The sequence below is a fragment of the Balaenoptera physalus genome (assembly GCF_965194825.1).
Source record: "Balaenoptera physalus genome assembly, chromosome: 2".
NCBI classification, from domain to species: domain Eukaryota; kingdom Metazoa; phylum Chordata; class Mammalia; order Artiodactyla; family Balaenopteridae; genus Balaenoptera; species Balaenoptera physalus.
Genome location: NC_138883.1, coordinates 154,491,767 through 154,780,124, shown reverse-complemented (window position 1 = coordinate 154,780,124; position 288,358 = coordinate 154,491,767). Strand labels below are relative to the sequence as shown.

Genomic DNA, 288,358 nt, shown 5'->3' with positions numbered 1-288,358 from the left:
TTACTATAGTCAAAACGTCTGTGGCATTTACCCCATAAAATTGTGGAAACTGAGTTGCAGCCTTTAAAGACTCCACCTGTTGCAAGGACACACAGTCCTCACCTACATGAGAATGTGCGGAATTTTGCTCTCATCCAGAATATCCTACTTTCCACCCATCTGCCTGCCTCTAGCAATAAGTACCTCCCATGTTTCTCCTTTACTGACTTCTCAAAGAACCTTATTGATCTGACCTGACTACCCCTCTTCACACCTCTGCCTTTCCTGCAGTTTCCGGAATGCACTAAGGTGCCTCACCTCTGGTATCTTTACATTTATTTCCTTCCTCTGCAGGAAACATTTCCCTCATCTTGCACATCTAACAAAACACCCCCAAGACTCAGTTTCAAGCCTCACTCCTTTTTGGAAGGCTTTCCAGACCCCACTCCGGTCAATCGGATCAACCCAGGCGTGGCTTTTTATGCTGTTTCCCCGGAAACTAAACTCACAGAGCGTGGGGACAGAATCTTATGAATCTTGCATCCGCTGTTACTAACACATGGTCTGGGCGAAAAGAGATGCTCAAAAAAAAAAAAAAAAAAATGCTGGGTGATTGGACATCGAAGCTAAAATACCGCTTTAAAAGGACAAGAACCGAGATAGTGCCAGAGTCACGTCTTCCTCCACCCTTCCAGGTAAACCCCCGTCCCTGACAGAAGTCCACACCTGATTCCCCGTTCTGCAGCCTAAGAAAGAAAAGATTCCTTCCTTTGCACCCCCAGCCACAGGTGACCCAGGCATGCCTACGGGGTCCAGAGGCCCAGCAACTTTTCCCAAAACACTACCGACGGTGGGGAGGAAAAGCCGCCCTCGGGTCCAGAAGAGATGTGGACAAACGGGAAAGAAGAATGGAAGACTAGGAATGCGAAGGCCCGGCGACCCGAGGCAAATAAAGGAGCGGCGAGGCGCGAAGGGAGACACGGAGGGTCGGCCGGGGCCGGGCCGCCTGATGCGAAGGCACCGGCGGCTCGGGGACGGGCCGGGACACCAGCCCCTGGCGGCGCGGCCTAAAGCCGCGGCGTCGCGTCCAGCGCCGCCCGGGGAGGCGCACCCGCCCCGGTCCCCGCCCGCCCACCCACCCTTCCGGCCCGCCCAGGGCGCCTCTTACCCGGCCCGCCCGGCCGACGCTCCCGGGCCGCGGCGGCGCACAGGCTCCCAGGCGCCGCGGACTCGGCGGGCTGGGCGCTCGGCTTCAGCCCCCGACGGCCGGACCTCTCCGGCGCCAACCCCTACGCAGAGCCCGCGGGGCGCGCGGCGGCGCGGAATCACGGCGCGTGCGGCCGGGAGAGAGGCGCGTTGCTCCTGCGCCGAGGACGCCCCGCTGTTGCGCGCCCCCTGCCGGCCGGAGGACCGCGCCCGCACCAACCCCTGCGCCCGCGTCCTTCTCTCCCGCCAACAGGTGTCGCGGTGGCGCAAGGTTGCGACATTTCAGACTCGGGGAAGCCTAGCAGTGACCGCAGATGGGGAGGAGGAGGACTGGTGCAGGGCTGCAAAGGTCCAGTTCAGAACCATTCATCAGTGTGCACAAAGCTGAAGATAAATCACAGTAGGAGAGATGAATGGGGAAACGGCTGCAGAAGAAACGGCCAGGAGCGCTGAATTAAGTGTAGGACTAAGGAAACCATGGATATGAAGTTAGGGTTACAGGAAAGACGTACATGATATAAAGCCTCACAATTCAAGAATGATATGAGAAAAGTTGGGAGGAAGGAGAAAATGGGATTCCGTGTCAATATGATTTTCACATCTATATTTGAAACCATATACGACCCCTGTGTCCCTGTCCTTTGAAGTAAAAGGCTTTTGCTTTAGTCTCCCAGGCTCCCCTGAGTCTCAGAAGGCTGGCTCAAGAGATAATGATTAGGAATGTGAAGATGTAGAAATAAAGAATAGCTATTGGGTCAGAAAACAGGTAACAATTTAGACTATAAATCCGCCACAGAGCAGAATCACCAACTCCCAGTTCCCTGAAAGAAAAAGATCTGACACACATTCCTAAGTTGTTTTTACAGGAAGCAGACCTCCACCAGATGAAAACTGCTGACTGCAAGCACTTAGACCTTGCAACCGGAAGGTTGATAATACTGGAAACTTCCCCTTGATTCCAACCAATCCGAGAATTGTGCACAAGTTGATCAGGTACCCTGCAGCCCCCTCCCTCACACTATCTTTAAAACCCCTTCCCTGAAAGCCATCAGAGAATTCGGGTCTTTTGAGCATGAGCTGCTAGTTCTCCTTGCTTGGTGCCCTGCAGTAAATGCTGTACTTTCCTTCACCACAACCTGGTACAGTAGATTGGCTTTACTGCATGTGGGCAAGTGGACCCAAGTTTGGTTTGGTAAAATATCTGAGGGTAAAAACATTTCAAGCTAATAAATCAAATAGTCAACATTCAAATGTACATCTTAGTACAAAGGAACAGATGAAGAAAGAATATAAGTAATTAAAATCTGCTGATAAAGAAAAGGGAGGAAAAGGGACAAAAGAGAGCAATATCATAGGGAGTCAGTAGACAATCTAAAGAAATAGATGGTTAAGGACATCATGTAACATTCTAATTATCATTAACCCAGAACTAAAATATAAACCTTTCAAATTTTCAAAACACAGGCACACAACTACAGCAAATCAAACAAAATCACTCAGTGAAATATTTGAAAAAGTTGCAAAACAGAAACCATCACAAAACGACATGACAGAACTAAGACCACACATCTTATGGGAATAAACATAAATGCGTCAAACTTACCTACTTAAAAAAATGCAACTTCAGACTGGAGCACAAACCATAACACAACTCTATGCTGTATACAAGAAAATGCATAAAACAGAGTGATTCTGACAGTTTGAAAATACAAGAATGGAAAAGCTATACCAGGAATATGCAAACATGAAGAAATCAGGGATCACAAACTTATTATTACTCAGGGTTGATTTCAGGGCAAAAAGCATTAAATGAGGTTAAGAAGGGCATTTTACAACCATAATTTACAGTGAAGAAAAAATAGGAATATCTATGGAGAGAGACCGACTAGGTAAATCCCTGGCTGCCTCTTCACCCAATCTGTGGCAGGAGGTGAGTAGACCAGATCACAGGAGATGGCACTCATCCCTGGGGGCCGGAGACTGGTGAACAGATGAAATAGATGTGAACAAATGTGTTTGTCCAGGCACTGGGTGAATTTTGGGAGAAGAACCCAAACTGGGCCCATGATGGTCTGCACACCTATCCATGCAGCCCATCAGCCGGCCAGCTGTTCTCACAGTGCTTCTTTTCTTCTTGTTTTTTATTTTCCAATCTGTTATTTATTTGAATGCAGCTGCAGGACCATGCAGGAGGCAGCTGGATAAGCAAGCACTGCCTGATGTTTTAGTCTGTCCTCTTATGTCAAAAGGGGTGAGGGAGCTCTCTGGGGTCTCTTTTATAAGGGCACTAATCCCATTTATTAGGGCTTCACCCTCATGACCTCATCACCTCCCAAAAGCCCCACCTCCTAACACCATCACACTGGGAATTAGGATTCAACATATGCATTTTGGGAAGGACAAAGACATTCAGTCTCTAGCGCCTGGTATTTTGCAGAGTATGTGAGAAGGAGCAAATCCTGTAGAAATCATTTGATAAAGACCTAGTGCTCAAAGGGAAACAGAGAATGGGAGTGATCTGCTGCTCAGGGCCTGGACATAAGGAAGTGAATCTTTCCACTCCACATCCTACAAGACTGGCACCAAGCAAGGATCCACCTCACCCAAGAGAGGCAGATTTCTGCTGGGAAACAGAGTATTCTCTTAGCCACTCTGGTTAGGCAATACTACCAATCTTTTGATGAGCACTAAACGGGTGATTCAGAACCCCGGTCATGTAGGTTCTGAACCTTACAATTTGCTTATATTACTGGCATTTGACTTACATTACCTCACCTTAATCCTCATGTAATACGGTGGAGACCTACATTCATCAGAAATTCCCCGTAGAAATTGTTTGAGAAAAAAGCAGTGAGACTGTCTTAGTCAGCCCAGGCTGCTATAACAAAATATCACAGACTGTGAGGCTTAAACAACGCACACTGATGTTCTCCGGGTTCTTGAGGCTGGAAGTCTAAGAGCGAAGTGCCGGTGGATTTGGTTCTTGGTGAGGGCGGCTTCCTGGCCTGTAGGCGGCCACCATATCGTTGTGCACTCACACGGTGGAGAGAGACAGCTCTGGTCTCTGTCTTCGTATAAGGACACTAACCCCATCTTGGGGACCCCATCCTCACAACCTCATCTAAACCTAACCACCTCCCAAAGACACCACCTTCCAATGCCATCACATTGGGGGTGACGGCTCCAACAGGTGAGCTCTCGGGGGACACAAACATGTACCCCATGAGAGAGAGAAAAGAGCCACACTTCTCAGGGGCTCTGGATGCTTCTGGATGCTTCCTTTTGAGGGGACTGAGCGGGGAGGAGGAAGCATGGGATGCCTGGGCCCTTCTCTCTGTCTGAAGTCAGGTGGGGCCAGGATGTGGGCTCTGGGAGGCTTCCGGAAAGGGGACAGGGCCCAGAGCAGCACGGCAGTGACAGAAGAAAAGATTTTAGCCTTTTCGCTTTCTGGAAACACTGAGGGCGGGGAGAGACGTCCATACTGGAGCCTGAGGAAACTTAACACGTGAAAGAGTGTAAAATGCTGCACTGTGTCCTTAAAAGGAAGGTATGCTAATGACCTACTTTTTCTTTTTTTGGTCAGAGTTTCCAGAGTAGGGTCCTTTGGCCCTGTTACCTCACACAGAGACCGGGCAGGGGAGGAGGAGCCTTTATTTGGGTCACATTGAACAATTCTGCATGGTTGCAGTATTATCCCCATTTTACAGAAGATGCCTCGTGAGGTGAAATGACTCTCACGGGCGCAGCCAGAAGGTGAACACACACCTGAGCGCAGGGAGTACTCTGTCTCAGCTGAGGCCAGACAGGAAGGCGGCTCAGACTGAGCGTTCAGGCTGACTTAGGGGAAAAGGAGCGGGGAAGTCATTCTTGCAATAGAATGTGTCCCTCGAACATTTAAGAGATGAAATGGGGCTTCCCTGGTGGCACAGTGGTTGAGAATCTGCCTGCCAATGCAGGGGACAGGGGTTCGAGCCCTGGTCTGGGAAGATCCCACATGCCACGGAGCAACTGGGCCCGTGAGCCACAATTACTGAGTCTGCGCGTCTGGAGCCTGTGCTCCGCAGCAAGAGAGGTCGCGATAGTGAGAGGCCCGCGCACAGCGATGAAGAGTGGCCCCCGCTTGCCACAGCTAGAGAAAGCCCTCGCACAGAAACGAAGACCCAACACAGCCATAAATAAAATAAATAGATAAATTAAAAAAAAAAAGAGATGAAATGAATTTGCTGAGTGCCTCCTCTCCACCAAGCTCTGCAGGAGAAAGGGCCCGGAGAGAGGACAGAAGGTGTCCAGCCTGGGTGCCCCCACCCCGTGATGGAGGCACAGGGGGTGTGCAAAGTCCCCACTTCTGAGGCCCAGAGCCTGTGGGGGGACTCTCCAGGTGGAATCAATCGTCCCCTGGGGCCTCCCTCATCGGCTGGACATCTCCAATTTGAAAGCTGTTTACTACTCTCTCCACCTCCCTTTCCAGTTGGAGTTTTGTGCATTTCCAAATCATTGTCACACATTTTTTTAAATAAATTTATTTATTTTATTTATTTATTATTGGCTGTGTTGGGTCTTCGTTGCTGCACGCAGGCTTTCTCTAGTTGTGGCGAGCGGGGGCTACTCTTCGTTGTGGTGCGCGGGCTTCTCGCTGCGGTGGCTTCTCTTGTTGCGGAGTGCGCGTGGGCTCTAGGTGCGCAGGCTTCAGTAGTTGTGGCACGTAGGCTCAGAAGTTGTGGCTCGCAGGATCTAGAGCGCAGGCTCCGTAGTTGTGGCGCACGGGCTTAGTTGCTCCACGGCATGTGGGATCTTCCCGGACCAGGGCTCGAACCCGTGTGCCCTGCATTGGCAGGCAGATTCTTAACCACTGCGCCACCAAGGAAGTCCAAGTCACACATTTATAGACAGCTTTTTGGTTTACAGACTGTAGATGCAGTCACCTCTGTTGGGAATTTTCTAGCTTAATCCTCAGGAGGAAATCTTTTTTTCTCCTCATCTCTGAGTTTATTAGAAACATCATTCTTGAATCTATTTCCTGTCAGTTGTAACCAGTATTCCATTTATTTTACAAACTGAAAATTTGGGGCTTAATGAGATGGAGGTATATAACCCAGGCTTTGCAATTAGCAGGCAGGATAAGCCAGTTGTGGAGATTGGGGCCAGACAAGAGGCATGAGGGGGTGGGGGCCGGGGGTGAGGGAGGGCCGGTCCAGCAAGGGGAGAAAACTTACCTAGTGACACCTAGCGAAACAAGTTGTAGGATTTTTCTCCAGCAGTGCTCAGCAGCACGGAGGGAGGAGGGCAGAAATTAGATGGCAGAATTAATAAAGAAAACTAGAAATTAGCAGGGCAGATGTTCTAGAAAGAGAGGAGGCTCGGGAGGTAGCATCTGGGACGACAGAGCCTGGAGGGGGCCTGGAGGAGAGAAATAAAGGGACGGATGCACGGAGAGGAAACGTTAGTTAAGGTGATAGTTGGACCAAAATTATAATTTGATCAAAAATTAATTCCCAGGGACCCCGTGTGTCGTGATACTTTTGATATTCCATGGAGGATGATTTTTGTTTAATGTATCTCTAAGCAGTTTTGTCTGTTTTTCAGAAAAATTGTTTTGGCTTTTTTCCCTTCAGGTTTTTCCTTTCTAAGTCATTCTCTACAGTTATCCCTGCTCTGTAATGTTGATAATAGAAAACATTTAGAAACAAACTAACTAGTCCAATAATAAAGACTTAGGGAAATTCAGTTATGTGGGGTGGCAATTTATATGGAAGGATCCCAGTTTTGTCTTAAAAATACAGAAATATATATGGAGATGGTATTTAATGGATATTTACCAATATGGTTTTCTCCAGATAAGTGGGATTATAGCCGCTCTTTATTTATTTATTTTGTTTGTATTTTTTCCCAGTTAAAAAAAATTTTTTTAAGTGTGTAGAATTTTCTGAATTTTTTTAAAAGTTTTAATTCATCTTCTACCAATCGATGTCTGTTCTGCTTGTTTGACAAGGTTTTCCATAACTTTTAAATTGCTTTGATTGGTTGAAAACTAATCCTTCCAATAAGAAATTTACCTTTTTTTAAATATTATTTTTCAAATATATATATATATTTTTTAAATTTTATTTATTTATTTTTGGCTGTGCTGGGTCTTCGTTTCTGTGCGAGGGCTTTCTCTAGTTGCGGCAAGCGGGGGCCACTCTTCATCGTTGTGCGCGGGCCTCTCACTATCGCAGCCTCTCTTGTTGCAGAGCACAGGCTCCAGACATGCAGGCTCAGTAGTTGTGGCACATGGGCTTAGTTGCTCCGCGGTATGTGGGATCTTCCCAGACCAGGGCTCGAACCCGTGTCCCCTGCACTGGCAGGCAGATTCTCAACCACTGTGCCACCAGGGAAGCCCAGAAATTTACCTTTTTAAAACCATGATTTTTGTGCATGTTTTATGATTTTAATGTGGATATTTTTTAGAAGTTGAGTTTACACATGCACACACCTAAATCGGCCAATGAGTTATAAAATGTCTTTATCACTTTCCAGCAGTGAGGTTCCCACTCTTTGAGCAGTGAGACCAAGAGCTTGAGCTGTGAGCCATGACTCGTGGGGGTCTTATCTTTTCCATCGTGTCGTTGCTGGGTGCCATCCCCAGAGTGCGTGGGCAGAAGCAAGCCTTGCTCCAGAACTTTGATCTTGAGTACAGCTTTGAGTGGCAACCTTCATGTGGTCCTCACTGTGTGATCGGGTCATCAAAGCCAGATCGGTGGCTTACCTGGCAGGATCGGGAAATGAGTTTATCTGTGATCAGAGGGTTTCGAGGGATTAGTAACCCTTTCAAGTTATACTCTCTGCCTCTGTGGAGCAAAAGCATTGCAGAGAGTAGCGATGACAATTTAGTACAAAGGTTAAAACATTCATAGAAGAGTAGAGGAGAACTAGTGCTGACCGTGTACTGGGCACTTTAACGTAAATCATCTCATTTATCCCTAAAAACCCAGTGAGACAGGTGTTATTATGAACAGGAACTGAGGCTCAGAGAGACCGAGTAATTTGCTGAAGTTACACAGTTAGTAAGTGGCTGAACCACGATAAGAACCCAGATCTGTTTGACTCTGTCTGAGGTTAGTGTGCTACTATAACAAAACACCAGAGACTGGGAGGGTCATAAACAACAGAAACTACTTCTCACAGTTCTGGAGGCTGGTAAGTCCAAGATCAAGCTGGCGGCTAATTCAGTGGCGGGCGAGGACCCTCCTCCTGGTTCGTGGACAGCCGTCTTCTCGCTGTGTCCTCACGTGGTGGAAGGGGCAAGTTTGCTCTCCGGGGTCTCTTATAAGGGGACAAATCCCATCAAGGGAGCTCCACTCTCATGACCTCATATCCTCCCAAACGCTCCACCTCCTGACACCATGATTTTGGGGGTTAGGATTCTAACATACGAATGGGGGAGCACAAACATAGCAGATACACTGTAGCAGATGGCTATCACTAGGTTCCATGTTCTGATGCCTTACAAAAAGGAAATGAAAAGCTGTGGGTGTTTAGCAAGCAACTGAAAGCCAAGTTTGAAAGCCAGAGGAATTCCCTAGATGCTTATAAAGGGCCTCTCATATCCTGAGTAAGCGGGAGGGCGGAGCACACTGAAAACCATGCCCAGCCAGCATCCCTCTTGTTTTAAGAAAATGCAAAGACCTCTTTTCCACAAGACAGAACCATCTCCCTACTTCCTCCTAGGCCACTAGACTCGAGCTAGCGTTGAGAACCAGCATAACCCGGCCAGGGTTTTTGCCCCGAGGAATGCATATTCCCACATGCGTCTCCATCACTCTGCAGGTCAGGCCTGCCTAGCTGCCGCTCCAACAACCCTGCTGTTCATTGTGGTCTTTGCGCCCCCTTCATTCCACTCCCTACCCTGTCTTCTGGTGATTAAGAGCTGGCACCTGGCCGCTATTATAGGGGTATCACCTCCATTCTTATCAGTGAGCCTAGCTGGGAAGCGAACCCGGGTACTACTCAGTTGGTACCCTCAGAAATGAAGGATGGTTGACCAGGAGGCTGAGAGAAGTCATCCCAATGTAAGGTCATGATCTCTTGCCCAATTTCCTGATCTGAGCCAGTTATCAGACCCAGAATCCATTGACCAAAGAGGAGGCTGGTTCTTCCTGCAACACCGCTGCAAGTATACGTACTAATAATTCCCCCAGGCCTTCCACCAGGGGACCTGAGGTCTTTTACTAGGGCGACCGTACTGGGGAGAGAGAAATAACAAAAGATTTTGAGGATTACTGTTGACACTGATACCTGGAGACCTGATGGGCAATCATGGCCCCCTTGTCCAAGCTGGGGTACAAGAGGACAGATAATAAATCGAGTCCTGGCCGAAGTCCACCTTACATGCACCTACCCAGTGGTGCATTTTCCCAGTTTCTGAATGTGTAATTGAGATGGACATACTTGGTTCCTTGGCCTATGGGTGAGGGCTGTTATAGTGGAAAAGGCCAAGGGGACATTTCTGAAGCTCCCTCCTCCTGAGTCAAGATAGAAAATCAAAAACAATACCATGCCCCAATGAATGGGAAGAATGGCAGAGATTAGTGCCACCCTGAAGTAACTAAAGCAAGAGTTGGCAAATCTTTTAGGCTTTGCAGGCCGTGGTCTCAAGTACAGCCATTTAGTTTTGCTATAGTCGCACAAAAGCAGCTATCAACAATATGTAAATGAAGTAACATTGCTGAGTTTGAATAAAACATATGGATACTGAAATTTGAGTTTCACATAATTTCCATATATCACAAAATATTATTCTTTTGATTTTTCCCAACTGCTAGCTCACAGCTTGTACAAAAATAGGCAGTGGGTTGGATTTGGCCCATGGGCCATAGTTTGTGGACCCCTGAGAGATCTAAATGATGTAGGGTGATAGTCCCCATCACACTTCCATTAAATGCACCAGTCTGACCTTGGAAAACATCAGACGGATCCTGAAAAATAACAGTAGACTACCATAAGTCAACCAAGTAGAAGCCTCAATTGCAGCTCCCATAGCAAATATGGGGGTTTGGCCAGAGCAGATGAATGCACCCTCAGGCACAGAACATGTGGAATTATAGTTTGGCAATGAGTTCCCTTTTATTTCAGTCATAACTAGTTGCAGGAGACAACAATCTACATTTACAGTTTTGCCCCAGGGCCATGTTGACTCTCCTACCCTGTCATACACTTGAAGAGATCTGGAGGGTCCAGACATCCCACAGAGCAGCACATTGATACTTTGCAATCAGGCCGCTTGAGCAAGAAATGGCTGGCCTGCTGGAAGCCTTCGTAAGACATATGAGCCACAGAGAGTGGGAGATAAACCCTAAAAATATCCTGGAGCGTTCTGTGGGTTTGGACAAATGTGTAATGACATGTATCCATCACCATAGTTCCATACAGAGTAGTTTCACTGCCCTAAAAATTCTCTGTGCTCCACCTATTCATCCCCCACCCCTGCCAACCACTGGTCTTTTTATTGTCTTCATAGTTTTGCCTTTTCCAGAATGTCATATAGCTGGAATCATAGAATCAAGATTGATTCCAGATCTTTCTTCTTTTCTAATATATTCATGCAATGCTATAAACTTCCCTCCAAGCACTGCTTTTCCTACATACCACAAATTTTCATCCCACCAATTGTGTTTTCATTTTCATTTAGCTCAAAATATTTAAAAAATTCTCTTGAGATTTTTTTGACCGGGTGCTATTTAAAAGTCTGTTGTTTAATCTCCACATATTTGGGGCATTTCTAATTATATTTTTGTTATTGATTTCTAGTTTAATTCCATTGCAGTCTGAGAGCAGACATTGTATGATTTCTATTCCTTTTAAATTTGTTAAGCTGTGTTTTATGGCCCAGAATGTAGTCTACATTGGTGAATGTTTCATGTGAGTTTAATGTGTATTGTGCTGTTGTTGGATGAAGTGGTCTATGAATGTATTATATCCAGTTGATTGAAGGTGTTGTTAAGCTCAGCGATGTCCTTACTGGTTTTCTGTCTGCTGAATCTGTCCATTTCCAAGAGAGGGGTGTTAGGTCTCCAACTACAATAGTGGATTCATCTATTTTTCCTTGCAGTTCTATCAGTTTTTGCCTCACGTGGTTTGATACTGTCGTTAGGTACATACATGTTATATTTTCTTGAAGAATTGACCCCCTTTATCATTATGTAATGCCTTTCTGTATCCCTGGTAACTTTCCTTGCTTTGAAGTCTGCTCTGTCTGAAATTAATACAGCTACTTCTGCTTTCTTTTGATTAGTGTTAGTATGGTGTGTTTTTCTTCATCCATTTACTTTTTTTTCTTTTTAATTAATTAATTTATTTATTTATGGCTGTGTTGGGTCTTCGTTTCTGTGCGAGGGCTTTCTCTAGCTGTGGCAAGCGGGGGCCACTCTTCATCGCTGTGCGCGGGCCTCTCACTATCGCGGCCTCCCTTGTTGCGGAGCACAGGCTCCAGACGCGCAGGCTCAGTAATTGTGGCTCACGGGCCCAGTTGCTCCGCGGCATGTGGGATCTTCCCAGACCAGGGCTCGAACCCGTGTCCCCTGCACTGGCAGGCAGACTCCCAACCACTGCACCACCAGGGAAGCCCCATCCATTTACTTTTAACCTATATGTATCTTTATATTTAAAGTGGGTTTCTTATAGGCAACATAGAGTTGGAAGACTTGATTTAATTTTAAAAACTTGAAAGGTTGAGGTGTTGGAAATATTTAGGAACAAGTAGAAGAGAGCTGAGGACCCTCACCTTTGCGCTCTCCTGGTGGGCAGGTGGTGGTTCTTTAAATTGCTCCTGGGGCTATTAAAATGGTCTATACTGCTACAGCCATTTTATGACACGTGTGTGCATATTCCAACTTTCCAGGGTTTCATCATCATCAGTAGTAACTTATTTGCACTGTGCACATGACTCAGTTCTGGGCTCAGTACAGAGAAGGAATTACAAAGGGCTTTGGGGCGCACAAAGGGGCCTGTGGGGTGGAGGAGCCCCAAGCGCATCATTTGGGTCACTGAAATGGATATGTCACGACACACATGTAATACACCAAAATATACCCAGACACATTTTCAGGAATGGGTACCAGTTGCCATTTCACTCACTTTCTCTCAAGAGACTAGCCATACACAGGTCAGTCAGAAGGAAGCTCTAAGGATATCTGTAGGCTAATTTAGGAACCTGGTGAAGGCTGGGATTTTGTAACTAAGTACTGATACTTGTCACATTCCTCGCCACAGGTAAAGACCCACCAGTGTGTCAGGATACCACTATTTCAAATCATCGACTAGATGACCTTAAGACCTCTTCTACTTCTGAGGCTCTACATCTAATGTCCTTTTAAGGGACAGGAAATGAGAGGAGGGTCTAGAACAGAGACATTTGAAACCTAGGAGGATAAGGTAAGGCCAGTCATTGGCCAAGTTATCGCAAGCTGACTCCTACAATATCACCTGTGTCCACCCTCATCCACAAAGGAAGCGTGTACATTGCACGGATGGAGCGCTCCCCTCTTGGACAACAAAGTCTTGCTCTTTGGGCTCTTTTCAGAAACACTCTTTAAACAACCTTCCTCCTGTTAGCACATGCTTTCAACAGGCAACTAAAAATTTATCAGATTTAAGTTTTTAAAAATTACATTCATATCAAGGTATCACCTCACACCGGTCAGAATGGCCATCATCAAAAAGTCTACAAGGCTTCCCTGGTTGCGCAGTGGTTAAGAACCCGCCTGCCAATGCAGGGGACATGGGTTTGATCCCTGGTCCAGGAAGATCCCACAGGCCATGGAGCAACTAAGCCCATGCACCACAACTACTGAGCCTGCGCTCTAGAGCCCGAGAGCCACAACTACTGAGCCTGCATGCCACAACTACTGAAGCCCGTGCGCCCAGAGCCCGTGCTCCGCAACAAGAGAAGCCACCGCAACGAGAAGCCCGTGCACCGCAACGAAGAGTAGCCCCCGCTCACCACAACTAGAGAAAGCCGGTGTGCAGCAATGAAGACCCAACACAGCCAATAAATAAATAAATAAAATTGCCATCTCTCAAATCGCTAAAAAAAAAGAGTCTACTAATAATAAATGAGGGAGAGTGTGGAGAGAAAAGGGAACCCTCCTACACTGTTGGTGGGAATGTAAATTAATGCAGCCACTATGGAGAACAGTATGGAGGTTCCTTAAAGCATAGAACTACCACATTATCCTGCAATCCCACTCCTGGGCATACACCCAGACAAAACTCTGATTTGAAAAGATACATGCACCACAATGTTCACTGCAGCACTATTTACAATAGCCAGGACATGGAAACAACCTAAATGTCCATCGACAGATGAATAGATAAAGAAGATGTGGTACATATATAGAATGGAATATTACTCAACCATAAAAAAGAATGAAATAATGCCATTTGCAGCAACATGGATGGACCTAGAGATTATCGTACTTAGTGAACTAAGTCAGAGAAAGACAAACATATGATATCGCTTATACATGGAATCTAAAAAAAAAAAATTGATACAAATGGACTGATTTCAGAACAGAAATAGAACTCACAGACATAGAAAACAAACTTATGGTTACCAAAGGAGAGGGAGGGAGGGATAAATTAGAGGTCTGGGATTAAAATATATACACTGCTATATACAACATAGATAATCAACAAGGACCTACTGCATAGCACAGGGTACTATACTCAATATCTTGTAATAACCTATAATGGAAGAGAATATAAAAAAGAATATATATATTTATGTATATGTATAACTGAATCACTTTACTGTATACCTGAAACTAACACAACATTGTAAATCAACTATATTTCAATAAAAATTAAATGAAAATAAAAATTACATTCCTATTCCAGCTCTGCCCACTTCTTACACACATTATCTTCAATGGACATGTGTTCCCAGATTTTCCCAGACATTCATGGCAATAATTTCTGATTTTACTTCATGGGGGCTTACACTCCCTTGCTAACTTTTATTTCAGAAGGGAATTTATTTCCAAGCTCTAGGCTTTTGTGTACTGACCACATGCATACTATTTAGTATCTCATATAAGAATGTCCTCTGTAATAAAAATTTTAAGAAAATATCTCTTACCATTTCTTTTTTTTTTTTTAACATCTTTACTGGAGTATAACTGCTTTACAATGGTGTGTTAGTTTCTGCTTTATAACAAAGTGAATCAGCTATACATATACATATATCCTCATATCTCCTCCCTCTTGCATCTCCCTCCCACCTTCCCTATCCCACACCTCTAGGCGGACACAAAGCACCGAGCTAATCTCCCTGTGCCATGCGGCTACTTCCCACTAGCTATCTGTTTTACATTTGGTAGTGTATATATGTCCATGCCACTCTCTCACTTCATCCCAGCTTACCCTTCCCCCTCCCTGTGTCCTCAAGTCCATTCTCTACATTCTGCGTCTTTATTCCTGTCCTGCCCCTAGGTTCTTCAGAACCTTTTTTTTTTTTTTAGATTCCATATATATGTGTTAGCATACGGTATTTGTTTTTCTCTTTCTGACTTATTTCACTCTGCATGACAGACTCTAGATCCATCCATCTCACTACAAATAACTCAATTTCATTTCTTTTTATGGCTGAGTAATATGCCATTGTATATATGTGCCACATCTTCTTTATCCATTCATCTGTTGATGGACACTTAGGTTGCTTCCATGTCCTGGCTATTGTAAATAGTGCTGCAATGAACATTGTGGTACATGACTCTTTTTGAATTATGGTTTTCTCAGGGTATATGCCTAGTAGTAGGATTGCTGGGTTGTACAGTAGTTCTATTTTTAGTTGTTTAATGAACCTCCATACTGTTCTCCATAGTGGCTGTATCAATTTACATTCCCACCAACAGTGCAAGAGGGTTCCCTTTTCTCCACACCCTCTCCAGCATTTATTGTTTGTAGATTTTTTGATGATGGCCATTCTGACTGGTTTGAGGTGATATCTCATTGTAGTTTTGACTTGCATTTCTCTAATGATTAGTGATATTGAGCATCCTTTCATGTGTTTGCTGGCAATCTGTATATCTTCCTTGGAGAAATGTCTGTTTAGGTCTTCTGCCCATTTTTGAATTGGGTTGTTTGTTTTTTGATATTGAGCTGCATGAGCTGCTTGTAAAATTTGGAGATTAATCCTTTGTCAGTTGCTTCATTTGCAAATATTTTCTCCCATTCTGAGGGTTGTCTTTTTGTCTTGTTTATGGTTTCCTTTGCTGTGCAAAAGCTTTTAAGTTTCATTAGGTCCCATTTGTTTATTTTTCTTTTTATTTCCATTTCTCTAGGATGTGGGTTAAAAAGGATCTTGCTGTGGTTTATGTCATAGAGTGTTCTGCCTATGTTTTCTTCTAAGAGTTTTATAGTGTCTGGCCTTACATTTAGGTCTTTAATCCATTTTGAGTTTATTTTTGTGTATGGTGTTAGGGAGTGTTCTAATTTCATTCTTTTACATGTAGCTGTCCAGTTTTTCCAGCACCACTTATTGAAGAGGCTGTCTTTTCTCCATTGTATATTCTTGCCTCCTTTATCAAAAATAAGGTGACCATAGGTGCGTGGGTTTACCTCTGGTCATTCTATCCTGTTCCATTGATCTATATTTCTGTTTTAGTGCCAGTACCATACTGTCTTGATTACTGTACCTTTGTAGTACAGTCTGAAGTCTGGGAGCCTGATTCCTCCAGCTCCATTTTTCTTTCTCAAGATTGCTGTGGCTATTCGGGGTCCTTTGTGTTTCCATACAAATTGTGCAATTTTTTGTTCTAGTTCTGTGAAAAATGCCAATGGTAGTTTGATAGGGATTGCACTGAATCTGTAGATTGCTTTGGGTAGTATAGTCATTTTCACAATGTTGATTCTTCCAATCCAAGAACATGGGATATCTCTCCATCTGTTGGTATCATCTTTAATTTCTTTCATCAGTGTCTTATAGTTTTCTGCATACAGGTCTTTTGTCTCCTTAGGTAGGTTTATTCCTAGGTATTTTATTCTTTTTGTTGCAATGGTAAATGGGAGTGTTTTCTTAATTTCTCTTTCAGATTTTTCATCATTAGTGTATAGGAATGCAAGAGATTTCTGTGCTTTAATTTTGTATCCTACTACTTTACCAGATTCATTGGTTAGCTCTAGTAGTTTTCTGGTAGCATCTTTAGGATTCTGTATGTATAGCATCATGTCATCTGCAAACGATGACAGCTTTACTTCTTTTCTGATTTGGATTCCTTTTATTTCTTTTCCTTGTCTGATTGCTGTGACTAAAACTTCCAAAACTATGTTGAATAATAGTGGTGAGTGGACATCCTTGTCTTGTTCCTGATCTTAGAGGAAATGGTTTCAGTTTTTCACCATTGAGAATGATGTTGGCTGTGGATTTGTCATATATGGCCTTTATTATGTTGAGGTAAGTTCCCTCTATGCCTACTTTCTGGAGGGTTTTTATCATAAATGGGTGTTGAATCTTGTTGAAAGCTTTTTCTGCATCTATTGAGATGATCATATGGGTTTTATTCTTCAATTTGTTAATATGGTTTATCACATTGATTGATTTGCATATATTGAAGAATCCTTGCATTCCTGGGATAAACTCCACTTGATCATGGTGTATGATCCTTTTAATGTGCTTTGGATTCTGTTTGCAAGTATTTTGTTGAGGATTTTTGCATCTATGTTCATCAGTGATATTGTCCTCTAGTTTTCTTTCTTTGTGACAGCTTTGTCTGGTTTTGGTATCAGAGTGATGGTGGCCTCATAGAATGAGTTTGGGAGTGTTCCTTCCTCTGCAATCTTTTGGAAGAGTTTGAGAAGTATGGGTGTTAGCTCTTCTCTAAATGTTTGATAGAATTCACCTGTGAACCCATCTGGTCCTGGGCTTTTGTTTGTTGGAAGTTTTTTAATCACAGTCTCAATTTCAGTGCTTGTGATTGGTCTGTTTATATTTTCTCTTTCTTCCTGATTCAGTCTCAGAAGGTTGTACTTTTCTAAGAACTTGTCCATTTCTTCCAGGTTGTCCATTTTATTGGCATATAGTTGCTTGTAGTAATCTCTCATGATCCTTTGTATTTCTGCAGTGTCAGTTGTTACTTCTCCTTTTTCATTTCTAATTCTGTTGATTTGAGTCTTCTCCCTTTTTTTCCTGATGAGTCTGGCTAATGGTTTATCAATTTTGTTTATCTTCTCAAAGAACCAGCTTTAGTTTTATTGATCTTTGCTATTGTTTCCTTCATTTCTTTTTCATTTATTTCTGATCTGATCTTTATGATTCTTTCCTTCTCACTTTGGGGGTTTTTTGTTCTTCTTTCTCTAATTGCTTTAGGTGTAAGGTTAGGTTGTTTATTTGAGAGGTTTCTTGTTTCTTGATGTAGGATTGTATTGCTATAATATTCCCTCTTACAACTGCTTTTGCTGCATCCCATAGGTTTTGGGTCATCGTGTTTACATTGTCATTTGTTTCTAGGTATTTTTTGACTTCTTCAGTGATCTCTTGATTATTAAGTAGTGTATTGTTTAGCCTCCATGCGTTTGTATTTTTTACAGTTTTTTTCCTGTAGCTGATATCTAGTCTCACAGTGTCGTGGTCAGAAAAGATACTTGATACGATTTCAATTTTCTTAAATTTACCAAGGCTTGATTTGTGACCCAAGATGTGATCTATCCTGGAGAATGTTCCATGAGCACTTGAGAAGAAAGTGTATTCTGTTGTTCTTGGATGGAATGTCCTATAAGTATCAATTAACTCCATCTTGTTTAGTGTATCATTTAAAGCTTGTGTTTCCTTATTTATTTTCATTTTGGATGATCTGTCCATTGGTGAATGTGGGGTGTTAAAGTCCCCTACTATGATTGTGTTACTGTCGATTTCCCCTTTTATAGCTGTTAACATTTGCCTTATGTATTGAGGTGCTCCTATTTTAGGTGCATAAATATTTACAATTGCTATATCTTCTTCTTGGATTGATCCCTTGATCATTATGTAGTGTCCTTCCTTGTCTCTTGTAAGTCTTTATTTTAACGCCTATTTTGTCTGATATGAGAATTGCTACTCCAGCTTTCTTTTGATTTCCATTTGCATGGAATATCTTTTTCCATCCCCTCACTTTCAGTCTGTATGTGTCCCTAGGTCTGAAGTGGGTCTCTTGTAGACAGCATATATATGGGTCTTGTTTTTGTATCCATTCAGCCAGTCTATGTCTTTTGGTTGGAGCATTTAATCCATTTACATTTAAGGCAGTTATTGATATGTATGTTCCTATTACCATTTTCTTAATTGTTTTGGGTTTGTTATTGTAGGTGTTTTGCTTCTCTTGTGTTTCCTGCCTAGAGAAGTTCGTTTAGCATTTGTTGTAAAGCTGGTTTGGTGGTGCTGAATTCTCTTAGCTTTTGCTTGTCTGTAAAGGTTTTAATTTCTCGGTCAAATCTGAATGAGATTCTTGCTGGGTAGAGTAATCTTGGTTATAGGTTCTTCCCTTTCATCACTTTAAATATGTTCTGCCACTCCCTTCTGGCTTGCAGAGTTTCTGCTGAAAGATCAGCTGTTAACCTGATGGGGATTCCCTTGTATATTATTTGTTGTTTTTCCCTTGCTGCTTTAAAATTTTTTTCTTTGTATTTAATTTTTGATAGTTTGATTACTATGTGTCTTGGTGTGTTTCTCCTTGGAATTATCCTGTATGGGACTCTCTGTGCTTCCTGGACTTGATTGACTATTTCCTATTTCCTTACCCATATTAGGGAAGTTTTCAACTATAATCTCTTCAAATATTTTCTCAGTCCCTTTCTTTTTCTCTTCTTCTTCTGGGACCCCTATAATTCGAATGTTGGTGAGTTTAATATTGTCTCAGAGGTCTCTGAGACTGTCCTCAATTCTTTTCATTCTTTTTTCTTTATTCTGCTCTGCAGTAGTTATTTCCACTATTTTATCTTCCAGGTCACTTATCCGTTCTTCTGCCTCAGTTATTCTGCTATTGATTGCTTCTAGGGAATATTTAATTTCATTTATTGGGTTGTTCATCGTTTGTTTGCTCTTTAGTTATTCTACGTCCTTGTTAAACGTTTCTTGTATTTTCTCTATTCTATTTCCAAGATTTTGGATCATCTTTACTATCATTACTCTGAATTCTTTTTCAGGTAGACTGCCTATTTCCTCTTTATTTCTTTGGTCTGGTGGGTTTTTACTTTGCTCCTTCATCTGCTGTGTGTTTCCTCTGTCTTCTCATTTTGCTTAACTTACTGTGTTTGGGGTCTACTTTTCGCAGGCTGCAGATTCATAGTTCCTGTTGTTTTTGGTGTCTGCCCTCAGTGGCTAAGGTTGTTTCAGTGGCTTGTGTAGGTTTCCTGGTGGATGGGACTGGTGCCTGTGTTCTGGTTGACGAGGCTGGATCTTGTCTTTCTGGTGGGCAGGACTGCGTCTGGTGGTGTGTTTTGGGATGTCTGTGACCTTATTATGATTTTAGGCAGCCTCTCTGCTAATGGGTGTGGCTTTGTTCCTGTCCTGCTAGTTGTTTGGCATAGGGTGTCCAACACTGTAGCTTGCTGGTCGTTGAGTGGAGCTGGGTCTTAGCATTGAGATGGAGATCTCTGGGAGAGCTTTTGCCGTTTGATATTACGTGGAGCCAGGAGGTCTCTGGTGGACCAGTGTCCTGAACTTGGCTCTCCCACTTCAGTGGCTCAGGCCTGACACCTGGCAGGAGCACCAAGACCCTGTCAGCCACACAGCTTGGAATGACTCTTCACACCAGCCAGTAAGAATCTGTTTATGTGAAGATCTCGTTCCTTTTTTTCTCCGTTGTTCTTCATCTGGTTTTACTGGCTCACAGGCTGCTGTGTGTGCAGGGGCCTCGCCCCCGGCCCTTCAGACCAGAGTTCCTGGTACAAAATGGCTGCGCCTGCACCTCAGCTGGGGGGCCGTGTCTCTTACCATTTCTTGATTTAATTACAACTCAATGATGGATTGTTGATTTATTCAATGGTTTATTTATGACGCTACTTGAATGCAGGATGCATTTCAAATTCTTTTTCTAGTTTTATAATTCCAAATAATGATTCCCACACACTCTCATATTCCACAACACACATTTTTAAACCAGAGGATTGTTTCCTAACAGGGAGCATGGGAATCAAAATGAAAAGTGTGGAGTACACGTATATGATTAGAAAATGATAAAATGACTTTGGAGAAAATGAAAAAAACTTTTCCTCTGTTTTCCCCACCTCATCTCTTCTACCATATTTCAAGGTAAGGTGGCAGCTCTGTGACTAAACAGTACCAACTGTATCTCCCCCATCAAGTGAAAAGCCCACAAGCATTAAAGAGGATGTCTTTATCAAAATACCTGTAATTGTGACCTTCAAAGAAGCAGAACAAGAAGTGCTAGTGAATTGTTTTTTCACAAGTATCCTTCCTTCATTTCCTTTAAAGCTAAGACCTCTTCCTTAAGCAAAAACATAGTTTCTCTCTATTACAAAAAAGTTGAAAAACATAATTTGTTTCCATCCATTTGTTTTCCTCTTCTATGATAGTTGGTTTTCACTGCTCTAAGAAGAGACATTTTGATGTTTGTCTGAACATCATCCCAGAAGAGAAAGCAAATCTGAAACACCTTCTTGAAATCTGATTTGGGTCATCCTCTTGTCAAAGGCCATAAAGGGACTCGCCTGCATGCCTCTATGCTTTGAGTGAGAGAAGGGGATGGAATTGAACAATCATTATAGGATCATATAATCTTAGGGTTGAAAGGGACTATAGGCCCCATCACCTTATTCAATGCGTAAATCTTTTCTATTGATAGTATACCCACAATGTTGGGATTTCAGGGTGCTAATTAATTTCACCTCTCTCCACTCTGAGTTCTGACTTCTTGAGGCCTGGTTGTTCAGCTTTCCTTGGATTCTGTGATATACCCCATATCTTTCCATAATTCTCTCTCTTCCTGTTCACTCTCCTCTTTCTGTTTACGTTGAGTGGATTTCTGTTAACTGCAATTAAATGTTCCTTAAGACACTCTGTCTTTGAGAAGGTTTATTTATTAGCCCCAACTGTTACTCTGAAAAAAATCAAACCATATGCCTCCCCTACTCCCAAACTCTTAATCTCACATCTTAGTAACCATTTAAGCCATGCTTCTCAACCTAAGCCTACAACAGAAAATTACCAGAAAGTTTTCTCAAAACTGCCAAGGCCCCAGCCGCATCCCACACTGATTGAGTCAAACTCCAGGTGCAGAGACTTAACATCAAAATGATTTAAAGTCTCTCCAGATAATTCTAAGAATCAGCCAAGGCTGCAAACCATTGGAATGTGGCAAAAACCACACATTCTGCCAGCGTATCTAGCCTGTGGTGCAGTTCACATTCACCATAAGCTTTGTCTAACGATGATTTCTACTTTAAGAAAATCAGACATAGGAACATCCATTTTCTTTCAAAACAGAAAAATTAACAAGTAATTCTTCCTCTTTAAAAGGAAATCTTTTCTTGCCTTCCAAAATGATTTTTTTAACTTTTCTTAAATAAACATTCCCTGTTGATTAAAAAATATGCTTTGATTGATTCAGCAGCCATTAAGAAAGTGAAAAGTCAAGCTACAGACTAGGAAAAATATTTGTGTTACCTATAGCAGACAAGGGATTCATTAATATAAAGGACTCAGAATATACAAAGAATTCCTAATAATCAATTTATTAAAGAAGACAAACGCAATTTTTCAAAAATGGGTAAAAGACTTAAAGAGGCACCTGACAAAAGAAGATATCCAAATAGCCAATAAATATATGAAAATGTCCTCAACTTTATTATTTCATTAGGAAAATGCAAATTAAAGCTACAGTGAGATACCACTACACATCCAACAGAATATCTAAAATTAAAAAGATGGACAATACCAGGTGTGGTGAAAATGTAAAGCAACTACAATTAGAATCTATACCTCGTTGCTCGTAGGAGTATAAAATAGTAAAACCACTTTGGAAAACTCTTTGGCAGTTTCTCATAAGGGCAACATACACCTACTCAATGACCCACTTTTCCCACTTGCATGTATATGCCCAAGAGAATTGACTGTCTGTATCCACAAAGATGCTCTCAGGAGCTTTATTCGTTGGCAGTATTCAACTGGTTGGCAGTTTTATAGTCAACACACCATATGACTCAGGAATTCCACTCCTACATATACCCAATAGACTTTAGAATGTATGTCTACAAAAAAGTTGTACAAGAATGTTCACAGGGGAACACGCCTACACTGTTGGTGGGAATGTCAGTGGGTGCAGCCACTATGGAAAACAGTGTGGATGTTCCTCAAAAAACTGAAAATAGAACTACCATATGATCCAGGGATCCCACTCCTGGACATATACCCAGACAAACTATAATTCAAAAAGATATGTGTACCCCTATGTTCATAGCAGCAATATTCACAAGAGCCAAAACACGGAAACAACATAAATGTCCCTCGACAGATGAACGGATAAAGAAGATGTGGTACATATATACAATGGAATATTACTCAGCCATAGAAAAGAATGAAATAATGCCATTTGAAGCAACATGGATGCAAGTAGAGATTATCATACTAAGTGAAGTAAGTCAGAAAGAGAAAGACAAATATCATATGATATCACTTATATGTGGAATCTAAAATACGGCACAAATGAACCTACCTATGAAACAGACTCACAGACATAGAGAACAAACTTGTGGTTGCCAAGGGGAGGGGGATTGGGGGAGGGAAGGACAGCGAGTTTGGGATTAGCAGATGTAAACTATTATATACAGGATGGATAAAAAACAAGGTCCTACCATATAGCACAGGGAACTATATTCAATATCCTGTGATAAATCATAATGGGAAAGAATATAAAACAAGAATGTCTATATGTGTGTAACTGAGTCACTTTGCTGTACAGCAGAGATTGGCACCACATTGTAAACTAACTATATGTCAATTAAAAAAATAAAATAAAGAATCTTCACAGGAGACATTCATAATAGTCAAAAACTGCAAATGTCCATCAATAGAAAAATGGATGAACAATTTTGGTATATTTATATGGTGGAATACTATACAGTAATAGAAAAAAGAGAATAGCTTACTGATATATGGAATGACATGAATAAATCTCAAAAGCATTATGCTGAGTAAAAGAAACAAACCCCCTGAAAAAAAAATACACACAGTATGGATTCCCGTTATATGAAGCAAAAGAACATGCAAAACTAGTCTATAGCAATAGAAATTAGAAAAGTGGTTATCTCTAGCAGGAAGGGGATATTGATTGGGGACACTTCCTAGGGGGTGGAAATGTTCTGTAATTTGGTTGGGATCGTGGTTACAAGGGTGCATATGTGAGTTAAAATTCATCAGCCTGTACATTTAAGATTTGTGCATGTTAGTGTCACAGATGCTAAAATTATACTTCAGTAAAAATGTATTTAATAAATATTTACAGAGTCACTGTTATGTGCCATGACCTGTGCCAGGCACTTTGGATTCAAAGATGAATAAGATCTCAAGGAAATTTCCATCTAGAAGGGAGCTGTTGAAGCTTTAGACAATGCATAAATAATAGATAATACCTTCTCTTTCCCTCCTTGGCTTACAATGAAAACTAATAATTTTTTTAAAAAGCAAAGGGACTTTCAGGTATCAGAATATCAGCATTATTACTGAGTAAGGATTGGAGAACATGGCTTTAGATTTATCACCCAAATCTAGGCGTGATTTGGCAGACCTTGGGCTCTCAAGAGTCCATCCAAGGAGGCTGGGTCTGCAGACAAGACCTACTTTCCAAGACTGCTAGCTTCTCATCCTGACATTTGTGACAACAATGGGTGGACCTTGAGGGCATTATGCTAAGTGAAATAAGTCAGACAGAGAAAGACAAATACAATGTGATCTCACTTACACGTGGCCTCTAAAAATACTGAACTCATAGAAACAGAGCAAAGTGGTGGTTACCAGGGGCTGGGGGTTGGTGAGGAAAATGGGAAGATGTTGGTAAAAGGGTACAAACTTCCAGTCATAAGCTGAATAAGTTCTGGGGATCCAGTGAATAGCGTGGTGATTACAGTTAATAGTACTGCATCATACACTTGAAAGTTGCTGAGTAAATCTTTAACATTCTTCCCGCAAAAAAAGAAACGGTAACTATGTGACCATTTCGAAAAAAGAATGGTAACTATGTGTGATTGAGGGTGTTAGCTAATGCTAAGGTGGTGACTATTTTGCAATATATTAGTGTATCAAATCAACACATTGTATACCTTAAACTTACACAATGTATATACAAGTTATATTTTAATAAAGCTGGGGGGAAAGGATTTCTGGCTTAAGATTGACGCAGAGTAGACCCACTTCTGAAGATTGCTGGCTCAGGGAATGGTAATAGAAGAAAACAAAAGTGAATCTTTAGTGGTCTTGAATTTCCAGTAGATTCGCTCCACCCAACTGAGGAGCAGAGGTCAAGTCGATGTCACCCATCCATCAAGTGGGTCAGTTCTCCATGGAGAGGAGGAAGTTGGGGGTGGGACGAGAGCCGGCTGCTTGCTCCAGCAGGAGACCCTCCCATGCAAACATGAGGCCAGGGGCTTCCCTGGTGGCACAGTGGTTAAGAATCCGCCTGCCAGTGCAGGGAACACGGGTTCGAGCCCTGGTCTGGGAAGATCACACATGCCGTGGAGCAACTAAGCCCGTGAGCCACAACTGCTGAGCCTGCGCTCTAGAGCCCGCAAGCCACAACTACTAAGCCTGTGAGCCACAACTACTGAAGCCCACGTGCCTAGAGCCCGTGCTCTGCAACAAGAGAAGCCACCGTAATGAGAAGCCCGCGCACCACAACGAAGACCCAATGCAGCCAAAAATAAAATAAATAAAATAAATTAATTTCAGACAAACAAACAAACATGAGGCCAAGGGAAGGGCTGGACTACCCACCTCCCAAAACAGGGAGACAGACAAACAAACAAGTGCAAAATGTTTTGTCAGTGATCACAGCACATTTACAACAGGTACAGAAGAGAATGGTCTACTCTACTTGTGGGTGAAGGCCATAAAAATTCAGAAAAGGAGAAAGATGGGCTGACTTTGACAGATGAGGGGTGGAGGGACTTTCCAGGCAGAAGAAGCTTGAGAAAAGCCAAGGAGGTATGAAGTGTGGCCTGACACACTTAGAGAACTTTGGGGAGTAGTAGTTGGCATAGTTAGTTGCTCAGAGGAAAGAAAAGAGACTAGATTACAAATGCCCTGTAGGCCCTGATAAGGATTTTGGAATTTACTTCCACGTAACATAGATCGTGATATAATCTGATTCCTATTTTAGGTGGAGGTGCAGACGATGGAGGAGCTCGGGTCAAGGGGAAGGATGCTGAGGACCTGAAATAAATCCACTGAGTGGGGAAAAGAGGTGAGGAATGTAGAAGAGTTAAAATCCAAAGGACTTTGACCATCAACGGAATGCGGAGGAAGTAGAAGAGGAAACGGATGAGTACTAGAGTCCCAGTTGCTAGGCCGGACGACCTTTGAAGGTGACAAAGGTCATGGAGTCCGGGAGAAAGACTTGGGGGAAAAGATAATAAGTTCAGTTTGGGAAATGTTGAGTTTGAGAGATGATGGGCACCTGGGTAAATCTCTCAGAGGCAGCCTGATGTATTGAGCCGTAGCTGAGAGGGAAAATCTGGGCTGAATGTATAGATTTACAAGTGATCAAAATAATTAAAGCTGTGGCTAGACAGAGTGAGAATAGAAAAGTACTCCCCTTCTCGTTGGAGGATTCTGTGTCCCTGCCTGCTCTCTTTCTTGCGAGTTGCAATGCCTCTTGCCGAAGGAATTTAGCTCCCCATCCACTGGTGTCATGCTGGGGCCACGCAACTTGCTTTGGCCAGGGGTATGTGATGTACACTGCACCCAAAAAGCCCTAAGAGCTATAGCGTGTTCCTGCAAGCTCTCTTGTGTCACAAGGCTGGCACGTGCCAAACAGGGGTTGATTTTCTAGCTGAGATCTGAGCATGAAAAAATGAGGACAGAGCACAGTGTTAGTCTAACCTCATCCTGGAGGAGAGCCACAGCCCATGGCAGGGCTGTAGATGACCCTCAGTTGACATGCAGCAAGAATGAGAAACTTTTGTTGTTAGCCATTGAAACATTGGGGTCATTCATTACCATAGCAAAACTAATACCCACTCCTACCTCTCACTCCTTCTCAAATCTACTAGAATGTCAATTCCATGAAAAGCAGGGGCATGATTTTGTTCATGGCTATTTCCCTGGGTCCAAAAATGATGACTGGTCCATAATAGTTGCTCAATAAAACTTGTTAAATGAGATGTCTTCTCTAATACCTCTGTCCTCCCCTCTCTCTTAGGTAAGGACCTTGCTTCTCATTTCACTGAGAACATAAAGCAACAGAAGAGATTCATCTCACCTCCCACCACCACATTTACCAGCAGACCTACCTCTGACCCATGATTCACTCTCTTCCCCCTGTTACAGTGGAAGGACTGTCTGTGCTGCTATCTCAGGCTGGTCCCTTCATCTCTGCACCAGATCCTCTGACTGTTCTCTTACTCAAACTTTGTGCCTGCAATCTTCTCTTTCTCTCTCTCTCTCTTCCCCTCCCTTCAGCATTTTAATCAGCATACCACTATACTGTAATAACTCCTTCTTAGAAAACAAAATAATCTTTTGAAAAACCTCGCTAATTGCTGGGGTTAGTGGGGGAGGGATGAACAGATGGAGCACAGAGGACTTTTATGGCAGTGAAACTACTCTGTGTGATACTATCATGGTGGATACACGTCATTATACATTTATCCAAACCCATAGGATGTACAACCCCAAGAGTGAATCCTGATGTCAACTGTGGACTCTGGGTGATGATGACGTGTCCATTCAGCGTCATCAGTTGTAATAAAAGTCCCACTTTGGTGGCGTGTTGCTAGTGCATGTGTGAGGGCAGGGGGTCAATGGGAAATCTCTGTACCTACCACTCAAGTTTTCTGTGAACCTAAAACTGCTCTAACAACGTCTTTTCTCCCCCCAAAAGCCCCTCCTCAACAGCCCCACAACTCCCTCCAGCTACTGCCTTATATCCTCTGCTCCCCTTTAGGACACAGCCTCTCAAATGAGTTGTTCACGAACCAACTACACCACATCTCCCCCTGGATGCCAAATAGCATGGCCAAAACAGAACTCTTGATTCCAGTTCTCCCTCAGAACCCTAAACCAACTCCTACTCATCTTCCCAATCTCAGTCAATGGCGACCTCTTTCACAAGTACTCAAGCCAAAGGTCTGAGTCATTCTTGATTCTTCTATTTTCCTGACGTCTTCATCCAATCAATCAAGCAAGTCCTATGGGCTCTACTTTTTTTTTTTTTTTTTTTTTGCCAAAATGATAGAAATTTATTTCTGTCTCAAACAATCAAGAGCCTAGAGGCTGGAAGAGAGGTTTCTCAAAGTCAGCATCAATCATTCTTTCTTGCTGCTCAGCCGTCTTCTTCCAATGACTTCTGCTTCATGGCCCAAGATGGCTGCTTGGTTCCAGCCCCCAGGAGGAGAAAGGGACAAAGAAGTGCATGTCCTCCCTTTACAGACACTCTCCAGAACTGCACACCATACTTGTGTTTACAGTGTTAGGGTCAGAATTTAGTCATCAGATAGGCAAGATGGCGGCAAGGGAGGTTGAGAACTGAGTCTTGATTCCAGGAAGCCATGGGCCCAGCTAAAGATCAGAGGGAGGGGACAATGGATATTGGAGGATAACTAGCAGTCTATAGCTCAGACTCCTTAAATGTGTTCATGATTTCACTAACTACCCTGGGAGAGAGAACTTGTATCTCCCATTTTACAGATGAGGAAGTTGAGGCAGAGAGAGACTGAAAGATTTGCCCAGCATGCTTTCTGTCCTCTTTCTCTCCTTCCTTTGCTAACTTCCTTGTTCCTGCCCTGGACCCGGAACATAACTCTCAGTTCCCCTTGATTATTTTCAAGGAGCAGGGTCTTTTCTGACTGATCATGGGTTTCGTCACTAGCAATCTGGGCCACCTGTGGATCTGTGGTACCTGTTCCCTATGGGCTCTACTTTTTAAATGTATCCCCAAAGTGGGCACTTCTCACCGCCTCCAGACCAAGCCACCATCATCTCGCTTGGACAATGGTGATAACCTGGTCACTTTACTCCTCTGCTTTCAACTTTCCCGTGGCTTCCCATCGACTCAGAATAAAACCCCAAACTCCTGACCTGGTCTACAGACCCTGAAACAAGCCACCCCTCTTGACATTTCCAAATGCATCTTACCTCTGTCCTCCAGCTCATCCACTCACACCATCCTGCTTTCTGTTCCTAGATGTTGAGCTCATTCCTGATTTCCCCCCAAATAGTTACATCCTTTGTTCCCTCACTTCACCCAAGTCTCTGGCCAAGTGTCAGCTCCTTCAAGGGGCTTTAAAAAAAAATTTTTTTTTTAATTTTTTGGCTGTGCCACACAGCATGCAGGATCTTAGTTCCCCTACCAGAGACGGAACCCGCGCCCCCTGCAGTGGAAGCACAGAGTCTTAACCACTGGACCGCCGGAGAAGTCCTTGAAGGGCATTTCTTGACCTCTTCACCTAAAGAAGCATCCTCTCCATCCCCATCCCCGGCCTGCTTTACCTACCTGTATTGTTTTTCTTTGTAACGCTTATCACCATGGAACACTACACTGTAGGTTCATGTGTTTATTTGTTTATTGTCTGCCTCACCAGAACTTAAGCACCATAATAATGGCAAGGATTTTTGTCTGTTTTATTCTCACTATAATGCCAGTGCAATGTGCCTGGCAAACAGTAGGTATCAATAAATAGCAGTGGTAACAGCAAATGAGCTCAAAAATGGGTTCAGCAGAAAATGAAGAATTCCCTTCTTTGTATAAAACAGCCAAGTCGCCAAGGTAGGAAATACAGGTAACAATAGGCAAGATAGGGATTTTTCAGAAAAAGACAGATGAGTAAACTAGAAATTAGTCCTGTCTCCAGCCAGGATGAAATTAACCTAGTCTCAACAGCTCTCAATCTTGTCATTTTGCAAACAAGAAACAGAATATGTCACAGTAGTTTGGGGAGGAAAAATATGAGGTTACTCAAAAAGTTTTGAACTTCTCAGAAAGAAATAATTTCATCAATTCGAGGTATTGTTAATACCCCATCTAGCGATGACTGATGAGACAGATATTTGGATTCCAGGAATTTAACCACTTGCTAATGTCACTTCTAGATTCTTCAAATGAGCTCCTTTGTTTTGTATTCGTCCTCCAGGTGTCATAAAAAAAATTTGTCCATTATGAAATAATCTTCTGGCTTCATTACCCCCAAAAGTCCCTGCTTTGTTTTTATTTTTGTTTTGTTTCATTTTTGTTTTCTCAAGCTCTGAAACTAGAAGTTGGCAGAAAGAATTGTGGAAAAACTGCAAGTTTTTAAACAGAGGATCAAAGTTGCTCAGAACCTAAAGAAGCAAAATGTTATATACTTCTCCCTCCAGGCCCCTCCCCCTGCTTGGCCTGCCCAGCTGAGTTCCTGGAGGCCCATCTGCTCTTAAGAAGAGGTGAGTCCAGAGCTTAAGAGAACACACTCAGCTCCTTACATCAGCTGGTTGATTGCATCCAATTCTCTGGATTCTTGGTTGAAAATACTGACCATCCTGCCTCCTAAAACTGAAGGTGTGAGTATAAACCAAACTCTTGGTGTAAGTGTGGACTCAGATATGCCACAATCAAATGATTTCTCCCGAAACCCAATTTCATAAAGTAAAAGCCTGATGAAAACCAGTGAAGACTGATACCATATTACTCTTGTCTCTCAAAAGCAGAGCTCTGAATGGGTTCCCCACGCAACCTTCATTCAACAGATTCTTAGTGAGTTTCTGTTCTGTGCCAGGTACTGCTCTGGGAATGAAAGGGTACGTGGAGGCATTTCCAGCCTCTAAGACACGTAGAGTCGAGTAGGAATGATCAGACGTGTCTCCAGAGACCCTGGACACAGCTGTAAATTGGGAAGTGCCCTGAGAGTGATGGGATGTGGCGGGAGACCTGGGGACCCAGACATGACACCACTCCCAGCTAATTGTAAGTGTGGGCATTTCACAACCACAAGGAGAGTCTGTCTTCATTTGTAAAATGGAAATCCTGATAGTACAGGGACCTCATCCAATTTCTGTGAGAAGTAGGTGAGACAATACATGTGAAAAGCTTAGCACAGTGCCTGCCCTGTAGCATGCACTTCATCAACGTCAGTGATTATTATTGGTATTACTGAGACACGGGGAAGAGAGGGCACGTCCAGACAGAGGGATTAGGTGAGATTCCCTTTAGGACAGATGTAGTGTTTGAGCTGGATCTTAAAGAGTGAGTTAGATTTGGACTTAAGGATTTGGCAGACAGAACCAAGAACAGAGGGGGCCATGCTAGGGGATTAGTGAGCAGTTGATGATTTTCATTTTGTTTGTTTTTTCTGTAGCAGAGACAGCATGAAGGAGAATGGGGTGGGGGTAGAATTCATGTTGGAGAGATAGGCTAGGGCAGATGATGAAGGATCTTGAATGCCAGGCTAAGGAATCTGGGCTTAATTTCAAGGACATTAAGGACATTTCTAAGATTCTAAGTTTTGGATAAAAGAAGGGGGAAAATTACCATGCTCTTCAGAAAGATTAAGCTGAACATAATGGGTAAGAATTATGGAGGAGTAAGAGGTATTAATACATTTGAGCCAGGGAGGCCACTTGGGAACCTAGGTAGAGGTCTAGACAAAAAATGATACAGGTATTCTTACATACCCCCTCCAAATACCCACAGCCACTGAGCTCAGATGGAGCCCAGAATCTGCTCCAGGCAACTATTGGTAATTGATCACCACTGGCTTGAGAGATAAAATGCATTACTACCCATCCCTGAACTAGAGCCACAATGGAAGAGGTGAGGGGGTTTTGCTGATTTCCATCTAGCAAACATATCCTGCTCTCAAACAGAAAGGGAGAAAAGGAACCTCACTTTTTGACAACCTCTGTGGCATCCAATAGGAATAGTCTTCATAAGCTACAAAATGATAGCAAAGTCAATTTTTAACCATTAGAGACGGAGGACTTGGTTTTTGATTCATACAAACCAACTGTTCGCTCCCAGGATTTTATGGGCAGGGCAATTCACAGCAGTCAAACAGTTCCTTAGAAACTAGACGTGTGAGTAGGGGAAGAGGTGTTTGATTCAAAGTGGATTTTGATTTTCCACGGCACCCTTCTACTAGTAAGATCTGGTGGAAATTACAAATTGTAGAAATTCAACTCAGCGTCTCAATAACAGGATGTACCTGTAGATTTCGTAGAATTTGCAGCAGCATTCTCTTGACACCAGTTTGAGAGAAATAAGACTGTTTTCACAGAACCAACTGGGGCCAAATCTGAAGCAGTATTACATCAATACTGCTCATCCTCTCAATGATGGCAGGCATCAATCACAGTAGATACGGTCCACCATCTAACAAACACGGACTGAAGACCTCTGCGCTCAGGCCTCTCTTGCATGGATTGATTCTCTACTTGAGGGATTATCAATCTGACAGATATGTTTGCAGTTAGCTGGGAGCTTTTCTGATTCCCAACCCCCAAAATTAGATGGTGGGCTCTTTGCGAGCAGGAACACTTTTAAATTCCTTTGTGCATCTCCCAGTACTCACTGAACTGAATTATACTAAAGAATGCTCCCCCAGAGTGCAGGAACTATGGAATAAAGTAAATTGCGGGACCGCCAGTGGAGATTTCAGGTCCACAGCTAAGAGATAAGGGGCAGAAAGGCCTGGGGCACCACAGGCCTGAGAAAACCACCTCTTATGGAACCACATAAGGCATACCCACTATGTAAACAACAGGCTCCCTGCACCACTTGTGGTCATCACACTGCCACTATCCAAGAAAGCAAAGGTTCTCTTCTCTTGGATTCTGACTCTGAGACCACAGCTCAGCACATCGCTCTGCTAGACAAAGCAGGGTGTGAGATGAGAGAGCAAGGCTGCTTTCATGTGGTGCAGCTGGGTGAGGCAGGGCAGGCCTGGGCGGCTAAGCATCCCTGCAAACCCATCAGTCATTTCCCTTGTCAAGGGCCCACCTCTCTTCCTCTTTGAGTAGATCGTGAGCACCCTCTGAGCGGGGATGTGCCCTAATTTCTTGGATTCCCCAGGTCCTATCACAGCACTTGTTTAACTACAGGTGCTCAGTCAACATCTGTAGATGGATGACTTGACAGAAGTGAATCCTTTTATCCAAGTCTCACCTTCTCTCTTTCTTGGACTTCCCTTGAAGATGTTAGAAAAAATGAAATGGTAAAAAGGGCAGAAGCAGGAAAGAAAGGAGAGAAATCATGTGATTCTGAGCTGAATAGGCTTCCCTCTTTCCCAGTCTCACAGAGAAAGCTGTGCTCAGCATTTGAACACATCCTCAAAGCGAATGCAACTCCAAAAGGCACGAACAAGAAATGGGCATTTGACTCAAGATTTTTGTGGAATGTTGGAGTAAATGGTGAACATTGCAAAGCAAATCGCAAAGTGTTATCCTCCAGTGATTTTTTAAATGTCTTCTGAGCTCTCTATTATCCCCCCAAAGTTTCCCTTAATTTTTCACTCTATCCTAATCCCCTCTCTGCCACTTTCTCTCAACCCTCCTTCCCCCTCATTCATCCACCATTTCTTTTTTCTGTGGAGCAATTTTTCTCGCCCTTGGCTTCTCTGATGTGCATACTCATACCCATCCTTGCAAGGATGCCTTGGAGAACTAGTGTTTTAATACCCGAAAACAGTAATACGTGGATTCAGTAGAGAGCTCACCCTAGCAAACTTTAGTCTCCAGGATGACCCCCTCCCACGATGATCAGGGGCTAGCATCACCAGGTGGGACTCACCATCGCTCACTGTGGTCACTTATCTCTTTCTTCCTTACCCCAGCCTTCTCTTATTTCATCCTTTTTAATTTCTGCATTCATTCTTTCACAACCCACTTTTTAAATCTTTCTTTCATAGGAGAATCTGTGCCACTTGGGACTAGGGGCATTGTTGAGATGACCATTGACAAGCCATAATGGTAAGTGAAGGAAAAGTGAAAGAAGGTGATTGATTTCTCACCACCTCTTCCTCTTTCACCTGCTACTCCTTTACCCCCTCCTCCCCAATCTAGATTCTGATAAATAGAAACAGTTTGTTATAAGCTCTTCATTAGTGGGATGGAGGGAGAGATTGGAGAGCCAAGGCTTAGGATGCTCTGGGTGATAAACAACAAAGACAAAGTTCCTGTCTTCAAAGACCAAACAAGAGAGTGGGAATGAGAGAACAACCAAGAGTGAACAACTAACGTCTATCCATTAATCCAGCTTTTTGCCACTCACCTAACCTCAGCCTCACACACATGGATTGAATCATCTGCCATCTTCTTCCACCTCCCCCCCACCCCATGCCCCACGCCCCAACCCGCTGCCCTCTTTATTTCACATTTACTAGCAACTCTGCCTGGGAGTGTTCAAGGGAAGGAAAAGACGAAACTCAAATCAATGAATTTCACTTCTGCCGAAGGTCACAACTTCCATCCTCTACCTCTTGTTTCCAAATACCAGGTATTAAAAATTGCATTTTTCCTTTGCAAGATATTCTGACATCAATCCTTCTGCCATTCCAATTTGCATCATCACCTCATTCAGGTCCTCATTATTTCATGCCCGAAGAGCATCTCAGCATCTCTGTCCCTCTAATCTCCCCTGCAACTTAAATCTCTCCTGCACCAGCTCAGGCTAATTATGTCACTTGAATTATGTCCCACCCCTCTTTAGATATTATCAGTGGCTGAAGTCCAAACATCTCATTCTGTCCTTTGAGGTCCACCTCAGTCTAAATCCAACTGACATTTCTACCCTTGGCTCCCACCACCTGTCTACTATCTCTGTTTCTATTTGGCCATAGACCACGCCTTCCCACCTCAGTACCATGCCTTCCCACCTCAGTATCCACCTACCAAGGTGACAGCTATGTTTCAAGGACAATTCTTAGCAGGTCCCGATCATATCAACCCAGTAGTTTTCCCTTCTTGAATTACTATTGCTCTTAACATGATCGTTACTGTTTGTCACCTTTTACTGCTACAAAATTGTCACAAACCTCAGATAAGGCAGTGTGGGTCAGAAATGTGTTGTCTGATGCAATGAACAGTGTCTTCTGGGAAGTACCAAGTGTTTCTGATAATAGAATTGAGCAATTTCCTGAAAAATTGAGATTCAACTTGCACAGTTAACCATCTCTCCTGGGAGGAACTTAGTTACCTTTCACCAAATGTTCCTTTCTTGAACATAATCAATGTTAGCTAGCCACCTTTTCTTCCATAAAGAATCTCTCCCAGGAAAGAAAACTTCGACCTGGATTGATTGGAAATTACCTCCTTGCAGTAGGCTTGAAACAAACCTTCGACACATGCTCACAAAGAATTTGTCTGAAATTGCTTGAATAGATGCCAGGTATATTTTCGTGGGTATGTATCTTAAAAAATAGCAGTTGGATACCCATGTGTGTTACACAGTGTGTTGGGTCATATGAGTTCAGCTTCCTAGAGGCCCATAACTTGGCATGAAGATCTTTAATCTGAGGTCCTCAAAGTGACCGAGAGTCTCCTGAAACGGCCTGCCAAATTCCTGGGGATTTGCTGATGTACATTTTTTCCAAGGGAAGAAATCAGAGATTCCATCAGATTCTCAAAAGCCTAACGTCCCTCCCCCCACCAAAGATTAACCACCAGACTAGAGGAAAAAAATGCGTATGAATAGTGGATGATAGAGTCAGTCTGTTATGGAACCAGGTTCATCTTACCCAACACAGCAAGACAAAAACGCTGGGACGCTGAGGTTTGAAGCAGAGAGGGATTATTCACAAGGCAGCCAGGCGAGGAGACGGAAAAACAAGTCTCAAATCCAGCTTCCCTAAGGAAAGGGGCCGGGGCATTTATGGGATGAAGACTAAAGAAGCAGGGTGGTCTGAGGCGTAGGGAGCGTGGGGAAAGCTGATTGGGAAAAGGTGTGATGATGGTCGTTCTGCGCAGGCGTAACTAAGCTACAGGCCTCTGCACGTTCAAAAGGTCACCACGTGGACACGTGCACCTGCCCAGTTGAAGGGTCAGTGATCCTGTCTAGTCATAACCAGCTCAGCTTGAAATAGACACAGCCGACTCCAAACTCCTAAAAGACAATTTGGGCAAATATCTTATTGTTTAGGCTACATGCCACTTCAAGGACGTGCAAGTCTTAAAATGACCTTGATGAGTGAAGACGGGTGAAATGGATTTAACCCAGGGTTTCGAGGCTAAAGGATTAGAAAGTGACAGTCAAGTGTCTTTCCTTCTTAATCGTAAATCCACTGAGGGCAGCAGCTTTGCTCCATGGAGCCTCAGTACGAGATTCTACACAATTCACGACAAAACGGATCTGCTTTCTCCTGCTCTCCTCCCATCTCTGCCTCGACACTGTGCTGTCAAGGTCAGGAGACAAGACTGGATTTGAGTCCTTACTAAGCAAGCCTGCTGCCCCAAGGAAATCACCGATACAGGAGCACGTGATGTTTGATCGGTCTGTTGGGACCAATGATATTAGTCAGGGTAAGCTAAGCTGCTGTAACAAAAGACCCAACAAGAATGTGACTTGATGTACAAAAAAATCTACCACTTTCCTATATAGCAATTTGAGGTACATGTTCCGGGTCATAGGTAGCTGTGCTCCAGGCATTCAGCAACCCAGGTGGAGCACCCAACTTCCACGATTACTCTGGTCACAGCATTCCAGCCAGCTGGAAAGAAGGGAAGCCAGGCAGAGGTGCTAAACATCACTTCTGCTAATGTCTCCTGGCAAGAACATCACCACAGAACCACACTTAGCTCCAGGAGGCCAGGGAATGTGTTCTAATCATTCGCCCAAGAAGAAGGGAAGGATGATTTGGGGGACCTGCTGGCCGTCTCCATCCCACCAACTGTCATGGTGTGGTTGTCAATTTATTGGTCTCTAGTCTCTGTTCTGTAACTGGGGTTTTAATTTCATCATGTGTTTATGATATTATTCAGTTTAACGAATCCCCACATTTATATCATGTTGACTTGGCTCTGTGACTAAAAGAGTTTTAACATGGTTCTCCTAACGGGACTGACTTAAACAACACATCCTAACATTTCAAAGTGAAAATGAAAAATTCCAACCTGAAATTTCTTAAAAATGGAGAAGTGAGCTTCCCAAGATAAAACAACTGATCATTTTTTTGAGCAGTGTGCTATTTCTACATTCCTCCTTTTTCCTCAGCATTCCAGTGCAGGATGTCAAATGCAAGCCTCTGATACGAGGCTTTAATTCAGCAACACCACTCATAAAAATTATAGTTATTTGACTAAAAAGACCTCCCAGACAACTATAGGAAGAAAACCTCCAGTTGAACTAATATGAAATCCATCTGCTAATTGGCGGTGAGGGGTGGGAATAAAGCTTCTAAATTATAAAAAAGACCCCCCAAATCACTATTTTTGTTTTCATAGTTTGTATATTATTTTTAATAATAAAAATGTAAAATAAAAGATGTTTAATCTATTTTGCTATTATTTTGTTACTAATAAAATAAAATGGATTTAACTCTTCTAATTATTGTAAGGAGGGGTTGAGGGAGGTTCTGCTGTAAAGCAAAAAAAATTACAATTCAAGTTTTGATTATTTTACATAGCAGTGAATTCATCTGTGAGATTAATGTTTGCTACTTACTTCAGTCCAAATGTACCTTATAAGTCCTCGTTAATATTTCTTTGATCCTCAAAAATTTGTAAATATATATCGTTAAATTTAATTTTACTTTAACTTCATAGAAGAAAAAGAAACTGATATAAAACTGAAGGTTTTGAGGATTTCCCTGGTGGCACAGTGGTTAAGAATCCACCTGCCAATGCAGGGGACACGGGTTTGAGCCCTGGTCCAGGAAGATCCCACATGTTGCGGAGCAACTAAGCCCGTGCACCACAACTACCGAGCCTGCACTCTAGAGCCCGTGAGCCACAACTACTGAAGCCCACGCACCACAACTACTGAAGCCTGCGCGCCTAGAGCCCGTGCTCCGCAACAAGAAAAGCCACCGCAATGAGAAGCCCGCGCACCGCAACAAAGAGTAGCCCCTGCTCACCACAACTAGAGAAAGCCGGCAGGCAGCAATAAAGACCCAACACAGCCAAAAATAGATAAATTTAAAAAAATATAAAAAAATAAAAATAAAACTGAAGGTTTTAGTAAACTTTAGGTGACTGTTACTTTCCAAGAAGAAATATTAATTCCTAAGACTCCCTAGAGTTTAAAAACATATGAATTGGGCTTCCCTGGTGGCGCAGTGGTTGAGAATCTGCCTGCTAATGCGGGGGACACGGGTTCGAGCCCTGGTCTGGGAGGATCCCACATGCCGCGGAGCAACTGGGCCCGTGAGCCACAACTACTGAGCCTGCGCGTCTGGAGCCTGTGCTCCACAACAAGAGAGGCCGCGACAGTGAGAGGCCCGCGCACCGCGATGAAGAGTGGCCCCCGCTCGCCGCAACTGGAGAAAGCCCTCGCACAGAAACGAAGACCATACGCAGCCATAAATAAATAAATAAATAAAATAAAATAAAACATATGAACCACCTTAAAAGCTTGCAGGTCATTATGGTTGGTTTGCTTCTTCATTGCGTGTGTGCTCATTCTCTGAGCTTGGCTGGATTGCACATTTGGCCTCCTTTTCCTTTTACTGCTTTACTCTTGAAGGGTGGGCACTAACCGTCCTCTTCTCCTTCCCTTTCTGAATAATTTAGCTAAAGCTTTCTGGTGGAGCAAAGGAGGGGAGACAACTGTGTGTCAGGTAGGAGGTGACAGAGTAGCCCAGAGTTGGGGGGCAGTCACAGCCCAAAGGGGGTGAGGAGGGTGTCTTTATGGGGAGACCATCCAAGATGAGGAGTCAGGGTCCAAGCAGAGTGGAGCAGCGGTCCCCACAGGGAGCAGCCCAGAGGGGGGAGTCAGAACCTGATCAGGGTGAGGGGGGTTCACAAAGACAGGCAGATACACTAGTGTTATCGGAGCCCCCCACGTGGGGGGAGGGGGCTGACACCTAGTGCTGGTGGCAAGGGTGTCAGACCTCACACAAGGGGAGGAAGTCATCCCCAAGGGGAATGACTTGGGATGGGGGTGCAGCACCCAAGCAGGGTCAGAAGGACATCCATGGGGGCAGGGGGGGTGACCTGGTAAGAGCCGTCAGAGCCTGATCAGGGCGAGGGGGCCATTTCCTCAGAGTCTGGGGGTGGGCTCAGAACAGGGATTCAGAGCCTGTGTAGGGAGAATAGGGTACCTGTGTGGGGAAGGGGATGGCGGCAGAGATGAGAGACTGGTAACATACAGGGGGACTGATCAAATGTAAACAGACAAGGGCGAATGAAGCCGATTTCCCACCATCAGGGAAGAGAGTTACCAACACATACAGAAAAGGAAAAAAACTAGAATTCAATCCTTTGGTGCTCAGTTGGAATTGGGATGTTGGGATGTATCAGTGTGAACTCATGGTTTCCAATATGTGTAGATGGATACAGAAATAAATATAGATGTAAAGGGCGTGTGTGTGTGTGTGTGTGTGTGTGTGTGTGTGTGTGTGTGTGTGTACATGCATGTATTCCTTAGCTCTGTCCCTAGCTCTGTTCATTGGGAGAGCCTAGGAGTAGTGCCACCCCAATAGCAATGAGCATATCTTGGCATCAAAACACTATTTCCCTCTGAAGGAACCCGGACTCTTTGGATTAACGGCTGATTCCAGGGCTGGGACAGAGAAAGTACAAGATGAGCCTGGAAAAATCTCCTTATGCTCCCAAAGCAAAGAAGTACAGAAAGAATGATGGAGATGTGTCAAAAGGACACAGAAGCCACCTTGAATGGACTCGCAGTGGACAAACAGGAGACAGTTTGAGCACTGAAATAAATGACAGCGATAGATTATAACCCAGTGAATAAAATAGAAAATCCTGAGCCTGTACACGTAAATAAATGAATAAATTGAAAGTTTGATGTGTAACACGATATTTACATCTTATCACCAAGTCCTTATTTATCACAAAGAGGGTTAGGGTCAGGGTTATAGTGACTGTAAAGTGGGGGCCCCTGGGAGACACTGCTTGCATCAAGGGATCAAAGTGAACATCGTCAATTCTGTATTTGGAACATCACAATGGCAGCTACTCTTCCATGGTTTTGGGGGGGTAGTTATTTATATTATACTTCCAATTTTTCTGTAAGTTTATTTCAAAACTATATGATGATAACCGTAGCCAGGCAAAATCTCCAGCTTAATAACAGGGACAGCCCGGCAGGTAACAGGAACTGCTGCACTCATCCACACGGTTGAAATGTTGCCAGCAATGAGGGTAAGCCTGCTCTGGAATCGTAGAAGATGATCCTGTCACATTTCGATAAAGTATTTCACTCCCGGAAAGAGATCAGTTCATGCTTTTCTCTGCAAACTCTGGCACTTACCCTGGAAACCACTCTTAGTTCATGTGCAGCCTTTCAAGGCCCTTTTCAGAGATCGTAATTGCCTTTCTTAGAGAATATCAGAATGTTCTTAGAGAATTATCAACAACACATATTGGAACCATGAACTGCTTTGGCTTGCCTGGATGGTTCTTCCTTTTGTCAATATTTTCACTTGCTTTCTAATATTTTTTAAATTGTATTTTACTATAACTACGTGATTACATGAATTTCCACTTAGCAAAACACAGTCAACCATTTCGTGAAAATCAGAAGATAGCTCTGATCTCTAACAGGGAAGGGATTTCCCTGGCGGTCCAGTGGCTAAGACTCTGTGCTCCCAATGCAGGGGGCCCAGGTTCGATCCCTGGTTGGGGAACTACATCCCACATGCCGCAACTAAGAGTTTGAATGCTACAACTAAAGATCCCACACACGGCAGCAAAAATCCTGAGTATCCCAACATCGAAAACCAAAGTCCACATTTTAGTAATAATCCTTGTTTTTTGGGGTTTTTTTACAAATTTATTTATTTATTTTTGGCTGCATTGGGTCTTCATTGCTGCGTGCAGGCTTTCTCTAGTTGTGGCGAGCAGGGGCTACTCTTCATTGTGGTGCGCGGGCTTCTCACTGTGGTGGCTTCTCTTGCTGCGGAGCACGGACTCTAGGCACACGGGCTTCAGTAGTTGTGGTGCACGGGCTTAGTTGCTCTGTGGCATGTGGGATCTTCCCGGACCAGGGCTCGAACCCGTGTCCCCTGCATTGGCAGGCGGATTCTTAACCACTGCACCACCAGGGAAGTCCCCAGTAATGATCTTTTAAGAGAAAGACACATCTGGTGGCAAAACATCTTATAAAATGACAACTCACATGCAGGAACCCAGAGCATCGTGGTGAAATAATTATGGCTAGTACTGATTATAAATCTTGGGAGAGTATTCCTGAGTTCTGAGTATGGAGACCCCACCTGGATGCCCACTAGACTTTTTAAAGGGATCCGTGGTCAGACAGCTTTAGGAAACTCCCGTCCAGGACCAAGACTGCTCTCCCACACTCCTGGCATGACCTTGACCCCCATCTTGTGTGGCACCTGCCCACTCCTCGGGGAGCTGCAAGTCTGGGGAAGGACCTCAGTTTCACAGTGACATCAGTTTATGAAACTCTAGCTGAGACCACTGCCAAGAAGTGCTTGCTCACCCTCCATCAACGGCAGGGGGAATCTCCCTCTCCTTTTCACGGGGAAGCTGAAGAAAGGATTCATACACGAACCCCAATCCTTCTCACCAACCCCGGCCCACACCTCCCAGCAACTGAACTTGAAAAAAAAAAGCTGGTTAAAACCACTTCCTATATTTGAGACTAGAGAAGAGAGTGGTAGGCACGATTTCCTGACTGAACAAACCAGGCTAATACTTATATAGAGCAAGTGCTGACTGTCCTAGAGACGGATGGACCAGCGAGGATGACAACCTGGGCGGACTGATCCTTCCCCAGCCTCCCAGCGCGATGCCAGCAAGAGGCTGAAAGGAAACCCAGCATTCTGTAGAGAAGTACCTTTTCTTCCTGGCCCCCACATCGGCAGCTGATCCCAGGGACCCGGAGGATGGAGCCAGGCTTGCTGATGTGGGGATTCTTCGTATTCATCGTTGTACCCGGCTGCGTGACAGGTAAGGGGTCACTGGTGCCCTCGGAGTCCTGGGAAGGCTAAGGATGTCGACTCTCCCCAGCCACAGAATCCGAGAGGCACCTAAGTAGAAAGTACGGGGAAGGGGGTTGAATCCTGGGTTCTACCCCTATGTTCACGGCCCACTGGGGGCCCTTTTTATGCCTCAATTATCGCCGACCTATAAAGAGAACTTGGAACGGTGGGCTCTTCTGTCGCTCAAAGTCTTTGACGGCTGATTCTGGGAAGAAGAGGGTGATGTGATATTTGAATGTTAGCAGATACTAATGAGCACAGTCCTCAAGAAACTGGATTTTCCACTGAATTCCGTTTTCCACTGCACCCACCAAGTTGTAAGACAATACTAAAAATCTACTAGGAGTCTCTCTAAGACCAGGTGAATGTGCGGCAGATATCACTAACTCATATATGAAACATTGGGATCATTTAAGAGCTCAGAAAAGTTAAGCCTCAAGGATGTATACTTTGTTTTTTACTGCCTCAGGAAATAATACCTAGGAAGTTTCTTATATGTGTAACTTTATAGAAGTTTAAAAAAAATAAGCATATGACTTTCAGAACATCAATTCTTCCTATGTTCTTATGTGTATATATGCATGTATGTATGTACGTGGGTATATATATATATATATATATATATATATGAAAGTTTTGAATTCCTTTCATCCTTTCAAAAGGGTTTGTCAGGTTTTTTTTTTAAGCAATAAGAAACCACCAACTTCTACCTCAAACCTCCTTCCTAATTGAGTGTGAACTTTCTAATAATGTCTTCCCTTGCTTATGCAGGAAAACAGGTAAGATATCAGAGTCTATGATTTTATATCCTTCGTTTCTAGATATATAATGACGCTAAGTGGCCACAGAAAGATATGTTAAGAAGTGAAACAGGATGATGCATAAGGAGTCTTTTTTGCTTGCTTAGGGGAAATGACCAAGTCACTGGGCTGTGAACTGACCCAGGTGTAGGATCTTCTTTACTTTGAAGTGAAAAGTGGGCGTGATTTTAGGAAGGCTTATAATGAGATTTCTACCTCCACAGGGTCTTTGCAAAGTGGGAGGTCAAGCCAAGCCAGAACAGAAAAGTCTTTACAGTTAATCATGCCCCATCTCTGGGAAACACATTTCAAGTAAACGCGTGTTATTGCCGGCCGATGATGACTTATCTGAAGATGTGAATGGTCTTGTAGCAGTGAGGACTGCTTCATACATTCACATCTTCAAAAATCGATCTAATACGTCTTGTTCCCCTTTTCAACACTGTAGGAAATACTAAAATGAACAAGACATAGCCTCACTCCTTAAGAGAGATATAACCTAGTAAGGGGAAGAAAGGCATAGATATAATAACAGCAGTATGGGTGGAATGGGATAAGATCTAGGGGAGCGGGGGTGTATCAGGGAAAGCTTCGTGAAAGCAGCAGCAAAAAGTGCCCTGAGGGGGCAGTGAATTTCCCTGAGTGGAGATTACAGATAGAGAGGCCCACAGGAGCAAAGACACAGCAGAGCATCAGGGAACAGCCCCCAGCCTTGGACGGGGATGTGGGGTTGCTGGGGATTAAGACTGAAAAGGTAGGATGGCATCAAATGAATGACCCAAGGCCTTCGTAGCAAGTTTAAAAATTTAAACTTCATTTGGGAGTCAATAAAAGACTACTAGAAAGTAAAAATGACCATTTATAGAGTACCTTCTATGTGCCAGACGTATAAGTCTTCTTTTACTCTTCATAGCCCCTTTGCAAGGTGGACGTCACCAACCCATGAGATGAAGAAGACCTCAAAACTCAGAGGTCACACAGGCAGTGACAGAGCCAGGACTCAAACCCAGTTTTCTCAGCCATGTGCTCCTTCTGTTCCCTGCAGACAGGGTCCGAGCTCTACAGAGATGATTCCGTAGAGAGAGTAGGTGCACAGACAGGGCGTGAAATTGTCCCATCCAGAGGCAAGTGAGGACTTGGTAGCTAAAGAGAATGACACGGGCTGAGTTTCTGGGATCCACATATGGCTTAGGAACCACTCCAGGGTAAGAAATAATCTCATCTCAGACTTTTTCCTCCCAGGGGAACCCAGTCTTCAAATAAACAAATCTTTTTATTCCTCAGAAGGGAGAGGTTGCTAACGAAATCAATCAGACTGTCAACAGATGCAATTTCTAGCTGATTCATAAGGCAGATTTTCAGTCTGAAAATTTCCAAAGCCACCATTTAAAATTGTGATGGGTGACAGGGGATGTATTAGTCAACGTGAGTGTTTTGAGTCTCTGTATTACTGGGTCCTGGGATGTGGTTGAAAAGAGAATTCTCCTGATGTTGCCAACAGGCACGTTATTGAAGGTGCCTTTCTCAGCATTGTGGAAATTCTGAGAGTTTATCTATGCCTTGATCATCTTTCTTTCATTCTAGGAATTCTGTGATCAAATCTTCATGCCCTAGACTCAAAAAAAAAAAAAACAACACAATGCGGAAACCCATTAAGATGATATTTTTGTCTAATTATCCCTTCTTGTAAAGATGACTGCCCACACTGGAATTTCCATCTTCACAGTTGTCATTCAAACACAAAATGTTTAACTCTTCATATTTAATCATTCAATTTCTCTAGATCCCAAGGTGTTATTACCACTGTTTCCTTGCTCACCTTTAAGATGTACTTTGGAGAAGATGTATATATATATGGGGCTTTGGTAAACTTAGGAAGTACCTCATGAAACAGTTGCTACTTTCTTTAAAAACAGCATGTCTTAAATAGGCAGTGCTGTTTATCACCCGTACATCTGCTCCTTTTGAGATCTGAGAGAATTAAGGCACCAAAAAGAGTTGACTTCACTGATGGACAGTCAGCTAGAGATGCTATAGAGGACGGCTGATGAGCTCTACAGCTCCTGCACTCAACTCCACTCATCCGAAGAGAAACTTCTTGGCTTCTTTGGCTAAAGCCCTGAGTAGTCTGGAGGCTTCTGTGTTGTTTCTTGTTGAAGTCATTCCTATCATAGTGACAGTCACCCTTAAGTCAGGCTAGCCCTCAACATGGTCATTCAAGTTCATTTCCCGCTCCCTTCATTTCCAATGATCAGTAGAAACCATAAAAATAAACAGAGTTCCTTTGGGAAGGGGGGCCATGTCACCTGAGGTCAGTGGAGAGAAGAGTCAGGGATACTGAACTTTGCAGGGAACAGAAAGTGGTCCAAGGCACCTCCGAACGACCATCGTCAGAGGAGGTGAAGGGCATGATTTTTGGCAAATTGCTATACCTCCCTGGGCCTCAGTTTCTCTGCAAAATGAAAAGGTTGATGGAGCTGACCCTAAGACTGACTTCTAGCTCTATCGCTCTATGTCAAGAATTCTGAACAGGAAATAAAATAAGCTCTGTCGAAAGGCCTTTTCAAGCCGGCGTACTTTTGGATGAAAAAGTTTCCAAACCGAAGACATACACAGCAGGGTCTGGGTTAAGAGACCTTTGCGGGCCCAAGTGCCGAGGCTGATGTATCATTGTAGGTTATTTCCAACTCCTGGAAGGTACCGCGCAGCACTCAGGCGAGGTTGTAAACGTCAAGGCAAAAACACTTCTCACTGCTGGGTGAGGCTTCTGCTATTTGCTTTTTGGGCATTTTTGCCCTCAAATGATTTCCTTGCTTCTCCCAGGGGAGGTCTTACATGAGTGGGAACCTCCTTCTCTTCTCTTTATCTGAGGCCATTCCCTATGAGAAAAGAAAAGAGGACCTTAATTCAATCAATTGTTTCAAAAAGCTATAAGCCCTGCATCCCTGAAAGTGGTCAAGGCTTTCCAGCCACGTCGGGGGAGCCACAGAGGGGCGCGTATGCTGGCTGGGAAGATGGACGGGGCGGAATTCCAGTTCTTCTCTGCTGCCCTCCAATCTCTATGTTTTAACTTCCCCTCCTAGAAAGTGAAATTAGGGATATGTGCCTTTCATACTTTTCAAATGTAAGAGCACCCAGATGGCAAACCAGTAGATTCTTGGCTTTAGGAGAGGATCTTGGCTTTTGTTCATCATCTGCTCCCCTGCCCCAGAATTTAGGCGGCAGTGAGAATCAGAAAAGGAAGGAGACTTGGGTGGAAAGGTGACAGAGGCTGGGTGGGGGATGCCGCTGAAAAGGTAAAACTTTGGGAACTTCCCTGGAGGTCCAGTGGTTAAGACTCTGCACTTCCAATGCAGGGGTCGCAGGTTCGATCCCTAGTCAGGGAACTAAGATCCCACATGCTGTGTGGCAAAGCCAAAAAAATGGTAGAACTTTGAACTGTGGGTTTATTCGTGTCTGGTGAGCATCCAACAGCCAAACAGCGTAAAGAGTTCCTCTATCCTTTTCCTCTCCATTAACTCCTGGGCTCCCTTTCTCTGCAAGTGTTTAAGCAGAGCCTAAATGAAAATTTGTCAAAAGTGGTGTAGAGATTTCCCAAGCCAGGCGGGAGGCTGAAGGAATGGCCTCTGATCCTTTTGGACTTAGAACCTAGGATTCCTTCTCTCCAGGCTAACAATGTGTGTCACCTTGGTACCAGTCATAGCCCACCCAGGGGCCCTCTGAAGCCACTGGGGGTCTCTAAACTTCCAGACACCCTCCTCTCTTGTTCTTCATCCAGGCAGGTATCAGGGGAAGAGAGATTGGAGACCCTTAATGAGCTCCCTCATTCCCTCTTTGGCCACCCTTTCTAGTAATTTCTTCAGGAAGTTCTGCTTAGGTGGAGTCAGCCGCTGCCCCAAGTATTATCAAGGGGGCAAAAAAATGGTCCATAGACCCTCACCGTATAAAGACAGACCTCATTTATCACTCCTACACATACATCCTGAATCTCCCAACAGGAAGAACAAAGTGATAGCAAGACTCCATCTGACTTAATCTTTCTTGAGTGGTGAGTCCTTGAGCAAATTTGACGAGTGCTGTTAACTGTCTCCTTAGAAAACTGTACATATGCACAAAATTTTGTGGATAATATTTGGGGTTGTAGCCTCCCTATCAACCAGGGTCTCCAGGAAGGACCTCCAATGAGGTTCTTTAGTATCTGAACAGCTATAGTTGTGAGCACAGAGGATGAGACACAGGAAGATATGCTCCCTGGTAAGGGAGCTATAGTTGGCTTGGCAAAAGCAACCTAAAAGGCCTGAGTGCCTAGACAAGATAGTAAGAAAAAGGTACCAAGGACACCAGGCAAGCAAGAAAAGTGGAGAGCCAGGACTAGAATCCAGGCTTCCCAAATTCCAGTCCAATATTCCCCTTAGGTCTTCACGTCGACTCTCAGTGACATCCATCCATCCATCTTTCCATCCATTGATCCATCCATCTTTCCATCCATCCATCCATCCATCCATCCATCCATCCATCCATGCGTTAGGATTACCAAGATGGAAAAGGTCTTTGCTCTCAAACTGCTTCTGGCCTAAGACTGGAGATAAAACATCTGCTGAGCAACTCCCACCTTGAAGACTTGCCAAGGGAGGCAGCAGTGTTTGCCAATGAGTCAACAGCCATCACTGAATCCCTCCCCCTCTCAGGCTTTCAAATAAGTCACCCATTTAGGGGAAAACAATAATAGAATCATCTCTAGGTATTTTAGGTATTTTCCACTCTAAGATTACTCAGGAAGTTTTTGGCTGTTTGACTTGTTTGGAGGTTACTCTGGGATTCGCCTCCATCAGGGAGAAAACACAAGTCCAACTGGGAAATGTATTTAGAGCAGTGGTTTCTAGCACGAACTGCACATTAAGTGTGCGTCTGGGAAACTTTAACAAATGATGCCCGAGCCTCACCCAAGACCAATTAAGACCAATTAGGTCAGACTCTCTGGGGATGAGAATTGGACATAAGGATAACATTATTTTTAAGCTCCTCAAATGATTCAAGATGCGGTTAGGATTGAAATCCACAGAATAATGACTCCATGGTTGGTCCAATTCCATTGTTTTATTTCTATTCACTAGGAATAGGTGCCCTAACACAGTATTTCCCAAAGTTTAATCTATTACAGGTCACCTAGGGACTTGTTGTGAGGCAGATTCTGACTCAGGATGTCAGGGATGGGGGCTGAGATTCTGGTTCAGGCTCCCTGTGAGGCCCATGTTGTTAATGCCCAAAACCCATTTTGAGTAGCAATGCTGTCACAGGAGAGAAGAAATATGTGGTGTGTCCACCCCACACAGAACTTGCAAGTAAAATGGGAAAACCAGTCTGGGAAAGACACAAGATCAAATATTACAAAGCGGTATGTAGCAAAGTTGATGCACGCCACAGCGACCAAAGCGGGGTAAGGTGCTTCGCGAAGCGTTCAGAAAGGCTTCTTGGAGAAGGTGGCTCTAAGCTTGTGCTTCTGAATCTCAGAAGACGGCTGGAGGGTGGCGTTTCCTAATGATGTTGCTACAGTTGTATACGTGGGTCATGCTCCTTGAGTAACAACTGAAAATTGAGGTGTTAATGAGAGCAACGAAACAAATGAGCCATATTTCAAATATTGGGTTGACCAAAAAGTTTGTTTTTGGGGTTTTCCGTAAGACAGTACGGAAAAACCCGAACGAACTTTTTCATATTTTGTGTTGGCTGCGTGCTGAGCAAGATGAGGCTCAAATGGCTAGCAATGATCTGATAAAAACTAGCACTTCTGCTCCGACAAGAAGCACCTGTGTTCGCCTCCTCTCATTTTGATCCTCTAGTGTCTACACACCTCGTTGGGGTCAGGTAGACTTCATTCCCACAATGGGTCACTGAATCAGCATCACCAGGGCCACATGACACCTCTGGGTAACAGTCAAGAAGTCCAGGGTCTTATTTCCCTACATCCAAATTATGTCCCGACCTAGCCCTGGCCAACGGCACACCACAAGGCCAGAGCTCTGGGACCTCCATCCTGACCACCCACGTGACACTTTGCCCCCACCCACCCTGGCCACATGGCTTTCCATCAGCCACGGTGCCTGCACTCTGAACCCAGGGTCAGGTACCCAGGAGGATTTCAGGCAGCAGAAACACTAAGGCACCAAAGTGTGGATCAGACTGGGTCAGGCTAGTGAGACCTGCTTCCTGGGCTGCTTTCCCCCCTTTTCCAATCATTCTGGATGCAGTGAAAGGGCAGGCTGGCATCAGGAGACTAGGAACAGTTAAATACTTTTTTCCCAAGAGAAGAAGAAAGAGAAGCAGGTTTCTAAAGAATATAAAGTAAGTGCTAAGGAGGTGATTGGTTCCTTTAAAAGAAAGAGCGTGGAAAGCCCGCTGGTCTTCAGGAGGCCCTCTTGAGAGAGAAAGCTGAGTGGTGGACGAAGCTGTGAACTGGAGAACAGACGGCTGGCTGGGGCAGCCCTGGCACAAACCCTGATCCCAGTACCCACTTTTTCCTTTGAGGCTTATTTGCCTTCAGCCTTGTTGCAGGAAACTTTTTTTTTTGGCTACGCCACGTGGCTTGTGGAATCTTCGTTCCCTGACCAAGGACTGAACCCAGGGCCACGGCAGTGAAAGCACCAAGTCCTAACCACTGGACCACCAGGGAACTCCCCAAGAAACATTTTAAACATGAATGATAATAACAAGAGCTAATATTCACAGCCTACATGCTCTCTTACAGGCATTATGTGAAAACGTAGTATTCCTTCGGATAATCCTCAAAATCAGGTCGGCCTTGTTCTCACCCCCATTTTGCACCTGGTAAACTGAGGCTCACAGAAGTGAGTAAGTGAGCCCATGGAACACAACCGGGGTGGGGAGCGAGGATGCGAACCAGGCTGTAGTGATGCAGAGCCCGCGTTCTTGACGATTCTCCTGAACCATGTTAGTAAACAAGTTTATTTTCACTTTTTTAAAAGTGGAAGAGAGTCTGCTCTGAGGAGGTCCCGCTGCTGCTGTGGTTGTGCGTAAATGAACGAGCCTGTTCCTACAGACTCCGACCCCAGATGCCCAGCAGTGATCCCTCCATCTCCTCTAGGAGCTGACCTCTTCAGGCGCACAGAGCCCCCGCAGACTTAAATTCTCTGAATCCCGCTCTCCCCGTCCTTCTACGCCCCAAACAGCAGCTCGGGGTGTCTTTCCTGCATTTGACTGTGCTTGAAAGAAAGCACTCAAGTCGAGCCACGTCTGCCCCAGACGCCCACGAAACAGAGGAAATTCTGAGCACCTCCGGGCATGAGTCAACCCCACCACGTTCAGGAATCTCTGCCCACAGAATCACCCACTCTTTTCTGTTTGGGCCCAAAATAGATACCTCCTTCAGAAGTCTTGCTGCTTTTTGTATCCTCAGCAATAAGAAAACAAAGGCGAGGATAGGTGTGTCTCTGAGGCATGGTGGTGGGAGTCTTCTCTGCTGTGAAGTTTTTCAGAGTGAAAACACTGCTGCCAAGGTAGACAGACAGGATGGGTGTGACAGGTGGAGGAGGGACGCAGGAGGGTGGATGGGGACAGTCTTGCCTGTGGCATCACCTTCAGGCACTGCTTCATTCCTTTGTTGATTCATTCATTCGGCAAATATTTATTGAGCAACTAATATGTGTCAGATACAGGGTTAGGAGATGAATGTAACCCAGTCCTTGGCCTCCAGGAACACACCATCCAGCAGGAGAGAAATATATCACACAGATAATGCCAACACAAGCTGAGATCTAAAATGCAAATACAAAGAAAGAATGGATGGAACACACAGACAAATGTTTGTTCTTATACGAGTCCCCGTACCTCTAGAATCAAGAACTGCCTCACATTTACACTAACATTTGGGACAGAAAGGAGGGCTGAGAGCATTACTTGGTCATTATCAACTACTGAAGTTATTAAAATCAAATACCGCAGATTTTGAATTTATAACAACATAGTCAGAGGATGTGCAGAAGCTTTCTTTTGCTCGAGAAAGTCCCTGACAGAGAAAGTGGGAACCTTTCAGGTGGGAGTAGTTACATTCCTTGAAGAAGAAACTGATGGCTCCCACAGGCCCCAGGTATTGCAGAAGTACCATTTATACACAGTGCTGACCGATGGCACATCCTCAGTGGAGTGTGAACCACTCCCCCATTCTAAACGCCCAGGAAGGACCTTCCTCTCCAAGGAAGGGATGAAGGGAACCTAGTCAGTCCGGTTACCTTATATACTTAAAAGCAAAGCAACAGTGTTTCTTTAAAACATATATATATATATATATATATAGAGAGAGAGAGAGAGAGAGAGTATGTGTTTATATGTATACATGTTTGTGTATGTATACACAAACATACATATATGCTAGGTATATATACATATATGTGTATATATGTACATATATGTGTGTTTATATATATACACACGTGTATGTAATATATGTGTGTGTGTATATATATATATGTGTGTGTGTGCATGTGTGTATAACTACATATACATAGTTTCATGAAATGAGGTCCTTGGAGCAAATTGGCCCATCTCCTCAGAGAAAGATCATGATACCAAATAAAGGGCAGACGAATCATTTCTAAGAGTTTTGCTTGAAATCCCCGAAGGCTAAGTTGACGTCAGCTTCTTCCTGCCTCGGGGCTCTGTGAGTTTCCCGGGAGTTTCGGGGGAGGCTGCGCATCTGGCATCTTTCCTGGTTGCGGCCGGGGCTGTCACGGCGTCCCCGGCTGATGAAACCCGCCAGAGCCTGCACACCCAGCTGAGTGTGGTATCCGTTTCCGGTCCCTGTGGTAGTGACACCTCTGTTCAGAGCCTGATTTAGAATAAAAGGATCTTTGTGAAGAGAAAACTCCTTATTTTAAGTGGAAAGCAAAACAAACAACTACAAAAAAAATTACAAACCCCAAAACCTTTTAAAAATAAAAGGGCAGTTTCCGCTGACATCCTGCTGACACCCAGGAGAGCACGGCATTTCGGCTCTGATGTGCAAACGGGTCGTTGTTTATCTCACTTTTGGCTTTCAACGCCTTTCACTGGCCAGGCCATCAAGTTTCACTTTCCCTCTTCCCAGGGCTTCGTTAATCTCACTCCCCTAGCCTGAGTTTGCAGTGGGCTTGTGCAGAGGGTCTGTGAGCAGAGCTGTCAGGACACCTCAGCCTCCCGCCCTCCTCCTCCTCCTCCTGGGAGGGTAACTGTGTGCGCTGCACCTGTTACCTCACAGAAGCCTCACAACGACCCTGTGAGTCAGGTACCACCATGATCATTCCCATTTTACAGATGAGGAAACTGAAGTCGTGAAGCAGTCATTCCCGCGCCCAAGAAAGTGATGGAGGCGGGCTACCGGCTCCATCCCTGTACAAAGGAAGCACACAGTCCACAGGTCTCATTAACTCCCCTGGGCTTCTTAGGTAAGCCTTCCAGGTCTCATTTTAAGTCACTCTTTGATCCATCCCCAAATTAATTCTCCTGAAAACAACTTTCGTGATGCCTTTCCCCTGATCAAAGAGCTCAAATCCTTCCCCGCTGCCTGTGGGGCACACTTCCTCTGCCTGGCATCCCATATTCTTTCTGACCTGGACCATCTGCATGTCTTCTGCACATCAGGCCCCCCAGCCCGCAGGTCTCCTATTCTGCAAACGTAGCTTCCTCACCTATGATTTCAAAGCCTAGGGGCATCCTCCCCTCTTATAATCTTCTGCATCTCATCAGCCTATTTGGGATTCTTCCCAACTGGAAAGCATCTTGGGAGAGCAGAAAGAGCTCATGAACTTGGGATTCTGCAGGCTTGGATTCAGATCCTGGTTTGAACTTGTGTGACTCTACTTTCCTTTAAAACAATCGCTGGGTACCATTCTCTGCAGGCTCCAGCAGGGTGGGGGCATCTGAGGGACACAGTGTGGCAAGCACTGTGTAAAGAAATGGCGGGTGGTTCGGGAGTGCAGCGGAATGCCCGAAACCAAAGAGACGGGTCCAGGAGGCTTCCCAGAGAAAAGTGACAACGAGGGAGGCCTGCAGGACAAGCAGAAGTCGAGAAGGTGGAAGCTAAGTCGTGAGCAAGGTTAACGACAAAAGACAGGGCATGGTCCACCAGGCCGGAGAGCTCAGGCGGGGGACAGAGGTGGAGGTTGTTGAGGCTGGGCTGTGAGCTATGTCATGGAGCCTTGCCAAGTACAGGGGCTTCGACTGTATCCTGGGAGGAATGGGTACCACAGAGCGGCGTGGGCAAGGGAAGGATGCGGCCTGGGCTTTAGAGTGTTGGCTCTGGCGTCCGTGCGTATGATGGCAGGTGGGACAGGGGGAGGGGGTGCAGCCCCGGAGGGCGCTGAGTGACCTAGAGGGGAGCTGGTGGCGGGCAGGTTCTTCTAACCTCCATGGGTTTCAGTTTCTGTGGGTATAAAGTGGGACGTGGCGGCCTGCCTACAGTAACCAGGATATAGTAGGTGCTCAGTAAACATGGCTTGCTGGGCTTCCAATCTGCACAGCCAAGGCCCAGAGCACCTCTCCACAGGGCTGTCTCACAGACTTCTCAAACTCAGTACAGCCAGAGCTGTGGCCCCAGGTCTACTCTTCCTCCTCTATTTCCCATTTTAGTGAAAGACACTACTATCCACCCAGTTGCCCAGGAACCCTGGGCAAAATCCTTGTTCCTTTCCCTTGGCTGGCCCCGCACTCCCTACGAATCCCCAGTCCCTGCAGAGTCCAGCCTGAATGATCTCTGTACGTTAGCACCCAGCATCTGCTCTCCAAGCTCCAGCACCCACCCCACCCAAAGATGCCCGCAATGGCCTTCCCACCATGTGGGACACATGTGGGACGGGGTGGGCAGTCAGAGGCTACAGTGGCCACACGAACAGGATGCAGCCGAGACACAGGGAGGAAACTGTGGGTGAACGGGGTCACGAGCACCTCCACCTGTGAGGCTGCGGGTCCAAACGCTGGCCTCACACCGACTGGCTGTGCGACTCCGCAAAGGTCACTGACCCTGTCGGGGCCTCACCGCCATCGTGTATGACACAGAGCCAGTAAGAACGACTATCTAATAATCAATCATATTTAAATGTTTCTTATTTATAACTATACTAATCATACTGTAGTACTTTGTATATCTTAATTTATTATACATTTAATATTTTAATTATAATAATGTACTATATAATAATCATTGTATTAATTGTCATGAATATTCCTAACAGCCTACTTCATAGGGGGCTGTGAGGACCAGAGAGGTCCATATATGTGCCCCGATCAGTGCCCGGTGTGCAGTGTCTCACACACCTTGGACAGAGTGGGCACTGTCTAAGCATGCAAGGAGATGGATAGAGAGGGTCTCTAAGCCCCTTTCGGTCCCGACATTGTATGGCTTAATAAACACCCTATAGCGGAGTGAAAAGTCATCCCTTCAGCCCTGTGCTGACCGAGCCATTCAGCCCCCCAGCGGCCGGCAAGCTCCCCTACCTGCATCTGGTCCGTTTGTAAGCAGGACTGAAGGTATCAGTTCACACTACGGAAGGAAGTCTATCTGGTTCACGCTACAATTACCACATCCTTGGCGAGCCCCATCTGTCCTTTTCAGCGCAAAGCAATTCCCAGTGAATCATGGTAACAGGTCTTAAGTTCCCATGTCCTTGGAAAGTGCTGCCACCTTGGGTTTAAATTCTATAAGAAGCCCGACACAAACGCCCCTTGCAGGACCATCACCTGTGGTCGTAAAACCTGAGGTGTCTGTTGAAAGGGACAGCACCCACCTACGGCACTGAGCAAAGGGCAGGACTTCGGTGCTACCTAAGAATTTAGGGAAGACAGGAATGGTGTAGAGCTGGCACTTTAAAGGGCGCTCTGGGGAACACGGAGCCTGTTTCCTTCAGTGCTGGCTGAGGGAGGACAGCCCAGGCTGAGTCCACAGACTGAATTCATCAAAAGCCTTTCAGCTGAGGCTGCTTTTCTGAGGCCAGTCCCTGGAGTACCATGGAGGGCTTTGGGTCTCATTTAATAGACGATCTTAACATAACCTCCTCCCGACCCTGTGTCACCCACCCCATCATCCACCCACTCTGACACATCCTCATCCTTCTTCTATTTATGGGGCAGCGCCTGCCGACATGCAGATTTGGGAAATACGTTCAGGCTGCTGTTTGTCTACACTGAACCCAACTTAAGCGAGTCACAGTGGACAAGCAGATCAGGGCTGTCCCCAAAGCACCAAGAACCCCAGAACCTAAATCAGCACCTTCCCCTCCGGGCAGTCTGTGGCCTCCATTTCCATGTCTGGATTGACATTCTCCATGCAAGGGTCTCATCCCCATCCAAAACGCTCGGTGATGTCTTAGTCCGTGCAGGCTGCTCTAACAGAATACCAAAGCCTGGGGGGCTCAGAACAACAGAACTTCATTCCTCACTTTATTCCTGGAGGCTGGGATCTGAGATCAGGGGGGCGGCGTGGTGGGGTTTGGGGGAGGGCCGTTGTGTCCCCACATGGCTGGGAGCAGAGAGGATGCTGGCTCTCTTGTGACCCCTACAGGGGCACAAACTCACCCCTGAGGCTCCACCCTCATGGCCTCATCTCACCCCAAGGCCCCACCTCCTAACACCATCACGTTGGGCAGTAAGGATTCGGCATACGAATTTGGGGAGCGGGGCCTCAAACATTGAATCCAAACAGCACACACGTGTGTCTTGTTTAAAACTGAGTGTGATTCTTGAGAGCTGGTGCGAAGAAGAGTGTCCCAGAGTTAGGGGGATGGCGGGCATCCCCGGGAGGTGGAGTGGGGCGGCAGGTGCGGGTTCCTGCTGGCAACACCTGACCCGGGTCCTCCCAGGCTCTGTACACGTGGATTTGGGATGCCTGCCATTCTTAGGGTCCGTGTCAGCGTGGCCAGCTGCTGTTTGACACCCGAATGGGGCAACGGGTCTGACGAGTAACTGTCTGGACGGCTCCATCATGTCATGTGACCTTTTCCTTTTTCCTTCTTTCCCATGTTTCCCTTCGGGTCTTGAGTTTCTACCCGGCATCACACTTACCCATCTGGCATTCTTTAGAATTCCAGTGGAAATTCCATGGTTATCCAGTTGAAAAATCTCCTCGACTCCATGGTCTAATTTCTCAGAAGACTCCCCTTGGGGAAGACAGTGGGTGGGATTCACCAATGTAGCACATTTCTACTAAAAACATTATTTCGTCCCAAGAAATGGGTTTCAAAGATTTGAAGGAAAACTGCTTTTCGATTTCAGAGAAAAAACACGGGTCTATGTCTATCCCCCTTGTTTTTCTTATCTGACAACCCTTTAATTTTCATCAGGTTGACGTTCTGCGGTAAACTTGTGGTTAACCCTTTCACGTACAGAAGTTTGTTATCAGCTAAGACTCCCAGGGGCAAAACACAACCACCCCAAACGTTTCATTCACAGAAGCATTTGAGACCCTGAAACATGAGAGCTTTGATTCAGGGACAGCTTCTGGGAGGAATATTGTTGGTTCTCAGTCTCCTTTTTTTCCCTTCCAAGGGAAGGAGAAAATAACTGGATTCCCACCCATCTCCCCCACCTTCTTTTTTCTTGGTAATAAGTGTTGATTAAGGAAGAAGATGTTCTCCAGAAGGATCTTACCCTGTGAGTCACTCATTCTTGGGTCGTGGAAATTCTGACTCTTTGGCCTGGGAGGCCCAGCTGGGTCTCAGAAACTGTGGGTCAGACACACGCAGAACTCACAGATGCAGGATGCTAATTAGTGCAGAATGAGCCCAGTTGCACTGAGATCTTCCCCTTCAGAGTACACAGCCCCCCCTCTTATTCCCACCCGGGGAATCAGGCACCTTTTCTTTGATGCCATTAAGTTGCCTTAACCCGTCCCCCCAGCCCTGAGCACAAACAAACTTGGCTCTGCCACGTTCCCCTCAGCCTTTATGCTGAACGAAGATGGATATGTGTCTGAATTAATTGATTAATAGACCATAATATCGACGCAATTGCCAATACACTCAAGCATTCATTCAGTGCCTACGGCTGCCCACGTTGAAGAAACAGTTTAAATAAATAGTAGGTGACATGCACAGCCAACAACAACCAGAAATGACCAGAAGTTTTCAAACTAAACCATGGTGAGCTAGTCGGCAGTGATCAGGAAGTTGACCATGTTTTATTAGATGTGAAGGCCATTGTGAACATAGGTGAGAGGAAGGAAACGAATGCAGAATTCTCATGAATAGTCCTTAGAAGATGAAGTCAAAAGAAACTCCATTTCCTTGCTCTGACACAATCAAGCTTTAAGTAATTAACATTTTAGATAATTTTTTTCCAGCTCACAAAGGAACCTTACATATTTTATCATTTGGTCCTAAAAACAACACTGCTCGAGAGATAATAATAGCAACAATCAAGACTTGTGGGACATTTTACAGATATCAAGGTCCTTTCACTTACATTATTTCCCAGATACATTTCTGTCATTCACACCCTTGCCATTCACACTCCAGCAAACATTCCATTTATAGTCCCCTGAAGCCGGCATTCCCCCTGCCAGGGTGACCTATTCTGCTGAACCTGCCAGGTGAACCCCGTTCACCCTTCAAACGAGGTACAGTCAGGAGCAGCCTTCCTCCTTACCTGGCTCACAGGCCAGGAAGGATTCCACCCCCCATCAGGGGCACCACACCAGGAGGCCCAGAAAACCAATCAGCATGGCAAAGGCAGTGACCTGGAGTATCTAAGAAGCTCCTGTGGTCACAAGCTCCTTAATGGCTCTGAGGAATCTGCCATCTGCTATTTGATTGGCAGACTCAGTCCCCAAAGCAAAGCAAAGAAATGCTGTCAATCCCTCCCGACAGGAGGGAGTCCAGTGTTTGACAAACCCACTTCCCAGGTTAAAGGAAAAAGAGGGAGGGGCGGTTGTGGTACCCCGAGGTGAATCACGGAGGCAGAGAACACCTCACCTGCAGGCATTTACTGTGGCACTAGCGCATCAGCTCTGTGCTCTGGGACCCTAGGATGCTTGGCTAGACGATATTTTTAAAGACATATTGGAGGCTGGGAGACACGGGAGGTGCGGGGAAATGATAAGACGCTACTGCTCTGGCAGGTCTGCAGTTGGGAGGGCTGCAGGAGAGTGGTGAACGTTACAGAAGAGAGGGGGCGTGCGTGAGGCTCCCGCAGAGGTCCAAGCAAGGACTTTTGAGAAGGGTTTGGACCTGACGGCAAAGGAAAGTGAAATTTAAGGGAGATGCTGAAGTGTCACATCACAGGAATGCCAGGGTCACCAAGAGAAACAAGGACAAGAAGAGGAACAGAGGATTGTTTGTGTGTGTGCTTGTTTTTAACTTTTTTTATGTATAAAGTTTTTATTTTGTGATTTTCTCAGGATACATTTCCAGATATAGGATGCATGGGTAAAAAAAAGATTATGAAGATTTTGATAACTATGTATTGAAGCTCTGTATTGTAATGGTTAAGATGTTGGGCTTTGGAGTTTAGAATGAGCTGGGTTCAAATTCTAGTTCTGCTTGATCTTGGACCAGCTACTGTAAATCTATGTTTTTAACATTTTATTTTGAGATGATTATAGATTCACATGCAGTTGTAAATAATAATATCGAGAGATCCAATATAGCCTTCATTCAATTTCCCCCCAAATTATAGCATGATATCACAACCAGAAAATTGACCTTGCTACAATCCATCAGTCTTACTCAGATCTCACCAATTTTATATGCTGTCATCCGTGCATGTGTCTTTGGTTCTACACAACTGTCCCACATGTGAAGATTCATGTGACCATCACCAGAGCCAAGATACACAGCAGTTCTCATCACAAGGATCCCTCCCGCTGCCCTAACCTGGCCACAGCCACAGGCCTCCTTCTTCTCTAATCCCTGGCAGACACTAAGCTGCTCTCCATCTCTATAATTTTGTCATTTTTAAGACTGCAAAGTAAATGGAATCACACAATATGTAACCTTTGAAACTGGCCTTTTTCACTCAACCTATTTCCCTTTCTGCACACAATTCTCTTATGATCCATCTTTCTGCACATAATTCCCTTGTGATCCACCTTTCTGCACACAATTCCCTTGTGATCCATCTTTCTGCATTCCTTAGCTGGCATTATCCTGTAAAAAAAGTGTTTCTTCCCTACCTACCCCATGCCACACTTCTTTAGTATCACTCTTGATTGCTATCTTTTAAAATTATTTCATTATTTTATTACTTCCACCATTGATTCTCTTGGGTTTACTAGACACACTACCGTATAATCTGCAAGCAGAGATAGCTTTATTTCTTTTCTTTCCAGTTTTTATGCCCCTACATTCTTTCATCTGATTGAATTGACTAAAACCCCAATGGCAATGTTAAGTAGAAGAAGAAATAGTATCTTTACCTAGAAGTTTTGAACAGAGTTGAAGTACCAGAGGATGGCCAGATGGAAAGGCGGAAGGCATTGCGTCTAGACTAGAGCTCAGGGCTAGAGGTAGGAATTTAGAAGAGGCAGCACAGCATCCTGTCAAGACCACGGCTCGAAAGCCTAGATGAGCCTCCAGCTCCATCACTGTGGGTCCTCTAGCTGGGTGACCTCGCTGGGGGACCTCAGGCAATTCTTCAAATCTCGTTGTGCCTTGATGTCTCATTTGTAAAATGGCAGTAATCATGATAATGTCTACTTCATAGTACAGTTGTCAGGATCAGATTAGTTCATATGTGTGAGGGCTTGTTATTGTTACTTAAAAATGAATTAATAAACATGTACTCAAACTTTCTCAGTTTTAATTGCTAATATGGCAAAAACAACGATGGATATAACCCACAGAAACAAATGCTTTGGCGGGGGTGATGCTCCTCAGTAATTTTTGAGAGTGTGAAGGGGTCCTGATACCAAAAGGTTTGAGAATCACTGCCTTCGTCATACTGGTTGTTAAAAATTGAAATACTTCCAAGCTTGTTGGTAAACATCTGCCGCTTTGAACCTGTCAAATGACCCTCCCTACTCATTCCCCTGGCTCCTCCCACATATCAGCACCGAAGGGTTACTGTGTGGCAGACGGGGCTCCAGGACCCTCGGCTTCATCCTCATTGGCATCCTTGGTTCCTGACCCTGCTACCCTGCTTGTTCAACATTCTGAATCTCACTCCTACAGAGAAACCAACTGCATCGCCCTCTGAGCTTTTATGGTGACCTGAGGTCCATGCAAACCTTTTCTCCACACTCTGTCCTCTTCTTCCTTGCTTCTTCCTGAGACATTTATGTTCGCTATTTGAAAGAATTTCCTGAAAGCAAAAGTGAGATTTTTTTTAAAAGGTAGACATGAGGGCAGCAATAGTGGGCTTTCTTGTGATTCTGATCCCATCACCTTGAGCTGTGTGACTTGGGCGATTGACTGAATCTCTCTGAACTTCAATCTCCTGCTGTACAAAGTGGGGTGACAATATATGTCCCTCCAAGGGTTGTAGTGAGCATGGAAGGTGATCTCTACAAGTAAGCAGCACACAGGCAGGGCTCAGATGTCAGTTACTATTCTATAAATAGCCCCAAATGGAGGACCTGAGCTCCCTGACTTCAAAGATAATGATCTGAATTAAACCACAACATCTCACAAACACTTCCCAGTAACCCAGATACTTTAGACATAGCTCTAACTCCTAGCTAGAGAGAACCTTCCATAGCAGGGTGAGAAGCACACTCATTCCTGAAGATAATGATGGGAAAGCACTGAACTGGGAGTCAGGGCTCCGTTCTACTCCCAGGTTTGCCACAATTGGAGGAATGGCACCCAGCCTCAGTTTCCTTATCAACAAAAGGGGAGATTAATCTAAATCATCTTTGGGGTTTCTCCCAGCTCTCAGATCCTGGGATCCTATTGAGAGGAATAGTCAACATGTCTTATAATATTTTATTTTGAATCCAAAACACCTGCTTTCTATAAGGCTCAGGCTGCTGGGTGGATTTCCCAAGGAATTTGGAGACTGTCTTTGACATTAGGTATATCTTGGGGTTCTTCTCAGATCTGACACAGAAGATGAATGTCTTTAGGTCAAGAACTACACAATTTCTTTATCCAATGCCCCAAACTCTTGATGGACACCTATGTCCCTTGCATAAAGCTTAGTAAATCATCATCTAGAAGTTTCTGTGCTTAGTGAGTTATTCTAATGTTCATCCCCGATCCCCATTGTATAGACGGCCAAGCAGAAGGACACAAAGATGAAGCCATGCACTCAGTGCTGGCTGGGCTGTACGGGTAAACATAACTTGATCTTGATTCATCCACAGAGCAAAGAATCTTATCTCAGACCCTGTCCACATCCTTTTGAAGCCCCTTCCTTTTCCTTATCTTTCACGTTACACAGGCCACAAGGGCCAGATGAGTGCTCTCTCATTTTGAACAAAAACAGAAAAGAACTTTTTTAAAAAAATCACCTTGCCCACAGCCATTTTCACCCACCCACCTTTCCTCCAGCCAGGGGAGTTCTCTCTCACTGCACCCTCTTAGATGCTTTGCCTGGGAACGAGGTGTCCTGTAAGCAGATTCAGCCCCGCCTGAGGGCGCCGCTCTCGGTCCCCTGGGGGAGGCGGGCCCTCCGGAGGGGGTAGAAGAGGGGGGAAGATGGGGCAGCCACTGCTGGGTGCGGCTACAGCCCCGGCAGCATCGGGGCGCTCGAGAGAAATAGTGTCAGCCTCCACACTCACCCCACTGTGCCTAAATATGCATTTAACAAGCCCCCCAAGCCACGTGTACACACATTAAAGTTTGAGAAGCTCTGCTGTGAACAAGTGAAGCAGAGTCCTACCAGCTGTAGGAAACCGACTTCCCGGCTCAAAGGACCAACTGCCTTCCAGGTGTTGCTATTTCTGGTTAACTCGAGGAACACAAAAATATTTCAGCACAAAATTTACCTTAGTTCTATTCCCTTCTAAAAACAAAACAGCAAGACACCAAGGGGTAGCTTTATTTAGGGGAGTGGAGTTGAGGTCATATGCTAAATGAGAGAAAGGGTGTCAGGATTCCAGATCCAATCAGGAAGCCCTGGTCTGCATCTCTTGTCTCTCTTAGTGAGTGACAGGCCACTCAGAGGAAGAGAAGGGAGTGCCTCGATTCACCAAGTTTCTCATCTTTTATTGGAAACCCAAGCAGTAGAAGCTGCACGACTGTCCTTCTGGGAACAGTGGCGGAAAGGAGAGAGCAGACGCCTGGGAGACAGAAAAGCTGGTCTGAATCCCTAAATCTGTTGCTGTGTAACCTACAAATGCCTAATCTTTCCCTCCCTAGCATGGGCATGGTGAGACGGAGGAGATGAGCCTCCAGCAATCCAGTGGAGGGAAAACAAAAGGCAAAACAACACAGAAAAAAAAGCGAAGCGTGTCCCAGGGTCCCTCACCCTCAGCCACCTTCCTCCCAGACCTGTGCGGTGACACAGCCCAGAGCAACGTGGCTCTCAATTACTGTCGCTAATGTCAGCTGAAGAAGCCAAAAGCAGCCATGAATTCCTGCATTTCAGTTGAGCAGGGAATTCCTGGAGGCAACAAGCCTACAAATATCCCAAGTGAAGATGCACCTGGGACAGTGTTTCAGGGACAGGGATGGAGGCTGGGTGGGGACAGGGGGTGGGACATAGGGGGTCCTGCCTGTGTCTTTCCAGTTACCAGTCTTAGCAAAAATTTGAAATAAGACGTGAAACACCTTCAACATTGGAAGAGCTCAGTTTAACTCTCAATGCAAGTCCCTTGGGAAAATTCCTTGGGATTTTTCAGGATGAATAATAATTACTGGCTCTCTTTCCCCTCTGCCTACACAAAAGGTAGGAGGCAAGACCACATCAATGTTCCTCCGAGCCCATGGTAGGACCCCTCCAGGGGCCCCAGTGTCCCAGCTCTGAGCATTCGCCCCAAGTCCCAACACGAGGTTAGCAGTCTAAACTTTTTCCTCCAATCTGCAGGCAGCACACACTTTCAAAACTCTCAGAAGAGAAAATGACATCCAATCCAGAAATGCACCAATATTTAAAAATGACAGAGAGAAAAACATTTCCCTTCCCACCTTCCAAAAAAAATTCTGCATTTGCCTCCTGAGCTGGGAGAATGGGCCAGAGCTGAGAGCAGAGAATAATTTCTGTTAGTAAGTCAGAGCCTCTGGTGGAAGCAAGAAATAGATCTGGAAAGGTGGGTGCAAGAGTAAAGGCGGAAAAAGCCCCTGTTTGCTGAATTTCGAGAAATTTTAGAGCTTTTGGAGTAAAACTAGAGAATGAGGGCAGCTGCCATGCTATGTGAAAATTTGTAAGTGATAATATGGGGAAGGAGGCTGTAAAGACATTTTGCTGAGTCACATAAACAGAACTGTCCTTCAGTGTTCCTCTGCAAGATTTCAGGAGAGACAAAGTGTTTTCATCCTTTTTTTTAAGATGTTGTACTGCTGTTTCTTTTACGGCACCGCCTTGAGAAGGGCTTTTAAAAATCCCAGATTTATTCCTGTTAAAAGAAACACCGCCCGCACCCCAGGTCCACCTTTCCTGCACACTCCCCTGCCCCCGCAACACACACACTTTCTTCAGGTGATACTTGGAACACTCTTCACATGGTTCCAGGGAAAAGGGTTATAGTCAAGTTCTTTACTAGTTCTTAGCTATAGACCAGGGAAGTTTCAGTGCTTCTAGATTTCAGGAAAGATGCTTTTATAAAAGGAAAGTCTGTGGGAGTAAGAAGTTCTGGAAATTTCTCTTGTCCCCGCATGACCTCCTCAGATGCTCGGGCTAATTTATGATGATCCTGGAAATTTCCATGGCCTAATTTAGAAAAGCATATCATCATGTAAATAGTTTTTAAGGACACAAAGTTGCCCCCAAGGCAATCTGTCTGCCTTCTTTTCAGATTTCTGTGTTTAGAAACTCTCTTGGTTTGTGGTTGAGTCGTCAGATTCCAAATGCGTCTGAGGTCAATCCTTGATTATTTGTGCTAGTGGATAATCACGAGAATTGCTCAGTATACTTCTTAATGATTTTTTTGAAGTAAAATTACATGTAGTGAAATGCACAGATCTGAAGTGTACAATTTGATGAGTCTGGGCTGTTAACCAACATTTCAGAAACGGAGACCTGATTGAAATAAGAAAGTGTTAATTGGGGTTTGTTAGGAATGCCCCAGTAACACAGATTCAAGAAGACCTTGAATTGTTTCTCCACCCCCTCCTTCCAACTACAAAATAGGGGACACTTATAAAGGCAAAACCCCACAAGGTTACAGTTAGTGACATGAGTTGTTTATCAAGAATTATAATTGGAGCTGGCAAGCAGTAAGGGTGCTTATTGAGTAAGAATTGGTTGGGGTCTGAAATGGTTGCATAATTTCAAGGGGAGACCTTGAGACCATAAGGTTGCAGCTGCTGGCAGATATTGTTTTGAAAATGGCTGGTGGTGTCCTTAAGTTTGATGCAGTTCAGAGAAAATTCAAGTTCTCAGTGGTGCAGGGACATGTCTGAGACCGGGTCTTCAATGGCCCCCCGACTTGAACTGTGACAAGTCCATTATAATTTCAATTTGTCATCAGGGCAAAGATGTACACTCATGTTTCCATCCCCCTACTGTCTCCTTCCAATCAATCCCCACCCACCACAAGCAACCACTACTTTGACTTCTTTCTGCATACTAGTTTTGTCTTTTCATAAACTTCATATAAATGGAATCAAACAGTGTGTGTATTTTGTGTCTGTCTTCTTTTGTTCAACATAATGTTTTTGAGATTATTCAAAACTACTATAAATGTTCTGCTTAAGTCTTTTTGTAGCCATGTGCTTTCACTCCTCCTAGATAAATACCAAGGAGTGGAACGGCTGGATCATAGGGCAGGTATATATTTAACTTCATTTTTAAAACTTTGAGTTTTGGCATTATTTTACACTCCCAACAGTAATGGAAGTGAGTTCCAGTAGCTCCTTGCCAACATTTGGTGTTGTCAGTCTTTTATCCGTTTTACCCATTCTAATGGACTATTTCATGGTGGTTTCCAATTTGCTTTTTCTTGATATCTAATGATGTCTTCAGCACATTTTCAAGTGCTTATTGATAATCAGATATCTTCTTTGGAGAAGTGACCATTCAAGTCTTTGCCCATTTACTTATTGGGTTGTTTGACTTTGAGTATTGATTTGTAGTTCTTTGTATAATGTGGACACAAGTCTTTTTGTCAGATATATGTGTTGCAAAGATTTTTCTCCCAGTCTATCTGTAGCATTCATTTTTTTCATTTTCTTAATGCCTTAGGAAGAGCAGAAGTTTTAAATTTACTATTATTTTATGGTTAGTGCTTTCTGTGTCTTCCCTAGGAAATCTTTGCCTATCCCTAGCTTGCAAAGCTATTTGCCTTTATGTTCTTTTAGAAACTTAATAGTTTTATCTTTTATGTTTACATCTGTAATGTATGGATTTGGTGTATGGATGGATCTTTTATGTTTAAATATATAATAAAATTAATTTTTGTACGTGGAGTGAAGTTCTTTTTTCCCTATACAATTATCATTTGTTCCAGAAGCATTTGTTGAGATTTTCCCTTCCCTCACTGAATTGTCATGGTGTGTTTGTAAAAAATCACCTGAATATACCTATGTCAGTCTATTTCTGGATTTTCTATTCTGTTCCATTATTCTATATGTCTATCTTTTATCAATATGTACTGTCTTGGTCATTGAAGCTTTATAGAAAGTCTTGATATCAGATGATGTGAATCCTCCAAATTTGTACATCATTTTAAGATTGTCTTAAAATTCTAGGTCTTTGTGTCTTGCCAAATTTCTACCAAAAAGTGTGTTGGATTTTTTTTTATTGTAATTGCATTGAGTTTATTGATCAATTTAAGATAAGTTGACATCTTTAAAAAAAAAAATCTCCCAATCCATAAACATTGTGCATTTCTCCATTTATATAATTCTTTATGTTAGCAGTGTTTCAGAACTTTCAGTTTAAAGGCCTTGCGAGTTTTCAGTAAATTTATTCCTGAGTATGTTATGTCTTTTCATACTATTGTAAATGGGATTGTTTTAAAACTTTTAATTTTCTAATTGGTGGCTCACAGTATAACCACAAGTGATTTCTGTATATTGAGATTGCTAAATTTGCTAAGTTCTCATAGTTATTTTGGAGATTTCTCAGTAATTTCATGTAATCAACCAAATCATCTATGACTAATGTTTCTTACTTTGAAATCTACTCTCTGATATAAATATAGCCACACCTGGCAACAGATGCCTGTTTTTGTAAATAAAATTTGGTATAACTATTCTTCTCTCGGTCTCCACAGCAGGGAGTTGGTTCTAAGTCACAGGGTCCTGCCCTGTTCATATTCAGCCCAGCTGCTGGATTAAAAACCCAAAGAGTATCCTCACACACACTTCTGCCCCCCTCCTCTCTAGAGCCCCATCCCACAAATTCCACCCATGCCAGCAGCCTAGGGCTCTGATTTTTTTCCCTCTTCAGGTCAGTGAGGCCACCACTCTGCTGGCTCCACTTTGGTGCTACCTGGCAGGAAAGTGCCCCAGGAGGAAAGCCATGGCAATGGTGGGCTCACTTCATGTGCTTCCTTCCTCTCAAATAATGCTGTGCTGCACTGCCCATTGCTAAATGCCTGCAAATGCTTTTTCACATATTTTGTCTGGTTTTAAAGTTGTTTTCAGCAGGAAGATAAATTTTGTCATGGTCGGAAGCAGAAGTCCTCAGGGGCTGTTTTTCTTTTTCCCTTCAATTATTTTACCTAGCTCAGGGACTGTCCATTGTGTGCTTGTAAGTTGTTCTTTTTTAACAGTTTTAGGTTCACAGTAAAACTGAGCAGAAGGTACAGAGATTTCCCATATACTCCTGACATCGCACATGCACAGCTTCCCCCATTGTCACATTATCAACATCCTCCACCAGATTGCACGTTTGTCACCATTGATAAACCTACACTGATGCATCATCATTGCCCAAAGTCCATAGTTTACATTAGGGTTCACTCTTGGTGTTGTATATTCTATGGGTTCGGACTAATAGGTATCCATTATTATGGTGTCCTACAGAGTAATTTCACTGCCCTAAAAATCCTCTGTGCTCCACATATTCATCCCTTCCTCCTCCCTAACCCCTGGCAACCTACCAATTCTTTTTACGACCTTCATAGTTTTTCCTTGTCTAGAGTGTCATATAGTTGGACTCATACAGTGTATAGCCTTTTAAGATTGTCTTCTTTCACTTAGTAATATGCATTAAAGTTTCCTCTATGTCTTTTCATGGCTTGAGAGTTCATTTCTTTTTAGCACTGAGTAACATCCCATTGTCTGAATGTACCACAGTTTATTTATCCACTCATTTACTGAGGGACATCTAAGATTGCTTCCAAATTTTGACAATTATTAATAAAGCTGCTAGAAACATCCGTGTGCAGGTTTTTTTGTGGACTCAACTTTTCAACTCCTTTGGGTAAATACCAAGAAGCATGATGGCAGGATGGTACATTAAGAGTATGTTTAGTTTTGTAAGAAACTGCCAAAACTGTCTTCCTAAGTGTCTGTACCATTTTGCTTTCCCATCAGCAATGTATGAGGGATTCTGTTGCACCACATCCTCACCAGCATTAGGTGTTCTGAACTTTGGTCATTCTAAAGGTGTGCAGTAGCATCTTATTGTTGTTTTAATTTGCATTTCCCTGATGACATGATGTGGAACATCTTTTCATATACTTATTTGCCATCTGTATATCTTCTTTGGTGAGGTGTCTGTTCAGGACTTTGGCCCATTTTTTTCAATCAGGGTTCTTATTGTTGAGTTTTAAGAGTTCTTTGTATATTTTGGATAACAGCCCTTTATCATATAAATATTTTCTCCCAGTCTGTGGCTTGTCTTTCCATTCTCTTGACAGTGTCTCCTAAGAGCAGAAATTTTTTTTTTCCGTTAAATCAGGATTTATTTTTTTTAAGCATATAGTAACAAGAAAATAACACAAAAACAAACACCCTACTCCTCTTTTTTGTTTGTTTTGTTTTACTTGTTTTTACTGAAGTATAGTTTATTTACAATGTTGTGCCAATCTCTGGAAATTTTTTTATTTTAATGAGGTCCAGATTCTCAATTCTTTTTTTCATGGACTGTGCCTTTGGTGTTGCACCTAAGAAGTTGTCACCAAACCCAAGGTCATCTAGACTTCCTCCTATATTATCTTCAAGGAGTTTTATAGTTTTGTGTTTTACTTTTAGGTCTGTGATCCATTTTGAGTTAATTTTTGTGAGGGACATAAGATGTGTGTTTAGTTGTTTGTTTTTTTTTTTTTTTTTTTTGCATGTGGATGTCCAGTTGTTCTAGCACCATTTGTTGAAAAGACTGTCTTTGCTCCATTGTATTGCCTTTGCCCCTTTGTCAAAGATCAGTTGTTCTATTTCTGGACTCTCTATTCCATTCCACTGATCTGTCTATCCTTTCACCAATACCACACTGTCTTGATTAATGTAACTTTATAGTGAGTCTTGAAGTCAGGTAGTATGTCCTCCAACTTTGCTCCTTTCAGTCAATATTGTGTTAGCTATTCTGAGTCTTTCGTCTCTTCATATAAACTTAGATTCAGTTTGTTGACATCCACCAAATAAGTGGCTGGGCGTTTTATTGGGATTGCCTTGAATCTATAGATCAAGTTGGGAAGAACTAACATATTGACAATATTGAATCTTCCTATCCATGAACATGGAATATCTCTCCGTTTATTTAGCTCTTCATTGATTTATTTCATCAGAGTTTTATGGTTTTTCCTCATGTAGATCTTGTACATAATTTTTTTTTTTTTTTACTTATACCCAAGTACTTAATTTTTGGGGTGCTAATGTAAATGGTATTGTGCTTTTAATTTCAATTTCCTCTCGGTCATTGCTGGTATTTAGCAAAGGGGTTGACTTTTGTATATTAGCTTTGTATCTTGTAACCCTGCTGTAATTACTTATTAGTACGAGGAGGTTTTATTTTTGGTCTATTCTTTCAGATTTTCTACATAGATAACATGTCTTCTGCAAACAAAGACAGTTTTGTTTCTTCCATCCCAATCTGGATACCTTTTATTTCCTTTTCTTTTCTAACTGCATTAGCTAGGACTTCCAATATGATGTTGAAAATCAGTGGTAAGAGGGAACATCCTTGTCTTGTTCCTTCATTTGGCTTTTCTGATTATTACACACATCTTGTTTTAGCAACAGATTTACCTTCCGATACTTAAATTGTTGGTTGGTATTGACGTATGATAAGTGCCAGCGAATGGTACTGATGATATGGGCTGTAGGGAAAGATGAACTTTTGCAGGAGTTAAGGCTTAAGGTAAAACTCAGCCCAGTTTCTATCTGGACATTTTCTTTTTCTGGACAGGAAAAAAAGGGAGCGGAACTAGTACCTATTCTTTTTCTTTTTCTTTTTAAATTAATTTTATTGAAGTACACTTGATTTACAGTGTTGTGATCATTTCTACTGCACAGGAAAGTGGTTCAGTTATACATACATATATACATTCTTTTTCATGTTCTTTTCCATTATGGTTTATCACAGGATATTGAATATAGTTCCCTGTGTCATACAGTAGGACCTTGTTGTTTATCCATTCTATATATGGTAGTTTGCAACTGACTAGCATCTATTCTATGCCTATTATGCGCCAGGTGCTCTGCAAGTTACCTTAATATGTTATTTCATGTAATATTTAAAAGAAATCAGTAAAATAATTATTATACCCATTTTACAAAAAAGGAAGCCAAGTCTTAGATAAGTAAAAACAATAAAGCTGTATAGCTAGTAAGCTGGTAGAACTACAATTTAGAAACCCATCCTTCTCCCCTTTCCACCATGCTGTGTTTCTTGCCTTATTATGATTATTATAATTCCTGGAATTTACATTATGTTACATGTTCCTCTACAACTGCTGGCCCAGTGAGCCATTCAAACTGCTTTTGTTTAGTCCCTTCTTGGTTAGAGGTGGGACAAGCTGTCCAGGTTCACCTCACCTTCTTAAGGGTGTCAGGAGGGTCCTGCATCTTGGATGGGGGTGGTTTCCAGGATGACAAGATGCTGGGCAGACTGTGAGGGCTCACAGAAGGTCTACTCCACCCCGAGTGATTAATAGACGATCGGCAGATGGTCCTCTGCCAGCAGCGAGTGCAGCAACCTGCCCGGACCCTGTGCCCGTTTGCTGGGTGGCGAGGCCAGCTGTGGGAGCCCCGGCTGCCTCCCTTTTTTCTGTTTCCTGTGGTCCTTCCTGCCTGCTTCCTTTATCCAGCCTGTGACTTTTTCCTGAAAAATCTCATCTCTTGAAGCAGGAGAGTTTGTCGCGAGATATACAATGGAATCTTTGCTCTGATGAGACCAGCACCTTTTCCTCCCATAATAGTTGGGTGTTCAGCCACTTTTTCGAGGGTCTTTAGTGGGAAGCCAGAGACCATTTTTGGGGGCGAGGGAGGGTCAGGTCTTCGTGGTGTGAGAAGGAATTTGGTAAAATTAGAGGTGGGTTGGTGGGTGAGAAACACACATTTCCTACTCACCAGACATTGAGTGAAGCACTTTACAAATATTTCTTCAAAAAAAAACCTTACAGAATCATTAGTTACAGAAAGTCAGACAATCTTTATTTCCTTCAAAGTATGTCTCACAGACACATTTCATCCCTCGATTAAATCCATGTGGTTCGTCCCTCCCTTTCCTCATATCCCTTGTGCCCCCTCATTCTATACTTGCTCGGCAGAAGGCAAATTCAGAATAAAACCTCATTCGTTTCCATTCATTTAGTTTAAAAGACACTGTAGTTTGGAGATGAACTTGGCTGAAGTTAAATTTTGAACCATCTCTGATATGAAGGTTTCTAAAGAAACTTCAACAGCCTTAGTTTCTCTCCAGGAAACAGTGGGGTACATACAAACCCCTTAAATCGAGCGAAGGAACGTGTGATTCGATCATATGCCCACGTTTGGAAGCTCCTGGACTCCTAAGGTGCCTTTTTGTCTTGGCAGATGCTTGTGTTGAAGACCCACCGAGTCTCAGAAACGCCACGTTCAAGGTCCTCAGGTACGAGGTGGGCACCATGATAAATTGTGACTGCAAGAAAGGCTTCCGCAGAAGGTCGCCCTTCATGCGCTGCACGGGAAACTCCAGCCACTCTGCCTGGGAAAACAGATGCCACTGCGACAGCACCTGTAAGTGTTTCCATTTGTAACCCCGGAGGGAAGGAGAAAAACTGTAGCAAAGAGGGAGGCAGGGCTTCAACTATTATTCGCATAGCCCTACAGACAAAAACCGGCCGCCCCATCTACGTGAAAACTAATGTTGGTGGTTCCCAGAATAGTCATTCACTGAACAGATATTGAATGAGTGTCTCCTAGTTCCAAGACCTGTTCCAGGTACTTGGGGATATGACAGACCCAGCCCTCAAGGAACCTATACTTCGGGGGAAGGGAGGGAGGACAGATATTACACTAATAATTACTAAACAACTAAAAATAATTCTAGTTCACAATGATGTGAATGTAGCTCGTGCCACTGAACTGTACACTTAAAAATGGTTACTATGGTAAATTTTATGTTATGTATATTTTATCACAATTTTTTTATTGAAGTATAGTTGATTTACAATGTTGTGTTAGTTTCAGGTGTACAGCAAAGTGATTCAGTTTTGTGTATACACACACACTTTTTCAGATGCTTTTCCGTTATAGGTTATTACAAGATATTGAATATAGTTCCCTGTGCCTTACAGTAAATCCTTGTTACTCATCTATTTTATATATAGTAGTGTGTATCTGTTAATCCCATACTCCTAATATATCCCTCCCCCTTTTCCCTTTGGTGACCATAAGTTTGTTTTCTATGTCTGTGAGTCTGTTTCTGTCTTGTAAATAAGTTCATTAGCACTATTGATTAGATTCCACACATAAAAGATATCATATGATATTTGTGCTTCTCTGACTGACTTATTTCACTTAGTATGATAATCTCTAGATCCATCCATGTTGCTGCAAATGGCATTATTTCATTCTTTTTTATGGCTGAGTAGTATTCCACCATATATATACATACACACACACACACACACACACACACACACACATACACACATATACTACATCTTCTTTATCCATTCATCTGTCGGTGACATGTTGCTTCCATGTCTTGGCTATTGTAAATAGTGCTGCTATGAACAATGGGGTGTATGTAAGTATCTTTTCGAATTAGAGTTTTCGTCTTTTCTGGATATATACCCAGGAGTGGGACTGCTGCATCATATGGTAGCTCTATTTTTAGCTTTTTAAGGACATTCATACTGTTCTCCATAGTGGCTGCACCATTGTCATTGCTTTAGGAGGGCCTCTCTCTAGCTTTTAAATGAACTGCCTTGGGAAACAGAGGAGTGGGCGGGCTGTTGAATTAATAGCTCCTCTCGCTGCCACACTCACCCCCACGTACAGTGTTGATGGGGTTGATGGCCAGAATGGAATCCCTTTTGGAGAGACACACAGACACAAACAATTCCACCAGAAAAATCTCAGCTCCTTCAGAAACACGTTGTAGGCCATTGACATCATGTACAGGAAACCTGACTGACAGGCCAGTGCTGCACTGGCCGTGAACAGGCCCCCTGAGAGCCCCCCAAGGGCAGGGTGTGTGGGGCTCATCTTTATAACCCCAGTATCCCCCGATATTGCCTGGCACATCACAGGCCCTAGAAAGACGCTCTTTTTGAGCAAATGAATACATGAAGAGCGTGTTGTCTTTTAAACTTTTGTGAAGCTCTCTTCTTCATTCCATCCATACTCTCTAGCCTCCCCTAAGACCCCAGGAAAACAAGTTACTCCTGGACTCAAAGAACAGAATGAAGAAAAAACCACAGAAATGCAGAGCCAAATGCAGCCCATAGACCAAGCTAACCTTCCAGGTGAGAGGGGACCCATTCTCTTGCAGGTACAGGATGTGTGCCCCAAAGGAGGAGGATCTGTCCTGCTGTCCTCTTTCCTAAGGATGTCATGTGGACAAGAACTATTGTGTAGTGTCTGCAGGCTGTTTGCTCAAGCCACTCTTACAGCAGCCAACCTGGGCTCTGGGTTGCCTCCGGGTTTGGGAACTGGTCAAATAGAACTCAATTCAATTCAATTCAACTCACTTCATTTCAATTCAATTCAAAAAGCATGTCTGGGGACAAACTGTGCCAGGCACTGCGGCCAGACAATACAAACCTGAGTAGAAGGTCATCCCTGCCCTCAAAGAGATGCTGTGTTTTCCCCTTAAGTACAAGGCAGTGAACTCCAAGCCAAGCAATTTACTTCCAGACATTTCTTACAGGACAGGGTTATGAAGTGGGCGGTGCCACACTGGTGCCTCTGGAAGCTGCGGACAAACACCTCCTAGCTAATGGGCTGTGGCCCAGTGAGTTGCTGCCCCAACTTCCCAAAGTTAATAATGTTGAAGTCAAGCCATAACATCAGGAAGAAAGAGAGCGCATTAGGAAAACCTGAGCCTTGTTGGGGACCAGCTGACCTTACAAGACCCCATGGTCCTACGCTAATTTGATAACCTTACGAAGAACTTTACGACCTTGTATATAATCTCATTTGAACCTCAGAAGCCAGTGAGTCAGGGAGCAGGAAATATTACTTCAATTCACTGAATAAATTGAGACACAGAGACATTTAAAGACTTGGCTAAACTCACATAACAGGACTGAAATAAGGCCTCGGGTCTCCTGAATTAGAACAGGGATCTTGCTACTAATTATTTAAACTAGCCTGAGTTTATTTTCATCTTCTATTAATTAAAAAAATAAAAACCCAATGACTAATCCAAGGACTACGCTGCAACATGCTGTTTCCAGCCCTTTTCACTCTGACTTTGTGCTGGAACAAGGTTTCTGAACACATTTAATTATTTGTTTCTCCCTGTTTCTCCCGCATCACCTTCCACAATTACTGAAAGCTTTCTCAAGAGGTCAAAGTTTACTGTCCTTACTCAAGAGATAACCAGCTGGCTCTGGCTAAGGGATACTTCACGGATTGTCTTAATGTGGAGGTTTTCACTTGAAAGAAGCAAACCCAATTCAAATGGGTTCAGACGGTTATGAATTTTACTGATTGTAAAGGCAATTTGATTCTGAGACTGAAACACACGTTCAGTCATGATTTGCAAGGTGCTGCACTGAGCAGACCACCCAGGACGGGACCACTCGGCCTCCTGCTGCAGAGGGTTACAGAGGGTGCTGGGAAAGGTTATATGGGTCCTTGGGGTTGTGGAAGGTCAGAGCATATATGCAGTTTCACACTTCTGGGCTTAGAGGGACCTGTGGTCCATATGTCCAGATTTGGTGGGGGCGGGGGTTGGATTCTGGGATTAAATCAGAGCAGGACATGATCTCTGAGGTTAAAGGTCAGCCAGGCTTGGGTTTTAGTTGGGTGAGTGGAAAGTTACTGGGCATGGGAGTTTTCAGAGCTCTTAAAAGGGCCCACCTGGGTCAAGCTTCAGGCATGGCTTGATCAGGGATCAGGCTCCATTTCTCCAAGATCATCTCAGTGCTCCCCTCCTCCTGGCTTTGGGTTTGTCCCCAGTCCTTCCGCCGCGGCCCCAAGATGACCACCAGCTGCAACTCACTTAGCAGTGGGGATCCAGAAGGTCTCCACATTTCATTGGCCCAGATTGGCTTGAGCCTGCCTTTAGCCCTAAACTGAGACCACCGTTCGCACGCCTGTCTACTTATCAAATCTCTCACCATCAGCAGAAGTAATTGCTCATTTCTCTGCATTCTGAGAGCAAGCGTCTGTCTCTTGGCTGTCATCCTCACCACGTTCTGCCTGTATGTGCTTCCTTACCAGATCCACTGTCTGCTCCTTGCAGGGGGACTGGGTCTTTATGCCTTTTCACAACGTGTCTAGCAAAGGTCCTAACACGTAGATGTTATCAATACTTACTGGAAGGAAGGAAGGAAGGAAGGGAGGGAGGAAGGGGACAAAGAAAAGAGTAAGAACCATGGTCCAGTCTCTAGGAAGAGGCAACCTGGACTCACAATGTCTCCCCAACTTGCCTTTGGAATTTCCTTTCCCTCTTCCAGGTCACTGCAAGGAGCCTCCACCATGGGAACATGAACATGAACCTTTGAAGAGAATTTACCATTTCATGGTGGGGCAGACAGTTTACTACCAGTGCACTCAGGGATTCAGGGCCCTACAGGGAGGCCCTACCAAGAGCACCTGCAAGATGATCTATGGGAAGATGAGGTGGACCCAGCCCAAGCTTGAGTGCAAAAGTGAAAGGGAGAACAGTCAGTTTCCAGGTATGGAGATGCCCCCCGCCAGGTCTACCACCTTGCTGCTTCCGTCGGGCGGACCAGGCTGGAATCCCTGACCCACCCGCTACGTGACCTTGGGCAAGTCTCTTCCTCTCTTGGGGCTTCTGTTTTTTCTCATTCTAGAAAATAGACTAGATAAACTCCAAGGTCTTCATCACCTGAGGTCCCCTGTACCCTGATGGGGATAAATAGCAGGAGATGGAAGAGGAAGAAAGGTCTTCTGAAGCCCCCCTGGGTGCTACCTCACTGGCGATCCTGCTGCCCCCTTTTCTAGCTGATCCTGAAATTTTCCTTCTGCCTCTAAGCTACCAAGACTTCCTCATTCAAAAAGGAAAGTCCACATGCCATGCACACATTTCCAACTTGCTGATACATAATGGAAATCCATTATTTGTGCCATGCCACACCATTAGCATGCCTCCTCCTCTTGTGTGAGTTCCACCTGAGCTTTGCCAAAGTGCAAATGTGCAGGGAAGGGACTTTTCAAGCACAAACACACATGCACACGCATGCACGCTCATTCACACACGCAGACAAGCCACCTACGTTGAGGTCTTCTGCTATTTTCATTCTGAAATCGTCTTACTATTTCTACAATCAAAAGTCACTTCCATTTGACCCTAAGTGTTAGTGGTTTCTTTGCTCACCCCAGTTTCCGAGACCCCACGTCTCCCTCTTGGATCTTCTAGGGGGGCTGCTGTGTTTCTTTCCCATAGCCTGACCCCAATGAACCACACTGCACGCCAGGCGTGTCCACGAGCAATGGGGAACCTGTCACAGAGAAAAGCTCTCCTTTTGTGCATTTCTACTTCGTTTAATGGTTCGATGGTATTTGTATTATGATGACCCGTTTCCAAGCCACAGAAGGAAACCAGAGCTGAGTAGGCAGCGTGGGGAGAAAGTTGCTCAGAGTTCTGTAGAAAGCCAGGGTCAGGGTCACAAAATTCCCTCCCTCCTGCTCTGCTGCGGCCACTGAGCCACTTCGCTGTGACCCTAATGGGGAACCGAGAACTGAGACTCACACCTCAGCTAGTGCATCTGGGGTCAGCTGAGGGGGCCAGGGAGGGGGTGGACATGAGACCTCCACTCGCACCTTCTGTTCCACAAGCATCCTTACTCTCTCCTCCAGGTGATGAAGAGCCTCAGGAGAGCACAGATGCTTCCCCTGGCAGTGAAACTTCTTTTCCCTTAACAACGAGGATGGCAGGTACCACAGGTACGGCTGGAGTTTCTTGGAAGATAAAAGGTTGGCTATTAAACCATGATGCAGGATAAGGGGAGGAGTTGGCCTGGAGCTGCCCGTAGGTGCTAGAGATGATCACACACCTGCGTGCAACCTCCCAGTCCTCAAACACTGCCAGTGTCGGAGGAGAAACAGGACGAGGGCAGAAGAACGAAATGTTCAAATGTTGGCCCCAGGCTCCCCTGGTCTCTCCTAGCTCTCCAGTAGCCTCCAAGCCCCCAGCCCCGAGAAGCCTGGACTCTCCCAGCCCTGTGCAGCCCCACAACCAGCAGTGACTAGCACCCTTCTCTCTCGTTTGCACAGATTTCCAAACACCCACAGAAGTGGCTGCGACAATGGATACGTTCATATTTACAACCGAGTATCAGATCGCAGGTGGGTAGTGACGAAACGTGCACCAGACAGAGACCAGGGGACGTTTGCTTGGTGGGTTGGTGAGTTGCTTGGTTAGTTACTATAAACTAGCTCTTTACACTATATAATGTTTATAAAAGTCAAAGACGAATCCAGATAGTAACATGACTCGGAATCACAGCCACCGGCTGTAGTGAGTTAGGAGTGAGGTCTCAAACCAGCCTCAGCCAGTGCCTCCCGACCAGATCCTTGAGGACGAAATACCCGGCACCTGCGTGTGAGGGGAGGCCAGGGTGCGGGGACGTGGTAGAACCAGCGGAAGAGAGAAGAAGCATGCCATCAACACTCCAGGTGTTTCCTGGTGGGAGGCAAAAACGGGCTTTGAGAAAAAAACAAAACAAAGACCAAAACCGAGCTCTTAGAAACAGAGCAGAATGCTGGTGACCAGGGGCTGGGGGTGGGGTAAATGGGGAGCCGGGTATCAGAGGGCACAAACTTCCAGTGAGAAGAGGAGCAAGTCTGGGGATCGAACGTAGAGCGTGGTGATCACAGCTAACAACGCTGTACTGCAGACTTGAAAGATGCTAAGAGTAAATCTGAAATGTTCTTGGCCCAAAAAAGAAATGGTAATTACAATACATTTTGCAATGTATAAGTGTATCAAAGCAACACATTGCACACCTTAAACTTAGACAATGTTACATGTCAATTATATCTCATAAGGGGAGGGGGGTGAGTGGAGAAAAACAGGCTTTGAGGCACATCTAAGACACATAGATGGACGTATGGATAACTTGACAGTTTCAGGACCACAGGAAAGCAGCATCTGGGAAATAGAACACTTTCAGGAGATGCTAAGTGTTTATCATGTATCTTTATATTTCAACATTTCTTTTACCCATCGCGGGCCTCACTCAGGGCCTCTTTAACTGAGGCCGGGACTCTGAACCTTTCTGAAGAGGGTGCCTGTCAGCTGCTCCCCGCGGAAAGAGTGCAGCACTCTGCGGAAAGGCTTGTGCCCTTCCAGCCCACACCCCCGGCCCTGGTCCTGGAGCCTCCAGGGAAACTCTGCCGGGAGGGAGCCGCGTTCTGAAAAGGGGCGGCACAAACCGCAGCGCTCACCTCTCCGCGAGCCCTTTGCTGGGGGCGGGGACGGATACAAGGGGACGGGCTCTCAGCCCCGGGGCCCCCTTCCCTGACCTGCCTCTCCGTCCACAGTGGCCGGCTGCATCCTGCTACTCATCAGCATCCTCCTCCTGAGCGGCCTCACCTGGCAGCAGAGATGGTGAGTCCAGGGTGAGCGAGGAAGCCCCGCCCACGCTGGGGGGAGGGGGAGCGCCGCGCAGGAAAGCACCTGGGCAGGGACCCCCTCCCCCCAGCCCACCCCCTTCCTCCCTGACCACCAGGGCTTTGGGGAGCAGCAGAGGGAGAACTGGCCAGTGCATGCCTTCCCAGAGTCGACCCACAGAATTACAGCCGCAGGGAAATGGGAAAGCCAAGGAAGCGAACATCCACTGAGCGCCTACTGTATGCCAGGGTCCATGCTTATCTTGCGAACATTATGGCAACCTGAAACCTTTGCTACAGCAGCTCCGGCAGGTTAAGCAACGTGGACAAGGTTGCACAGCAGAGGCCCAAACTGCAACCTCTGTCTAGTGCCCAGTACCTCTTTGCCCCTGTCACCTGGCAGCAGAGAACCAAGGGCAGGGTCCGCCCTGGTCCTCTACTGCGCTCCCCACCCCCCAATGCAGACGCTCACACCAGAGCCCCCTAGACCGGGAACCTGACCCACGCGACCCCACGTGTGGACTTATTTGCATTAACTCTCCCCGGCTGCAGAGGAGAACAACCTGGAGAGATTTTAAAAATACCAATGCTTGGGTGGGCCCCAGACATCAGTACTTTTTTTTTTTTTAATTGAGATAAAATTCTTCATTTTAACCATTTTAAAGTGTGTAATTCAGTGGTTTTCAGCACTGTTGTGATACACCACTAGTATCTAATTCCAGAACATTCCATCACCCCAAAAAGAAAACCCACATTTCCCAATTCCCCATTCCCCCCCCCCAATTCCCTGGCCACCACCGATCTACGTTCCATCTCTATGGATTTGCCCGTTCTGGACATTTCGTGTAAATGGGACCATGTACGTACTATATGCCCTGTTGTTACTGGGACGTTAGTACTTTTTAAAAGCTCCTCAGTCGCATCTAATACATACACATCCAGTTTAGATAACCCCGAGCTGGACCCGTGGTTCTGAAACGTGAGTGCCTCAGAATCTCCCAGGGGAGCTTGTTTTTTTTAATTGAAGTACAGTTGATTTACAGTGTTTCAGGTTTACAGCAAAGTGATTCAGATACATATAAATACACATATATATACTTTTTCAGATTCTTTTCCATTATAGGTTATCACAAGATACTGAATATAGTTCTCTGTGCTATACAGTAGGTTTTCATTGTTTATCTATTCTATATATAGTATCTGTTAATCCCAATTTCCTAATTCCCTGTGGGCTTCTTAAAGCAGAGCCTGCCAAGCCTACCCCCAAAGTCCCTGATTCAGCAGGTCTGGGGTGGGGCCTGAAATTTTACATGTCTAACAAATGCCCAGGTGATGCCAATGCTTCTGGTCCAGGGACCAAACTTTGAGACCCACTGCACTAACAATGTTAAGAATCAAGAGAGTGAAATCATTTCACACACACACACACACACACACACACACACACACACACACACACACACACACAGAGAGTCTCTTCCTCCCTTTAGACAGAGGACTATGGAGACCTAGCTTGTCACTCTCCCCACCTCCCAGCGCATCCCCTACCCCCTTCGCACCGAGTGCACTCTGCCAACCCTGATATAAACCCCCCAGAAGACCCTGAGAAGACAGTCACCCCCCCCACCCCCGCCAAGAACCAAAGCCCTCCGACCCCACAGCCTGCCTAGCCAGACAGAAATCATCAGATTCCTTCCATTCTTATCTTGATCGTCAGGCCCACGATAAACTCCTGGTTTTCCTTGTGTCAATTAAAAAGCACAAATGATTGCAACGCAAAGGAGAAACCCTCTAGGGTTGTTGTGTTAGGAATTATTCGCATACCCGGCAACCTACCAATCCCTCTACGTGTTAGCTGATTCCTGAGGCGTTTTTATAGGATTCCGTGAGATGACGCAGGTAAATTGCCCAAGACGTTATCTTCACCCCACACACAGATCCTCTCCTTCCCTCACTGACAGGACCTAATACCTATCAAGGATCTTTGTATTTGGTAGCTTAAAGACCCAAACCTTCGGACACAAAAGGATGAAGCTATTTGGGAGTGGGAAAGGTTTGGACTTGATGTGAAACCAAGAGCTGCATGAAACTATATGAGTTTCCAAGATCTCCCAGAACTGCAGTCTTCCAGGAGACCTAAACAGACACCTCAAACTGACCCAGAGAGCTGGTCCCAAAGCCTTCCTAGAATTGAATTTCATCTGCTGGTGCCCTCTTGTGGCCAAACAGAAATACTACATTTGATTTTTTAAATTTTTTAAAGCAATTACTAGGAGCTGACGTACACCAGCTCCTGAGAGCCAAAAGCTAGATGTTCTGGAATTTTGAGAGCTGCTTTTAAGCATAGCCATTATTAAAAATTAAAGTATATAAACTTACAGTTAAATAAATTATATTAAAAACAAAATCAGGGACTTCCCTGGTGGCGCAGTGGTTAAGAATCCACCTGCCAATGCAGGGGACAAGGGTTCGATCCCCGGTCCGGGAAAATCCCACATGCCGCGAAGCAATTAAGCCCGTGCGCCACAACTACTGAGCCTGCTCTCTAGAGCCCACGAGCCACAGCTACTGAACCCATGAGCCTAGAGCCTGTGCTCCACAACAAGAGAAACCACCGCAATGAGAAGCCCGCGCACAGCAACGAAGACGCAATGCAGCCAAAAATGAATAAATAAATAAATTTATTAAAAGAGAAAACAAAGTTAATAAGTACTCAAAATTAATCACTTTCTAATTGTTTTACTGCATTTTACTACTTTATTCTCAGGGTTATTTGCATCTGTGTATCTGTATCGAGGAAATACTATCTATATGATGGTTTTATATTGCACGTCTCTTCCCAACTCTGTATTCAAGGTAGCTTGAAACTGGGAGTGGTGGGAGTTTTTACACCATGGAAACGGGCAGCCTTTTTCAGAGAGCTGGTTGTTAAACATTTGCCAACACACCAGTTCTTGGAGCCTTGCCCCATGGGAGCTCTGAGCAAGTTAGGAAGTAACCAGATGTTCCCATGGGCTGAGGAAGGGCTGGGGAAGCCTAGGATTGTACTGTCTGATAGGGTCGCCACTAGCCACGTGTGGATATTTAAGTTTAAACTTAAATAAATTAAATACAATTAAAAATTCGGTCTACGCGTTGCACTAGCCACATTTCAGGTGTTTGATAGTCACACGTGGCCGTGTTATTAGACAACATAGATACAAAACATTCCCATCACCACAGGAAGTTCTTATGGTACAGCGCCAGCTAGAAAACTAGGAGTTTTCAATTCATGAAAACTCCTTAGCACAGCTAGTTGGTTTTATTATTCCTTTTATGTAGCTATTGTCTTCCATATACTTCCAAAAAAATTTGATAGAATATCTCCTACGTAGATGCTGGTCAAAGGGTACAAACTTGCAGTTAGAAGATGAGTAAGTTCTGGGGAATCTAATGCACAGCAGAGGTGATTATAATCAACAACATTGTATTATATACTTAAAAGTTGCTAAGAGACTAGATCTTAAATGTTCTCACCACCAAGAAGAAATGACAGTTATGTGATATGATGGAAGTGTTAGCTTTAACACCACGGTGTTCATTACATCTCAATATATAAATGTATCAAATCAACACACGGTACACCTTAAACTTCCACGATGTTCTATGTCAATTATATCTCAATTTTAAAATGACTATGAGAATATCTCCTATGTACCAGGCACTTGCCAGGGGCCTAAGGATGAATACGAATGGCCCCTGCTCTCAGGAGCTTACAGATCAGTGGAGGAGAAGGGGAAAAAAATTGAGACTTTAAATGTAATTTGTTAAAGCCTAAGATTGAGGTGTTACAGGAACGAAGAGAAAGGACACCTAATCCTATATGGGGACACCCAGAAGGCTTTCAGAGCTGATACCGGCAGCCAGATAAAGAACGGCAGGAGAAGCTGCAAGGCAGAGGGGCAGGAGGAGAAGTAAGGCAGCCTGAAGGGCATGAGGACGTCTGGGAGGATCTAGCAGTTCTGAACACTGGGGTGTAAAGTGCACGGGGCAGTGGTGACAGTGGTGCTGTGGGGATAGCCAGGGACCAAGTCCTGGAAGATCAGGCCAGGCTGAGGAGCTTGGGCCCGATCCTGAGGACTACAGCAAGCCACAGAAGCTTGATTATGCGATAAATGGTAGCACTGGCCCTCTGAACAGTCGGCCACAATAGAGGCTGGATTTAAGGTGGGTAATGGTGGTGGCAGTTTGATTATGTTACGATGGAATAAATCCACACAGGGGACGAGGAGAGCATGAACTAGGTCAGTGGACATAAGTTAAAAAGGAGGAAAAGGACTTCCCTGGTGGCGCAGTGGTTAAGAATCCTGCCAATGCAGGGGACATGGGTTCGAGCCCTGGTCTGGGAAGATCCCACATGTGCGGAGCAACTAAGCCCGTGCGCCACAACTACTGAGCCTGCACTCTAGAGCACGCGAGCCACAACTACTGAAGCCCACGCGCCTAGAGCCCGTGCTCCACAACAAGAGAAGCCACCGCAGTGAGAAGCCCGTGCACCACAATGAAGAGTAGCCCCCGCTCACCGCAACTACAGAAAGCCCACGTTTGCTGCAACTAGAGAAAGCCCACGCACAGCAACGAAGACCCAACACAGCCAAAAATAAATGAATAAAAAATAAATTTAAAAAAAAAAGGAGGAAAAATATCAAGAAATACATGAGTCAAGTTAGCAGGATTTGGTGGCAGATCAGAAGTGAGGGTTAAGGAAGAGGGTTGACTTGGGGATGACACCAGATGTTAGAGTGTTACGGGGGACTGTTGTCACTACACACTAGGATGACATGTAACGTGAGGGTCATGTACCCCGTGGGGAGTAGCCCTGGAGCAGACCCCCTCCTGTAGCCCCTTCCCTAAGACCCACCCAGCCTCCACACCTGTAATGGTCCGGGTCTCAGGCTCTTTCTCAGCCCCACTCACCGCACAGTGACTGGATCGTCACACTGTGAGGACCACGGGGCTGCCAGTCTTGACCTCTAGAGGGGTGGTCAGCATGTGGGAAAGTCACAGTATCCTGGGGTGGGATTTAAAGTTAGCGGTCAATGGGGGCCTCTATTGAATGCTCCATCCACATCAGTTTGGGGTGCAGACCACATTCTTCTTGGTGCGGTATTACACCCATGACTATGACTTGTTATATCACTACAGGAAGAAGAATAGAAGGACAATCTAGAAAACCAAGGGCAAGAAGAAGCCAAGAAGAACCCACAGATGTGATGGACCACAATCAAAATCAAGGCAGCTAAACACTCATCCAAGAGGCATCTCCTGATCCCATGGGTTCTGGAAAGCTCTGAAGTCGCATCACAGGACACCAGGCACCTGCAACCCCATCGTGAAGCCAGCTCTGTAGTATCAATGAGTGAGCTTGACCTGCGTGTAGGCAGCAAGTCCAAGGTCACTGGAGGAACGGGGAGGAAAAACCAGAACTCTTGGCCCTATTTTCATGTGTATGTGTTCATTAAAGCATGACCGGCATGGAACTCTCTCCATACCATGTATAATACAAAGAAGAGTAGCTTCATGCTAAGTTCATCCCAACTTCCCAGTTTAGAAATCCCAAGGAAAACCCTAGCACTAATGTAAATAGACACACACGCTCTCTACCCTATGTAACTGGACCTTGTTCCTCGGTCCACGTAGGTCCTTTCCCAGCCTCTGGTTGACTAGCCCATTCTCCTGATCACATCCTTTAATGAATGCTCCCTAAGAACTCTGGACTGGTAACTAGGAATCCTTTTGACCTTAGCTCAGTGCTCTAAACTAGCCCCCCTCCACTGAACCTTCAATTCTGAGTTTCTAAAGAACAGAGTCCATGGGGGAATAGTCTTTGGGTAATACCAAAAGAGGGCAACCAAGCCCTTGGAACTGTAGAGCTTCAATATTTGAAAAGATTTCACTGGAGTTAATGTCGGGAGAAGGGGCATAAGCTAGGTCCTAGGTAATGGATTATCCCGGTCAAAAAGCTTCAGCTGTACATGACTGATGGGCCACTTCAAGAGTTAGTTTCTCTCAGATTGCTATAAATGATATTCTGCGTTTGGCCAGCATGAATTTGATGTTTACAGACAGACACACAATGTGCAAATGTGTACATTTTCAAAGAAGTGTCATAAAAACACTGATAAGGGAGCAATACATTCAATGTTTATGGAAGGAAAGAAAGAAGGAAGTTGGGGGCGGGGGAGGGAGAGCATGTAATTATGCACAAGGTCACACCAGTGATCCTCAAACTGTTAGCACAACGTTGAGCAAACCAAAATCACCTGGAGGCCTTGTTAAAACATAGAAGGAGGGACTTCCCTGTGCGCAGTGGTTAAGAATCCGCCTGCCAATGCAGGGGACACAGGTTTGATCCCTGGTCCGGGATGATCCCACATGCCGCAGAGCAACTAAGCCCGTGCACCACAACTACGGAGCCTGCACTCTAGAGCCCGCAAGTCACAACTACGGAGGCCGCATGCCACAACTACTGAAGCCTGCACACCTAGAGCCCGTGCTTCACAACAAGAGAAGCCACCACAATGAGAAGCTCACGCACCGCAACGAAGAGTAGCCCCGCTCTCTGAAACTAGAGAAAGCCCGCGTGCAGCAACGAAGACCCAACGCAGCCAAAAATAAAAAACAAAACAAACAAACAAAAAAAACACGGAAGGCTGGGCCCACCTCCAGAGTTTCTGAGTTAGCAGGTCTGGGGTGGGGCCTGAGAATTTACATTTCTAACAGGTTACAGGTGATGCTGATGATGCTGGTCCAGGGCCACACTTTGAGAAGCAGGGGGTTTATGCCTGCACCCTCAACTCTCACTGGAAAAATCAGCCTCAGGGGCTGAGATTTCAGTGCAGATTCAGACTCTTGCCAAAAATGTCAATTCTCAAGCATTTGACTTAGATGTCCAGGTTAAACAAAATCACATAATGAAGATTAATGAAAAATTTAAATCAGCAGCCAGTTTTCATTTCTGAAAGGGCAGGAAAATGTTACGAAAAAAATGGGCAGGAGTCAGCAGGTCCATATCTAGATTAAAGAACCATTTTCTGTCCTTTCTTTGACCAACCAAGTACCATCAGGTTCCATCATCAACACCCCCCAAGTATATGTTTTCTGGGGAAACTAATGTTAAGAGGAATTTAAGACCAGAAAAAAATTTTTTTAAATCTTATTTATCTTACTTGAATCAAATTGGATTATCATTACTCATTTTGGGGGAGGGAGGTCTATGAGATCAAAATTTTTCCATAATACAGTTGACCCTTGAACAACACGGGTTTGAACTGCACGAGTCCACTTACATGTGGATTTTTTTTTAAAGTAAATTCTACAGTGCTACACAATCCATGGTTGGTTGAATCCGCAGATGCAGAATCAGGGATACAGAGGAACCACAGATACATACGGAAGGCCAACTATAACTTACACGTGGATTTTTTACTGCACAGAGGGTCATTGCTCCCAACTCCAGTGTTGTTCAAGGGTCAGCTGTGATTAAGATGTTATTTACCTTTTTCACTCTCATTCTCTTACAAATGTATGGTGGAGTTTTCCAGAAGCTACATGATATGTGATGATGTCATTGCTCTGGTGTTAACATATAATGAGTTTATTACTGCTGTTTATAGAAGAATTAATAAATAATATTTTTTAAATTTCTTGGTTTTAGTGTCTAAGTATCACTAGATGTAACTACATAACAAAAAGTTTTGAGGAGCCTCAATACTTTTTAATAATATGAAGAGGTCCCGACAGATGGCTAACAAGCACATCATCATTGGTCATTTCAGAAATGCAAATCAGATATATATATATATATACATATATATATATAATGGAATATTACTCAGCCATAAAAAAGAATAAAATAATGCCCTTTGCAGCAACATGGATGAACCTAGAGATTATAATACTGAGTGAAGTAAGCCAGACAGAGAAAGACAAATATCATATGATATCACTTATATGTGGAATCTAAAAAAAATATATGATACAAATGAATTTATTTACAAAACAGAAAAAGACTCACAGACATAGAAAACAAACTGATGGTTACCAAAACGGGGCGGGGGGGGGAGGAATAAATTAGGAGCTTGGGATTAAAATATACACACTACCATATATAAAATAGATAACCAACAAGGACCTACTGTATAGAACAGGAAACTATCGTCAATATCTTGTAATAACCTATAATGGAAGAGAATGTAAAAAAAGAATATATATATATATATATATATATATATATATAACTGAATCACTTTGCTGTACACCTGAAACTCACACAACACTGTAAATCAACTATATTTCAATAAAAATTTTTTTAAAAAGAAATGCAAATCAAAACCATGGTGAGATACCACTTCATAACCGTTAAGACAACTTTAAGGGAAAAAAAAAAGAGGAGATAACAAATGTTGACAAGGATGTGGAGAAATAGGAACCCTCATACATTGCTGGAGGGAATGTAAAATGGTGCAGCCATTGTGGTGGTTGTTCCTCAAAAAGTTAAAGAATTACCAGGTGGCCCTGCACTTCCACTCCCAGGCATGTTCCGCAGGAAGGAAGAAAACCCGTGTCTGCACAGAAGCTTGTATACGACTGCTCGTAACAGCATCACAGCCAAACAGTCAAGAGATGGAAACAACCCAAAGGGCCTACCAATGGAGGAATGGATAAGCAAACCATGGTCTCTCCACACACTGCAATATGACTCTGCCATAGAAATGAATCAAGTCCTGATAAAGGCTACAGCATAGATGAGCCTAAAGAACATTATACCAAGTGAAAGAAGCCAGACACAGAAGGTCACATGCTGTATGATTCCTTTTATGTGAAATGTCCAGAATAGGCAGCTCCAAAGAGACAGAAAGCAAATTAGCAGTTTCCAGGGGCTGGGGTAAGAAGAAAACCCTGAACAAACTGAACACCAGTGACTCTTCTCAGATCCGTCAGTCACAGGGCAAAGCTCTGCCCCCAAAGTGAAGTGACAGACAGGTGGATGCAAAGAATCAATGGCCTCCTGGAGCAAAAGGCCAGGAGCAGACCCTTGGGCAGGGAAACCTAAACCCATGACTGCTGGAGGCTCGGTGTGGACACGTCTGGGAGGTATAAACTCCAGGGGTCCAGTCATAGGAGGCCCTACATCTCCACGAGTTTTACCTCCCGGGGGTGAACCAGGTCCTCACGGTGACGGTCAGAGAAAACCCCCTCATGCTTGCAGCAGGGGGAGGGGGCAAAGGAACCAATTTTGAAATATACCAGACACTCTGCTCTCCTTAAGGAGGCCTGTCCCTGGGAGAAACTACTTCCCTAACTATCTTGGGTTTTATCTAAGCCTAACGCACCAGAGGGAAGGGAAATGCCCAACTCTGAGCTGCTCTACCTTCCACATGGGGGAAGGAAAATATCACCTCCAGGCTCCTGGATTCCTATCCAGGCTTTCTATCCCGCCTGAGGGGTTGGGGGAGAAGCACAGCCCCAGGCTCACTAAGGAGACGTAACCCCTAATTGTAAGACAATTGCAAGATAATTGTAAGACAATCCCTCCCCCACACCTCACCATCACATCAGTACGGCTCCTGTATGATAACAGGGAAACACAGCCCAAAGACCCACACATCTTAGACATTATTTAAGAAAAAGTCTCTAGGGAAACCCAGAGAAAACCCAGGGAAAGCCAGGGAGATAAAAACAATGACACCATAGGCAATTTCAGCCTCCACAGGTATAGTAAACACTAAATACAGCCTAATTCCTAGGCAGACAAACACAAAGCCTCACACCATAAGGCCTACTTACCTCAGTTCCTTTTACCTAGTACATCACATCCAGCTTTCAACAAAAAATTACAAGGCATGCTAGGGAGTTCCCTGGTGGTCCAGTGGTTAGGACTCGGTGATTTCATTGCCAAGGGCCTGGGCTCAATCCCTGGTCAGGGAACTAAGATACCTCAAGCCTCGCAGCCCAGCCAAAAAAAAAGAAAGAAATTACAAGGCATGCTAAAAGGCATAAAATGCAGTCTGAAGAGACAGAGCCAGCATCAGAACCAAATTCAGATATGGCAGAGATGTCAGACTAGGAATTTAAAACAACTATGGAAAATAAATTATTCTGACAGAGCTTGCTATGACCCCTAAATCCAGTCTTCCCTTGGTAATGAAAGCCCGGGTTTTAGTGGCACACAGCCCTCCCCCAGCTGAGGATTACGTTTGCCAGCCTCCCCGGCAGCTAAATGGGCCACGTGACTAAGTTCTGACTCGTGAGACAAGTTCTGACTCGTGAGACGAGTTCTTTACTCGTGCAGTAAAGTGAGCAGTTTCTAAGGTGCGCTTGAAGAGAACAGGTGTGCCTTGCCCTTCCTCCCCTCTTCCACTGGCTGGCAGGTGGTCTTGGCGGTGGGAGCTAGAACAAGCAGTGGAATTAAAAACTACACATTAAGTTTAACAGGGAAATAAAACCAAAGGAGGCTGGATGTCTGACATGGAGGGGCCACGCCAGAGCTGTTTACTCTTGCACTGGACATGAGACAGAAATACCCTCCCCTAGGGATAGGTTGGGAGTTTGGGATTGACATGTACACACACTACTATATTAAAATAGATAACCAACAAGGACCTGATGTACAGCACAGGGAACTCTGCTCAATATTCTGTAACAACCCGAATGGGAAAAGAATTTGAAAAAGAATAGATATATGTGTATGTATAACTGAATCACTTTGCTGTACACCTGAAACTAACACAACACTGTTAATCAACTATATTCCAATATAAAATTAAAAGTTTTTTTAAAAAATAAAATGCAGATGTGATATTTATAACAGTTATAACTATCAAAAAAAAAAAAAAGAAATACCCTCCCCTTTAGGCCACTGTGACCTTTGCCCTCATTAGAGCAGCTGTATCAACATCTCATAACAATCATCCACCCTACATGCACCTCCCCCAAATTTGGCTTATACAGTCATATCAGTATCAAAATATTTTCAGTGGAAAATGGGACAAGAATTAGCATAGGACATTTTTTTTAATATTCTCCTTTTATTTCTTATTTTTTTAACATCTTTATTGGAGTATAATTGCTTTACAATGGTGTATTGGTTTCTGCTGCTATCACAAAGTGAATCAGCTATCGTATACATAAGCATATGACATTTAAGCAGACTTTCAAGTAAGTACATGTTTTCTGTTCCACAAATGTTATCTAAAAAAATTCTCCCCTCCAGGAGGTGAACAAGTATATCAGAGAAAATGGCATCAATTCTCTGCACTAATTTGACTACTCCCTTACTCATCTTCAGAGAATCACTGTAGTTTATTTAAGGTGTCCCTGAAGGCTTTCCAAAAATATGGGCTCACATGGGGATGTTCCTAGCAGACGGTACTTTCCAGCTAGTCAGGAATCAGAAAGAGAGAGCTGCTGAGATTTTCAAAGCCAATCCCTTTGTTATTCCATTCCTCCTCTGAAGGAGTGCCATGCAAAACCCATGACCTCTTCTTCTACAATGTTATCCTAGTTATATGATGTTATCCTACTGATACGAGGGTAGGTCAAGAGAATATTCCACCTGGAAAAAAAAAAAAAGGCTAATAACTACCTTCAAGCAGTCAGGCAAGGTGGGTGGCTAGGTGTTTTCCACTAGCAGACTCGGAACAGAAAATCTGGCTTAAGCTCTTCAGATTACCTTGACAGAATAGACCCTAATAAGAGAAGGTATAAAGTGTTTGAAATCTTCAGTGGAGTAAATGCTTTAGAGCAAAGTGATTAATTGTGCAGGTAAATACCATTAATCAGCAAAGAAGTAAAAGATGCAGCAGCAGATATGTGATGACTTCCTGTCCTTCCATTCCCTGTTCCCTGCTGTCAGGGTCTGAGTCTTTGCAAATTACACTTCCCAGATGCTCTTGCCCCAGCCATGGGCTAGGTGGCTAGTGGGAAGTCCTAAGAAGAGTCTGGAAGGCAGATGAAAAAAGAGAAGCCATAAACATTCCTTTCTGCTTTTAGCAGCATCTCCATCAGCAAGAGATGGCTGCAGGCTCCAGCAGCCTTTGGCAGCCTTGGTAAAGAGAACAGTGGTTGACTGCCACTACAGGCTCCAAAATTTTTTGCAGTTACAACAGCATTGATTTCTATAGCAGCAATAGTTTCCTCCAGAATCAGCCATAAGTATATTCCCGGATACTCAACATCCTTTATCTTGGGGAAATGCAAATTAACACTACAATGGGATGCCACCTCATACCCATCAGGATGGCTATTATCAAAAAAACAGAAAAATGGGACTTCCCTGGTGGTGCAGTGGTTAAGAATCCACCTGCCACTGCAAGGGACATGGGTTCAATCCCTGGTCTGGGAAGATCCCACATGCCGCGGAGCAATGAAGCCCGTGAGCCACAACTACTGAGCCTGCGCTCTAGAGACTGTGAGCCACAACTACTGAGCATGCGTGCCACAACTACTGAAGGCTGTGCTCCTAGAGCCCGTGCTCCACAACAAGAGAAGCCATGGCAATGAGAGGCCCACGCACTGCAATGAAGAGTAGTCCCAGCTCGCCGCAACTAGAGAAAGCCCGCGTGCAGCGACAAAGACCCAACGCAGGCAAAAAAATTTTTTAATTAAAAAAAAAAAAAAAAAAGAACAAGTGGTGGCAAAAATGTGGAGAAATTGTGCACTGTTGGTGGGAATGTGAAATGGTGCAGCCACTACAGAAAACAGTATGGAGTTTCAAAAAACTAAAAAATAGAACTACATATGATCCAGTAATCCCACTTCTGGGTGTATACCCCAAAGAACTGAAAGCAGGGTCTCAAGAAGATATTAGTACACCCACGTTCATGGCAGCGTTATTCATAATAGCTAAAACATGGAAGCAACCTAAGTGTCCATCAACAGATGAATGGATAAATAAGGTGTGGTCTATCTACACGGTGGAATATTATGCAGCCTTAAAAAATGAAGAAAATTTTGCAATATGCAACAACATGGATGAATCTTGAGGGCATTGTGCTAATGAAATAAGCCAATCACAAAACACAAATACTGTCTGATTCCACTAATATGAGGTACTTAGTCAGAATCAGAGACATGAAGTAGAATGGGGGTTGTCAGGGCTGCAGGGAGTAGGGGACGGTGAGTTACTGTTCAACGGGTACAAAATTTCAATTTTGCAAGATGAAAAGAGTTCTGAAGATGGATGGTGGTGATGGTCGCAGAACATTCTGAATGTACTTAATGCTACGAACTGTACATTTAAAAATGGGTAAAATGGTGCATTTTGTGTTATATGTTTTTAACCACAATTTTTAAAGAGTATTTACTGCTTGATTCCATTTATTTTATATAAATTTCTGTAAAATGCAAACTAATATACAGTGACAGAAAGCAGATTCTCAGGGGAGGGGCAGGGAGGGGCACAGTGAGGATTACAAAGGGGCATTTGTGTGATTGTGGTTTTACAGGTGCAGACATGTCAAAACATATCAAATTGTACACTTCAAATATGTGCAGTTTCAATTAACCCCCCCCCCAATAAAACGCTTTCTAAAAAATTCACCTCTGGGGCTTCCCTGGTGGCGCAGTGGTTGAGAATCTGCCTGCTAATGCAGGGGACACGGGTTCGAGCCCTGGTCTGGGAAGATCCCACATGCCAAGGAGCAACTGGGCCCGTGAGCCACAACTACTGAGCCTGCGCATCTGGAGCTTGTGCTCCGCAACAAGAGAGGCCGCGATAGTGAGAGGCCCGCGCACCGCGATGAAGAGTGGCCCCCGCTTGCCGCAACTAGAGAAAGCCCTTGCACAGAAACGAAGACCCAACACAGCCAAAAATAAATAAATAAATAAATAAATAATTAAAAAAAAAAAAAAAATTCACCTCTGTCTGAAATTCCTGGCAGGGTTCAGGGTTTTTGGGGGGTTGGGGTGGGGGACTGGTCTCTGACTGAAATGTCTTCTGGCCTCAAGAGCCAGTAGGTTCACACCAAGCCAGGCTGTTGGTGATAACCCATAATTCCTTGCTCTTGCTCCACCTGCTAGTGTAGGACTTTAGCCCTGCACACACTCACGGGCACACACACAACACTCACAGTCTCATACACACACACACACACACACACACACACACATACACACACACCCCGTCTCACTCAGACACCTTTGGGATCTGCTTGTCAGGACTGTATTTGCTCTAAAACAAGTTCCATGTGCCCTGGAGTCTCACCAAGTCCTCCGTGAATCCTGTACCCTCAGCTCATGCCTATAGCTTTTCCTGCCATCAGGTTCTCACTCACGGCCAAGGGGCCAGACCAACAGGACAGTCTCAGACAGACACAAGGATGTCCTCCCTTCCTCCCTATGCTTGTCCCCTGGGCTCACTTCTTCAAAACTGCAAATAGATTCCTGCATCCTGTCCCTATAGGTTCACCAGACACACCCAGAGACGTGAATTTCAGTGAGCGGGACATCCAGTCCACGTAGATCAAGACGACAGTGTTGAAACCTCTGTTAGGGCCCCTGGATTTTGAGTTTCCCATATATTCATTTTACAAATACGTAGCACCACTCTCTAGGGAAAACCTGCAGACAGATGGCTCCATAGATGGTGTGAGAGGGTAATACGTAAAGTATGATGTTTTGGCAGAGCTAGAAATTAAGGCACCAAACTCTGCTCTGTGCCCCTGCAACCACCTACACTCGGACTCATGAAAACAAAGCCACCAGATGTTAATCTGCTGTTCAAAGAACACTCCACCAGGTGTGGGACAAAACAGGTGGGGGATTGTGGGACAACCGGGAGAACTGGTTTCCTTCCCTACACCCACTCTCCCCGGCCCTCCTCGGGGCTAAGGAAGAGAAGGGGTGAGGTCTAGCTCAGCACCTCCACCTTCCCTTGCTCCGCGCTCTGCGGAGGTGGGTAGGTTCTGATACAGGCACCCCATTAAATTGGGACACCCACGAACCTAGGGGCAACCGTAGAGTGACAGAGACGTTTGTTAGTGTGATCCTGGTAATATTTTCATAATGTATACATGGATCAAACATCAAGTTGTACATCCTAAGTGTATATAATTTTTATATGTCAAAGATATCTCAATAAAGCTGTTTAAAAAAAAAAAAAGAGCCTAGGGAAGTCTGGCTGTTTTGAGAGTAGCCAGGAACACAAATCCTGCACCCCTAGAAGTGGGAAAAGCCAGAGAGAGCTTCCAGAGGTGGTCTAAGCTCTGAGCTCCCCTCGGGGCGAACGTGGCCTGAACAGAATCCAAATGTCTCCAGGTGCCCATGTGGGGACCAGAGGGGACTGCGGGCAAGGACCTCACACTCTCCAGGCCTCAGCGAGGAAGGAGGCTGGGTGCAGGGAGGGAGTTGAGGCCAAGAATGTCAGCGGATCTCCTGTCAGGACTTGATGGCACCCAAGGACCTGCAGGATGTCACCCTCAGGGCCTGGAACAGGACACCCTCACTTACCACCTGGAGACATCGGGGCAGAAACGGAGGAGAGACGTCCCCCCTTTACAGAAGCGGGTAATGGAATCCTGGGATAGAATTTGAAACAAAACTCTGAGTTAATAATTGACCTGAGAGCTTACGGAAGTGGACAGAGGGAAAGCATGGAGTGGGCGAGACAGGACGGAATGCACCTGGCAGGTCAGAGGTTTAGAATCAGAAATTATTGTCTCTACTCTAAAATGCTTCTGCCACCCGGGTCCTGTGAGGGCAGCTATCTGCTCACTCTACCTGGAGGAATCAGATGGCATCTTTGCTCCCCAAAAGTACATCTGTGGGGTTTGTGGGCTTTTCCTTTCCTCTTCTCCCGTAGTTCCCTCCCTAAAGATGTCTCAGTCATTTTAAATGGACAAACCATGTGCTGGGACCCTTAGAGACAAAAATATTAGAAAATAAATAAACTGCAAGTACAGTGGGTCACACTGTGCCTCTAATGGGTACAAGTGCTCACAAATATTCAGCGCTCCACCATGCAGAAGGTTCCCTCGACCACCCTCTTAAACTCAGGCACGGCTCTGTGACTTGCTTTGGCCAATAAATAAGAGAGGAGTTGTGGACTGAAGTTTTAAGAGACAGCTGTGTTATCTGAAGACTATTCAAAAGTATGTAATTTGTTGTGTTTTATTTTCTCGTTATTTCATTTTTATACCTGAAAAAAGAGATTAAGGCTATGGCCCAATCTGCTCTCAATGACCCTTCAAACCAAATCTCCCCATGAAGTCATGTAGGATCTGATGCAAGTACAAACCCAAGCATGCTTTCCTTCATAAACTCAGGAGTCCCATAATAACTAGTATGAAATTACCTTAAAATATGGCTCTGACCTTCCAGATTAGGTCCAGGCTCAAGAAATCAGAGGTTAACAGCATGTTGCTGTGGATTAAAATGAAGGAAATAGGCATGAACCCTAACTGGGCACAGAAAATGTCCTATTTATAAGCTTTGCCCATGAAAACCCAAGTCAGCTAGACATCATTAAAATGCCAAATAATAATTACTACTATTATTACTAAGAGTAATAATGATGACTAATAGTAATAATAATGAGCTGCTGAAAGATGTCAGGCCCTAGGCTAGGACCCTACCTGGAATCTCACTGTATCCCAAACAACCCCACTTCCGTTCCCACCTTGCAGATGAGAAAAGGGAGGCAGAGGGAGGCTCGTGTGCAGGAAAACTCAAACTCCAGCAGCCTGACTTCAAGCCCTATAGGCTCCGCAGAGCACCATAGCACTAGGGCATCTCAATATGACACCCAGCACTTCCCCTGGAGCAGATCCCTAGCAGAACCATCATGGAGTCCACTTCAATAATAGGAGTGTTTCCTCAGGGCCCTAATGATTATTTCAATTCCTATTCTTGCAATTTGGATTAAGTTTTCTACAATTAATCTGGATCCTAAGTGAATGAAAAGAGAAATATATTCTTGTTAGTTCTTCCAGGTGGTCTTGGAAACAATCTTTCTGATTTCACAGACTGATTTGAGGAATTGCAACCGAACATTCATCAGGAAAGAACACGCCTGGTTGAGAGTATATTTCTTTACCCACAGCCAGAATCTGAGCCTTGTTCCCTCTACTTTCTCAGGTGGAAAGGAAGGTTAAATCTTGTTCTCCGTGGCTCATAAGGAAGCCAAGATTGCTCTTGTTTGCATGGATCCCTGGACCTCTCATCAAAGATGAAGGTGCAGTTTTTCAAAACTGCAAGAAAGTTCTATATTTCATGGACACCTATCAGTCATCATATTTTCTTTATCATTTCACCCCCAGTATAAATGCGTGTATATATTTATTGACAAATACATACACTTTGGCTTTTTCTTGTTTGGGATGACTTGAAATAAAGTCGATGTTCATCTGAGTCACCCAGCATATTTCACCAGAGATGTTGCCCTTCTTGATCCCGTGGAGACACACCTTTCCTGGAAGAGTTTATTTATGGAGAGTTAAACTTGGGAATGATGAAGGAGGTAGCATGGCAGAGGGACTATTCAATAAACAGCTAGAAAAAGTGGGTTTTCCATATAAAAAAAAATGAAATTCGATCTCTATTTCATAGCATGCAAATAAGTTAACTCCAGATGGATTAAGTAAGGACTTCGTGGTCAAAAGCTGAACTTTAAACTTTTTATAAGAAAATAAAGATGAATATCTTTCTGACTTTGAGGAAGGAATTTCTTATTTTTTTTATTTTTATTTTTTGGCCACACTGCAAATCATGCGGGATCTTAGTTCCCTGACCAGGGATTGAACCCACGCCCACTGCATTGGAAGCATGGAGTCTTAACCATTGGACCGCCAGGGAAGTCCCTGAAGAAAGAATTTCTTTAAAAGACAAAAAAAAAAAAAAAAAAAATCCTCATAACCATAAAGAAAACAAATTTTTAATTGATAAATTTTATCATATTAAAATTCAAATCTTCATCTTTTCATCTCTTGTTCATCTGTTTTGATCTTCTGCAAACAGTGACAGTTTTACTTCTTCCTTTCCAATTTGGATTCCTTTTGTATCTTTATTTTGTCTGATTGCTGTGGCTAGGGCTTCCAATAGTATGTTTAATAAAAGTGGCGAGAGTGGGCATCCTTGTCGTGTTCCTGATCTTAGAGGAATGCTTTCAGCTTTTCACAGTTGAGTATGATGTTAGCTGTGTGTTTGTCATATATGGCCTTTATTGTGTTGAGGTATGTTCCCTCTATACTCACTTTGTTGAAAGTTTTTTGCAATGTCTTCTTTTTTTTATATAAATTTATTTATTTTTGGCTGCGTTGGGTCTTTGTTGCTGGGCGTGGGCTTTCCTCTAGTTGCGGTGAGCGGGGGCTACTCTTCGTTGCGGTGCACGGGCTTCTCATTGCGGTGGCTTCTCTTGTTGTGGAGCACGGGCTTTAGGCGTGCGGACTTCAGTAGTTGTGGCTCGCGGGCTCTAGAGTGCAGGCTCAGTAGTTGTGGCGCACGGGCTCAGTTGCTCCGCGGCATGTGGGATCTTCCCGGACCACGACTCAAACCCGTGTTCCCTGCATTGGCAGGCGGATTCTTAACCACTGTGCCACCAGGGAAACCCTGCAATGTCTTCTTGATTAATTTATCCTGTTAGTATATGATGTCCCTCTTTATCCTAGGATTATTCTTTATTTAATATTCTTTATCCCTGGTAATATTCTTTGTTCTTTATTCAAAGTGAACTTTGAATTAATACAGCCCCAGTTTTCTTTTGATTACTATTAACATAGCATATCTTTTTCCATTGTTTTACCCTATTTCTCTTTATATTTAAACTGGGTTTATTATGGTATATAGTTGGTTTTGCTTTTTGAATCCAATCTGACAATCTAATTTATTGGGTTGCTTAAACCATTTATATTTAACTTAATTGTTGATATGGTTGAGTTTAAATCTATCATCTTGCTATGTGTTTTCTATTTGTCCCATTTATTCCTTGTTACTTTTTTTTTCTCATTTCCTGGGTTTTTTTGATTATGTTTTTATGATTCCATTTTTTTAAATTCCATTCCATTCCACTATTGTTTATTATCTATACCTTTTTTGTGTGTGTGGTTGCTCTAAAGAATATACATTTTCTACTTGTCATAGTCTATCTTTAAATAATAATTTAGCACTTCATTTTAAGTGTAATAATCTTTCAGCAGTACATTCCCAGTTCCTCTCTCCCATCCTTTGTGCTATTGTTGAAATGCATTTTACTTCTGCATATGTTATAATTCCCATAATACACTGTTACTGTTTTTGCTTTAGAGAGTCAATTATCCATTTAAGAGATTAAAAATAAGAAAAACTTTCTAATATTTGCCCACATTTTTACCATTTCCAGTACTCTTCATTCCTTTGTGTAGATACAGACTTCTTTCTAGTCTCATATTCTTTCTGCCTGAATAATTTACTTTAACATTTCCTGTAGTGAAGGTCTATGGGTGATACATTCTCTTGGCACCTATTTGCCGAAAAAAAAAAAAAAAAAAAAAACACTATTTTTCTTTCATTTGTGTGAGATATTTTCACTGAGTCTAGAGTTCTAGGTTGACTTTTTCTTCTTTCAGTTGTTTTTTTTTGGCCATGACACGTGTCTTGCGGGATCTTAGTTCCCCCACCAGGGACTGAACCCATGCCCCCTGCAGTGGAAGCACGGTGTCCTAACAACTGGACTGCCAGGGAATTCCCTTCTTTCAGTTTTTTAATGATGTCACTCTATCATCTTCTGGTTTGCACAGTGCCTGATGTGAAGTCTTCAGAATGTAATATCTTCCTTATGGATTATTTCATTATTTCATTCTGGCTGTCTTTAAGATTTTCCACCTTATCACTGATTTTCAGCAGTCTGATAATGATGTGCTAATTGTGTTTTTATTTGTATTTATCTTGACCAGGGTGCTTTGAGATTCCTGAATCTGGAATTTGTTGTTTTTCATGCACTTTGGGAAAATCTCAGCTTTTATCTCTTCTATCTTCCTGTCTCTCATCCTTCTAGGACTCAGTAACACATATGTTAGACAATTTCATATCATCCCAAAATTCTTGGATGCTGGTATTTTTTTGTCCTCCCTTTTCACTCCTCATGTTTCAGTGTGGATAATTTCTATTGTCCTTTCCTCAAGTTAACTGATTCTTCCCTCTGCTAATAAGCCTGTTGAAGGAATTCTTCATGTCTGATATCATGGTCTTATTAGTCTGCTAGGGCAGGCCTTATCTCCAAATGCAGCCACATTGGGGGTTAGGGCTACAACACACGAATTTGGGGGGAAGGAGGGAAGGTCACAATTTAGTCCATAAAGAAATGGTGTTCATTTCCAGCAATTTTATTTAACTCTTTTTTAGAGTTTTCATCTATCTGGTCAAATTCCCCATCATGCATGTTGTCCACTTTTTCCACTATACACTCTTAATATATTAATTATAGTTATTTTAAAGTTTCTGATAGTTTCAACATCTGCACCATCTCTGTATCTGGCTCTGTTGACTATTTTATCTCATTTCATTTTGTTTTGGGGGGATTTCTTGTCATTTGGATTAAATGTTAAATTTTGTGTGAACAAGAATAGTAGAGACTGAGGTAAACAATATTTATACCCAGAAATGAGCATGCATGTTCTTCTATCAGCTCTACAGGCAGACCTCAATTGATTGCACTTCATTTTATTGCATTTTGCAGATATTGTGTTTTTTACAAATTGAAGGTTTGTGGCAACCCTGCATCGAGCAAGTCTATTGGTGCCATTTTCCAACAATTTGCTCACTTCACGTCTCTGTGTCACATTTTGGTAATTCTCACAATATTTCAATCTTTTCCTTATTATTATATTTGTTACGGTGATCTGTGATCAGTGATCTTTGATGTTACTACTACAACTTGTTGAAGGCTCAGATGATAATAGAATAATTAGAATAATCGTACACATCTTATAACCTTATCAATGTTCTTTTAGTTATATTATAAATGTGATTATTAAGTTAATGTATAATAATAACAGACTCTTTTTTCTTTAAAAATACAACATAATTTTATGTTTTTTATAAATGAAATTAAATAAAATTTATTTTAAATCACAAAAGGGTAATGAAGATGTCAAAATAGGCTTAATAGTATCTCAAAATTGATGACAATAAAGAATATACTAAATGTTTTTACTTGCATCAGGGAAATGAAAATACCAGGGCTAATAAAAAGAAAATCTGTAAGGGAAAAAACCCAAGCCTATCTGGAACATAGTTTCTCTTTTTAGATGTATTGTTAGGATAAGTTTAGTTGTAAGAAAAAAAACCAAAAGTAGCAATGACAAACAAGGTAGATGTCTATTTCTCTTTCAGGTTCAGCAAATTCAACGGGAGACAGTCCAAGCTGCTTTGGTCCTCCTGGTGTCAGGGACCCAGGTTCTTTCCATCTTAGCTCTACTCTATGGGTGGCTTGTGGCTCCTATTTTTGAGAGTCCTCATGGCTCAATATGACTGCTGGAGCTCCAGTCATTATGTCTGCATTTCAGCCAGCAAGAAAGAGGAAGGGTGAAGAATGACACATCCCTTCCTTTTAAGGCCATTTAAATCAAGTGACAAGATATAAAGCACATCTCTGTTTTCAGTTTTTTGTTGGTTTTTTTTTTTTTTTTTTTTTGCAACTACATCAGCAAACAAAAAAAAAATGTCTATTGGTTTTGGAATAGTGTGTAAAGAGATGGTCTGGAAGAGATGACCTATCTTTTAAGGATGAATAATCTTGCCTAATTGAGCCTCTCTGGTCTACCAGAATGCCAGATTTTAAATCTCTTATTGGTTAGTTATTTTGGAAACATTCTCATTTTAGAAGCCTGTTTACTTCAGGATTCTTATTTAAACTGGCTACTTTATACTAGAAGTATACAAAACTTTACACTAGAAGTATCCCTAATAAAATGGCCAAAGTAAACTTTCACTTGAAAGTATACCTGCAAAACCATATCAAAGCTGTTGGCTTGCCTTGTTTCAATTTCTTAAAATTACCCATGAGCTAAAAATTCCTGTTTGAAAACAAGGTGTTTAAGGTTGTCATGAGACTTTTTAAATTTAATTTTTAGAATAAATAATATGGGTCCTCCCTGGTGGTCCAGTGGTCAAGAATCCGCCTTCCAATGCAGGGGACGCGGGTTCCACCCCTGGTCGGGGAACTAAGATCCCACATGTCGCGGGGCAACTAAGCGCGTGCGCCACAACTACCGAGCTCGCGCACCTCAACAAGAGAGCCCGCGTGCCACAAAATACAGAGCCCACGCGCTCTGCAGCCTGCGCACCACAACTAGAGAGGAGCCCGTGCGCCACAATGACAGATTCCACATGCCCCAAAGAAGATCCCGTGTGCTGCAACTAAGACCCGACGCAGCCAATAAATAAATTAATAAATTAATTAATAATACATATTTTAAAAAGAATAAATGTTTCAAAAATATGGAAAAAAGGGTAAAACTAAATGTATACATTGAAGCATCCCCCCTTAATCCCCATGTCCCATTTATTCAGTTACCACCTCCATAGGAATGCACATTTATTGCTTTCTTGTGTGCTTTTCCAGGGTGTTATCAAATATGTGTGCTAATACAAGCAAATATAAATATATTCTTATTTTTCTCCCTTCTGACATAAAAGGCAGCATACTATACATTGCTTTGCATATTGTTTGGTTATTTGTCTTCTAAACAATGTATCTTGGAGATCTTTCTACATTCGTAGAAAGAGAACTAACTTTTTTACAACTGCATTATATTCTCTTGTATGCGTGTTACATATTTTATCCAATCACTTTCCTGTTGATGGACATTTGGGTTATTTCTAATCTTCGCAACTATTAAGATGTTTCTTAACACATTTTTTTATAACATATCTGGAGAAATCATTTTGCAAAAAAAAAAGAAAGAGAGAGAAAGAAATGACACTAACAATAACTCTAACCCCAAAGAAATCAGTAAGAGTTTTAGGTTCATAAATACCTTATCTTTCAACTCAGAAGCTATAAGTTCTTACATTAAAAAAATTACAGGGGCTTCCCTGGTGGCGCAGTGGTTGAGAATCTGCCTGCCAATGCAGGGGACACGGGTTCGAGCCCTGGTCTGGGAAGATCCCACATGCCGCGGAGCAACTAGGCCCTTGAGCCTCAACTACTGAGCCTGCACGTCTGGAGCCTGTGCTCCGCAACAAGAGAGGCCGCGATAGTGAGAGGCCCACGCACCGCGATGAAGAGTGGCCCCGGCTTGTCGCAACTGGAGAAAGCCCTCGCACAGAAACCAAGACCCAACACAGCCAAAAATAAATAAATAAAATAAAGAATTATAATAAAAAAAATTACAATGTCTATAAAATATTATAACTTGTAGATATTTTATTCTTAATATTTTAGGTCAAGGACCCTTTTGAAACTAACACTGATGAAAGTTATGGGTCTTTTCTGCAGAAAAGAGCATGCTCAAAAAAACTTTTGCAAAATGTTCCAAGAGGTCATGAGTCACCTACTGTGATTGGTCATAGATCTAAGATTTTAAAATTCGTGAACCAAACTCATTCCAATAAATTAATATTTCTGATTTCTAGCATAGTGGAGGAATCGAAACACTTTGAGTAGTTGTCAGCCTAAAAAGATTACTACACATTAGATGGTGCAAAGCCTACGAACGGGCTTTCTTGGGCTTGCATGGTTTTTTTTTCTAAAGCAATAGTCACTATTTGCAAACCAGGAGATATCACACAAGGACCTATATTTTCAACGTTTCTTCAAAAATTAAAACTCTAGTGGCCCTGGACACACACTACTCCCGTAGTCTGCAAGAGCTTTCAGCTCACTTCCTCTCACGCCCACCAACCCGATTCCAGGATAAATCATGGGTTTGCATTTTTAAAACCCTAAGGTTCTGTCACTTTCTTCCTTGGATTTATCCTGAGTTATTTATGGATGAACTAAAGAACAAAGGAGAAAGCAGGAGGCTCATGAAAGCTGTTCCTCTTCTTCAAGCCCTCCTCACCGGAGATGAGATAAGGGAGGAAGAAGAGGCCGGGCTGGGGGCAGGAGAGGAGGGGCAGATTTAAGGAAGAGCCCCCAGGGTGACAGGCCAAATTGGGCTCTTGGGTGAACAGGGGTCAGTAGGGGATTCTCATGGTGTAATTGAAAGTGGAACACAAAGCTGATTCAGCTCGGGGAGGTTTGCTTTACAAGTTTATCATCTTAGTTGGCTGTTGTCTTGCTGTAGGAAGTGACAGCACAAGTGGGAATATTGGTCGCAGCTGTTGGAACTTCCACCCAGGGTGGAGTTTCTATCCTCACCATCTGTTCATGGGGCCTCCCTGTCTATCTTCTTGGTGCTTTGGTGTGATGAGAAAAAAAAAAAAAAAACTATTGAGAAAAACAACTTTGCCTTCTGAGTTGCTGCTGAGGTATTTTACACTATGATAACCTTACTCACACCCAGAGTCTGGACATTTAGATAAAGACTTGAATTGAGGATGCCGCCGTAAGTTCCCACTTTGCTTTTCCTAGGGCACCCTTTAAAATAACGCTTTACAGTGAAGCCTGTGAAAAGTTAGTGACCTCCGCCCAAGCACCTTGAAAGTTAACAGGTGCTCGCTACCCTGCTCTCCAACTCCTGCTTGCCGCCACCTGGGACGGAGGACTGATTTTTCCCCAGGGTCACTGTGCCCCCTCGCTTCTGGGATCTGTAAATAATAATCAGTCGATGACTCTACTTCCTTTGTGTGGGTGTATTGAAACTTCACCTTCAATCAAAACGACCCCCGTGGGTTTCGCTTCCCCAAAGCGGGACCTGGGATGCTGAGAAAGCTGCCTGCCGACCCCCTGTGGGTGACTGGTGCCGCCTCGTTCAGCAGGTCATAACCTGCATATTCTTAATCCATTACACCAGCTCGGCTTCTCCACACGTCTGGTCCCCGCCTTGGCAGCTGGCTCGGCTTAGCATCAGAAATAATATTTCTCCCAACCCTTTCTCCACCCCTAGCTTGTACTTAACATTTTTAGTTGATAACTTTCTCTACAATCATCTGAAGTAATTTACAAAGGACAATATATTATATATTACACATTGCGTATCATATATGTAACACTTATTGAGCATTTGTTATATGTGGGGCACTGTTCAAAATGCTTTTATTAACTCGTCTGATTTTCACAACCACCCTGTGGTGTGGGTGCTGTTATTCCCATATATGCAGAACTGGAGAGAATGTGGTTTCAAAGTCAATTAAAAAGTAAAAGTTCCAAGCCAAATCAAACAAAAACAAACACATAGATACAGAGAACAGAATAGTGGCTACCACAGGGGAAGGGACGGAGGAGGGTAAAATGGGTAAAGGGGATCAGCTATATGGTGACAGAGGGAAACTAAATGTTTGGTGGTGAGCACGCTGTAGGGTAGACAGAAGTAGAAATATAATGTTTTACAAATGAAACTTATGTTATAAATCATGTTACCTCAATTTAAAAAAGTTCCAAAATTAAAAAAAAAAAAAAGTTCCCAAACAACTTTGAGTTAAAAAATAAACTTTAAATAGTTGTTAAACACACTCTACTCTGACATGTTTAAATCTTTAAGATTCAAAATCCATTTCATCGCTTAACTTTTCAACTACAAATGTGATTAAATTATGGCTATGAGGCTGCAAATGAATATAACTGAGTGATCAAGAAATGGATTGGTCTCTTGGAGATTCTACTTATCACAGGGAAGAAAGTAAGGGGTGATTTTCCCCAAGAGCAGACAAGATTTTGTGTTCTACAGTGCGGGGCTCTCCCATCCCAGGGATGCAGTTTACAGATTATGTATTTGTTTGGTGTTTGTTTATTTGATTGCAGAGTAACAGGGAGGTGGACCCAAATAGGGCTTTTCTGGACAAAGACCTTGGCTAATTGAAAGAATCTGCCTAGATTGTCTGTGAGGCTGTACAAAAAAGGGGGTCAGGTAGGTCTGCTGAGACCAGAGGCCGAAGGGTGGGTCTGGACAATGAGCATCCAGAAATAACCAAGAAGACAGAGGTGGCAGGCCTCTCCCTATTTTTCCTGGCAAAATCCATGGGAAGGGAAGACAGTCATTTGCCTTTGGAGGATGGGGGGAGAGTGATATCGGATTTGTGTTGATCTTGGCAAGTGGAAGCTTGGAGCCAGATAGGAAGATTTACGAAAATAAGAAAACCTGGTATTTTGTATACTTTGAGGATTGAGAAGCAATTCCTCCCTCTTACAGCCAACATTTGTCTTTCTGCTCTTCAGCAAAACTCCTCCTGTGAGTGGACTAGTTTTCTCTGGGTCCCGCTGCCTCATTTTACTGCCTCGGTGCCCCCAGGTTGGCGGCAGCAGCTAGATGCCCACGTGCTGATGCCTACAGACTTATATTGTCTTAGCTCCTAAGTCAGCATCTCCCAAAGCCAAGGACACTATCCTTTGGTGAGCAGTGGAATGATAACCCCCAGTCTGGGAACCAGCTGTGCCTGGTTCCTAAAAGGCTCCCCGAGTCTTCATGTTGTCCTTCAAGAATCTGAGAATTACCATGTGACCCAACAATCCCACTCCTAGGCATACACCTGAGAGAACTGAAAACATATGTTCACACAAAAGCTTGTATTTCAATGTTCATAGCAGTATTATTCCTAAAAGCTAAAAGTTGGAAACAGCTCAAATATCCATGAACTGGTGAGTGAATAAACAAAATGTGAAATATCTATTTAATGGAATATTATCCAGTCATAAAAAGGAATAAAGTACTGATACACCCTACAACATGGATGAACCTTGAAAAAATTACAGAGTGAAAGAAACCAGACACAGAAGGATATATTGTATGATTCCATTCATGTGAAATATTGAGAATAGGCAAATCCATGGGGAAAGAAAGTAGATTTGAGGTTACCAGGGACTAAGAAGAGGTGAAACTGGGAGAAACTCCTAACAGGCCCTGGGTTTCTTTTTGGGGTAATGGAATTATTCTGGAATTCGATAGTGGTGATAGTCATACAATGTCATGAATAAAAACCACTGAATTATACTCTATATAAAGTGGTGAATTTACTGTTATAGGAATTATATCTTACTTTAGAAAGTTAAGATTCTGAAGCAAGAAGGAGGAAGAGGAGAAGGGGTTGGGGAATAATCCATTAGCCTTGATGAATCGCCTCCCCTTCTTGGTGGCCCAGTGTGACATGTTACCCTCCTATCCTGAGGGTTCACTGCCTGCCCCCCTCTAGAGGACAGCCGATGGCTGAAGACCCAGCTCCCAGGTATCATCTCTACTGACCCCACAGCCCCGTCCTCAACTCCAGCTCTGCTCTGAGTGGTGGCTGCTGACCAAGCCCCCCAGCCCTGTAAGGGGCCCTCTTATTTGAAGGCCCCAAACAAGCTCCCACCTGAGTCACCCTTGAGGTGTGGACACTGTACCTCAGGGATCCAACTGTTCTGCAGGCAGGTCAGTTCCTTTGGCCTGAGAAAACAGGTCTTGGACTTTGTTCTCAGAAATAAAGATACCATATTGTTATAGGTGGAAGTGTGTCACCCCAAAAAGATATGTTGAAGTCCTAACCCCCACTAACTCAGAATGTCACCTTATTGGAAATAGGGTCTCTAAGAGGTCACCAAGTGAAAATGAGGTCATTAGGATTAGGGTGGGTCCTAATCCAATACGACTGGTGTCCGTATAAAAAGGAGAAATTTGGACACAGACACGCACAGAGGGAAGACGAGGTGAAGACACACAGGGAGAAGCCAGCCACGTAACTGCAGTGACGCACCTACACACCCAGGAACACCAAGGATTGCCGGCAAACACCAGAAGCTAGAAGAAGCAAGGAAGGATCTTCCACTTGTGCCATCCAAGAGAGCACGGCCCTGCAGACACCTGCATCTTGGACTCCTGGCCTCCAGAAGATCAGAGGACCAATTCCTGCTGTCATTAAGCCACCTAGTTCTTGGTACTTTGTTAAGGAAGCCCTAGGAAAATAATACACATACAAAAGCACAGGGCTGTTTGGGTGTGGATGGCAGAGATTCACATGTTTTTAAAAGAAGAAACCATCAGTACTGCTCATAAAAAGGAACAAACTACTGACACACAGCAACTTGAATGGATCTCGAGGGAATTATACTGAGTGAACAAAGCTGACCTCTACAGGTTACAAACTGTATGATTCCATTTACATAACATTATTCAAATGACAAGATTATAGAGATGGAGAAAAGATCAGTGGTTGCTAGGGCTTAGGGAGAAGGTGAGAGTGGAAGGTGGCTGTGACTAAAAGAGTAGTAGTGGGAGGAATGCTTTTGATAACTGTTCCCCGTCTTGACAGTGGTGGTCACAGACATCTACATATGTGATGTGTAGTGCCCAGAACTGAATACACAAGCTCCACTGAGTGCATGGAAAACGGACTAAATCTGAGTAAGGTCTGGGGGTTGCATCAATGACATTCCCTGCTTGTGCTGTTGTACTGGAGTTATTCAGGATGTTACCACTGGGGAAACAGATGGAGACCCGAGCCCAGAGACGACCCATCCTGCCTAATTTCACTCCCAGAACTGGGGATTTCTGATTGTGCGTCCCGAGCTTTCTCACTGCACACCCGCTTCTCAATAATGCCAGGCTTAACTGGAGATGCAAAGAAAGAAAAAAGCCACCTGCAAAGCAGCAGGATGGTAGGCTAGCCGAATCGTCTAAGGCACAGAGGTGAATAACTGTCGGTCCTCCCTCCCACGCCCGCTTCAGAGAGTTTAAATGTTCTTGGGGAAGAAAGATGCAGCAGGAGTAAGAAAAGTGGCGGTGCCAGGAGCCAGGCAAGGTTTGGGCAGGCGGCCTGGGCTTCGCTCCCGGTCTGGGCCTGGGCGCACTGGGCAGGTGACCGGGCCAGCCGCGCCGCGGCGATATCCCCGCTGTCACTCAGCGTCACCGGCCCGGACCAGCGGGGCGCGCGGCCACTCGTTCGCCAGCTCCTGCTCCAGAACCTTCGAAGTCGGAGCAACAGGCGGAGACAAGCGAGGAGAGGTGACCGAGTGGAGCCGAAACCAGGTGTGACGCCCACCGGCCGTGTTTAGGGGAACTAGTCTGCCTCCCGACAGCTTCTCCCACTCGTCGCGGGGACACAAGACGGAACGGACTGCTGGGGTCACCAGGGGCGAGGAGGACCCCGGGCCTCCTCAGGGCACAGTCCGGGTCCCCGTCCCGCGCTGCCGGTGGCGCTGCGGGGACCGGGCGGTGGCGCGGGGGTCATAGGGGCTTTTTCCAGGGGAGGGGGTGGGGATGCTGAGTCACGGGTCTGTCACCGCTTCTCACCTCTCCAGCCCTCGGGGGCTAAAGCAAAACCGAAAGCGAATGCGGCTCGCGGGGTGGCCGGTCTCGGAGCTGCGCCCGCCGCCTGCTCCCGGGCAGTGGGCATCTGAGCGTGCGAGCGGCGGGGCGTCGCGGCGGGGGCGAGCCCGGGAGGAGGCCGGCGGGGGCGCGGCCGAGGTCGGGCCATGTCCGGGCGGCTCCGGGGCTGCGGGGTCGGCGCCCTCCCCGCGCTGCTGCTGCTGCTGCTGCTACTGCTCGGACCGCCGGCGACGCCGGGTAGGGAGCGCGCGGGGAGCGGGAAGCCGGGCTGGGGGCGGCCCCCAGCACAAGGCTGTGCGCCAGCGCGCCGGGGACACGTGGAGGGACGCGGGGGCCGTCGGCTCAGGGCCCCGCGCCCCGGCTTGCCTGGCCTCTCAAGGCAGGGAGCGAGTGGCCGGGCTTTTCATTCTACGTTTTCCCCAATTTCCGAGGCAAAGGGAAGAAGCCGGGGTTTGCAACGCGGGCTCGGAGTTGGGAGTTTTACAGCGATTTCGAGAAACGCATCAGCTCCGCGAGGAAAGCTGTGCGCGCGTTCATCCGCCGGCAGTCCCCCTGGGGGGCGGGGCGGTCCGGGGAAAACGACTGGTCTCTACCCTCCGACCAAAGCAGGTTATATGGGTGGGTGGTGGTAGGACGGGGTACGGACTGCGTGCGTCCCGGAGAAGTGAAAACGTGTCGGGCAGGTTGCACACCTGGGGGACCTGGCAACAGCTCCAAATTCTTCAGCATTAGGAAACCGAGAGAGTGCGCGGGGGCGGGGGGGGGGTGCGCCCCGGAGTACGCGCTCCCAGGCAAACGGGGAAGAACGAAGTTGAGGATGGCTGGGTGTGTTCGGGAAGAACTTTAGGTCGCACAGATGTCATTTCCCGGTTAGACTCGAACGCGTGTCCCATAGGTTGTAGATTTTCGTCCCGAGAGCTAGACAAGAGGGAGGAGAAAGGAGAGATGGGTCTGGCTTTATCCACGTTGGCGCGCCTTTATCTTGTTATAGTCACGGAGCTCTTTGAAGGTCTGATGAAAGCTACGAACCCTCTCCTCTGAAAAATACATGAATGCACATACTTCCAAAACTTGCATATAATTTGGGGGTTTGGGACCCCAAAGACCAACCATGGACTCTCCAGGAGATAGTAATCCCATGATCTGTGTGTGCGTGTGTGTGTATGTGTGTGTGTTTAAGGCAACACTCCTAATAACTTACCTCCAGTCGGGCCAGTCTACCCATTACTCCATCAGAGGCGTCCATCCACAGTTGTGGCTGTCTGGCCTGCTGTGAACCCATAGCTCTGAAGGCTTTCCTAAAGTTTAATTTTCCTGAGACTATGTTCGCATTTCCCCCAACTTCTGAGAATCTGAGTTATGTTGGTGACGGAGTCAGTTGGCTAGCCAGTGTCCCACATGACCCCTGGGGAGATGTGGGGCACAGCCAGAGCACTGGGGCAACTCTCCTGGACAATGTGAAAGTGAAATTCAGCTTTAGTCAGAACCCAGCAAAGATGAGCCATCTGCTTACAAATGCAGAGGACACTGCAGGCAAGCTCTCTAAAGCTCATCAACAGGCATAGCTCTTTGACCCCACAAAGGCATTGCTGCCATCTTTTAGCTCCTGGTGTTTCTTAGTTTTTCTTAAACAGTTCTCTTGGGGGTACAACTGACAGATAATAAACAGTATACAGTTAAAGGCGCAATTTGACAAGTTTAGAGGTAAATGTATAGTCACGAAACCATCACCACGGTCAAGAGAGTAAACATGACCATCACTGTCAAAAGCTTCCTTACATCCTACATTTATCCTGACCTCCCAGCCCTGTCCCCCAGGCAACAAAGATCTGCTTTCTGTCACTATCGATTTGTTGCATTTTCTAGAATTTTATATAAATGGAATCATGCAGTTTGTACTCTTTCTTGTTTGGCTCCTTTCACTCATAGTAATTATTCTGAGAATTCTCCAGCCTCATAACTTGTATCAACAGCCCATTCTTCTTTATTACTAGCACTGTTCTACTGCATGGATATTGCAGTTTTTTTTAATCCATTCACTTGTTAGTGGACATTTTTGGGGTTGTCTCCGGTTTTTGGCTATTACATACCAAGCTGTTATGAACATTCACATATGGGTTTTTATGTGGACAGAGGTTTTTGTTTCTCTTGGTAGAGAAAACGGCTAGGAATGGAATGGCTGGATCACGTGATGTGTGTATGCTTAATTTTTAAAGAAACGGCCAAATTATTTTCCAAAGTAATTGTACTCATTTACACTCCCACCAGCGGTGGGTGAGAGTTCCACTTCCTCCACATCCTTGTCAGCACTTGGTATGGCCAGTCTTTTTTTGTTGTTTAACTTTTTAACTTTTTAATTTTTTTACAGCTTTATTGAGATATATGTAATTGGTATATAATATTGTGTAAGTTTAAGGTGTACGACATGATGATTTGATATATGTGAATATTGTGAAATGATTACTACAATAAGATTAGTTAACACATTCATCATCATCTCACAGTTACCAAAAAAAACCTCTGTGTGTGTGGCCAGTCTGTCTTTTTAATTGTTCCATTCTAATAGATGTGTAGTGGTCTCTCATAGTTTTAATTTGCATTTTCCAAATAATGAATGATGTTGAGCGTCTCTTCTTGTGCTTATTTTCCATCAATATATCTTCTTTTGGTAAAGTGTCTAGTTAAATATTCTGCCCTTTAAAAAAAAAATGAGGGGCTTCCCTAGTGGCACAGTGGTTGAGAATCTGCCTGCCAATGCAGGGGACACGGGTTCGAGCCCTGGTCTGGGAAGATCCCATATGCCGCGGAGCAAATGGGCCCGTGAGCCACAACTACTGAGCCTGCGTGTCTGGAGCCTGTGCTCTGCAACAAGAGGCTGCGACAGTGAGAGTCCCACGCACCGCGATGAAGAGTGGCCCCCGCTTGCCACAACTAGAGAAAGCCCTCGCACAGAAATGAAGACCCAACACACCCAAAAATAAATTAATTAATTAATTAATTTAAAAAAAAAAATGAGTTACTGAATTGAGTTTTGAGAGTTCTTTCTATATTCTGGATACAAGTCCTTTATCAGATATTTGATTTGCAAATATTTTTTCAGAGTCTGTGGCTTGTCTTTTCATTCTCATAAGCGTCTAATGAAGAGCAGAAATTTTTTTTATATAAATTTATTTATTTTTGGCTGCGTTGGGTCTTCATTGCTGTGCATGGGTTTTCTCTAGTTGTGGCTCACGGGCTCTACCCTTCCTTGCAGTGCTCGGGCTTCTCATTGCGGTGGCTTCTCATTGCAGAGCACGGGCTCTAGGCACGTCGGCTTCAGTAGTTGTGGCATGTGGGCTCAGTAGCTGTGGCTCGTGGGCTCTAGAGCACAGGCTCAGTAGTTGTGGCGCACGGGCTTCGTTGCTTCGTGGCACGTGGGATCTTCCCGGACCAGGGATTGAACCCATGTCGCCTGCATTGGCAGGCGGATTCTTAACCACTGCACCACCAGGGAAGCCCAGAAATTTTTAATTTGGATGAAGTTCAGCTTATTAATGTTTTTCTTTTACATACTGTGCTTTTAGTGTCATATCTAAGAAATCTTTGCTTTAGTCAAGGTTACAAAGGTTTTCTTCTATGTTTATTTCTAGAAGTTTTATAGCTTAGGTTTTACATTGATGTCTGTGATTCACGATTTTTTTTTTAGTTTTTATTTATTTATTTATTTATTTATGGCTGTGTTGGGTCTTCGTTTCTGTGCAAGGGCTTTCTCTAGCTGCGGCAAGTGGGGGCCACTCTTCATCGCGGTGCGCGGGCCTCACTATCGCGGCCTCTCTTGTTGCGGAGCACAGGCTCCAGACACGCAGGCTCAGTAGTTGTGGCTCACGGGCCTAGTTGCTCCGCGGCATGTGGGATCTTCCCAGACCAGGGCTCAAACCTGTGTCCTGTGCAGTGGCAGGCAGACTCTCAACCACTGCGCCACCAGGGAAGCCCTGTGATTCATTTTGAATTAATTTTTCATATAATGTGAAGTATGGCTTGAAGGTTTTGTATTGGCTTGGTTTTGGGTTTTATTGTATGTGGATATCCAATCATTCTGGCACCATTTGTTGGAAAGATATCTCTCCTGAATTGCTCTTACACCTATTTTGAGCATCAGCTGTTTATATATGTGTTGGCTGCTGTAGACAAAACATCAGTACATGAAAATCATTTATATTGCTATACATTAGCACTGACCAATTGGAAACTGAAATTTTTTTAAAAAGCAATATCACTGGCAATAGCATCAAAAAGTATGAAATACTTAGGGATAAATCTGACAAAAATGAGAAAGACCTGTACACTGAAAACCACAAACCACTGCTGAGAGAAATTAAAGAAGATCTAAATAAACAGAGGTATATCATGTTCATGGATCGGACAGATGAATATTGTTAAGCTGTCAATTCTCCCCAAATCAAAATTCCAGCAGGCTTTCTTATAGAAATTGACAAACTGGTTCCAAAATCCACATGGAAATGCAAAAGACCTAGTATAGCCAAAACAACTTTGAAACACAACTGAGTTGGAGGATCAGCACTTCTGATATTTAGAGTTAGAAGGTTACAGTAATCAGGAGAGTGTGGTATTGGTGTAAAGATGGACAAAAAGCTAACAGAACAGAGGGTGCCTGATGTTTTTAAGTGAGCTTAGAAGGGAAGTGGATACAGATGGTTAGATTTACTACTTGGCAGTATGATCCTGGTCAGGAATTATACAGGGCAGCTCATTCCTTACAACTAGCTGGGTAAATAATAGTCTTAGATCTGTTCCTGCTAGTTTTCAGTGCTAACAGACACAGCAAGTTGTTGTCATCTGTTCTTATTCAAAAGGCCTGATTTGGAGGGGAAACCCATCATCTCGGCTAGGAGGTCATTTGCTTCTTAAAGATCCTCGTAACCTGAAAGGCTGCAGATGATTTGCCCAAAGCAGCTGGAAACGACAATGATTTGTTTGAAGATGAATATCCCTGCTCATCAGTTTGGATTTTGTTGTGCAGGGTGCTAGTGTATTTGGGGGTGGTTGTAAAACTTATGTCTTTAAACATTTTTTAAACCATTTTTCAGAATCTGGGAAGTTTTGCTAAAACCTTTTTTTTTCCAAATCATTTTTATCTCATTATTGCTTTGTGCTGCTACTGATAGCAAAAAAAGTGATAAAAACTCAAATGTACAAAATATGGGATTTGTTGAAATCAACCTAAATGTCCAACAGTGGAGGACTGCATAAATAAAATAGGGTTGCTTTCAAATAGTATGCATCATATGATTCAGTTTTTACTAGAAGATCTAGAAGTAGCTGTCATTCAGTAGAAAAATTATAGGTTATGTCTGTGTGTATGTGTCTGTGTGTGTGTAGTTGTCCGCCTTTTCTTATTTTTCTGTCACAATTTGAATTGCTTTTGTAATGAAAGGAAATAAATAAAACTACAAAAGAAATAATGCAAAAAAGATCTAGAATTTTGGAATTCTTTTCTAATTCATCTTTAATTAATTATAGCCGATCTTGTTTGGCAATGTTTTTGTGGCTTTATAAATTTTTCAAATTGCTCAAAATCAGGTTCTATAAAGTCACTGCATATAACATTTGTGCATTATATACATACATTTATAATCCTTTACAACTTGTTTAAACAATTCCTTATTGTTAGAGCTATTTGTAGGCTTCTGTTACCTCCCAATGGTTGAATATTTAGGTTGTTTCAAAATGTCTGATATTTTAAAAAGCACAGAGTAGGAATAATTGGATGAAAATTAGCTATAAAGAACAAAAAAGGCAAGGGGAAAGCCCTCAAAGTCTTTTTTAAATGGCAGAAATGTTTGAGGATGTTCTTTTTCAATCAAATCATCACTTCAACTAACTTGTATTGGGCTAAATCACTTCTGCCAAATTGATTTCACCGAATAGTATGTAACTAAGTAAATTCATGTATAAAATCCCCTAGTATATACTCTTGGAGTCATATCCATGTTACTCATTATACATGATTGATGTTGTTTGAATGTTTCCACTTGGAAAGACTTACTTTTCTTCTGTGCAGAAGGGACCTAATTAAGGGCTCTGGTGGGGGGATATTATTGGAGCTGCATGGTGGAAGGGGTTACTCTTATCAAGAGTGTGAATAACAAACTGTAGTCAAGAGGGTCTGGAGGCAGGAAGCTAAGTTGGAGGCTTTTGCAATAGTTCCAGTAAGTGGTGATGAAACCCTGAAGCAAGGCAGTGTCAGTAAGGGAGAGGGGAGGGGGCAGATTTCCTTTTGAGTTCTACAAGTATAGAATGTATTTCATTCTTTCCCTTTTTTGTTTGCCCTTCAACCTATAGCCACTCAAGTCTTCCAAGCCTTCAAAAGTCATAATTTAAGACCTTGAACTGTGATGAATCCACCTACTACACAAAAGGTAGATTAAGAAGCTCAGTGAATGAGCCTGAGAGAGAGAAGAGAATTGATGAGTTAAGGGCAAGACCTGGCTGTGGTTGGTACTTACACTGAGTGCCAATAGGAAAAAAATGTGTTGGCTTGGCTGGCGTTTCAGCCAGAAAAATAATGAGGGAAAATGGATTACTGCGAACACAGAGAGGCTTTTACGCTTTTGAGACATTAGCGTCACAAAGAGCTTGAGGGCAGAAACCATATCCTATATGTCTTTGTATCCTACAGTCAGTATGCTATAGGCATTTAAATGGTAGAATAAGAGAAAGAAAATACTGGAATGGATTCTGACTTTCCTTTAAGAATGGGAGGGGCCTGCTACCCTTGAACTCTGGATGCAAGACTAGGCCAGGGCTACTTACTCATACTAGACTGTGTAAACTGACTTGATAAAAAAGTCTGATTCACAGGTTCTGAGAAGTGAAAGAGGTGTGGCCCTACACAACTATTTTGGTGACTTCATTTAAATGATCGTTAGGACTTGTTATGTATATTTTTTGCTACTTAAGAGCTTTGAAAATGCCAGAATCTTACATTTTCTCCCATTTCCATTACTTCATCCATTCCACTCTATAGATTCATAAGCTAGTAACTAACTTGAGAAAACACCCATTACATACAGGGTTTAGATCTGTAAGAGTACCAGAGAAATATATCCCCCACCTTCAGGAGCTTACAATATTGTAAACAAGGTGAGAATTGCTTACACTGAATATCTAGGGAACAATGTCATGAGAGAATATATAGAGAAATTATAATTGAAGTATCAAAAGATGTGATTAAGGCCTCTGAAATGAAAGGTTATTGATGCAATCAAATGTGTTATCTCCAATGCACGTGTGAGAGAGTCTAGCTTTGTAAAGTTAGTTACTGGCTAGTATGTGGCTGATTGGGTTGGCTGCAGTATACTAATACCCTTGTGGATTCATGTATCAATTATTCATGGATTTATCTATCTTTGAGGACTGTTCACAATGGAAAGTAGACTCCCTTTCTTAGCAAAATGACAGAGTAGGTATTCTGAAAAACTCTCCTGCTGAAAAAAACACCCAGAAATGATAAATAATACAGAGCAAATATCTATTAAAATCCATAGCCAATAAAATAGGTAATCAACTGTTTAAGGCAAAACTAATAATAATGTGTTGTGGTGCTTATACAATATGTAGAAGCAAAATGTATGACAAAATAGCACAAAGGCTGGGCAGAGAGAAATGAAAGTATATTGTTTAAGGTTCTTATACTATATATGTGAAGTAGTATAATTTCACCTGAGGGTAAGCTGTGATGAGGTAAAGACACATACTATAAACCCGAAAGCAACCACTAAAATAATACAACCAAGAATCATGAAATTTCTATGGGACCATCTCCATAGAAAATCCTATGGAATCTACAAAAATGCTACTAGAATGTGTTTAGCAAAGCTGCAGAGTACACAATTAATTTACAAATATCAGTATACAAAATGCTAGCAACAAACAATTAGAAATTGAAATAAAAATAATGCCATTTGTGTTGGAATAAAAATATGAAATACTTAGGAATACATCTGACAGAAGATGTACAAGATTAGTACACTGAAAACTATAAAACATTTCTGATAAACTACTGAAGATGTAAATAAATCAAGAAAGATACTGTGTTTATGGATATTGAGAAGACTCAATATTAATAAGATGTCAGTTCTTCACCAACTTGATCTATAAATTTAATGCAATTGCAATCAAACTTTCAGCAGGCTTTTTTTTCCAGTTAGAAATTGATATACTGACTCTATAACCCAGTAAAGAACCAAACTCACCTTTGAAAGTAATTAACAAAGTTACAGGATTTACAGTACCTGACTTTAAGACTTATTATAAAGCTATAGTAATCACGACAGCATGGTATTGGTGTCAAGATTAACAAATAGACAAATATATCAATGGAACAGAATATCAAGTCCATAAATAACCCCACATATACTTGGTCCTGTTTCAAGATCCTACACTAAATACCACTGGAGGTCCACTACTGCTGCTGCTGGATGAGAGGAAGGAAGTTTTTTAATGCACAAAACCTGTCAAAGATACAAGGGAGAGGTTGGCTGCCATGAAAGGAAAAAGCAATATAACTGAAAACTCCAACCCTGAGAGCCAAGCACACAGGGCCAGCCTAAGAGTGAGGCTGGACTAAGACCACAGAGAACTTCCCCTGATGCCACCACATCCAGGCAAGCAAGCACCAAGTAAAAAACACAGCAGTCAACTGCTCAAGGTGGGGTGGGCAAGAGTGTAGAGAGATAACCCCTGTGGTTTAGATAAATAGAAAAGGACAAAAGATGAGGGTGGAGCAGGAGCACTGAGAAAAATCTTCTGCCACTCTAGCCCCCACCCTAAGCACAAGATAAGACTAGAGGAATTTGAAGCCAATGGTGTTCTGAAGGTAACCATAGCAACAACAAAATCCAAATCCAATTCAACAGCTGACTAGATTGACTCAATCCTCCCTACATCATCAGTTTAGCAGAAGTGTTCACATTTTCAGGCATAAATACTATTTATCTCAGTTCTACACACATAGTTCAGCATTCAGTCAAAAATTATGAGACATACAAAAAAGTGACAATAGCACAGTCCCACTATGAAGAGACAGAGCAATAAACAAGACTCAAGAGATGACCCAGAAATTGGAACTATCAGACTGGAAGTTAAAGTAACTATCATTAATATGTTAAAGGCTCAAGTGAAAAAGATGGACAGGATTCACGAGTAAATGGGGAATTTCAGCCGAGAGATGGAAATCATAAGAAAGTATCAAATGGAAATGTTAGAACATTTTTTAAAAACAAAATCAAGCAAGCCTTTGACAGGCTTATCAGAACATTTCACACAGCCAAGAAAAGAATCAGTAAACTTGCAGATAGGTCAGTACAAATTACTCTAATAGAAACATAAAGAGAAAAAATGAAAAGAAAAAACAAAAAAAACCCAAAGAAGAGTATCCAAGAGCTGTGGTACAATAGAAAGTAGTCTAATATATGTGTAATCAGAATTCCAGAAACAGAAGAGAATGGAGCAGAAGAAATATTTGAAGAGATAATAGTTGAGAATTTCCCCAAATTTATAAAAGATACTCAGTCACATATCCAGGAAACTCAGAGAACACCAAGAAGGATAAATGGCCCCCTGCCAAAAAAAACCAAAAACCTCATGCTAGACACATCATATTCAAACTGCTGAAAAGTAAAGAGAAAATCATGATAAAAAGAATAAAAATACATTATACACAAGAAACAAAGATAAGAATTACAGTAGACCTCATCAGAAACTATGCAAGCCATAAGAAAATGGAGTGGCATCTTTACAGCGCCAAAACAAAACAAAACAAAACTGTCAAGCCAGAATTCTAATAATCAGGAAAAATATCCTTCAAAAATGAAACCAAAATAAAGACTTTCTCTGACAAACAAAAGGTGAAAGGATTCATGACCAGCAGACTTGTGCTACAAGAAACATTAAAGGAAGTTCTTCAGGCAAAAGGAATATAATCCTAAATAGAAACTTGTATCTACAAGAGAAAAGCTCTAGAAATGGTTAAAATGGAGGTAAATAAAATATATTTTTCCTTTTCATCACTCTAAAAGATACTTACTGTCAAAAGCAAAAATAGTAGCAAAGTATTGTGGGTTTATAGAATATATAAAAGTAAAGTGTATGACAGCAAAAAGTTAGCAGACAGAAACTGTAAATATGCATTGGTAAGATTCTTAACTATTTGTGAGGTGCTATAATATTATTTGAAGGTAGCCCATGATAAAATAAAGATGTATATTGTAAACTTTAAGGAAACCACTAAAAATAAGTTAAAGTGGTACATATGATAAGCCAATAGTCAAGATAAAATGGAATAATAATAATCAATCCAAAAGCAGGCAGAAAAAAAGGAAAATGAACAATGATCAAATAGAAAACTAGCAAAATGGTAGGTTTAAATCCAGCCACATAGGGCTTCCCTCATGGCGCAGTGGTTAAGAATCCGCCTGCCAGTGCAGGGGACACGGGTTCGAGCCCTGGTCCGGGAAGATCCCGCATGCCGCGGAGGAACTAAGCCTGTGCACCACAACTACTGAAGCCCGCATACCACAACTACTGAAGGCTGTGCACCTAGAGCCTGTGCTCTGCAACAAGAGAAGCCACTGCAATGAGAAGCCCGTGCAACACAACAAACAGTAGACCCCACTTGCCACAACTAGAGAAAGCCCCCACACAGCAACAAAGACCCAACACAGCCAAAAATAAATAAATAAATAAATAAATACATTTATATATTAAAAAAAAATCCAGCCACATAAATAATTACATTAAATATAAGTGATCTAAACACACCAATTAAAAAAAACAGAGATTGTAAGATTGAATTAAAAAAACAAGACTCAACCATATGCTCACTATAAAATACTTTGAATATAAGGGCAAAGATAGGTTAAAAATAAAAGGATGAAAAAAGATATACCATGCAAACAATCCCTATTAAGAAACAATTTACTGACCAGAGGGCAGACAGCAGAAGCAAGAAGAACGACAATCCTGCAGCCTGTGCAATCCTGTTCCTGTGGTGGAACAAAAACCACATTCACAAAAAGATAGACAAGATGAAAAGGCAGAGGGCTATGTACCAGATGAAGGAACAAGATAAAACCCCAGAAAAACAACTAAATGAAGTGGAGATAGGTGACCTTGCAGAAAAAGAATTCAGAATAATGATAGTGAAGATGATCCAGGACCTCGGAAAAAGAATGGAGGCAAAGATCGAGAAGATGCAAGAAATGTTTAACAAAGACCTAGAAGAATTAAAGAACAAACAAACAGAGATGAACAATACAATAACTGAAATGAAAACTACACTAGAAGGAATCAATAGCAGAATAACTGAAGCAGAAGAACGGATAAGTCACCTGGAAGACAGAATGGTGGAATTCACTGCTGTGGAACAGACAAAAGAAAAAAGAATGAAAAGAAATGAAGACAGCCTAAGAGACCTCTGGGACAACATTAAACACAACAACATTCGCATTATAGGGGTCCCAGAAGGAGAAGAGAGAGAGAAAGGACCAGAGAAAATATTTGCAGAGATTATAGTCGAAAACTTCCCTAACATGGGAAAGGAAATAGCCACCCAAATCCAGGAAGTGCAGAGAGTCTCATACAGGATAAACCCAAGGAGAAACATGCTGAGACATAGTAATCAAATTGGCAAAAATTAAAGACAAAGAAAAATTATTGAAAGCAGCAAGGTAAAAACGACAAATAACATACAAGGGAACTCCCATAAGGTTAACAGCTGATTCCTCAGCAGAAACTCTACAAGCCAGAAGGGAGTGGCATGACATATTTAAAGTGATAAGAGGGAAGAACCTACAATCAAGATTACTCTACCTGGCAAGGATCTCATTCATATTCGATGGAGAAATCAAAAGCCTTACAGACAAGCAAAAGCTAAGAGAATTCAGCACCACCAAACCAGCTCTACAACAAATACTAAAGGAACTTCTCTAAGTGGGAAACACAAGAGAAGAAAGGACCTACAAAAACAAACCCAAAACAATTACAAAAATGGTCATAGGAACATACATATCGATAATTACCTTAAACATGAATGGATTAAATGCTCCAACCAAAAGACACAGGCATGCTGAATGGATACAAAAACAAGACCCATATATATGCTGTCTCCAAGAGACCACTTCAGACCTAGGGACACAAAGAGACTGAAAGTGAGGGGATGGAAAAAGATATTCCATGCAAATGGAAATCAAAAGAAAGCTGGAGTAGCAATACTCATGTCAGATAAAATAGACTTTAAAATAAAGAATGTTACAAGAGACAAGGAAGGACACTACATAATGATCAAGGGATCAATCCAAGAAGAAGATATAACAATTATGAATATATATGCACCCAACATCGGAACACCTCAATACATAAGGCAACTGCTAATAGCTCTAAAACAGGAAATTGACAGTAACACAATAATAGTGGGGGACTTTAACACCTCACTTACACCAATGGACAGATCATCAAAAATGAAAATAAATAAGGAAACAGGGGCTTTAAATGACACAATAGACCAGATAGATTTAATTGATATTTATAGGACATTTCATCCAAAAACAGCAGATTACACTTTCTTCTCAAGTGCGCACAGAACATTCTCCAGGATAGACCACATCTTGGGTCACAAATCAAGCCTCAGTAAATTTAAGAAAACTGAAATCATATCAAGCATCTTTTCTGACCACAACGCTATGAGATTAGAATTCAATTACAGAGAAAAAAACCTAAAAAACACAAGCACATGGAGGCTAAACAATATGTTACTAAATAACCAAGAGATCACTGAAGAAATCAAAGAGGAAATCAAAAAATACCTAGAGACAAATGACAATGAAAACATGATGATCCAAAACCTATGGGATGCAGCAAAAGCAGTTCTAAGAGGGAAGTTTATAGCTATACAAGCCTACCTCAAGAAACAAGAAAAATCTCAGATAAACAACCTAATGTTACACCTAAAGGAACTAGAGAAAGAAGAACAAACAAAACCCAAAGTTAGCAGAAGGAAAGAAATCATAAAGATCAGAGCAGAAATAAATGAAATAGAAACAAAGAAAACAATAGCAAAGATCAATAAAACTAAAAGCTGGTTCTTTGAGAAGATAAACAAACTTGATAAACCATTAGCCAGACTCATCAAGAAAAAGAGGGAGAGGACTCAAATCAATAAAATTAGAAATGAAAAAGAAGAAGTTACAACAGACACTGCAGAAATACAAAGCATCCTAAGAGACTACTACAAGCAACTCTATGCCAATAAAATGGACAACCTGGAAGAAATGGACAAATTCTTAGAAAGGTATAACCTTCCAAGACTGAACCAGGAAGAAATAGAAAATATGAACAGACCAATCACAAGTAATGAAATTGAAACTGTGATTAAAAATCTTCCAACAAACAAAAGTCCAGGACCAGATGGCTTCACAGGTGACTTCTATCAAACACTTAGAGAAGAGCTAACACCCATCCTTCTCAAGCTCTTCCAAAAAACTGTGGAGGAAGGAACACTCCCAAACTCATTCTCTGAGGCCACCATCACCTTGATACCAAAATCAGACAGAGATACTACAAAAACAGAAAATTACAGACCAATATCACTGATGAATATAGATTCAAAAATCCTCAACAAAATAATAGCAAACAGAATCCAACAACACATTAAAAGAATCATACACCATGATCAAGTAGGATTTATCCCAGGGATGCGAGGATTCTTCAATATACGCAAATCAATCAGTGTGATACACCACATTAACAAATTGAAGAAGAAAAACCATATGATCATCTCAATAGGTGCAGAAAAGGCTTTTGACAAAATTCAACACCCATTTATGATCAAAACTCTCCAGAAAGTGGGCACAGAGAGAACCTACCTCAACATAATAAAGGCCATATATGACAAACCCACAGCAAACATCATTCTCAATGGGGAAAAACTGAAAGCATTTCCTCTAAGATCAGGAACAAGACAAGGATGTCCACTCTCACCACTATTATTCAACGTAGTTTTGGAAGTCCTAGCCACAGCAATCAGAGAAGAAAAAGAAATAAAAGGAATACAAATTGGAAAAGAAGAAGTAAAACTGTCACTGTTTGCAGATGACATGATATTATACATAGAGAATCCTAAAGATGCCACCAGAAAACTACTAGAGCTAATCAATGAATTTGGTAAAGCTGCAGGATACAAAATTAATGCATAGAAATCTCTTGCATTCCTATACACTAATGATGAAAAATCTGAAAGAGAAATTAAGGAAACACTCCCATTTACCATTGTAACAAAAAGAATAAAATACCTAGGAATAAACCTACCTAGGGAGACAAAAGACCTGTATGCAGAAAACTATAAGACACTGATGAAAGAAATTAAAGATGATACCAACAGATGGAGAGATATACCATGTTCTTGGATTGGAAGAATCAACATTGTGAAAATGACTATACTACCAAAAGCAGTCTACAGATTCAATGAAATCCCTATCAAATTACCAATGGCATTTTTTACAGAACTAGAACAAAAAAATTTTAAAATTTGTATGGACACACAAAAGACCCCGAAGAGCCAAAGCAGTCTTGAGGGAAAAAAAATGGAGCTGGAGGAATCAGACCTCCTGACTTCAGACTATACTACAAAGCTACAGTAATCAAGACAATATGGTACTGGCACAAAAACAGAAACATAGATCAATGGAACAAGATAGAAAGCCCAGAGATAAACCCACGCACCTATGGACAGCTAATCTACGACAAAGGAGGCAAGGATATACAATGGAGAAAGGACAGTCTCTTCCATAAGTGGTGCTGGGAAAACTGGACAGCTACATGTAAAAGAATGAAATTAGAACACTCCCTAACACCATACACAACAATAAACTCAAAATGGATTAGAGACCTAAATTTAAGACTAGACACTATAAAACTCTCAGAGGAAAACATAGGAAGAACATTCTTTGACATCAATCACAGCAAGATATTTTTTGATCCACCTCCTAGAGTAATGGAAATAAAAACAAAAATAAACAAATGGGACCTAATGAAACTTCATAGCTTTTGCACAGCAAAGGAAACCATAAACAAGATGAAAAGACAACCCTCAGAATGGGAGAAGATATTTGCAAACGAATCAACAGACAAAGGGTTAATTTCCAAAATATATAAGCAGCTCATGCAGCTCAATAGTTAAAAAACAAACAACCCAATCCAAAATGGGCAGAAGACCTAAATAGACATTTCTCCAAAGAAGACATACATATGGCCAAGAAGCACATGAAAAGCTGCTCAACATCACTAATTATTAGAGAAATGCAAATCAAAACTACAATGAGGTATCACCTCACACCAGTTAGAATGAGCATCATCAGAAAATCTATAAGCAACAAATGCTGGAGAGGGTGTGGAGAAAAGGGAACCCTCTTGAACTGTTGGTGGGAATGTAAATTGATACAGCCACTATGGAGAACAGTATGGAGGTTCCTTAAAAAACTAAAAATAGAATTACGATATGATCCAGCAATCCCACTACTGGGCATATACCCAGAGAAAACCATAATTCAAAAAGACACATGCACCCCAATGTTCATTGCAGCACTATTTACAATAGCCAGGTCATGGAAGCAACCTAAATGCCCATCAACAGACAAATGGATAAAGAAGATGTGGTACATATATACGATGGAATATTACTCAGCCATAAAAAGAACGAAATTGGGTCATTTGTTGAGACGTGGATGGATCTAGAGACTGTCATAAAGAGTGAAGTAAGTCAGAAAGAGAAAAACAAATATCGTATATTAATGCATATATGTGGAACCTAGAAAAATGGTACAGATGAACTGGTTTGCAGGGCAGATATTGACACACAGATGTAGAGAACAAACGTATGGACACCAAGGGGGGAAAGCAGCAGGGGGGTGGGGGTGGGGGTGTGCTGAATTGGGCAATTGGGATTGATATGTATACACTGATGTGTATAAAATTGATGACTAATAAGAACCTGCTGTATAAAAAAAGAATTAAGAGAGATATAAAAAAAAAGAAAGAAACAATTTACCATAACTAACTCAAGAATAGATTAACCTGAATATATCCTTTCAAAACAAGAACAAGACAAAGCTTCACACTATAACCATTCCTCTTCAACTTTAAACAAGAGGTCCTAGCAAAACAGTAAAACAAGAAAAACAAATAAAAGCTATGCAGATAGGAAAAATTTTTTTAAAGATCTCATTATTCTCAGATATATGACTGTTATTACATCATTATAATTTACAGAAACATTATTGTAAAAGACTGAGCAAGACTGTGCTGAATTAAAAGTCGATAATTGGGAATCAATATTTTCTCTATGTATCTGCAAAAAACACATTTTGATAATACGTATTTTTAAAAGATAACATTTAGAAAAGCACACCAAAAAAATTACGTAGCTAGGAATAAAGCAACAAAAGACATGTCAGTCCCTTATATAGAAAATTAAAACTTTTGCAAGAAACCTTAAATAAGTAGAGAGCTATACAATGTTTTCAGGTAAAAAGACTCAATATCTTACAGATGTCAAATCTCCCCAAATCTATCTTTTGATTCAATTTAATTCCAAGAAAAATACTAACAGGATTCTTTGTGATCACTGATAAGCTGATTCTAATTCATATAAAATTCATATAAAAAAAGTCAAGAATAGCCAAGAAAATATATTAGAATAACATGAGGGGAGAGGTTCTTGCTCTATTAAACATCAGGATTTGCTACCTAACTCCATGGTGTAGAGATAGAAAAATAAATCAATGAAATAAAATGGCCTGAAAAGAGACAAAATACAGAAACTTAATTTATTATGGAGCTGAAAAAGATAGCCTATAATAAATCTTAATGAGATAATTGACTATCTTTGTTTTTAAAAATGAAATTGAATTCTTACCTCACATCATACACAAAAATCAATTGCATAATGACAGAAGACTTCAATTAGAATGGCAAAAATACAATACTCTTAGAGAAAAATGTAGGAGAATCTCTTTATAACCCTGAGTTAGGAAAGATCTCTTATTAAGACACAAAAACTCTAATCCTAAGTGGAAAACAGTGATAAATTTGACTACATTAATATTTTAAAACTTCTGTTTATCCAAATGCACCAAAAAGAAAATAAAGCCATAACCTGGGAAAAAAGTAGTTGTACTTATCTAAATAACAAAGAATTATATCAAGAATACATAAAAAGCATGTAACAATCAAAAAGCAAAAGACAACCTAATTTAAAAACTGGCAAAAAACACAGAAATTTCATTAAGAAACATAAATATTTCATAAACACCTCATTAAGAACAGGGAAATGCAAGTTAAGTCCAATGAGATACCATGTCGTATCCACCAGCTGGACAAAAATTAAGACAGACAAGTGTAGTGGGTTTGTATAACAAGAAATGAACTACTGCTGGTGGAAGTATAATCTGATACAGTCACTTTGGAAAACAATTTGATATTATCTAGTAAAAATGATAATGTGCTATGTCCCAGCAATGCCATTGTTAAGAAAATACCCTAAAGAAACTTTCCCATGTGCATCCCTTGTACATATACAAGAATATTCATAGCATTATTATTTGTAATAGCAAAAAGACTAGAAACAATCCAAATGTCTAACAACAGTAAACTGGATGAATTGTGGCATAGCCATAAAATAGAATAATTTAATACCAGAAATGGATAAACTACAGCTACATGCATCAACATAAATAAAAAACATAACATTGTGTGATGGAAGCATATGTAGAAGAATATATGTAGTATGATTCAACTTATAAAAAATTCAAAAATATAAGAACTATATATTATATGGAAATATTTATATGGTATAAAACCATAAATAAGAACAAGGGAATAATTATTACAAACATCAGTACTGTATGGTGTTCATCTCTTGGAGAGATAAAGGGGGCTACAGCTAGGGAGGGTACTCAGTGGCCCCTAAGTTACTGGGAATATTCTACTTCTTAAGCTGATTGATATGTACATGAGTCTTTCTTTTTTTTTTATTAGAGTAAAATTGCTTTACAATGTTGTGTTAGTTTCTGCTGTACAATGAAGTGAATCAGCTATATGTATACTTATATCCCCTCCCTCTTGGACCTCCCTCCTATCCCCCCCCATCCCACCCATCTAGGTCATCACAGAGCACCAAGCTAAGCTCCCTGTGCTATACAGCAGGTTCCCACTAGCTATCTATTTTACACATGGTAGTGTATTTATGTCAAACCCAATCTCCCAATTCATCCCACCCTCCGCTTCCCCCACTGTGTCCACATGTCTGTTCTCTACATCTATGTCTCTATTCCTGCCCTACAAATAGGTTCATCTGTACCATTTTTCTAGATTCCACATATATGTTTTAATATATGATATTTGTTTTTCTCTTTCTGGCTTACTTCACTCTGTATGACAGAGTCTAGGTCCATCCACATCTCTGCAAATGACCCAATTTCATTTCTTTTATGGCTGAGTAATATTCCATTGTATATATGTACCACATCTTCTTAATCCATTCATCTCCTGTTGGACATTTAGGTTGTTTCCATGTCTTGGCTATTATAAATAGTGCTGCAGGGAACATTGGTGTACATGTGTCCTTTTGAATGATGGTTTTCTCAGGGTATATGCCCAGTAGTGGGATTGCTGGGTCATATGGTAATTCTATTTTTAGTTTTTTAAGGAACCTCCATACTGTTCTCCATGAGTCTTCTTTCCATGGTTATTCCTTAAATTGCACATAAACATTTTATATACTTTTGTATATAAACCACAGTAAAAAGTGTTTTAGGAATGTACAGAAGAGGAAGAGGGTGCTGAGGAGGAGAGTACTATCCTGCCTCAAATACAACTTCTGGGACTAAATGATTACTGATCTACTCTAATCAATACTTGTCAACAATAAACTGATATAATCAACTGCAAAAAATCAACATTAAAATCCTTACTCAAAAAAAAAATCAATAGAGAAATTAAACATCAAATTACAGCCAGCTAAAGAGAAATCAGTGAACTAGAAGATGGGTCTGAAGAAATTACTCAGACGGTGAATAGGAGAATTTAAAAGATATGAAGCCTAGAGCTAAGGACTGAGTGTTTGTGTCCCCCCAGATTCATGTGCTGAAAGTCTAATCCCAGACATGATGATATTTGGAGGTGGGGCCTTTGGGAGGTAATTCGGTTTAGATGAGGTCGTGAGGGTGGAGCCCTGAAGGAATTAGTGCCCTGATAATAGGAAGAAACCAGAGCATGCTCTCTCTCTCTCTCTCTCTCTCCCTCTCTCTCTCTCTCTCCCCACCATGTGAGGACACAGCAAGAAGACAGCAGTCTGTAAACCAGGAAGAGGGCTCTCACCAGAACCCGACCATGCTGGCACCCCATTCTTGGACTTCCAGTTTACAGAACTGTGAGAAATAAACATTTGTTATCTCCCAGTCTATGGTACTCTGTTATAGCAGCCTGAACTAAGACAGAATAAGAATCACATGATCAGAGTTCCAGAAGAAGGAAATATGAACAAAGTAGAAGAAATGACATTCAAGAAGATAATGGCTGAGTATTTTCCAGAACTGATCAAAGCCACCAAAGACATGAAAGATCAAATTTGGGAAACACAACCAAACAAGATAAACAAAAAAGAAACCCATACCAAGAACCATTGCAATGAATCTGTAGCACACCAAAGACAAAGAGAAGATCTTAAGTATCCAGAAAGAAAGGACAATTACTGTTAAAGAAATAATAAGTTGGCACACAAGTGGACTTTTCAGTAGCAACAGCAACAATAAAAGCCAGAAAGCTTCAAGTGCTGGGAAGAAAAGCCATCTGCCTAGAATTGTATATCCAGGGTAACATTCAAAACAATAGGGTAAAATGGAGAGGATTCTGGGAAGATGGCAGAGTAGGGAGCATCTGGAATCTATTTCCCCACTTAGACAATAATTGCACTGGCAGAATTTGTCTGATGTAACTATTTGGAACTCTGGAGTCTATTGAAGGCTTGCAAGGTTCAGAGGAAGAACTGGATGGTAAATTGCAGTCACCTGTGGTCAACTTCAGCTCTTAGCACAGTAGCAGCTACCCATCCCCCACCCCCAACCATGTGGCAGGAAGCTGTGCAGGTGTTCCCGGAGCAGATTGCATACAGCTTGCCGGAGCCAGGATGGGCAACAAGGACCCTGTCCTACAAATATCAGGGATCTGTGCTGTGATGGATGATTGCTGCTTCTGATCACAGAGGTGCCACCAAAGGGCAGGGCAACCATTGCTATAGCACCTCCCCCCTGTTGTTGCAGCCCCTCCCAGACCAGCTGAAGTGACTCCCAGGGGTTTTTTAAAGGGGTAGCACTCTTCTTTATCCACCCCCCTTCATTTTTCTTTGTTTTCCCTTTTGGGGCCCAGACATTAAAGACTAGGACATTCAAAAACAACTGTATATACAGGGAAAATTAGAAAGTGACTGTGTAAGCCAGGGAGAAGTTCAGAAAACACCCAAAAAGACCTTAGGTTTACACCTCAGGCTGACCCTTGGCACAAAGACAGCCCACAATTTTTTTTTTAATTACAAAAAAAGTAAACCCTGGAGTAGGAGTGACCACATTATTAGATTCAAATGTCCAGTTTCAACCAAATGTCACAAGTCATAGAAAGAAACAGGAAAGTAAAACCCATTCAAAAGAAAAAATAAATAACAGAAATTGTCCCTGAAAAAGACCTGATGGCAGATATACTAGACAAACACCTTAAAACAACTGTCTTAAAGATGCTCAAAGAACTAAAGGAAAGGGGCTTCCCTGGTGGCGCAGTGGTTGAGAATCTGCCTGCCAATGACACGGGTTCAGTCCTGTGCCTAGAGCCCATGCTCTGCAACGAGAAGCCACCGCAATGAGAAGCCCGCGCACTGCAACAAAGAGTAGCTCCTGTTCACCGCAACTAGAGAAAGTGATCAGCAACGAAGACCCAATGCAGCCAAAAATAAATAAATTTATATAAATAAATAAATAATTTAAAAAACTTTTAAAAAAACTAAAGGAAGAAGTGGAGAAAGTCAAAGAAAATGATGTATGAACAAAATGGAAATATCAATATATAGAAAATCTAAAAAAGAACCAAAAAGAAATTCTGAAGCTGAAAAATACAATAACTCAAATGAAAAATTCATTAGATTCAAAGGCAGAGTTGAACAGGCAGGAGAAAGAATTAGCAAACTTGAATACAGGACTACAGAAATTATCAAGTCTGAGAAACATAAAGAAGAAAGATTGAAGAAAAGTGATCAGAGCCTAAGGGACCTGTGGAAACCATCAACATATGCATTGTGGGAGTCTCAGAAGAAGAAGTAAGAAAGAAGCAGAGAGAAACACACCAGAACTTATGGGACACAGTGAAAGTGGTGCTATGGGGGAAATTTATAGCTATAAACACTTACATTAAAAAATAAGAAAAAAATAAGAATGATTTCAATTCAACAACCTAACTTTATACCTCAAGGAACTAGAAAAGAACAAAGTTATCCTAAAGCTGGCAGAAAGAAATAGTAAAGATCAGAGCAGAGATAAACAAAATAGAGAATAGAAAAATACAGAAAATCAATGAAATCAAAAGTTGGTTCTTTGAAAAGATCAACAAAATTGACTAACCTTTAGCTAGACGGGCTAAGAAAAAAAGAGCAAAGACTCAAATTCTAAAATCAGAAATGAAAGTGGGGACATTACTACCAATTTTACAGAAATACAAAGGATTATGAGTATAATGAACAATTATACACCAACAAATTAGATAACCTATATGAAACTGACAAATTCCTAGAAACACAAAACCTACCAAGACTAAATCATAAAGAAATAGAACATCTGAATAAATCTATAACTAGTAAGGATCAGTAATCAAAAATCTCCTGATAAAGAAAAACCCTGGACCCAATAGCTTCAATAGTGAATTCTATTAAACATTTTAAAAAGACCTAATATTAATCCTTCTCAAACTTTTCCAAAAAGTGAAAAAGGAAGGAACACTTCCTAACTCATTCTGTGAGTCCAGCATTTCCCTGATACCAAAGCCAGACAAAGACAGAATAAGAAAAGAAAACTACAGGGAATTCCCTGGCAGTCCAGTGGTTAGGACTCTGCACTTCCACTGCAGGGGGCCCCGGTTCAATCTCTGGTCGGGAAACTAGGATTCCACAAGTCATGTAGCGCAGCCAAAAAAAAGAAAACTACATACCAATATCCCTTATGAACACTGATGTGAAATCCTTAACAAAATACTAGCAAACTGAATTCAGCAGCATGTTAAAAGGATTATAAACCATGACCAAGTGGGATTTATTCGTGGAATGCAAGGATGATTCAACACATGAAACTTGATAAATATAATATACCACACTAACAGAATGAAAGGAAAACACCACATAATCATCTCAATTGATGCAGCAAAAACATTTGACAAAATTCAATACCCTTTCATAATAAAAACACTCAAAATACTAGGAATAGAAGAAAACTACTTCAATATAATAAAAGCCATATATGAAAACCCACAGTGAACATCATACTCAATGGTGAAAGACTGAAAACTTTTCCTCTAAGATCAGGAAAAAGGAAAGGATGCCTACTTTCACCATATCTATTCAACATAGTACTGGAAGTTCTAGCCAGAGCAGTTAGGCGAGGAAAAGAAATAAAAGGCATCTACACTGTAAAGGAAGAAGTAAAATTATCTCAGTTTGCAAATGGTATGATCTTATATGTAGAAAACGCTAAAGATTACACACACACACACACACACACACACAAATGTTTGAATAGATCAATTCAGCAAAGGAGTAGAATACAAAGTAAACATACAAAAATCAGTTGCATTTCTATATACTAACAATAACAATTTGAAAAGGAAATTACAAAAACAATTCCATTTTCAATAGCATCAAAAAGAATAAAAATACTTAGGAATAAGCTTAATCAGGGAAATGAGAGAATTATACAATGAAAACTACAAAATATGCTGAAAGAAATTAAAGAAGACATAAATAGATGTATGGAAGACTCATACGTCCTGATTTCAAAACTTACTACAAAGCTACAGTAATCAAAACAGTGTGGTATTGGCATAAAGACATACGGGCCAATGGAATAGAATAGACAGCCCAGAAATAAACCATTGCATTTATGGCCAAGTGATTTTTGACAAGGGTGCCAAGACCATTCAACTGGAAAAGGACAGTCTTTTCACCAAATAGTGCTGGGAAAACCGGATATCTATATGCGAAAGAATGAAAGTAGGATCTTACCTAATATAACATACAAAAATTAACTCAAAATGGATCAGTAAGACCTAAAACAATTAAACTCTTAGAAGAAAACATAAGACAAAAGCTTCATGATATTAGATTTGGCAATGATTTCTTGGATGCGATACCAAAGGCAAAGGTAACCAAAGAAAAAATAGACAAATTGGACTTTATGAAAATATCAAAATTTTTTGCATTAAAGACCCTATCAAGAAAGTAAAAATCAACCCACAGAATGGGAGAAAATATTTGCAATTCATATATATGATAAGGGATTAATATCCAGAATATGTAGATTCCTAAAACTCAACAACAACGAAAGAATAACCTGATTCAAAAATGGGTAAAGGACTTGAATATACATTTCTCCAAAGAAGATATAAAAATGGCCAATGGGCACATGAAAAGATTCTCAACATCACTAATCTTTAGGGAAATGCAAACCAAAACTTCAGTGAGATATACATCATACCCATTAGGATGACTGTTATTTAAAAAAAAAAAATGTGTTGACAAGGATTTAGAAAATTGGAACCCTTGTGCACTGTTGGTGGGAATGTAAATTAGTACAGTCACTGTTGGAAAATGGTATGGCAGTTCCTAAAAATATTAAAAAATAGACTTACCATATGATCTAGCAATTCCACTTCTGGCGTATACCCAAATTAATTGAAAGTAGGGTCTTAAAGAGACATTTGTACACCCATGTTCATAGCAGCATTATTCACAATAACTAAATCGTGGAAGCAATCCAAGTGTCCATCAACAGATAAATGGATAATCAAAATGTGGTATACACATACAGAGCAATATTTCTTAGCCTTAAAAAGTAAGGAGATTTTGCAATATGCTACAATATGGTTTATGCTAAGAACATTATGCTAAGTGAAATAAGCCAATCACAAAAAGACAAACACAGCTTTGAGCAAGTTGTCTTTGCAATCCCAAGGAAATGGCCTGGTCTTGTGAATCACCATGTGTATGGTGTTTGGGGTGAGGTAGGGGTTCTCATGCTCTCTCTCCCTTCCGAGGCTTCAGAATAACCCATGGCAGCAGTCATCAGTCCCCCAGAGACTCAGCACTTGACTCTGTGATATCATAGGCTCTTCCAGGCCCAGGACAACAATGCTGTCAGCTCCAAAGAGCAGAAATGGCATAAGGAAGGAAAGGGGCAGGTGAGGAAAAACCAGTTAAATACACTCCTGCCAAGTAAATTCAGTCTTTGCCTAGCCTTCTCCCCTGGGGACCTCACATCTCTTGTATTCTCTAGTTACTGGTCTGTGGCTGGATGGAGACCATCCAGTCACCAGTGATACAACCTGAGGCGTCCAAAGATCCAAGGTCGATTCGGGCTCCCTCAGAAGGAAAGAACATTTTATCATAGAGCAAAGTCTAGTATTTTTATGACACTATCCATTCTGGTCCATCATCAAATGTTTTCAGAGTTGAGTTTTATGGTCATTCCTCTCCACTCACCCCACCCCTCCACCTCTAAGTATTTCCCCAGCTCTGTTAACATACAGCAAAGCCCCCCAGATGCAGATTTAAGATTTTGGTAGCAAAAATTTGAGATTTAATTTAAGATTTTATAGTGTCGTACTGCCAAGGTAAACACACACACACACACACACACGCACACACACAATATTTTTGAGATGGAGGTGGGGGAATTAGATCCAATTAAAAAGTATTAGAACATGGTCCAGAGGTTAAGACTCTGTGCTTCCAATGCAGGGGGTGCAGGTTCAATCCCTGCTTGGGGAACTAAGATCCCACGTGCCGTGTGGCGCGGCCAAAATATTAAAATAAAATTTTTTTAATTAAAAAAAAGTATTAGAACAGAAATTCAGAAAATCACATCAGGAAGAACCTGTAAAAGAAATCCTCATTGACAGAATCAATACCATGACCTGGAAAAGTATGAACAAAAAGTGTTAATGTGTGCTGAAAAGTACTGTAACTTGCTGTGATGCCAAGAGACTCATGCACCTGTAAATACCAGAGAGCATGGTCCCTGGACCAGCAGCATCACCATCACCTGGAGCTTGTTAGAAAGTGAGACGCTCAGGGCTTCCTTGGTGGCGCAGTGGTTGAGAATCCACCTGCCAATGCAGGGGACATGGGTTCGAGCCCTGGCCCAGGAAGATCCTACATGCCGCGGAGCAACTAAGCCCCTGCGCCACGACTACTGAGGCTGCGCTCTAGAGCCTGTGAGCCACAACTGCTGAGCCCACGTGCCACAACTACTGAAGCCCGCATGCCTAGAGCCCATGCTCTGCAACAAGAGAAGCCACCGCAATGAGAAGCCTGTGCACCCCAACGAGGAGTAGACCCCGCTCACGGCAACTAGAGAAAGCCCATGCATAGCCATGAAGACTCAATGCAGCCAAAAATAAATAAAATAAATTTAAAAACATACAAAAAAAAAAAAAAAGGAAAGAAAGTCAGATGCTTGGCCCCTGCCCCGGACCTACTGACTCAGGAGCTCCGGGAAGAGGGCCCAGCACCCTGTGTTTTAACAGGCCCTCCAGGGGGTTCTGGTGATGAAGGCAGTAAGGAAGATGAAGGCAGTAAGGAGCAGAGTTGATGTGGCAGAGCAAGGCCTCCAATGTGGCCGTGATGGAGACTAACGCTACAATCATGACCAAACGTAGGAAGAGCGGAAGCACCACTACTGGCCCCAGGAAATGAGGAAGAAACTCTAAAAGGTGTGGAGAGAGGACAGGAAAAGAGGGGAGGTCGGCACCATGAAAACCACAATTAGGGAAATAATTAAAATTTTCCTGACCAAAAGGTAATCTTGGTCTGAGCTGTCAAGGGCTCATAGAGTTTCCTTCAAGAGGAAATCTCAAAGAAAGGGCCCCAAGTGGCACTCATCAGGTGGTTTTTCTTTGGATACTTATTTTTTAACTTATTTATTCTGATACAACCTCAAACTTACCATGAAGTTGAAAAGATAGTACAAAGACCTTTGGAATATCCTTTACCCAGATTTGCCAACTGTTTACATTTTTCCCCATTTGCTTTACCATTCCCCTCTCTCTAAATAAATCTACATTTATTATACACGTGCACGTTCTTCTGAAGCATTTAAAACTAGGTTGGCGACACTATGCTTCTTTATGCTTATAAATTTCAGTATATGTTTCCTAAGAACACATTCTCTTACATACCTTCCTAAAAAACAGCACTCTCACATAATCATAGTACAACTATCAAAATTAGGAAATTTAATCTTGACATAATATTATTATCTAATACTCAGTCCATATTCAAATTTTGTCAATTGTCCCATTAATGTCCTTTTTAGCTGTTTTCTTCCTAATTCTGGATCTAATCCAGGACCATGTATCACATTTAGTTGTCACATTTCTTTAGCCTCTTTCAGTCTGGAACATTCCCAATGCCTTTCCTTTTTTTTTTTGGCTGCGTTGGGTCTTTGTTTCTGCGTGCGGGCTTTCTCTAGTTCCCGCGAGCGGGGGCTACTCTTCATTGCGGTGCACAGGCTTCTCATTGCAGTGGCTTCTCTTGTTGCAGAGTACGGGCTCTAGGCACGAGGGCCTCAGTAGTTGTGGCACTCGAGCTTAGTTGCTCCGCGGCATGTGGGAATCTTCCCGTACCAGGGATCGAACCCATGTCCCCTGAACTGGCAGGAGGATTCTTAACCACCGTGCCACCAGGGAAGTCCCTCTTGATCTTTCTTGATCGTGAATACAGGCCAACTACTTTTCAGAATGTCCCTCAGTTTAGGTTCATCTGGTGTTTCCTTGTGGTTAGATTCCGGTTATGGATTTGGGGGAGGGAGACCACAGATGTGATGCTTGTGTCCTTGTCAGTGAATCGGATCAGGAGGGATATGACAGCTATTTGTCCCAGTGTTGGTGAGGTTACTTCTGATCACTTGGTTCAGGTGGTGTTTGTCAGCTTTCTGCAATATAGTTACCATTTTCCCCATTGTAACTAGTAACTAATTGTGGGAAGATTCTTTAGGACTCCATGTACCAGTCGGGATTGTGGTCCCAGGAATCTAAGAAGAGCAGAGCCACCTTGTGCAGCTGTGGGAGCTGGTTACCATCGAGGTGAGCTGTTCCTTCTGTGTCTGGAGCCGGAGCCTCCAGGCCACGGTCTGAGTGGGAAGATGGCCATAAAGTGGGGGAAGCAAGAGCCACCTGGGAGCCGTGAGGCCGAGCTGGATCCCATGTTGGTCTTTCGTCTTCCCTCCGAGACTCCAGCTTCCACGAGGAGCGTGTCCAGCAGGAGAAGCTGGTGCTCCTCATCATGGCAGTAGATACACACCTGGCCCAAAGGTGGGAGAAGCTGCAGCAAAGAGTCACGGGGCTGGAGGAGCCTGCAGATAAGCGACAGTGCATGAGCGGCAGCGGCCCCCCTCTCCCAAGTGCAAAGGAACGTGGATGCTCCTTCCCTCCTTCCAGATTGAACATAAAATCTTTGTTGTGTCACAGGCTAACTGGACACCGTGCAGGGAGGGGAATTTAGGGCGTGTGTGTCCAGCTCAGCTAAACTGACGCAGGGCAAATCTGCCACACTATGTAAATACTATGTCCCTCATTTTTGCATCCATTGTCCCTTTTTCTTATTCCATCATCCTGTCTATATTTATTAGTTAGCATTATACTGAAGGCTTTCTCCTCTCCCTTATTTAGTTATTAGTCCTTTATTTACTTATATTAGCACAGACTTGAGTTTTGTTTTATTTTATTCCTTAATCTGTTAGTATATTTGTTTTGTTTTGACACTCAGATTGTCCCAGATTGGCCAGCAACAGCCAGTTCAACCTGGCCACCAAATCCTTTTGACATGTTGCCATCATTCTCTAAGCCTTTCCCTACTTTCTGGTACCAGATATTCCACGCTCACCTTGTGCTTTCTCTCTCCCGGCCCCGGGTCAGCCTTTTCTCCAAGGAGCTGAGGTTCCTTTTAGTGGAGTCCAAGATCTTGGTACTAAATATGTTTTCTGCTTATATGTCATTGCTTCCAGGCACTGTCAGAAGACACAGGTAGCGTGTGCGCACACACGTGTACACACAGAACCACGTGTACACAGACGTGTACACACACACTATGATTACATCCTGACACCTCCAACCCCAATTCTATCCCAGCACCACAGGGTCCATTCCAGTCGTCCCTTCCCCATTTCCATAGTTGTAACTTCTTCCTCCAACAGTGAGGACCCTGGGTTGAGTTTGTCTTACTCACTGATGAGTGGTTCCAGTAGAGAATCAAGAAGAAAAGGAGGGATGACAGTGACTTCAGACCTTTGCCCTCAGGTTTAACAGCAGAGATGGGCTTGGGAGGAAAATCTACGGATACTACAAGAAGTCACTACTCATTCACTCAGGATCTGGCCCAGCGTGCTTTGCCTTGTAAAACAGAGGTCCTCAACTGTGTGCACAGCACATTTCCTGATCAGTGTGTAAAATTCACTGTTGCTCAAGTGAATATACCGGCAATGACAACGTTTGGCAGAAGGGGTGTTGAGCTGGGAGGGATACTACCTGCTATGAATCTAAGGTGAAGTCAAACCACCACAAAGAAGACTGCATATTTACTGAAGGCTGTAAGAACTCTGAATTATTATACACACCATAAACTTAGGTACTTTTATACGCAATAAACTATCCCACCCACATAGCAGCCAGCCCTGAAGGATGACCAAGTGAGTTACACATTAGCATGGATACCCTTATGCTGTGGCAGTGGCTCTTTATAACTTGCTGACATGGTCACCATTGCCTCAATGTTTTAAATCCCCTTGAGTGGGAGGGCGCAAATGTTTCATTTCAGAGAGTGCCACAGACACTCAAAGTTGAAAGCCACTGCCCTAAATGGAGGGGAGTATTTTAAGACTTAGAAGATGTAGAAAAATTTGCTGACAAAAATCCCAAACCTGAAAACAACAAAGAAAACAGTGAAGACTGAGAAAAGGTGGCCGAGGAAAGATCAATAGATTCAGAACATCATTTGAGGGACTTCCCTGGTGGCGCAGTGGATAAGACTCTGTGCTCCCAATGCAGGGGGCCTGGGTTCGATCCCTGGTCAGGGAACTAGATCCCACATGTATGCCGCAACTAATAGTTCGCATGCTGCAACTAAGGAGCCCACATGCTGCAACTAAGAAGCTGGTGAGCCACAACTAAAGGAGCCCTGGAGCTGCAACTAAGGAGCCCTCCTGACGCACCTAAGACCTGGTGCAACCAAATAAATAAATAAATATTTTTTTTAAAAAGAACATCATTTGATATGAGAATCAGTGGATTAAGCTGAACTTGAGGACTACACAGCGAATAAAAACGTTTGGGAAGGGATTCAGGCGAAAGAGGTACAACCCAAAGACCAGATGGGAGAGAGAGGAAGATGAAGGAAGTAAACCTAAACAGCCAGATTTCTTCTCTCCGCTATGAACTTTGTTCATACAAATTAGTAGGAAAAATGTTTTTTAGAAAACTGGTACATTGAAATAATGATTATCTTATGATCTCATTGAAAAGAAAATGAAAATGTTTGAGTCCACTATAGAAGCCCCATAAGCGAAAAGAGAACGTTGTCACCATCAGGATGGAGTGATAAAGGACGGCAAGCTGTATGTTATAGTTTTAAAAATCTAATATTATATGTCAATGGGGCTTTAAAAGAAGAGTCAGGGGTTGGATTAAGAACAAAAAGCTAACAATCCATTTTCCCTCTTGAGACTAGGGAGACCAAAGAAAAGCCTGGAGTGACTGACCCACCGAGCTCAGGTGGGCTCCGGTATGAGGACGCTGACACCTCAGTGACAGAGCCTGAAGCAGGAGGGGAGGGTCTGACAGCTGCCCCAGCAGTGGGCTGGCCTGTCTGCAGGCTGCCGGGCACTTGACCGTGGATTGTTCCAACCACACTCTGAATCTGGAGATGGCTCCTTCTTTTTTTTTGTTTAAGATTTTTTTTTTTTTTTTTGATGTGGACCATTTTTAAAGTCTTTATTGAATTTGTTACAATATTGCTTCTGTTTTGTTTTGGTTTTTTGGCTGTGAGGCACGTGGGATCTTAGCTCCCCGACCAGGGATCGAACCTGCACCCCCTGCATTGGAAGGCGAAGTCATAACCACTGGACCTCCAGGGAAGTCCCTGGAGATGGCTCCTTGTGATTTTGATATCTAAAGAGGCCCACCTGGCCAGCAGGATGTGGCATAAGGGGTCCAGGTGGTGGTGACGCTGAGAGTCAGGTGAGTAAGTGTCCTGGTGATTCTGGCAGTCATTCTCTGACATCCAAACCTAGGCCAGCAGCTGGGGAGTGTGGAAATCCAGGGGATGCCCTCTGGAGGAGAAGATGGACAAGACCTGGGCAGAGGGTCAGTCCCTAGTCCAGAAAGCCAGGGTTCTGGACAGAGGCGGCCCAGTCCACAGGGAGCAGGTGAGAAGGATGGTGAAAGCTGCTATTTGGGGGGCCCGTGGCTAGTCAAAGCTGACCCCAGATCCTGCCCGACCAGAGGAAGGTTCGGATTTCTAGGAAGCAGGCACAGGTTCTGTCGGGGTAAATCAAACAAGACTGGCTTATTTGAAGGCTGTAGAAGGAACTCAGCACCACCGGAACACGCGGGTGAAGACAGAGACATTTTCCAAGGCAGATGAAGATTCACGTTCTGGAATCCAGCATCCTCAGCACGTCATGCAAAACTGTGGAAGACGGTCACATTTTCCAGACTCTGTCCCCCCGGGCGTAGCACAGGCTCTAATCTGGATAGGACACAGTCTTATCTGGATAGGTGACTGAGCCCACCTCATCCATTTGGGAGCTGGGCTGTTCCCAGTACTCTCAGGTGGCTAAATCAGCAGACTTTCAGACTAGCACTGTCTGATCCTAGCCTGTTCCCGAACTCAGATATGAGAACAAAGGACTTCACTAGGTGTCATGCTAACAGCACTAGACCAGCTATGGAGCTGATTGCAGATCTACTGAGCATCTGTCTACAGAGAGGTGCCTCGGAAATGAAATGAAGGTCCAGGATGGGGCAAACCCCAGGACACTGGTTTTAGCCATCAAGTTTCATACAAAGAAAATCTTAGGGTCTAAATCTTGCTCAAATCTTTCAACTTCCAACTAATTAGAAGAAGGGGGCAATTATTAAGAAAACCTTAATTGTTCTAGTTCTGGCTCTTACCTTCTTTTGGTAACATTCTTCTGATAAAACATATCTTAGGGCTTCCCTGGTGGCACAGTGGTTGGGAGTCTGCCTGCCAATGCAGGGGACGCGGGTTCGAGCCCTGGTCTGGGAGGATCCCACGTGCCGCGGAGCAACTAGGCCCGTAAGCCACAACTACTGAGCCTGCGCGTGTAGAGCCTGTGCTCCACAACAAGAGAAGCCACGACAATGAGAAGCCCGCGCACCGCGATGAAGAGTGGCCCCCGCTCGCCGCAACTAGAGAAAGCCCGTGCACAGAAACGAAGACTCAACACAGCCAAAAATAAATAAATAAAACAAAAAAATAAAACGTATCTTATTTTTCACTCCACGTGCACTTTGTCACATCCACAGTCTGCTGGGAGTGACTTGTGTCTTGTCTCCCAAAAGGCTGTCCAGAATCCTCCCAAATGGCCTCCCAAGTCTTCTCGGCTTCAATTTTACCCTAAGCTGCCCTAACTTGACCAGAGAAAGGAGAAAATTCCTAATTCTAGGATCTCCTACATTTTTCACATTCATTTAGCAGCAAAAGCACTGAATACCCACCCTTGGCATGGTTTAGCCCTCTCTTGCCCTGTGGTCAGCCAAGGTTTCTGACTTCCTGTGGCAGGGTATTTTAAAATCCCCTCCCCCACTTTTTTATTATGAAGTATTTCATATATTTAAAACAGTATATAATATATACACATGACTAATATTCTTCCAGTCCTCATCGGTGTAGCCTTTCACCTATGGCCAGTGGTTACCCCGCGGGGTCCTGGTTAATGCCAACAGCTATTCTGATTGTGGGGCTGAGGGAGGGCTTTCCTGAGGAAGCGATGTTGAACTAAGCTAAGAAGGGTGGCAGGCGATGGCCAGCCAAGATGGGCGGGGGAGGTGCACGGTGAGAGGCACGGGGGGACCAGAGGCCAGTGTGGCCAGAGGGAAGAGTAGCTGGAGAGGCAGACAGGGCTGGGTCCAGCAGAGCCTTGATTTTAGTTTTTATTCTAAGAGCAGTGGCAACCGAGAAAGAGTGAAGTCATCAAACTTGAAGTCATCTGAAGATGATGCCGGCTGCCTTGTGGAAATGGATTAAAGGCTTGTAGAGATAGCAATCCAGAGGCTAAGAGATACTGAGGCTGGAGACTGATGGGAGTGGAGGGCAAGAGAGAGGGGTCTCTATTGATGACCCCTGGTATCTAGCTATGCTGAATGGCTGGTACTTGAGGCAAGATTCTGGACAGCTTCTAGACGGTGGGGGCCCTTCCTCAACATCTTCCACATGCTTGGAATCTGGGGTGTATCCCCAGGGGCCCCTACGATAATCCAGACCCCGACTATAAAGTTATTGACTACCACCCAAGTGTTCCCTCGGAGCAAGCTGAAATCTCTTCATCTCTCCCCTCTCATCTGCACTTCTGCAGGCATCACGTGCCCAGCTCCCACATCTGTGAAACATGCAGACATCCGAGTCAAGAGTTACAGCCTCAACTCCAGGGAGCGGTATGTTTGTAACTCTGGCTTCAAGCGTAAAGCCGGGACCTCCAGCCTGACCGAGTGCGTGCTTAACAAGACTGTGAACATCGCCCACTGGACCACTCCCAATCTCAAGTGCATCAGTAAGTGCACTGTCCCTCCGCCCCTTTTGCCAAGGCCACGCAGAGAGCAGACTGCAGTGTGGGCAGCAGAATGAGGTGGCCTTGACATCTGGGTTGAGGACTGAGACTAAATAAAGCAATGGGCTTCTAAACACACCTCCGGGAGGTGGAAATACATGGGCTTTGGGGTCACACAGTTCTGGGTTCAAGTCCTGGCTCTGCCACTTAACCATCCGTGAGACCTGGGGTGAGGGCCTTAAGGTTTTGGATCTCTTTGTTCCTCATCTAGAAAATGGACCTGATGTCAACATTGTGGCTTGTAGGAGGATTAAGAGAAATCTGGTAAATATTAACTATTATTACCTCAGTGCTTTAAGATCACAGAAGCAAGAATTTGGCTACAGACAAAGGTGTGTGCTCACAGCATGCTTGTTTCCCAGACAGCATTCCCGATTCCTCCCTAGGAGACAGCCTGCAAGGAAATCACTCCCCGTTCTCCTCCCCTGAGAGCAGCATGGAGAGCCACAGAGCAGAGACCCCCTTAGCCCAGTTATCACGTCTGGGGTCCCGCCAGAGCCCAAGACTGAGTGTGAGGAAAGATCTCCAGAATCCCCTTTTTTTTTTAACCATCCACAGCTGGATAACCACACCAGAAGTCAAACAATCTTGGAGTGGAAGCCAATAGTGCTATTTTCAGGAATACTAAACCCTGTACCCTAGAAAAGGAAAGGTTAATCTGTGGTCTTCCAAGAGAATGATGATTCAACAAACATTTATTGCACACGTGGTGCATGTCCAGCCGTGATACTTTCTCACGTAATATTTGTGAAAATCTGCCACTCCTCTCTGGGGAAAGCAGACAAGCGGGGCTGTTCAACAGCAAACTCACGGCTGGGGGACTCCTTGAAAAGCCAGACTCCCTCTGGCTTTTTGAATCTGTATTGAATCTGTAGCGCTGAGATCGCCCTGTACCCCTTCCCCTCCCCCTGCGTGGCCGCCATGCAGGCATCAGAGGCCGGGCAAGGAGGGAGCCTTCTGCTTGTTGCAGAGGAATAGCTGGGCTGGGAACATGGCGCCCACGGCATCCTGGGGCCATTGGAGGGATGAGCTGGGTGAGGACGGGTCTGAGCAGTAACTGCAGGGAGAACACAGATGTCTTCCTCGGTCTAGTCCGGGGGACCCACTGGAACCGTAGTCCAGGGGCAAAAATAAGGGCTTTCCACTGTAGGGAAAGTGACTGTTTCTTCAAAGTTCCAATTCCTCTGGGTGAATGAATCGAGGATGGCGAACTGAACAGGGCGGGTTGCAGGCGGAAGGGGAGAGGAAAGAAGGGGGCGAGGCCTGGAATCGTAGACTTTTAGAACCCAGAGACTGGAGGAACCTTTAGGTCTCATCCCCAAAGCCCCCACCTTTTACCACTAACAACAGCCTCCGTTATTTTCCCCAACCTTTTGTGCCAAAAACAATCCGCTGAGTAATCATTTATTCTCCCACGCAAAAGCCAGCGTTATAAAGCTGAGTTGCTATCGCTGCTATCATCCCAGCCAAAAATAAAACACAAGTGATACTTAACTTGTGCAGTCTTTCTGAAAGGCTAGAAAAAAATAGTGTGCAGTCTGTTTGCAATGGGAACTGCAGACTGATGCTTGTTTATCTCTTGTGCTTCTGGCCTAGCCTAGGGAGCCAGACGTGTCCACTTTAAATTTATATATTTATTTTTGATTTACATCCAGTTCTGAAGCCACACCAGGTTCCGCCCTCAGGATCATAAACGCCATGTGGTTATCCTCTCTCTAGGAGACCCCTCCCTGACTCACCAAACGCCACCCTCCACAGCAGCACCGACAGGCGTGACCCCAGAGCCAGACAGCCCCAACCCTTCTGGAAAAGGTAGGAATGTCACAGACTCTCTCCGGACTCTCATCCCCTGATGCCATCCGGTCCACAGAGAACCCTCAGATTCGTGGACCACTGCCAGGGTTCCACTGCAAGCACCTCTTATTCACGTCAAGAATGAGGACTGACATTAGTTTCATTTTCCCTTTTAAACCAAAGTAGCCTGATAGCCAGGCTTCACAGGTGCATAATTAATAATGGTTTAAAATCCACTCTTAATAGGCCAGATCACACGTTGTGGTAGAAACGTAGCCTCAAGAATGGGGGAGGGTCAGAGGTTCTGACTGCCTTGCACGTCAGCCTTCCCAGGTTTCATGGGCGCTGGCAGAAAACCTGACCCTTCTGGGTCAGAGATGGAAGACTTTCCTACCCGGCACCACAGGCAGCAGGACCGTCAGCAGGTTTCATCAAGTCCCTCGTCCCCACATGCCTTAAGCAGGCCTAAACAGATGCCCGTACGGGCAGCCTACGTCACTGGAGGGGAAGCCTGAGCAGGAGCCTGAGTGTTTCACTGCTGGCATGAACATGTCTGCCCTGTGTTCCAGGGGGAGGCGCTGTCTCCACCTTCCAAGCCCATCTAAACATCCTTGAAAAGTCGGTGCCAAGAAAGGGCCGTCAGTGCCCTGCTGGCAAGATGTGCAGAACCGGGAGAGACCCACGCAGAGCCGTCTCCCAATAACCTGTGATTGCTTTAGTACAGACGCTTGCACGAAGCTGCCAGGGTTCTGCATTTCCACCAAGTCTTAGGTAAACTCTACCCCAATTTCCTCAGCACTGTCCTGATGTTAAGAAAATCCGAGCTCTTGGAGGCTGAACATCCTGGGACAACATGCGCTGTATCCTCTAATACCCTCTCTTGACTCCTGGTTTTCTGTGGCCCATTACCCACTGTGAGGCTTTTCCTGGTCCCCGTCTCCTCCTTTCCCTCCAGGCACAACCATCCCACTGTGGTTGACGGTGCTGCTCGGGCCGCCTCCCTGGAGAGCCGGTTCTTAACCGTGGATGCTCGTTGAAATCTCCTTGGAACTCTGGGTGGTCTGGGGAGCATCTGGGAATTAGGGTTCTAGAAGCTCTCCTGGGGACCCTTACTTAGGTGCCCAAGGCTGAGAACCACTCCTGAAGGGAGGATGGAGAGGCGGGAGCAAGGTTTCCTCCCAGTTACTTAGCCGATGACAAATGGAAGGAAGGGGCTGGAGTACCCAGAATCCCTTTGGTCCAAGTCACACCTGTTTCGGGTGGCCTCCCTCAGCCTTGCCTTCATGCCCCAAACACCTGGCAGACGCAGCTGCACAGTGAAACCTCAGACATGAGACTGATCTCCCAGGCGGGTGCCATGGCCACGGATGCCCATGCTCTGCCCACGTGGCTGGGAGAGCGTGGGGAAGCGGCCCGACTGTATGGCCCGACAGCCCGGGATGTGGGGCTCACAGCCACCCTTGCGCACCCTCTGCTCGCTCCAGGGCTGGGCTCCTAAGCACCGTATTGTCACAGTGGAAGACCCATTTTTCACAGAAAGAGAACAGTGGAGTTGTGCCACCACACTTTACACTTTGGGGCAGCCGTTGGCCAGTGAGGGACGGGGAGGCAAAGGACAGGTGGCCCACCCTCCCCAAGATGGGGGCCAAGCCAGGACACGTCCCTCAGGTCCCCTCTCTAAAGGTCAGAGGGGCAAATCTCAGGTTCCCCTGATTTCAAATGTTTTGTGCAAACATGTAAAAAGTAAACTAAAATCAGCATCCCAATGTCTTTTGGCCAGTACAGTTCCACTTGTTTATCTGAGCTGGGTCTCCTGGTAAACACGTCTCTAGTGCCTGGTTCTACTCAGATCTTTGGGATGGTTAGTTTATGTGCCCCATGATAAATAACCATAAATCCTCTAGCGTCCTCAAAAGCCCCCTGGCCATTCCAGATGGATGAAGATGTTACCCACTCAAGGGGTTTTCCCCCAGAGCCCTGGAGGAGTTTGCTGGGGGCGGGCTGGCCGGGGCGGGCTCACGAGAGCCGGTGTTAGTACACTCTCTTCCAAAGCCGAGAAAAGACACTGTTCTCAATATTTTCGTTGTCCATGTCTTGCACTTCCCTGCAGAGCCAGCTTTTACTTCCAAGTTAGACACCACAGTGGCCACAAGGCTGGCTACCGGACCAGGCTCCAGGCTGATGCCATCCAAAGCTCCTTCTGCGGGGACCACAGGAGTAGTCAATAATGAGCCCTCCCAAGTCCCAGCTCAGACAACAGCCAACGCTCCGGAACACACCCCCTCGGCCTCGCAGGACCCGCCCGGTTAGTGCTGGCTTTGCGTGCCGGAGGAGAGGGCAGCTCCCACAGGCTGCTTCTGAGTCGCAGATCCTGAGCGAGCGGATTGCATCACACCATCCAATCCGAAGTCAGGATGACTGAGCAACCCTCTGCCTCCTGCTCTCTGCCACAGCCTTGGTTCTCTGTGCTCCACCCTGGCTCAGCTCAGCGGGGAGAGAAAGCCTGTCTCCTACATGTGACAAGCCTCCCCATATTAATCCACATGGCAGAGCCTTTGCCAAGAATCAGAATAAGATCTTCCTCCTCCCGATATGGGAGGGCAGAGGAAGCTTTCCTTGATCTGGAATCATAATGTGTGGAATGGGGGAGCGCTCGGTAATCGGCATCTTCTCTAAGGGCGTATCTGATTCTTAAGCATGGCCCAGCATCGGAATCAATGACCCTGGTTCTGTGCTGAAGTGAGGCTGGTTTTGCTAGCTGTGACTCTCTCAAGGCTTTAAGATGGGAGCCAAATTGTCCAGGATTTCTCTTGCTTAGTGAGAAATTAGTGCCTTTAGGACCATGGCAATAACTGAGCTGCAGTCTCTTCTCTGCAGGTGCATATCAGTACAATCCCAGAGCTGTGACTGGTAAGTATTTTCCTTTGTCCTGGTGGTGTTTATGCTCAGGAGATCTCAGTGCCAGGGTGCTGGGCGGACCTGGCTCATGCCTGCTGTCCCGGCATGGTCACCAACAGCTGCCTCTCTCACTCTCAAAAGTGTCTCTGTTTAGGTAAGTTACATGATCCCCCGTTTATGGAATTCTAGCTTGACTATTTATCTTAATGTTGGGAGTTTCTCACTGTCAGGCTACTGGCATAGAAGCCAGAGTTGGTACACCACATTACGCTGCCATATTCATTTAGTGCACCAGGAGTAAAGGGTTTATCTTTCAGACTGTATTATACCTCTCATCTTTCATAGCTGAAATACATTTGCTGCAGTTTATATGCTCAGCCTTTAACAGGAGCTACCCCTATATTATGTCATTCATCTGTTCAAACAATATAAATTGAGTTCCTATCCTGTGCCATATATGGTCCTAAGCTGCAACGAAATGCAGATTTCTCATTAAAAAGCAAATGGCACTTTACATGTCCTTCAGCTTATGGAAGGTTAACGGTTTAATTTGATCAATTAAGTATTTATTGATTACCCACTCTGAACCCAGCAGAGTGCTCAGTACTGGAAGAAACAGAAAAGAAACCACTGCCCAGGAATAAGGAATTGACATTGTCACTTCAAAACTACCTTCAGCAGATGCAGGCACACGGCACATCAAATACACTACCCCGAGACTGAACTAGTTTGCAGGGACCGCCGAGAAATGACGATTCCCTGGATGTTCACAGAGGACACATTTAAAATTGAAGTATAGTTGACTTACAATATTACGTTAGTTTCAGGTGTACAGCATAGTGATTCAGTAATTTTGCAGATTATACTCCATTTATGTTATTATAAGATAACGGTTATAATTCCCTGTGCTGTGCAGTATATCCTTATTGTTTATCTATTTTACGTGTAATGTTTCGTATCTGTTAATCCCTTACCCCTAATTTGCCCCTCCCCCTTCCCTCTCTCCTTTGGTAACCACAAGTTTGTTTTCTGTGAGGCTCTTCCCGTTTTACAAATACTTTCATTTGTATTATTTTTTTAGATTCCACATATGTGATATCATACAGTATTTTCTCTTTCTCTGTCTGACTTACTTCACTAAGCATAATATTCTCTAGGCCCATCCACACTGCTGCAAATGGTAGAATTTCATTTTTTTTTTATGGCTGAGCAATATTCCATTGTATATATATACCACCTCATTACCCATTCATTTGTGGATGGATACTTGGGTTGCTTCCATGTCTTGGCTTGGAAAATAGTGCTGCTATGAACACTGGGCTGCACATATATTTTCAAATTAGTATTTTCATTTTTTCCAGACATTTAGGCAGGAGTGGGATTGCTGGATCATATGGTAGTTCTGTTTTTAGTTTTTTGAGGAACCGCCAGACTGTTTTCCATAGTGGCTGCACCAATTCACGTTCCCACCAATAGTGTAGGAGGGGTTCCCTTTTCCCTGCACCCTCTCCAGCACTTGCTATTTGTAGACTTGTTGATGATGGCCATTCTGACCGGCGTGAAGTGATACCTCATTGTGGGTACAGAGGACCCTTTCATCACCCACACTGAACAGTGGCCACTGGCCACCTCGGCCGCCTTCCCCACTGTAGACCCAACATCACTGTAGGTTGAAGTCAAGGCGGGGGCTCCTCGCCCTTCTGGGCTCCTGTGCAATAATCCACCTTTTCTCCCCTCTTTCCTCTGTCTCGCCAAATCTCTTTTCCTTTTTCTCCAATCCACGTGCCCCCTAGGAAACACAAAAGGGTGGAGAACGTGGCAGTTGATATATTAATCCATTGCTTTGGTGATTCTGGTTTCTTTACTAAATTTGCCTGGAAATAACTGAGGAAGAGGCCAAGGGTCTGAGTTCAAGTGGCTGGATTCAAATTGCTGTGTTCTATCATTGGCTCAGGGGCGCTCTTCTCACTTGAGTTTGAGTCTGCAGTTTTTATTCTCAATAAGAAGAAACAGGAAGCAGCATTGTGAAAGTGGAACTATAGTTAACATCAGCTTGCCTTTTCCAATAAATCTCTCCATGGACAGTAAACGCATGCCAACCTGATTAGTCAGCATGAAGGAATAGTTAAACGGAGAGAGTCACATCTCTGCTAAAAAAAATTTGTCTTTTAGTCATAATGATGATTAATGTTAAGTCTAAAAACTCAAAACAACTTCCACTAATTTCCCATGTTTTCCATTACTTTTTTTGGAACAACTTTTCTATGCTTATTTTTATTTACTTAGGTGCAACTAGTTATGTTTCTGTAACTTCAGTGTCTCTTCTTCTGATTACAGGATCATTGCAAAAATATCAGGAAAAAAAACTTTTCAAAAAAGAAAATAAGGTCATCTACAATCCTAAAGTATTACCTAATACTTTGGTATATAGTCTTCAAGACTTTTCTGTGCGTATGGATACACACATGGCTTACTGGAAATTTTTTTCTATTTGTTTTTATGTCAACCAGCTTTTTATACTTAAAAGACATTGTAGACATCTTTCCACGTTAACAAATGTAGATTTCATAGTTTTAAAAAGCTGAATAATATTCCATTGTGTGGGTATGCCACATTTTATTTAACTAATTTTCTACTGATAAGAGATTTAGATTAACATTTTTAAAATCATTTTAAACAATACTTTAGTGAATACTGTATATATATTTCTTATTTCCTTAGAATAAATTTCTAGTAGTGGACTTAGACAGTCAAAGGAAACGGTCTTCTCCAAAGCTTCTGTTACATGTTGCTAACTGCCGTTGAGAAAAACTTCACCCATTTCCTCTTCTACCCTGCAGAGAATCTGGGTATTTCCCCTCATCCTTATATTTGTTTTTCAGGAAAGTTCTATTTTTAAGGCCACGTCATGGGTGATTCATCCTTGTACACACGGCTGTGTGCTGTCCGTATAGGTGCAGGTCTGAAAAGCTCAACAGTTCAGGAGATGAATGTGCCTCCTGGTCCACAGTGAGACTCCTGGGTCCCCAGACGTTCGGGGTTGTCATCTTAGACACAGGGCACATAGGCGATTTTTTTGCAGGGAGATTTCACAATAGCAAGGCAAACTGGCCAAATCTGCTTGGCGCTTATGACCGATACAAATGTTTTAAAGATAGTTCTGTTCAGCTTGCCCTCAGGCTCAGCCCTCTCGCTTCCATGTGAAGATCCCACCCTCCCTAACAATCTCAAGCCATCGTGCCTGGGGCCCTCCACCCTCAAGTCCCCCTCCCAATGCTGGTCCTTTCAACTCCGAAGAAACATGTGTTCCCCTTTTCCTAAACTGTTAACCTTATTCTCTTCTAATCTGTAACAACCTCCCTCATGACACCTTTCTTAACACCACCGTAGACAGTTGCAAATAAAAAAACATAGTAAAGATGAAATTGGAAGAAGAATGGCACTGCCTGCTATTGTTTCTAAATCAGGATTCTGTGAAGGTGGAGAAAAGGGGGACATTGTGGCGGGGACAACCGAGGAGGATCCCTGCCCTACTTCCCCACCTTCGGGTTTAGCAGCAGCTTCCTCTCCTCCTGGGGTGCTGGTGCCCTCGCCCTGATGCTCACGCCCAGCTTCTGATCGCTGAGGCCCTTACTTTCTCCTCTGGCCTCACTCCCGTCCCTGCCCCATCACCCATGCCACGTTGATCGGGAAGGACGAGGATGCGGATAACGTGAATGGGGACGGTTTGAACTGGCAGTGTTGGTGGGAAAGGAGTGTCCTTTCTGCCCAGACGTAGAATAGGCTGAACAGCTGGACCTCAGGGAACTGTTAGTAACGGTGAGCTGGCTAGGAAGGCATCTGGATCTCGCTGCAGGAATGTAAACTGTAAAGAATTTTCAGTCTCAGAAACAAATCTGACGCTGGGCCTTCGAGCTCAATGCCAACTCAGTTCTGCTCTCTTTCCAGCGGCCATCTCCACGTCGGTCGCCATGCTCTGTGGAGTGTGCGTGGTATGTCTTCTGGTACTTTACGTACGTTACATAAGGTCAAGGTGAGTAGACGGAAGACTCGCACCGCACAAGATGCTTCCTGGGCTTCCCTGGTGGCACAGCGGTTGAGAATCTGCCTGTCAATGCAGGGAACACGGGTTCGAGCCCTGGTCTGGGAAGATCCCACATGCCACAGAGCAGCTAGGCCCGTGAGCCACAATTGCTGAGCCTGCGCGTCTGGAGCCTGTGCTCCGCAACAAGAGAGGCCGCGACAGTGAGAGGCCCGCGCACTGCGATGAAGAGTGGCCCCGGCTTGCCGCAACTAGAGAAAGCCCTCACACAGAAACGAAGACCCAACACAGCCAAAATAAATAAATAAATAAATAGTGTTCCCTTTAAAAAAAAAAAAAAGATGCTTCCTCCCCCAAGAAAAGGGCTGCATCCGGATGACCCCAGGCCTGCCCTGTCCAAGGAAGACCCCCTTTCCTGGCTGTAGACGCAGGCACTTCCATGCACCCCGTCTGTGTTCGCCAAAAGGAGTGTCGGGGCTGAGTGGTCACTGAGTCGGGCCTGTGCCCTTCACTTTCCAAAGCAGCCCGCAGGCCACTGGTCAGAACCGGGCAGCCAGAAGCCAAGAGATGACACGGGGCCAATTCACCGAAAGCCGATTCAGAAGGAAAGAAGGTTCCAAATAACCAATCTGATGGATCTGCAATTCTGATGATATAGTCACGAATGTATTCTTCTTGAACGTACTCGTTAAATACAGATATGCTTCCCCATAAATAGGCTCATTCATGTTGGCCTTGGAATTTCTAACACTTGAAATTCTGTATTTCAGCAGTAGTGGCAAGATTGTTTCTGCCACTTGCTGAAATTTCAGTTTTTATTATTTTTCTAATCTTTACGCATTTTTACTATTCCTTCGTAAAAGCCTCAAGTGGCATATTAGCCTTGATTTTGTACTTCCATCAGTTAGTAGCCAGTAGTTTAGAATTCCATAGTGATATGGCTGTTCCAGACATATCAGGTGTGTTGAAACTAAACTTTTAGTCACTAGTTATAAAATATTTTTTTCTAAATATTATATCAAAGATTATATCACACTTCGAGCCTACCTTTGACAAAATGAACATTCCATGAAATGCTACTGTAAAGCCAAAATGAAAAACAGCCATCAAAAAATTCACACAAATCTTCAAAAGCTGTTAATACCATCCCAAGCAAAAGAAATGCCACAAACCTCAAAGTTTAGAAATCAACAAAGTAAGGTTGATATTTTACCTAAAAATTCATCAAAAAATCCCCCCAAATGCTAAAATATTAGCAAAATAGAAAATGACTTTTAAAAGGATTTTAAGAATGCCATTACAAATAAATACCACATAAAATGTTGTATTTGGAATTACATTCTTAGGAGATTATAATGAATATATATATTTTTTAATTTCCTTCCATTACTTTATTTATTTTAGTCTTTGGCCACGCCCCACGGCATGTGGGATCTTAGCTCCCCGATCAGGGATCAAACCCATGCCTCCTGCATTGGAAGGCAGAGTCTTAACCACTGGACCGCTGGGGAAGTCCCAATAATGAATATATTCATTGACTATATTAGAAAAGAATATATACACAATCTTTTTTAAGAATACATTAAAATATATTTTTAAAAAGGATTTGTAAATTTGATATATATGGCCAATAAATATGCTCATAAAAGGAAAACATCAATATTCACTGACCATATTATGGAAAAGTCATAAATATATCTATAAGAAGAACTGGTAAACCTGATAAGTGTGACTACTTGGGCATTTGGTGAGTCGATTCTTGCCATAAACTGATAATTTGCAAATAGGTTATTAGGTAGATTTGTCATTCAACAAGTTGGCTTTTAGAAAATTGTTTTTGGTAACTTGGCCTAGAGTCCTAATTTACAGTTTAGCCCTCACTCCAAGGAGCTCAAAGTGCTTACTCTAAAACGTCCTAAAAGTTGCTTATCCTCAGGAGGTAGACTGTATAATCCACAGACCCACATACTCAGGGCCTAAAACACATGTCCAATGACAGGGAACTGTGGAATTAAGACGCTCTGCATCCCTAACTCTTGGCTTCTCAAGGACTGATTAATATTTGGTTTTTTGTTTTTTTTTAAATTAACTAATCTATTTCTTTATATTTGGCCGCGTTGGGTCTTTGTTGCGGTGCACGGGCTTCTCATTACGGTGGCTTCTCTTGTTGCGAAGCACGGGCTCTAGGTGTGCGGGTTTCAGTAGTTGCGGCGCATGGGCTTCAGTAGTTGTGACTCATGGGCTCTAGAGCGCAGGCTCAGTATTTGTAGCGCACAGCTTAGTTGCTCCGCGGCATGTGGGAGCTTCCTGGACCAGTGCTCAAACCCGTGTCCCCTGCATTGGCAGGCAGATTCTTAACCACTGTGCCACCAGGGAAGTCCAATATTTGTTTATTTATTTAACACTTACTAAGTAAATGTCAGGAGCGGTTTTAAAAGCTTTGTAACCATTACACCATTTTTATTAAGGTTGTCACACCTGGCTTAGCCGGGCTCCTGGTGACTCGCTCCTTCCATGGTGCCTGGCATTTGAACCACCACCTTTAGCAGAGGGAGGATTGGCAAAGTGCGGGAGGCCACTCCAACAGCATTGGTAAACCTTGGTGGACAAAGGGCTTAAAATACCAAAATAAGATTTAAATACCACCTGTGAGTGGAGGCAATCTAGATGTTCTCCATCAGAGTGCCCAAATGAACTATCTTTTGACCTAATCTCTCCTCTTTTCAAAACCTGTGAATTACCTGCTTTACAGGCAAGCTTACCAGATACCCAGTGTTGAAATGGAAAGCATGGAGGTCGTGCCAATGACCGGGGGAACCGACGCCAGAGGGGAGGGCACAGAAAACTAACCACACGACCTAGGAGGCTCCAGGGGACACCGAGGACAGCAAAGGCCACAGTGAAGGCCCAGCTCTGCTCCAGCCAAAGAGGACCTAGAGAAGCCTCAGGGCGGTGGCCTCGGGGAAAAGCCCGCCAGGGTGAGAAAACATCCTGGTACCATTTTACCGACTGCCCAGCTCAGGCACCGCCCGTATGAGTGGGTTCTCCGGTTTCAGGACGGACACTCGCTCCCTGCCCTGGGGCATAGGGCCCAGTCCCCAAAGTCCCAGTGGTCGACACTTTCCCAGGAGAGAGTGAAGGCCTCAGGTCTTCCTATCAGGGCTTTTATTTCATCATGACATTTATTCAGGACAGCTTATCCGCTCAATTCTCTCTCCCATTCCTCACCTGGACCTGCAGTTTACAAAGAAAAGAAATACACTCGAGGCTCCAAGTGAATTACAAGGCTCCTCCTGGCTTGGGAGATGTTTACAAGGATGACACCAGCATTTCAGCTCCTAAAACCTCTCTCTCAGCTAGGTGCTCTGCACACACTGAAAGGGAGCAGAGAGATTGTGCCCAATGAATCCTCTTGATTTAAAGGTTCAGAAAGAAAACTGAACTTGGTGACATTTTCTATAGATGTGCACTTATATTTATATTCTTGTCTTTTATAGCTACATATTATAAGATTTGTATTTTGAAATTGTGCCTTGTATAAACAAAATAAAATATCTATTTTCAATACAAAAAAAAAAATGCACTGAAAGAATCACGAGAAATGTACCACAAATAAAAAAAAGGAGATCAGGAATGCAGAGTCCCAAATGGTTGAGCTCAGCTTTTCTTTCTCAAAGGAGAAAAAAAAGACTTGTCTGAATCCGAGTCAGATCACAGTTTTGGAGAATTTTTAATAGCATTTCCATGTCAGAAGCAACGGGTGGCAGGTTGTGCCCCAGGCATGCCTGGTACACACACTGTCTCTTTCCCTACAGTGTTCTTTTCTTTCGTGCTTTGATGCTTATAACTTTTGTTTATATAATCATGGGCCTGGTCCCACCTCCTCATTTTACAGATGGGAAAACTGAGGCCTAGAGAAGTGACTTGCCCAAGGCCATGTGGCTCAATTAATGCCAGAGTCTGAACAGAGTCGGGATGGGGGCAGGTGCAGGGGTAGGTCTATAAACCAGGTGTCAGCTGCCCCATCATACAGCACAAGCATCCGCGAGGTGGGGCATAGGCACAGCAACCAATTCACAAGCTGCCGTGGCTCTCAAAGTACCATTTCTTATAAACTTCTTCATGTTCCCTGGTAGCGCAGTGGTTTAGAATCTGCCTGCCAATGCAGGGGACATGGGTTCGAGCCCCGGTCCGGGAAGATCCCACACGCTGCGGTGCAACTAAGCCTGTATGCCACAACTATTGAGCCTGTGCTCTACAGCCCACGAGCCACAACTACTGAAGCCTGTGCGCCTAGAGCCCGTGCTCCGCAACAAGAGAAGCTACTGCAATGAGAAGCCTGCGCACCACAACGAAGAGTAGCCCCCGCTCGCCACAACTAGAAAAAGCCCGCGCGCAGCAACGAAGACCCAATGCAGCCAAAAATAAAAAAATAAATTTGTTTTTTTTAAAAGTGAAGGAAGGAAGGGGAGGAATTTTAAATGGCTGCTTTGGGGATTTCAGAGCCACACCATTTTCACTATCTGCAAATATCTGTTTCAACAAGTAGGAAAACTCATTGCTAACACATGAGCTGGGCCATTCTATTCACTATTGGCCTTAAGTACTTGATTATCCTGAACCTGCCTGATTACCTGAACTTTTTGCTTCTCTCTTCAGCTGCTTGCCCCTAAGTTTCTAGAGTTTACCATTAACTGGATCCAGTTTGTTCTTACAAGAATCTTTAAGTGTATGACCCTTGTTATTTTTAAAACTAATTTGACAGGAAAAAAAAAAGGGCAGATGTTCAGTGGAGCCAGGAATCTGAAAGGTTTCTATGGGATGGAAGAGGGCTGAGTCACAGGGATAGTTCAAGGATTTATGGTTCAAAATCACCATCATCTTTGGAAGAGTGAGTGACATGATGACCTCTGGGGGGCAGTGGGGTGCTGTTTTGAAGATGCAGAATCACCCGGTTCAGGTCCACCACAGAAGTCTGCGATCTACCAGGCACCAACCAAGTTCAAGCTGGGTAAATTATACGACAAAAATTAGATCTAGACATAGAAGCAGGGCTGGGTGGAGTTGAGGTCTAAAAGGACCAAGAGGGGTTGGGTGGGGACAGATCAATCAATCAATCAATCAGGACCTTTTTTTCTTTCGTCCTTTTTTTTAAGTCTAAAGGGGTAAAATGAATTCTCTTACCAGGTGGTGTAGTCCTTCTAGGGAAATGTTTAAGTAACCTCTACGATGCCAGAACATACCATGGCCTCAGAATTTATCCATCAAGCAGTGATGAACATCTTGAAAAGAACTGTGCTTTTATCTTTGAATTCTGAGAGACTGATACAGTGCCCTGAAGGTCATTAACATGCTAGATCAATACCTTAAAAGATTCCTAATCACAGTAAGGCCAAATTTTCTGAGACAGGGTAGCAGGTTCTCAAGCAAAGCTACAAAAGAAGTGATCTGGGGGGCACTCAGCCACTTGTCTTTCTGCACCCATCTCCCTAATCTTCTTTGACAGCTCCAAGCACTGCTTCAAGTTCTACATCTGGCCCCCATTTTTACACACAAATAGTGACTGATGCCCAGAGGGCTTGGCCTGGGAGGACACAAGGTGACCTGGAAGTGAGGAATAGACATGGAAACCATAACAACGTACGCTGGAAGGGCAGATAAACGGTATGCGGGGGTCTCAGGTGCACCTCTTATGTGGCATCAGGACCCCCTTCCTACTCCCTCCCACCTGCCCCCACCTGTAGGCTGCCTGCGAGAGTTCTCCAAAACTACCACTTCCCCTCTCCTACCCGGAAGCGCCAATCCAGCCAACCTGGGAGGGTCCTGCAGGCAGACCTGGTGTGAGGCTACCTCCTCCAGTTACCTGTCACCGCATCGCAGGCCACCCCAACAGCAGCTCCGCACCACCGTTATTGTCTCTGGGGGCCGACTGGGCTCAGCCAGGCAGTTCTGCTCTGTGTCATCAACTCAGCTGCATTCAGTTAGTGGCTGGGCTGAGCTGGAAGGTCTAAGAAGGCCTCACTCACTGCCTGGGGCCCCAACGCTCCCCTGCGTAAACTCTCCACGTGGCTAGCCTGGGCTTCCTCACAGCATGGCGGCCTCGGGACAGCCAGACTGCTTACAGGTGGCTGAAAGAAGAAACCACCAGGCCCCTCAAAGGTAGGAGCTGGCACATTTGATGGGCATATCTGTTGCATTTTATTGGTCAAAGCAAGTCGCCAGGCCACCCAGCCCCAAGGGGAGGGGGGATGACAAAAAAGGAGGAAAGGCATCAAGGGAAACCATCTTTGGAGATTATACCAGAATACTTCCCAGGGGCACCAGAGAAGTGGCGTTTATCTTTCGATCCTTGGCACTCCATAAATCCAGGAAATGTTGGACCAATGAGTGAAGAGAATGATCGGGGGTCAGTATCTGCCAGGCACTGAGAAGAGTCGATCTTTTTATTTTTACTTTTTAGTGGACACGGTACATAGGACCCAAAGGGATTTGCAAGTTCTGTAGCTGTTAGGTCTTTAGCCCAGATGATGTTGCCAGCTGGCTACAAACCTACATAATTCACATTTTTCCCTCCTCTCTCATTTCCTGTGCTCCACATTTGTCATGAAGAAAACTGATTGCCCATCAACTTTTTTTATCTTAACTTGATTTTCCTTGATCAATAAATTAGACTTCGACTTTCATCTTTTTAAACCCTCCTCTAGACATTATTAGGAAGTAGGAGAACAGGGACCAAAAAGGCACATTTAAGGGTTTCTCGGTGTTTCTAATTGCCCAATCCACTTTCTTTGATTCTGGCCTCAGAATTTTGAGAACGTAGCTGAGAATCTTGAGTTTGCTTGTTTTCCCGTAAGCCTGCGCTGCTTGAAGGCAAGAGCAGCCTGATTCAGATCACAGCATCCCCAACACCTCACGCTGCGGGAATCTAAAAGGAATTCAACATGTGACTATTTTCACAGCATTTATAAATACATGGCGCTACATTTAGGAGGGAATTGTGGTTCACACTGTTCTCCCCTAAGGGCCTGTCTAAAAATCCACCCATTCTACTTTTGTGGTCTTGAGCTATCTGGGATGTAACACTCCCTCTTCTCCAACTTGGGGACCCGCCATCGTGTGGGGCCCCCTCCCTCCCACAACGCAGAAAGGCCAATATCCCCTCCACCGACTCCCACCAGGTGTGGGCCCCAGAGCCACATGAGGCCCATCAGATGCCCTCACCTGGTGAGAAGCACTGACTATGGGATGAAGGAACACAACAGAACTGATGGAGCAGTGCCCAGCAAGGCTTCAGGGGCATCCAACGTTGTCAGGCTGCCTGTGTCCTAGCTCTCCAGACTGCTGTGGTTCCTACCTGTTTCCCAAGCCTAATCCTCCAACCTCCTGTGATTCTACGAGCCCCCAACATTCTTCCAATACATCTTCTCTTTCCTTGTTACAGATTCAGTTTTCATTACTTGTCACTGAGAAGGTCCCACCAGTATGGAATTTGGTACTAGTAACGGGTATTGCAAATTACAGAGAAGTAGGGAAAGAAGGAATAGCTTCAAATGGTTATCTGCCTTAGAGAGGGCAGAAAACAGCGTAAGCTCGGCTAGCATGCCTGAGATGGGACTCCAGCAGCCCAGGGCAGGCAGTGAACTAGTTCCCCAGGAGTGGCCTGGAACGGCACGCCCGCTGAAGGCCCAGCTCCAGGAGGCTGCACCACAGCTGGCCTAAAATATTGTGGGTGGAGAAATCCAAGGCCATAGACGGGTGGCTACTATTCATGGCATTGAATAATTTAGATAAGAGAACACAGTTCAAATCCCTAAAATCTCTATTCAAGTTTCAAGCCACAGTCTAAAACCTAGAGATTCTGTAACCACTGAATCGCATGCCTTAGAGATGTAAGGCCAAGAGGAAACCCAACTTAAGAGCTCAAGTCTTCACAGGGCTGAATCATGTTAGCTGAATTTACAGCCACGGCAGGTTTAAGAGACCTGAGGGCTGGAAGGCAGAGCACTGATTGGATGAGGACGAGGCCCCAGGACTGGAATTAAGAAATGGGGCGGGGGGTGGAGGGGAGATAAACTGGGAGATGGGGATTGACGTATACACGCTACTATATATAAAATAGATAACTAACAAGGGCCTACTGTATAGCACAGGGAACTCTACTCAATACTCTGTAATGACCTATATGGGAAAAGAATCTAAAAATGAGTGGACATATGTATATGTATAAAGATTTACTATGCTGTACACCTGAAACTAACACCACATTGTAAATCAACTATACCCCGATAAAAAAAAAAGATATAGTGGAAATGTGGAGGCTCACAAGTCTCCCAACTCCAGCCCCACGGACCCTCCCTCATCCTCAGCAGCAGCCCGTTTTACCCGGTAACGCTGCTCCTCGCTTGCTTCAAGGCAGCATCACTACTTCCTTGGCTGAGGAGTCACCTTGTCAGCGGAAGCCTGTGGCCCTGTTCTACCCCCGGTAGGCACGGGAAGAGAGCTTCACAGATTATGCCAGCCAGACCCTCAGGATCACGTAGCTGCCTGTTCGACTAAATCACAGCCCTCACAAGGGCCATCCAGGGCCTTTTTCCAGGCTGCCTCCTCCACCTTTCCGCCCACCGCTTCCCTGTGTCCCCACAGGCCAAGCACGACGTCCACGGTCAACCCATCTGCCAGTCCTTGGCCATTCTCTCTACATCCAATCTACCTTTCAAGAGCCAGCTTGATATTTACCTGCTCCAGGGAGCCTTCATTAGCTACTCAAATGTGTGAAATCGTCCACCTCTGAGCCCCTATAACCTTTATTACGTGTCCTATAAATGCGGAGTTTGCTGAATAGTACCTCAAACAGTGGCAGGAGCACAGGACTCGGACCACCTGAGCGCCAAGCTCTCACTCTACCCTTCGCTGGCCCTGTCACCTTGGGAGAGTCACTTAAGCTATAAGGACCGACATTCCATCTTTTAAGTGGGGATAACAACACCTGCATTGTCCTTTTCACAAAGGTGAGAATCAATGGGGTGTTTGAAAGTGCTTTCTAAACTGCTTGTCTCTCTCTCTCTCTCTCTCTAGACACTAGAGATGCTAGGTGAAGACCTGGTTCCTACCCTGTAGGTGCTTACAGCCTGATCAAAAAAAGGGGAGACATAGCAAAACAAAGCGAAGCAAAAACTTCATACCACACATTAGCAGATATAAACGCCACATGGGGCGTGAACACAGTAATATTATAATGTTAAGCTCAGGAGGGGAAGAAATCACTAAAAGGCCTGGACACTTGAGGAATATTTTAGATGTAATGGGACTTGAGTTGAAGTATGGGTGTGATTTAAATAAATAGAAATAGGCAGGGAGGGTTCTAAATAGGGGGAATGATACAGGTAAAGACAGAGGGAAGCAGGTGACAAGTTCATAAGAGAAGGAGGCAGGTGGAATGACAGACCACTTGTGGGGCTGACATGACAGACGAGGCGGAATGCAGACTGTGGAGCTCCATGCTTCTCTTATAACCCCCGGGGTGGCCTGTGACACGAGCTGGTTCTGGGAGGACTGCTTGATGACTATTATAAACAAACAGAAACAAAAGCAGCCTTAAAGAGCAATGGTCTTGTAGGGACTGAGTGCAATCAGCAGAATCTTAGGGTCTTGCAAGTCCCAGGTGCTACCCAAAGGTCCCCTTCTGATGGACGCCATCACCATGAACTTGGATGGTTATCTGTCCAGGGCTGTTTTCTCACTTCTTTGGGCAGAGAGCCAAAAGCACTAATTACAAAACAAGCATGTAATCTTCAGAGCCCCCTTTGAGATGAATGTGATCCAGAGGGCGCCTGAGCTTCTCTATTCCAAGTTGTCCAGGGCCGCCTGGGCTGCATGTGGCTGCGATGTCTCTGGTCTGTTCCCAGAAGCCTTAGAGCCTTAGCTTGGGGGGAGAGCTTAGAAAGAATTCTAGTTGCCACCCCAAGTCCTAATTACAGCAGCTACACTTTAACTGGCAGTAAAATTTGGTTTGAAGAATGCCATGGCTGAGAACATCAGAAAGCCTTTGATGCTTTGTTTTTGACAAATGTGGGCTTTTTGAAGAGTTCTAGTTCCAACCGTTGACATGGTGGTGCTGGAAATACCACGGGTTTGGAGATCACACCTGTTTTAACCCGAGCGCTATTCTATGTGCTACTGATCAATCACTCTAGAGGCTGCTTCATCATCCGCTCCTCCAGGTTTGCTGGGAGAACTAAATAAAATAATGTGCAGTCCCGAGTATGTCTACCATGCTAATAAATGCTGAAGTCATTTCCTGGATGAGATCGATGTGTACATTGGACAACCAGGCCCTGGCAGCTGCCTGCCCCTCTCCTTCCTTTTCAAACGAGTTCCCACTTTTGGGGTATTAATTCTCTTCCACACCATCATGTATATCAAAGGAAGCAGACCTCATTCCAGACTCCAGGAAAGCAAATCCTGATTATTTTAAGCTACCCTCCTGCTAGCGGCTGGGTTAGGAATGGGCAAATGACCCGGTTCTGACCACTGAGACATGAGGGGAAGCTCCTGGGGAAGGGTTCCTTGCTCCCAAGAGACACAGAGGACAGGCTTTCTTCTCACTGCTGCATCTGGACACACTGCCCGACAAGATACAGGCAGCCTGCCGCGGAGAAGCCAGCCTCGCGGCAAAGCTGACACTAGAGATGGCAGGGAGGCCAGAAACGGCCCGCCCTCCTCTGCGAAACCGTCACATTTCCTGTTCAACGCCCTTTAGAGCTTCTGTCTGGGGGACTCATGGCCCCAAGTGTCCTGATACTGAATTTGGTAACACAAAGTGGGGATGGTGTAAGTTACCCTGAGATGTGAAATAGGCTGAACAGAGGGGGAGGACAGGACAGTGCCCTGCCCTTCCTCATGCAGCTCCGAACCATTTATTAGAATGTTACCTTTTCTGCCACGGGCTCCAGATCAAGAAAACGTAATACTAGGAAAATGATTACATAAAAAAAATCCAGGACCATTGAATTGGACATTTAAAAAAGGAAAAAAACCATCCAGGGTGTTGAGTCCTGTCGGCTACTTCTTGAGGCCCTGGGTAGGTTCTTTAAAGGATGACCTTGGGTGAAGGCAGAGCAGATAATAGGCTTTGCAAAGAGGACCCATCTGTTTGCAGCCCAAGTTAGACTGATGGTCTGATTGCAGCGAGAAACCCCTGCAAGGTTTGAAGCAGGATGGTGACATAATTTAGTCTTCACTTTAAGACTACGCGTCCTGGGACTTCCCTGGCGGTCCAGTGGTTAGGACTCCACACTCTCACTGCTGAGGGCCCGGGTTCCATCCCTGGTCGGGGAACTAAAATCCCACATGCTAGACAGCACGGCCAACAACACAACGACAAAAACAACAAAAAGACATGTCCTTCCACGTGGAGAAGGGAAGGGAGGGGCCAGAGGAGACGTGCAGAGCAGCTGAGGATGCTGGCATAGGCCAGGTGGGACGAGACAGAGACCTGGTCCAAGGGTCAGAGGATAGAGAGAAATGGGTGGACTTGAGATAGTTCAGAGGAAACGTCAAAAGAACTTGCAGTGGTGCCATTTACTGAGTTGGGGAGAGCGACGGGGGGACCCCGCCTATTTCACATCTCAGGGTAACTTACACCGTCCCCACCACCACATTCCTAAAAGCCCAGAAGCTCAGGGTGACTAGGAAGGACTGATGGAAACGACGAGGCTTGAGGGAAAGCATTAACCACAGCAGTCTGATTGGAGAGGTGCCTGAGTCCTGTGTTAGCCCAGGTGGCGGCGCAGGGGCAGGCCTGCCGCCACCGCAGGAGCAGGGTCGGGCCTGCGACACATGACCATCTCCCACACGGGACCTTGTACTTCTGTCCACCTTAGTGTTTAGTAAACTGTGTTTTAGTAAATCTAACCCCTTGTCTTCTCCATCAACTGAAAGCTCGGTGCTGATCTCAGTGGGGTGGGTGCTTCCACCTGTCGACACCTGCTCCAGACATTCCACACTCCCTCTGCAAGACCTTAGCTGTGACTTCACTAAAAATAAAATAACCGGGTGGGAGCCACCTGAACTTCCGCCTAATCACTTACCTGTGCACTGACCTGGTTTCCTTTATACTTCAGGTCCCAACCCATCAACCACCTGTGTCTTCCCTAGCTCATCTTTGCTGTTATTTTCCACTCCAGATTTCCTAGTCCCCTCCCTGACACCTCACCTCTTCCAGCCTCGCTTCCTGAGACTCGTCCCCGTGGATGGTGTCCGTTTCTCCACTTCCCACTCGTGTTCTCGAAGTTTACCACCCGGCACAGAGATGAAGTCAGGAGTTACATACGGTCTCCTACCAGAAAGCACCTCACCTCCCCTCCCAAAAGGAAAGCATTTCAAAACCTTGTAGCTGATTGTTTGGGTGTGTATCTCTGGATCTGCAAGTAATAAGCTCCCAGTGACTTCTGTTTTTAGGTTTCAGGCATCATAACCGACTTCCTACTGTGCAAGAGGAAGATGGAGCCTCCCCTTCTCACCACCATTACACACCTCTCTGCTGACGGGCACACGTGGACACTATTAATACTATGAAGATTATGTGCAGCTGAGTGGTAAACCATGGTCACTTTCTCTCCCCTGTACAACACATCCCTTCAACTATGAAAGACTTAATAATCACCTTGTTTCCCCATCCCATTTGCTTCGTTTTCTATGTGTTTCTCACTAACTCCAGGGCACACAAGAGCCCTTTACTAAATATCCTGCCCAGGTGTCCCTGCCCTCCTGGGTCGAGCTCCATGTTTCCTGGGGAAGGTCCTCCTCATTTTTGATTGGCCCTTCGCTTTGCTGTAATTCAATCCTCCTGTAGCTTCCTGAGGAAGGCGGAATGGTGAATGACATTTTTACATGTGAATGACATTTTTACGTGCCTTTGTGCCTTTGTTCTATTCTTCCTTTGGCTGGGTTTGCGATTCTAGGTTGGAAATCACTTCCCCTGGATTTTGAAGGTGCAGCTCCACAGGGCGGGGATTGCATAATCTGAAGACTTTTTCATTCCTGGACGTTTGTACGTAGATGAATGACATTCTTCTTTCTGGTAGCCTATAGGATCTTTGTCTCTACTATTCCTGAAACTCCACCACGATGGACTTGCTGGAGGTTCATCTTCATACATTTAACCAGCATTTCAACCTGGAAACTCATATTCAGTTCTGGGTAATTTTTCATGATTAAAAATAAATTTTTCCAGCCTGCTTTCTCTTCCTGAAACTCCTGTGGCATCCCGATACTCAACCTCTTAAAGTGGTTCTGACTACTGTTCTTTTTAATTTTTTTTTTAATTGGTAGAATTCTTTTTTTTTTTAATTTATTTATTTTTGGCTGCATTGGGTCTTCATTGCTGCACACAGGCATTCTTAGTTGTGGTGAGCAGGGGGTACTCTTCATTACGATGCGCGGGCTTCAACAGTTCTGGCATGTGGGCTCAGTAGTTTTGGCTCGCGGGCTCTAGAGCAGAGGCTCAGTCATTGTGGTGCACAGGCTTAGTTGCTCTGTGGCATGTGGGATCTTCCCGGACCAGGGCTCGAACCAGTGTCCCCTGCATTGGCAGGTGGATTCTTAACCACTGCACCACCAGGGAAGTCCCTCCTTTTCTCAGTCTTTGTTTTTGCTCAACTTCCTGGATATTTTTTCAACTTAATTCTTTCAACAACTCTACTGGTTTTTTATTTTATACTTTTAATTTTGTCTCCAAATATATACACACACACACACACACACACACACACACACACACACTTGGTCCTGCTGCTTCATGGATGCACTATCTTCTCTTATTCTCTGAATATATTTAAGAAATTTAGATGTTTTCTTTTCCCTGCACAGACCGTTTCTTTCAAGTTGATTCTTTTCTGTTTGTTTTGATATCCAACCTTCATCTTGGAGGCTCTTTTCAAATAGCTGGCGATCCACATCTGGTTGGTTTGCTGCTCCTGTTTAATAAGAGTTGAGCACTAAAATCCTGTTTGAAACTCTGAGCACTTAGGTGGGGTCTGAAGATGGTGGGTGCTCTGCTTGGCCAGTCACCTAAGGAAACTCTACGTCATTGTCGGTGTTTCTGCTGAAGCTGGTTATACTCCCTAGAGAAGGCGCTGTCAATTTCCCACCTAAAGCATGTGCATGCGTGTGCATGTGTGCATATGTGTATCAAACTAGAATGTTGACTCTTAACCCCCCAAGGTGATGGTCTTAGGAGGTGGGACCTTTGTGAGGTCATAAGGGTGGAGCCCCCATGATGGGATTAGTGTCCTTATAAAAGGGACCCCAGAGAGCTCCCTCGCCCCTTCCTCCACATGAGGACACAGTGAGAAGACCCCATCTATGAACCAGGAAGCAGGTCCTCAGCAGACAAAACACACACCAGCGCCTTGATCTCACACTCCCAGCCTCCAGACCTGTGAGGAGTCAGTGTCTGTGGTTTACAAGTCTTCCGCTGCAGCAGCACAAGCTCACTAAGGCCGACGGCCTTGCGTTCACTACGGCCCCTGCCTTCAGCTGTGCCTGGTCTCTTACATGAGATGCTCCTCGATTTCATCCTCCCCAGAGATTAAACCTCTGGATTCTGCCAGGGCTGAGGATGAGACGTTGCCCAGTTATACAGAACAGGAAGAACGTGAGGATTTAACTGGCTTTTAAACAAACTCTCTGCCACCGTTCCCAGCTTCACCTTTACCCCTACTTCCACTGGCTCCCGGCACCACCGAGTCCCACCTCTTTTCAGAGTTCTTAGGCTCGGGGTTCAGTTTTCTCGGGTGAGCTGTCAGTTATCCCTCACTTATCTGCCTTCCAACCTCCAGAATCTTGTGGCTGTCACCTTCTCCATGTTGTCTCTGTCCTAACAGGTTTATGCCTTAAAAAAAGAATCCTATTTATCATCACTGGAGTATGGTTTCAGGAAGCAACTGAAGTATATACGTATGTTTGGTCCATCCAGTTATCTGAAGCACCCCACCCACATTTTAGCCCCCACGGTCTGGCTCGTGGCCTCACTGAAACTGACCACACTAACATCGTCACCTCTGGCTCTGTACCTTCATTGCCCTCGGTCTGGACAGTGCTGGATGCTGAAGCCCACTCCTGCTTAAACCCCTTCCTCTCCTGAATTCAGCGGCAGCTCTATCTTTTGGAACTAGCTTTCACTTCCTTCACAGAATCCTCTTCCTTTTTCCTCCCAAGCCTGGTTGTCCTCTGCTCTTTTCCTTCTGGACCCTATGCTGGGGTGAGCTCAGAGACCCCTACACTGATCTACCTCACCCACCACTTACACATGACAGCTCTAAACCCTCTGCTTCCAGCCCAAACCGGTCTGCTGATGTACACACCTGTTTCCCTAACAGCCTCCAGGACAAATTTACCTGGGTTTCTCATAAGCACCCAAACTCAACATGTCAAAACCAAACCCTTCACTGTTTTTATACAAACCTACCACATCCTATGTTTTCTGTCCCAATGATGGGTACCCTCACCCACCCTGAAAACAGGCCAGAAGACCGGGGGTCCCATCGGGATTCCTATCACCGACTCGCCACTCCCACTGAAGCACTAAGTCCTACTGATTCTACCTTTTAATCCTGAGAGCAGAAGTTCTCAGAATTCAGTGTGTATCAGAATCACTGTAGGGCTGGTTAAGTGCCAGCTGCTGGGCCTGTCTCATGGGTTCTGATCCAGTAGATGTGGGTGAAGAACAGAATGTGCATTTCTATCCAGTTCCCAAGAGATGCTGACGCTGCTCACCTGGGGCCACACTCTGAGGACCACTCACCTAGGTCCATCCCTTCCTCACCAGACCCATTTTGCCTGTCTTGGTCCAGCCCAGCAGTTGTCATTTCTTGCAGAGATCACAGCTCTGAGCCTCTTAATTGATCTGACCTTCTTAAAACATCCTCCAATCTACAACTGGAATGTTCTTCCTGAAAACAAAATCTGATGTCTTAAAATCTCTCATTGACTCATAGTCTTTGAGGATACCACCCAAACTCTTTCGTGTCCAGGGCCCTTTGTTACCTGGCCCTCACTAGCCAGCTCCTACTATATACATTCTCCAGCCACACACATCTCATTTCCCCAAGCCTTTCCTACAGTGGCGTACCTTTAGTGAATGCAATTTCAGGTGCTGATGTTCTGACATTTAAAAATTTCTCTATGCCAATATTTCAGGTTGGTCAAATACTATCACCTAGTTTTAAAAAAATCTAAAGTCTGAAATACATTTTGAGAATAATTATGTGAATGGAAAAACTAATGCATAGTCTACAATGCACTAGGATATTTTAACACTTCTATTCCAAGAATAATTTTTTATTTTATTTCAAATACCTTCTAAACAAATGGATTATGACATAACAGAATTTGTTTTTATATGAGTAACTCTGCATCAGAACCTCTATATACATGATAAAGTCAAAGATAGAGACAAATCAGAAATCCTAACTTTGAAACAAAAAACTAGAACTTGCTATCAGTAGACTGCACATTCTTATACAACTGAAAAAAGAACTCCTCTAAGTTATCAAATAAAAGGGATTATTTAAAAATTAATGAACCAAAGAAAAATATTTGCAACTAGTTTATAATTACTTTTTCTCCCAATTTACGTGGTGTAAAAACAAAAACAAAACAAACTTCTACAGAAAATTGTGCACAAAAATACATTAACAACTAAATGAAATCATGGAAGCCCCATATTTTAAAGACTATACCTTATAAAAGATCTAAAAGATTTTCATTTTCATGTAGTATTTAGTTTACATTTTTGAATAATGCTTTTACTCTTTCCATCTAATCACTTATATTAAAGTGATAATGGATATTTAACACTTATAGATAAGGGCTTGGGATTAAGAGATGCAAACTACTATGTATAAAATAGATAAGCAACAAAGATATATTGTACAGCCCAGGGAAATATAACCATTTTTAAAAACTTTAAATGGAGTGTTATCTATAAAAATATTAAATCACTATGTTGTACACCTGAAACTAATATAATACTGTAAATCAACTACACTTCAATAAAAAATTTTTAATAAAAATAAATAGAATATAATTAACTTTGTAAGTATATTTAACAAAATCCTAAGTTTATATAGGAATTTCTATCTTAAACTGATTACTGATAAGAAACTAAAATAAATAACATTTCTATTTTTACTGTGTATTTAAAAATTGTTTTTCTATTTGAAACACACCAACCATTTGATTTTACTGATTTTTTAGAAATTCTTAACACTTAAAAAATAAAGTACCAGCATCAATTCCTGGATCCTATAATTTTTTTAAATAAGTACCAAAATACTAGTGCTGACATTTTGCCCTGGTAGTGCCGTGACCACCAACACCTTCATGTTGTTCCTTCTTTCTAGAATATTCTTTTCTTCTTTAATAGCTAATGACTCACCCCATTATTAAAAACAGCTCCAGCACCACCTGCTTTGGTGGTCCTCCGACCTCCCCTCTGAGAGAGACACCCCTCCCGCCCCAGAGCAGCAGTGCGGCCCCCTCTCCGGACGCCCTCTGCCCCACACCCGAGCGGCCCGCCTCCAAACACCCCACACCCATCACACTTCTTACTGTCACCTCTCCGAGTCAGGACCACGGCTGACTGCAGATGCCCGCGACCAGGGCCCTGCCCCACATCAGGTGCTCTGAGAAGGCCTAGAGAATTCATGACTTCTCCCCAATAAATAAGTTGCTTCCCCTCTGGTTGGTAAAAGCAGATTTCCAGAAAACGTGTTCACGGCCCCTCTTGCCACCCACCCCCACAAACCCCTCTTTTGAACGACTCTGAGCACTGTGACCTCCAAATCCAAACCGTTTCCTTTCATGTGCTGTTTTGCTCTGAGTTAACCAAAAGCACCAAATGAGGTGAGGCCAGGCCAGGAATGCCGGCGGAGCAGATGAAAGCACCCCGTCCCACCTCTGTCTTCAGGGCCCGTTCTGTGAATTCTCTGCCATATGCAGACGTTAACGTGTCCCTCACCCTTTCCAAGAACCCCAGCCCGATCCAACAGCACCCCTGCTTTACTCACCGGCCTGCTCGCTAAACTCCACTAGAGGCCTGCCGTGGGAGAGGTTAGGGGCGGCTGCAACAATGAGGCTAGGAGTCTGCTCTCCACTCCGCTGACTGGGCTCAGACACTAGCTGGTGAGCTCTCTGGGCAATGCCCTCACCTGCCATCTGCATCCCTGAAGTGCTGCATGGCAAAAATGTAAAAAACCAGATCCATGTATGGCTAAGCAACGTGGGTTTTTCCACTGGTCTCTATAAGAACAGCTTTATTACGACATCCACCCAGCATCCCCAGGCAGTGAACTAGGTACCAGCTGCCCATCTCCACCTGCTCCTGTCTCCCCCCAACGTGGCTGGCCTACTCCGCCTCCCTCTCAAGTATTTCTGGTCTTCTGTTCTACCTGTGGGAACACAAGGCGTCTAGCTAGTGTCACTTTGTACTTGTCTTGTTATATGTCATGCTGCCTCCCTGTTCAGGCTGTGAACCCCGTAATGACAAAGTTGCACCCTGTGTCTTATACATGTGTGATTCCCCACAGCATGAAAAAAATCTCATTTTTGATGCATTAGTTGTCACCCTGGACAATAAGCCTCCTACTCTGCTTGGTGTGCACTGTGAACAGTTACAGAGCTTTGAAAAGGGTAAGCGGAGAAAAGGAGAAAGTCCAGAAACAGCAGGGCTGAAGGCAGGGGCTGTCACACCGTGGAACGCCAGTGCTACAATGCCTGTTTAATCGAAACCTTGTAATAAAAGTTTAAATACATAATTTTCCTTTTTCTTTTTTTTTTTTTTTTTTAATCAAAAGACCATCCCCTGCATCCCCAGACTGCTGGCGTGGAGGAGGGGCAGTGGGGTCTGGCTACCTCCAGGGGTGGAGATACGGCAAGTCCAGCTCCAGTCGGCTTCATCTTCTTCGGAAAATGCTCTGTGAGTGAGTCCAGTCTCGGGGAGGGAGCCCCCATGCCGCCGTCCGCGGGCGCAGGAGTCTACCCAGCATCCTGGCCGGAGGAGAGAGCTCCCTGCACCTTAGAAGACGAGGAAGAGCAGGGCCTCGTGCCGGGGCAGCACGATGTTCTCCTCGGTGCGGTCCATGGCGCGCACCTGCTCAGGGGAGGCAGTCAGGAAGGCCAGCGGCCCGATGCGCTGCTCCGCGCATGAGTGGCACAGGTACCCACCCTTGTTTTCCTTCCTGTTGCTCTGCAGGGCGGGATGAGAAAAAGGGAGCGGGGGGAACAACTGAAGGGCAAGCGTTTCCCACCAAGAAGCGTGAACCAACCACCACCAGTGCCGCCATCATGACTGATGCTTTCAGACCCGCCCGTGTGGCCCTGAGGCCGTACCTCCCCCAGCACAAGCACCCAGGGTGGACTCTGCTCTATCAAATCCCCCAGAACGTATCAAGGCGAGGGATGAAGAGCCAAGAAAAACCTAACTGGGCCCCCAGGTAAACAGTCCTCACCTGAGTGTCCACACAAGCCCACCTCCCAGACTGTGGTCACCCAGCCTGGCCCCACTGTGTCCAACGTCTGTGACACTGAGGCCCACCGGACACCTCCGGGCCTTCCTCGTGGAAGGATCGGACGAGCTTCCCCTTCACCTCCCTCACCCACAACCCAGATGGGCACACAGACGACTGAACTAAATCCTACGGAGAGCAGAGGTCACGACCGAGACACGTACATAGGTGATGGGCAGCTTCCGCATGGTGAGCACGGTGTCCATGGGGATGGCGTTGCTGCACTGCCCCACGCAGCAGCGGACCACGCCTGTCTTCAAAACATTACTCGTCAGCTCTGCTTGCAAGAAGTACTCCTGGGAAGGAAAGAGTGAGGACAAGAGTCACAGCAATGCCTCTGCCACTTCCTACTTGGACACCCCAACAGCTGAGGGCTGTCAACACTCTGTAGACCTTGCACAAGTCCCGGAATGAGAAGAGCACTGACCCCTACATCTTCCCTCCGTTTCTCTACCTTCTTCCTGCCTGTAACACCGTCTCCAAGAGAACACTCACAGCTGGATCCAGTCTAGCTGGATTCTTGCTAAGACGGCCAGTTTAAAAAAGAAAGGTTTAATGGACAAATGTGAAACTGTTGGCTATAATGATATTTCAGGACTATTTCTGGATTTTATCTTAGGCTGACCTGTCCCTGAATCATTAAGGATGACTTGTATATTCTCTTTACAGATGAGCTTAAAAGACCTGCCCATATCAATCCTGCCCATTACCATCTCACAAACCTTTGGCTGTCCTAGGGGGCAAACACTCAACCTCTCTAAGCCCCAGTTTCTCCATCTGTAAAACGCACAGAAGCCAGCACCCACTACACCCGGCTGCTGTGAGGAAGACACACAACACCGAGAGCTAAGTGCTTAGCGGCTGCACACAGTGGGCACCCAGATCAAACGCCAGACGGGAAATGCCATGAGAACAGGGACCAGGGTCTGGTCTGCTGCTGCTCCACAAGAGGTTAATAAGGTTCTGGCATACCAGTAAGACTGCAAATACTTGCTGACAAAATAATTATGATTTCATGTTTTTCTGGATTACAACTGGCTATTTATCCAATTTTTGCAAAATCCGTGTCCAAGGTTCTGATTTATATGGTTTTTCTCTCTTTCAGGATCTGGCTACCTGCTTTAGGAAAGAACAGAAAATATATGAACACTAGTGTTCCTGCCAATCTAACTGTGGGAAATCCTTTCTAAAATAAAATTAGAGATTTTCTTGGAGTCCCCTTTGCCCATCTGTCATCACGTTCCCTCCCTAGGGGAAAGCAACATCATGAATCTGGCATGCATCCTTTCCAATCCATTCTAAACTGGCTTTACACTTAACGTATATTTCTAAGAACATAAGGTGTCATCTTATAGGTATTTATTTACATAAGTGTTATACTGTTAGTTTGCTTCTCATCTAGTACACTTCTTTTAAGTGCTATACAGGATTCAATCATCTCACTCTCCCACATTTTATTAAGACAGTCCCTTTGTGTGGAGACTGATGTTGTTACCAAATTATTTCCAACAACGCAGCAATGAACATCCTTGTACATGATTTCCCACCCACACATGCAAGAGGTCCTCCAGGGCTTTCTACCTTTTCTGACCCCGATCCACGCCAAGAAACCCACTCAGCGTTACAATTCTACATACACACACATGTATGTATAAAAGACTGAAATCAGTTTCACAAAATAGTATGTAACCTCACATGCTGTGGACTGATTCCTCCTTTAGACTTTACTCCACTTCCCTTTTTTTTTTTTAAAAGAGCATCATAACCCACTAACTAGGTTCCTAAATCGTTAATAAATTGCAATCTACAGTTGGAAAAACCCTACTGCAGAGCAGCAGTTTTCAATCATTTTGGTTTCCCGACTCCTTTACACTAATAAACATTAAAGGCTCCAAAGAAGTATTGCTTCCATGAGTTATAGCTACTAATGTCTACCTGATTAGAAATTTAAACTTTTTTTTTTTTGGTTGTGCCGAGTCTTAGTTGCAGCTCATGGGCTCCTTAGTTGAGGCATGTGAACTCTTAGTTGCGGCACGCATGTGGGATCTAGTTCCCTGACCAGGGATCGAACCCAGGCCCCCTGCATTGGGAGCCTGGAGTCTTAACCACTGCATCACCAGGGAAGTCCCAAACGTTTTTAAATGTTTATTAATTCATTTAAAACATAACATAATAAACCTATCATATGTTAACCTGTATATTTTTATGAAAAACAACTGTATTGAAAAGAACCTTAACAAGGGACTTCCCTAGCAGTCCAGTGGTTAACACTCTGCCTTCCAATGCAGGGGGCGTGGGTTCAATCCCTGGTTGGGGAACTAAGATCCCACACGCCGTGCAGTGCAGCCAAAAAAGAAAAAAGAAAAAAAAAAAAGGGTACCATGAAAACAAACCAGCTCAATAAAAGTAAATAAACAGACTGGACAGCTAATATGTCAATTAGGCATTGTGTTCTACTGCCTGTAACACTTAAATAATGGCTCAAATAATTGCAGGGTTTTTATTTAAAAAAAAAAAAAAATCTTAACGAGAAGAGTAGCATTGCTACACATTTTTGCAAATCTCTTTCATGTCCGGCTTAAAAGAAGGCAACTGGGCTCCCATCTCTGCCTCTGGGTTCAATCTGTGGTGACGACATGCCATGTGGCCTCTGGAAAACTCCACTGTACACTTGTGAGAGCACTGAGGGAAAAGGGCAAGTAACTACCCAGTATTATGAGAAGAGCACAGAGTACACGTACAGTGTGTATTGTGAAAGGTTCCCAGAAGGTTCCCCTGACCACACTTTGAGAACCAGTACCCACCCCCCACCATCCTGGCCAGAATCTGAAAGGACAGACTTCTTCATTCTCACCCATCGGACAATTTTAGGTTGCATTTCCCTGACCATCAAGGAGGTTGCATAAATATATATTTTTTAACAGATTCCCTGGCCCCTGGGGCTTCCTTTGCTCATTTACCCACTAGGTTGCCTGTGTCTCAGGAATGTGTGGTTCTTTATGACCGTGTGGGTCCTCTTTTCCACAATCACATAAGCTCCAGGAGGGCAGAGTTATGTTTGGCTCGTGCCCACGACCTCAGCACTGTGCCCAGAGTATAGCTGTGCTCAGTAAGCACATGCAGGACAGATGGGGGAAGCGTCCCCTCCACTCCGTGACGGGTCTTTTAACTTCATGCAAAGCAGCAGCCGGCACAGTGAAGGGCACAGGCCCTGCAGACTCACCTCAGTTCACAGCCCAGTCTACCCCTTTGGGGTAGTGCACCTTTGGGCAAGTGACTCTACTCTGTGCCTCAGCTTCCTTATCAGTAAAACTGGCAAAACAACAACTGCATCACAAAAGATGTTTTTTTTAAGGGTAAACTATATGTTAGCTATTATTTTATCACACTGAAGCTTTACATCTCGATGCAATCAGATTTACCTGTTTTATGATTTACTACTATATGTCCTGCTTATTAATCTCCTCCTAAATGCCAGGCCTCCCTCGGCCCCTGCCCCTGGAGGTCAGCGTCTCAAAGACAAGTAGCCGTCTTTGAGGACCCCGACACTGCTCCCAATCGAGCGTAGCGCAGCTATCTCATCAGCTCATCACAACCCTTCTCTAACCGCCTCCTCTGAGGTGCGGTGATCGCCATTTTGCCAGTATTACAGACTAGGAAACAGAGGTACAGAGCGATGAGTAACTTGCCAAGGTCTCAGAGCGCCCACGTGGAGGAGCCAGTCTGACCCGGATCTGTACAATCGGCCCCGCAAAGCCTCACAACAGGAGGGGATGCTGCTGTCCCGCATCCCACAAACGCGCACCAAGGGCTGACTGTGCAGGCCCTGTTCTAAGGAGAGGCCCGTGAGCGCTGGGTTCAGAATCCAAGCTGCTGAGGCTGAGAAGCGTCTCTGAGCAACCAGCATAACTCCACGTCACTTAATAATTCAATAATGTAATGATCCCCTCGCTTCCTTAAAACTTAAAGAAACAAAAGGTGTTTACCTAGATTTTCTAAGGGGGTCAGAGAAAAAGGAGTCTGCCTGCCCTACTCTTGGTTACAGGGGAGACCAGGATGGCTCGTCACCCTACAGGTGATAAGGTAGCAGGAAACAAGGGCTCCCTTTTGTTCTAAATCCTCACCAGGCACGACTTGCTTTCACCTTCTCCAGTGACTACCCTCCTCTCCCCCTCCAGAGCCTCCAAGATCCCCCATGAGCTGAGGGTAGACTTAGCCAGTTCTGAAACAGGATGTCCCCAAATTGATTCATATTGAAGCTGTGATGAAGAAAAAGCAGAAGTCCTCACGCAAGGTCCTTCAGACTTAGAAACATCTAGTCATGCAAATGGGCAATATTTCTGGGGCTTCCTCAGAGTCCCCCTGTGGGCCAACAGATGTTTCCCAGCCCAGCCTCAGTAAGGGAGAAGTATTTCTCTAGAGTCCATGTTCTTTTTTCCATGGAGAAAATTCATTTTCCCCATAAAATATATGCAGTGACCAACTGATAAGCTTCCAGTTAGTTTTAAAAAGCCTATTAGACTCTAATACATAACTTGTGGGACTCTAAGGTATAAAATCCATGTGATGAATTTGGCAATATCTAGAAAAATGACACATCCATTTACCCTTGACCCAGAAATTTAGACTATAGAATGTATCCCCAAGAAGCACTGGCAAAAACAAAAAATGACTTGTGCATAAGATTATGCATTGTGGTATTAGTTTTAAAAGCAAAAGATTGGAAAGAACGCACTATCCATCAGTGAGGAGCTACATAAATCATGATAAATGGACACACTGAATACTACTCAGCTGTAAAAAGGAGAAAGAGCTTTAGAAACTGATAAAGAGCCAGCATCAAAAAATCTAGAAACAATAAATGCTGGAGAAGGTGTGGAGAAAAGGGAACCCTCCTGCACTGTTGGTGGGAATGTAAATTGATACAGCCACTATGAAGAACAGTATGCAGCTTCTTTAAAAAACTAAAAACAAAACTACCATATGACCCAGCAATCCCAGTACTGGGTATATAACCCTGAGAAAACCATAACTGAAAAAGATAACATGTACTACAATGTTCACTGCAGCACTATTTACAATAGCCAGGACATGGCTGGCTATTGTAATAGCTGTGGCTGTTTCCATAAACAACCTAAATGTCCATCGACAGACGAATGGATAAAGAAGATGTGGCACGTATATACAATGGAATATTACTCAGCCATAAAAAGGAATGAAAATGAGTTATTTGTAGTGAGGTGGATGGACCTAGACTCTGTCATACAGAGTGAAGTAAGTCAGAAAGAGAAAAACAAATACCATATGCTAACACATATATATGGAGTCTAGAAAAATGGTACGGATTAACCTAGTGGCAGGGCAGGAATAAAGATGCAGACGTTGAGAACGGACTTGAGGACACAGGGGTGAAGGGGAGGCTGGGACGCAGTGAGAGTAGCATTGACATACACACTATCAAATGTAAAATGGATGGCTGGTGCGAAGCTGCTGCACAGCTCATGGAGATCAGCTCGGTGCTTTGTGATGACCTAGAGGGGTGGGATAGGGAGGGTGGGAGGGAGATGCAAGAGGGAGGGGATATGGGGATACGTGTGTGCATATAGCTGATTCACTTTGTTATACAGCAGAAACTAACACAACATTGTGAAGCAATTATACTCCAATAAAGATGTATTAAAAAAAAAAAGAAACTGATAAAGAGTGATTTCCATGTCTATTTCTCAGTGACAAAATGAGGTACAGAATATTACAGAATGCTACTTTCTGTGAAAAAGGAGAACAGAAGAATACATATATACATATTTGCAAAAAGAAATACTGAAGGATAAATCAAAAACTAATTTTTAAAAACTAGCTATTGGGACTTCCCTGGTTGGCACAGTGGTTAAGAATCTGCCTACCAATGCAGGGGACACGGCTTCGATCCCTGGTCTGGGAAGATTCCACATGCCGCAGGACAACTAAGCCCGTGTGCCACAACTACTGAGCCTGCGACCTAGGGCCCGCTTGCCGCAACTACTGAAGCCCACGTGCTCTAGGGCCCACATGCCACAACTACTGAGTCCGCGTGCTGCAACCACTGAAGCCTGCGCGCCTAGAGCCCTTGCTCCACAACGAGAAGCCACCGCGATGAGAAGCCTGCGCACCACAACGAATAGCAGCCCCTGCTCGCCGCAACTAGAGAAAGCCCGCGCGCAGCAATGAAGACCCAACGCAGCCAAAAATAAATAAATAAATAAAAACTAGCTATCAACAATGGAGGGAGAGAAAGTCTGCAGGAGACAGGGAGGGAATGAGACTTCTTGGGGATACACCTGTTACAAAGTTTTCACTTTGAAAACGTAGTTTTATACATTCAAAAAAGATAATCAAGCAGGAAAGCAATTCTTTCAGGAAGTGTAGACAAAGAAACATATCTGTCTGCAATTAAACTGGTGATCAAACCACACAGAGGGGAAAAGACTCATCTCAGGCACCTTCAGAACATGCTGTTCTGACTGCACATCCTCAGTGGAATGTGGGGAAACAGAGCTGGTAGGAAATCTTAAATTCCATACAGTATTCTGCCAACAGTAATACTGGTATTACTTTAAAACTTTTATACACAGCATAGTGTAAATAAGTAAGTAATAAATACTGTTCGGAACCAAGATTTTCAGTGTAAGAGAAAAGATTCAAGCGTTTAAAAGAAGTAAAAATCCTTAAAGGTTAAATCTGATTGGGCTGGAGAACCACAAGTGATGAGGTTTATAAATGTAATTGGCCACCAACTCCGACAGTGCGGACACAGGGCAGCCTCACAAAACGGGAGCAGAAGGACAGCAGGTGAAGAAAGGTTTTCACTGTCCGTGGTGCACACTCGGCAAAACACTCTGAGGAAAAGTGAGGAAGTGCTCGTGGTCACAGCTGGGGCGGTGGCTACTCCCGGGGGTGGGGGTGGGGTGGGTGTGCTGGCAGGCCACCAGGAAGGCAGCGGGGACAGCTGGCAGACCCATTCTCCTGACCTGGGTGGACGCCCACCTCACGCCTAGTTGCACCCGCCCGTGTGTTTTATACATTTGTGTCATGTTTAACAATAAGAAGTTTAAATTAAAAACTGCAATTGGAATTATCAGTATGATAATAATCAGAACTGTTGATTTTTCTTTTCAAAAATACGGATTTCCTAGCTCTGTCTACTAAAAAGGTGAACAGTCTGAGCATCACTAAAAGGGAGAGAATCTGAAATCACTGCCTCCTGATGGGATGCAACACAAAGCAAAGCCCCCTGCCCACCCCCCCATGGAGAATTCTGGCCAGAACAGTTAGACCCAAATCCAGTCATGCCCCTGCAGTGACTTCCAGTGATGGGGAGCCCAGGGCGGGGGACAGCAGAACAAACCCAGAATGGGAGATGTTCTGGGGGACAACCAACTCGGTTTCCACAAAAAGACAGGAGCATCAGAAAGGACGCAGGGAGTCCTGGGCTGCTCTAAATTAAGAAGCTTAAAAGACCTTATAACCAAACATGCGTTTGGGTCCTAATTTGAACAAATCAACTGTAAAAAGACATTTCTGAGATAATCATAAAAGTATGACTGCAGAATGGGTAGTAGAGCCCATATGGAACCACCATAAATTTTATAAGATATAAAATGGGACCGTGGTTACGAGAGAAAGGTCCATGGTGTTTTAGAGACGTGGACTCCAAATATACAGAGGTGATTTGTACATGGGAATTCGATATACCATTTTCTCAACTTTAAAAGCCTCCAAATTTTCCTTATGTAGCCCATGTTGTGAAATGATATCACTGTTCTACAAGACCTCCATTAAAAGTCACGGATGTGACAACCTGCTTTTGTTACGGATCTAACCACTACCATAACACAGGTTCTACAAGAAAACCATACTACAGGTTCTAAAAAAAATTACTTATGATCAAAGTTTACGCAAAAACTCACACAGTAGGTGCAGATTATTTGTACATAAAAATTACTCTCCTACTTCACTCCCTAGGGTACTGGTTTTAGAGGTTAAAAAAAGCCGTGCTTATCTCTACACTAGGAGTCAGCAAACTGCAACCAGGGGCCAAATGCAGACCAGCGTCTGCTGCTGTCAATAAAGTTTTATTGGGACGTGGCCCACCATTTGTTAACAGATGGCCCACGGCTCTCTTTGCTGTGGTGGCAGAGTTGAGAAGATGCAGCAAAACTGCAGGCCTGCAAATCCTCAGATATTTACCGTCTGGCCCTTGACAGAAAGAGATGGCAGCACTCTGCTCTAAGTCCTCTCTGGAAACCCCACTGGGTGACCCAGGTGCCACCAAGGGTGCAGCCAAAGAAAAAGGCTTAACAGTTCTAAGCACTGACACATTAGCTGTTACACACAGTGAGGGCCAGGCGAAGCAAAGCTGCTGGGGATGCATGCAGCTGACTTCAAATTCCAAAAACATTCTATGGCCAAACAGGCCTGTCTTAGAGAGGCAGGGAAGACAAATGCCAGAGAGGGTTCAGAGAAAAGTGCGATAAAAATGCAAGGGCATCAGTCTCAAGCAAGAAGCTTTTGCTGCTACGACAGGTCATACAGAGTATTCATCTGCAATTTCTCCCTTTTAAGCGCTGACACACTCTTCCTCAAGAATGTGAAGAGAAATGCTATTTGCTAACTTGTTTACCGTCTACCTCTCATCCTAGAACTCAGGCTCTGTGAGGGGAGGAATTTCTCCTGCCCACTATCACACCCTCAGGGCCTAGACACGCACTTGGAACACATCAGACGCTCAACAGATATTCAATTGTGAGCATCAGGGTTCTGTGTTACCATCACTTACCAACTCTGAGACTGTGGACACCACTTACTAAAAAGGACCACTGCCCTCCATCTCCCCCAGCCCAGGTCCCAAGCCGTCAGCAGCAAAGCTGAGATTCCACGGCTCCCAGTGTTCTCACCTCTGAGAGAACACGCACTGCGGCACTTGGACTAAATCTTCCTACTGTACGAAATCTCACACGTTTTGGAGACGGCTAAGGAAAAAAGAGTATTTATAGGGACTTCCCTGGCGATCCGGTGGTTAAGACTTCCAATGCAGGGTTCAATCCCTGGTCAGGGAACTAAGATCCTGCAAGCCATGCAGCACAGCCAAAAGAAAAAAAAAAAAAAAAAGAATATTTACAGTCCCTTTTACGTGTAAGTTTTACGTTTCAGGCTTAAGAATCTTTGGTTCAGGGAAAGACAGACGAAGTAGTAACAATTAGCTCAAATTTCTGTTCTAGTTTCAACCCAAGAGGGTTGAAAAAACTGAACAGCTTATCCTCCAGACCTTGAAAGGCAGAAAAGACGTGGAAATGCGGGGGTGGGGGAGGGGGCTGGTCTGTGAGGGGTAAAGAGGAAGGGCTGACACTTTCCTGCTTCTCACCAGGGACAAGGACAGGTACCTGAACACTCGCTCTCCCTGGCAGGACACATTCTGTCCAAGTCTGGAGTCTACCAGTTCAAAAGGGACCAGGGAGCGGGAGGAGGACGTGCAGACGCAGAGAACACTCTTGCTGTTCTTCCCTAAGAGTGCTGAGCGCTAACTGAGCAGGGAGAACTTACCAAAGACATGGGCGCGGTTGGTATTTTAAAAAGAACTTTTAAAACTGACTCAGGAAATAATGTAGAAAAGAACCCAGGATTTTGTTTCTGTGGTTAGGAAGGACCCTCCCCCACTGGCAATCGGCCTCCAAGCACCCAAGAAAGAGAAGCCCCTCTCTTCTGATGCAGACCCCCAACCAAAAGCCTCGAAGGCCCCAGGTTGGCTGATCCCTTATTCAAACCCAGTAAAATCTGGACGTTGTTAAATTAACTCGTGCTGTCCTCTTACCCCAGCCAAAGTCAAGATGTTCTCCAGTGACCTGGTCATGATGAGACGCTTCCTGGCGCGAGTTACTGCTACATACAGCAAATTCCACTCATCCTCAGAAAATGACTCTGAAGAAAGCAAAGAGAAAAAAAATATCAACACAGAAGCCTGCTTACAGAAATTTATATTCTCATCTAAATGTTTACTACTCGGGTCTTCCCCGGTGGCGCAGTGGTTAAGAGTCCGCCTGCCAATGCAGGGGACACGGGTTCGATCTCTGGTCCGGGAAGATCCCACATGCCGTGGAGCAACTAAGCCCATGCACCACAACTACTGACCCTGAGCTCAAAGGTCCACAAGCCACAACTACTGAAGCCCGTGCACCACAACTACTGAGCCTGTGCTCTAGAGCCCACAAGCCACACTACTGAACCCATGCGCCACAACTACTGAAGTCCATGCATTCTAGAGCCTGCGCCACAACTACTGAGCCCACATGCCTCAACTACTGAAGCCTGCGTGCTCTAGGGCCCACATGCCGCAACTATTGAGCCCACGTGCTGCAACTACTGAAGCCCACATGCCCTAGAGCTTGTGCTGCAACTACTGAGCCCACGTGCTGCAACTACTGAAGCCTGTGCATCTAGAGCCCATGCCCCGCAACAAGAGAAGCCACTGCAAGGAGAAGCCCGTGCACCACAACAAAGAGCAGCCCCCGCTCACCGCAACTAGAGAAAGCCCTCGTACAGCAACGAAGACCCAACACAGCCAAAAAAAAAAGTTTACTACTCCCCATCGCCCCAAAAAACCCTCAGGATTTGCTGGCTTTATAAGCGAAATTTTCCTACAAACACCAACTCCGAAAACAAACAAAACCCTAACAGACTAGGGGCACAGAACACTCAAATTTTGACTCCATGACTAACAGAGAGCTTTTGTTTGTCTGTTTGCGGGAAAATGTCAAATGGTTTTATTCTAGGACTTAAAACCAAAACAACAGCACTGATACTTAGATGCTTAGAGTTTAACAGGTAGCCTTGAGTATAAACTGATACAAATGCAGACAAATGATAGAGTGCTTACACTAACCCCTTGTATGATTTTCAGGCCTCTTTAATAAAAAGGAGACTTAATTAAAGAAAAAACACCTTGGTGAGCAGGTAAACTGTATGTTTTAGAACTTCTGTCTGGTGGGGAAAAACCCACAGCTGAAGAGCTGGTGCAGGTTAAACAGGACGCAATAAACACAGCTGCCCTCCGAGCAGCCCTGAGGGAGGTGGACCCTGGAGGCTCAGTTTTTCTAAATACACAGTCTAAGAACAACAAATTTAGGAGCAGGAGGATTTTCTTGTTCTAGAAGAATCCTTCCAAGAAGCCACACCGTCCAAGAAAAAGCAAGGCAGCCCTGCAGTGAGGCACCAGCGGTCTCCTTACCGACTCTGAAGTGGGGCAGCTGAGCAAGGTTGTGCCTAGCACAAGGCACTTTCACGAAATCATCCAGGACATGCACAGTGTCAAACTCCAGGCCTTTGGCCTTGTGCACAGTGCCCAAGATGTACTCTGGAACAGAAACACAGCGGACGGGCAGATGAGGGGGTGACGGGGAAAGAAAGGAAAGAGGAGAAAAGCTTACACTTCCCACCACACTCCCAAAACGCTAATTACGTTTTCTTGCCTGGGTGCGGCTCTGCAGAAAAAGGGGGAAAGAGGAAACCTCAGTCAAAAAAAAAAGAGAGAGACAAAAAGAAGACGAGGGGAAAGTAGAAACTTGTTGCAGGTGTTGCGAACACGGCCAAGTCCCAGTCCAGAGCTCACGGCGGCTGCCCACCGCCTGCTTCCTACGCACGAGGGGACAGAGGCCCAGAAGAGGCTGGGTGTTTGCCCAGGGTCACCCGGTAGCAGAGATGGGACTCGGGAGCCCCTTCTACGGGCTGAAGTAGAACAGAAATAAAGGGGCCACAGGAGAACAGCAGCCTTGTTCCGCTGACACAGCCGCCCCTGGTCACCCATGATGTCCACGCTGGCAAGAGGCAAGGGAGGCCGGCTGCCCCCGCCCCCAGGGGGAAGTGAAGAGCCCCCGTGTCCCTCACCTGCGAAGTCCAAGTCCTCTATGTGGCATCTCTCTATCCTTTCCACCAGCTCTGGAATCCGGATGTTGTACTTCTCCACGACCGCAATCTTGGCTTCCAGCTCCTTGTCCTCGGCCGCAGTCACATACCGCTTGAAGCCGCTGAAGCCCTCTTTGTGCACCCACCTTCTGATGAACCTGTCTTTAATGACGAGGTTTCCTAGAGGGAACACGCGTAGGGGTCAAGGTGACACAGGCTGCGCCAACATGCACTCCTAACTGACCCCATGATAAACGAACGGTCTCAGAGCTGGAGACCCAGGTCCAGGCTCGACGGCATCACTAACCTGCCGCGAGCGCCTGGGCAAGTCAGCGCAGTGACCTGTGCCACAGCCCCTCCAGCTCCAAATTCAGGGTCAAGAGCCCTGCCTTTGACATCCTTGTCTGCTTCTCAGGGATTCGAAATTGCGCAGTAATGAAAAAACGAAAGCGCTACAGAAATGTTAGAAAAGGATCACATGGGGCCCATGCTGAAGTCTCGGTGTGTGAGGTCGCCCGGGCAGACAGAAAGATGGTGGGGAAGACGGCCTAGGGGCCAGTGTGAGAGAGAAACTTAGACTCCTGAGAAAAGGGTCTAGAAAGAGCCATCGGTGCCTCTGAAAACAGGAGGTCTCCGGCATCCCACTGTTGATGAGAAAAAGCCACACCGGCGCCTCCAGAGCAAACGAGAACTGACTCAGAATCTGCCCACCCGCCTCCACCCCGCCACTGTGGTGCCTGCGTCCACGCCACGCAGCAAGGAGGATACTCACGTCTCTTCCGTTCTTCCTCCGGCTGAAGAAGCGTCCAAATATCAATGATTCTGTCCAATCCAAATGATTTAATCCCCTGAAAAAGTTTTTCGGTGGGATTTTTTGGTGTTTTGTTGTTTTTAATTTTTTGTTTTATTTTTGTTACTGTTGTTAACAGGACAAAGTAAAGCAAACATAGAGGTGGGATTTTGAAATAAGACGCTCTTTTTGGAAACAGATGTCAAATTGCACCCAAAGCATAAAGACAGCGAGTGGGAACCTTCATCACGCACAAAAGCAGAGGCTACAACGCAGCCTGCAAACTCGGGATGGCCCAGTGTTGAGCTCTGGCTGCTCCCTCAGACTTCTCCTACGTTTAAAAAAAAGGCAAGAACTAGCTGCATGTTGCTTTCATGTCAAAGAAGGCAATTTAAATCATCTACCTTCCAGGAATATAAAACAGCTGCAGCGAAGAAGACAGATGAGACCTGAATACCGAGTGTGGAGCACAAACACTCGCCGCTGTTTCTTCTAAGGAAAGAACTAGACTGTCTACAGGTACTGGATTTGTTAAAAGGTCAGCTCCTGGAGGAGAAGGCCTGACCCTCCCACTTCAGCCCACCTCTACCGGGAGGCGTGTACTGAGCGCTGACTGGGGCCCAGGACAGAGACAAAGGCTCCACACTCCAAGGGTTTAGATCATTTGGGGAAGGGACACATAAAACATTAACATCAGACAGAGACCAAAATAAGACAGTACAGATTAAAACGTAACCAGAAGTGATCAAGTGGGATGACACATGTGGCAGTGAGAGAGGGGAGAGAACAAGTTCACATCCTGCCCGGCGTGGAAGATGCTCCAACAGTACCATTTCCTTTACAATAACAAAGATGGCTAAACTATGCTACATCCACTGAGGAAGTATTGTAAAGTCACTCAAATAGCACCATGGGAGAAAATATGCTCGTGGGTGGAGTAAAAAACACATACTCTTTTATGTACACTCTAAATGCAATTGTGTAAAAATACACAACTATAAGGCCAAAGACATAAATAATTAGCAAACATGAGAATTTTTACATAAAACACTGAGATTAAGGGTGATTTTTTTCCTTTTAATTTCCAAAACTTCTGTAACTTGGTTACATAATCTTTATAAATTAAAAAAAGGAGCATCAGAAATCTTTTGATTTTGATTCACTTACTGTATGTACTGAGGGCCTACACATAGTAGGCCCTGAAAAATATTTTTGTCATAGATGAACGGGTGAATGTCTCTTAGACATAAAACTCTGCTTCCAAGAGTTAAAAACGCCCTACACATGTCACTCAACCCTCCTAGCTTCCCTGTGAGACAGGCAGTGTCGCTGTCCCAGAGACAGAGGGGCTGAGTCGCCTGCCACAAGCCACACACAGTTAGTGAAGAAGCAGAGCTAGAACCAGTGTCCACTCTGCATCCGGAGCCCCGGGCACCTCCCAGCTGTGCTCTCACCTCGCCTGTCTTACACGACTGATCATCACACCCCAGGACACTCACAGGCAGCCGGCAGCCCCGCGTGCACACATGTGAGAAGGGCATTCATTTTTTTTTTTAAAGAACGGAGGAAAAGGTCCACAGTCCTTGCTGGGCCAGACTTTACAGGACTCACTGGACCAGAATGGCCAGGGGGAAGGACTTCACAGCGCAGACTCGGGAACAGTCACAAACCCAAATGCCTGTGTGCAGAGTAAGCCCGGATATGTGGGCCGTTTTCATCGGCTCTGTGTGTTGGCAATGTTTCTGTGTGAGACCAGAGAACAGAAACGCACTCTTACCCCTATCAGGTGGATCCGGGCAGGCACTTCTCCTTCCGTCACCCGGACAGCCTCATCAAACACGTTGGCGTTGGTCCGGGACAGCAGGGCCACCTGCCCCTTCGTGTCACCTCGAATGCCACCTTTTGGGAGAGAGCACAAACTCTAGGGCAAATCCAGATAAAGAGGGAAGCTAATCTGTGTAACAAATACGAGTAACTGAAAGCCTTACTCTGATGGTTGCCTCCAACCAAAGTCTTTTTTCTTACTCGCTTGCAAACATCCAAGATCGTAGCTCCCACATAGGCAATTTCCACACCAAACCTAAAACTCTGTGGGAGAACAACACAACGAAAGGAGTTAACACCCCCTGAAGAACGTGAGCGCATTGCTACCACCGCCAAGGCCTGGCCTCGCCAAACCCCACTGAGCATCTCTGACTCACCCGACCTAGAATGGGTACTTGGAAATTCCCTACTGTAAACCGATTTACACAGAACAGGAGCTTGGCAAGCAAAGAATCACTATTCTAAGTTTTCAGAATAGCATTTTCTATCTTGAAACCTGAGAGTTACCTGCTTTTCTTTATCTCTTGCCCCCAAATCCAAACCTTGACAACCTTCCACCATGTTTTCTACAGTCGTTTTCTTACCACTGCTCCCAGCGCAGCTCAGAGACCCCTACCTCATGCCTCCCCAACTTGGCCTCCTTCCCTCTGCCAGTTGAATCTTTCCCTCACGTGTTCATCAAGCCCTGTGCCTCGCCACAAAAAGGAAGAGCACTCCACGAAGAAAAGGTGACGTGTGGACTTTCAGGACTCCTGCAGCCTGGACAGCCTTAGCCCCTTCATTCCCCGAGACCAGCAGCAAACTTTTCTTTTAAGCAAATCTACCATTCTTTCCAAACTGCCTCTAACAAAGAAGCATATATTATACAGAAGATTAAGGGAGGAAGGGGGCCTCTCCCTGCCCCCCGAGGCTCCCTCAACATCGATTCAAACCCTACATAACCGGCCACGGGACTAATCACCATTTCCTGAGCGTTCCTTGCCCTCCCCCTGCCGTGCTGCATGGCAGTAACTTCTTAGCCTTCAAAACGAGGCCCGACACACTAATCCCTTGACCACTGTAGCTGGAAAGACACCATTCTTGCCCAAACTCGTGGTATTTATTGCCTTTTTCCATTCACTTATAACTTAAGGTAATGATGTATTATGTACTTTGGTGAATATCAATAACACAGCCTAAGGAAAGCAAGACTTTCAACAAACAGTACTTTGTTGCTATAGAACTATTCTAAGTGAGCCATAACTCAAATTATAAAGATCCACGAGTCCATACTGACACAAATAAATAAATGAATAAATAAATGGAAGAGAAGACACAAAATCTCCTTTGCAGAAGAATTCCAAATAATCTATGTAGACACTCCAACTCTTGTTCCCGAGTGAGCGCTGAGGGCAGTGACTTCCTTCCAAGGCACACAGTGTGGAGGGGTGGCAGTGGGAGTCACTTCACGGTGAAGAGACCTGCCAAGCACCACTTCAGCCAGGGGACCAAGACAACATCATCAGTTATAAATCGTGTTGACGGGGGACTTCCCTGGTGGCACAGTGGGTAAGACTACGCGCTCCCAATGCAGGGGGCCCAGATTCGATCCCTGGTTGGGGAACTAGATCCCATATGCATGCCGCAACTGAGAGTTCACATGCCACAACTAAGGAGCCCACCTGCCGCAACTAAGACCCAGTGCAACCAAATAAATAAATGAATTTTTTAAAATAAATAAATAAATAAATAAACCACGTTGACAGTATGGGCCCCCAATACCTTGTAATGAAAATGGCAATTTTTCTTCCAAGGCCTTCCTCCCAAAACATCAGTGCAACCACCAGACAATCACCAATAGAGGGGTATCTGACAAAACACCTAACCAGTCCTCTTCAAGGTCCAAAAACAAGACAAGTGTGAGAAACCACAGAGCACAGCCAACAGGAGCCTAAGAAGACTTGACAACTGAATGCAGATGGGGTCACCTGAATAAGATCCTGGAGCAGAAAAAGGACATTTGGTAAAAAACCAAGGAAATCTGAATAAACTATGGACTTTAGTTTATAATAATGTATCCACGGTAGTTCATTAACTGCAGCAAATGTACCACACGAATATAAGACGTGAATAATAAAGGAAACTGAATGTAGGATGTGTAAGAACTTTCTATACTATCTTCTCAACTCTTCTATAAATCTGAAACTAAAAAACGTCTATTAAAAAAAATTCCTCTGGGTTGATGCCACCCTAAGTCACTACAGCAAACAAGGGAAACTCCAAGAAATAAGGTCACTGAGTGGGCTACAGGGCCTCCTAGAAAAGAACAGAACACAGTTCAGATGACGCTGATATTTTCGCTGGCAGTCTCACATCCTCTTACTAGAAGTGAGTTTCTTAAATGCAGTGGTTTTCACATCTTTTAGTCTCAGGACTCCTCATACTTTAAAAAATTAGTGAGGACCCAAAGACCCTTTCATTTACGTGAGTTGTACTTACCTACAATTACCACATTAGCAACTTTAGTGCATTTCAATATAACAATAACCCCATTACATGATAACATACAGAACATATTTTTAAAACGGTATTTTCCAGGACTTCCCTGGTGGCGCAGTGGTTAAGAATCCACCTGTCAATGCAGGGGACACGGGTTCGAGCCCTGGTCTGGGAAGACCCCACATGCCTTGGAGCAACTAAGCCCATGTGCCACAACTACTGAGCCTGCACTCTAGAGCCTGCGAGCCACAACTACTGAGCCCACGGTGGCACCCTAGAGCCCACACGCCGCAACTACTGAGCCCTCATGCTGCAACTACTGAAGCCCGCATGCCGAGAGCCCGTGCTCCGCAACAAGAGAAGCCACCTCAATGAGAAGCCTGTACACCGCAACAAAGAGTAGCCCCCGCTCACCGCCAACTAGAGAAAGCCCGCGTGCAGCAACGAAGACCCGACGCAGCCAAAAAATAAAAAAAAAAATTTTTTTAATGGTATTTTCCAAAACAAAAGTTAGAGAGAAGAGTGGCACTGTTTTTACATTTTTGCAAATGTCTTTAGTGCCCAGCTTAAGAGAAGAGAGCCGAATCTCAGAGCTCTGTCTGCATCCAGCCTGGTGTGACAGCCTCACAAAGATGAGTGCTGAAAAGGGGAGGAACATGTAACAGCCTTTCCAGACAATCAAGGCCCCAGGAGTTGCCATGCTCATGCTGGAAACAAGTTTTCCAAAATTTGGACTTCACTTGAAAGCAAGAATTTTATCTTCAGAAATACATATGTCAGCTGTTTTCCTTGAAGTCACAGTTCATAGCATGCAATTTTGAGAAAATGCCAAATCCCCAAGTCTGAATAACCAGAGTTGGTCCGTCAGCTGCTCGTTCAAGCACAAACGAAAGAAGCAGAGGTGGAGCTCACAACACAATCACAAAAGTGCCCCTGGTCAGACAGCAGCACACTGCAGGGGCAGAAGGACTTCATCCTACTTCCCATTTCATCACACAGACCGTGAGAGAGACGGACTCAAGGGTCTGCAGTAATGAAATTAATCATTTTTCCTGTGCCATCAAGGATGTTCTTAGTAGGGACTTCCCTGGTGGTCCCGTGGGTAAGACTCTGCACCCCCAGTGCGGGGGGGCCAGGTTCGATCCCTGGTCAGGGAAGTAGATCCCGTATGCATGCCACAACTAAGAGTTTGCGTGCTGCAACCAGAAGATCCCGTTTGCCGCAATGAAGATAATAAATAAAAATAAATATTAAAAAAAATAGTATTCTTAAAAATAAAGATGTTCTTAGTGAACTGCCTGCTTTCTTTTTTGACTCAGGGCCTTGCAGTGAAGAATAAGGCAACTGCTAGGACCGGCTGGTGCCAAAGCCGAAATTCTCAGCCACAGTCTCACCACTGACTTTGCATCATCAGTGCAAATGTCAACATAGTGCAAGAGGCAGATAAGTATTATGAAAACAGTTTTGACTTTGCAGACCCCCTGAGAGCCACAGAGAGCCACTGCTTAGAGGCACGGATTTGCTACACACAGTGAGCCTCATGAAAAACCTCACATGGGGCCCGGCAAGTAGTCAACACTGGAGAACCAGGGCAGGGAGCCACAAGGCTTGCGTGCATATACGCGTCTGGGGACTGGGAAGCAAAGACAGCGCTTACCTGTGTGAGATAGAAGACGTGCGTGTGAGGGACTGTGAACAGAGCGTTGACTGCACCTCGGAAGGTATAGATCTGTTGGTGTGGGTCCCCCACGAAGATTTTCCCACATGGCTGAGACAGAACTATGTTCATGATCGCTGCGACCAAGAAGATGCAAAGTAAGGGCTCTGAAGCGACACCAACCCACGGAGCAAAAAGAAACCAAACTTAAGACAGAAAAGGATGAAAATGCTTGCACACTGGACAACAGAGTTATCTTTCCCTCCAGCATAGGTGCACTCAATCCAAAGAAATGATTTTATAACAAACAAAAGAAACAGCTTCTAACCCTACGAATGCAGATTATTTTTACTCCTGAATAAATTATTGAGTATAAGAAACCACATAGGCAAATATAAATGAGACAAGTTATCTTCTCTGATATTATAATTAAAGGCCCCAAAATGACCTACCAAGTCACACTATTTTCTATCAGCCACTGCAAAAATACACAACACAAATTGTTCACTGTAAATTGACTACCTTTTCCCCCTCCGCATGAGTTTCAACCCAATCATCTGGTGACCTAGGCTCAGCCAATATTTTAAGAATAGCGCAAGCAAAACATTTAGAGAAAATTAAGTCTCCTTTGGGTGAGGGGTGGGGGTGGAGAGACTAGTGCTGAAATCCACAGTCAGACAACAAACGGTTTCTGAATGACTAAGCGTCACACGCTCCTCCTCATGACAGACAAGAATCATCGACTTATGCACACACGTGCCCTCTTACACATTCACAACACTGTTGCTATGTGTTTGGGACTACTGGTGTCCTGAATGGTTTATCACCTGGGGTACAGTCCTGGGCCTCGTCCACAAAGATGGCGTCAAAAGAGGCCAGCAGAGGCTTGCTGAGCTGCCAGAGTTTCAAGTAGCCTACAAGAAGGGGCAGAAGAGTCAGAAATCGGAACGAGGCGGGTCCACAGCGGGGTTCAGGACTGGGCGCATGCGTACCGTCGTGCGTCATATGGTAAGCCTCCTCCTTGCACTCGCCCAGCTTCCGCATGTTGTCCCAGAGTCGGCTCGCTTCGAGGACACCGTTCTAGAAAGCAAGTGACATGGTGATGTGAAGGTCATGACCCTGAAATCAGGAGTTCATGTCCATGTGCAGGGGTCAAAGCAAAGGCCCCAGCTCACGGTGAACGGCAGCCCCTCCCTGACCTCCCCCGGCTCTACGAGGGCCTCGTGTCAACGTCAGGAGCCCAGGTGGGCAAAAGCCAGGGGCTGGACCACACCCAGTGGTAGAGCATCGCTCAGGGAGCACAGCATCTGATGAACCAAGAAAGGCTGGATGATTCCTCTAGATTTATGACTTACAGTTAATTCATAAAAAGTGTGGTCAGGGCTTCCCTGGTGGCGCAGTGGTTGAGAATCTGCCTGCCAATGCAGGGGACACACGTTCGAGCCCTGGTCTGGGAAGATCCCACATGCCGCGGAGCAACTAAGCCTGTGAGCCACAGCTACTGAGCCTGCGCGTCTGGAGCCTGTGCTCCGCAACAAGAGAGGCTGCGATAGTGAGTGGCCCCCGCTCGCCGCAACTAGAGAAAGCCCTCGCACAGAAACGAGGACCCAACACAGCCAAAAATAAATAATAAATAAATAATAAATAAATTTAAAAAAAAAAAGTGTGGTCAATGACTGAAAAAACTTGATAAAAATTAGAAAAGAGAATCGCATCTTTAGACCCTGGACCAGCAGACCCCATGACGAGCTCTTATAAACCCTGGGCAGGAGCCCCATCTGTGAAATGGAGGACCAGGCTGAGGACTAAGCAAGATGAGTGCTCTTCACAGAAAACCCTGTACACTTCGCAGCCAGCACGACCGGCCTAGGGTCTTCCCTCCACCTCTACCTCCTGCCAGCAGCTGCAAAGACATCAAAGACCAGAACAAACCAGCACCGTGTCGAGCCCTTGTTCCTCCCGAGCCCTAACTCCAAAGGGACTGAGACACTCACCAGCTTCTCGCTCTGCTCAACCATGACTCTCTGTCCCTGGCTGTTCTTACACCAGATGGGCACGTGGTCGATCGTCAGCTCGTCATCAGCCGAGGCAAAGAAGTTTTCCAGAGTCTTACATACTAGCTTGGCCCTTATGAAGCCACCCTTCCCTTCAGCGAGGACAGAGTTGACCATGAAGGGGGTTAACTTGAAGAGATTCAACTTCTTCTTCAATTGGTACCTGCAACGCACATCCCAAAGGCACAGGGTTGGCTTTTGTGGCAACTCGGGATTTAGTGTCTCCCCCAGGCCTGCCCCCTTCTCTCCGATGACACCACCAGGTCACTGGAAGTGGCACATACAGGTGATGAAAAAAAGCCAGAGGAGCTGAGTGAGGTCCTCGTAGGATTGGAAAGGGCTCCGTTACGCTTTCCAGAATTCACATCTAATAACCCAGGAGATGAAGCAGCTCACAGCAGATACCACTATTCCAAGGTGTGGACCAGACCCCAGGAGGCCCCAGGGCGGACCCTCGAAGCTCCCTGAAACTTTCTCGTCCAAAGGGACGCGGCTCAGAGGCCCTGGGTGCCTGGAACAAGTGCCCCTCAGCCCCGTCTTCTTCCCTCCAGCTTCTGAGGAAAGCCTGAATGGGTCAACCAGACTGGTGATGCCCTGAACTTTAGGCAAGTCACTCTGACCTTCTGTGCCTCAGTTCCAGAGACATGAGAATGCCTCCCTCAGTGAGATAGTGTTATGCTTCCCTTAGTAACAGTATATCTCTATGGGGTGGAAGTATAAATTACTCAATCTATGACCATATTCCCTGCCTGTAAGTGAAGATAAAGCACTAAGTTTTCTCCGAGTCACTGTGGTGTACTGACTGCAACGTGAGAGCAGTAACTGGACGTAATGGCAACAGTGGCACCACGATGCTCACTTGCGCCCGATGTGTCCGTAGGCCATGGAGTGGAAGGTCTTGCAGATGACATTGCTGGGGAAGACGAGCTCGGCCTGCTTGGCGATGCTCTTGTTGAAGGTCACGTACAGAAACCTGCTCTCGGACCACTTCTCAGCGTACTTGACCAGGGTGGAGGTCTTCCCAGTGCCTGGGGAAGCCAAGAGCAAGGGAGGTGACCCTCTGACCAGGAATAAAGGTTCCCACAGATGCCATAATCGGGTTCCACCCATGCCTATCTCCCCGCTTGCCTGGGACCAGATAGTGGCAAGTTCTCCCGTACTGACGAAAACTAAAAACGGTGCCGTGAAGGGAGCAGCAGACTCAAGACAGAGCCACCTGGGTTGGGGTTGCAGCCCCTGCAGCTCTAGAGGGGGGCCAGTTCTGTCTGCTCCTCAGCCTGTGTGGGTAACACTGACCTCATAGGGTGTGCAGGATAATTACCCAGGTACCCAGCAGAAGAACTCATAAACGGTAGCTATGCTGGCCTAGGCACCATTCATGCTTCGAAAGCAAGAGCGTGAAAATGAGATTCAAGGATCCTTCCAACCCGTTCTGAACTATCCTATCTGCCCCTCCTCCCCGCCTTTCATTCAGTTATTCAGTTAGTCAACTGTCACCCACTGAACAAGTATTTCCTGAGCACCTACTGCACATCCAGCCCTACGCTAGGCACTGGGAGCATGTCACAAACACAAAGCAAGGTTCCTGCATTACAATCTAGTTGGGAATAAAACACCAACAGAGTTGGAACAACTGGAACAAAAAAAAAAAAAGAGAGAATAATGATAACACAGTAGAGTGAAAAAGAATATGGATCTGGAAACAAAAAAGAAAATCTCGCTTATAAAAGAAGAAAAATAGCACCTCCTTTCCTACCTACCAGGGCTGTTTGAAGATCAACAGATCAATGACATAGTGTGGAGATGTTAACAGAAGGTGCGTGTTGGCTATTCTTCCTATGTAATCAGGCACCAAACAGTTAATACAGATTAGTCACAGTGAGAGTTCAGAATCACGGAGGTCTCAAAGGGCTGAGGAAGCCTCCACCAAGAAGACACAGAAGTGACAGGGGTCAACATCAGATAGCAGAGAGATAGGGGGAGTAGGGGGTGGAGAGGGGAGGGGAAAAGGCACGTTTCTGGAGAGAAACAGATCCAGCTTTGAATTCTACCTCCACCACGTATTTGCTCATTTAATCTGGACCACATCATTTTAATTTCCCTGAGCTTTAAAACCTCATACATAAAATGAACCAAAAATTCCCTGGCCATCCACACTTCCACCACGGGGCGGGGTGTGGGTTCAATCCCTGGGGAAATAGGATCCTGCATGCCACGCGGTGCAGCCCAAAAATAAATAAATAAACCAACCTCACAGAATGTTAGGATTAGCACAAGGCAGACATTTAATAAAGTGGCTGTTGTTTTTAGTAGGATATTTAGGCAGAAAAGAAGCGGGAAGGCATTCCAGGTAGAGAAAATAGTATGAGCAAAGGTTCAAAAAGCAACCAAGTACTTTAAGAGCCAGGAAGCACAATTAGCTGACTGAGGAATGTATGTTAGAACCAAAACGTAGGAGGCCCTTCTAGACTTCACCCTATAGAAATCAAGGAGCTCCTGACACTGTCTGAATAGGGGATTCACATGACCTGCCGCCCCATAAGCAATCAGTGTCTGAGCAGATATGATGATACATAATAGGCTGGATCAATCCCAGTGGCATCTACCCCACAAACAAACTCCTATGGACCATTTGTTCACCAGGAACTCCAGTGTGGACGCCCCCCTGGAGTGGTAAGAAAAAGCAATTATTCCTTGGCAACTGCTTTTTAGATGATTTAATTGCAGCAGTTCAATAACAGATTAAGGTAAAGATATTCTGGCAGGTGGCGGGTAAGGTGGTAAGAGGCATTCCAGGAATGGCAGCCCCCTTACCTGCAAATGCCATAATTTTTACCACCTGGAGAGGTTCCATCTTATGGCTTAGGATCAGCTGTTGTTCATGTGTCAGCTGGATGGTTGTTTTCTTGCTGTAATCATTACAGAAAAGAAATTAGGAAAAGAATAAGGAATTGAAAAGATCAGGTGATGGACTGTCAAAAATGAGACAGGAAACCAAATGGGATGAATAAAATTTAACCAGAAAAAAGGGGAGGGCCGCCCCCCCTTAGGGTGATTAAAATGTTCTAAAACTGGGTTATGATGGTGGTTGCACACTCGGTAAATCTACTAAAAATTACTGAATTATACAATTAAAATGGGTGAATTTTATGAAATGTAAATTATAACTCAATAAAGTGGTTAAAACAAAACACCTTTTCCTCTTTCAGTACGAGAGTCAGGAATCAAAGACGACAACACACACACACCCTTACAGACATACCCTGGCCAGACCGATGGTTCCTCTTTGACTTCTGTGGCCTGAGCACAGGAATTCTCCTGAAGATACAGGCAATAGAAAATGTTGTAGTGAATCCTAACAGGAAAAAAGCAGATTAGAGATTTTCAAATTCAGTCACAATCTGTATCTTATTTTTCCTCAGATGTTTTTTAGACTCCTAACCATTGCTAAAAATAAAATATGTACCACCATTTTATGAAAAAAAGGGAAGAAAAGGGTTTAAATATACCTAGAGCTGAGCTATATTTACCTGCACCATTGGTGGTAAATACTTGGAGAGCACGGTTCTGGGAGAGATGCCTGGCTGCGGTGGGCAGAGGCAAAGGAGATAGACCAGGACGTGCTCTTTGGGGAACAAAATGTAGCCACGTATGAACACAGAAGGCTCTGTCCACTCCAGGCTCAACAGCCCTGAAGGGAGACACTGTCTCGGGGATGGTGTACGACCCCACGGCACCTCACGTTCACAGAGCCCACTTGCCTGCATCGCTGCCCTCAAACCTCATGGAGAACCTGGCGGAGCAGTGGGTGGTGGGGCTCGCCCAGCGGTAACGCGGGGAAGGGGCAGGGCGGGGACCAGTTACCGGTTGCTGATGTTGATCCCTTTCTCCCGCATGGCGTAGAGCAGCACGGCAATGCAGTACAGGGTCTCGGTGATGTCTGGCATGGTCACTGTGGAGCTGGGCCGCCGGAGGCAGAAGAGCAGCTGCTGGATGTCATTGACGCTGCTGGACAGGAGGACGATGGCCGCCACCAAGGCCCACACGTTGACACCCTGAGGAGGGAGGTGGACAGGACGGGAGACGAGACCCAAAACACAACCGGTAAGAATCACATGGGACAGCCGGTGAAGAAATCAGGTTTGGGGTTCGTGTACCTTCCTCAGACCGTCTAAACGGAGCGCAAACTTCCCGAATGACATTTGGGAAACACCGGGAATGTCTCCTTTTACCCTGGATTCCTTCTTTCTCATCATTTTTGGGTTTGAGTTCTTAAGTTTTCTTTGATTAAATAACATTTATAAAGTACTTAATGCAAGACCCTGCACAGACGTGATCCTCCTGCCTGCTCACCAGCCCACCCCAACCCCGCCAGGTCAGTGTGAGCTCTCAGGTCCAGACACTCAAGTCAAACAAGCTCACTATTAAATGGGTGCCCACCTGGGAGGCACAAAAATTGGGGGATCCGAAGAAGACAGCAGTCTTTAGGGGGAAATCAAGACTCACAATTCAATGGCATTAAGATGTTAATTTACTACTTACTTTATATTATTATTATTTAATACTTATTAAATATTAAGTTAACTAAATATTAAATTATTGAAAATTTATTATTATGGACACAGTATGCTCCATTTATTAATGTCTAAGAAAATGTTCACTAACATGGAAATATCAATAATAGACATACAGGGACTTCCCTGGTGGCTCAGTGGTTAAGACTCCACGCTCCCAATGCAGGGGGCCCGGGTTCGATCCCTGATCAAGGAACTAGATCCCACATGCAGGCCACAACTAAGAGTTCATAAGCCACAACTAAGGAGCTGGCAAGCCGCAACTAAGGAGCCCGCCTGCCACAACTAAGACCCAGCACAACCAAATAAAAAAAATAATAATAATAATAATGGACATATAAGTATATAACTATCATTCTTAACTTTACTGCAAGCCTCCTTGTTAAAAATGCATCCACAAAAAGCAAAGTTCCACACACCTTTCACTACAACCATACTGGGAAACAAATCTCACTCCATCGACAATCACTTCACTAAAGATGGACAGAGAAATGCACATGGCTGGATTTCCAACCCTTGATTGGCTGCAGAATGAGGCTGAGGTTGCATGTGGCTTCCAAAACAAAATTTAAGAAGAATCGCTATCCAGATGAGAAGCCACAAGACAAAGGAAACTGGGGACTATTTCCAGCTTCTCATTAACTCACTGTGTGTCAGTACAAAACCCTTCTTTTCTCTGGTTCTTTCAAATAACCCAAGGTGTCAACAATACAATGGGCTGCCTTGTAAAGAAATCCTTACTAATCAAAGTGTGTAGAGGCTAGATGACCATCCTTTGTTGGGACTGCTCAACAGAATGGGAAATTGGATGAAATACTTTTTAAAATTCCTTCCAAATTAAAGAATCTGTAACAATGTAGCCTTTTATTTCTCTGTGGGACCAATGACAAGATTAAGGCTTCAAAGCAAAGGCTGAAGGAAGATTTTGAAAATAAATCTGAAATAACCTTCAACCAAACTTGATCACCAATACACTTTCTTCCAAAGAGAAAAGGTGTCGCCTCCCCAACCCTCCCCTCCCTGCAGCCTCTTCACGTACGGCAGGGGCAGCGTAGAGATCGGGGAGGTGTTGGCGCACGCAGGCCTCTGCCTCGGGGAGGAGGAGGTGATCCCTCAGACTCCACAACGCCCGTCCAGGGTCCACACTCGGGGAGCACTTAGTGGTGGCTGTGTAGCTGTAAGACATTCACAGCAGCGTCCATGGGATAGGTGATCCATTAAGTGCTGATTTCTGGGAAAGGACTTTGGAAACCGACTTCCTCCCAGGAAACAGGGACTCACCGGATGAGGTTCAGCACACACAGGTCTGACTCCTTCTCTATGCCATAGCTCGAGAGGATGCCGTCCACTTTGCTGACTGCTTGCTCTTCATTCATCAGGTATTGGTGATACAGCTTTTTCCAAGGAATGAACTAGACAGTTTAAAAAATCCAAAACAACATGCAGGCAATGGCTATTAGAGAACTGATCAGGCCACAAACATATAGATAATCGTTTGAAAAACAATCATAGTCTACAATTCAAAAGCTGGGCAAATAGGGTAGAAACATTACACAAATTTTAGTTGGAAACTAGGAGGTGGGGGGGGTCCTCGGTTTCGGTTCCAACATTAACTTCTTACAGAATTTGGGAAGAGCTAGTGCTTCAATTTCCCTATCTGAAATAGTGTCCTGTCCCTTTTGGGACACTAATGGCTCAGAGCTTCAGCGAGGATTAAATAACATGAGAGTTGTGGCTATACTAAGATTAGACAAAATAGACTTTAAGTCAAAAGTTATTAGAAGAGGGACTTTCCTGGTGGTCCAGTGGTGAAGAATCCACCTTCCAATGTAGGGGACACAGGTCCAATCCCTGGCCAGGGAACTAAGATCCCACATGCCACAGGGCAACTAAGCCCACGTGCCACAACTACTGAGCTCGCGCACTTCAACTAGAGCCTGCATGCTGCAAACTACAGAGCCCACGTGCCCTGGAGCCCACGCCACAACTAGAGAAGAGAAAACCTGCACACCACAACTAGAGAGAAGCCCGCGTGCCACAACAAAGAGCCCACGCGCCACATCGAGCGCTGCAATGAAGATCCCCCATGCCTCAATGAAGACCCGACGCAGCCGAATAAATAACTTAAAAAAAATTATTAGAAGAGACAAAGAATATTACTTGATGATAAAAGGGTCAATTCACCAAGAAAATATAACAATTATAAATATACATGTACCAAATATCAGAGCTCCTAAATCTAGGAAGGAAACACTGACAGAATTGAAGAGAAAAACAGACAGCAACATAATAACAGGAGACTTCTATACTCCATTTTCAAGAATGGACAGAACAAACAACACTGGACCGAACAGACATATACTGAACACTCCGTCCAGCAACAGTAGAATATACAATCTTCTCAAGTACACACAGAACATTCTCCAGGAAAGAGCACGTACAAGAACACAAAACAAGTAAGTCTTAACATATTTTAAAAGACTGAAATTATAGAAAGTATGTTTTTCAATCACTGTAGAATGAAACTAGAAATCAGTAGCAGAAAGAAAACTGGAAAACCCACAAATATGTGGAAATTAAACAACACACTTAAAACAACCAATGGGTCAAAAAGGAAATCACAAAGAAATTAGAAAATACCTTGAGACAAATGAAAACAAAAATACAGCATACCAAAACGTATGGAATGAAGTGCAAGCAGGCCTAAAAGTTAAGTTGATAGTTATAAAAACTTACATTAAAGAAGAAGGAAGATCTGGATTTCCCTAGTGGCGCAGTGGTTAAGAATCCGCCTGCCAATGCAGGGGACACGGGTTCGAGCCCTGGTCCAGGAAGATCCCACAGGCCGCGGAGCAACTAAGCCCATGTGTCACAACTACTTATCCTGTGCTCTAGAGCCTGCGAGCCACAACTATTGAGCCCACGTGCCTAGAGCCCATGCTCTGCAACCAAAGAAGCCACCACAATGAGAAGCCTGCACACCACAATGAAGAGTAGTCCCCACTCACCACAACTAGAGAAAGCCCACGTGCAGCAATGAAGACCCAACACAGCCAAAAATAAAATAATTTTTTAAAAATATTTTTTAAAAAGGAAGACAGATCACAAATCAATAACCTAACTTTACACCTAAAGGAACTATAAAAAGAACAAACTAAACCCAAAGTTAGCAGGAGGGAGGAAATAATAGACTAAAGAGCAGAGATAAATGAAATAGAGAATAGAAAAATAGGGAAAAAAACCCAATAAAACTGTTTTTGTTTTTGTTTTTTTTTAACAAGATCAACAAAATCGACAACCCTTAGATATATTTTGGAAAAAGAGAAGATTCAAATAACTGAAATCAGAAATGAGAGGGGAACATTACAACTGATGTCACAGAAATAAGAAGCCTTATAAGAATACTATGATCAACTGCAGGTCAACCAACTGGATACACTAGAAGAAATGGATAAATTCCTAGGAACACACAACCTACAAAGACTGAATGATGAAGAAACAGAAAATTGGAACAGACCAATAATAAGTAAAGAGATTGAATCGGTAATCAAAAGCCTCCCAAAAAGTTAAGAGTCCAGGACCAGACTGCTTCATTGAAAAATTCTACTGAACATTTAAAGAAGAACTAACATCAATCCCCCTCAAACTCTTCAAAAAACTGAAGAGGAGGGAGCACTTCCAGACTTATTCTGAGGCCAGCATAACCTTATACCAAAGCCAGACAAAGACACTACAAGAAATAAAAAGAAAATGAGAGCTGTGACAAGGTCACTGAAAATAACCACGTCATTGCTGGTGATGATAAAAACTGCATTATTCTAACATTTCAAGAGATAAGGATAAGCTGGGATATCTTCCCAAAATCTTCTCGAGCAGAATGGAGGGAAACCTCATCTATCCCCAGTTCATGTCAGAGAGATCTCAATTAAATGGGTAGAAATACTGACCCAAAACAGAGTTCACAACTAAAAACAGAAAGATATTTCTTAGAAAGTAGGAGACAAGACCCCAGGCAAAGAATGGAGCAAGAGCGATGTGAAATTTCCTCCAAAATCTTTTGGGCTTGGAAGAGAAATGTACTAAGTTTTGATATATCCACCTTTCCCTCCATCTCCAAGGTTTTAAACTTCAATGCATTTGAAGAATAAGTTAAACTCTCTACCTCTGGTTTATTCCCAATGTCTGGTCTAAGGGACGTACAAGCTAAGCAGAACATTCTACCAGCCCTCAGGCTTACTGGAGACCTGAACCTGGGAAGTATAATGACACAACAAAGGGAAGGGCAGGGCGCAGGATAACGGTATCAGGAAATCCTTTCTGAGATCACAGGCTGCCCCCGTGTCATCTTCAAAAGGTACTCTTGTGACTAAACGCAACACTCATTTACTAATCACCTACTATATGTAGAACATTGTGAGACACAGTGCCAAATGCAAAAACAAACAGGACAACCAGCCCTCTAGCAATGCACTAATAATTTAAAGGGAGGAAGAAGGCTCTCTAAGACCATAACAGAACATGATAAGCTTGAACAGAGGTATAAATCACTATAGTAGCACAAGGAAGAGAGTGAGAGAGTGATTTCAATGGGATGGAATGGGAAAGCGTTAGTCTCAGAGGGCAGCCTTGAAGAGGAAAGACATCAACAGAGCTATGAGGGGCCCTTTCGGTTGGCTGGGGGAAGTGGGGTGCAGATTAGACCAACATAAGGAAAGTACTGTGCAGTCCACAGTTGGGAAGCAGAACATCATTGGTTGTGGACAGAATACAGGGATGGACTGGAATGAAGTCAGCAATGAGCCTGGAATAATGAGGCGGGACACACACAGAAGGTCCCAGGTGCCTCCGGGAGATTGGGATTTGATTCTGGAGGCAAATGGACACCAACATTTCTGAAGAAACGTCACTGTCAGGAGTACGCATTAAGTGAAGCGAATCCATGAACTTTTAGAGAAAACATGAGAGAGCAAAAAGCACTTTCCGTACCAGTGGATCACTGATTATCTCCCTCCAAAAGTGGCACACCAAGCTCAGATTCCAGTAGAGGTCTTCCATGGGGAGGAAAGCAAAGATGTGCCTCAGGACCTCACTGGGCAGGCTGCAGATGTGGCTCTGGGGTTCCTGGCAGGGCGAGGTCCCAAGAAGCCCATAGTAAGAGTCAGGAACAGGATCAGGACCAATGTCCTCCACCTCCTGGCTGGATTCTCCAGGCTGCGCAGAGAACCACGACACACCGTCCTCTGCTTCCTGTCTGCCTTCCCTGGGCCGTGTGCACGACAGGGAGAGATGATGCCGTGGGGTCTTCCTAGAAACCCCATCCCACTGACTGGTCCCTGTGGCTTGATTCCTCTCGTCCTCGAAGGACCGAGACCGCTTCCCTGACGAGCGTGGCCATGCTGCTCCGTCACCTCCCTGAGGCAGGGCGCAGTGGCCTTCTGCAGCAAAAATCATCTCGTCCTCCGAGTCCTTAGAGCTGTCCTGGCCCACAGAACTGCTTTTGGCCATGTCATTGGTGCACCGCTGCTGGCCAGCGAGGAAGAATTCAGGGTTGTATCCCGGGCATCCTCGACCTGGACAGAGAACCCAAACAAGGTGAACGAGAAATGAATGATGACTGATGACCCTTTGCTGACCCAAATAAGACAAACTAATTTTCAATTATCTATTTTAATAGAGGAAAGAGACAAGGATGTATTTTATTGGTCAACTGATTATATAAATAGCTTAATCCAAAAAATATTTATATTGGGCTCTATCATACAGTCAGATACACATTTGGAAAGAGACAGAGACCAGTCTTTGGATGGTGTGAGGACCACACTACACCTTGCAATATATACAAACTGAATACCTGAACGGACAGGAGTACACGAATGCTCACATTCACACATCTGCTCATAAAATTCACCTCTCCTGGCTTGTTCTTACCATTAAAAAAAAAATAATCTAAATTTGCGTAAGTAGAAAGGAAAATGCTTTAGATTATCAGGATACAGTAAAACCCACTCTTCTCATTTGACAGTTAAAACCCTTTCAATTGATTTTTATTTCCTCCTGTGAAACTGACACATTATTTAAAATATAAAAATCAGAATTTTCTTCCTATTATTAGAGTGGTATCTAATCCAGTCTATACATTCATTCAATAGGTATTTACTAAGCACCTATGATTTGGAAACAAATATAAACTGTATGTAAATCATATAATAAAACAGTATATATAGTCCCTGACCTCACAGACTTTTCAGGCACTCAGAGGCATCCAACTGGTGATTTCACACATCACCACGGCATTTTTAAATTCCCATAAATTATTGTAAAATGCCAATGAAGTATTTAAACACCTTATCAATACACAACAAAATATATGGTACCTTCCTGAAATGGCTGTAGCCAGAATTCTCACTTTAAAAATTAAGAGAGTGGATCAACTATACTTCAATAAAATTTTTTTTAAAAAGTAAATAAAACAAATTAAAAGTTTTAAAAATTGAAAGTAAAAAAAGAGTGGAACAAAACTACGTTTAGCTTTTAACAGGATATAAAACTTACTACTTTTTTCTATGTTAGAAAAAAATTATAACTGCTTCTGGGGCAATGTGATAGAAACCTAAGTTTTGAAGTCAATAGGCCAGGGTTAAATTCTGATGTTTTCTAATGGTAGAGTTAATTACACCAACATTTATGAAGAGCTACCACCTGCTCAGTGCTAGGACTCCACACTGAAACACACATGCTGACAAGTCTTTATCAGTAAAGAGCTCACAACACAGAGGAGAAGTTGACTTATACACACAAAACAGACAAAATATCAAACACTATATAACCACCGAGTTTAAAACTGCCTCATACAATTGGTTACAGTGGTTCCAAAAAGTGGTAAACAGAGACTACAATCACATCACAAGAATTGAAGATGACTAGTGAGATCTGAGTCGGATTCTGAAATGAGATATATCACAGGGAAATAAGGCAATCTGGATTATACAAACAGGTATTAATGAAAGTGGGAATTCACTTGGCACTAGATGGGTCATAAGGAAAACAAGCTGCCAGAAGTAGAGCCTGCATGTAATAATGTCAGGGGATTGAGTCTGAGTCCCTGATAGTAACAGGGAACATACCACACTGGAGGTTCTTGAGAGTGGCAGTGACATGACAGAAAATGGTACACAGGAACATTATTTGATATTCGAGCTGATATGGAAAAAATAAAGTCTGAAGGCAAGGAGAGGGTTACTGCAGCAACCCAGGTACGAGGTGACAGAGGGCACAATCTACCGTAAAAGCACTGAGTGAGGGGACATTTGGGAGAAAAAGAGTGATACGGTGGACCTAGTGATGGATTGGACAAAGAGGACTGCTGAAGAGTCAGGAAATCACGACGGTTCCAGAATGGAATCGTGGGGATGCTGGGACGTGTTCCCTACCACGTTATAGTTAAGCCAGCTAGTGGAATTCACTCAGCCGTGCTTTTCTGGGGCTTTTACCAACCACTATGATAGGATGGAATTTTCACAGAAAACTCACAAATAGTGAAAAAGTGTCAAACTATTGCAACAGAACCACAAGATCACAGTAGCAGTATTTACAAATACCGGGAGATATTCAAAGGCCACACACACTACAGATTCTGAAACGCAAGGTATTTTGGGGGAAGACATACCTCTAGTCCCTCTTTTGGTTCTGGGTCTAGGATAAAGACCGTGGTTCGGGTCTCTGTTTGTCCATCTTTGACCGAAGGGCTGGGTCACGGCCAAGTGACTCCGAGCCAGATGTTGGCAGTCGACGGCTGTAAGATGCTTCCGCTTAAACCGTCTCACTGTTTTGTATCAACAGGCAGAAGAAATGGGACACTTGTTAGTTATCACCAATTCTACAAGCTAGCCAGCAAGTTAACCTTTTCAGGAATACAGTGGCTGTGGGCCACCCCAGCCAGCCCTTTCCCTCTTCCCCATATTCCCATCAACGTTCAGTCATTTTATAGTTTCTTTGCATCTCTTCCTTAGGATTTGAGAATCCTAAAATAAGATCCTAAAATAACCTTCTTTTCCACCTATCATACTTTGTAGAAGCCCTGATCATGAAATGCTCATTCAAAAAGAAGTTGCCACTAATGGATAAATGGAGATCTGGTAACTTTTCCTTGACTTTAGCCAGGCCATTTATACTACCATAATAACCATAAATATTTTAAGAGTTGGCTATAGCTTTTCAAAAACAAACTCATGCATCGTCCCCTGTATACACCAGCTTCCCCAAGTCTGAGAAACAGAAGGCACTAAGCGGACAGTCACAGTAGATTTCCCACCCCCACTGTACGCCTCTCCCCATGCACCCCACCCCACCCCGTGCACCCCTCTCGGCCCCGAGAGCATCTCAGCATCGGGCACTGATGTAAGAGGACAGGAGCAAGGCCCCCAAGTAGAAGAGAATCGAGCCCACTTTTCAGCATCTTCAGAGGAGGAAATTACATATTCTCCCTCAGCAAAACACTACAGCAGTGACTGTGCCTAGAATTCTGTCTCGAGAGTATTGAAATATTTTTGTTTATATTAGTCATTTTTCTGCCAGGTATTTTTTCATTCCTATTTCTGCATTTTATCCCATGTAAGATCTAACTACCTCCTTATGGCATTAAATAGAACAGTTACACTACTGTACAACAGAATAGTTACACTTAAAAAAAAAAAGAGAAGAACAGATACAAGAGAATTAAAGTGACCCTTTAGGGACTCCCCTGGTGGCGCAGTGGTTAAGAATCACCTGCCAATGCAGGGGAGATGGTTTTGATCCCTGGTCCGGGAAGATCCCACACGCCGCGGAACACCTAAGCCCACGCGCCACAACTACTGACCCTGCACTCCAGAGCCCGCGAGCCACAACTACTGAGCCCATGTGCCACAACTACTGAAGCCCACATGCCTAGAGCCTGTGCTCCGCAGCAACAGAAGCCACCGAAATGAGAAGCCCGTGCACCACAACGAAGAGTAGCCCCTGCTCGCCACAACTAGAGAAAGCCCGTGCACAGCAACGAAGATCCAACGCAGCCAAAAATAAATAACATAAATAAAAATTTTTTAAAAATAAAAATAAAAACGTGACCCTTTACAGGAGATGGTCAACAGAGAAATCAGTTCCTGCCAGTACCGTATTTTCACAGCTGCTAAAAATACTCCAGTAAACTGTAGTATCAAATGCCAGAATCTCACTCAACATTTCCCGTAAGCCTGAAAACGTCTGAAACCAAGACACCACTGAGTATATCTGATACAGTTTATAATCTTAATAACTCCCCTCAGCCCTTAGCTTCTTCAGAAATGATCCTTCCAAATTTCAGTTTATTCTTTCAAGGTTTAATGTAAGTTTAAAAAAACTTCATGGATATTTCGAGACTTTTTTTTTTTTTTTTAATAAATGGAATGTACTGGTTCTTTTTTTTTTTTTTTTTTTTTAGAAATTCACGTTCTTTTATTTATTTATTTATTTATTTATGACTGTGTTGAGTCTTCGTTTCTGTGCAAGGGCTCTCTCTAGTTGCGGCAAGTGGGGACCACTCTTCATCGTGGTGCGCGGGCCTCTCACCATCGCGGCCTCTCTTGTTGCGAAGCACAGGCTCCAGATGCGCAGGCTCAGCCATTGTGGCTCATGGGCCCAGTTGCTCCGTGGCATGTGGGATCTTCCCAGACCAGGGCTCGAACCCGTGTCCCCTGCATTGGCAGGCAGATTCTCAACCACTGCGCCACCAGGGAAGCCCCGAGACTTTTTAAAAATTACTTCTACACACAGATATAGTTCTACAGGCCCCTCTGAAAGAACGCTAGAGACCTTTTCACTACATGAATTCAGAGTTAAGATGCAGTGGTATAACTGTTAAGTCATGAAGAAGTACTTAAAAATATGCTCAGCCGGGCTTCCCTCGTGGCGCAGTGGTTGAGAATCCGCCTGCTGATGCAGGGGACACGGGTTCGAGCCCTGGTCCAGGAAGATCCCACATGCCGTGGAGCAGCTAAGCCCGTGTGCCACAACTACTGAGGCTGTGCTCTGGAGCCCATGAGCCACAACTACTGAAGCCTACGCGCCTGGAGCCCGTGCTCCACAACAAGAGAAGCCACTGCAATGAGAAGCCCGTGCACTGCAACAAAGAGTGGCCCCCGCTTGCCGCAACTAAAAGCCCGCATGCAGCAGCGAAGACCCAACGCAGCCAAAAATAAATAAATAAATTTATTTTTTAAAAAAATGCTCAGCCGGATAAAAGCAGTGTCACATAGTGAGGGGACAGTGGACTTAAAAGGAAAAAAACAGGGTGTGAGCCCTAAGCTGGCCACATAGTGGCCGGAGGACCCCTGGTCACTTAGCCTCTCTAAGACTCAGGGGTGTTACAATGATTAAATGAGAAAACACACTCCAAAAGACTTGTTAAACTATAAAACCCTACACAAATATACACATCTGCTTATTCTGTTAAACAAAGCTTAGATGTGACTGATTCGCATAAAACATTGAAATAACTTTCAAATTATAAAGATATCACCTGATGGCAAGACATGAAGTGTATCAGCAGTCCAATTACAGCCTATTCTGTATTACTGAAAATACCTTTTAAAAAGCCAAGGGACTTCCCTGGTGGCGCAGTGGTCGGGAATCCGCCTGCCGGTGCAGGGGACACGGGTTCGAGCCCTGGTCTGGGAAAATCCTACATGCCGCGGAGCAACTAAGCCCATGCGCCACAACTACTGAGCCCGCGTGCCTGTGCTCCGCAGTGGGAGAGGCCACCGCAATGAGAAGCCCGTGCAACGCAACGAAGAGTAGCCCCCACTCGCCGCAACTAGGGAAAGCCGGCGCACGGTGGCGAAGACCCAATGCAGCCAAAAATAAAAAATAAAAAATAAAAAAAGCTAAGTCATATTTATTATGAACAGAAAACATCCCCTCCACTATAATGGTTTTACAATTATTTTGTTGTTGAACATATTCCTCATACTTACAGAGGCAGAAAAAATGAATGTGCAGTTTTTCTATGTTAAAACAATAAATTTGGGCTTCCCTGGTGGCACAGTGGTTGAGAATCCGCCTGCCAATGCAGGGGACACGGGTTCGAGCCCTGGTCCGGAAGGATCCCACATGCCGCGGAACAACTAAGCCCGTGCGCCACAACTACTGAGCCTGTGCTCTAGAGCCCGCGAGCCACAACTACTGAAGCCCGTGTGCCACAACTACTGAAGCCCGCGTGCCTAGAGCCTGTGCTCTGCAACAAGAGAAGCCACCACGATGAGAAGCCTGCGCCCCGCAACAAAGAGTAGCCCCCGCTCACTGCAACTAGAGAAAGCCCGCGTGCAGCAGCGAAGACCCAACGCAGCCAAAAATTAAATAAATAAATAAATTTATTAAAAAAAAACAATAAATTTGAAATTTTTCCATATTAAAAAAAAAGCTTGAAGTCTGATTACTCTTTTTAAAAATAAGACACGAAAGTTTACCTCTTCTGCTCAAAATCCTTCATATTACAAAGCCAACAACCTAATTGCTATTTTTTCTGAATGGGGACCTCTGGGCTGACTGGCAGAAGAGATAAGAAAGCTACAATGGGCCTTGCAGAACAGAGTTGGCCCTTGGGATCCGTGAGTTCCGCACCTGCGAGTTCCACCAACCACAGATGAAAAACACCGACACGACCTGTGGTTGGCTGAATCCGCGGATGTGGGATCCGCAGGTCCCTGTCCACAGGGTGGACTCTAAGGGGCCTGAGCCCTCTCGGATTTCGGTGCCACAGGGGGTCCTGGAACGAATTCCCTGCAGAAACCCTGGAATGACTATACTGACGAATCCTGGACCCTAATTCAGGTGCTCCAAACACACTTGGGTCAACTACAGGAGCAGTTGAAGAATTCCAGCCAATAAACCCACTAACCCTGTAGATCCCAGATATGAGACTGATCTCTGCTTTCTCTTCAAACATTCCCAACTGTTTCAAAGCTGGCAAATACAGTGTCCAGAATTAAAACTGGAGACAGTCTAGAAAAATTATCAACAGAGAATATCTTATTTAAAGAAGGTTCCATAGATAAAATCACAAAGGAATAAGATTAACAATATCAAACCCTCAAATTCATATGACCCAGGACCTTGGTGTTGGCACAGACCTGCAGGAAGTGTTCTGCTTCCAGAGTCCTGGTACATCCCAGAGCGGTCCTGCACGAAGCCATCACAGAGCAAAGGCTAGCAGCTGGGTGCAGAGGTGCCCACACTGGGCCATCTGGCCTCTGGGTACCAGCACAGCCGCCTACATTGTCCACCTGGAATGGTCCCCGCAGCCCTGACTGCTCATATGGGAGGCAGAGCTAACACTTTTACGTTCTTACTTTTCTGACTTCAGTGAGAGGTCAGAAACCGAGACTATTCTTTCTGCCTCTCAGGTCTCTGAAAGATGAAGCGCTGTGACTCACTGCACGGGGAGCTGGGGCCCCCGCACCTGTCTCCAGAGTTAACAAGGCACTTAAGTCAAAGGCCGTGTGATGCGCTCGGATCCGGAGCTGGGAGACTTCCTCCCTAACAGCCTTGGTTCCCTTCTCATCACAGCGAGGACCCTGACAAGCTGCCATGCGGAGTTCACACCACGGTCCTGTGGTTTGAACCAGACAAGACACGTGAAAGTACCTAGCGACGCCCATGCAGAGGCTGACAAAGCCCAGCAGCTCAGAATTACACGTGGACCACACCGTGCTGAGTCTCCTAAAAGATGCCTACATTTTAACAGCACCAACGTTCTTGTGAAGTTATTTAAAATTACTACAGTAAAGTTCTAACCACCTTCTGTTCTTGTTAATATACTTCTAAACCAGCAGTTCAAATATAACTTTATCCCAATAAAGATGCTCAAATGCTACTTCTTGCTTCCCTGAGTCCCCAAACCTCGTGCTGCTCCTCCGTCCTCTGAACAGCAGGTGCCCTTTGCATTGCTCTCCAAGAGCACGTATTATTAGAAGCTGCTCGCGTTTCTTCAAGAAGCAAACCTAAAGTGGTCGGTGAGGAACGTGCACCGTTAAAGGGATGGAGGGAGATGACAACCAAACTACGTGAGGCCCCAGAGGCCCAGCGGAATCGTCTCCAGGCCACAGTGGGTATCTGTACCCTTGGAGACTCTACCACAGTGACTAACAGAAATGTGTCACATCCCTCAGATGTGACGATAGAAAAACACTGGGAAAGTATGAAAACCATTTGTCAAACAGAATTTTGCTCATTCCCACGCTGCTTTTTCTGTGATGGTCATCTCACAGAGAGACGCCTCACCGGACCGCAGGAGCAGTTCCCAGCCTTGCATCTCAGTCTGAAGTGGCAATCACCTGGATTGTGGCCCTCTGCCAATCACCGATCTCTTCACCTTGATGATGATCTGTCCTGCCCACCCCCGCCCCGAGTCAGGCACACTGCTGGAGATTAGACTCTCCTCAGCCCCCGTGGAACGATCATCACTAAACCTGTATGAGACCACCAGCCCTGAAAAGGCAGGGAACATGTCTCATCAGCTTCTTCCTCAAAGCACTTAGCACGACACTGTGCAAAGAACAGTTACTCCAACGCTTATTGAATGAGAAGTACGTGCTATGACTCAATTCTGTTGTAATTCGCCTAGCTTCATTTTGTCATCTTCTTGATTGCAAGACAATTTAAAAAACAAGTCACACAAAGCGGAATGGAGTGCTCCTGGTTTCGTGGTGAAGACTGTCGGTCCCCTTCCTCCTTGGCACATGGCTGGTCCACACTTCCCCATCGCGCTGGTAGCTAGAGGCCCCACAGAATGTGCATAGAGGGATGTGCACCTCTTCCAGGCCTGGCCCATAAAAGCCTCTCCTGCTCCTTCCTCCGTCCTCTGCTCCCATCCAGAGAAGGGAAAGGTGACCCCAGGGAATCTTAGAGGCCACACATTCGAAAAGGAAGACCCTCCAGCAGCCTGGGTCCTTGGATAACTGCTTTAAAGAGCACCACTCCTCCCACACAATGCTCACACACACACACACACACACACACAAACTGCAACCACCCGAGGCTGTTATGGGATTGAGAAATGAGTTTGGATTGTGAGGTCATTACACGTTTGGATCTGTTTGTTACTGCGGTCACACCTACCCTAACCATTCTAGGATCATTTGAAATTGACACCAAGTCACTTCTCTTCTTCCCCTACCTTTGTTAATCATAATTTATACCAAAAGGCCTGCAGGACTTCCCTGGTGGCACAGTGGTTAAGAATCCGCCTGCCAGTGCAGGGGACACGGGTCTGGTCCCTGGTCTGGGAAGATCCCAAATGCCACAGAGCAACTAAGCCTGTGCGCCACAGCTACTGAGCCTGCGCTCTAGAGCCCACAAGCCACAACTACTGAGCCCACGTGCCACAACTACTGAAGCCTGCGTGCCTAGAGCGCGTGCTCCACAACAAAAGAAGCCACCGCAAGGAGAAGCCCACACATCACAATGAAGAGTAGCCCCCGCTCGCCACAACTAGAGAAAAGCCTGTGCGCAGCAACGAAGACCCAACACAGCCAAAAATAAATTAAATTAATTAATTAAAACAAACAAACAAAAAGGCCTCCAAAATTTACAGGTTACAGACCTAAATGGACAAGCTGAAGATAATAAGTGCCTACAATTCCTGGAAGGAAAGATTAAAAAACCACTTAAAAAAAAAAAATCAAGATAACTCACCAGCACAGGTGCCTGACTGGAGATACAGCTCATAACAAGAACCCAGCTGGGTGGTTTTGCTAATCTAGAGAAACCCAACCTCATCCTGTTAGCTCCCCACAAGCCTCCCGCCCTTCTCGGAGGGGCTCCGTGCAGATCAAGCGGACACCCTCCTGTTTCTGGCGAGACAGCAGAGGTGCCCACAGCTGGCCCATCGTTACCAGGAGCAGGTACTTCACAGGCCAAACTGCGCCTTCAGAGAACTAAGAGCCCAATCTGAGCAACATCAACGGTGTTGGTCCCCAACTCCAGTGCGACAGAAAGTATTCATTCAACCCAGGCAGCACTCTGTAGTAATAAAACCACCCTGTATGTCTCTGAGAGACCTGCAACAATTATCTGTACAACTATATTTAATATAAGTTATTTACATACAAATTATTACTATTACTATAGTATGGTTTTTTAAAATTAATTTAATTTATTTATTTATTTGGCTGCATTGGGTCTTCGTTGCTGCATGCGGGCTTTCTCTAGTTGTGGCAAGCGGGGGCTACTCTTCATTGCGGTGCGCGGGCTTCTCATTGCGGTGGCTTCTCTTGTTGCGGAGCATGGGCTCTAGGCGTGCAGGCTTCAGCAGTTGTGGCTCGTGGGCTCTAGAGCGCAGGCTCAGTAGTTGTGGCTCACGGGCTTAGTTGCTCTGCGGCATATGGGATTTTCCCAGAGCAGGGCTCGAACCTGTGTCCCGTGCATTGGCAGGCGGACTCCTCACCACTGCACCACCAGGTAAGTCCCTATAGTATGTTTTATTAACGTCTTCTTAATCGTTGTTTAAGCATGTATTAACATGTCTTCTGCCCCTAGACTGAAAGCTTTATAGTCTGTTGGGACGTGCAAGGCACTCAGCCCCAGCACCCGACACTCACTGTTCCATAAATATTAATGAACAGAATGCATTAAAAGAACAAATGCACAACTACGGCACTTCCCTCTGAAGAAGATGAGGTTGTCTTCTTTGGCTTTGAAATCCTACACTATGTTATAGGTCCAACGTGCTTCACAGCTTTTGGAAGTTCTTTCACGTACTCTCATCTGATCCTTGCACAATCCTGCAATTGTGCCAGGATGACACTGGGGCTAGGGTGATGGAACTTAGGTCTTCTGACTCCTCAAGCCCAGAGTTCTTTCTACGGAAGGTAATATTCTCTCTTCCACATCCAGAAATATTCAAAGCAGCTTCTAAAAACCTCAGCTTTAATTTCTCTGTCCCTTTTTAGAATCACTGTGGAACACCATAACCAAAGATAGCAAGTATTTAGAAAATAGCAAGCATAAGGAAAATATCACAAAATACTGTACACTCAAAATGGAAAAACTTCCAAATATTTTGTCCCCATTAGCTCTACAAGAAGCAAACGCAGAAAGGAAACACAACACGCAAGTCCACACTCTCAGTGCAGAGCTGGGTCCCTGCCAGCACTACATCCCGCTTCCCTACAAACCCAAAGGTTCAGGCTCGCAGGCCCAACCTCACTTAGGTGCCCTCACACCCACAAACACCTGCTCCTCCCTTGGAACAGCACTCACTTATTACAGCAAACAAGGATGGCGAGAGCTTTTCTACGTGTTTCTCGCAAGGAAAAGAAAGAATAGGGAAAGAATGGAAATACAAGAAAACAACCATTACTTACAGACTAGAATTTATAGATTTGAAAGGCTTTTTTCTACTGTCAATTCACCCCACAACCACTTTTAAGTATCTATGATTTCCCAGATTCATTATAAACACCATGAGGGCTTCCTCTCTTGGCAATCTCTGGGGTCAAATCCTATTTGAGACACTGAGGATTCAAAAACAAATGATGTCGCCTGTCTGTAAGGCAGCTCTCAAAACACACACATATTACTATACGTAGGGCACTATAAGTGCTACACAAATGCACTTACGAAATGAAGAAAAGTGACCAGTTAGGAAGGATGAAAAAGGCTTTATAAAGAGTTCAGCCTTGCAAGATGAGTAGGATCGGGGAAGGCAAAAGAAACAGTGTGTGCAGAAACACAGAGAACTAGCACAGCAGTGGTGTGCCGGGTTTCATTAGAACAAGAGGCTCATGGATTGTGGAAAAGGATGGAGAAGAATTTGGAAACACAGAGGATAAATGTCCTTAAATATAACGCCAAGGTGTTTGGACTTTATCGTGTAGGCAATTCAGAGAATCATCTCGCTTTTCTAAGCAGGGTCAATGACCAACCATATTTACACATTAGAATGGTAACTCTGGAGGCAGGCAGAGGATGAGTAAACATGCAGACTGTCAAGAAAACAAGGCAGAAAGTCACTTTACCAACCGAGGCAAGAGGTGGTCAAGGCCTAAGGGCAGCAGCAGCAAAAATAGGGAGAAGGGGAAAGTGAAGCCTAACAAGTTTTTTTCGACTGGTGAGACTGGAAGAGAAAAAACAACACAGGTAACTGACATTTCTAGCCAGAGCTCAATGATCACATCATTAACCACGTTAAAGAATAAAGGAGAAATCGTGTTTTCGTTTTAATCACTTCTTCCGGGAATGAAGGGAAAATGAAAGCTTTCAGTTTTGAAAATGGCTGTTTGTTCTGTTCTAAAATTATCTGTAGCATGCCAGGTTAAGCTCCAGGAGGTACTCTGAGATATGAGACTTGTCCTCAACATGTCTGTGACAACTGGAGACATAAGATTCGAGACGCTCTGGTGAGATGCTCTAAGAGCAGATGATTCCACTGACAGATGAGCAAAGACAGAATTCATGTTCAATCTTCAAATAAAATCAGCCTAGGAAGGACAGAGGGGAATGACAAGCAGAGAAAGATGATGACAACAAATCTGAAATTAGAGTTCTAAGTCCAATACCAAGTTTGGTGTTCACACACTCACAGGTCACAAAACATGTCAAATGATCACGACACCGGAACCATGAAACACAACAAAAGATAAAGACAGCCAAGCAGCAAATCACAATGCCAATGAAGGCCACATGCAAAATGAGTCACTACAGGGCACACCACAAATTCCAAACACCTGCACAGAAAGGAATGAGCAGACCAACTGGGAAACCGTAAGACCCCAGTATAGCTCCATCCATTAGCTTACTGTCAAGATCTGTCCCCTCTACACCAAACTTTTGCTCCAGAGAACCACAGGGGCTGTAGACAGGTTAACATACATTGTCATCTAGTTATCTAAAGGGGGACGCAGACCAAAATAAGTTCCTAAAGAAGACAGGAGGGGCAGAATTGCACGTGGGATACCAGTTAAATAACCAATCATCTGAATTTCAAATATTGTCCTATAGTGCAAACATGTTTTGTTTTTCAAAGCAAGGAAGCTGGAGGCGTAAGGCAAGAGAAGTTGGAATCACTGGCAATGAGGATGTGGAGGGGGATTAACAACAAAAAGTGTTAAACTACCAGATACCTCCACTCCCACTTGCACCAACACCAACAGCTGCGCTAAGACCAATGCTCGGCATGTCCTAAAACTTGATGCACTTCAAAGCACTTTTACACCTTCCTTTTTTTTGGAAGTGGCAAGATACAAGGGGACAATAACTTTGGCAAAGCTGATACTGGACCTGGTTCTGTCTCTGATGACTATCCATATTACACTCAGTTAACCAAATTCAATCAGCTCACGAGTAAAATGAGCTTGTTTTCGTACTAGAGGTCTTTTTTCATTTTATCTCCCTTAATCTATTTGAGCAGAGTGCCAAGCACTAGCAGACCCTCACCGGGGGCTACCATCCTTCTTCCTTCCAGAGGTCTTTATTAGCTGTACTCTCGTGGGAAAATCGCTAACTTCTTTAGGCCTCAATTTCCCCACCTGTCATGATGCCTTCCTTACAGGGTTGTCTGCGGATGAGATAATTAATGTAAAGTGCTTTGTAAACCAGAGTACAAGATGTAAAGCATAATTGTCTCCAGGCCTGGCAAATAGCAGCTGCTCCCATTTTATCTCTAAAGGAACTGAAAACACCAGGAGGGTTAAATGACGAGCATCCAGGAGGATCGGGTAAAGAACTCAACACCTACACTCAAGTCTCCCATCACCCCACACAGCTTGCTCAGACCTCAAGTACCCTCCACCCGCTCAAGGCCCTCCCACATCACCTTAATTTTCTTAATATTCAGGTTAGGGGGAGGGCGACTACAAACGAAAGAGGCAAAAGGATACCATAAAATGACTCGCCCAAGGTCAAAACAGCAGAGCAGAAGGAAAGGAAACGCTGGCTGCCCCCAGCGGAGGCCACGTCTCCGCGACTCTCACACCGCCGAGCAGCGCCGCGCCCCCGCGTCCCGGGGCGCCTCGGCCTCCCGCGCGCGCGCCCCGCCGCGCCCCTCACTGCTCCCCCCACGCCGGTCCGCGCCCCTCTGCGCCCGCGCCCGGCCCCCCAGTCCCCCGCGGAACCCCTGAGGCGGGACCGCTGAGGAACCCAAAGGTTCAGCGTCCACACGGCTGGGCCCGCCCGCGCCCCCTGCCACGCCGTCGGCCTCACGCACTATGGCACTCCGCACCAGGGGTCCCGCCGCCGCCGCCGCCGCCGCCGGGCCAGAGCCGCCCAGCCACCCAGTCCCAGCATCCCCCGGGCAGCGCGAGCCCGAGAAAGCCGCGGACTTCCTCCACCAGCTCCGCCCCCGCCGCTGCCCAGGGAAGAGCCCGCCGCCGGCGCTGACGGAATGCGCCCCTGGCCAATTGGAACGCGCGTGAGGAGGGGGCGCGCTTACGGACTTCTCTGGCGACCAATCGAAACGCGTATCCGGAGAAGGGGCGGCTACCGCTAGCGGGCCCCGCCCCGTCCTGCTTCCGCTAGGGCGGAAGAGGCGAGCAGAAACTTTCCCAGAGTTCCTCCGAGCTCGGGGACCCACTGAGGGGCCGCGGCAGGCGGGGTGGGGCGGGGCCGAGGCCGTGGGCGGGGCAGGCTGCGGAGGGCGGGGACGCGCGGGCCCCACCCCGTCTCGGCGGGTCTGCGCTTCGTGTGACCGGCCCCTACAGCTGCGCTCCCGCGGTTCACGTAATGTTTCGCCCCAAAGTGAAACCAGTGCGGACGGCAGCCTCCGAGCGTGCGTTCGCGGCGACCCGCGGGGCGCGTGCTCAGCCGGAGACCTGAGCGCCCGCCCGGGGCGGGGCCGGCAGGGCGAGGCCGGGGGCGTCCGGGGGAAGGGTTGGGAAGGGCCCCGGGGGGGCGGGGGCGGGCCGGGAGCGGAGCCAGGGGCCATGGCAGCGCCCGCGGACCCAAGGCGGCTGTGCCGGCTGGTGCAGGAAGGCCGGCTGTGTGCCCTGCGGGAGGAGCTGCGGGCTGCGGGGCGCGCCGGCTGCGCGGGGCCGGCCAGGGACACCCTCTTGCATTGCGCCGCGCGCCACGGCCGCCGGGAAATCCTGGCCTATCTGGTCGAGGCCTGGGACCTGGACATCGAGGCCGCCAACCGAGACTACAAGCGACCTCTGCACGAGGCTGCCTCCATGGGCCACCGGGACTGCGTGCGGTACCTGCTGGGCCGAGGGGCCGCGGTCGACTGCCTGAAGAAGGCCGACTGGTAGGTGGCGGAACTTGCAGAGAGACCCTCACCATTCCCCGCAGAATCGTAGATTCCCGCTCCTTCGTAGGCCTCCACGACGTAGCCCCTCAGCCTTCCCCTATTGAGCAGAACATTGTTGCTACCCTTGTTGGGTTAACTGCTCCGATCTTCTGTTCCAGACTGCCTCCCACGATAGAGCAGAGAACAGTAAAGTACATGATCAGATAGAATATAAGCAAACTACAAATTGTCTATATGTCCTACGTATAGCATGAGCACCAGGGCAGGATGTTCTTCTAGGAACATCTAGCTAAATGATTACTTCACCAGTAATATTGGTTTTTTTGGTTTTTTTTTTTAAATTTTATTTATTTTTTTATTTTTTTTATTTTTTGGCTGCGTTGGGTCTTCGTTTCTGTGCGAGGGCTTTCTCTAGTTGCGGCAAGTGGGGGCCACTCTTCATCGCGGTGCGCGGGCCTCTCACTATCGCGGCCTCTTTTGTTGCGGAGCACAGGCTGCAGACGCGCAGGCTCAGTAGTTGTGGCTCACGGGCCTACTTGCTCCGCGGCATGTGGGATCCTCCCAGACCAGGGCTCGAACCCGTGTCTCCTGCATCGGCAGGCAGATTCTCAACCACTGCGCCACCAGGGAAGCCCAGTAACATTGTTTTAACTTTCTACTTTGAAATTCGTAGTTATAGGTTCTCAGAAATTTGCAAAGACATGGGAGAAGTCCCATGCACCTTTCCCCCATCTTCCCCCAAAGTTAACATCTTACAGCCACAGTAAGGTAACAAGAAGGAACCGCAGTTGCTACAATCAGTATACTTACTCGGATTTCACCAGTTATACGTACACGTGTGTGGGGGGGGGGGTGCTCTGTGTGATTTTATCACATGTGTAGCCTTGCATGACCACCTCCACAGTCAACGATGCTCACCTGTCACCATCACACAAAGTAATTGCATTGTGTTAGATCCACATTGTTTTCAGTACTATGTCTGTCCACCTCCTTAGAGGTTATGAACATCTGAAGATTCATAACATAATGAAGTTCCTGAATGGATCCACAGGGGATTCCTGATCTGATATAAATAAGGAACACATCAGACAGCCAGATAGCTAAACAAAGTGCATCTTGCCCACTGGCATGGGGAGGGGGGGCGTAGACCTGGTGACTTTTTGAGGTTTGCACTTTGGCTGTGACTAAGCACAAAACTGATTTTCTTATGCTTATCCAGTTCTATGGGTAAGGAAACAGTCTTCCCAAACAACCGTTAAAAGGGCACGTTTCATTTGATTGTGTGCTTAGGAAGTGCAGTTACAGTGAGACATTTTTGCCTGTTCTCACCTTGCTGGCTTTCTCAAGTCCCTTCCCTGGATCCATTCCCTCTGTGAAGCACTTCTTGAAGATTCCAGCCTTCATTTATCTGGGTGTCTCCCTCCTGATTTCTCATTCACTATCATTACTACATTACCAAAAATAAAAAATTCAAAATAGTGTTGGTAATTAAGTAATATCAAAGCAGTCTCAGAGGACAGATCCTGGCTGAGACCCATGTAGTTATGTTGAGCTCCAGCTAGGCCAGCCTCTGGGACAGGAGGTAAACAAGACCTGCCCCTGCTTCCGAGAGTCATAGCAGATGAGAAGGCAGAAGCACAAAATCACTGATGTGGGAGAAGAGGAGTTGATAGTGATGTAGTTCACTGTCCCATAGTTGTGGACACACATCAGTTCAGAACCTTATTGTAATCACGCCGTTTCATTTGCTCCACCAATGTAGGCTCCTTACGGCAAGGCATTATGTCAAATGCTCTTTTTAACTCCTTTTCAGACAGTTTAATAATCGGTTACTGATTGAGGTGAATGGGGTAAGTCCAGCAGAGTACCTCTTATGCAAATATTCAGCACAAACTGTCTGTGATTTTGACTAGTTCTGTTCCAATTCAGTGCCATACTAAAAACTAGTTCAGAAACAACTTTGCCTCCTTAGTATTCCCCACCTGTAGGGGCACCCACGTCACAGTCATTTTCCCCTTGTTAATCCTCCCAGGGCCCTCACGACAGGCAGGGAAGTTGCCAGCCAAAGCTGTTTTCCTGCTTCCCAGACTCCCGAGTCCTCAAGGTCTTCCATCTCTGCCAATGGTGTGCATTTTTCTGAAGCCCTGGTCGAGTGCTTCTAATGCTTCAGCTGCCCTTCCGTCTGACAGCTTGTCCCGATTGACCTTAGGACTCCTCTGATGATGGCTTGCACAAGGAGGAATCTTGAGGTGGTCCAGGACCTCGTGGAGCACGGCGCCAATCCACTCCTGAAGAACAAAGACGGCTGGAACAGTTTCCACATTGCCAGCCGAGAAGGCGACCCTCTGATCCTCCAGTACCTGCTCGCTGTTTGCCCAGCTGCCTGGAAGACAGAGAGCAAGATCGGGAGAACCCCGCTGCACACAGCAGGTATGGCCCGGAGCTGTGCGGGATGCCCCCCACCAGGGAGCGAGGGGTTGGGGAAATGGCAAGGAATACGAGCAGCTTTGGGGTATTTTGGCAAACACTCAGTTTCTAAAACCAATGTCACCCAGCCCTTAACATGCTCTTCTTTCTTGTTTTAGGTGACTTTTCGCATACATTTGTCTTCTCCTCCCCAGTTAGTTAGATGGTAGGCTGGTTCTGTTCCTTACTAAGTCTTTGACCTTGGGCAAGGAACTTAGTCTCTTGAGCAGGTTTCCTCAACCACAAAATAATGATAATGATGATGCCCGTATCACAAGGTCGTAGGGATTAAGGCACACGCAAGGCCCTCCGTGCAGTGCTCCACATGCAGTGAGCACAGGACAGCTACAGCTATTTTCACAACCATTTTGACATTATTAAAAGCAGAAGGAAAGGGGACTATCCTTATACATTCAGCAGTACCTACTATGGTGCTGTCCATTTAAATAAATATAGGTGCTTATAATTAAATACCAGGGCTCAGTGGGTGTGACTTATCTAGTGACAATGTTGAATATAAATCTGGACTACCATTTTCATTGTTTGGAGTAATTATCCTTAACTCTGAACTGTCTATTTGTAGATTATCTTAGTTAAAAGCAAAAGCGTAGCGGTATAAGACAAAAGGGGCATTAAGTAGACCAAGAGTCCAGATCAAGACATTTAGAACATAATCTTTAGCCCTCTGGGTAGCACACTGAATTAGAATACAGGGCTTTTAGGTTTCTCAGAAATCAATACCTGTGACATGATGTCATTGAGGAGATAGGCACACAGTTATTCTGGCCACAGTTAGGGACCAAAGAATCCTTTATAAAACTTTGCACATGAGTGGAAAAACTTCTTTGCTCGTGAATTGTTTGACGAACTACCCTGCTGTTGTGGAGAAACAGTCAGTGCCCAGTCATTCACACAAAATAGTGGAGAATAGATAGTCAAAATCTTTTTTTTTTGGCCACGCCGTGTGGCTTGTGGGATCTCAGTTCCCCGACCAGGGATTGAACCCGGGTCAGAGCAGAGAAAGCTCACAATCCTAACCACTAGGCCACCAGGGAACTCCCTTGAAATCTTTATTATAGAGGATAGTTATTTCTAGCAGGAGAATTAAATTCCTGGTTATTTTGTCATGGATTACTCTTAAAATGTTTTACATTTCTTGGGCAAAAACTGACTGGCCCTAGGGATTTGTAGCACGAAAGTGAGGAGGCAGGTTTAAGATTGAAAGTTTGCCATCAAAGTCTCATAAAGACAAGATAATCAAGTGTGAGCCTTGTACCTGTTAAGTGAAAACATCGCCCTTTACCACTCATCCAGCTAAATTTGTCTTTTTCTGGGGCGGTGGCAGTGTATCTAACCTAATACTCTTTCCTGGAAGTTACAGCTAGAGGGATGGGGCACAGAGAGGTGCCAGGAGGGAAGAAGCATTTTATTTTTGTGCTAAAAAGCTCTCATTCTCAACTCTCTCCACCCAGCAATGCATGGCTGTTCAGAGGCAGTAGAGATGCTTCTTCAGAGGTAAGAACAAAACAGCAGATTGAGGAAAATATTTGCTAATTGACAGTTAATATCAGTGCTGCATAATATCAGAGCTCAGACAAAATGTTCATAAAGAATCTAAAGTACCAAAACAGACATGAACAAAAGACTTAAGCAGATAAAGATGGTGAAACAAAAATAGCTAACAAACCTGGGGAAACATTAGCCTTTTATCTGTTCATTCAACAGACATTCATATACTCACTCAGCACTCACTGTACCAGGCGCAGGGGCTACCACAGCAACAAGATAATGTGGTTTCCCCCCCAACCCATGGAACTCACAGACGGGCAGGGAAGACAGACGCTGCCCACGTCGTGTGAGTCTGATGAGCGTTACAGGGAATTGTGAGGTCCCCACAGCAACATGGCACGTGGCCTAGGGGTGAGGGATCTCGGCCCCAGTGACACTGACGCTATGACCTGGAGGAGGCTGAAAATGGGGGGCAGGGTGGAGGGGGCATTCCAGGCAGGGGTGACAGTACCGCGAATGCTCAGGGCCAGGGACAAACACAGTGCACGGCAGAGACCAAAAGAAGATAGGCACGTGCTGTGTCCCAAGAGTGACGGGGAGACTGCAGAGGAAGGGCGATTCAGGTCCGGTGGGACGCTGGGCGCCACCTGAGGATTCCAGATCTTGTGCTAAGCGTATAAGATACCACTGAATAATAAGAGATTTGCATTTTTCAAAGATCCCCTGGTTGCAAAACAGAATGGATTGGAGGGGGAGCAAGCGTGGGTGCTGTGAACGCAGTCTGGCGGCTGTTGCAGTTGAACAGGAGGGATGGTGGTGGCTGGACCACGATGCTGACTATAGGGTGAAGAGAAAGATCTGGAGACACTTGAGAGGTAGAATCACCAGATCTCGGTGAATAAAGGAACAGAGGGAATGAGGGAGAAGGACAAGTCCAAGATGACGGCCAGGTGTCTTGCTTAAGCAGCTGGTGCTGTGCTGGTGCCACCTGCCGAGGTAGATGACACCTGGGGAGGAGGGGCAGGCTTGGGGAGAAGCTGGCAGTGTCACTTTCGGGCATGTTGAGTCACATGTACCTGTGAGACACCCAGGCAGAGACATCCAGCGGGCAGTTAGACACAGATTTTAGCCCAGAGGAGAGGTGTGGGCTGAGATACAGGAGTGGGCCTCGTCAGCATAGAAGTGACGATTGAATCCATAGGATGGAAGTGGTTACCTAGGAGACGATGAGTGAAGAAGAGGAGGCCTAATGCAGTGCCCCGAAAGCATCACTGTGTAGGGCTTGCCTCCTACGCGTTGGGACTGTATACCTGCGGTCATAAATACTCCTTCCTTCATTCAACAGATGTTTTCTAAGCACCTGCTGTGTGTGTTAGGCACTGGGTGATAAGCAGTTAACACTGTTCTTTCCCTAACAGCCTGCAGGCTAGTGTGGAAGCCGAGTATAGACACACAATCGCAGAAATGTCATAAAATTTCAAATGGTGATGATACTACAAAGGGAAGGTCCACAGTGCTGTGCGGGAGCAGGGGTCATCCTGTAGATCTGGGCGAGAAGATGGGCCTCTGAAGTCCTCCTGAAGCTGAGATTTGAAGGATGCCTTGGAGTTGGGCCAGGTGAAGAATGGCACTAGGATGTTCCAAGCAGAGGGGACCAGCAAGTGCAAAGGCAGCAAAGAGCCTGGCACCCGGGGGAGCAGAAGGAGGTGGGACAGGCAGGACCCTTGAAGGTAGGAACAGAAGAAGATGGGACAGGTGGGAGGTAGGGCCGAGAGGAAGGGGAGACAGGTGTGACCACAAGGAAGGTAGGAACGGAAGAAGGGAGGACTGGGGAGAAGGGAAGACGGGTAGGAATGGAAGGAGGTAGGACCATGAAGCAATAGGAACGGAAGAAGAAGGACGGATAGGCTGTGGGACCGAGAAGAAAGTGGGACCAGACAGAAGGGGGGTCGCCTTAAGCACAGGGAGGAGGGGCCAGAGGATCCCGGAGAAGTGAGTGGATATCACATAATCCTGACCATGGGAGGTCATATTGAGGTTTTAGGCTTTGTCCTTTGTGGTTGGGAAGTAGTTAAAGGTTTTAACCAGGAGAGGCTGTACCCAAATTACATGGTGAAAAGATTACTCTGTTAGTGGTGAGAACAGAATGGCTGGGCCGGAACCAAAGAGAGAAAAACAGGTAGGAGGCTGTTTCCTGTTGACTTGGTCTTTGTTTTTTCTTTTTCCCAGCTGCATTGGGTCTTGGTTGCTGCACATGGGCTTTTCTCTAGTTGCAGCAAGCAGGGGCTATTCTTAGTTGTGATGCGTGGGTTTTTGTTTTTTTTTTTAACATCTTTATTGGAGTATAATTGCTTTACAATGGTGTGTTAGTTTCTGCTTTATAACAATCGGTTATACATATACATATATCCCCATATCTCTTCCCTCTTGCGTCTCCCTCCCTCCGTGCGTGGGCTTCTCATTGCGGTGGCTTCTCTTGTTGTGGAGCATGGGCTCTAGGCGCACGGTCTTCAGTAGTTGTGGCACACGGGCTTAGTTGCTCCGCGGCATGTGGGATCTTCCCAGACCAGGGCTCAAACCCGTGTCCCCTGCCTTGGCAGGCGGATTCTTAACCACTGCGCCACCAGGGAAGTCCCTGTTGACTTGGTCTTAAGGGGTGAAGACAAAGATGGAGACAAAGATACAGTTTTGTTTAACATTTTGGATGTAGAATTGAGAGGTTTTGGTAATAGATCGGCTATGAGGGATGAGGGGTGACTTCAAGGCTCTGCATGAGAAGCTGGAGAGATCACAGTCCCTAAAATGTGACAAGAAGCTTAGAGGAGGAGCAGGTTTGCTGGGGAAACCAACCTGCTCTCGAAGAGCTCGGTACAGATACTGAGGTGGGGAAGGAGGGCAAGCACTCCAGGTTCTCACGGATCATCTATGAGGCAGGTGGTCAAGAGTCAGCACCGTTGGGTTTGAAGCGGTGACTGTTCCCAGCTGTTACTTTGTGTTTGGGCTCTAGGTGCCAGTATGAACCGGACTGCAGAGACAAGTGTGGCTTCACACCCTTCATGGACGCCATTCAGTGTGGACACATCGACGTAGCCAGGCTGCTCCTTGAAAAACACAAGGTATGGAAATGGTTTGGTTTTATCCCTTTAGTTCTTCCTACAAGTTTTAGATCATGGGATAAACAGGAAGCATTGTTGTTCAGATCATGGGTTCACATCTCAGCTCTGCCACATCCCCTCCTCTGAGGTCCCCTTTACCTCTTTAAGCATCAGTGTTTCCATTTGTAAAACAGGGTTACTGTAAGGATTAAATAACATAATGTACATAAAGCAGTTAGCAAAATAAGTATTCAATAAACAGTAGCTGTTTCATAATAATAACAGCAACAGACTCTCCCCAGTAATTCTATTTGTTTGGCACTTTAGCCTACAGTGTTGAATCTTAACCATTTTTTTGGTTAGAGCATCCTTTGAGAATCTGACAAAAGCTACATATGTATCATCTGCCCAGGAAAATGTATGTAGACCACAGAGTTTTGCCAAAATGTCAGAAGTCCATGGACCCAGGTATCTCTGCTCCTTACTTTTGTTCATGTCTCTCCCAACCTCTAGGCTTGCGTTTCTGCTGAGGACTCCCTGGGGGCCCAGGCCATCCACCGGGCAGCAGTCACTGGGCAGGATGAGGCCATCCAATTCCTGGTCTCTGAGCTTGGCATCAACGTAGATGTGCGAGCAGCCTCCACCCACCTCACAGCACTTCACTACGCAGCTAAGGTTTGTTTCTTTCCAGAACAGTGTTCCTGCTTCCTGAGGCTTGCCTAACCCTGTTGATGAGTAACCCTGTAGTCATGGTTCTTTTGCTCGATCTCTATGGAAAAAAGAAATTGCCCATGACATACTCTTAAAATGGTCATGATTCTAAAGCCCTGTGTCCCTTTAAATAGAAACCTGCTTTGGGCTTCCCTGGTGGCGCAGTGGTTGAGAATCTGCCTGCTAATGCAGGGGACACGGGTTCGAGCCCTGGTCTGGGAAGGTCCCACATGCCGTGGAGCAACTAGGCCCGTGAGCCACAATTACTGAGCCTGTGCGTCTGGAGCCTGTGCTCTGCAACAAGAGAGGCCGCGATAGTGAGAGGCCCGCGCACCGCGATGAAGAGTGGCCCCCACTTGCCTCAACTAGAGGAAGCCCTCGCACAGAAATGAAGACCCAACACAGCCATAAATAAATAAAAATTTAAAAAACAAAAAAAAAGTAGTGTATTGTTTAAAAAAAAGGAAACCTGCCTTTGTTTGTTTCTGGGTAAAAACTGAGAAGAGCCCTTTACTCCATGTAATGCCTGGGCTCTACGTTCCCTCCTGCCCTTTTTTGTTTTCAGGAATAATGTTATTTGAAGCTGTAAAAATCCATCGTATGAAGTTCCTAGTTCCTTATTCTTTTACTGGATTTCAGAAGATTTCTTTAAGTAAGAAAAGGGAATTGCATTTACTGGGCTCTCTGATGTATGAAGTATTGAAGACACAAAAGTTTTCGCTAGAAAAATAGCCACTATCTTTAATATTATCAGCCGCCTGCCTTTACTTGTTTTTCTAGCAACAGGACTAAACATTTTTCTGGTGAACTGCACTCTCCTGCCTGTGTTCCCCCTTTGAGAACATGGGTATACAGTTGAGGGTGGGCTAAGGGCATGGTCTGTGGTCACGGGGATAAAAGCGAGTGGGAAGATTGAACCTGCAGCCTCGGTTTCAGTCTCAGCAGGTACTGACAGGCTAACTGGCTGGACAAAGGTATATCAATTGCTTCACAGAGGACAATGCCAGCTATGATAAGAATCCCATCCAGGGGAGGTTACACTCTTTTCCAGCTTATTTCTCCCCTAAAGATTTAGCAAAGAGTGTGTTTGCTTGGGAGATTTAGAATTGTGTTTTCTGAGTAAATCACAAGATTTATACTCCTTACACTGAGGGAAACCCAACCATAGTGGTCAGTGATTTGGCTACAAAATTGATCACCTGTATTCTAATAACTAAACGTCACCTACATCTTTAATGATTCATGCTGAATTTCGAGAGTAATGTGACGAGCCTTCCTTTAGATATGAAAATTCAGTTTCAGCAGTCGAGTATTTTAGAAAAAGCACCTAATGTGCATTAGAGTTTGTGTCTAAGGCTTGCTTTTGTCATCATTACAGTGGTAACAAGTTTATTTCAACACTCAGGAAGGACACGTAAGCACAATCCAGACACTCTTATCCTTGGGTGCCGACATCAACGCCAAGGACGAAAGAAATCGATCAGGTACGACCTCATTTTACACGTGCTTTGAAAATTATTAGTAAACTGAATGTAAACAATGTAAACAATGGACTTTTATGTTAAAATCCTTACACTTTTAAAATTATTCCTCTAGTAGCTCAGCAACTTTTCCTTAAAAAAGCACCTCCTCCATTTGCAAAGCTATAGAACTGCTGTTACCATGGTAACGATGATGACTACTACTCCTTACTGCTGCTGGTATTACTGTTGTTGTTTTTATTATTTTAAACCACACAACGTATGTGACATCAAAGCACTTTCTGTCTTAATCCATGATCACACCAGCTCCCCAGGTGTTACATAGATTCTTCATAGGTCTTCTCTCTACGGAATGTATTTTAAAACCTTAATCACTATATTTTTTTAGATTTGGGGCTCAGAAAGATATTTTCAGAGCTAATTCCTTAGACTTGGACTTTAGAATAAACCTTCTCATTAGCACTCTGTGCACCAGTGACCATCTTGCAAGGGTTAAGCAGGACCTTGTGATGCTTCACAACTCACTCCAGGGCTGCAGAGGAAGGTCACTAAGTCCCAGGACACAAACTTTCTCCTAACGACAGGGGAGCAGGACCCAGGATCATGGCTCACAGCACATCAGAAACCCTCAGCGCCAATTTCTAACCAGAATGGGAAGATGTGTCAGCATTTTTTGTTTCTGTTACGTCATTCTTACTCATGGTGATATTTTTACTTACACAGAGAATTCACAAAACTTTGAAAATGTCTTCTGTACTATTTAAAGTCTCCTATTTCTCATTAACTTACTTTGTTGTTTTAGACAAGTCTCTCAAATTCTCTCCAACTGGTTTTGTTGCTTTTAAAACCATTTGTGACCAAGTCAGGTTAAAAGGAAAAATGTTTTGATCCAGAATAGGCAAAGTCATAGGGAAGAATACGGAACTATGAAATCTGTGCAATTGCAAGAGTCAGTGTTTTTATCAGGGGCATCCTGCTCTCCAGTCAGTACTGCTGTAGGTGATGCACTGAGCTGGGTGCCTCTGTCCCCACCCAGCCCTGCACCTGGCCTGCGCGGGGCAGCACGCGGCCTGCGTCAAGTTCCTCCTGTGCTCTGGGCTCGGGGACTCTCCGGACATGACGGGCGCCCTGGCTCAGCAGCTCACACGGAGTCCGGACGTCCTTCAGTGCTTCAACCACAGCGCAACAGCTGAGGGCGTTTCCAGAGGAAAACAGTGAACCCACAGTAATTCACGTCCTGCTGCTTGAATCCGTTCGCAGATGCAGTGAAATGGGCCAGTAGCCAGTGTTTTCTGCCCTCCCTCTCCTGCACTCCCTGCTTTGGTGGCGGATTCCCCCGGGATGAGGCGGCTGTCTTCCTGGCTGTATGACTGCACATCGCACAGTCGGAATCTTTCCATAATCTCTGATCCACTTTTTCTGCCCTTCCAGTGGAGTCAGATGATGTTGATGAAGTCGGTGTCTGGAATCCTTAGAGGAGCATGAAAATACAGTGTACATACTGTTATGTATGTGTGTGAAATGTTTTATAATAAAGAGTGTGTGGTGAGGCCATGATAATAATATTTAGAATATAGCAAGTTCCTATTGCCTTGAGCGGTAAAACATAATTGGCCTGTATACTTTCTTCTTTCATAGGCTTTTCATTGGCATTGCAGTGGTTTAACTTTTGGCTTCAAAGCCTGCAAGGAAATGCTGGGATCTGTTTACATAGACATTTACAAGGAATGGAAAGTTTCTATAGTCTAAGCACTGCTACTTGAGCTATAATGTTTTAATCTTGAGGTTATTGTTTTTTTAATGACAAGTTCTGTATTGGCTCCCTTTGGATAATAAAGGCATCTCAAAACGCATTGAAGATATTTACAAAGCTTTTCCACGACCTCATTTGAAAAATGAGGTTTGTCCCACAGGTCACATTTCCTGTCCCACCTGCCACCTGCCCACGGAAGCTTGTGGCTGTGGAGAAGTGAAACACTCGACATTGTAACTTTGAAAAATTTTGTAGCAACTTAAACAGATTGAAGAAAGGATGAGTCCTCAGGCATTTGGATTCTTTTCCTGTTTCTTTTCCTTTTCTTTTTTTCTTTATATGCAAATAATAATTATTAGTCCAAGTCAATCTGTTAAAAAAGCGTTTGCATCGATCACAAGCAAGACCCAGTCCCCTCGTTCAGTGTCATCTGGTAAGAACTCGTCACACGCCCTCACCCCCGTTCTCAGCATCGTGCCAGGCTGGGCAAATAGCAGGAATGTCCAGTTCTCCGTTATTCCCAGGTGGTGCTGGCTGATTTTTATCCCTAACAACCAGATAAATGTTCTGGTAGAAACACGGCTGGAACCTCTGAATCACACACTGTCTCCATCTGCACCTCCTCCAGCTGCAGTTACCGTTTCCTGTTGCTCCAGAGATGTCTTCGTGTCCCTGCCTTTGCGTCTGAGGATGGCCTGTTACGTGCATCCCTACTTGCAGGTGGGACAGAAAGACCGGTCTGGGGCTGCCCTTCTCCCCTCAACACACACGTGAAGCAGCTTTTTCTTTGCAGTGACTGCACACAGGTCTGTTCCCACCCGAGCTGTGCCTCTGCCTTACACACTCGCCGTGATGATGGTCCGTCGGGTTATGCTTGGTTCTCCAGTACACGGCTCTCCATTGAAAACACCCCTGTAGCGTGGACAGGGCTGCTGGATGCTGCTGCCAAAGCTACTCGAGAGCCAGAGAGGGCAGTGATGATAGTAACATTCACTGTGGCAAAGACAGTGGTGATGATATAATTACAGCCTATTACCGCAGTAGTAATATATTGAGAATGCTAATGACAATGGTGGTGATCATTAGTATTATTCCCTCACTTCCTAATTATAGGTACTTTTCTCACTTCCTTTGGGTCTTTACTTAAAAGTGGGGCCCTTCCTTGGCCACCAGATCTAGAATTTCGTTCCCTCCTTCAACATTTTATATCTTCTTCCCTTAGTTCATGTTTTCTCCATAGCATTTACCACTGTGGAATATACCATCTGTCTTGAGTTATTTATTTTCTCTGTTGTCTGTCTCCCCCACGAGAATGTAAGCTCCTTGGCCAGGGTTTTTGTGTGTCTTGCTCACTCACTATATCTACAGGGCCCAGAACAATGCCTGGCACATGGTAAGGGTGTAGATCATGAGATAGCCAACGAGTGAACGATACCTTCTGTTTCTTGAGCACTTACTGTGTCCTGTATGCTGTGCTGAGTGCCTTTCCTGGCCAGTCTCGTTCCATCCCTGGCTCTTACGAGGGGCAGCCCCTCCTGATTATCCTCCATCTCAAGCATCCTTTCTCATCCCGACCTCCTTAGAGAAGAGCCTGTGCTTGGTTCCCGGTTCATGGGCACTGCCGGCCCCTGCCACCCGGCTTCCTCACTGCTGCTCCTAGGTCACCGGGACCCAGTTGCCAAATCAAGTGACGTGCCTTTAGCCCTCATGTTACTGATCCTTTCAGTTCAATTATCAATCAATCACTCCCACCTTCCGGAAGCTCGTTTCTTGTCACCTCTGACAACACGCTTCTGGGTTTTCCTTTCTGAGCTTCCTTTTCCGTCTCTGTCATGAGCGCCTCTGTCAGGGCCTATCCCATACACGCTTCTGTCCCCACTCAGCACTGTCGCTGTGCCTCCACCCGCCTCATCCACTCTCATCTCACTGCCCCCTGACCGCTGAGCCCCTCCAGCCCTGACCCTCTGCTTCCAGCTGTACGTTTTTGCATGGATGTCCCAAGGCTGCCCCACACTCAACTCGCTCAAAACCTAACTTCCCCCTAAAATTTAAAAAAAAAAAAATTGTAAATCAACTATACCCTAATATAAAATAAAAAATTGTAAAAACAACCCTAGTCTCCCCCAAACTGTGTACATTCATTCTGTGCCTGCTGCCTGAGCTGTGACACCGCCCTTCATCCCGCCTCCCTGGGTCCCTTCCTTCTGCAGGAGGCCCGGCCAGTCTGGTCGGCTCCATCCTTACAGTGACCCTGGTTCAGGCCTGGTTCAGTGACCCTGGTTCAGGCCTCGGCTTCACATCCAGACCGCTGCTGCCACAGCCCCCCAAGTTCTTCTCCCGCGCCGCCTCAGATGCATTCCCTGCGCAGCCGTCGGGGCTCTGACGTGACCAAGGGCGCTGACCGCTGATGCTGGCCGCCACCTTCACCAGGGTTCCCAGCACCTCGTCCATGACCCAAGTCCAGAGACCGTGGCCGGTCCTTCCGAGAGCACAGCTGATCTACGTGAGAGGTCAGAGCAGAGGCTGGAAGGGATACAAAGAATTGCTGTCATTTGAAAATAAATGGTACCCAACACACATTACCAGAAAAAGTTATACAAGAAAGTATTTACAAGACAACAGTAGAAAAGGGATTGCAACATGGAAAAGAAAGCACAAAACTCACGCCCAGAAAATGAGTGCTCTGCTCAGGGGGAGCAGCGCTTTATCCAGCCTGCCGTTCCTAGATCCGCCAGCAGGTGGCGGCACAGAGCAATGTCCCTTTTATTCGCCCAGGCTTTTTTTTTTTTTTTTAGAGCCCATTGTAAAATATAAAAAAGTAAAGGAGAAAACAAAACCGATCATTCCGCTGCCGTAAAATGACCACCCTTACTTCTTCCTAGTCTTTGTAAATGTACATAGTTGAGATGATGCTGTGTGTGCGATTTACCCCAACTTTACATCTCAAGCACATCCTAATACTCTTCAGAATTCTGTGACCTTTTACTTTAATGGCTGTCTAATGCCCCATCGTATGACTGTCCACACTTATTCTTTTATGTTGTCATTTTGGGGTTATTTTGTCTCGTTAAGATGAGATGTAGATGGGATAACCAGTGAAGCTTTGTCAAATTCGACTAAAAGCAGGGTTAGGGAGCGGGTCCTGCGGGAGGCGGGGGAGGGGGACCAGAAGCCCCTGGAGACCAAGCTCCAGGTGCACAGGAGAGTGGAGGGAGGGTAAGGAGACAGCTTCAGGTGGACTCACACCAACACCTCAACTGACATCGGTATTTAGAGGGAGTGGGGTTGGTGGAACACGTGTGTTACATTTTCTACCATCGTGAATAACAATGTGAACTTACATTTGACGGTCTGTAGACTTGTTAAAATTGCTTTCATAAGCCGGCAAGGGTGTAGAGGGTTCAAGACCCAATTTGAGAGAGGGATGTGATGTTTATCGAGAACAACGAGGTAAAAGTGGGGCCTGGCCTCTGACCTGAGCCGTGACAGTAGGATTTGCTTGGCCTGCATGAAGAAGGCCTATGGGAAAGCATTTGTAACATCCCCCAGAAAGGTGATTGACTTTGTAACATGGACAGGCCAGGGCCTTCCTGAGAAGAGCACTGGGGAATATTTACGCTCATCAGCCACCCAGGCGCTGCCACGGGGCCTTTTCTGGCCCGAGAACGTCAACCTCAGCGTGGACGCAGGCATTTCAGCCAGCGTCATGGTGTGAGCTAAACCTCTTTTTCCTTCTTCCCCGTCTCTGGAAGACTCAGAGCATACTTAAGGGTGGGTGGCATTCCGGGGGCACATGAAACAAGATGAAAAACACCGCAGAGTGGTGATTACCTCTTGTTCTGGGTTCACTGCTCCAGGCGTTCCTCGCCTGGTTACCAGGGCGGCCTGAGGACCAGCGGTGCTGCTGGCAGGATCAGGGCGCCTCTCCAGGCTCTGCAGTTAGCAGAATCCAACTCACATCCAGAAGTGTGGCTGGAAGGGAGCCCAGGAAACGTGGTTTATAATCTTCCTGGTCCTGCAGCGTAGGAAATCCCATAAAGAGGAGGTGGCGTTTGAATCCACACACCCACCATACTCGGTGTTGCTGGAATACCTTAGCACATCTACCACCTGAGATCAGCACAGCCCCAGGGACTAGTCGCTAATGCCTGTAAAATAATCCCCCCAAAGGAGAATCATTTAAGAGTTCTTTGGACTTCAAAAATAGCCAAAGAATTCAAGTGACAGCTTATGGCAGAAAATCTTTTTCAGTTATTGAAATTAGGGCATAACTAAGAACATCCAGAATACCACACACACGGTTTAGGTGGTCTTGGTATAACTGGTAGGGGTGGGACAGCAGTGACTGCAAAATGAAAGTAATTAGCATGTGCATGCTCTGTTAGGGGAGACTAAGGGGAAACAGGTGTTCAGCCTAGAAAAACATTCCAGTGGATTTCCTATGAAGTCAATGTGTCCTGAGTTTAACTTTGAAACAAATTAAAAAATTGAAATAAATAAATAAATTAAATAAAATCTACCACCTGGGAAAGTGCCTGATTCCCACACACCATCACCAGAGCTGTGCTACCACATTCTTTTTTTTTTTTAATGTATTTATTTTATTTATTTATTTTTGGCTGCGTTGGGTCTTCGTTGCTGCACGCGGGCTTTCTCTAGTTGCGGCGAGCCGGGGCTACTCTTCATTGCGTTGCGCGGACTTCTCATTGTGGTGGTTTCTCTTGTTGCGGAGCACGGGCTCTAGGTGCGTGGGCTTCAGTAGTTGTGGCTCATGGTCTCAGTAGTTGTGGCTCGTGGGCTCTAGAGCACAGGCTCAGTAGTTGTGGCACACGGGCTTAGTTGCTCCGCGGCATGTGGGATCTTCCCGGACCAGGGCTCGAACCCGTGTCCCCTGCATTGGCAGGCGGATTCTTTTTTTTTTTTTAATTAATTTATTAATTTATTAATTTTTGGCTGTGTTGGGTCTTCGCTTCTGTGCGAGGGCTTTCTCCAGTTGTGGCGAGCGGGGACCACTCTTCATCACGGTACGCGGGCCTCTCACTATCGCGGCCTCTCTTGTTGCGGAGCACAGGCTCCAGATGCGCAGGCTCAGTAGGTGTGGCTCACGGGCCCAGTTGCTCCGCGGCATGTGGGATCTTCCCAGGCCAGGGCTCGAACCTGTGTCCCCTGCATTGGCAGGCAGATTCTCAACCGCTGCGCCACCAGGGAAGCCAGGCAGGCAGATTCTTAACTGCTGCGCCACCAGGGAAGTCCCCACATTCTTAATTTCTACTAACTTGATATACCATCTCACTGATGTAATCCTGCATTTCTTTAATTATGGATCAGATTGAAGATCTTTAGATTGATTTACTGGCCATTTACATTTTTTCAGTTTTTATCAGCATTAGTTACCTATGACCTAGTCAAAAACAAACTACCCCAAAATTCAGCGGCTTAGAAAACAACTGTTGATTTCTCCAGAGGCCTCAGGTCCTCCGGTGGTTTGCTGATCCTACCTGAGCTGGGCGGGTGGCGTCCTGTCGCTTGAGCCATCCGTGCAGGATGGAGTCGGCTCTGCTTTGTGTGGGTCTCTTCCTCAGTCAGGCTGGCCCAGGCTTGCTCTCCTGACAGTGGCAGGGATTGGACAGAGGAAAAAGAGACTCCAGCGCCCTTCTGTCTCTGCCCTGTGTGTGCAGACACTCCCATCCCATCAGCCAAAGCAAGTCCTCCTGCCAAGCAGAGCATGCGCCAGAGGGCACCGCCCAGAGCCTGGATACTGGGAGGCCATTGATTGAGACCACTGGTGAAATCAACGTCTTGCATTATATTTGACTGTTGTGTTGTTTGTCTTGATTTGTAAGAGCCTTTTTTATATTGAGTGAATTAGCTCTACACAAAATTCACGTGGTAACTAAAATTTTTGGTGTGCATTTATAAGTGAAGAAAAAACAGACTACAGCACTGCAGAGATAATTTCTTATATATCTCCTTTTTTTTTTTAAAGTTTATTTATTTATTTATTTATTTATGGCTGTGTTGGGTCTTCGTTTCTGTGCGAGGGCTTTCTCCAGTTGCGGCAAGTGGGGGCCACTCTTCATTGCGGTGCGCGGGCCTCTCACTGTCGCGGCCTCTTGTTGCGGAGCACAGGCTCCAGACGCGCAGGCTCAGCAATTGTGGCTCATGGGCCCAGTCGCTCCGCGGCATGTGGGATCTTCCCAGACCAGGGCTCGAACCCGTGTCCCCTGCATTGGCAGGCAGATTCTCAACCACTGCGCCACCAGGGAAGCCCCTATATCTCCTTTTTTAGGAAACCTCTTTTGAATAGATATGGTCGTACATAGAGGCTAACTAAAATGGTTGGAGTGGAAAGACACCACCTGGATGCAGTAGGGTATGTCTGTTTGGATTAGTCTCTGATAACTTCAGAGCACCTCTCAGATTCTAGAGCATTCACCTGTGCCAGCCTACAGCATGCATGGACTTTATTTTTCCCCGTTTTGCTGAAAATCCATAATCAACTAAGATTCAGATGGACATAAAAGACCTAGGAACAAAGTCCAGCTTGCAGGTTACCCTGTCCCTTTGTCCACAGCTCTGGTCTCACTCTCTCCCCATTCTCCCAGCTGACGTGGGCTTAGCTAGCTCAATTTAATCATTTAACATTAGATTGAAACAAAAATCGCTTAGTAAGAAAGGTCTGCAAGTAAAGAAAAACACGTACTCCAAAAGCAAAGAAGAATGGACCATCTGCTCCATGAGTGTGGATCCCATATTTTCTCAAAAATACCTTCCTGACCTTATACGCATGCACGTGGGGAGGGAAGATCAATAAAACATTTACACACATAACTTTTCCTTCTCAGAGCTTCCATCGACTCTAGTCACACCTCCTTTGTTGCCTACATTAGTTACAATATAAATTCTCCCATAGCAAATACCCAAAATAACAGAGGCATAAACACAAGTGTATTTCTCTCCCAGGTAAGAGCCTGGGCAAAGCCAACCTAGGGTGGGTTAGGACAGTTGGGGACAGACAGACCCCCGGTGTCAGTGGTCCAGGCCCTAAGACTGCTCACCAGCCTGTAAAGGGAGTTGCACCCCCGTTTTAGGAAGGCAGGTGTAGGGCCTTCCCTGGTGGCGCAGTGGTTAAGAATCCACCCGTCAATGCAAGGGACACGGGTTCAAGCCCTGGTCCGGGAAGATCCCACATGCCGCAGAGCAACTAAGCCCGTGCGCCACAACTACTGAGCCTGCGCTCTAGAGCCCACGAGCCACAACTACTAAAGCCTGTGCACCTAGAGCCCGTGCTCCGCAACAAGAGAAGCCACCGCAGTGAGAAGCACGCATGCCGCAACGAAGAGTGGCCCCTGCTCACCGCAACTAGAGAAAGCCCGCGCGCAGCAACGAAGACCCAACGCAGCCAAAAATAAATAAATAAAAATAAATAAATGTTTTTAAAAACCTTTAAAATTTTTTTAAATTTTTTTTTTAAATTAAAAACAAAGGAAGGCAGGGGTATCATTTCCATTCCCGTCCCGCTGGCCACAGCTTAGCCGTGATAGCGGGCAGAGAATCAAAGCTGGGGGCCAGATGGGGTCTCTGCCTCCTGCCATTTTCAGAGCTGCCTTGATGAGGGCTGTTTGTGTGCAGTCACCTGTCCCCCAACCCTGCACGCACACACACACACTCACTCCCTAACCCCAGTTTTTAAAGTCCCGAGGAGCAGAGCACAGCCCATTCATTCACAGATGCGTGACGTTGTACAGACACAAGAGGCCACCTGTGCAAACGGTATGGGGGGAGGGGCAGGCTGTGTCCCGCATGGAGCGGGCACGGGTCCTTGTGCCAGTTACTTCCCCTCTCTGCGCTCGGTCTCCTGGTGGAAGGAGTGGCAGTGGCACTGCCTTCCGTGTTCACCGTGAGGATTCAGTGGGGTCGTGCTTGAGGTGACCGGCACATGTAAGCACATGCATGTCAGCTGCGGGCATCTTCCCAGATAACAGCAGCAGGATAAAGAGTCAGGGCTGATGCCCTATGGAGGCATCATTTGTATTTCGTGTCCCGAATTTTCTTTCTCCTTCCTTCCTTGGGGACATCTCCCCACTTGGCCCTCAGGTGCCTCCATTTTCTTTTTTTTAATCATTCTTTTATCTTTAATTAATTAATTTACTTATTTATTTATTTGGTTGCACCAGGTCTTAGTTGCGGCAAGCAGGCTCCTCAGTTGCGGCTCACCAGCTCCTTAGTTGCAGCTCACGGGCTCCTTAGTTGTGGCTTGGCAGCTCGTTAGTTGTGGCTTGCGGGCTGCTTAGTTGCGGCATGCTAACTCTTAGTTGCAGCATGCGTGTGGGATCTAGTTCCCTGACCAGGGAGCGTACCCGGGCCCCCTGCATTGGGAGCGTGGAGTCTTAACCACTGGACCACCAGGGAAGTCCCCCTCCATTTTCTTTACTGAAAAGAAAATTTCATCTCAAAATCTTTATCCATGCGAAGATATTAATAAATGAATGAAAAACTCAAATTTTACCAGTCCCTGGTAATCTGCATTTTACCAGGGATCAAATTATTAAACTGAACGAATGAAGCTCTCAAGCTGAAATGCATGCACCATTCAAAATGTAAAGAGGGATTTAAAAAATGTGTTCCATCTGGGCCTTTCCTCCTATCTTCCTACTTGAGACGTTTTCCATCCCTTTCATGACTACCTCTTGTTAACATTGTCTCCTTTCAGCATCCCAGGTGGGTCCACTTTTCTCCAGGTCCCCTGCTACCCACCCAAGTTACAACCAGGATCCTCTTGTTCCAGTTACTATGGCTGCGCGACATCTTAGCCCAGAGTCTAACGGTGCGAAGCAACGTTTCCTGCGCTCATGGATGCTGTGGGTCAGGGATTCAGACCAGGCACGGCGGGTGGCTCGTCGGGTGTCCATGTGGCTGGTTGGCGGCCACAGGTCTTCGCAGGGGCTTCCCCCGGAGGCCTCTCCCTATGGGCTGGTGTGAGCTTCTTCACAGAGTTAGACTGGGGTCCCAGGGGTGAGCATGCAGGGAGGGGAGGGCAGGGTGGGCAGAATCCACACTGCCTTGCCCTACCTGCCTGGGAAAGTCACTCAGCATCACCTCCCCACCTGCCATCCGTCAAGGCCAGCTGGGAAAATCCTCACCCAGGAACCAAGGGTGACAGCCTCCACTTCTTGGGGGGAGTGGACAAGTTCCAGAACAGGTGGGACAGCAAGTGAGCCCCTTTCCACGCTGCCTCCCCCATGTCTCTCTCGCCTGAATTCCTATAATGGCCTCTGACTGGTCTTGCTTCTTCCACTTTGGTGCTTCCCTTTGTGTAATTCTCACAAGCAGCCCGAAAAGCTTATAACAGGTTATATCGTGCTCCCACTACCCGCCGCCAACTCACCATCTTCATTTGGGGTGGAGCTCGGTCCCACGCCACCCACCGCGTAGAAACCTCTCTCTGGGTCCCACTTCCATGTCAACGGCCTGCCTTCAGTTCCCCAAACTGACCAGATTTTCTTACCCCTCAGTGTCTTCTGGAAATTTCTCTTGACTTGTCGTGTGGGTTCCTCCTGTTCATCCTGGCCCCTGAGCGCCACCCCCCAGAGAAGCCGTGCCGGACCCCAGCCTCAGAGCAGCCCTTCTGCAGCACTTTGTCGCGTCCCTTCACGCAGCTGTTCATAACTGCCCGGATAATGCCGTGCTTTCCTATGAAACGAAAACCCACAAGATCAGCATCCACATCTGCTTTGCGGTTGGCATAGTGTGGAATGAATGAATTCCACAGTGAGGAGCTGTGGGAAAAGGACCAGCCTCTACCCTCACGAGTCTGATGTCTGAGAGAGGAGCAAGGCTTGTTCCGTGACTACGTGACAGGCACAGTGTGCTGGGGGCCGGGAGAGGAGACAGCTTCGCAGAAGACGTGTTATCTGGGCTGGGCCTCGAAGGATGGAAGTGATTTTGATTTGTGGGCTTTCTGAGCAGAGTCCACAGCAACGATATGATGTCGTGAGGTTGGGGCTGCCAGAGAAGATGCAGTTACATCTGAATTTCAGGTAAACCATGGGTACTGTTTAGTACAAATATGTCCCAGATATTTCTCAGGATATAATTACACTAACAGAGTATTCGTGGTCTATCTGAAATCTAGGTTTAAGTGGGTGTCCCGGGTTTTCACTTGCCAGGTCTGCTGACCCTAAGTGAGACTCCAGTTCACGGAGCATCCTTGCCTCTGCTGGGCAGTTTCTGCTGAGCAGTGGCCCCTTTGTTTCCCGTCTCACAAACCAGGGACAGAGACAGCGTGAAAAGTCATGTGACTCCTCTGTGGGCATCTCAGCCCCTCGAGATGCCATGTTCAGGTGCCTCCGAGCTCACCCGTGCCAAGTCAGAGCAGGTGTGTAGGATGAACGCCAGGAACCAGGCTTGGGCGGCAGAGAACTCTCCCTGCCTTTCACTGTCTGGGAGACTGCACCAAGGTTCTCATGTGTACAAAGGCCACAACACCCACCTGGCAGAATCGCCAGAGTACAACGCCTGGCACATTGAAGGGGCCAAGTGAAGAGTTGGCACTGTGGCATTGTTATTTTGTTTGTAACCTGTTGTTAAAAGCATCTGCATGGCTTACTGTGTGGTGTCGGTTTCCCCGATAGCAACAGGGAACAGTATTGTCAAAATTTTTCAGATCTTAGAGTTTTAAGTCTAAGAACCCATCCAGGGACTTCCCTGGCGGTCCAGTGGTTAAGACTTCGCCTTCCAGTGCAGGGGGTGTGGGTTCGATCCCTGGTCAGGGAGCTAAGATCCCACATGCCTCACAGCCAAAAAACCAAAACATAAAAAAACAGAAGCAATATTGTAACAAATTCAATAAAGACATTTAAAACGGTCCAGGGCTTCCCTGGTGGCGCAGTGGTTGAGAATCCGCCTGCCAATGCAGGGGACACGGATTTGAGCCCTGGTCTGGGAAGATCCCACATGCCACGGAGCAACTGGGCCCGTGAGCCACAACTACTGAGCCTGCGCGTCTGGAGCCTGTGCTCCGCAACGAGAGGCCGCGATAGTGAGAGGCCCGCGCACCGCGATGAAGAGTGGCCCCCGCTTGCCGCAACTAGAGAAAGCCCTCACACAGAAATGAAGACCCAACACAGCCAAAAATAAATTAATTAATTAATTAAGAATGCAGATGACCCAAGGATCAGGGGTTTCAATTAAAAAAAAAAAGAAAACAGCTGTGAGTTCCCTATAAAAAAACAAAACAAAACAAAAAAACGGTCCACATCATAAAAAAATAAAAGAACCCATCCAGTCCAGTGGAGGCTCAACAAAGTTCAATAACTTGTCTGCCCTACAGCCGAGTGTCTGAAAACCCAGCTGGCGCCCTGCCCTCTTAGTCACGGGTGTGACGCTCCCCGAGCGTCCAGTCACCCAGGCATTTCTGCATGAGGGCATCAGGCTGCATCACTACCTCTTTCCAATAGTTGGGAGATTTTCTCTCTTTTAAATATCAGTGAGAGGGAACTTCCCTGGTGGCGCAGTGGTTAAGAATCTGCCTGCCAACGCAGGGGACACGGGTTCAATCCCTAGTCCGGGAAGATCCCACATGCCATGGAGCAGCAAAGCCTGTGTACCACAACTACTGAAGACCGCGTGCCTAGAGCCCGTGCTCCACAAAAAGAAAAGCCACCACAATGAGAAGCCCGCGCACCGCAACGAAGAGTAGCCCTGGCTCACCGCAACTAGAGAAAGCCCGCGCGCAGCAACGAAGACCCAACGCAGCCAAAAAAAAATACATAAATATCAGTGAGAATTGTGCCGAGGCAGGAATTTCAGTTTCCCACTCCATTTGCCTGAACATAATCCAGAAATTGTCTGACCTTTTCTCACTGGCCTCAGCACCGAGCTTGACTTCTCGGTGGGGTGCATTTCCTGCCCCCTACACACACACACACACACACACACACACACACACACACACACACACACACGTCTTACTCATTTTTTTCAGCACGTAGGACACCCCCCCATGATAATAACCAAACACTTTTACTATTCAGGTGTCCGAAATAGTAAGTGGATGGAAAGTGGGTTGCTAATGACAGCAGACAAACAGCCCGACCACATTTCCCCTGCTTTGCCTTTTGGTTTTCATCTCAGTTTCGTTTTGCCAAGTCAAAGGAGCTCACAGGAGAGGCCGAGCTGCCAGGCCCGACAGCAGGGCCTGAGATCGTGTATCTGGGGCTCTTCTATAGTCAGTATCTGCATTGCTTGGGTTAATTGATCTTCACCATATTTTTCCAAATGTCAGGGAAGAATGGGACCAGGGAGAGAGGAGCAACTGATTGTGACATGAGTTTCTCAGACTTCCCAGCTTTGTGACCCATTGCAACAGCTCGGCTGGTTACCGTGGGGACCTTGCCCACCTGCCAGTGTCCAGAAATGGAACAGGGGTCCCCAGACCTCAGGGATAAACAATAATCTTCCTTTTTCTCTTAATCCAAAGGTGGGGTGGTGCACTCTGCAGGCAAGTAGCGTCCTTCAAAACGATTAACCCACGAGGAAGTGGGGGGAAGGGGCAGGGACAGGGAAGGACCAAAAAAAAAAAAACCCACAAAACATCTCGAACCAGTTCTGCTTTACAAGTGGTTTTCAAGCGATTAACAAGATTCTATTCTCTAGATATTTTCACCGGGCAAATCACAAGACAGATCGCCCCCCTGGCAGATTGGCGAGTAAATACATCCAAGGCTATGTTATAAACGAAATACCCAGTTCTACAGGAAGGCTCGAAAAATACCTCTGAGTAACATACGAGGAAGTTATGATGAGGTTGTGATTTAGAGTGCAAAGATTTGAGAGGGGGCTCCCTGAGAAAGAAGCCATCATTACCTTCTGTTCGCTCTGTCTCCCAGGAGGGAAGAAGAGGTTTCCTGAAGGAAGTAGCACCTTTGGGTCGACCCACGTGGGAGATGAGGTGTCAGGAGCCACTGACCCAACTCCCAGGCTCAGAATTGCCAGATTCCTGGACCAACCAAAGACTCACAGTTGACTCTTCTTTAAAAAAAAAAAAAAGAGAGAGAGAGAGAGAGAGATCTCACGTGATGACTGTCGATAAGACCAATTCCTGTAGTTTATCCCCTCTGAGGTGGTCACCATCCTTCCTGACGGCCAAGTCCAGCTAGACAGCACACACAGCTTCCCCTCAGATAAACAGGAAAGAGAGAGGAGAGGGAGAAAGCAGGTTATGGAAGGAAATTATTATTTACGCAGATGAAAAGAGCTGGGTGATTCCACATTTTCATTGCGGGAGGAAGGAGTTGCCATTTGATAGAATAGCTGCTCTTCCCATCAGAGAGCCTGGTGACTTGTGAAAAGCTAAATACAGTGCTGGTTTAGAATTGGGTCTGTGCCAGGCTCAGTGTGAGCACGAGTTTTAAGAATTAAATTTTTTTCAAATGCCATTACCAAAGACAGAAAAGGTGTAGCTAAAATGGGTGATTTATTCAACAAGGACCTACTGTATAGCAAAGGGAACCCTAAATATTCTGTAATTACCTATATGGGAAAAGAATCTGAAAAAGAATGGATATATGTATATGTATAACTGAATCACTTAGCTGTATACCTGAAACTAACACAACATTGTAAATCAACTATACTCCAATATAAAATAAGAACTAAATTTTTAAAAAAAACTAAAAAAATGGGTGATTTAAAATTTTTTATTGCTAACTATACAAAATTAATACATGATCAAGTGCAGGAAAACATAAAAGGGCAGAAAAGCCTTAAGATTTTAAATGTTTATTAAAATAAAAGTGTAAGCATGCAAATAACACAAACAATATAGAACTATGAACACAGAAAGTGAAAGTTCCCTGTTATCCTTTCCAGAACCAACTGGAGGTAACAGCTTAGTGGGCAGTTTTCCAGATTTTTATCTATATGTATGTAATCAAATACATACATTTGCAGGGGAGGGTACTACAAAAACCATGATCATAATTTAATACTTTCTTTTGGGGGTTCACTTTCTTTTTTTCTCATAACTATATCTTGGACATCCTTCCATACTAGTACTTTATAGGCACACCTTATACTTCTCAACTGCTACGTAGGGTTCTATTGAGTGGGTATAATTGCAGGTGCACATTGTAACCCAAATTTTATCTAATAGCATTATAGTCAAACCAAAAGGCAATTTTAGGGGATTCAATGTAATCATACTCTCATTACACAAATACAGTGTTTCTACTTTTTCATATTTTCTTCCTGCCCTTGTCCATCTGCACGCACGTTCTCATCACTCGTTCGTTTAACCGCGAGCCTCTCACGGAATCCCTGCTCCCGAGGGCTGCTAGGTGCTGCCAGGTCCTAGGGACTGGGCATGGCTGGTTTTGTGAGGGAATTGACAAAACAAGCAAATGTATCAAGCCAAAGTGTCATTTTTAAGACCCTCCAGTTGCTCTGTAATTTAAAGTTAAATGTAAACAGGCCTTTTGTACAAATGTTACATACCTTCCTGAAAAAGCAAAAGACTCTCATTTCTGTCAGATGCTTTTATCAAAGGCAGAATTCCCTTTCCCTGTCCTGGGTCTGTTTAGTCACAGTGTGTGGGAATCCCGGGGATGGGGTGGGAGGGCAGTGCTAGGGTTTGGTGTCTGTTTGTTCGTGACAGCATTTAGCAAGCTGGTAACTTTACCTCACTGTTCTCTCAGTTCCTCTGGGGCCTGACAGGAAGTGGACTGTTTTTTCCGCAGATCCTCCGGGCCACTGCTACCCTACAAGAAGTGTCAAGTGTAGAAGCTGCAGACACATCACCTATTCAAACATAAAGACAGACTTGGGGACTTGGATTATTATGAGAACAGAGATGCTAAACTCCTAGTAGGTAATAAGTATTTTATTCTTTTGTGAGAAAATACGTCATATTAAGAAATTAAATTGTTTATTTAGCAAACTCAACAATGGATATTTAATACTATTAGTATTTATTAAAATGCTTATGAGGCATTGAAAAATATTGTATATCAGACTTGCTAAAAATTGAAATTCAAGTAAATAAGTTTATTATGAGTAAAGAGGAATTGTGGAAAGGGGCACTGTGCCTTCTGGAAACTTTCTTTTAAAAACAGCTTTATATAATTCACACACCATACAACTTACCCACTTAAAGTGTGGTTTTTAGTGTATTCGCAGATACTTACAGTTCTCACCGATTTTAGAACATCCTCATTGCTCAAAAAGAAACCCCATGCCTTTTGGCCATCATGCCCCTCCTCCCCACTCCCACCGCCAGCCCCTGCAACTGCTAATTTACATTCTACCTCTATGGATTTGCCATTTCTGGACATTTCATATCAGCGGAATCATACGTCAAGTAGTCATTTGTGACTGCTTTTTTTTTAAAGTGCTAAGTTAATTAATTAATTAATTAATTAATTATTTTTGGCTGTGTTGGGTCTTCGTTTCTGCACGAGGGCTTTCTCTAGTTGCGGCGAGCAGGGGCCACTCTTCATCGCGGTGCGCGGGCCTCTCACTATCGCGGCCTCTCTTGTTGCGGAGCACAGGCTCCAGATGCACAGGCTCAGTAGTTGTGGCTCACGAGCTCAGTTGCTCCGCGGCATGTGGGATCTTCCCGGACCAGGGCTCGAACCCGTGTCCCCTGCATTGGCAGGCAGATTCTCAACCACTGCCCCACCAGGGAAGTCCTGTGACTGCTTCTTTCATTGGCTCAATGTTCCCAAGGTTCATCCAGGTTGGAGCATGTATCAGCATTTCATTCCTTTTTATGACCAAATAATATTCCATTGTGTAGATAGACCACACTTTGTTTATCCGTTCATCAGCTGATGGACACTTGGGTTGTTTTCACCTTTTGGCCGTTAACGATTAATGCTGCTATGAACATTCTTTCATAAGTTTGTGTGGACATGTGTCTTTGTTTCTCTTGGATGTATACCTAAGAGTGCTGGGTCCTATGACAGCTCTGTGTGTAAGTAGGTCCAGTGTATAAGTTCACTTGTTTGAGGAGCTGTCAGACTGTGTGACAAAGTGTCTGCTCCATTTCGAATTCCCCCCAGCAGTGTGTGAGGGTTCCGATTTCACCACATCCCCAGTAGCACCTGTTATTGTCCGTCTTTTCAACTCTGGCCATCCTGTCGGATGTGAAGTGGTTTTGATTTGCATTTCCCTGATGACTAATGACATTGAACATTTTCATGTGCTTGTCTTTTTTTTCAGTTGAAGCGTAATTGAGGTGTACAACGTGGTGATTCGATGTTTTTATACATAACAAAATGATCACCAGTTGGCCTGTCTTTTTATAATGAAATGTAAATAAACCTTCTGGAAACTTTTATTTCTTCCTCTCTTTCTCCTTTTTCCCACTAAAAGAGCACTGGACAAGATGATTACTTAAATGCAGTCCCTGAGCACAGGATGTCAAGGTCTAATGGAGGGGATAACACAAAAGGGGTGGGGGTCTGGGGGCTTCCTAGGAGGCAGAGCACTTGAAGTGAGTTGAGAAGAGCATCCCAGCTTGCCTGTGGTCTTAGGTGAGTCTTACTCTTGATTCTGTTTCCAGCATATATTTAAATTAAGAGGATGGTGAAGAAAGTGCCTCAGTGCACCTGTGCTCACTCAGAGTCACCTGTTTGTCAATTTAAAGAGCAAATACTGCTGTTGAGCCTTTTGCGAAATAAAGCTGTTAAATAGCAGCTTCTGGTATACGTAGAAGAGGCTGTCACATAATTTGGGGATTATAGAAAGACCTCCTCCCCATATAAAATATATGTCCAAATACCTCCCATCTCTCTGCAAACACACTGCTGCTACCACAAAAATCTCATTTTTACTCTGTTGAGACATTATGTCATCAGGGAGGGATAATTTCTCCAATAACTGGTTTACTAGTAGAGGTCAGTTTATTAACATTAAATTTAGAGCTTGAATCCTATCCTGCCACTAACCAGCTGTTTACCTTGGCCAAATCCCAATCTCTCTGAGTCTGTTTCCTTATCAGTACAGTGGACTTAGCAATACAGTACCTGCTTTCTGTGCTAATGACGAGGGTTAAATGAACTGGCTAATGATAAGTACTAGCTAGTTCCTGTCCAAAGCAGAACTGCAAAGCAGTGGTCTGAATTTGTGTCAGAGACCTTGAAAGAACGGAACAATGGAACAGACGGGTGGAAGGGGATTCTGGAGAAGAGAAGGAGGGGTCTGATGGGTGTCAGAAAGAGGGCCTTAAATGGGGAGGAAATGCCCAAAATAAGGGGAAATGGAGGGGGCATGCCAATGCCTTACCTTTTCCCAAGCCAACTGCAGAGTGAAACCTTCAGGGAACATGCATGCATTAACTCCAGAGCCACACCTGCCAACAGGTTCTGTCTGATTCCATCGTCTGATTCCAGGAAGCGGTCCCTAGCCTCCCAAGTCCCCACCCTCCACAGCGCACAGCCCAGACCTGAGTGGACTCCATTGCCCGGGGCCCCTCAGACATGAAATGAGGTGCTCTGTGCAATGGAAAGAAACCTTCCTGCCTTGCAGGGTGGCAATTCACCCACAGAGGAAAATGTACTTTGTAGCTGCTTCATCCACACAAGGGCCGCTTTGTCCTGCCCAGGATGCTGTGCAGCCGCAGCAATGGGGCAGGGGACGCACAGTCCTTGGAGAACAGCCCTTCCTCCCGTCTCTGAACAAGCAAGCTCTAAACAAGCTCCAGCAAGCACAGCCAGGCTCAGGGCTGACCCTGCAGTGAAGGCCCATCTCCCTGGTGAGAAGCACCAGCCTCCTTGTAAATCAGAAGAAAACGGAACCGTGGGTCCCTGCACACAGCTGCGCTTGCCTCCGTTACTCAAAGCATCTCCCCAGAGGAAATCTGTGCCCAGAACGGCTCTCCTGACCTCACCATGCACTTAATCACCCCTCCTTCTCTGGCCTGACTTCTCATATGCTTTGTATAGCTTACGTAAAACTTCATGGGCACTTTTGTTTTTCACTGAGTGAAATTCACATCACATAATATTAAGCATTTTAAACTGAGTGATTCAATGGCATTTAGTACAATCACAATATTGTGTAACCACCACCTCTGTCTAGTTCCAAAACATGTTCATCACCCCAGAATAAGCCCCAGTAAGCAGGGGCTTACTCCTCGATCCACCCCCCTCCCCGCCCCCTGCAACCACCAGTCTGTTCCTTGTTTCTGTGGATTTGCTTGTGCTGGATATTTCATACAAATGGAATCATACAACACCCTTGTGACCCTGACCCTTTGTGTAGCACTGTGTTCACTTAGCACAAAGTTTCATTGCATGTATCAGTGCTTCATTCCTTTTTATGGATGAAGCTTCCGTGGCGTGTATAGACCACAACTTGTTTTACATTCATCCACTGATGGACGTCTGGGTTTCCTTTTGGCTCTTGTGAATTGTACTGCTGTGAACACTGGTGTGCAAATATATGTTTGAGTGCCTGCTTACAGTTATTTTGGGTGTATACCTAGGAGCAGAGTTGCTGGGTCAGAGGGTAATTCTGTTTAACTTTTTGAGGAACCGCCAAGCTGTTTTCCGCAGTGGCTGCACCATCTTACATTCCTACCAGCAGTGTATGAGGGCTCCGGTTTCTCCACACACCCTTTGTCTTACTTTTCAACGCAGCCGCCACCCTAATGGGTGTGGCCTGGTATCTCATGATTTTGATTTGCATCGCCCTCACGACTAGTGATGCTGAGCATCTTTCCATGCGCTTGTTGGCCATGGGTGTATCTCCTTTGGAGGAATGTCTCTTCGAGTTCTTTGCTCATTTTTTTTTTTTTAACTGAGTCTTCTGTCTTTTTGTTTTTCAGTGGAAAGCATTGTTTACACATCCTGGAGGCGTTCGTGTGCCTTTATCGTTGCTCTTAACACATTCCGATTTCTTACCGGTTTGCCTCCTCTGCCAGGTGGAGAGCACCTGAAGAGCGGGGCCTGTGCCTTCAGAAAAAAGTCCTCTAGTCCCTGGGCCTGGAACAGTGTTAATTACTGTGTGCTAACAGGTGGTGGAATGAATAAATACCAGTTGTGAGGTGGTCCTATGATAAAACGTGCTTCATCCTTAGCGTTCATTCTATTCTCTTCTTCAGAGTCTTGGCACTTTGGGCTGTGCTGCTTAGTGCAGGCTGGAAGGGCAACTCGACACAGAGAGTAGTGGTTAAAAGCCATGGTGGGCCTGGTTTTGCCTGATCAGCATCCCTTCCCTCTCTTCCGGCAACAGAAGCCCTTCTTCCTGTGGGGAGCTGATTCCATGCAGTTCAGGTGGGGCTGCTGCCTACCCAAGGGCAGTCTCAGGCCAGGCCTGGGTAATTGGAGGACCTCACCCCCGCCCCCCAGTTGCCTAATGGGTTTAGTGATGGGCATGTGACCAAAGCTATGTCCCCACAGTCCTCTCCAGGCCACCACAGCAGAAGCTCTTTACTGGGGTGACTGGCCTGGACATGATCTGGGTGGCCATGAAGTCTGCCACTCGGGAGAGCCTGTCCTATGTCTGAAGAGAAGGATGGACCCCCAGTGACATTATTTTAGCCTCTGGATTAGCCACGCTTAAAGCCTACACTTACACTTTTAAATTAGGGGACCCAAATATCCTCTTCTTTGTCGAAGATAGTTTGACTTGGATTTCTATAATTTGCCACAGAAAGCCAAAAGAGCCCAGATTTGGGTGTCTGAGAGACCTTTGTTCAAATCCCAGCTCTGCCATTTACTGGGGATGTGACCTTGGGCAAAACCTCTAACCTCTCAAGGCTCCGGTTTCTTCATTTGTAAAATGGGGATGACAGTGAAACCCCGTTGTGAGGCTGTGGAGGGTGCAGAGCCTGTGTAGGGAACTTGAATGTGGGCGCCCAGCTTCTCCTGCTGTCTGCCTGACACTTGCCCTTCTGTGTAACTCACACCCCATTTCCCCCTACTTGTTCAGTGTCTGTCCTTCATACCAGACTCGACTCTAGGAGGGCAGGGCCTGCAATGTTTACCACTGTCGTGTCCTCATTACAGTACCAGGCACCTCCAGTCGCTAAGTATTGGTTGGACGATCGACTTTTCCACTAATCGACTGAGTTTCTTCAGCAAATCGCTTACTCCCACTGAAGTCAAAGGCTCTAGTGGCCCCATCTACCCATGGCAGGGGGCATGCATCTCACTAAATACCTGGTAGACTCCTAGAGGATCTAAAATCCAGTTGGTCTGTGTGATGGTTAACATCATGTGTCCACCTGACAGGGCTGAGGGTGCCCAGGTCGCTGGTAACATCATTTCCAGGTGTGGCTGGAAGGGTGTTTCTGGAAAAGATGAACATTTGAATCAGTGAACTGAGGAAAGAAGATCACCCTCCCCAACACAGACGCCCGAACAGAACTAAGAGTTGGAGGAGGGGATCTGCTCTCTCTGCTGGACGCAGGGCTGGACACTGGTCTTCTGCTGCCCTTGGACTGGGACTTACACATGGGTGCCCTGGTCCTCAGGCCTCGGGACTCCACCCGGAACTTACACCGTCAGCCCTCTCGTTCGCAGGCTGAGTGAAGAAGATCACCCCCATCAATGCGGGGGGCATAATTCAATCCAGAGGAGGGTTAAATTTGCCCTCTGCTCCAGCTGACCTGGGACGTCCATCTCCTCCCGGCCTCACACATCATTGCTCCTGGCTCTCAGACCTTCAAACTCGGACTAAACTACACGCCCGGCTCTCCTGGGCCTCCAGCTTGCAGACAGCAGATTAGGGGACTTCTCAGCCTCCATAAGGCATGAGCTAGTTCCTATAATAAGTCTCCTCTTGTGTATATCTCTATATATATCCTGTTGCTTCTGTTCTCTGGAGAGCCCTGACTAACACATTCTGTTTCCTCCCCGCATCTTGTTCCATGGGAACTTGCAAGCTACCTGTCCTGGAATACACGTGTTTCTCCCAAATCCCTTCTGAAAAAAAATGATTCATCTCCTATTAGGTTTGTATAATTCCTAAGTTATCTCCCTTTCCTGGGAAACTCTTGTGGTCACCCGCACTCGCTCCCCAAAGTGGTCCCTGCTTTCACAGAGAATCCTTTGCCCTTCTTGGGCCGCGTGTCCATCCATGCTTCACCCACAGGCCAAGCACAGGGGCCAGTGCTCGGGGCAGGTGTGAGAGAGGCCTCAGGTGTGGAGACCTCAGATCAGAGCCCAGCCCACCCTGCAGGCCACAGGACCCCTGATTTTCTCACTTATTTGGTCCTCACCAGGGCCTGCCCCCAGAATACAGTCAGGTCCCCCCAGCTTCCAGATTGCTTGGAAAATGCACTCCCAGCAGAAGCCTGAAATTCTTTCCTTCAAAGTTAGTCCCTTTGGTAGAAGGCACTGATCCCTATCAGGATGTAAATGCTCAGGAGAGGTTTCACCTGGGCCACTCACTTGCTAAATGAAAGAAGCATGAGATGGACAGCAGGGCAGTGGATAGGGGCAGGGCCTGTTTGGACCCTTTTCCTTTCAGCTGATGTCGTCAGCACAAAAACCAGAGACAAGGCACACAAGAAATCTGCCCTGGCTCCACAGGCCCCAGGTGTACTGTCCCAGCCCCAGGACCTCAGGGTCCCTGTCTCTGAGGCCCTGCTTCCTGACCTCTGCACTTTCCTGGTGAGGTGCGGCCCCTGTGCACCTGCATCCACATCGCTTCCCAGCTGAGGACTGAATGCACCCACAGCACCTCAGGGTCTTGATCCCAAAGCGGCCGGAGGGGGATGTGCCTGGTTTAGGTCAGGGGCCCATCCTGGTCCAATCAGTTCTCGGAGGGAACAGAGGCAGTGGGGGGAGGGGGCCACGCAGGATCCTGAGGGTCTCTCTATCTGCAGAGCGCATGCAGTTCTGACCTGGCCTTTGTGGCTTGCGGGGGTGGGGGAGGGGTGTGAAAGAGAACTGGTCATCTCTATTTTGTTAGGTTTGGGGTTTTTATTTAATTTGCTTTGATTCTCTTAATGTTACATTTTCCTTACTAACCTCAAGGGCTGTTGTACTTATAGGTTAGCACTGTTCTGAATGACTGGAATGAGTTGAAAAGTACATCTAAGTGGGGATTAGTGACACCCTTGCTAAGCAGTCCATGCCATTCCTCTATGTTTAAACTACAAGGAACTAGTGTCGGTTCATTCACCACGTTTGTTACGCCCAGTCGAGGGCCTGTGAGGAGTCCAGTTCAGAAAGCATGATGCCCACCTCAGGAGACTTAAACCCTGTGAAGAAACAAACGTTAACAGGAGCATGCAGCAAGGGGGTATCCCGGACCTCCAAGGTCACGGCCCAGCATGCTGCCCCCAGCTTCCCCTGGGCCAGACAGGGAGGGCTCCCCGGCAGAGACTAAGTGATGGGGAGAGGGTGCCCATGGTGTCCGGGGGTCATGGTTTGTCCACTCAGTAGCACTCTCCTGCCTCTTATGTTGCCTGGCTGTGGCCCCCCTCTGAACAGTTAAACTGGGCACAGCCGGCGTTGCTTCTTTATGAGTCTGGAGCTGCCTGCCCCAGTCAAGGCCAATCAGTGCCTTTTCCCAGCATCTGCCCTGGGGACAATGTATGGTCAGGCCACTCAAGATGGCTGTCCTCTTGCTCTCCGTGCATCCCCTGCTGGACTAGCCCCTGCTTCACCTACACCCCACTCACCTGACTGACCTTCCTACATACTTGCCAGGTCCCAGGTGGTGATTGTTCTTGTCAAAGGGGTGGTGAGGGGCGTGCCCTCTGCTAGTATCCCTGGTAACCAAGGAGCCAACCAGACGTAATTCCCCCTATAACTGGCAATTCACACCACCCCTACCAGCGAAGCCTGCTGCCATGTCCTGCCCACTGTGCTGGGGTGTCGCTCTAGGACCCTGCTTCTGACACGTAAGCTCCCCCGTCCGTTAAACCACTGATGTCTCTCGTTTGCTGACTCTGGGCTCTTTCTTCGGTCTTAAAGCTGGGCAAGTGCAGGGCTTGCAGGCCTGTGGGGTGCAGCCCAACAGGAAGAGACAGGAGAAGTCTGGCTTCTCTCTGGTGTGAGCGGCCAGTGTGAGGCCAGCGTGGAGCGGGTCTCTGGTCGAACCCCCGATCCAGCCCCTGGTACATGGGTCCCGGGCTGCTGCACTGCTGCTCTACTAATGGTCTGGTTACAGGAGCCAGTAGCTTTCCTGCCCAGGCTGGGATGGAGATGGGGTTCGGCGGGCGGGTGGCCCATTAGGGAGTGTCTTGGTGTCAACACCTGTGGATGGAGGACAGGATTGGGTGGAGAGAGGAGCCTCACTGCTACACAGGCAACGGGACAGCCTGGACCGGCCCCCGGGGCCTCTGGACAGTGAGTCTTCCTTCCAAATCTAGGGCGAGACCATGTGCCCCTCAAGGACGTGGACCTGGCTTTCTGCAAGGTGTCTCTCCTGTGCTGATGCAGCCCCTTGAGGAGCTGACAGCCCAGGGGCTGCCACGGCACTCCTGGCATTTGGGGTGGAGAGTTATTCATGAAGGGGGATCTAGGTGATGCCACGTAACATCACACGGCTCCCCTTTTCCTAAGCTATTTTGAATCGTGTTTGTCACCAAAGAGTCCTGACTTTTTGAAGGGAAGATTGTTCCTTCTGGTTGGAAACAGTCATGAATTTTCATGCCAGCACTCGTGGAAAAGCATTAGGTGGCCACGAGGAAAGAAACACTTTGAAAGGAAAGGAGAAAAAAAACCAAGCTGTGGAAAAGGGCAGATACTGGCTCCGTGGCCTGAGCTGATGTATCCACAGCCGGAGCCCGCACGAGGGCATTCTTGATGCGTTTGACATAAAAGGAGGCTGGAAAGGCCTGTGTTATAAGTGGTACCCATAACCTCTTGATCTAAGGGGCCAGAAACTGTTAGAGATAGGTTTTTTTTCCCTTAATGTCTTCCCCTTCCCATCTCCCCGCGTCTCCACACTATTGATTCGAGAAGCAGTCCCTGACGCTGTCGGCAGCCTCCCTCCCTGTCCTGCTCAGGTGGGTCTCCCGGGCAGAGTCCCTGCACCTGTCCTCCAGGCCCCCATCCCCTGCATCTTCTCCGTGGCCCCGATGTCTCCTTGCTCATCACTGCAAGTGTCATCCTACCACTCAGCTCTCCTTGGCAGACTTCTCGATTTTGTCACCTCGGTGAAATAAGCTACCATGCAAATATAAACATGGGTTTATGCTTGTATATGTACAGAATGTTTCTGGAAGGACACATAAGAAACAGTGGGGAGTGGAGGTCTGGGGTGGAAGGAGCACATGCTACTTTCCACTGTATACTCAAGTTTTATTTGACTATTTTTAAACTGTGTTATCTTGAAATCAAAAATTAATAAAAATATATACCACTGGCTTTTTAAGGGTGAATTGCAGTGTTGGTGTTCTGACACCATAGAAACATTAGGCTCTAAGGTTGTGAGAACTTGCCCAAGAATTTCTCCTGCCCACCAGCTGAGCTGCAGGTCAAGGCCAGTTTCACGTATGACAAGAAGGGTGGGATGGTCTTTGTGCAACACAGGATCCCCAGGTGCCTCCCACAGGACAAGTGCCTGTGACCCCAATATGCAAATAAAGCTGTTTGATGAGCACGCTAATCTTCAGAGCTGTTTTCCGGGAGGCACTCGGATGAGCAGCAGGAAGGGTGACCGCGCAGCGAGGCACGCTCTCCATCCACAGCCCAGGCCCTTTTACTCTGCACCTTGAAGTGAGCAAAGCCCCCGGAGAGAGACAGAGCCCCTAGAAACCCACCACCTGATAGTGCTAGGAAGACAGAGACAGAGACATAGAGAGATAGACAGAGAGATAGACAGAGACAGAGAGACACAGAGAGAGAGAGACAGAGACAGACAGAGACAGGAGGGGGGACGGGGACCTACTGCACGTTCCAGGCAGTGGAAACAAACACTTCATTACATCACACCAACAACACACACAGGAAGAGCTGACCTCATGTCAGTGGTTTGGAAAGTGTCAAAGGTACCATGGGAAGAAAGGCCCAAGAAAGGGGGAGAAATAAGGCAAAAAAAGAGAGGGAGAGAGAGAGAGAGAAACAGGGAAGAGGGAGAAGAAGGGAAAGCGTGGGCAAGAGATGCAGAGCTGACCAGAGGGTGTGTTTTCACAACCTGGGGTGACCAGGGGCTGCTGACCAGCTTCTGAACCCCCAGCCCTCACTCCTGCTTAAAAGAAAGTGTTGCTTAAAACAGTGAAAGAAATGCTGTTGAGAGATGCACTAGGCATCAAGGATACATTAAGCCCATGCATATTTTTTTAAACTTGGATTTTGGGTGTTTTCCTTCTGTGCTGACCAGTAGGGTAATCAGGGAAGCACAGCCAGTGGGGCAGGGCCTGCTGGCTCAGGCCCCCTGGAAAGCAGAGAGGAAGCACACGGACGTCTCTGAGTGTGAATTGAACCTTGTAGGTCAGAGGGCTGAAAGGTGAAGAGATTCCCTGGGTCCAGAGTAAAATCTTCACAGCATAAAGCAAGGCTTTCATAAAACACACAATGATAGTGGATGGGGAGGGGCTGGGGGGAAATAAATTGGGAGTTTGGGATTAGCAGATACGCACCACTATATATAAAATAGATAAACAAGGACCTACTGTTATAGCACAGGGAACTATATTCAATGTCTTGTAATAACTTATAATGGAAAAGAATCTAAAAAAGAAGATATATATATGTGTGCGTGTATAACTGAATCACTTTGCTGTACACCTGAAGCTAACACATTGTAAGTTAACTATACTTCAAAAAAAAAAAAGTGTTAACACATATACACAATGCTGATGGGATTCTACCAGCAGGGAAATGTAACTTAATTAACTGACAGATGGTGGTTAGAGGTACAAACTACTGAGACTTTCTTAGGCATGGGTTTCCTCATCCATAAAATGGGGAGATTGAGTGGGGCCTCCAAAATCCTTTTCCGTCTATTCTAGAATCCTGCGGCTCCACACTGTTTGAAGAGAAGTGTGGGGAGAACTGAAAGCCTTATGACGGAACAAAAACAAGATAAACATGACGATAAGCTCACCTGAATGTGAATGAAACAGCAAGAATAAAATGGCTACAGCTCAGGTCCACAGATTGATACATCAGCACAGACCCCCCTGACCCTGTTTGGAAGTTGTTTTTATTGCCACAGAAGAGGAAAGGTCCAGATGTTTTTAGATGTTCACCCGAGTAGCCAGTAAACCGCTGCGGCCATAAACACCAGAGGAACCAGTGAGCCTGCTGCAGGCCCACCACTGCCGGGATGCAGGGCCGCTGGTCACCTGGAACCAGCGGTACCGGGGGGGAGGGGGAGGGAGAGGGGGAGGGGCCCAGGCCATGTCTCCCACCCCCCATGTCATTGCCAGGGAGATAGTCACTCTCCCTGCATCGCAGTTTTCTCACCTGACAAGCGCCATTTGGATTCCTTTTATTTTCTCAAGTGAAAATGCTATATTTTATTTTCTTAAAATGAGAATCTATCCCAAAGCATTTTAAAACTCTCTATTTATTATGATTATTATTTTGTTCCTACACTTTATTTTTTAGAGCGGTTTCAGGTTCACAGCAAAACTGAGTGGAAGGTGCAGAGAGTTCCCATGTACCTCCTGCTTCCCCCACTATGAGCACCGGGCCCGGCGAATCCCATTTGTTCAGCTGTGGCGTGTTTTTTCTCTGTGTGTCTAGTGTGTCAGAATCAGGACCTTGCTGACTCAACTGCCTGCCTTTGTTGGGGCGGGGGGAGAAGAAGAGATCCAGGAACCCACTGCTCCTTGTCCGTACGTCCAGCCAGTTCTGTTTTCACCCCTGTGCACAGCCTGGCCTTTGAGGTTCCCCCTAACTTCTGGTTTTCTGGGGTCTTCTAGCTTGAATGCGTTTGCTTCTTAATGCCTTACCTCTGTGCAGGCTCTGAAGTTTTGGCTTCCTCTGGTCTGTAAAGTCAGTTAGATTTCACCATCTGCTTTTGATCTTTCAAAAATTCCATCAGCTTCTCTCAACGGCTGATCTCCTTTTCTATTCTCTTTGAACTCACAGGTTTATATCCTTTTTTATTCCCTTATTGCCATTTTAGCAGACTTTGAGGAAGGAGTCAGATTAAAGGCATGTGTTCAGTCTGTGAAACATCATCTCATGTTCCTTCTTTTATTTTATTATTGTGCCCCGCCCCCGCCTCCGCTCCCCTGTAACAGAGAAGAACAAACCTGACTCCATATTGGAACTGTTCCTTTAGCTCTAACTTTTGGGCTCTGTTGCCTGTGCTTAGTCATGCTGGCTCTGCACCTTTTGTAAAAGAATGTTCCCTGTAGCCTGAAATTTATGGGGTAGCCCATTCTCAAGGCTTTGACCTTTAAAGGTATAACACTTTTCCTTTCATGTAGAGATAAAAAGTTGCAGAACAGAGAATAACAGTTGTCTTGGTGGAGGTTTATAGGAACATTGTGACCAGAGCTACATGGACAGCTGCAAGAACAAAGGATTCCGGCACCAAGAAGTTTGCAGCAATCAGCCACCTCTCCTCCCCTTTTAGCATTAAAGAAGCCCGAATGAATTCTAACTCGGGTAAGATGGTTCTCTGGGACACTAGTCTACCATCTTCTCTGTCAGCTGGCTTTCCAAATAAGTCGCTATTCCTTGCCCCAAAACCTCGTCTCTCAATTTATGGGCTTGTTGTGTGGCAAGCAGTACGAGCTTGGGCTCGATGACATCCCATACGTGCACCTGCTCTCTAATGAGTGCCATTGCAATTCAATTTAACATAAGTATTTAAACATAAGTATATTTTGAACAATGTATAAGATGCATGTGATTTACAGTTTTACAATAATGGCATTGTACTGGGAATCCCATTCTGTTTTCAGCTTCCCTCACTTGGCTACATTGTAGATTAATCCTTCTGATTGCTGCAGGAAGGTTACCTCCAACTCTTTGCTGCTACATATTGGTATCCGATGAACATTTTAACACCTCTTCTTACACACCAGAAAACTGATTTTTGATACGTACGCAGGAGTAGGGAGATGGGATATAGGGTTTACGCATGTTAAATTTATTAAATACTGCCGATTTCTCTCCTAAATGGCTATGGCAGTGAGAACGCCTTAGAGCCCTTACATCTTCATTGTGGCTCTCCTGAAAGAGGGTATAAAAGGCAGCACTTCAACTTACATGACCCTGGAACTCTCTCCAGGAAAAGCATCTTGAGTGCACTGGGAGATGCTGATGTAGATTACAAGGGACTGGAGGAGCAGCACACTGTTTGGGGAGGTGGGAAGAGATTAGTAGCTGTAAGCCTAGCTCGTTTTTTTTTTTTTTTTTTTTGGCTGCATTGGGTCTTCGTTGCTGCGCGCGGGCTTTCTCTAGTTGCAGCGAGCGGGGGCTACTCTTCGTTGTGGTGCGCGGGCTTCTCATTGCAGTGGCTTCTCGCTGTGGAGCACGGGCTCTAGGCGCGTGGGATTCAGTAGTTGTAGCAGGCAGACTCAGTAGTTGTGGCTTGTGGGCTCTAGAGTGCAGGCTCAGTTGTGGCACATGGGCTTAGTTGCTCAGCGGCATGTGGGATCTTCCTGGACCAGGGCTCAAACCCGTGTCCCCTGCATTGGCAGGCGGATTCTTAACCACTGGGCTACCAGGGAAGCCCCAAGCCTAGCTCATTTTTAATTTAACAGAGTCATTCTATATGGCCATCACTGCATAGTGGATCCTTATTTGCCAGCTAACCCAATAATTAATTTTTCTGTTATCTGAGAAAAGACAAGATGTTCTTCCTGACACTTTGTTATTTATTTTTCTGGTAGGAGTCAAGACTGACCTTGGAATTTTTTCCCAGTGACATGGGCATCTGAGAGTCAGTGGTCAAACTGTGACTATTCCAGTAAAACACAGGCGTCTGTTCACAAATTGCTGGCAAGAAGACCAAGTCCAGCGTTCCCTTCTGACAGGCAGACAGCCCCACAGTGGTATAAAGAAGAGAATTTATTTTAAAACGTTAACATTAAAAATAGTAATTAGATATCAAAGGTTAAATGGCTTTGAAAACAAAAGCAATGCTAATCCAAAGTAGGACTATACTATTATAACCATTAAATTAGTCTGGAATTAAAATATAACCTCTGTGTAGATAGGACCTAATCTAAGCTCAGTAAGGCCTAGCACAGCACCTGCCACAGAGGAGACACAGTAAGTAATTATTGAAGAAATAAATGAAAACAATTAGATATTTTTATTTCAAAGGCCTTCTAGTGGAAGATTGGGGGTTAAACATTAAAGGTATATAGATATCATAAATATATCTCTGAGAAAAATTTCCCCTAAACCACATACAAATATAGTACAGAGAGCCAGGCTAGAACACCTCACTAGGGTTAGGGAAATGTAATGGACACCTCCTGGAATATCTGTCCATCCCTCTTTTCTGGGAATGGAACAGCCCTCCCACAGGGGTGGACTCCTGGCAGCCATGTTTCTGCCACGTGACCCTATGCCCTGGCTATAGTTAATTGGGTCGAATTGGACACAGACTCGAGCTGGGCCAATCCAATTCTCTCTTCTGGAAATTTGATGCTGAATTATGAAAAACCAGATAGTCTGGTTTAGAGGTTCTCACCCGCATTGATTTTTGCCCCCCACCCCCACCCCGGGGGACACCGACAATATCTGGAGACATTTTGATTGTCACAGCTGGGATGGGGGTTGGGGGAAGCTGGCATCCAGTGGGTAGAGGCCAGGGATGCTGCTAAACACACTGCAACGCACAGGATCGTCCCCACCACAAATTACCTGCCTAAGTGTCGGCAGTGTGTGGCCGAGAAACCTTGCTCCAGGTGAGCCCCTGAACAGGCATCAGGTAACTCAGGTGAGTGGGGCTGCCCACCGCCGTCTCCCTTCTTCATCCAAGGGAAGCGGAGTGGACCCACAGGGAGAGGACAGAGGAGAAGCCGGACAGAGGGCAGCTGAGCTCAGAGACAGCCTTCCAGTTCCTGATTCCTGTTCCTTCCAGACCCCTGACTACATTTTTGCCCCTTTATCCTTCTAATATATTCTCCTTTTATTCTTAAGGTAGCTTGACATGGTTTTTGTTATTTGAAACCAAAGTAACTTAAGTTAATACAAGAAACATTCAAGTGAATGTGTTTTTTTTTAAATAAATTTATTTATTTATTTTTGGCTGCGTTGGGTCTTCGTTGCTGTACCTGGGCTTTCTCTAGTTGCGGTGAGTGGGGGCTACTCTTCGTTGCGGTGCGCGGGCTTCTCATCACGGTGGTTTCTCTTGTTGTGGAGCACGGGCTCTAGGCGCACGGGCTTCAGTAGTTGTGGCACATGGGCTTCAGTAGTTGTGGCTCGCGGGCTCTAGAGCGCAGGCTCAGTAGTTGTGGTGCACGGGCTTAGTTGCTCCGCGGCATGTGGGATCTTCCCGGACCAGGGCTTCAACCCGTGTCCCTTGCATTGGCAGGCAGACTCTTAAACCACTGCGCCACCAGGAAAGTGAATGGTTTTAAAGTGACCTAAGCAACATTAAGGCTTGGGCAGCTTAGAGATCTGTCTAGTCTTTCAGGATGGAACAAATATGTGAAATGAAATAGTTAATTGTCATTACTTCTTCATCCCACGAGGTCTCTACACTTAGGTGCTAGAGTGAGCTGAATCTTCCTGAAGGGCAAAGAAGTCTAGAACATGCCTGCCCTGTGCCTGTGATTCTTCTGGGAATCAGGACACCTGGCTTACCTGTCCTGCCACCACACCTGAGCCCCACCCAGTTCCACCAACTCCCAGTCCATATACAAAGCATCTCTGCAGAGCTGCTAATAATTACACTTGCTAAGGATTTCTATTTTGCATATTATTTTGTATTTCCATGTACATCATCAGTCTTGGTACTGATTTTACTTCTGTATATACAGGAATTCAATAAAAGTTGTGATGGAGGCTAAGACACTGAAATGGTCTTTGATACTCAGTTTCTTCCTGGAAGTTACATTTTTCTTTACATTTTAGGAATATTGTGAGTTCATTCCGTTATCCATACATACAGTTTCTTAAACATTTAGGAGTCGTTGATCCCTTTGGGAATCTGATGGTGGATCCTCTCTCTGGAAAAATTCACATAAGCACTATATTTTGCATACAAATCTGAGGGCTCACAGACCATTGAGAGGCCATCATAATTATCCCCCAGATTCTGAGCCTTGCATTACATATTTATTTACTGCCTACTGTGATTTAGGTGGTAAGGAACAAAAGGATGAAAAGGGAGTGTTCTACCCTTGAGAGGAATACAACTTAGTAAGACTACAGAGCAGTAAACACTCAGGTGACAAGTGTCAAGAGAGGGTTGGTAGAACCGTGTAGCCCAGAATAAAGGAGTTTAACCCCCACTGGGCATTAAGAAAGGATTCCTGGAACAGGTGACATCTGCACTGAGAATTCTAACAAGCAGGAGAAAGCAAGGTCAAGTAGAAGGAGAAGGAAAGAACATTTCAGATAGAGGGAAAAGTATGTTCAGAAGGGAAAGAGGGGAATTCCCTGGCGGTCCAGCGGTTAAGAATCCACGCTTCCACTGCAGGGGACGCGGGTTCAATCCCTGGTTGGGGAACTAAGATCCCGCATGCTGCGTGGCACGGTGCGGCCAAACAAAAAACAGAAGGGAAAGAGCCTGGTGAGTTCACAGAACGCAAAAGCATTTAGCTCTCTGATCAGCTGTCTGTTGGCGCCTGGCTCCATGCCTGCTTTTCTCTATGTTGCAGGAGGCTGAGTCAGCAGAGTACACCAACCAGATCCCTCTGCCAACTCGCTTCCGGCGCTTCTGGGGAGGTGCTGCCGAGGGGAAGCGCTGGTAGGAGACTGGAGGCAGGAGGGAGGGAGGAGCCATGTTCCCTGCCCTTGTAGCATCTGGGGGAGGGGGCAGCAGTAGCATCAATGAGTGGGGGGCACTCCTGGGCTCCTGGGGCAGTGGTGGCAAAGTGGCCCTGCAGTGGCAGTACCGGCATAGGGTCAGCCTGAGCAGCCCAGCAATCATGAGCATTGGGTAACATACTTCTCTTCTGCTCCAGCCTAGTACCCAGGCACTTCCTCACTTCTGGGTCACCTTTTTTGCCCCTCCAGCCCTTACAAGTTTTAAAACCAATTCCATATATTTTACTGCCTCTGTTTAAAATACCTAGAGCGGCTCTGATTTCGTGACTGGAAACTAACGAATACAGCAATGGATCAGAAAATACGGTGGAGGAGGGCTGGGGTGAGGATTTGGTTGACTAGGTAACTGAGGGCCAGATCATTCAGGCTCCTCTTAGGAAATGACCAGGTGTTTGAACTTTATGCTAAGAGCAATGGAGACCCATGAAAGACTTTAAAGTCATGGTTAACTCAGTCACTTTCTATGAAGATCACTTGGGCTATAATATAGAGACCAGTAAACGGAAGGAAGCTTTTGCAATGATCTAGGAGAGAATCTGATGGTGGCCGGTACTAGGGTAGTGGCTGTGAGGATGAAGAGACGGGACTGGAAGGCTTTTTAATGAGGTAGAATGGCCAGAACATAATGGGGCATTGTGGCCAATTAAAGGTGGCTACAAATTCATTGACGCTGTTTCCACTGATAGCTGGGTTCCATAGCTCCTCCTTTTGAACTTGGGTGTGCTCTGTAGCTGCTTTGACAAAAGAATATGGCACAAGGGACACTGTGGCAGGTTCTGGGCCTTAAGAGGCCTGCAGCTTCTATTTTTGATTTCTTGCTTCTTGGAATTTCTACTATTGGAACACAACTGCCATACTTTTGAGAAGTATAAGCCAAATGGAAAAGTCACACATATATAGCTGCTCTGGTTGACAGCCCCAGCTAAGCTCCCAGCCGACAGTGGCAACAACTGTCAGCCATGTGTGTGCCATCTTGGATGTCCAGACCACTGGAGCCTTCAGATGACCCCAGCCCCAGCCCCAGGCCCAAGCAATTCCCATGCGTCTGAGCCCATTCAACCCACAGAACCATAAGAGGTAATAGTACACTGTTGTTTTAAGCCACTATGTTTGTTGGTTTGTTTGTTTTAAAGCCACTAAGTTTTAGGGTGGTTTGTTACACAGCAAAAGAAAACAGGAATATATGTGGAAGGAGAGAAAGAAGACAGAATCAGGACGATACCTAGAATTCTGGTTTGGGCCCAGGGTGGAGCCAGTCACTGCTGAGATGGAGACCACGGGCAGATGAAGAGTTTGGGGGTCGGGATGGGGGAGTAAATGATCTATCATAAACTAGAAAATATATATTTTTGGAAATTCATTAAATTTTTTTCTAGAGCCTATCATGTTTTATCTTCAGCATTAGCCATCCTGATTTTAAACAGATTTATGTTTTGCCAATTCCTACCTTTAAGACCCTCTAAAATATGAACTTTAGTATCTTCTGCTATAAGAAAAGCTGTGCTTTTCAAAGGTACCAAGAGGAGCTGGTACCTATTTCATCACATTTAGTCCTTGTAGATGTAGGGATCAACTTCCAGGTCTCTTATTCATTCATCAGATATTTACTCATCACTTGCCAGGGACTTAGCAGGACTCAGGGAGTTTACATTCTGATCCACAGGCAGACAAAAAACAAGCAAATGATCACCAATTTATTTTAAAAAAAGGAATGAAAGAAGTAAGCAGGGGGCTGATGGAGAATAAAAGTTGAGGGGAACCCACTTTAGATAAAGTGGTCAGGGAAGATTTTTAAGCTGAAACTTAAGGAAGTGGAGAGAACTAGCTGTGAGAAGAGGTGCAGGAGGGGAAGTGAGGGTCGGTAGCCACAGGACTGCCAAGAGTGCAAGGCCCCTGGTTGGTTAAAAGCTCCACCAGATTCTAGGAACTGAAAGACTAGTGTGCTTGGAGTGTAGTGAGCCAGAAGTATGGCAAGATGGAGCGGGAGAGGGAGAAGAGGCAGATTAAACAATACCTTTTAGGCCCTATTCAAGAATTTGCATTTTACTCTAAGTGCAAAACACAGGCAGAAGCATGAACATGCTCTGATTCAAGTTTTAAGAAGATAATGGTCAGAACCCCCAGGAGGGGGAATACTGGTTGAGAAACTGTTGTGGTTTCGGACAGAGAAAGACAGCCTGGACTAAGGTTCACTCTAATTTTCTTTTCCTTGGACTCTGTCTTTTCCTTTGTGAAGTGCAGGCAGAGGAACATCAGCAAACAATTATTCCCCAGTGCCAAGTATAAATAAGACTCTCTCTGGACTCCTCTTGCTTTGTGTAAAGATTTGAAACATTTTCAAGGTTGATGGTGTTTTCTACTCCTCTCCACCAACCTACTTCCCCCAACCTAAGGTTTCACACTCTACCAGGAACTGCCATCTGTGGCCTTTGATACACTGAACCAATAAGTGGCTTTTAAGCCACTGCACCATAAACAGTATTTGTTGTCTGCCAAGTTCCTTGGCAACTGGAATAGGTGGGGTGGAATCTGGATGGACTCAATCTGTTGAAGATTAGGTTTTTTTTTTTGTCCTTCTGCAGGGCCATAGGACTTACCTGCCAGCAAAACTAAACTTGAGTGTAAGGGATCAGACTGAGGAGCCTTATTAACCTTAAATTCTGTTCTCTTATCTAATACCTTTAAGTTTTTCAGTAACTCCATGTGAGTATTGATGAACTATCCTTCACTTAAGACATGGCAACATAATTCAGCTGATATGCTTAAAAGCTTCTTCAACATTCAGAGGCTGATGGCAATATGTGAAAAAGGTTCTAGTTTAAAAAAAAAGAGTCAACATTTTCAGTCAGTTCAAAAATATAGGTGACATTATAAAAGCAGCCCCAGAGAGATCCCTTGTCCCTTCTGCCACGTAAGGACACAGTGAAAAGACAGGGTGAACCAGGCAACTGGTCCTCACCAGACACAACTTGACCCTGTACTTCCTAGACCCCAGAACTGTAAGAAATAAATTCCTGTTGTTTGTAAACATGTTAGATACACGTGACACCTGACTACTTAGAAAGCAACAGCAGGACTTTAAGGCATCACCTGTTTAGCCAAAGAAAAGTCAGTTACACTGTTACACAATCTGTTCAGTAGTCTAGTAACTCTGCACTTGATTTTTGTCTACTTGTAAAAATTCATTTGGTCACTAATGTATACAAATCCAATTAAGATTGAATGTAGGGACTTCCCTGGTGGCCCAGTGGTTGGGACTTCACCTTCTAACTAGGTGGTGCAATCTCTGGTCAGGGAGCTAAGATCCCGCATGCCTCCTGGCTAAAAACCCAAAACATAAAACAGAAGCAATATTGTAACAAATTCAATAAAGACTTTAAAAATGGTCCACATCAAAAACATTTAAAAAAAAAAAAAGATTGTAAACTTAAACATCTTTCTTCTCCCTCCCCCCCCCCTGAAAAAAAAGGTCCATCGTCCAATATAATATACCTTCTTAACCTCCAGTTAGGGGTGAAGAAACATTGTAAAAACTTGTTACATTCTTTCCTGAATCAGAGTGATTTAAACATGAAGCAAGGCAGATCCGTCTACCAAGATTCACTTTATGCTATTATGCTATTCATAATAGCACTTATCCAGCTATGTTTGAGAGTATATCTTGAAGGAACTACCAACTCTTGTCTGCTGAGTATGCAGACCTATCACAGGCTGAAAACACAGGTTGTCAAGGCCTTTAGGAAAATCACTTTTCTAGAAGGTCTGTATAGGGTCTACTCTCTGGTTGAGAACACAAGCCACTGCTTACACCTCACCCAGAGCTGGAGATGCCAAATAGAATCCTAAAAAAAGGTGTGTGTGTTTGGAGGGCCGGGCGGTCAGGGGTAGAGGGAATGGAAGGCAAACAGGGACTCTTTTCTGCTACACTCATGGCGTAAACCAACGCACATCCTGGTCAGCTATTTTTACAGCTGGTTTAAGTTATAGCCCTCAGTAGGCGCAGACCTGCTTCCAATCAAATCTGGCCTTCCCCTGCATGCGAAGGGTTACTTTTTAAAAGGAAGGTTTTTGTTCGTTTTTCGTTTTTAAAAATTCGTCTACATTTCCTAAGGCTGCACAAGGGGCAATGCATCAAGCAAGGACGACATAGGGCGGGAAGAGAAAACAGTGATTTCTGAATTCCTTAAAATATGTTGGGTCCATTTTCCTTCAGGAAAGCGAGGCAGGATAGAAAGAAAAGCAAGAGAAGTTGCAAAAGACCAGCCTAGGCGCGCCGTAGGGTCGCAGGGGGCTGAGCCGCAGCCAGGGTCAGTCCACTTGGCGTCAGCTCCGGGTCTGCGGGGCCCGGGGCGGCCGCCCGCTGTCCTGGCCCAAAGTCCAAGGGCGGCGGCAAGGCTCGAGGCCCAGGGCGCGCCTCAGCTCCCGCTGGGCGGCGGGAGTAACAAACTGGACCGCTGCCCCCAGGCCGCAAGCACGCTCCCGTCCCTGCCCTCGGGGGCCAGCGCGCGACCGCCTCCGCCCCCAACCACGGTGGCAGCGCGCCGCGTGGAGAGCCGGAATCCACAAGGGCCACGGCCCGCCCTCTTCTCGCGAGAGGTAGGAAAGGAAGAAGGTTGGGCGGGCGACGGGGATCTAGCCAATGAGCGAGCGGGAAGGGCGTGATCGACGGCCTCTAAGCCCCGCCCCGGCTGCAGAGGCCCTGGTCGCCGCCCGCCTCTTCTTTTCTCCCTCCTTGCCCTCCCTTCCCTCCCCGCCCCGCTCTTCTCTTTCCGTCTGAGGTGGCGGCCGGCTGCCTCCTGGCCAGCTCTGTTTTCCCTCTGCTCCCGCTTCCCTTTTCCCTTGTGCCCGGGCCCGGCCTGAGCGTTTCCTCCGCCTCCTCAGGGTGGCCGCCTAGCTCCCGACCCCTAGAGTCCTGCGCCTTTTCTTTTCTCTGGGCTTCCGTCCGCGCCCGGCCCCGCCATGAATGAGGAGTACGACGTGATCGTGCTGGGCACCGGCCTGACGGTGAGGCCCGGCGGGGAGGGGCGGGGGTCCCGGGTCGGGAGGGGGGCGGCCGCACGCCCTGCCCAGCCCCCTTTTCCCTATCCCCGTAGGCCGCGCCGCTTCTCGCCTCGCGTCTCCTCCGAGGGTCTCCGGGTGGGGCCGGTTTCCGCCGCCGTCTCGGGCCGCGCTCTGGAGCGGAGGCGGGCCGGGCTTGCGGCGGGGCCTGCGGGCCGGGCGGCGCGTCTGGACGGGGAGGAGACACCGGGGGATGGAAAGCCCGGTCCGGCAGGTGCTTGGGCGGGTCGTGACGGCCGAGTAAGAGTAGGTGGGAAACGAAGAGTCCGCTCTGCTGTAGCAGAGGCCGGAAAAGCCCGGATTGGTGTATTGATGCGTCTCCCTTACGAGTTGACGGCCTCTCGCGATTGGAAACGGAAAAGCAGCCGGCGCAGTGGGGGAGGGTGGAGGCCAATCACAGTGGCATTTCCTACTTAGACTTCATCCTCTACTACTAGTCAGTGTCGGTGACGAGTCACTGGATAATCACTGTTTGGTAGGTAATTAAGTTCAATGAACTTACATTTTGGGAGAAAATTAGATTTCTTATCCTCCTCCCCCACTCCAGGTGAGAAGCATTATCCTTTCCTTTTAACTACCTTCCCATCCCACTTGAGCAACTGTAGAATTGGAAATGAGTTTTCTCAAAATTTGTCTAGTCCTTTCTCACCTGGCCTTTGCCATCTTTTCCTTCTGTGTGGTCTGTCCTTGCCTCCATTGTCTCTTCTGGAGGCTTTCCCCTGAGAAAGAGGTTGGTGATGGGGTGCTAGAGGCCAGGTTCTGTACTAGTGCATGGTGTGCGTAATACCATGGTAAATATATTTTCCTGGCTGTCTGCTTAGAGAACTTTAGATAATATTCTGCAAATAATGCAGGCAGATGTTTTACTTCTTTTTGTGCTTTTAAAAGAAAATGAGGACTATTCATCTTGCAAAAGAATTCCATTTGAAGAGAGGACCATTTCCGTTATCAAAAGTTTTTTGGAAATTTGAAATTCTGACATTGGGTTGCTTTGTTTTATAAGATGAATACTGATTTTGATCTTGTGTATCCCATATAAACTGATCGCAAAGTCCGGAGTCATTTAATGTAAACCACTACAAATTTGTTGAAATGCATTGTAATCTCTCAAGATCAAATTAACATTTTTTTCAGCTAACACTCCAAAGTAACTATTTAGATTTCTCGGGACAAGAGAAAACTGTCAAACTTGCATTTGGCCAGTTTTTTGGGAAAAGATTGTTGGGAAGTAGAATGGCACTTTTCTGGCATGTCTTTTTTCTATTTATGGTGATTTATGGTGATTGTTGGATAATACTCATTTCTGAATGCTTCATTATGTTTCAACAGTCCAGAGAAAGAAATGGGACTGGCTAGGAAATAGTACCGAATAGATGAGATTGCTTACCTAGAAAGCTATTTAGTCATTTTGAATGTGAGGTATTGGGTTGAATTTCTTTTTTTGATGGTGAGTTGGAAGACTGTTGGATGCCTAAATGAATAGCCTACCCACTGCAGGGTGGTTTTTTTCATTTTCTAAGTGCTTAATTGGGATTCTGAGCTGAGCTTATTAGTTTGTGGTGGATTTTGGCCACTGGAATGGGCCCTGTTGCTGCCAGCATATTGTAAGAGCTAGTTAGTTCCACTGTTTTTCTACGGTTATTGCTGGTCTTTCAGATTTGCTCTTAATTAGGTCAGTTAAACACGGACAAATAAGTGCAGATCCTTTCTCATGCAGGTTTCTATATGCCTAGTTCAGAAGTATCACTTTTTATCAAAGAGGGCACAGTTTTATTGCATAACAACCAAGTTAAGATAAAGCACCTTATTTAAATTTTCATTTGGATCAGTTGTGACCTTTTTGGTGAATGATAGATGCATACTTAACTAGCAATCAGATAAATTTCTGCTGTCATTTATTATTTCTTTATTTTTGGCTGCATTGGGTCTTCGTTGCTGCACGCCGGCTTTCTCTAGTTGTGGCGGGGCGGGGCTACTCTTCCTTGCGGTGTGAGGGCTTCTCATTGCGGTGGCTTCTCTTGTTGCGGAGCACGGGCTCTAGGCGTAGGAGCTTAAGCAGTTGTGGCCCGCGGGCTCTAGAGCGCAGGCTCAGTAGTTGTGGCGCACAGGCTTAGTTGCTCCGCGGCATGTGGGATCTTCCCGGACCAGGGCTCGAACCCGTGTCCCCTGCGTTGGCAGGCGGATTCTTAACCACTGCGCTACCAGGGAAGTCCCGGGATGATTTTGATAGTGATAAAATCTTATACCCTCATTTTTAGTGATACAGGGACTTTGATTACTTAAATGAAGAGATCACCAAAGTTAAAAAGCCTCAAATTATAATTAATTTTGAGTATTTGGTGTGAACATACCATTTACTTAATTTTTGATTTATAAATATTTAGTGCCTGAGATTTAAGAACCTAAAAACAGGTGTGTCCTATCAGTTGTGGGTACCAAATACTGCATGATGCCTGTGTGTCAGTGCATTTTTTAGTGCGATTAACTCGTTACTTTTAATATAAAGTGTAAGGAAGTGTTGGGGTTTCTCTGTGTTGCCTAATGTTGTCACTGTTTTGTATTGATTGTTACATCTAAAATAAGGTCATAATAGTGCACAAATATTGATAGTAACTTTGATAAAGAAGGCATAAAACAATTTAGTATATACTAGAGCAAAATCTTCATTCTAAGAGAAATGGAATATTTCATATAATTCAGTTCTTTAAGGAATTGAGGGCTATCCCTTTAAACAACCATAACTTTTAGATAAAAACCTTTCAAATGATATCACAACTTTTTTAACAAACTGAGGAGCATAGTTAATGTACTTGATAACAAAGATTTCACATCAGGAGGATTAATTACTGTTATGCTATAACATAATGAAGCCATTGAGACCTAGGGAGCTTTGTAGGAACTTTGGCCTCCTTACTAAGTCCTCTTAGACTGCTCAGCTTTGGGAGTTAGTTCTACCGTCTACTTTTCATTTTTTCCTCTTTATTTACTTTGCTGGTTAGGCTGGTGACTGTCGACAGCCTTTGACCACTTAATTTGCTGTTTCTGATTGACTTTGGGCTTGGCAATGAATTCATGAGTCTTCTCAGAAATAGTAATAAATAATAAAATAAGGGTTACTAGCTCCACAGCTGCTTGTGCTTCCCAGCAGTATTTTGTTTTGTGCTACATGGTAATTTTCGTAAGGAGTTTTGAATCGAAAAGGACACTTTAGTGATATGTAACCAGATTATTCTCAGCAGTATTTGTTTAAAACATTGTTTTACATCCCAGCCATACTTTTCCTTCTTTCTCTTTATTAAAATTTTGTGACTTCAAAGAGGAGTTCTTGTACTTGATTTAAAAATCTTGAATTGCCTTTTATATTTACTCCCTGAAAATCTTTGCCATTGCTGTTAGAGTTCTGTGGACAAACAACTTTCTGTCCACTGCAGTAGTGATCATAGGACCAATGTGTGCAAATGTCTTATTTTTGGAAGGTATAAATACTATGTAGGCAGTCTGTATTTTAAATCAGCCTTAAGCATACTGGTCCAGTAGAATAGAAGTAAAATCAGACATATTTCAGCATTTCGAGGTAGTAGTGAGACATTTGGTTGGAAAGACCGCTAGGTAAACGTTTGGCTCGCATACATGATACCCTGCAGTTACCTTTATGTCCCCTCTCACAGTACCTGATTAAAGGCTTAATGGAGTAATGGCCTACTCAATTTCAGTTACCTGTGACTGTTGTGCTCGATTATGGGCAATAAAAAGGCAAACACACCTGTTTATGAGTACCTTCTTCTCGTGTGGGGCTAACTATAATATGAGTTAATATGAGAAAGTACTAAGTGCCATAAGGGAATTCACACATGTGGGAATTCAGACAGGGGAATCAGAAAAACCTGCATAAAGAAGGAGTTATTAAGGTGGCTTTTAAAAATAATTGATAAGCAGAGTAGGGGGAAGGGGTATTAGATGAAGGTAATCAAAAGGAACAAACTTAAGCTATAAGATAAATAAGTACTAGGGATGTAATGTACAACATGATAAAGATAATTAACACTGCTGTATGTTATGAATGAAAGTTAAGAGCGTAAATCACAAGGAAAAATTTTTTTTCCATTTCTTTAATGTTGTATCTATATGAGATGATGGATGTTCACTAAGCCTGTGGTCATCATTTCATGTTGTATGTAAATCAAATCATGCTGTACACCTTAAGTCTTTACAGTGCTGTATGTCAGTTATATCTCAATAAAACTGAAAAAGTTTAAAAAAATATTGGTAAGTTTTGAACATGAGGAGGAATGATTTTCTAGGCAGAGAGAGCAGTGTAAGTCAGTATTAAGAAAAGGATATATATTTAGGGGATAGGGAGTTTATTTTGTGTGAAACAGAAAGTATGAAGAGGTGTAATGGAAACAGTGTTGGAAAGAAGGTATATCACCAAGGATGCTGAAGATAGTAGGTTAAGAAGTTTGAATTTTATCTTCTTGGCCAACGAGAGAGGGTTTTGAGCAGGAATGATCTAATTAGAGCCAAATTTCAAGAAAAGTTATCTTTGACAGCTTTTAATGAGATGCATTAGAGGGACAGAGACATTTAAAGAAACACTTGTTCTGCTGAAAACTAACGTCCATTTTTATTGTGTTATTGCTGTAAGACGTATACCACTGAAATTAAATGATTTAAAAGTTTTCTAGTTAATACATTTTCTAGATAAGTAGAAAGGCACTTTTCTTTAAGATGAGTTATTAGGTACCTTGTTTTCCTGATCACATTTTTGTGTGCATTTACTTTCTGTTTCTTTCTTTTTTTTTTTTTTTAATCACTCCAGAACTTTAAAATGCAGGAGGAGTTAGAGTGTTAACAGTGTTTAGTTTGGTCACTTGGAAGTTACATCAGAATTTTTTCTTTTTTTTTTACATCAGAATATTAACGTACTCTGGTTCTATTCTCTTCCAAGCCTGAGTTGCCCTCTAAGTAGGAAGGGGGGTGGGCATTAACTTTTCCAGGATACTGGGATACTATTTAGTACCAGTGGCCTTGGCAGTTCTGTTTAGGTTCGTCACAATTCATATATGGGAACACCATACAGGCTGCTTCACTACGTAAGAGGTACTTCGCCTAGTGTGTTTAGGTGCTGTCCGTTTGAGTTAGTTACTCTGATTATTGCAAACCTAGCGCTATGTGTAGGTGCTGAAGGGAAGTGAGCCTCAATATCACTGATTTGATCCTTCCTGACCATCACCCCACCCACACGTCTGCACAGACTAGAATTTTGCAGCAGCTGAACTTCAAACATTTAATCTGGTTACCTCTTTATGTAGGCCAACATGAAGAGCCAGTTGGGTGGCAGATGCCATTATCTTAAAGAACTTGGATTCTGGGCCTGAGCTCAGTTTGGATGAAAGACCCACCTGAGATTGCCAGGCATCCTGTGTGCATCATTAATGCATGTATGCATGCATTTGTTCACTTATTCATGCTGAGCACCTAATATGCTCTAAGCCCTAAAAACAAAAAATAAATAAGGCATAATAGCAAACAAAACACCAAAAAACCTTGGGTTCTGAAGATGGTTTTACAGTTTTAGTTATTTTGGTTGTGAGTCTGTATATTCTTATCCTGTTCAGGTCAGTTGTGGGTGAGCTCGAAATTAAGTGTGGAGCACTCTCATCTGTTAGTTTTAAAACTAATGTGTTGGTTAATATTCATTCATATATGTTTCCTGGTAAAAGTTATCAGTATTCTTGACATAGATGTTGGATGGTCCAGGTTTTCTAGTGTGAAAAAAGGAAATTCACTTAGAGTATTTTCTCTGACTTTGATGTGCTTTGCTTTTTATTCTGTATTCACCAGATAATAGTAGATTTTAATTTTGAGTTGTTAATTTGGGAAGATACTAAAATTTGGGGATCATTAATATACACTCTATACTCAGATGTGATTGGTTTTATCAGTGAATTAATGACTTCATCCCATGTTGTAAAGTAAAATTTAAAGTATTAACATTTGTGCTTCTGTGTATTCTCTTGGCATTGTAAAAGCAATCTTTTATAGATGGGTTTAGAAGAATCAGTGAACCTGCAAATTATTAATTAGCTTTTAATATATTTGCTCCAAGTGATGCTTTTAAAGGTAGTTAGTATCAGCTCTTTGGACTGCTGAATCTTTATATTACTGGGTCCTTTATTAGGCCTCAGCCTTCAGTGCTTGCTTTGGAGCCATGGTCCAGTGAGTGGGTCATGCTTATTTGCAGTGGAGTATGAAAAGTTATATATAGAAGCTGTGCAACACTCAAAGTTGCTTGCTGTGATTTTGCTTCCAAAAGTTGAACCGTGAAGTCTACTTTTGTCGACTGGAAATGTGACTATTTGGTTTTCCTCTGTTTATGTCATAATCTATTTTTGAGATTGTAAATATTTTTCTATTTTCATATAATATATTGAATCATATGTTAGTGCTTCTTTAGATTTTTTTCTTTAAGCAAGTGATTTGCTTTTGATAATATTGGAGTTAATTTTTACAGTTAAAATTACTTTCAGTTCTGTTTATCAAGACCTCATTAAGAAAGTTAAAAGTCAAGCTGTGGAATGGATGAAGATATCTGCAATATATATATAACCAATAAAGCACTTTTAAATATCTAGAATATATAAGGAATTTTTATAGAGCAGTAAAAAAAAGAAAGCCCACTTTAAAAATGGGCAAATAATATGAATAGGCACTTATCAAAAGAAGATACTACAATTATCAGTAAACTATGAAAAAGTGCTCAGCCTCATTATTTGTCAGGAAATGTAAATTAAACCACATCCTAACTAGAATGACTAAAATTAAAAGGCCAGAACACAAATGTTGGGCAAGGATTTGAAACAACAGACTTTCATATACTGCTGACACAGCATATGAAATTGGTACAACCATTTTGGAAAGCTGTTTGGCAGTATCTGTACTCTCCTTGATATCTATCCAACAAGTGCATACATAAAAGACACATTGAGAATGTTTATAGAGCATTATTTGTAACAGCCCCAAACTGGAAATGATCCCAATGTCCACCTGTAATAGAATGGATAAATAAGTTGTGGAATATCTTTGCGGAGTATTCATTCAAAAGACTCCTATGGCTTTGTTACCCGCCGTGTGGTCCATGGATCAACTGCTTCTGCAACACCTGAGAACTTAATAGAGGTGCAGACGGTTACACCCCTCAACCCAGATACACTGAATCAAAATCTACAGTTTAACATGATCCCCAGGTGTTTAATAAAGTTTGAGCAGCACTGCTTTACTAGTGGTTCTTGAAACTGGTCCTGGACCAGCAGTATTCTCACCTGGGAACTGGTGAGAAATGCAGATTCTCAGGCTCCACCGCAGACCTGCTGACTCAGAAGCTTTGGGGGTGGGGCCCTGCGTTCTGTTTTAGCAAGCTGTCCCGGTGATGTGGATGCAAAGTAAAGTTTCAGAATCTGCTTAGAATTTACATTTCTAACAAGTTCACAGGTGATACCAAATCAGGAGCTCTCTTTGAGATCCACTGTTGTTGGTAGGGCTAGGCAAACCTGTAAAAGTCCACAGGTTTTTCAGGCCACGTGGTCTTTGTCACAGCTACAGTTCCACTGTGGTACAGTGAAAACAGCCAATATGTAAATGAATGGGCATGGGTGTTTACCGGTAAAACTTTATTTACAAATACAGCCTGCAGGCTGGATTTGGCTCCTGTACTTTAGAGACCCCTGCTGTATAGCAGTGAGAGTAAGAAAATTTCTATTGCAAACAAAACGTGGATGAATCTTGTAAACGTATGTTGACTAAAAGGTGTATACAAGAAGTGTATACTACAGGATTCCATTTATTCAGAGTTCAAAAACAGGTAGAAAAATCTTTGCTCTTAAAAGTCATGAGCGTGGCTGGGGCTGAGGAGTGGTTATGGCTGGAGGTGGCCTGGAGTGCTCATTATGTTTCTTGATCTAAAGAAATGATGCACCCTCTTGGAGTAAACTTTGAACCTGACAGTAACTAATTTAAAATATTTTTAAAATATTAAAATGAATAGTACATTATGGAGGAGAATTTGAGATATGTATGAATTTTTGAAAATAAAGATTTCAGAGTCAGGCTTTAGGGGGATGAGCTTGTTCTCTGTTGTCTGGAGTCTTGGATAAATTTGAGAAGCACTAGGATTTATAAAGTTACAGAGAATTTCCTTTGTCATTTAAAAAAATAAAGTTCTTATCACCTAAACTCTGGTATAACGGTTCTGGGTGAATGAATATCCCATCTCTGTGTGTCTTCTCATTAATCCATTAATTGGATTGACTTTCTTGACTGCTCCCCCACCCCATCTTGATTTGGTATGTCTTAGTATATTCACGCTTTGTTTACCTTTTTACTGAGAGTGATGGTTTATAATCCTCTGTTGATTGTCAGTTGATTAATGGTTAACTTGGATGCTTCATTTAGGGCTCTAGTTCTCAAACTCTTGGTCTCAGGATCTATTTACACTCTTAAAAATTGAGGTCCCTGAAGAGCTTTTGCTTGTAAGAGTATCTATCAATATTTATCCTATTAGAAATCAATGCTGAGAAATTAAAAAATGGTTTTTATTAATTCACTTAAAGATAACGGTGATAAACTCATTACATGTTAACGTGAATAACAATTATTTGGAGTATAACTGTGTTTTCCAAAACAAAAAAATTTCTGAGGAGAGTATGGTTGTTTTACATTTTCTGCACATCTCTTTAATATCGAGTTTAAAAGATAGCCGATTCTTATCTGCTTTGGTGTTCAGTCTTTCATAATTTTTGTCATAGCTGAAGTTTATGAAGAAAATCAGGCTTTAGACAGATGTGTAGTTGGAAAAAGGAGTATTTTAATAGCCTTTCAGATTGTTGTGGGTATCCTTTTATAATTTACACCTAAACACAAGTGGCAGGGTATTTTTAAAGATTAATTGCAATATGAAATTTGAAACCACATCAGTGAACATTTCTTATTCCGTTACATTAAAATCCGTTAATCTAGCTTGCACTTTGAATTTCTCGTTTAACCTCCTGTATGATTTTGTAACATCATTCATTGGTCACTTGGGAAAGTACTGTTTTACTTAGTAATGCAGGTCTTCTGAATTGTTGACACATTTCATTATGCCATATCAAAAGCTCATATTTGTTAATATCACTGATGTTGTCTGAAAAGTCCTTTAAGTATTGGGGATCTGATGTACCCATGGTGGTGGATATAAGCTTCCCAAAATTCAAATTTTCATTCAAAAATATTTTTTTAATACATTTTATTTATTTATTTTTAACATTTGGCTGTGTTGGGTCTTCGTTGCTGCACGCGGGCTTTCTCTAGTTGTGGCGAGCAGGGGCTACTCTTGGTTGCACCGGCTTCTCATTGCGGTGGCTTCTCTTGTAGAGCACGGGCTCTAGGTGTGTGGGCTTCAGTAGTAGTGGCACATGGGCTCAGTAGTTGTGGCTCGTGGGCTGTAGAGCACAGGCTCAGTAGTTGTGGCACACGGGCTTAGTTGCTCCGTGGCATGTGGGATCTTCCCGGACCAGGGATCGAACCTGTGTCCTCTGCATTGGCAGGCGGATTCTTAACCACTGCGCCACCAGGGAAGTCCCTCATTCAGAATTTTGACTTATCATTTTTGGCAACAAATACTGTTGGTTATTTTCCTTGACATTCATTTTTGAGAAAATGTCTGCCGAAATCCTAAGTCTGAGTAATCATAGTTTGTCAGTTATTTTTCCAATTAAAAATGATGATCCATGGGGCTTCCCTGGTGGCACAGTGGTTAAGAATCCGCCTGCCAATGCAGGGTACACGGGTTTGAGCCCTGGTCCGGGAAGATCCCACATGCCGCGGAGCAACTAAGCCCGTGTGCCACAACTACTGAGCCTGCATGCTACAAGTACTGAAGCCCACGCACCTAGAGCCAGTGCGCTGTAACAAGAGAAGCCACAGCAATGAGAAGCCCGCACACCGCAACGAAGAGTAGCCCCTGCTCGCTGCAACTAGAAAAAGCCCACACACAGCAACAAAGACCCAATACAGCCAAAAATAAATAAATAAAAATAAATATATTTTTAAAAAAAGATGATCCATGAAAAAAGTAGCTAGTTCAGCTTACAAATCAGTCGCACAAAAGGCCTTCCTTGAGCCAGAATTGCTTTATGTGAACTTCCCGTTTTGCTACACAGGATATTTAAAAGATGGGTGTTCAGGGATGTTGTTAACAGAGGTGATTTTTAATGCTTCATCAAGGATAGTCTTAAGTGAAACTGGCCTTGTTTTTTTAAACCATGAGTGCCTTGTGCTGAAGAATATAATGACTAGTGCAGTTGGAGCCACCGCCTTAATTTGTTTTATCCACCATTGATCTTGCGCTGTCAGTGCAAGTGTAACACAGTGGGAAAAAATGAATAATGTCTTAGTGTTATTATGAAAATAGTTTAAACCTTGGGACTCAGAGGGGCCACAGAACACACTTTGAACCCTGGTTGCTTTAGGGCTTTGTCCTTAAAAATTACATCATATATTGCATGTACATAAGTATTAATTACTAAAAGAATGTTTAATGACAGGCTTGTAAAAATTATCTGTTTGAAACATGCAGTAGCATTTTCCTTCCTTTGAAGATACTTACGCTTTCCCTGTAGGAATGTATCCTGTCAGGTATAATGTCAGTGAATGGAAAGAAAGTTCTTCACATGGATAGAAACCCATATTATGGAGGAGAGAGTGCATCTATAACACCGCTGGAAGATGTAAGTACTAAAATAAATTAATGTCCCTATTGTACTTTGAGTCTTTTACTTGTGAATCTCTACTTTTTTATAGATGGTTTTAATTTTGTTTTATTAAATAGATTATCTGTAACATCATAATTTTCAGGAGCTCCTAGTTCGGGGCTTGTAGAAATTTAAATTGTGATTTTTGTTGCCATCTGGAGCAGTTATCTGTTCTCTCTCGAAGTTAATAGAGTGTAGACTTGACAGGGTGCATGGAGGGTACCTTTTGATGAAGACCTAACATACGCCAGGCGCAGTGCCAGTGCTTTCCGCATAGTCTTAGTTATCTTCCCAGTCACTCAAAGAGATTTTATCCCCATTTTTTAGATGGCAAAATAGTTTCTGTGGGCTTAAGATCACGGAGACGGGCTGATAACCCAGGTTATATGATTCCAAAGCTTAGTTCCTTTTTCTTTTAACTTATTTTATTGAAGTACAGTTGATTTACAATGTTATGTTAATTTCTGCTGTACAGCAAAGTGATTCAGTTATACATACATATATATATATTCTTTTTAAAAATTTATTTATTTTATTTACATTTATTTTTGTCTGCATTGGGTCTTTGTTGCTGCATGCAGGCTTTCTCTAGTTGCGGTGAGCAGGGGCTACTCTTCGTTGTGGAGCGCGGGTTTCTCATTGTGGTGGCTTCTCTTGTTGCTGAGCACGGGCTCTAGGTGCACGGGCTTCAGTAGTTGTGGCACGCAGGCTCTAGAGCACAGGCTCCGTAGTTGTGGCACGTGGGCTTAGTTGCTCCACGGCATGTGGGATCTTCCCAGACCAGGGCTTGAACCCGTGTCCACTGCATTGGCAAGCGGATTCTTAACCACTGTGCCACCAGGGAAGCCCTGTATATATTCTTTTTCATATTCTTTTCCATTATGGTTTTTCACAGGATATTGAATATAGTTCCCTGTGCCATACAGTAGGACCTTATTGTTTGTCCGTTCTATATATAATAGTTTGCATCTGCTAATCCCAAAGTCGCACTCCATCTCTCCCGCAGCTTCCCTCCCCGTTGGCAACCACAAGTCTGTTCTCTGTGTCTGTGAGTCTGTTTCTGTTTTGTAGATAGGTTCATTTGTGTCATATTTTAGATTCCACATATAAGTGATATCATGTGGTATTTCTTTCTCTTTCTGATTTATTTCACTTAGTATGATAATCTCTAGGTCCATCATGTTGCTGCAAATGGCATTATTTCATTCTTTTTTTATGGCTGAGTAGTAGTCCATTGCATATATGTACCACATCTTTATCCATTCCTCTGTTGATGGATATTTAGGTGTTTCCATGTCGAAGCTTAGTTCCTTTTGCTATACTCCGTGCTTCCTACTTCTTTAGAAAATGAGCACATGAAGCATTTCCAAAGTGTGTCTTACTAAGTATATTTATTTCTCTGTGTGGGGTTTGTTCACCATCCACGTGTATAAATCTGAGCTGTACTGTGCTTTATAGGAGATATATAGATATTGTCAGTTACTTTTAAAATAGTGACTTTGATGAAATAAACTTAATGTTTATATCAAAAAGCTTTTTTCTCTATATTCAGGCATATAGGAAAGTTGAAAGAATAATACCAGTGGAATATTTTTTTGCTTCATGTCTGTTTGTGTTATTGGTTTTAAACCATTGAAAGTAATAGACATGATACTTGACCTAAATATTTCAGCATTCATCTGTGAAGAGCAACATTCTCCAGCATAATCATAATACCATTATCACACTTAAGAAAATTAACCATAATATCCAGACTATATTCAAATTCCCCAGTGATCCCAAGAATGTTGTATATTGCTGTGTAGGAGTGGTTTGTTTTCTTTTTTTTTAAGCTAGTTTAAGCATTGCCTTTTGTGTTGTTTCCCTTTATTCTCTTAATCTACAAAAGTCTCGCCACCTCTTTTCTTTTGGGAAGTCTAGGCCAGTTTATAAGAAGGTATTGTTGGGCACTTCATACTGCATCCCATCAGGAGGCACAGTGCCTGCATCAGCATCACTGTTCATGATGCTCAATTTGACCTGGTTGAGGTGGTGACCACTGACCTCTCAATCGTAAATCATCTGTGGAGCGATGCACTGGCGTCATTCTTTCTTCACCTAGTATATTGATTAGCCTAGTGTTAAGTAAGATGAGCAAGCTGTCCTCTTTTTTTTTTAATTTAATTTTTATTTTATATTGGAGTATAGTTGATTTATAATGTGTTAGTTTCAGGTGTATAGCTAAGTGATTTAGTTATACATATACATATATCCATTCTTTTTCAGATTCCTTTCCCATATAGCTTATTATAGAATACTGAGTAGAGTTCCCTGTGCTATATAGTAGGTCCTTGTTGATTATCTATTTTATATATAATGGTGTGTGTATGTTAATCACAAACTCCTAGTTTATCCCTCCCCTGCATGTTTCTCCTTTGTTAACCATAAGTTTGTTTTCGAAATCTGTGAGTCTGTTTCTGTGTTGTGAATAAGTTCATTTGTATCATTTTTTCTTTAGATTCCACATGTAAGTGATATCATATCGTATTTGTCTTCCTCTACTGACTTACTTCACTTAGTATGATAATCTCTAGGTCCACCCATGTTGCTGCAAATGGCATTACTTCATTTTATTTTACGGCTGAGTAATATTCCATTGTATATATGTACCATATCTTCTTTATCCATTCCTCTGGTGATGGACATTTAGGTTGCTTCCATGTCTTGGTTATTGTAAATAGTGCTGCAATGAACATTGGGGTGCATGTATCTTTTTGAATTATGGTTTTCTTCACATATATGCCCAGGAGTGGGATTGCTGGATTATATGGTAGCTCTCTTTTTAGATTTTTAAGGAAGCTCCATACTGTTCTCCATAGTGGCTACACCAGTTTACATTCCCACCAACAGTGTAGGAGGGTTCCCTTTTCTCCACATCCTCTCCAGCATTTATTGTTTGTAGACTTTTTGATGATGGCCATTCTTACTGGTGTGAGGTGATTTGCATTTCTCTAATAATTAGTGATGTTGAGCATTTTTTCATGTGTTTTTTGGCCATATATATGTCTTCTTTGTAGAAATGTCTGTTTAGATCTTTTGCCCATTTTTTGACTGGGTTGTGTACTCTGTCTTTTTTAATGTACTCAAGAACTTGGGGGTTTTTATTGAGTGAATATATACCACCTTTGCTTGTTCTGTTCCACCTTAGCAATGGAACTCATGAGTTTGAATGAATATTAAATTTTAAGCTGCAAGCTGCTTTTAGAGCCTCAAACTCATGTAAATTATAAATTAACTGGAACTAATTTTAATTGTCTTTTCTGATTTGAATAATCCAAAATTTATTTTTAACTCCCTACGTAACTACAGAAGCAAAATTAAGCCTTTGTTAGCTTTTTATTCAATAGAGAATGAGTTTAAATGATTTCTACAAATAGTAAGGGATGTATCTGCAAAACTAGTACATAACAAATAGTTTGTTTTGTATTCCTGCTAGTTAAAAGCAAACACATACCACCTCTGCAATATTTATTTTGGCATTCATGAGTTGAGTAATATATTTAATTTACATATGTATTGGAATAGTGCTAAATGTTCTGATTAAAAATGAAATGCACTTGTACTTTACCTCATGTTGGTGGTATTTAGTTACACCAAAATCACTTCATCAAAAAATAGTTGTGCAATGAAAGTTAAATTTTGTTACATTATGGGTGTTTTTTGTTTTGGTTTTAGTTATACAAAAGATTTAAAATACCTGGAGCACCACCAGCATCAATGGGGAGAGGAAGAGACTGGAATGTTGACTTAATTCCCAAGTTCCTTATGGCGAATGGTAAAGAATTCCAACTTAAATTTATGATAGTACGTTGAATCCGATTTGAAAGTAGAAAGTAACTGTTGACAGAGAGTGTTATTCCGGGTTTGTGGAAGTGGATTCCGTTGAATGGCAACGGTATGGTGAGTAATAGGACCCATTAGAGGCATCTAGAGTCGGTAAGTTAAGAATGGAGGGAAGAGGGGGTGACTTCTTAGTAATTGGTTTTGGAGAAACAAAATTATGCTGTGGCATAATACATATCAGAATTGTAAGCATTTGTAACAGACTTTCCTCTTGATACTTTGGTGACAGTCTTAGGTAACTGGGCCTTCAGAAACAGCCATATTAATGTTTTTTTCTAGTTTGTAAGCTTTCACAGTTATTTTTTCATATTAATTTTTTCTCATTTTTTTCTTTTTTCCTCCCGTTTTATTGAGATATAATTGACATACAGCACTTTATAAGTTTAAGGTATAGAGCATAATGATTTGACGTACATATATTGTGAAGATTACCATAGTAAGTTTAGTGAAAATCCATCATCTCGTATAGATACAAAAAAGAAAAAGAAAAAAATGGTTTTTTTTCTTGTGATGAGATCTCTTAGGTATCCACTCTCTTAACAACTTAGGTCCCCTTTAAATGCTGGAAGATAGGACTCACTGGCAGCTGCCTCCCTTAGATAAGGCCTCCTGAGCTCTCAAGTTCCCCTCAGCTTCCACCACTTCCTACCTTCCCTTAAGCCCAGTCCACCTTGCTCATTTCTATTACCTGCCTGGCCTCAGTAGGAAATGAGTTTGCAAACTGGTCTGTAACGTGCTAGGCTAGATAGAGAGAAAAGGACAGGCAGGTGGGTGGGCGGGGGATGGGGGGCGGTAAGCAAGTAAATGTGAGTGAGTGAACAGTGAGAGACATAAATGCTCATATTCCAGGTAGGTCCCTTAACTCAGTTAAGGAACCGATTCACACACTGTGCACACTTTCTTCACTATACATGGAACTGGGTGGAAGAGACATTTCCCAGGACAGTGTCTTCTGTTCATCAGCTCCCATGAAACAACTGGGGCACCTGACAAAGAATAAAAGGGAACTGAAAACAAATGATTGCATAATGTGTTAATGGCATTGCAGTAGTATAAAAAGTGTGACTTTTTTCAAATAATTATCATAATCAAGTTATATTAAAAGAAAAATTCCTACAAAGGCAATAATTTTGGTGTGCGCAGAATTCCAATCTCAAATCTTAACTTTTGGTAAATAAATACTAATAACGTCTTTGTGGCTGCTCTCAAATGTATGCCAATCAGAAGATCTTCTTGAGGTTCATTCATCAGTAGAAACATGGACACATCTCACTGTAATGTGGCAGAAATGGCAGCTGTGAAGTCATAAATACGGCCTTAGGTGGCCCCAAGGAACACTGCAGTGGTAGAGTGGATCCACCCTCCTGGTCGGCGACCATGGCTTTCAGCAGGGCTCATATCACAGAACAGAGGGCTCAGGCACTGGGGGTACTTGATGATCATCTGATGATTTCACTTTAAGAAGAAACTGGATTCAATATGCTCTAGTGGGCTTTTTCTTTTCTTTTTGCGGGGGAAGGGGTCTTTTGTGTGCTTTAAAAATAATGTGAAGTCCCTAGGTAACACCAAAGAGCTCAGTGAAGTCTGAATCATCTGACACTGTTCAATATACATGAAACTTCAAGACAGCTGAGTGGATTTATTTCTGTACATCCTTTTGAGAATCACTAATATTACTGGTTCATACTTGTGGGTCATTTCTGTTAGGAAATTTTTTAAAGGTATATGAAGGCAGTGAGTAGAAAAGGAAGTAAGGCCAAGGCAGAGAGAAGGAGGTGGAAGAGGCGAGGAAACGGAGGGAAGTAATGCCTTAAGACTTTGCAAAGTTCAGTCCATGGACTAAGGGACACTTGGGAGCTGGTTGGAAATGCAGAATCTCGGGCACTACCTACACCTATGCAAGCAAAATTTGTATTTTAATAAGATCCCTGGGCAATTCCTAAGCAGAATGACGTTTGAGGAGCACTGCCTTAACAGTCCATTGCAGGCTCTTTAATGTCAGAAAAAGATGAGATACGGTGAGAAAACTTCACAAAAGGTCTTTACCTGGGCGACCCCAGACCACCTGCAAAACCTGTCTGAGCTTCATTTCCTTATCTGTAAAATGGAGATGATAATAATAGTAATATGATAGGGTGGTTCTGAGGACTGAGGGAGTTGTTAAATAACCCTTTCAAAGGTCTTGGCATAGAATAAGTAATGGATGTTCATTAGATTATTGTTTTTAAAACGCATCACGGTATTTTCTTAGTTCCTGGTTTAATGGGTATATTATTTTAGAACATTATAATTTTAGCTGTTGAATTTTTTGAAACTTTTTTTTCCCTAGGCAAACTAATAAACTAATCCTTAACACAAACTAGAAATTTAAAATATACTCTTTTTCTCATATTTTTAATTAGAGGAGTATCTTTAAATTGCTGTGATTTTTAGCATCTTTTTCTGAGATGACGTTGAAAAACTAAATTGTAAGTATAAGTCTATTTATGTCCCATGAAATAAAGTATGTACCACCCTTTCCCCCTTTTTGAATTTATGTTCTATAATTTGGGAATATGTTCAGTGGAAAGATCCTATTGGAATTTTCTCTGAAATTTGAAGTTAAATAACTGAATTATCTTGAGGTTAATTATAAACACAAAATTTTTATTATATAAATAATAAAATTATTTAATTGAAATTAGAAAACACAGATAAGCAGAAAGGAAATAAAATTTTCATAACCAGAATCTTATTGTTTAGAATCATGGTTAATATTCTGGTGTATCACCTGCCAGTTTCCCCCCCACCTCTTCCCAGATAACATGTTTTTCAGTCAGTATACTGTGAACATTTAAAAGAGAGAGGGAGGGATGGAACCAGGGGCTGGATGGGATGATAAATCTCATTGTATACTCCTGGAAGTGTAGTATGGGGATAAAGGCAGTAATTTTCTTTCTTTCTTTTTTAAAAAATATTTATTCATTTATTTGCTTGTGCCGGGTATTAGTTGTGGCAGGTGGGCTCCTTAGTTTCAGTTCATGGGCTCCTTAGTTGTGGCATGCGAACTCTTAGTTGCGGCATGCATGTGGGATCTAGTTCCCCGACCAGGGATCGAACCCGGGCCCCCTGCCTTGGGAGCGCGGAGTCTTATCCACTGCACCACCAGGGAAGTCCCTAAAGGCAGTAATTTTTTAAGGCTTTTTCCTTTATATTGCCAGATTTTACTTTCACCAGTAGACTGAGGCTGCCCCTTTCCCAGTACCTTTACCACTCCCAGATATTATTCATTTTAGTTTTTGTGATTTTGTCATACTAGAAGACAAAATAGTGGATTTTTAAAATATGTCTACTTACTAGAGGGTGAAATGATTTCTAGTGTTACTGGCTTTCATGTTCCTTAATGAACTGGCCAGTCTTTCGCTTTGCACATTTTTCTGTTGACGTTTTTGTGTTTTTCCTTACTGATGTAAAAGAGCTTATTATAACAGCTGTTAAATGCCCTTATTTATTTATTTATGGCTGTGTTGGGTCTTCGTTTCTGTGCGAGGGCTTTCTCTAGTTGCGGCAAGTGGGGGCCACTCTTCATCGCGGCGCGCGGGCCTCTCATTATCGCGGCCTCTCTTGTTGTGGAGCACAGGCTCCAGACGTGCAGGCTCAGTAATTGTGGCTCACGGGCCTAGTTGCTCCGTGGCATGTGGGATCTTCCCAGACCAGGGCTCGAACTCGTGTTCCCTGCATTGGCAGGCAGATTCTCAACCACTGCGCCACCAGGGAAGCCCCTAAATGCCCTTTTGAAGTATGTTGAAAGTATCTTTTCCAGTTTGTGATTGGCATTATATATAACTCTTGTGGGGTTTTTTTTCTGTACAAAAGCTTTTATTTTGCACACAGTCGTTGGTTGAGCTTTCTTTTATTGGTTTTGATTTGGAAGGCTATGTTTAAAATTTTTCTCTCTACCTCAAGTTTATAAAAATACTAATATCTGCTTTTAATGGTATTACGGTTTCATGTTTTCACTGTATAAATAAGTTCATCTGTTTTGTTTTGTTCTGTTTTTTTTGTCAGAGCATCTATCTTATTCCTTCATAGAACTATGAAAATATGTAACTATTTTATTTTATTTAAAAAAAATTTTTTTTGAAGTATAGTTGATTTACAATGTTTTGTTAGTTTCAGGTGTACAGCAAAGTGAATTAGTTGTACATACACATATATCACTTTTTTAGATTCTTTTCCCATATAGGCCATTACAGAGTATTGAGTAGAGGAGTTCCCTGTGCTATAGAGTAGGTCCTTATTAGTTATCTATTTTATATATAGTAGTGTGTTTATGTCAATCCCAATCTCCCAAGGTTCATCTATCTTAACATGAATAAATTTATCTATTTTATTACCCTGTTGTTTGAGAAGTAGAGATAGAAATTTATTTTTTCAAAATGGCTAATCAGTTGTTCCTCAACATCATTTATCTTTTCCACTTTGATTAGAAAACTTTCATCATACATTAAATTCTTTTACATGGGTCTCTGTTTTTCACTGATTTATGGACTAGTTAATATACAGTATACTGAAACATTTGGCTGCATAAAGGTCTCCTTATTACTCTATTTCTTGTTCTCAAAAAGAATTTTTTTTGATTGTCCTTGTATGTTTATCCTTTCGAATGAGCTTTAAAATAATTTTGTTTGGTTTCTCAAAGAAGTTTACTATTTCTAGTATACCAAAATTTCTTTGGTTTATCCTAGCTTTTTCTTGACCCAAAACTAGTATTCATTTTAATAAATATAAATTGAGTTAGGAACTGAAAAGCACAAATTCCTGGAGAATTTTGCCTATGAGTTGTCTTTCTTTAAAATACAGTAGGAACTTTAAAGAAACCCAAACCCATTTGCAGTAGTACTATAATTCTAAACCTCATACTTCTAATAATTATTGTATAACTTTTACAAAAGCATGTTGAAGTTATTAACCTTGAAGTTGCAACATTTAAAAAAAGTCTAAATATGCTAAGCAATAGGTCTGCATTCTGATTGTCCTATTTAAAATATGGCTTTGGAGACTTTTCTAGGAGTTACTGGATGGTGTTAAGAAAAAATTGGAAAGCCATTAGTATTAGTAAATGTACTTTTATTTCTGCTGATTTTTGAAAGTAGTAAGATTTAAGTAACAGTTTGAATTATGTGACTCTTACAGGTCAGCTGGTTAAGATGCTGCTTTTTACAGAGGTCACTCGCTATCTGGATTTCAAAGTGACTGAAGGGAGCTTTGTGTATAAGGGAGGAAAAATCTACAAGGTTCCTTCCACTGAAGCAGAAGCCCTGGCATCTAGTAAGTAATTCTATTTTATTTTCTCAGAATATTAGGATTTTATAACATAAAGGGATCTTAGAGATAAAATTTAAGGTCCCCTGAATTAGTCATCCACCCACTCATCCTGTCAACAAAGATTTATTGGGAGTATGTTATGTGCTAGACACTGTTCTAGGCAGTTGTGAGTACTTCAGTAAACAAGATGTTCAGAAATTCCTGCCCTTCTGAAGCCTGGAGAGGTTTTATCTCATGGAGCCTGTTGCTGGTGAAGCTGAGCCTTCATAGGTCTAGTATACTCTTTTCAGATTAATAATTCGTGAGAGTCACTGTCTCTTGGATTGTTTCCTGTGTGCTAGGCTCTTTGGGAGACACTTCACATTTGCTTTCTTACTTGACTTGTGAAGCCCTTTGTGAGGTAGGGTTTCCATTTTATAGATGAGGAAACTCAGGCCCAAAATCACATAGGTAATGAGTAGCAGGATGGCATTGAAACCCTGGTGGGATTGCTGCACAGCCCGTGTACTTCATCACCCATCTACGCTGACCTCCTTTGCTACTCTATCCAACATGGTGTTCTGGTGGAACTCATCCTCTAAGTGGTGCTGGTGTCATTCTCCAGCATCTCTGTTTCTAGGAATTCCCAGTGAATATGGAGTGATTTTATTTTCTGCCCCAAATTATTTCCTCTACTGGCTCATCAAAGATTTCTGCTTAACATTTTTTATTCTGAGCCTTTTAAATAGCAAACACCCCGAGAAAAGACCTTCCATCCTTTAAGGTGTTTTTGTTGCCATGCAGAGCAGTTTAAGGAAGGATAAATTTGTATAACTAAAGGGTAGATAAGTTTTGTAGGTGCTGTAGGAGTTCAGAGGAGGGAAAGGTTTGCATTGGGAGAATAGGAAGAGTGCCAGTAAATTCTCCAGTAATTATTTTGGCATTAAGATTGGAAAAGATTTCTCACCTAGGGGTCATCCCTGGTGGCGCAGTGGTTAAGAATCCGCCTGCCAATGCAGGGGACACGGGTTCGAGCCCTGGTCCTGGAAGATCCCACATGCTGCGGAGCAACTAAGCCCATGCACCACAGCTACTGAGCCTGAGCTCTAGAGCCCATGAGCCACAACTACTGAAGCCCGCATGCCTAGAGCCCATGCTCCACAACAAGAGAAGCCACCGCAAGGAGAAGCCCGCTCACCGCAACAAAGAGTAGCCCCCGCTCGCTGAAACTAGAGAAAGCCCATGCGCAGCAATGAAGACCCAACGCAGACCAAAAAAAAAAAAAAAATTTCTCACCTAAAAACCTAGTTTAAGTTATTTTGGCAGTTTTTCTAACTCCATTTATTTACTTCTTGCTATTAGGGGAGAAAATATTGGGCATAAAACGTTGAAAGACACTAAAGCTAGAAAGTAAAAAATAGCACTAAGAATTGCGGCCAGGTTGGGAGTGACAGTTGGGTAAGGGAAGGAATGGCTTCTGATTGAATGGAGGGGAGTTCTTGGTGTGATCATGGGTTAGAAATCATTTAAAGTCTTTTCAGTGACACTGCATCTAATTTAAATAAAGTGTTTTCATAGAAACACGAGTTCAACAGTTTGAGTAGAACTCTTTTAAACAAAGTTTGGGTTTTTTAGTTTAAAATTTTTATCCTCTCTTTGAGCTCTTATCTACATTAATAGCTTCAACCACTTCCTTCATTTAATAAAAATTGAAGGACTTACCTTAACAGTTTTATGTTTCTGTTTTTGATTTAATATTTTCAAATATGTAAAACATTTATATGACTTGAAAGTCAAAATTATATTAAAAGATATATTTAGAGTCTTATCTTTGCCCCTCCATTCTTTCCACTCTGATAGGTGGTCATTTTTACTGATTTCTGATTTACCCTCCTTATGTTTCTTTTTGCAAAAATAAGCAAATATATTAATGTATGTATTTTTAAGGTTAGATTTATTGAGGTTTAATTTACATACACTAGGATTTACCTATTTTAGTGTACAGTTTCATGAAGTTTTACCAATCACTACCTTATCAGCAACTGTTTTTATATTAATGGATAGGATTTTGAAGTTGGAGTGGCAGGGAAGACATTTCTAGGCAGAATGAATGAATGGGGTAGGAAAAGTGTAGAGGGTGGGAAGTTCAAGAGAAAGATAAATAAAAAATTATTTTATGCTTTTAATAATAGCTAACATTTTTGAACATTATGTGCAGGCATTTATGTACTAATTATTTTATGTGTATAGTCTAAGTTTATTTTATATAGTCCTTCACTACAACACTCTGAGACGTGGTGCTATTATCTATATTGACAGATGGGAACACCGAGGTATACAGGTGTGAAAGAGCCCAAAGTAGCATAGTTCATGACTAGTAAAACTAGTTTGAAGCCAGATTTGTCAGACTCAAGAACCCCACACTCTTAACCGCTGAACTATCTAGTATATAAATGTAGCTTCTCAGATATTTTAACAACTGTCACGTACACTGGAATTCCTTTTTTCTCCGTGCTACATATTTCCAGTTCCTGTGGTGGTTTCTCATATAATATGCCGCCTAGGTCTCTTGGCCACTTTTCTTTGGAAATTCTCTGATTTGCCAAGATTATCTTATATATAATAGAATTAGAGCCAGACCAGACCTGATACTCCAAGTGTTGTCTGCCCACTCAGTGTCCTTGGGACTTTTACTTTCCTAGGACAATATATTTCTATTAATGTAGCCTAAGTTTACATTGGCTTTTTTAGGAGCTGTATATACTGTTGGTTCTTGTGGTAGGTCATGATGCCAGCTAAAACCTCAAGGTTCCAATAAATATTTGTTCATTGGTCAAATGTTATTTTAGTCAAATAAATGAGAAATATATTTGGCTTCTAGAGTAATGTTGAACACAGATACTATGTTCAGAAAAGTTTGAGACATTTTCATGAATAGCTTTGAAACGTGCCCAGCAAAATCTTGTATCCTCTGTTGAATCTTTAGCTTGCTTGTTTGTTCTCACTGTTAACCGCTGTGAGGCATCTGTTTGTCAGGAGCACCTTTGACATCTCAGGGCTTGTGGCCGTCAGGAGTTGGTGTGCCTGCTGCAAAGCCCAGCTGTGAACTGGGGTGGGGCTGTTTAGGTCCACTGTCGGAATGACATGTCGTGTGCCATGTTTTAGTGCTTTTCTTGTGACGTTAATTCTACTCTGAGTTTTCTATTTTTTATTTTTTTATTCACTTGTCAAATCTTATACTTGTTAGTTAATTGGAACGCTTTTTTCTGTTCTCTTATTGAAACTGCTCTGGATATTGTAGCTTTATTCTGTTTTAAAAGTCTTGACATAAGTGTCTTTTTTGGTAAATAAACCTCAGTGTGCAAGTGAATGAAGGAAAAGTAAAACCATTTGAAATGAGTGAAGGTACAACTCAGTGGACTAACTGTGAAAAAGATTTTTTCTAGTCCTTTTATCATATAATTTGAGTATTTTCTTTATATATTGTATGTCCAGTATATGAACAAGTCAACTTCTTTTATATTCAGTCCCATCAGATGTTAATTATATAGATTGAATATTTATTGAACACTTGCTATATGCCAGGTACCCTTCTAGGTTTGGGGGTAGGGAGGGTGCAACAGAAGGAAAAAAGTAAACAAAAATGCTATCCCTATTGGAGCTTCCATTAGTGGGAGACTGACTATAGATAAATAAGGAGAAGCATTTCAGATGGTGATGTAATCTGATATGAAAGCGTATCAGATGGATATGGAGATGAAAGGAGGGAGTGAGGGTGGGGCTACTGTTTTAAATAGGGTGACCAGGGAAGGCATCGTCATATAGAAGTAGCTGTTATAAGAATTACATGGTAGGAAATAATATTTGAATTCGTTAAATTAGGACTTTTTCAGAATGAGCACCGGGTCTCTCACATGTTGGTAATTGCACTGGTATCTGGTTCCGACATAAAGGGATGGAGGAGCAGCTTAGAGCATCTCCTCTGTGCTGGGAGACAGGAGTCCACTGTGCTGGGAGAGTGTCCCTGTCAGGCTCAAGGCTTGGAGGAGGGAGGGAGATGAAAAGAGGGAAAGAGTGGGGAATTTAAGAATACACAGTAGATTTTCATTTTTATTTTAAGAGAAGTTATGCGATAACTCAACAATAAACTGTTGGTAAGAGCTTTAGGTTCCAACAGGCAGTGTCCACCAGAGTGACCCCCAAGTTGTAAGTGCTTTGCAGTGGTGACTCGTGTTTCCTTTGGCTGTTTTACACCTTCCCCTGAAACTACACTTGTGTCTTAAGTAGGGGGCTGTGTGGTAATAGAATATTTCTTTTTAGCCTTATGCTTTTACTGTGTGTGCAGTCTGTCCATTGTTTTAAAGCTAGGTTGTAAATATTAATTTAAAAAGTTAAATGTAGTCAGCTGTCATGAATAGCCTCATGATCATTTTAATTTTCAGTTTTGTTGATTTCAGCTATAGTCTTGGGGGAAATAATGTTTAAAATATCAAAATATTCAACTGTCAACAGATATAAAAGAAATGGTTAAGCGTTTATTTTTAAAGCTATAGTTGTTTTTAAAGTAGCCGTATGGTTTAAGAAAGGGGAAGAAGGAGATGGAACCAGAAAATTTTCTTTTCCTTTGACTTTGTCTTTCTACCAGCTATCTACAGTAGCAGGGATCCTGACTCGTAGGAAGAACTGAGGGTTTCTTAGGTGGTAGTTCATAGCTTCCTCCTGATCTACTTTTTAGTGTAAAAAGCAGTGAACTGCTTATCTAGGACTTCATGAAAGTGACTGGCCGCATAACCAGCATCTAAATTTCTTTGAGGTCAAATTGTTCTTGGTATCTAAGCTGCTTTTCCATTAAATGCCAGAGTGTACCTTAGCATACAGAAAAAAAAAAAATGAAGTGCATTGAGAATTTTAGGCAGTTGCTGGAGTATAGATCAGAGTTGTCAAAAAAACAGATAGATGCCTTCATGAATAATAGTTTTTCAAAGTCTTATTTATCTTGTACCTAATAAGAGGTATAATTATACATGTTGCATTTAATTAATTACTGGTTATAATTACTTGTAATTGTAGTGTAAAATTGAAGGCTTAATAGCTGATCTATTGTAATTATGACAGTTTATTTTAAAGTGTTATGAAACTGTCAGTTTATTTTAAAGCAATGTCCAAACTCCCATATTTTAAATTGCACATTGCCTTAGAAGAGCCTCAGATAACATAAAATATTTAAACTTTATTTTCACATTTTGTTTTCCTCAGTGTCCTATTGTGAGTGTGTGCTTTTTGAAAAATTCTTTTTTAGGCCTAATGGGGCTGTTTGAAAAACGTCGATTCAGAAAATTCCTGGTGTATGTTGCCAACTTTGATGAGAATGATCCTAGAACTTTTGAGGGCATTGATCCTAAGAAGACGGCAATGCGAGAGGTGTATAAGAAATTTGACCTGGGCCAAGATGTTATAGATTTTACTGGTCATGCCCTGGCACTTTACAGAACTGATGAGTAAGTTTTTTGGTTTTTAGATTTATATTTTTCTTGGAATTCTTCACTGAATTTCCCAATTTTGCAGAGTGGAAATTCTAACAAAACAAATATATAGCTCTATTATACTACCAAAGAAGAAGTTCTAACTGCAAATTAGAGTTAGAACCTTTTAAGTAAAATATGGAGATGTTGAATTAAAATCCATTCAGAAAAAGATTTTAAATTGAATATAAGAATGCAAACCAAAGCCCTTTTCTAATGGTCATTTCCTTTTGTCTAGCTATTTAGATCAACCATGTTGTGAAACCATTAATAGGATTAAACTTTACAGTGAATCTTTGGCAAGATATGGCAAAAGCCCATACCTTTATCCACTCTACGGCCTTGGAGAACTGCCACAAGGATTTGCACGGTGAGAGCCCATGTTTAATCTTTGTGCTAAATAAAACCTCACTGATCCTGAACCTCGTCTTGAACGGTAGTTTATGATATGGTTGTGGTTGTGAATAATGAGACAAGATTTGTCTGTGAGTGGTGAGGTGCTTTTTGTTTTTATTGAAGTAAAATTTATATACAGTGAAACCACAGATCTGTGGTTAAAAAAAAAATGAGTTGGACGTATATACAGACCTGTGTAGCCAAAACTCCAATCTAGATGTAGAACATTTTCCTTACTCCAGAAGTTCCCTTGTATCCCCTCATAATCACCACCACCCCTGCACTGTAACAACTACATTTGTGATTCCTATCACCATAGAACACTTTTGCCTGTTTTTGAAGTTTTATTATTTATATGTGTACTCACTTTTTAAAAAAAATTATTTATTTTTTAATTTATTTATGGCTGCGTTGGGTCTTTGTTGCTGCGCACGGGCTTTCTCTAGTTGCAGTGAGCAGGAGCTACTCTTTGTTGTGGTACGCGGGCTTCTCATTGTGGTGGCTTCTCTTGTTGCGGAGCATGGGCTCTAGGCGTGTGGGCTTCAGTAGTTGTGGCACGTGGGCTCAGTAGTTGTGGTTCGCAGGCTCTAGAACGCAGGCTCAGTAGCTGTGGCGCACAGGTTTAGTTGCTCTGCGGCATGTGGGATCTTCCCGGA

The 288,358-nt window shown here is 44.3% G+C and overlaps 6 protein-coding genes across 23 annotated transcripts in view; 4 read left to right on the top strand and 2 right to left on the bottom strand.

Annotated features, from left to right (window-relative positions):
• Window positions 1-1,348, bottom strand: part of RBM17 (RNA binding motif protein 17) — a 24,393-nt gene extending 23,045 nt beyond the window's left edge. Inside the window, exon 1 of one of the 2 annotated variants that reach the window (XM_082450546.1) lies at window positions 1,148-1,348. The gene's annotated coding sequence lies outside the window, so the exon portion shown is untranslated. The remainder of the gene's footprint in view (window positions 1-1,147) is intronic. The other variant, XM_082450545.1, reaches the window with a different exon arrangement.
• Window positions 1,349-39,644: 38,296 nt separating this feature from the next.
• Window positions 39,645-87,471, top strand: IL2RA (interleukin 2 receptor subunit alpha). Of its 2 annotated transcripts, none has more exons than XM_082450555.1 (8): window positions 39,645-41,422; window positions 70,256-70,438; window positions 72,061-72,174; window positions 74,335-74,556; window positions 75,701-75,787; window positions 76,118-76,189; window positions 77,387-77,453; window positions 82,640-87,471. In XM_082450555.1, exons 1-8 carry the CDS (start codon window positions 41,359-41,361, stop codon window positions 82,662-82,664), a joined length of 834 nt encoding a protein of 277 aa, XP_082306681.1. In that variant the 5' UTR covers window positions 39,645-41,358; the 3' UTR covers window positions 82,665-87,471. The 2 variants fall into 2 exon arrangements, with proteins under 2 accessions (XP_082306681.1, XP_082306680.1); XM_082450554.1 differs by lacking the exon at window positions 82,640-87,471 and adding an exon at window positions 77,575-78,239.
• Window positions 87,472-106,793: 19,322 nt separating this feature from the next.
• IL15RA (interleukin 15 receptor subunit alpha) lies at window positions 106,794-161,409 on the top strand. Of its 4 annotated transcripts, XM_082450557.1 has the most exons (7): window positions 106,794-107,046; window positions 139,761-139,955; window positions 141,732-141,824; window positions 143,917-144,111; window positions 144,684-144,716; window positions 148,653-148,737; window positions 151,499-159,611. In XM_082450557.1, the coding sequence occupies exons 1-7, from the start codon at window positions 106,956-106,958 to the stop codon at window positions 151,593-151,595; spliced, it is 789 nt and encodes a 262-aa protein (XP_082306683.1). In that variant the 5' UTR covers window positions 106,794-106,955; the 3' UTR covers window positions 151,596-159,611. The 4 variants fall into 4 exon arrangements, with proteins under 4 accessions (XP_082306683.1, XP_082306685.1, XP_082306682.1 ...); XM_082450559.1 differs by lacking the exons at window positions 148,653-148,737; window positions 151,499-159,611 and adding an exon at window positions 161,206-161,409; XM_082450556.1 differs by lacking the exons at window positions 148,653-148,737; window positions 151,499-159,611 and adding an exon at window positions 160,869-161,297.
• Window positions 161,410-167,512: 6,103 nt separating this feature from the next.
• On the bottom strand, window positions 167,513-212,981 carry FBH1 (F-box DNA helicase 1). Of its 3 annotated transcripts, none has more exons than XM_082450531.1 (21): window positions 212,842-212,981; window positions 201,292-201,447; window positions 198,612-199,195; window positions 194,907-195,037; window positions 194,665-194,800; window positions 192,916-193,106; window positions 192,314-192,406; window positions 191,866-191,960; window positions 189,911-190,079; window positions 188,992-189,214; window positions 187,990-188,077; window positions 187,825-187,911; window positions 186,998-187,164; window positions 183,027-183,126; window positions 182,816-182,937; window positions 181,021-181,096; window positions 180,231-180,428; window positions 179,575-179,700; window positions 178,162-178,268; window positions 168,479-168,610; window positions 167,513-167,995 (listed from the first exon to the last, which is right to left on the bottom strand). In XM_082450531.1, coding segments are annotated over exons 1-21 (3,153 nt in total). In that variant the 5' UTR covers window positions 212,843-212,981; the 3' UTR covers window positions 167,513-167,824. The 3 variants fall into 3 exon arrangements, with proteins under 3 accessions (XP_082306657.1, XP_082306658.1, XP_082306659.1); XM_082450532.1 differs by having other exon boundaries at window positions 186,998-187,134; XM_082450533.1 differs by lacking the exons at window positions 167,513-167,995; window positions 168,479-168,610 and adding an exon at window positions 175,646-177,322.
• Window positions 212,982-213,264: 283 nt separating this feature from the next.
• Window positions 213,265-225,964, top strand: ANKRD16 (ankyrin repeat domain 16). Of its 7 annotated transcripts, XM_082450551.1 has the most exons (8): window positions 213,265-213,876; window positions 216,089-216,309; window positions 217,818-217,860; window positions 220,862-220,970; window positions 221,463-221,624; window positions 223,066-223,144; window positions 225,523-225,614; window positions 225,688-225,964. In XM_082450551.1, the coding sequence occupies exons 1-8, from the start codon at window positions 213,557-213,559 to the stop codon at window positions 225,688-225,690; spliced, it is 1,029 nt and encodes a 342-aa protein (XP_082306677.1). In that variant the 5' UTR covers window positions 213,265-213,556; the 3' UTR covers window positions 225,691-225,964. The 7 variants fall into 7 exon arrangements, with proteins under 7 accessions (XP_082306677.1, XP_082306675.1, XP_082306673.1 ...); XM_082450549.1 differs by having other exon boundaries at window positions 225,523-225,964; XM_082450547.1 differs by lacking the exons at window positions 225,523-225,614; window positions 225,688-225,964 and adding an exon at window positions 224,108-225,188.
• A 35,489-nt stretch (window positions 225,965-261,453) lies between these two features.
• The window catches only part of GDI2 (GDP dissociation inhibitor 2), a 49,875-nt gene continuing 22,970 nt past the window's right edge, over window positions 261,454-288,358 (top strand). For 2 of the 5 annotated variants that reach the window (XM_082449557.1, XM_082449556.1), the window contains exons 1-6: window positions 261,456-261,772; window positions 272,485-272,592; window positions 276,331-276,430; window positions 281,674-281,808; window positions 287,084-287,282; window positions 287,545-287,676. In XM_082449557.1, the coding sequence (XP_082305683.1) occupies window positions 261,728-261,772; window positions 272,485-272,592; window positions 276,331-276,430; window positions 281,674-281,808; window positions 287,084-287,282; window positions 287,545-287,676 (719 nt within the window). In that variant the 5' untranslated portion in view covers window positions 261,456-261,727. Of the gene's footprint in view, window positions 261,773-262,281; window positions 262,306-272,484; window positions 272,593-276,330; window positions 276,431-281,673; window positions 281,809-287,083; window positions 287,283-287,544; window positions 287,677-288,358 lie in introns of those variants that run through there. The other 3 variants (XM_082449559.1, XM_082449560.1, XM_082449558.1) reach the window with 3 other exon arrangements.

Excerpts from the sequence above, each read along its gene's own strand:
- IL2RA (XM_082450554.1), top strand. The coding sequence starts at position 41,359 with ATGGAGCCAGGCTTGCTGATGTGGGGATTCTTCGTATTCATCGTTGTA. Across the intron at positions 72,175-74,334 it reads AGACCAAGCTAACCTTCCAG|GTCACTGCAAGGAGCCTCCA; the intron begins GTGAGAGGGGAC and ends TCCCTCTTCCAG. Across the intron at positions 74,557-75,700 it reads GGAGAACAGTCAGTTTCCAG|GTGATGAAGAGCCTCAGGAG; the intron begins GTATGGAGATGC and ends TCTCTCCTCCAG.
- ANKRD16 (XM_082450547.1), top strand. The coding sequence starts at position 213,557 with ATGGCAGCGCCCGCGGACCCAAGGCGGCTGTGCCGGCTGGTGCAGGAA. Across the intron at positions 216,310-217,817 it reads AACCCCGCTGCACACAGCAG|CAATGCATGGCTGTTCAGAG; the intron begins GTATGGCCCGGA and ends CTCTCCACCCAG. Across the intron at positions 217,861-220,861 it reads GTAGAGATGCTTCTTCAGAG|GTGCCAGTATGAACCGGACT; the intron begins GTAAGAACAAAA and ends TTTGGGCTCTAG.
- FBH1 (XM_082450531.1), bottom strand. Across the intron at positions 189,215-189,910 it reads TACGGACACATCGGGCGCAA|GTACCAATTGAAGAAGAAGT; the intron begins GTGAGCATCGTG and ends TGTGCGTTGCAG. Across the intron at positions 168,611-178,161 it reads ACATCTTGACTTTGGCTGGG|GAGTACTTCTTGCAAGCAGA; the intron begins GTAAGAGGACAG and ends TTTCCTTCCCAG.
- IL15RA (XM_082450556.1), top strand. The coding sequence starts at position 106,956 with ATGTCCGGGCGGCTCCGGGGCTGCGGGGTCGGCGCCCTCCCCGCGCTG. Across the intron at positions 107,047-139,760 it reads CGGACCGCCGGCGACGCCGG|GCATCACGTGCCCAGCTCCC; the intron begins GTAGGGAGCGCG and ends GCACTTCTGCAG. Across the intron at positions 141,825-143,916 it reads CCCCAACCCTTCTGGAAAAG|AGCCAGCTTTTACTTCCAAG; the intron begins GTAGGAATGTCA and ends ACTTCCCTGCAG.